The following is a 288358-nucleotide window of genomic DNA, read 5'->3' as shown; positions in this document are numbered from 1 at the left end:
TCTTCTTCAGCAATGTTCATCGTGAATATCTCTCCTCGTTTCACTTGTTCGAATGTCAATAGGTTCAGTAAATGTCAACAGTTTGTTTTGCCAGTTCTTAGCATCCTGGATTGCCATTCGTTGGGCAAGATTTCTGTGCAGCTGCACATTGCTCAAAGAACTCCAGAGCAGTTATCAATTGCCTTTGTACCATGTGAGCCCCTCTTGTCCGGGAGGGATGATCTGCACATGGATTTTTTTTTTAGCACCGAGGAGCCTCGCTCTTGGGCTGTCCGATTTGCACAACCCTCACACCGCTCTACTCTAGGCCTCCGGTTCCTACTTCATCCGAAAATAGGAAACAGAGGCATCAAAGATCAAAAGAAATGAAGATTTGATCACTCCTTCTTTCGAGGCCGTAAATTATACCGTCTTGCTCCTGGTATCGTGTGATCAATGAATAGTGCAGGTGCACTTCCAGACTCAAACTCGGAGTCAGCTTGTGGCACAATAGCAGATGATGGTGGGCGCCTAAGTGATGATGCAGGTTTCGTTTCAGGCTGCGGCGCAATGACAGATGATGGTGGGCATCAAAGTGGTACACGTTTTGTGTCAGCCAGCAATGATGCAGGTTCTGCTGGACAACGTTGGGGCACTCTTTGCCCTTCCTCTTTTACACCAATCTTTTCAGGCTTCGTTTCAGGATCAGACAGATTTTGTGGCAAAGAACTGGCAACCTTTTCTTTCGTTTCTGGGGCCGGTGTCTCTTTCTGGTCGTTTCTATCAGGCAGTTTTTCAGACGGTGACGGGACCTTTTTAGCGTGCGTTGCGTGTATCCACGCTTTCCTTTCGTCCACACGAATGGCGGTCTGCGTTGTTAAAAGTATCTGGTAGGGTCCACGGCATCTGGGTGCAAGTGATGTTCTCCTTTCAAAGTTCTTAATTAGGACCCAGTCTCCAGGTTCCAGCGCATGCCCTGGACCAGTGTATCTGATTGGTAATGCTTGCTGCACCTGCTGATGAATCAAACGCAATTTTTGAATTAACAGATTACAATAAATGCTGAGCACAGGATATTCAAGCTCCCTTAGCCGCTTTGGCTGCGGCGCACACCAAACATTCGCCGGCCTCCCCATCACTATTTAATATGGGGAGAGCCCAGTTCTTGCCTGCACAGATGTGTGCATACACAATGACGCTAGTGGTAATGCGTCTACCCAGCTTAACTTTCTCCTTGCACACATTTTGCTTATTTTGGCTTTTAAAATGCTGTTGTGACGTTCAATAAGACCAGCACTCATGGGGTGCCTAGAACAATGGAATTTCTTGTCAATCTGGAGTCCTGTACAAATCTGTAGTGTTACTGCGCCCACAAAATGTGGGCCATTATCTGACCATATGACACGGGGCAGACCAATACATGAGAAATACTCTTTTAAAATTACTTTTGCAGTGCTCATCGCGATGCAGTCTTTTAATGGATATGCTTCCACCCATTTACTGAATGCACATATAACCACTAGGACATATTTCAAGTTTTGGCATCTCTCCATCTCTATGAAATCAAAGTGGATTACCTCAAACAGCATAGAGGGAGGTCGAAACTGCCTGTTGGAGTTACCGTTCCCTTCCCCACATTGTGGTGTAGGCACGTGATACAATTCTGGACCAGTCTCTCTGCATTTTTCTTTATGTGTGTGTTCTCCCATATTGTAGCTAGATGCTGAACTATCTTCTCAGCACAAATGTGAGTAGGGCTGTGGGCCATTGTGACCATTGCAGTTACATAGGAGTTGGGCAGCATCCAATTTTTACTCTTCTTGTCTACCCAGCACCCTTCTAGATCTAATTCTGCAGAGCCCTAAGCCCACCCTTGTATTTCATCAGCAGTGGCTTCTGCCTGCATCTCTTTGACAGTAGCAATTCCATTTTCTATCATGCAGGGCACTTCCTCTGACTGTACTGTCAACATTTTGGTGTTAAATCAGTGGCAGTTTGCTTCGCAATCCTGTCTGCAAATGTGTTCCCTTCTCCCACTTTGCATGTCACCTTTTCATGCGCCTCGCATTTCACTATTGCTAGGTGCTTTGGACACGTAAGTGCAGACAGTAATCGTACAATCAAAGGGCCATGTTGAATTCTGGTCCCATGTGATGTCAAGAAACCCCTCTCAGCCCAGAATCGGCCAAAGTTATGAACCACGCCAAAGGCGTATTGGCTGTCAGTATATTTGGTTACATTCAGATTCTCAGAAATCTCACAGGCTCTGGTCAGGGCTTTTATCTCTGCGGCTTGTGCAGAGTTGTAGAGGATTCCTTTGCTTTCTACAATACTCTTCAGTGTTGTAATAGCATAGGCAGCAGTTAATGTGCCATCAGGTAATTTGAAACAGGAGCCGTCACAAAACAACTCTCCATCTGGTTTCTTTTTGTGGGGTATCTGCGAAATCAATTCTTCCTTCGTTTCTTCCTCAGTAACCATTAAACAATCATGGGGAGTAGATTCTTTCTCACCTAATTCTTCTGTGGGCAGTGGCATTAATTCTGCAGGATTCAAAGCGCTACACCTCATAATTTGAATGTGTGGCGCAAAAAGGACAATTTCCTATCTAGTCAATCTAGCAGAGGTGAGGTGTTGCGTCTGTGTTCTATTTAATAGAACGTCTATGGCATATGGCACCATCAATATTAAGGTGTGCCCAAATACCATCCCTTCTGTTTGTTTCACTGATGCAGCAGCCGCTGCAACAGCTCGCAAACAACGTGGTAGTGCGCGCGCCACAGGGTCCAGCGCGGAAGAAAAATAGCCGCATGGCCTATTTCTTCCACCTTGTTCCTGTGTCAAAACAACCAACGCGCAGCCTTCATTCTCACGTACAAACAATCTGAAAATGTTCTCATAATTTGGTGTGCCCAAAACTGGAGCAGAACACAATGCAGTTTTGGCAGATCAAATGCTCTCTGACATTCTTCATTCCACTGCAAAGGCATCACAGCATCCATTTTTGTCAATTCCACCATTGGCTTCACAATCAATGCAAAGTTTACAATTCACTGCCGGCAATAGCAAGCCATGCCTATTATAGCTCTGACTCCTTTTTGTGTTTTTGGAATAGGCATACCAGAAATACTTTCTATCCTCTCTGGCATCAGTCTTCTCCCTTCTCTCGAAAGTAGGAAGCCCAAATAAGCCACCTCCTTTCGACAATATTGGAATTTCTTTAAGCTCACTTTGTGGCCATGCGCTGCTAAGTGTGTTAACAGTAAAACAGTACTCTTTTTACAAATCTCTTCTGTGTCAGCAGCGATTAATAGGTCATCTATATATTGTAAAAATACACAACCTGTGGGTAACTCTAGCATATCCAGCTGTTCTTTCAATGCTCTGCTGTAAATGCTCGGACTCTCTGTGTAGCCTTGTGGAATGCACGTGAATGTAAATGATCGCCCTCCTAATGTGAAGGCAAACAGATATCTACTTTGCTTGTGTACTGGAATACTGAAGAAAGCATTTTTAAAATCAATAACACTAAAGTATTCTGCCGAGGCAGGTATCATTGTCAAAATTGTGGTAACATCTGGAACCAATGGGAATTGAGGATCTACTACTTTGTTTAATGCGCGCAGATCAATTATGAAACAATATGGTATTTAATTACCTCCTTTCTTATACACCGGGAGAATGGGACTGTTACATGTACTGCCTGTAATTTCTTCAATCACCCCAAATTTTACCAAATCAGAAACAATACTTTTCAATCCTTTCTCTCCTTCTGCTGAGATTTTATACTGTGGAATACGCTGTAACGTTACTCCTTCTTTCAGAGCAATTTTCACTGGCTCTATCTTCAAGCATCCCACATCATTGGCATGCATTGCCCATATACAAGTTGGCACTTCACTCAATTCTCCTGGCAAAGGCTTGGACAGAAATTCAGACACTGGTATATTCTGTGGCGAAATTGTCAAGAACACTCCATCTGGTGTACAATGGATGACTGCACTCAGCTTTTTCAATAGATTTAATACCAAAAGATTTTCCCCCACAATTTTCTGTTAAGAGGAATGGACAATATTCAGTGAATGGACCTAACGTCACTGCTACTGGTTGGGACACTGGATTGATCACTGGGGTACCTGCGAACCCTACTGAAATATTTCTTTGCCCTGACAGTGGTATTTCTGGAACCAAGTGATGGACTATCGAGCACTTTTGTGCCCCCGTGGCTACGAGAAAGCTATGCTCTCTATTCCCGACTTTCATTTCTACATAGGGTCCTTTTTGATTCACGGGAATAGGCACTGGTTCCGACCCCAGTCTTGGGCTGTCCTATTGAGGAAACAACACATCATCCGATGTGTAATCGCTGCAGTTATTATAGTACGCATTTGATTGGGTGTCAAAAATGTTCCCACCCCTTCCTCTATTTCCATTTTGCGTGTTCTGATGGCTCAGATTCTGGGTTAAAGCAGTTTGACTCTGAGCTTGGTTCTGATTTTGTGTACTATTCCCTTGACTATTTTGGTGCCGCTGCATGTTGTTTCTATTCTGCCCATTTGTTCCTGGATGCCCCCTATGCTGTCTTCTCTGACCTGCCCATTTCTATTTTGTAAATGTGGACATTGCGCTCGCCAGTGACCTTCCTCTCTGCAATACGCACACTGATTTAGTCCCAGCGGCCTTCCATTCATATTTGAATTACCTCTGCCTTGTGCGTTTCCTCTTTCTCTATTGTGTCCTGCCACTTGCTGAAGTAGCACCCTTGTTTTCAAATTCGCCCTATCCTTCACCTCTTTCTCTTTCTCCGTGTTCACTCTGTTCTCATAATATTGGGCCATATGTAATACTTTGTTCAATGTTTTTGCTTGCCATGCACTTTCCAATGTCATTATTAAGTTTTGAATTGGAAGTATTAACCCTCTCACATATCTATCGACAAATAGTCTTTTTCCTGCTTCTGTGCTAACATCCTGTCCACTGAAGTCTGTAAATACTTCCTCGAATCTATTAAAATAATCTGTAGCTAACTCATCCTTGCCCTGAACCCATACAGTCAATTTGTCCCATTGAATTCTTTTTTCTGGAACAATTTCTTTCAATTTTTGTATTATCCGTGCTGGTAATGCCGCCATATTTGCCCCCAGTGTTCCCCCCGCTTCTCTATTCCTATCTTCCACTATTAAATTCCACCAAGTGGCGCCACAGGCCGTTTCATCATCCACTTTTCTTATTTGCTTCCATATGTCTGCTGGCAGAACTACTATTAATATTAGATCTACATCACTCATAGTGAACATGGACGATCTCAAATAGGACTCTATTTCCTTATAGAATCCCGCCGGATTCTTTCTTATATCGGGAATCGTCTGTTTTATATTATTCACTTCCTGCCTGGAGAAGGGGACATGCACATATTGTGCTTTATAATGTGCTTCCGTTACCTGTGCCGCCCCCCCATTAACACCAGGAATTTCTACTTTTGGCACGAAGGTAGGTGGGGCTTCTCTCATGGGAAATACCGCACACACTGTTCCTCCCCCTTCTCTCATATGCAATAATATTCCCAAATCAAGTGATAAAGCTGTATTCATCGAATATCTCATGTATTTCCATTGTGGGGATACTAGGATCTGAAATCCATTTTAACGCCTCTCGTATACATACTTTTAGTTTATCACTTGTCTGTCTTGATGACGGCAAAAATTGCAGCTGTGTATATGGTACCGCCGCTTCCTTCCTATCTCTCTTAATATCTTTACTCCTATACCCCGGTGTGGCAAACATTTCAACATATTCATCATCAAGTTCATTCTTAAATTCAAAAAGTCGGTCCACATGCTCCCTTATTTCTTCACCTCTCTCTCTACAACGTGCTAATGCATTCAAATCCAACAACTGTTGTGGCGGTAACCTTCCAATTAACTGTTTCCATCTCGCCATTAAATATTCCCCCATGAATTCCAACAATACCTGTCTTTCATTGCTCCTCCTGAAATCATACATCGAAGCTAGCGTTGACGTTTCATCAATCCCATTTATATACATCTCTGCCTGTTCTTGCAACTCTCGTTTTCTCTCCTTGCTGATCGCACTACGGGTCACTCTCACACATCCACTTAGTCCGATCCCCTCTCTCACCTCAATGAGTTCAAGTTCAATTATAGGAAGGGCAGATGGGACAGAAACACTCTCTTGGGAAGAAGGTGCAGACGGGACAACGGGAAAGGGAAGTAACTGTTGCGGCGCTGGCTGGCTAATGGGAGGCGCTGATTGTGTGGTTTGGGGCTGTGCTGGGATTAGATCAGTAGGGAGGGGCTGAGCAACTGGAGGGGGCTGAGCAATAGTCACTGACGCGGTCTTTTTAGTCTCTCCCCTTGGGCCTCGCTTTGTAGCAGTCAATATTTTATTTATCTATTCATATGATGAATGCAATTCATGTTGTGGGTATATTTTATCTATACTCAACTGACCACGTCTATTTGATTTTCTCAAACTATCATTCCACTCCTCCTCCTCTTTTTCTTTCACTCTTTCTGCTTCAGACTTATGCCTGTGCTCGCTCTTCACTCTACTTTGCCAACGAAACATAGCTTCCCTTCTCCAGTCCCTAAGGATAGCAAATGCTGCAGGACGTGTTTTCTTTTTCATCAACACCTTCTCCAAGTAATCTATCCTCGTAATCTCAAAACTCCCATGATTCGGCCACTGAAGATCTTCCTCTTTTCTGGTTTGCCTATGCCAATTCTCACAAAACATTATCGCTCCCACACCATATTTCACATACATCTCATACGCCGGCGACCCTTCGGATGGCGCAACGTGGCCAGTTTCCAAATATTGTCTACCGCAGCGGAAAAATCCTGCTAAAGTGGACAATACCCCAGGCATGTTTTAACCTTACCCTCGGCTAATCAACCTTACGCTGGGTGTTTGATTTTGCAAAATCGACTCTCAACCAATATCAGGGTTACTTTGAATTGGGGTACGACTCACCTGATCAGTCAGATCGTCTTCCAAGACGCAATTCGTCCTTATACTGACGCAACCAATGACGTCGTGTCTACGTTTCTTGTCTCACTCTGCCTCGTTTCGGGACCCTTGCCTCCTTGTTCTATGGCCGGGAACGTCAATCAGGGATCAGTTGTGTGGAGGTCTGCAAAGGAGTCTCTCATCACTTTCACAGGGGCGCCCCGAACACTTCTTGATCCCGGCTTGATCGTCCCGTCCTCGCCGTTCTCTCCGCCTTCCTTATTTTACAACGTACACGACGGAACAAGTGGGGCAGGGTTCCTATTCAGGTGCCATCTTGAAGGGGCCCCTAGGGGACCCTCGCGTATGGAAACAAGACACAATCACCACACACGAACTGATACGCCAGACACGAGGTTGTATTCCCAAAATCTAGGGTTTATTGCAAAGCAAATAGTCTCAGTTGGCCAACTGGGTCCCACCCTCGGGGGACGCAAGAGAGAGAAAATCATACAACAGTTACATATATACAAAGCAAGCATTTTACAATCAGTAGTGACACATTGAATACCGCCCATGATGTATCTCCTTTGAATTAGGTTTGATGATTGACAAATGTGATGAATATGACACCTTCAAACATTCATTTAGCAACAGTTTGCAATTTTGCGAGCCTTACAGACACAAGTCTTTGTTTTAAAGAACACAGTGCTTCTGTTTTTGCAAGCAAGCTGCGTGCAGGGGAGAGACACATTCTAGGCCTTGCTATCTTCTAGTTTCTATTTGTTTGCTAGGGGTCAGCCCGTTCTCCTGGGCTCTACAGGTCTTGGGGAAGGGGGGCCATAAAGCAGAGCATAATTCAAGCCATTAATTGTTCGTTTCTAACATTTCTACTGCATTAGAGAGACTAGCTGGCACCTGTGTAATGATTAAATGCCTTCTTGCATACTTCCAAGGATTCGTGAGGGAGGAGACGGGGCATTTCTGCCTGGGTCACTTGCGTTATGTTTCAACACATCTCTCGTGGCCTTGCTCCATGCATGGATAAAACTGTAACAGTGGAGCAGAATAAGCTTTCAGCAAGCAGTTTTAAGAGAAAGCAAGAGGCGAAGTTAGAGAAAACAATATGGCGTTTTTTATCACATTAAAATGGCCGCATATTAGTCAAGCTTTGGGTCTGTATTTCTGTAACCAACACAAGAGGTGGTTGGTCTTCGGCCAACTAAATACCTTGCCTTCACCATCGAGGGGTATCTACTTTTTCTGGACTGACAAGCATAGGAAAGTAGTGAGAGAGGAAAGGGTTAGGACCTCTACACCTCATTTGCAGGACTCAGTTGTGGAGTGGGCCACCAAACACAGTTCCAAAAACACAGAAATGGCGGGAATAATGAACACATCAAGAAAGTGTATGGGCATTCATATACGAATAACTTTAGTCACTTATAGCTACACCTACCTAAAAAGGGCTGTGACAGCAACTCCTCGCACCTATTTCAGCCAGCCCTGTATCCTCTGGTTTGGCTGCCAGTCTCGCAGAAGGGGGATTGTAGGCCTCTAATGTTATTACAGATAGTCCTTTGGATAAAGCTCGTCCACATCTGCGGATAGTACACCCGGGCACCAGCCTCCATGCCTCTGAGATCTTCTGTAGGACATGGCATTCATATGTTTAATGTTACGAGTACCCATATTGCAATATGTGTTTGCAAGAGGTTTCTATGGAAGCCTCTGAGTAGTGCTCCGACATCCCATTGGAAATGCAGTAAAACCAAGGCGGTTGGCGTGGAGCCTCTTGTAGCATGGGGAAGCCCTGCCACCAGTAAGATGCAACATACAAACCAAAACAGCACCAGGATACAGAAACAAGTCAATCATTAGCTCAAAGACAGGTAGACGGAGCTTTTTATAAACATACATCTATTACACATCAACCAAGATTTGACAATCACAAAAGCTAAAGTAAACATGGTTTTGTTTTGTATTCTAGGAAAGTCAGGAATGCTTTCAACCATATAGCTAGAGGCGAGCAATTCCAAAGCGAGGTCGCCATATGCTCAACACATTGGTGCAGTGTGTTCTAATTCCCGAATGTAGGCATCTGCCTCCATTTGTTGGCGCTATTTCTAGCTTTTTGTTGTTTCTTTTAGCAAGAGAGGAACAACAAAAAGGCATTAAAAAGGATTGTAATTTTAAATTGCATATTGCTATTCTTCTTATGTTACTGGGCAATGTGGCCACACCTGCTGGGCCCAAATAGTAAAGTCTGTGTGTGCGTGTGTGTGTTGTGGGAGGGAAGGGGACCAGAGTGATTTTTGTTTTTTATTTAAGGGGAGTGCCTAAGCATATTGCGTGAACCCCTGGGCATAGAATGGCAATATTTTACATATGAGTGACATTGTATTTATTTGTTTATTTATTTATGTGATTCGGTTTACAAAACCTTACACATGATATGATAAGATATGGCATTTTAACGCGCCTATACACAAGTGTTTCAAGGCGCGACATCAATATAAAAGAAAACATTTCCATAATATACGCTCACAATGTCATCGTACTTGGTCATGTTTCCCTAATACAATTATTCCAATAGAATATACATTCAACATTCCCTTAACAAGCCCTTTCCCCACAGATAATACCACACGGTAAAGCAGCTTTGATAATTAATTGGTGTGTTCACAATAAAATATAACACACTTGACAATGAATTAATAATTTTGCAATTGCAGATAACCCTAAATGCCACAACATAACCCTAACATGCTTTAAACCCCATACATAAAAGGTTCCCCCGGCATCGCGTATGCAGCTTTAAGAAAGTGAAAAAGTGCCATGATCACAGATTTGCGCATCCCCGTAAACAGCACTCGCCGCAAGCTATCGCCTTGATCCATAGATAGACCAGAGAGCAGCCCAACTAGCCACCGTTGCCTGGGCAACTCAGTATCTGAGCACTCAAGCAGAAGGTGCTTCCCTGATTCTTATGTTTGTTGTCACAATTGACATGCTCCGTCTTCTTTCTCAATCCCTCTCCTATGATGTCTAATGTGCATAACATGTTTAGCCTAAATCTAAGGAAGGTCATGCTAACCATTCTGTCCGGGAACATGCTCAGGTGTACAGGGAGAGTGTTTATTGTATTCGTTGTTTGTTTGTAAGGCTCGTATAGCTGGTATTTCTGGATGTTCTCTTTCTGTTGACAGCAGTTCCATTATTTAACTTTCGTAGTGGCCCTGTTTGGGTTATAAATTGGATCGTCACACTTAGAACCTATTTCCTCTACCACTGCTAAACCTTCCCTGTATATTTTGGTCATGATAGCAGAAGTACTGCCTAAAAAGATACGATTTAAGGCAGCAGAAAAAGGTTTTGCTGGAGGATTTAACATTTTGTGAAATACCATTAGTTTTGTATACAAGAAAATCGAATCAAGAGATGAGTGAAATACCATTGCATATAATGGGACAAAGGAACATGGTGGGAGTAACTCACCAGTAGTTTGTCAATACTTGTGGTGTGAATACCAGGGCATACTGTGACACCCCCGGACATAGCATGGATGGACCTCAGTATATATTGGCAATATATGGCAATTAGTGAGAATTCCTGGACATATAATAGGGTGCCTTCCTGGGCATATACAGTGAACAGTGGGCATACAGCAACAATAAGTAGCGTGTGAGAGTGTACCTGGGTGCATGATGGGCACAGACATATGGTGGGAATGCCTGGTCATATAATCATTTCGTGATATATATAGCGCTTCGTGCAAGACTTCTACAGCTTCTAAGCTGTGCAATACCCAATGTCACTATTATTTCCATCCTGTGGTATTCAATTTATCACCTGAGGCAAGGGGTGCTGGTGAAGGGCTGAGTCTGCTCAACGGTGGTATCAAACCCATGATGCATGGCATTTTATTGGCTATGATGGCAAACTCTCTCTTACGTTTTGAGTGCTTAAGCATATAATGACAGTACCTGACATATAGAGCTTGGACCTGGGAAAATGATGGAAACATCTGATATATAGGGTGAATTCTTGGTTATATCATGTTGCATCTTGCATATATGGGGTATACCAGCACATAATATCGCACTACTTAGACATATGATGGTAACAGATTCTTTTTATAACTCAACAGTGGGATACCAAAGGCATCAGGCATTCCACAACTATGCCGTGGGCAGACGGGGAAAGAATATGCAAGGGCAGTTCACTCGGCGGCTTCCTAAACGCACACACACATTCCAAAATTGCGGCAGAGTCTGAAGTCAACTTGGTCCATGTTGTCGCAAACCGCAATGGCGAAAAGAGTAAGTAGGGGAAATTGCCTGACCAAAACAGTTGACTCGATCCCCTAGCAGTCATCACATGCATGACCAGGTGTCTTCACTCTTGAAGAGGATGGTCTAAGAGGAGCGGCTAAGCTACTACAAGAGGAGTAGGAACTGTGGGCCCAAGGAGCTGGTGAGCAAGGTTCAGAGACTACTGCAAGTGGATAGAGGTGGAGAAAGCAATACAGAGAAAGGGGACTGGTGGGAGCAGGAGAGGGTGGAGATAGCAGAGAATGTTATAGAAGAGCAAAGAAGAGAGGGAAGAGTGGCACAGACCTGGGAGGTAAGTATAATGGAGTCTGAGGAGAAGAGAAGGAAGGACTTCGAAGAGTTGAAGCAAAAAGAAGTTGATGTAAGGAGGAGGAATGAACCTTAGGAGAGATGGAGGATCAAAGGGATTTTGGAGACACAGAGGAAGGAGGTTGGAAGGAAATGTAACAATATATTGGGAGACCATGCTTAACATGGGAAGGATGGCCTGTTCCTAGGCTGAAGCTCTGGCTTTTCTCCTCCACTGAAGCGGGCTAGGTGGTCTCTTTGTAATCTTAACCTCTGCAAATCTAACTCCCTGATTTTCTCATCATAGGAGTTTTCAGTGTCAGAAGTACTCACACAATTATTTGTAGTCTTGCAGGACACACTGGTCCAGAACACTCCCCTTCTGTTTGATAGAGATCAATACTCCTCAATATCAAACAAGGACTGACCTTCTGGATCAGTTTGGCTAGGCCTGGTCATGACCAGGTGCCTCGTGTTTCTCTGTTCTCTATAGGTGGTATGCAAGAGGTCAGTTCCCATTTGTACACAGGAATTTGAGGATAACTGGCATGTAGTCCCTGATGGGAGGGGCATTGCTCCTTGATCAGAGGGCCCTATCCCATACCCTGATTGGTCAAGGTGCCTCAAGGCCTGTTTATATTTCTCAATTTCCTTTGTGAAACACTCACACCTGCGTCTCCTTGTCCTTATTTCCTGTTGGTATTCAGAGAGCTGAGTTTTTAACTCTGACACCAAGGCCTGACTGGCCCCAAGCCCCTGCTCTGAGCCACTAATCAATCCATTATTGTCCGTACCTCAATCTGAAATGCTACATTTTCTCTCTGTGAGTTCTGTACTATGCGCGCATATTCAAGGTGTTTTTCCTTCAAGACACCAATCTCTTTTTCTTGCGTGTCCCTACAATGTGCTGCCCGTGATAGGTCATCTTCTGCTTGCTTAACACGCTCCACAAGTTCTATGTTCTCTTCCATAATTCTGGACGGTTCCTCCTAACTGACTGATACATTTCTGCATCCATTTTCAACCTTAATGCCTCTTGGTCTTTGATCAGTTGTAATTTATGTTGCTTATGTATATTAAATCTTGACACATTTCATCATACTCTTGTTGTGAGTCAATCTCTTTGATTATCAACTGACTGTTTTCCCTTTTAGAATAATGTATTTGTTTGTTGTTTAATGGCCATAATGTCACCCAACAACCTACGATTGTGCCCAGTCTGGTCATTCAATTGGCATTGGAGGTGGCTTACAGTTTCTGCATCTTTGCATGTATCTTGCAGTGCAGCAAACTCTATTTCTCGCTCAGCACTGGCCAGTAGGTGGGTTTTCACTTGATTTTGAAGTTGCTCACTGAGGTTTTCTTGTTTTGATTCAGAATTGTGGCTCTGCTGTGCTTTATCTTCTAGCTGTGCGATTTTCTTTCTGGGCCTCTTTCAGGACCTATGTCTGATTCAGTATGCAAGCCTCTTTATTTGGCAATCGCTCTTCCACTAATTGCAAATGGAAATATAAATGAGCTGTGAGCCAGTTAAATCTGTTTTTCACGACTTGTTTGGGTCATGTAAAATGCCTCTAAAGCTTGGTGTAACATCCCATCTTCATGTCAAATGTCAGTGCTTGCTGAGGTAACCACCTGCATCATTCTAGTTTGCCAGCTCCCAGCTTCACCCTCAAGCTATTCTCCTTGAACGAACAATTTACTAGGAGATGCTTCCTGGTGTCACTAACTTCTATATTGCTCAGACTTCACTACACTGCAACAACAAAACAAACCACACATAGACTTGCACAACAGCACACGACGACTACCGACCGTAAAACACCCCGAGCCGAACCAACCGACCCACTGGGTTGAGGCTGCCAACAGCACATCACTGCTCTCTTGCACTTCTCCAGCTTACTCTCACTAACTCACCCCCCTTCCCTTTCTTTTTTTCAGAGCGGCCAGAGCGCCAGAGCGCCAGGGGACCACTGCGGTGGTGATAGTGCGCGGTACAAATATCCTTTAACATTAACATGACCATCCTCGGCACAGGTCAAGGATAATCACTCTGAGGGCACTCGAGGGGGAATCTCAAATTCAGGGCACTCCTGGATGAATCTCATCAAGGCCCTTGGGGAAGAAACTAACACATATAGCACTTCTGGGTGATTCTCATCAAGGATACAGCGGACACAAGCACACACAGAGCAACATGCTGGGAGGAAACTCACACAGAATGCACTGGTGGGATGAAGTGACACTGGGTGCAGTACTCTAAAGAAGCTCATATGGGTGTCTACACCTTGAGAGGTGCCAATGAATGCACTGCTTGAAGGTAGGTTATACATCTGAGAGGAAGGTCATCATTATACAGTTCTATTACACTAACAAGGTACTTCTGAGAAGTTATTCTCAACCCTGAGGCCCCATAGGATCCACACGGCCATTGCTGATTAATGATAACACTAAGGGGCTCATCTTCATATGTTCATGCGGGGGCGTAATGTAAGAAACAAGCGTGAAAGCCTTGTGTAAGACTTTTATGCATGTTTCTTATGCAACCCCCCATTTCCTTTCATTTGTATAGAAGAGAGGCGGGGAAGAACACAACTTATGTTTCCGCCGCCTTCCTTCCGCTCCACCAAACAAATGCTCCAGCATTTGCGCCGGCAAGGATTTTCATGCTTTTGCAAATGCTAGAGATCCCTATGGTGTCCGGCAGTTTTATGTACCAGCATAAAGTGGTTATATGTAATTTTACCAAACCCATTTTCAGAGTGGTGCGTTTTACCGACACCAAAATACCAAAAAAAATACCAATTTCTTTTTTTTATTTTTTATTTGGGGGTCCACCCAAACTCCCCGTTTTTCTATCCATGTAACCCGACCCCAACCCCATCCTCACCCATTTAACTCCTTACTCCACTCCAATATATATATTTAATTACATTTTGCTGTATTTTTTCAGCATTGTGGTGTCAGTAAAAGATACCACTCTGAAAATGGGTTCAGTAAAATGAATGGATACCCATAAAGCAGGCGGACTCCATAGAGATCCATTTTACACGGCCAGACCGCATGTGCAATTACAATTAAACCCTGTCCGACATGCTCGCATAACGGGCATGGGTTAATTCTAATTGTGAACACTGCTTACAATGGGTTCATGGTAAGCAGTGTTCACAATTGAAATAAACCCTGCCCGACATGCAAGCATGTAAGGCAGAGTTTAATTGTAATATGAGCGCTGATTGCCTTGCTAGCTAGGCAAGCATCTCTCACAATTAAAAGTAAACGCGTCCTGACGTGTGAGCATGCCAGGCAGGGTTTACTCACTATGAAGGAGTGCAAAAGTCCAGGGCAAAAGGCACGTACACGTGTGAACATGAAAACGTAACATACCTCCCAAAAGCCAGTAGTTCACCATTATCTAGTTTATTACTAAACTACATAATCCTGATATCGTCTATGTTTGAGAACTCTTAAACGGCAAGTCTACCCGGGTGAAAAGAAACAATTGTGCACCTCTAGCCCTCTCACTGGTACTCTTTCCGCTCCTGCCCGCATTCTGTCCATCTCGTAGGCGGGCTCGTAATCTCCACTTCCTTCGTCAATCAAACACCGTAAACGCCAACATGCCCCATGGCATTCGGGAGCTGCACTTCCAGTCCGAATTTTCAGTTGCCTATTTGGACTTGTAGTCATGGCAATGTAATGAGAAAAGAAACTATACAGAATTCAGAATGCCATGAAAAAAACATGAACGGCTGAACATCTCATGAAAAGCAAGGGGCATGTTGGCATGTGTAACACACAGGCAGACACAGCAGGCGTGGCATAAAAAATGTCATTTGGGAGTGAGAGGAGAAAAAGAATAGGATGGGCCACAGTCCTGAACAGAAAAGTGGCTACATTGCATTAAAGAAGAAGAAACTAAAAGTAAGCCTTGTTCAGCAGCGTTTACTGCAGAAAGTGCCCAGGAGGCATGGACCAGATGCCAAGGTCTGAGTTCTAGCAGTGCTGGAGTCAGATAGTGAGGTATAAGCAAGAGAGAGAGAGTAGATTAAATAAAAAAATATGTTTTATTAAGATCAGAAAGCACATAAGGTTAATTAATAACTACAAGAACAGATACAGATAAGCAGATGATATAACACATAACTTATTCAAGTCAGATTAAACAGCACCATAACCTCATGTGCTGCTAGATACATTGTATATCCTAATGCACAAGAATGCAATTCAATTCATAGTTTAGTAACACATGCATCATAGACTTAAACACACAAAGACACGCAAGACGGACATGTACAAAAGGAGGGGTTATATCAAGGATATACATTAGCAACACCATTATCTTCTCTACCTACTAGAGGTTAGGTTTTCTAAACATTCCAAAAACGGCTGCTATTTTAATTCATGTTTGAGCTGTAAAGAGGGAGACATAGTATTGCATTGTTCCATTCTATGGATATTACAGAGTTCCACCATATTTTAAAATGTAGGCCCTTGTGATCTTTCCAATTTGAGGTGATTGATTGAATTGCTATAGCTATAAGGAGATCAAACAAATAGCATTTATCTTTGTCAATTGCTGGCTGAATTACTATACTACCAAAATAAAGAAAAGTAAGGCAGACAACTTGTTGTAAAAGAAAAACACATTTGAGAGTTTGCCAGATCCTTTCCCTTTCCTTTTAACATGGGTACATTCAGAAATCATATACTTAAAGGAACCTTGAATATGAAGGCAACTCCAGCAGTTATCATTTTGTAGGATTGCACCTTTGAAGAGACTCAGTGGGGTAATGCAAGCCCTATGCTGGAAGAAAAACAATGTTTGGAGTAAGCTGGCTGAAACAATAGCTTTGGATATATGTTTCCACACAGATGGCTATAATAATTGGGAATCCGCTGAGGAACAGTATTGATTCCATGCCACCTGACACTTCCACAGATTTTCGTTAGTTGGCATGGATAACCCTATCTTATAGAACATATAAACTGTAACATTTGAGTTAGACATATGTTGTAATCTGTCAGCTTGATAAGCATTGGCTTTGCATATTAATAGGGCAAACATTTCCACAATTGCATCAATCAAACTTAAATATTGCTGCAAAAACCATCAGTATATGGTATCTGGTTATCATTTCATTGAAAGTGAGTGGAATACCCTGATTGAATAGCTGTCCAAAATATTTAATACCAAGAGAGAGCCATGGTTTCCAACATATCATACTTTTGTTAACCTTTATCAAGGGAATTTATCCAAATATACTGTGAGACAAACTGAGACATTTTAGTAATAGATGGGAATAATTAGGATCGAAGATATATGGCAGAGATATCAATACTAGTACTGGAAAATAATCCATTGTTTCCCTTAATGTAAGGGCAATCCATAAGGATATGGGGGGAGGGGGACCATTGCTCTCTCTAAAAGAAGCCGATTGGGCATACTAAGATTAGTGGGAATGAAGTACAATTGAGCTTGGGGTAATGCGAAGGCCATATGGTATTTTGTTTAATCTGGAAAGACAACTCCACCATTCGCTCTGAGCTTTTTGAGTTTACATAGTGAGATACTACGTTTCCTTTTCCCCCAGAGAAATTTGAGAATACAGGAATCCAAAGATTTAAAAAAGAAGTAGGAAATCAAATAGGGAGCATGTATAAAGTAAAAAGTATGACTGAGGAAATCATCATTTTGACAGATTCAAGCCTACCCCACCATGATAGATAAAGGGGCACCATGAACTAGTAAGCTCCTTTACTCTGGTTAGGATATTTGCAGTATTTTGTTTAATAATATCCTTAATTGAGGATGATATGTGAATACCAAGGTACTTAATACCTGTGGGGCACCACTTCATTCCAGAGCTTGAACAGTGATGTTGGGTACAATGTAGATTCAATGGAAGGATTTCTGATTTGTCTGTATTAAGCTTGGTGTCATGATCCACAGAACACGCCCCTTTTGGACTTCCTGGTCCCTATCACAACGGGGCTTGCACTCCTTGGTACCCCCAACAAGGCCGTCTAACATGGTATGCCTTCCACCAGCCTCCACGTCGGACGTAGCGCATTCTACAAATAGACCACGCCCCCGCGGTCCCACACGTCTCAACGCTATCGCTGGTAGTGGCTAGACGAGTGCTCCGTAGTTCGTGGAACTATTCTCCTGTTCCTGGTTCCCAGACCCTCTAAATCCCATCTCCCTTCCTCCCTCTTCTCTCTACCCTGCTTCCCGGATTTCGTGTGCCGTCTTCGTGTACACCTTCCTCATTTCCTGGACTTCCCAGAGCCTCTGAGTATCCCGGAACACTGAACGCACGCTGGAGCCAGAAGAGGCTCGTGCGGGCTTGTACAAAACCCGATCCGTGCGCAAGAAGACTCCTCCCAAGAAATCCTGCAAGGATCGATCTCAGGTGAGAAAGGGGGAAATCCGTAACAGTTTGAGACGCCAAACGACCGAAGTTGAATTTAACATGGAAGCGGCCGTTCATGATCTCATGCGTGGCATGCAAGAATTAATGAGCAAGGTGCAGAATTTAAAGGCGGAAAACGCAGCATTGAAACAATTAGTTTTGTCCAGTGATTCTGCCACAAAGGAAAGCGTACTACTGGTCGGCATTGTAGACAAATACGATGGGTCTGCAAAAAACCCTTTGTGGATTCCTTGATTCCTGTTTAGTCCACTTTACCTTTAAGCCCTACTACTTTTCACCTCCCAGGGCTAAGGCGAGCTTTTTAATCTCACACCTCTCCGGAAATGCACTAACCTGGGCTACACCTTTGGTCAATTCTGGAGATGCCCTCCTGGAAGATTACAACGGATTTATACAGGCCCTTGAGACCATGTTTGACCACCCAGAACAGGTCTATAGCGCCCAGGAACGTCTACTTGATTTTCAGCAAGGATCCCAGGACATGCTTACGTATGTAACTCGATTCAAACAATTGGCTAAGGAAGCGGATTGGTCTTCAGAAGCAAGTTTTACTCTTTTCCGAAGGGGGTTAAATGAGGAGATCAATGACGAATTAGCCAGAGTGGCTCGCCCAAGTTCATTCCAGGCCCTTATGGATCTTGCCATGCAGATAGACTTTCGTATCCAGGAAAGGAAGGCAGAGAAGAAAAAGTCCAAGATACCCTTCCAGAAGGTGTCCTTTGCGACCTCATCGAAACCTGACCCTACTCCAGTCTCTGTCAACGATCCAGAACCCATGCAAATAGGGGCTTTCCGTGGACCCATATCCCCGCAAGAGAGGATGAGAAGGATCCATACGGGGTTATGTAGGTATTGTGCTTCGGATAAACACCTAGTTAGAGAGTGCTCTCTAGCCCCTCCACGGCGTTTGGGAAACACCAGCTCCCGATCCTAGATGGAGCAAGGCTTCGGGAGAGAGATGTTTGCTCCACATCTATTCCATCCTTGAACTCTCCTGGACAGAACAACCTAGTGATTCTACAGGCCTTCCTATCACCATTCAAGAATGAGACCTACCCCATTTTGGCCTTGGTAGATTGTGGGGCTATGGGAATATTCATTGATCAAGATTGTATCTTTAGCCACCACATTCCATACGAAACATGAAGCATCATGCAACCTGTGGAGGCGATCGACGGAAGACCTCTCACTTCAGGACCTATAACCTTGCAGACCAAAGAGATCCAACTCTCGATAAACCATCACCAAGAGGTGATCAAATTTGACATCATTAAGTCGGCTCATTACCCCATGGTACTGGGCATGCCCTGGTTACAGAAACACAATCCATATATCAACTGGGCAGCAGGATCCTTGTTTCTTGGTTCTGAGTTTTGCATGTCTCACTGTCTATTCCTGGATTCTACCTTGACATCTTCCGAAAACACGCCAATAGACCAGCAAGGCCCACTCATGGTTTCTAATATCATACAGGTTCCTAAGGCCTATCAGGAATATGATGATGTGTTTTCAACTGCTATAGACCAGGCCTTACCCCTCACAGACCTGAAGACTACGCTATAGATACAGAACCTTCAGCAGGGATTCCTTTTGGAAGGATGTTCATTCTATCCAAACCGGAAAAAAGGGCCCTTCGAGAATACTTGGATACTAACCCTGAAAATGGCACCATAAGACCATCTAAATCCCCAGCTGGAGTTCGTTGTTTTTTGTTCCCAAGAAAGACACTAAAGAGCTTAGACCTTGTCTGGATTATCGTGGATTAAATCAATGCACCCTCAAGGACCGCTACCCCTTGCCCTTAATCTCTGATATCCTGGAAGCGGTGAGAGGAGCTGTAATCTTCACGAAATTGGATCTCAGAGGAGCCTACCATCTGATCCGTATTAGGGAAGGAGACGAATGGAAAACAGCCTTTAGAACACCCTTTGGTCACTTTGAATACTTGGTCATGCCCTTCAGACTTGCTAATGCCCCCGTGGTCTTCCAACGTTTTATTGATAGGGTGTTTCCTGACATGCTGTTCCTCTTCGTCATCGTTTACCTGGACGATATCTTGATTTACTCCAAGGACCTTCTAAAGCATGAAGAGCATGTAAAGGCAGTCTTGCAACGGCTACATTAACACACACTCCTAGCTAAACCCAAGAAATGCCTTTTTCATGTCACTTCTGTTCATTACCTAGGATTTGTCCTTAGTCCAGAAGGAATTGGAATGGACCATTCAGAGGTAAAAGCCATACTATCTTGGCCGGTTCCCACTTCCGTGAAACAGATTCAATCCTTCCTGGGGCTTGCCAATTTCTACCGGAAGTTCATACCGTCCTTTTCTGAGATAGTTCAACCGATCATTGCTCTCCTGAAGAAAGATACTCCCTTTCTCTGGACCTCAGCTCAAGACAAGGCATTCCAACGATTAAAAACAGAGTTTACTCAAGCCCCCATCCTAGCTCAACCCGATATTAATCGACCATTCCTTGTGGAGACGGATGCCTCTAACTACGCCATAGGAGCAGTGCTAAAGCAGGAATTCGAGGACAAATTGGAGCACCCCATTGCTTACCTTTCACGAACCCTATCTCCCAGCGAGACTCATTATTCCGTCTTGGAAAAGGAGCTGTTAGCCATCCGCCAAGCCTTCACAGAATAGCGACATCTACTTCTGGGAGCTAAACATCCTGTCCAGGTGTGTACGGACCATCGAAATCTCCAAGTTCTACAATCTTTGGAGTGTAGGAACAGTCGTCAAGCCCATTGGGCCTTCTTCTTTGCCCCGTACCAGTTCGACATCCATCACGTCCCTGGATCACAGAACATAATTGCTGACGCCTTATCTCGACGTCCTGATTACGAAACTCTTGAAGATCGGGCCTAGCCAAAGATGTTTCCCCCTACAATCTTTGTAGCCCAAGCAGTCAGTCTCCTGGAAAATATTCGAATGCAAACCCAGTCCTCTGAGATCTGGAAAGAATTCACGGGGAAAAATCGGTGGAGTCTTGGAACTAGAGACGGGTACCTGTTCAAGCACAATGCCGTGGTCATTCCCACACAGAGACTGCAACTACGGATCATTAACCTCTGTCATGACAATCTTCACTCCGGGCACCGTGCCGTCACCAACACCCTCCGTCTAATACAAAGACAATTTTGGTGGCCTAAAATGAAAATTGACGTTCAACGGTACATTCAAGCCTGTGCAGTCTGCAATCAAAACAAGCATGATAACAAGAAACCGGCAAGTCTCCTATTTCATCCTATGTGAACTTCTAGGCCCTGGGAATTCATCGCTACGGACTTTATCGTGGAATTACCACCATCTAGGGGCTATACGACTATTATGGTCACCATTGATTTATTCACCCACATGGCCCATTTTACACCCTTATACAAGTTGCCATCTTCCTCAGAACTCGCTGCCATTTTCCTGGAACATATATTTCACCTTCATGGACTCCCTTCCAAGATCATATCAGACCGAGGACCTCAATACGTCTCACAATTCTGGAAACATCTATGTCGCATTCTAGGAATCCAACGTGCCCTCTCATCAGGATACTACCCACAGACTAACGGAGCTACGGAACGTGTGAACCTGACCCTGGAACAATACCTTTGTTGTGTTGCCACCAAGGTACAGGACGACTGGTCACTCCTTATACCCGTGGCTGAATTCGCCTACAACAATTCTGATCACTCAGCAGTCAAGACCAGCCCTTTTTATTGCAGCCACGGATTCCACCCGTCAGTTCTACCTTCCATTCTCCCACATCCCACACCAGTACCAACCGTCGACTCCTGGATTGAAACTCTCATCAACGTACACAAGGAAGCCAAAGAACATTTAGAAAAGGCCCAAACACATACTAAGCGTTATGCGGATACCAAAAGAAGACCAGGGCCTTCTTATGCCGTCAGTGATCAAGTCTGGCTGTCCTCGAAACTACTGCCTCGACATTTACGACCAAACAAACTGGTCCCCCGATACTATGGCCCCTTTTCCATAAAGGAAATCATAAACCCAGTCTCATTCCGGCTCAAGTTGCCAGACTCCTGGAAGAAGATTCATCCAGTTTTTCACACTTCTTTATTAAAACCTTACATCCGATCCTCCTGGAAATCCTGCAGACCCAACCCCGTGGTTGTGGTCGACCAGCTGGAATATGAAGTTTCCAGAATATACGACTCCAGGTATAAACGGGGTCAACTCCAATACCTGGTCGAGTGGAAAGGATATCCTCCTAGTGAAAGAACCTGGGAGCCAATTTCTAATCTGAATACCCCTCGATTGCTCAGAAGGTATCATCTCATACACACGGGTAAACCTGGTGGAACAGGTTTTCGGAGGAGGCATGCTGTCATGATCCACAGAACACGCCCCTTTTGGACTTCCTATCCTTCCTATCACAACGGGGCTTGCACTCCATGCTACTCCCAACATGGCCGTCTAACGTAGTACGCCTTCCACCAGCCTCCACGTCGGAAGTAGCGCATTCTACAAATAGACCATGCCCCCGCACCCCATGCGTCTCAACGCTATCGCTGGTAGTGGCTAGACGTGTGCTCCGTAGTTCGCTGAACTATTCTCCTGTTCCTGGTTCCCGGACCCTCTAAATCCCATTTCCCTTCCTCCCTCTTCTCTCTACCTTGCTTCCCGGATTTCGTGTGCCGTTTTTGTATACACCTTCCTCGTTTCCAGGACTTCCCGGAGCCTCCGAGTATCCCGGAACACTGAACGCACGCTGGAGCCAGAAGAGGCTTGCGCTGGCTTGTACAAAACCCGATCCGTGCACAAGAAGACTCCTCCCAAGAAATCCTGCAAGGATCGATCTCAGGTGAGAAAGGGGGAAATCCGTAACAGTTTGAGACGCCAAACGACCGAAGTTGAATTTAACATGGAAGCGGCCGTTCAGGATCTCATGCGTGGCATGCAAGAATTAATGAGCAAGGTGCAGAATTTAAAGGCGGAAAACGCAGCATTGAAACAATTAGTTTTGTCCAGTGATTCTGCCACAAAGGAAAGCGTACTACTGGTCGGCATTGTAGACAAATACGATGGGTCTGCAAAAAACCCTTTGTGGATTCCTTGATTCCTGTTTAGTCCACTTTACCTTTAAGCCCTACTACTTTTCACCTCCCAGGGCTAAGGCGAGCTTTTTAATCTCACACCTCTCCGGAAATGCACTAACCTGGGCTACACCTTTGGTCAATTCTGGAGATGCCCTCCTGGAAGATTACAACGGATTTATACAGGCCCTTGAGACCATGTTTGACCACCCAGAACAGGTCTATAGCGCCCAGGAACGTCTACTTGATTTTCAGCAAGGATCCCAGGACATGCTTACGTATGTAACTCGATTCAAACAATTGGCTAAGGAAGCGGATTGGTCTTCAGAAGCAAGTTTTACTCTTTTCCGAAGGGGGTTAAATGAGGAGATCAATGACGAATTAGCCAGAGTGGCTCGCCCAAGTTCATTCCAGGCCCTTATGGATCTTGCCATGCAGATAGACTTTCGTATCCAGGAAAGGAAGGCAGAGAAGAAAAAGTCCAAGATACCCTTCCAGAAGGTGTCCTTTGCGACCTCATCGAAACCTGACCCTACTCCAGTCTCTGTCAACGATCCAGAACCCATGCAAATAGGGGCTTTCCGTGGACCCATATCCCCGCAAGAGAGGATGAGAAGGATCCATACGGGGTTATGTAGGTATTGTGCTTCGGATAAACACCTAGTTAGAGAGTGCCCTCTAGCCCCTCCACGGCGTTTGGGAAACACCAGCTCCCGATCCTAGATGGAGCAAGGCTTCGGGAGAGAGATGTTTGCTCCACATCTATTCCATCCTTGAACTCTCCTGGACAGAACAACCTAGTGATTCTACAGGCCTTCCTATCACCATTCAAGAATGAGACCTACCCCATTTTGGCCTTGGTAGATTGTGGGGCTATGGGAATATTCATTGATCAAGATTGGATCTTTAGCCACCACATTCCATACGAAACATGAAGCATCATGCAACCTGTGGAGGCGATCGACGGAAGACCTCTCACTTCAGGACCTATAACCTTGCAGACCAAAGAGATCCAACTCTCGATAAACCATCACCAAGAGGTGATCAAATTTGACATCATTAAGTCGGCTCATTACCCCATGGTACTGGGCATGCCCTGGTTACAGAAACACAATCCATATATCAACTGGGCAGCAGGATCCTTGTTTCTTGGTTCTGAGTTTTGCATGTCTCACTGTCTATTCCTGGATTCTACCTTGACATCTTCCGAAAACACGCCAATAGACCAGCAAGGCCCACTCACGGTTTCTAATATCATACAGGTTCCTAAGGCCTATCAGGAATATGATGATGTGTTTTCAACTGCTATAGACCAGGCCTTACCCCTCACAGACCTGAAGACTACGCTATAGATACAGAACCTTCAGCAGGGATTCCTTTTGGAAGGATGTTCATTCTATCCAAACCGGAAAAAAGGGCCCTTCGAGAATACTTGGATACTAACCCTGAAAATGGCACCATAAGACCATCTAAATCCCCAGCTGGAGTTCGTTGTTTTTTGTTCCCAAGAAAGACACTAAAGAGCTTAGACCTTGTCTGGATTATCGTGGATTAAATCAATGCACCCTCAAGGACCGCTACCCCTTGCCCTTAATCTCTGATATCCTGGAAGCGGTGAGAGGAGCTGTAATCTTCACGAAATTGGATCTCAGAGGAGCCTACCATCTGATCCGTATTAGGGAAGGAGACGAATGGAAAACAGCCTTTAGAACACCCTTTGGTCACTTTGAATACTTGGTCATGCCCTTCAGACTTGCTAATGCCCCCGTGGTCTTCCAACGTTTTATTGATAGGGTGTTTCCTGACATGCTGTTCCTCTTCGTCATCGTTTACCTGGACGATATCTTGATTTACTCCAAGGACCTTCTAAAGCATGAAGAGCATGTAAAGGCAGTCTTGCAACGGCTACATTAACACACACTCCTAGCTAAACCCAAGAAATGCCTTTTTCATGTCACTTCTGTTCATTACCTAGGATTTGTCCTTAGTCCAGAAGGAATTGGAATGGACCATTCAGAGGTAAAAGCCATACTATCTTGGCCGGTTCCCACTTCCGTGAAACAGATTCAATCCTTCCTGGGGCTTGCCAATTTCTACCGGAAGTTCATACCGTCCTTTTCTGAGATAGTTCAACCGATCATTGCTCTCCTGAAGAAAGATACTCCCTTTCTCTGGACCTCAGCTCAAGACAAGGCATTCCAACGATTAAAAACAGAGTTTACTCAAGCCCCCATCCTAGCTCAACCCGATATTAATCGACCATTCCTTGTGGAGACGGATGCCTCTAACTACGCCATAGGAGCAGTGCTAAAGCAGGAATTCGAGGACAAATTGGAGCACCCCATTGCTTACCTTTCACGAACCCTATCTCCCAGCGAGACTCATTATTCCGTCTTGGAAAAGGAGCTGTTAGCCATCCGCCAAGCCTTCACAGAATAGCGACATCTACTTCTGGGAGCTAAACATCCTGTCCAGGTGTGTACGGACCATCGAAATCTCCAAGTTCTACAATCTTTGGAGTGTAGGAACAGTCGTCAAGCCCATTGGGCCTTCTTCTTTGCCCCGTACCAGTTCGACATCCATCACGTCCCTGGATCACAGAACATAATTGCTGACGCCTTATCTCGACGTCCTGATTACGAAACTCTTGAAGATCGGGCCTAGCCAAAGATGTTTCCCCCTACAATCTTTGTAGCCCAAGCAGTCAGTCTCCTGGAAAATATTCGAATGCAAACCCAGTCCTCTGAGATCTGGAAAGAATTCACGGGGAAAAATCGGTGGAGTCTTGGAACTAGAGACGGGTACCTGTTCAAGCACAATGCCGTGGTCATTCCCACACAGAGACTGCAACTACGGATCATTAACCTCTGTCATGACAATCTTCACTCCGGGCACCGTGCCGTCACCAACACCCTCCGTCTAATACAAAGACAATTTTGGTGGCCTAAAATGAAAATTGACGTTCAACGGTACATTCAAGCCTGTGCAGTCTGCAATCAAAACAAGCATGATAACAAGAAACCGGCAAGTCTCCTATTTCATCCTATGTGAACTTCTAGGCCCTGGGAATTCATCGCTACGGACTTTATCGTGGAATTACCACCATCTAGGGGCTATACGACTATTATGGTCACCATTGATTTATTCACCCACATGGCCCATTTTACACCCTTATACAAGTTGCCATCTTCCTCAGAACTCGCTGCCATTTTCCTGGAACATATATTTCACCTTCATGGACTCCCTTCCAAGATCATATCAGACCGAGGACCTCAATACGTCTCACAATTCTGGAAACATCTATGTCGCATTCTAGGAATCCAACGTGCCCTCTCATCAGGATACTACCCACAGACTAACGGAGCTACGGAACGTGTGAACCCGACCCTGGAACAATACCTTTGTTGTGTTGCCACCAAGGTACAGGACGACTGGTCACTCCTTATACCCGTGGCTGAATTCGCCTACAACAATTCTGATCACTCAGCAGTCAAGACCAGCCCTTTTTATTGCAGCCACGGATTCCACCCGTCAGTTCTACCTTCCATTCTCCCACATCCCACACCAGTACCAACCGTCGACTCCTGGATTGAAACTCTCATCAACGTACACAAGGAAGCCAAAGAACATTTAGAAAAGGCCCAAACACATACTAAGCGTTATGCGGATACCAAAAGAAGACCAGGGCCTTCTTATGCCGTCAGTGATCAAGTCTGGCTGTCCTCGAAACTACTGCCTCGACATTTACGACCAAACAAACTGGTCCCCCGATACTATGGCCCCTTTTCCATAAAGGAAATCATAAACCCAGTCTCATTCCGGCTCAAGTTGCCAGACTCCTGGAAGAAGATTCATCCAGTTTTTCACACTTCTTTATTAAAACCTTACATCCGATCCTCCCGGAAATCCTGCAGACCCAACCCCGTGGTTGTGGTCGACCAGCTGGAATATGAAGTTTCCAGAATATACGACTCCAGGTATAAACGGGGTCAACTCCAATACCTGGTCGAGTGGAAAGGATATCCTCCTAGTGAAAGAACCTGGGAGCCAATTTCTAATCTGAATACCCCTCGATTGCTCAGAAGGTATCATCTCATACACCCGGGTAAACCTGGTGGAACAGGTTTTCGGAGGAGGCATGCTGTCATGATCCACAGAACACGCCCCTTTTGGACTTCCTATCCTTCCTATCACAACGGGGCTTGCACTCCATGCTACTCCCAACATGGCCGTCTAACGTAGTATGCCTTCCACCAGCCTCCACGTCGGAAGTAGCGCATTCTACAAATAGACCATGCCCCCGCGCCCCATGCGTCTCAACGCTATCGCTGGTAGTGGCTAGACGTGTGCTCCGTAGTTCGCTGAACTATTCTCCTGTTCCTGGTTCCCGGACCCTCTAAATCCCATTTCCCTTCCTCCCTCTTCTCTCTACCTTGCTTCCCGGATTTCGTGTGCCGTTTTTGTATACACCTTCCTCGTTTCCAGGACTTCCCGGAGCCTCCGAGTATCCCGGAACACTGAACGCACGCTGGAGCCAGAAGAGGCTTGCGCTGGCTTGTACAAAACCCGATCCGTGCGCAAGAAGACTCCTCCCAAGAAATCCTGCAAGGATGGATCTCAGGTGAGAAAGGGGGAAATCCGTAACACTTTGATCTTGAAGCTAAAGAAAATTGTGTGATAATGCAGAGTAGATGATGTAGACAAGTGTCTCTTATATTAAGAAGCAGTAAAACATCATCTGCATACGCAGCGGTCTTGATCTGAATATCCCCATAATGAATACCAGTTATATTGTCTTCTTGTCTGATAGCTTCGAGGAAAGGTTCCAGTGCTAGAATAAAGAGAAGGGGGGAAAGGGGACATCCTTGAGGAGTACCTCTGTGAAGGGGGAAGAAGGAGGACATTTGACTATTTATAGAAACTAGAAGTTTTAGGGTTAAAGTAAAGTACTTTGCCCTTAGATATAAAAGGATCAGTAATCCCAGGACATTTAAGGGCCTCAAACGCATAGTTCCACCCAACTCTATCAAAAGCCCTTTCTGCATTGTTAGGCAAGATTGTATGCAGAACCCTTTGGGTGCACTACAATAACCCTGATTTCCTGGCAATAGGGACCCAACCTTTGGTATAAGTCTGAACTACACAGGATGGTAGTGTGGCTGGGCAGCCAGGCGTATCTCAAGAGGGGTCAATGACAGCAGTAATGTTGTGACAAAGAGTTTCACAGTAAAGCTATTCAAATAAACACTTACACTCAAGGTTTCTTGATAAAACAAGTATACATTTATTTCACAGTCAGTTGTATAAGCCTTCTTCATAAGAGAGCAATATATATGTAACAATTAAAATACACTTCAAAACACACTCTTAGTTTCTCTAAATTAGATGATACCCATTGGGGATGGCACACAGACACTTCCTACACCCTCAGGTGACTTAAGTAGCTGGGACACTGTGGACATTGATTTATCACTGGTACATTTAGAGCAACACTGAGTTTGGTGTAAAAGATAGAATAGAGGAATAAAACAGAGGTTAACAAATAATTCATAAACAGGTAAGTACTTTTGAAACCTTCCAATGTTCAGTAAATTAACCCTTTCCTGGGGAAAAGATAAAGCACTGAGTCAGAGGTGAGAAGAGTCACTCAGGGAGACAGCATCTAAATCCATGTTGGATGAATATTTGCATTTGACACTGCCTAAATTCATGTCGGATAAATATTGCTACCCAGTTGAAGTCACTGCTACTTACATTACGTTACTTCAAATGAATAATTTTTGCAGTTAATTTTAAAAACAGCTCTCCCTGTGAGTGAAATTCCACTGTCTTGTTGGGTTGTTCTTCAAGTTATATCTGCAAATAGTAGTGTTTTATATGTTTTATGTGAGCATATTGTTTGTTGTATAAACATTAAAATATGTCTGTTTTGATATGAGGCCCTTCTGTTGAATCTAATGGTTTGCACCATTTTCTTGTGAGTAGGTATTGCCCAGCACTGGTTTGTGGTAGAGGTGGGTAGCTAGTGGTATACCCTGTTACTGTTTCTATAGAGCCTTGAGTCCTTAAACTGGTAGAGGCCTCCTGGTATTGAAAATGCAGTTTTCTCCTTGGCATGGTCTGTCAGCGCTATTTGCCAATAGCCTGAGGCTAGGTCAAATGTACTGAGGTACTTGGCGGAACCAAGTTTATCCACCAGTTCATCTGTCCTAGGTAAAGGATGGGCATCAGTCGTGGTGACTGCATTAAGAGCAATATAGTACACACATAATCTCAACTCCTTGGATCCTGCCTTTGGCACTAGTACAACAGGACTAGCCCATGGAGTTGCAGATAGCTCTATTACCCAGAGATCAAGCATCTTCTTGACCTCTTCCTTTATGTGGGTTCTTACATGGTCTGACATTATAACATGATTTACCATCCTTTGGAATGTAGCAGGTGCATTCTTTAGTCCAAGAGGCTGGTAGAGCCATTAGTCCTTTAACTGGTAGAGGCCTCCTGAGGTTGAAAATGCAATTTTCTCCTTGGCATGGTCTGTCAGAGCTATTTGCCAATAGCCTGAGGTTAGGTCAAATGTACTGAGGTATTTGGCTGAACCAAGTTTATCCATCAGTTCATCTGTCCTAGGTAAAGGATGGGCATCAGTCGTGGTGACTGCATTACGAGCTCTATAGTCCACACAGAATCTCAACTCCTTGGATCCTGCCTTTGGCACTAGTACAACAGGACTAGACCATGGACTTGTAGATAGCTCTATTACCCAGAGATCAAGCATCGTCTTGACCTCTTCCTTGAGGTGGGTTCTTACATGGTCTGACATTCTGTACACCCTGCTTTTGACAGGTAAACAGTCACCAGTGAGGATATCATGCTGGCCCCAAGGGGCCAAGCCTGGTGTCAATGAAAACAGGTAGGCAAATTGATTCAACAGAATTTTGCACTCCTCCTGTTGGTCCAAAGTCATATCAGAAGAGAGATGAACTCCTTCTATTTTTCCATCTAAAGACTGTCCCATGAGAAGGTCAGGTAGAGGTTTACTCTGCTCCTCCTCTTGATCGGATCCTAAGAGCAAAGCTTCCATTTCTGGTTTGGATACATAGACCTTTAGGCATTTGGCATATAATACCCTGGGGACCTCCTTGGGGTTGCCCAGGTCCACCAAATAATTGACCTCTCCAAGTTTGCCCACAACCTTGAAGGGTCTAATACATTTGTCCTGTAAGGCCCTCTGCCTTGTAGGTACCATAACTAGAACTAGCTGGTCCTGAGTGAACCCAACCATGTTGGCCTTCTGGTCATGCCAATGATTAACCAGAGCCTGGCCTGCTTTCAGGTTTTCTGAAGCTTCTGTCATCATGTGTGTCATTCTCCTTCGGAGACCTAACACAAAGTCAGTGACTCTCAATGGCTTGTGGGAAGGAGCACTCTCCAACCCCTCATTGATTAGGGCCAATGGACCTTTAACCGGATGACCATAGAGACGTTTAAAGGGACTGAAGCCAACTCCTTCTTGAGTGACTTCTCTATAAGCAAAGAGAAGACATGGCAGTAGAAGGTCACACTTTCTTCTAAGAGGTTTTTATAAAGCACCTATCATGCTCTTTGTGGTTCTATTAAAGCTCTCCACTAGCCTATTTGTTTGGAGATGGTAGGCTGTTGAGAACTTGTAGGTCACTCCACAGTTTTTCCACATGGCTTGCATTTGTGGGACATAAAATTGGTCCCCCTGTCTGAGATAACCTCCTTAGGAAAACCTACCCTAGTAAAAATACCAAGTTTGGCCTTAGCCACTGCCTTAGCAGTTACAGGTCTCATAGGTATAGCTTCAAGATACCTGGTAGCATGGCCTACAGCAATCAATATAAATTGGTTGCCTGAAGATGTGGTAGGGCCTAGGGGACCAACAATGTCAATCCCTATCCTCTCAAAAGGAACTCCCACCACTGGGAGACATCCCAAGGGTGCCACGTTCTTGGCTCCGCTCTTGCCAGAAGTCTGACAAGGGTGACAGCTTCTACGAAATTTATCTACATCAGACCCCATCTTGGGCCAGTAGAAATAAAGAGAAATCCTTTCCTTGGTTTTCTTAAAACTTAAGTGACCCGCTAAAGGAATCGTGTGGGCTAACTGTAGAAACTGGGGTCTCACCTCCTGAGGCACTACAAGTCTTCTGTAGTCCCCTGGGGTACACTCTATAGGCTCACTGTAAAGGAGGCCATCCTCCCAATACAGCCCGTGCTTCCCTGGCTCTTGACCTTGCAGCTGGGAAGCTGCCTGTTGGCGAAGTCCTTCAAGAGTAGGACACTCTCTTTGTCTTCTGCTGAAGTCTGCCCTACAGGTGCCACCTTCTGCAAGCAAAGTTTGAAGCTCAGGTTGGTCTTTAGGATCCAGATCTCCAACAGGGGGAAGGTATTCTTCCAGTTCTGTTTCACCAGTAACTGTTTCACCATCCTCTGGTTGGTCCTCCCACTCAGCCTCAGCTGGTGGAAGGGTCACAGGTGTGACCTTGGACTGTCCTCTTGAGGATATCCTTGTTTTGTGCACAGGGGTGATACTCTTCTTCTTTCCTGAGACCTTGCATTTCCCCTTTGTCTCTTTCTTCTTGGAGTTAGAAGTTTGTTCTTCCTGTGGACTGGGTGTTATAGGTACCTCTGTAACAACCCATTGAGAGCCATCTAAAGTGAGCTCTCTGGCCTTCCTGCTTCCTATTACTGGGCAGCCTGGGGTGCTTGATACAACTCCAACAGTTTTTAAGTCATTCCCCAACAGGACTCTCCCACACACCTCACTCTGAACACTGACAGGTATTATTACATTCATTTTCTTACACTGGATGAGAGCTGGTAGTATTGGAACCATCTGGAGAGGGCCTCCAGCAAGCTTAGTGTGACATTTGGGTGCCTTAGCAACATCCTCAGCTTTGAAAAAGTTGTTATCCACTACAGTAATGCTGGCCCCAGTGTCTCTAATGTCAGGGGTCTCCTGACCATTAACAAGTACACTGACCTTGTAATATTCTTTTGTGTAATCTGGAATAGAGTTATGCACATCAATATTCTGCTGTTCCCACAGACCCAGGAACACTAAAGAAACACTGGCTGAGACTCCAATAGGGTCTTCAGCCAATAGATGAAAGTTTCCACTTGCCATATGTACTCCTCCCTCAGGGATGAATGCTAAGGAGGCAGTGTGGACCCCTGAAGGTTTACCCTTGCATCTGTGATCCCCTTTAACATGGTCAGTTGACCCACAAGGATAACATTTACCAAAAACGTTCTGGAATGGGCTTCTGCTGACACTCCTCTGGTTTGGCACCAGAGGTTTCACTAGGCTGACCTGGTTTCCCATATGGTTTACCCCTCTTATGTTTGTGGCCCTCTTTTGGGTGGTTGGATTTAGAATTATCTTTGTCATCCTTCTTGTGCTGCTTCACCTCATCCTTTTTGTGAGTGGCCTCAGAATCCTTGTAAGTGGCCCTGTTGGCAACCCACAAGTCAGCAGCCTTTGCTAGCTTCTTGAGATCAATCTCTTTTGAGTCAGCCAAATGCTGTCTCAGCTCAGGAGAGAAGGCATCACATTAGATTCCAACAAAAACAGATTTCTCAATCCTTCAAAGGTAGTTACTCTGTAACCCTTAACCCATCCATCTAAGTTTTTCAGACATTCACACACCCAGGTAGCCTAAGGGGTACCATCAGTCTTTTTGACGGACCTAAACCTCTTAAGGTACTGGTAAGGAGTTTTCCTAAATCTAGCTATCAAAGCTAGCTTCACATTTTCATACTCCAATCTTTCAAGTTCCCCCACCTCCATTACAGCATCAGTTGCAACCTGGGGGAGCCTAGACAAAAGCCAAAGAATTAACTGATTCCCTGTGAGACCCTGAATCCCATGATTGTATTCAGAAGCACTCAACCAATCCAAAATATCAGGTTTTGCATCATACATACTCACTGCTTCTTTGGGCAGGCAAGGCCTCTTTGGGCTCGAAGACCTAGAGGACTCTGGGATAGAAACATTTTCAAGAGACAATTTTTAAATTTCAAGAGCATGTTGCATTTCTAGTTCCCTGAGTTTGATGTCCTGATGTTTGGCTTCAGCTTGAGCATGTATTCTTTTGAATTCCCATTTAAGTCTCATTGTTTCAAGAGACACATATTGTGGACCCAGTGATGGACCCTGTGGGGTCCCAGTGGACAAAGGTTGAAGCAAACGGGCAGGCTGAGACATATAGGGTTTTTTTTCTGGCGACTCCTCTCCCTCCTCTGGCTTTTCTAAGATAATAGAGTTAGACTCTGAATTCCTGTCCTCATTATCATTTTTCACATTTTCTGAATTAGTAGGAGTTACAGGCCTACTATTTAACCTTTGATGATCTAACAGTCTTGTCATCAATTCATTGTTCTTTCCTTTAACAGAGATTCCTGATCCTACACATATCTTTCAGTTGATCTATTGTTACAATGATCAGGGCTTGCTGCTTGAAGTTATCCATATTAGACATGTTACAATTGTTATTCTAGTGGAGTCTAGCCATGTGAAGGTTTTTAATTGAAATAAAGTAAAGCAAACACTCTATCTAACAACTCTACAATAGATCCTCACCACCTGCCACCAGTGTTAGGTTTGGAAAGATTGTATGCAGTAACCTTTGGGTGCACTACAATAATTCTGACCTCCTGGCAATAGGGACCCAACCTTTGGTGTAAGTTTGAACTACACAGGTTGGTAGTGTGGCTGAGCAGCCAGGCCTATCTCAAGAGGGGTGAATGTGAGCAGTAATATAATGACATAGAGTTTCACAGTACAGTTATTCAAATAAACACCCCCAAGGTTTCTTGATAAAACAATTATTAATTTATTTCACAGTCAGTTAAATAAGCCTTCTTCAGAAGTGAGCAATATATATGTAACAATTAAAATACACTTTAAAGCACACTCTTAGTTTCTCTAATTCAGATGATACCGATTGGGGATGGCACACAGACACTTGCTACACCCTCAGGTGACATAAATAGCTAGGACACTGTGGACATTGATTTATCTCTGGTACATTTAGACAATACTGAGTTTGGTGTAAAAGATAGAATAGAGGAATAAAACACAGGTTAACAAAATAATTCATAAACAGGTAAGTACTTTTGAAACCTTTCAATGTTCAGTAAATTAACCCTTTCCTGGGGAAAAGATAAAGCACAGAGTCAGAGGTAAGAAGATTCACTCAGGGAGCCAGGACAGCCAATGTTAATTGCACAATGTCAGAGGGAGCTGAAGATCTTCTTTGCAGGTAGGTAAAAAGTCTTGCACAATGTTTGTAGAAATGTTTATAGAAAATAGAACACTTGAAGGCCACAAGCTGGGAGGCTTGTGACGGGCAAAGCTTTAGCAACTCTGCAAGGTAACCAAGACAGGTCTCAGCTGAGAGCAAGCAAGGCTACACAAAAAGAGGTAAGTTCTCTTAGACTTACAGTACCTCTGCAGATCCTGTTGTTCCTGAGCATCAGTCATGGGGACAAGAGGGAGGACATCTGGGGACTCCTGCTCCGCAATGGGACGGTCAGCGGCAGCAATGGGCAAACTTCAATTCAGTGGTCCTTCCATGTTTCAGCTCCTTGCGTCAGACAGCAAATAGCAACACCACGGTTCTTGGATACCACTTCAGACTTTCCTTGCTTCTGGGGTCCAGCACTCTGTTGAGGGGGCTCAGGCTTGGTCAGTCCTGCATCAGGGAAGTCCTCGGGTCTGACGTAAAAGCAACGCACACAATCCGGTGTTCCTCTCCCTGGCACTTCAGTTGCAGCAGCAGCAGCAGTGGAAATGCAACCACCTTCAAGAGGATGTCCAGACGGGCTTACTTTGGAGTTGATTGGTCCCACCAACTCAAAGGGAGAAGTCTTCCTTGCAGGGCTTCTCTAGTCGAGGCGAATTCTGAGCTTCAGCACAGCAGCAGGGCTTCAAAGGGCAAACCAACGGTCCAGGAGTTGCAGCAGGCATCTCTTCCAAGTTCCTCTTTGGATTCCTTCGTCCAGTGGTCGACTCTGCCTTCCAAGACAAAAAGCCTCACTTTTTATGCGGGTTTCTCCTATTCATACCAGCCTAGCTGCCAATCACACAGCAGGGTGGCTGTCCTTGCCGGACAGCCAACCGGCTAATCACCTTTGGGTGCATTCCTGTAACCAAGGGGATTAAGCACAGGGACTTTCGGGCACCTCCCTCACTTCTTGCCCCTGCCAGACATACTGGAGCCAGAGGCGGGCTTCACTCATGAATCCCGCCTAAGACAAAATGAACTAAGAGAACAAACGTGGTTTGGCATGCAGAGTAAATCTCAAGAAGGACCTTTGCCACAGGAAATGGTGAAAAAAGAAGACCAGGGCCATTTTTGAAAAAATGGGCACCCATGGATGCCTTTTTGCAGCTGCGAAAGCAGCCCGCGGTAAAAACACACAATGGTAGTAAAATGTAAACCACTGCCACCAGCCATTAATTGTATAAAGGGTAACATAAAAACGTTAAAAGAGAAACTAGACAAAAGGGATGCTAAGTAATTCCTCCAGCACCCTATTGTAAGATAGAGGTTGCTGGATCTACAAAATGTAAGAAAAAGTCAATTTCACTTCACTGCTCTTGGAAACAGTAGTTTCACCAAGAGAAGGTATTTAAACCTTTGGGAAATATAAGAGACTTCCCTGTGTCACTACACTTGAGTGCTGTGTGACACAGTGTAATGAAGATGCCTATGGTTTTTGTCAGACTCCACAGTTAAAAGAAACACAGAGAATAAATCACATTAAAATTACATGAGAGATAAAAAGTCCTAAAGTCCAGCAAAAAGAGCCGGGGGTCTCTAAGGTAGAAGGGAATTAAAACATTTATGAGAATTCTCCCTAACATGCATCAAGTGCTATTACCGCATACAGGTTGGTAGATTTCTGAATGATGTTAAGGACATTAGTGAAAAGTCTGATATTGGCTAACAACATGTGTCCTTTAACATAGCATACCTGATCATTTTTAATTACATTTCGAAGAAAGGGAATTAGTCTATTAGCTAGAATTTTGGCCAACATTTTACAATCAGTATTGATTGAGGAGAGGGGTCTGTAATTTTGGGTTATTTCAGGATCTTTGTTGGGTTTAGGGAATACAATAAGCATTGCTTCCGAAAAGGTTCCCATGGCTTTCTCATCAGCAATGCAGGTAGCCTACAGTTCATTAACATTAGGAACTAAAAGGTCATTGAAGTGGGCAACAAACATCATTTGAGGTCTTTAATAGCCGTATATATTTCACTTGAGGAAATGGAAGCATTTAATGTTTGGAGATTTGTATTTAAATATGAATTGCAATGTATATCCTTAAGAAAGTCAGAATACAGTTTTTGGTAGAAAGTGGAAAAAATGTGTAAGATTCCTTTATCAGTTAAGGCTCTATGTCCATTATGATCTCTAATGACTGCAATCCTTTCTTTATCCCTCTTCAGTTTAAGATGAGATGCTGAGGATTTGCTGGATTTATTTGAAAACTGATCCATCTTTGATTTGTACTTTAAGAGGTTGGCACATGAGTGTTGTGTAACCAGGCTATGATAATGTATTCTAAATCTGGTGATTTCCTGAAGAATGGGTGCTGGGTTAGTATGTATATATTGGGATTCTAAAGATTGAAACGTTCTAAGCATGTCATCCGCTTCCTGTTTACGTTTTTTCTTTTTATTAGCGGTAAAAGATATGCTATGTCCTCTGAGAACTGCTTTATAGCAATCCCAGTTGTTGGCAATGGAGGTGTATGCACTCATGTTTTCTAGGAAGAAGTTGGTGTCGTGCTGTTGGGTACATTGGGCCTCATTACGACCCTGGTGGTATGGGGTTAATGGCGCCGATAGAGCTGCCGGCGCCGTTAACCCCATACCGCCTCTTTACGAGGTCCGCTCGCGGGACCCGCTCTGGACGCCTGGTTTTACCAGACGTCCTTAGCGGGTCAGCGAGCGGCCCAGCATGCTAACAACGGGCCCATCATTAACAGGCCCGTTGTTAGCATGCTCCCCATTCCCATTGAGCTCTATGGGGGCCCTAATGGGAATGGGGATGTACTGGGTGCGGGTTCCCTGACTGGGGAAATACCGGGCCCTCCAAGGTCGGAATGGCCTGGTATTTCCCCATTCAGGGGTCCCGGACCCGAGTTTGGAGGCAGCCATGCCCTTATTGGGGCATGGCTGCCTCCAAACTCGTAATGAGGCCCATTGAGTAAATTGTCTATCTTTCAAAAGGGTTGAATCAAACCTCCATCTGTTATGATTATATGCATTTTGTGGATTGGATAATCGAATGTGAACAGGAGCATGATCTGACAGGGTGATGCATTAGATTTTGGCAAACTGTCATGGATTTGAAAATAAATACACCAGGCCTGATTCACACAGCGTTTTCCTATGGGACTGCACCACTATAAAACGCTTATGTGAATGAGGCCCACAATATATTCTCGGATAGAAGTTATGCAGAAGGGAGTAAGGGGTATATCCCAAATCAGAGGGATGAGTCAGGCGCCATGCATCAATAAGGCCCAGTTCAGAGACGACATTGGCAAATTGTAAGTGTTTAATTTTTTTTAAGTACATTTCATTTTTTGTCATGGTGGGGATCAATAATCTCATTACAGTCCCCACACACAATGAGGTTATTAGGTTTGGAATTGATGATATGGTGTCTTAGCTGAATCCAGAATGCACGGTCGGCATTGGTAGGACCATATACATTTAGAATAGAGTATTCTGTAGAATCAATAAGGAGCCGAAGAAGAACCCATCTTCCCACATCATCCGATTCTGTAGGAATAACCTTAGATTGGAAGGGTTTATTGATAAGGGTAATAACACAGTTTTTCTTCCCATTCGCCACACTCGAGAAGACTTGACCCACCCACAAACGTTTCAATTTAGCAGCCTCTGCCTGCGAAAGGTGAGATTCTTGTAAACATGCAATGGATGGTTTGGTCTTATTGAGATGGGTAAGAATGTCCTGCCTTTTGATATGATTATGCAGACCTTTAATATTCCATGAGGTTCTGTTAAGAGACAGGTGTAACAATGGGGTTGACATATGCATACGTATACTCCATGATAATGGATTGTTGCATTAATAGACTAGAGGGTGAGAAACATGAGGTAAGGTGAAAGATGAACAAAAAAACATGGAATTCCATAACTTCCAAGAGAACCAGAAAACATTTTTAAAAAGGAGTGGCTAACGGGAAACAACCACTCCAAGCCATGTTGGACTTGAAACAGTACATGGTATTGGGTGGAGACCCAGACTCGCATGGGCCCACCCAGTGCCCTACTCCGGCAAGGACACGACGAGTTGATATAGAATTCTTACCACAAATTCAAGTTCATGAAGGTGGTGTGGATGTATCCATCTTCTCTCTTCTGTGACCGTGAATAAAGTTGCATAAGTCGGTTGGATTCAGGAAGGTGAACATATGACCATTAAGAGTAAGCTTTAGAGTAGCTGGATGAATGATACCGATCTGGCATTTAGTTGCCTTAGAGCTGGCCAGAATGTTAATAGTTCTTTTCTTCTTTCCGCAGTAGCATTGGAAATGTCTTGAGATATGAAGATTGTGATGCCTTCCCACAATGGTTGCCTTTTTTGCTTTGCTTTATCCATGATAAGTAGGACATGAGTATACCAAGTAAGGCAAAACTAAGAGTTCTTGGGACATTTCGAGAAGATATTTTGGGTCATACTCGGTGGGCTCTTTGAATATTGAGCTGCAAGGAAGTAGGAAGATTTAGGAGCAAGGGAAGCATGTAATAAAGAAACTGAATGGGAATGTCTTTTTCAATATTCTCTGGAAGTCCCACAACTCGTAGATTATTCCTCCTATTGTTATTCTCCAAATGTTCCGCTTGCTTCTGCAGAGAGTTCATTGAATTTTCGAGAATCGCTACTCTTCCAGTTACATCTTCTGCATCACTAACCCTACTTTCAACTTTGTTAATCCTCGATTCAAAAGTGGACCATTTATCGTCCAACATTTGCAATTTAGCAGTTTTAGCTTCCATGAAGGGTTTAAGGGCCTTTATTTCAGTCAGAATTGCTTGCATAACTGGATCTTGTATGTCATCTTTGAGTGTAGGAGAGTCACTTTTCTGTCTTTCAGGGGGGTTTTTAGTAGGAGTTGGTGACAAATCCTTAGATTGCCCTTTATTAGAAGCCATACTTTTGAAGAGTATGTGACAATAGTTTTAGACAAACTTTCAGCCCCAGATTCAAATAACCGTGAAGGTGTCACATAAATAGTTTGCTTAATTGTAGAGCACTTAATTACAGAGTGAAGGGCACATTAAATGCCAGCCGTCCAATAACTTGATGCAGAAGGTGCCAGCTGCTTACATTTCTGGTTTAATTTAAAGTCACAGGTTACGCTGTGCCAGAAGTATTTTCTTTCTGTATGGCCAAACTAGAAATTCATTGATGTACCATTAACATAGAAAGATAGTGCTTAGCCATTAAAAAAGCAGGTAACCATGTGTCAAAAGAGACATTCGTAGCTACATTACAATCCCATTGATGTGTCACTTGTAGAAAAAAGCACTTGTTGGTTGAGATTACGGGCAACCGTGTGCCGAAAGAGCACTATTCCAGTGTAGTTATGCAAACGTGTCATTAACTTGCCTTTGTAGTGCATGCATAACACTGCACGGTTACAATTGCGGGTGCCCGTGTGCTTAAAGTACCTTTATTCTTGTGGCTGTCAGGCAATTCAGCGACATGCCTTGTTGTGTGTGAACAGCACTTCCGTGCACAAACCTGTGTATCCTGTTCACGTCATTACACAATCCTGCTGCTGCAGGCCGCGCCTCTGGATGTTCTCTGCTTCTTTCTTTCTATTTCACTTCTGGGCAAGGACCCAGGAGCTGCAAACCACGCCACCTCCTCCACAATTTCACAGAAGAGAGCAGATAAGTTTATACCGACTTTTGCAGTTATATGGGGTATAAAAAATGATTATATTTAGTTGCCGGTACGGGAGCACAGAATCAGGCTGCTGTCCGCATCGGCGCATGGCCACACCCCGAGAGAGAGTAGATTAGAAACTCTGATATTCAAATGCCCAGCCTGTCTTGTATTTTTCCTTGAGAAGGTCTCCAAAGAGCACCCAGACGTCTGCTGTAGATGGAAATGCAAAAGAGCAATTATTTCAGTTGTCCAAACTTGAATAAGGAGTCAGGCTGCCTATCAACATCGCATGGGGAAGCGAGGAGCACAGTGCAAAATGGAGCGCAGTAGCGAGGAGCGCAGTGCAAACTGAAATTAAATGCCAGAATCAGTTTAAATATGTTTATTGGGTAAGATATTAGTCATTCATTAAACGCTCTGATGATGACAGTTCCTAACTCATTTATTTTATCTACACACAGACATAAAGGAATCTTTGCAAATTTAAGTGCTACCATAAGCAATTAACACAGTATAAAAGCCAATGCAATACTTCTAGTAAGTAAACCACAGTGTAAACGACTTATAGGATTGCAGTATGAAATTCAAGGGAGGTAAAACCACTTTGGAGTAAACTTTGTATCTACTTTGTAGAATGGCAGTATGCAATTCAAAGGTAAGTAAGACTGTGGCAATTACTTTTCAGAAGGGCAGTTTGCAGTTCAAAGGTAAGTAAGACTGTGGCAATTACTTTTCAGAAGGGCAGTTTGCAGTTCAAAGTTTGAGTAATAACTTTGTATGTACCTTTAGACATGTCAGTATGCGATTCAAGGTTAATAAACCCACTCTGAAGTAAACTATGTCATTTGTTATTTTATTATATTATGCTCGGTTAGATTTTCATTTGCATTCTAAAACTCTCTCAACTGTGAAACCTCCAAGCACTTTTTGCTGGATTTGCGGATTCGTTTTCTATGTTCCTGAGTGAGTGGGAATCTCCCCCCCACCCCCACCCTTTCGTTTACTCTTTTTATGGGTGTCCTTTTTATGACTCTCCTTACTTTATTTTGGGAATTATACTTTCCTACAACTTTTTGGGCATCTGCAGCTATAGCCCTTTCTGTGCAGTGTTGCTGTGGTGCCCCTTGCTTTCCCCTTTTATTTTCTATTGGGTTACTTGTGTGAACTACTGTTCCCAACGGTATAAGGATACTTTTTTATTCTTTCTACAATCCACATTGTGAGATCAGCAACCCCCACTTTATGTGGAGTGCTGAGGAGATACATAGTATCCCCTTTCTCACTGTTACTGTAACATTTCTGTTACATTGAAAAGCTTGCTATTATGGGTGGTGCCAGTGGATGTGTTCTGCTGACTTTTGTGTGTTTTGTACTTGCAGGCTTTCAAATCAGCCATGGTAATGCACAGAAACGTCACCATTCTTCTAGAATGGTGACTTCTTTATTTTGTAGTGTGTTTGGCCTTTCTTGGCCCTTCTGCCATACTGGGAGGGAGAGGTCCTGGTCTGATTCTTGTCTTTGGCAGGAACCCTATGTGTATCTCGCCAAGGCTCCAGAGTGTCTGTGAAGACAGGAAATGTGGGCGGAGTCTGAAACTCTGCAGCCCTTTGTCTTCTGGTATGCCTGCCTGGAACCAGTCTTAACTGGGATGCAGGCTGTCCTAAAAGGACAGCCATCCTCCAACGTTTGAATTTAGCATGTCTGCTGATTGGCTGTGTTCCTGGATAAATGGCTTGCATCTGGAAGCTCTAGATAAGTCAGTCACTGGAGCTGAATCCGATGAGGAAGAAGAGAAGATAGTTGTAGCGGATTCCATCAACCAGAGATGCCTTCTGTGTAACCGCTACCTGTGCTGACCCCTTCTTTCATGCGACCTGGGAGTACTGAAGATGATGGCTCTGATGTTTGGACTCATGGGACCAACCAGTCCTAAGAAGGCCTGCATTTCGAGCCATCTCACGACGATTGGCAAACCGCCAATACCCTGGGACATCAAGGTTGATTACTATGCAACATCTTCCCGTGGCGAATCTCGCTGACGCTTCGGTGGACCCCTGTTGAACCTTCAGAAGCATGAGCCCACTCCTTGAAGTTCCCTCACCACAACGCTGTACCGATATAGCAGTGCAAATTGATCAGATGGCGACCGTTCCACATCTGGTACCTTGAAAAGGGCGCCAAATCCACAGACCATGAGAAGCATCAAAGAATCCTTTGTTGGGAGCCTTTTCTGTCAACTGTTCTGCAAGTTCCCATCCAGTGTCTGTTCTTTCGTCACCAAGATCAAGAATCCAGAGACTGGGTTCTGTGCTGCTGCACAATTAGCCATGCAACACTAATAAAAAGACTGTGGCATAAAAGAATCCACCTTAAAGTGGCTTACCCCATTCTCGAAAGAACCTTCCTACCACCTTTCACCTCAAGCACCTAAAGCATCTCCTGCAGAGTATCAAAAGGACCCAACCTATCCCCCTACTCTTCAACACCGACCTGTCCCCCTGATGAAAACATCTGCACCCACGGACTGACCGCATACAACTACGCAGATGACACACACCTGGAAGATAACCACAACCCAAGAACTAAACAACACCCTCAACAATTGTCTCACAGACATCCACAACTGGATGACAACGAACAGCCTCAAATTGAACATGGCCAAAACGGAAATAATGGTCTCACCCGAAGAAGGCAACGTCAGCCACCCACAACTGGACTGGCCACCAGGCATGGGAATCCAACCAGAAACTACAAATGTGGTAAATAACCTAGGAATACCCATGGACCACAGACTATCCCTGGAACCGCAAGTCAATGCAATCACAAAAAAGTGCTTCTATCTCCTGAGACTCCTCAAGTGGCTACTCCAATACCACTCAGAATCCTTACAATCTATCGCTGATATTAAGAAGAATTGACTTTGCAAACAGTGTCTACCCAGAAGCGGTCAAAGTGGGTGGGAGCGGTGCTCTTCTACTTTTTTTTATTCTACATTTTTAATTAAGTTTTACTGTTCCTCTACTTATATTCTAAAAAGAAACCATTCCGGAATGGTTTAGTTTTAAAATAATAGTGTGGGAAGCAGTTGAAACTTGCACTTCTGCGCCTTGCACTGAACGTTCCCTCAAACAACAGGCACATTTGTTCGGGGTTTGTATTGTGTGTAGGGAGGGGACATAGAGATGGGGTTTGTGGGGAGCGGTGCAGGGAACATAGTTCTACTACTTCTTTTCACTGCTACCTTAGAATGCCGGAAAGACGCACCAAAAACCTCAACGTGTCCACATCACTACAGTTAGGATTCTCCCGAGATTAAACAGAAGAGACCACATCACTCCAGCTCTGAGAAGCCTACCTTGGTTACCAGTAAAAAAACACATTAGATTCAAGGCCCTCTGCACTGCCCATAAATCGCTGCACAGACAAGAAGCCCAATTCCTCTAGGCCAAGATCAGCTGCCACCAATCAAAAAGAGATGTAATCAGGGTTGGCCTGGCCTATAGGGCAATAGGCCGATGGCCGAACCAAAAATGCAAAATGCTGGTGTGTTTTTGGTCAAAGTGGGCCACTTTTTTTGCCAATGTGCGCCAGTTTGTTAAGTTGCTTCACTATACGGCTAATAGTTTTGACCAGTGTTGCTGAATACTTTCTTTAAAATGCACATTTTACATCATATTTTATCAGAAAACTCCCCCTTGGGTACTGTTCAAACAGTGCCACAGAAGGAATGAATAGCCATTTGCAAATCTGGGCCACTTTTTAATTGACACCCGAGGCAATTTTATGGACCTGCACGAACTTAGACCTAAGAACATGCAACGACCTACAAATAGTGACAAAACAATATGAAAAGAGGAAATTCAGAGAGACTGTATTCTCACGTTTAATTGTGAACCTGCGGAACACAATGCCCAAGGACATAAGAACCACAGAAGACCATCTCACCTTCAGGAAACTGGAAGGGAAATTTTTCAACTAGCCATCCGGAGTCACTGAGCTGACCTCTGGTTAAAGGTGACAGGATAGGAGCATGTGTTAGCTCCTAGAAAATTACAGCAAGTGCACTCCAAGCAAAAGTTTAATTGATGGATGACATCGCAGACAGGGCTGGATTATGATATGTTTTCTTTAGGGAGTCATAAGTAAGGAGGAGGGAAGCAGAAGTGGACTTCAAAAGTCTGTGAAGGAGGAGCCTGGGTCTTTTTGGTCGGGCTGGGGGTTGACAGAGAGTAGAGAAAATAGAAAAAGGTTCTGGGATCCGAGGCCTTGCTGAGTGACTGCCTGTGCACTGAAAGACTGCAGTGTCGAGGAGCGGTCGGGCATTTCTTGGCAGAGTCCTGACTACAGTGAGGGGAGAGACGGCCTGCAGTCTGCCGTGCATTATCACTTGGTAAGCATAAACTGACAAATGTGAGATGTATACACGTATTTTAGATAATCTTACACTCAGTAGTAAAAAGTCAAATTAGGCATCTGGAGAGCAAATGCATTTTCCGATGCAAAGCTCGCTGCTTGCAAAAAAATAATGGAGTTACCGCATTCTCAAAGCTGTAAGTGCAACCGGTATATTTCAAGGTTGATATCAAATAAACGTGTGTGCTCTGCAAGGTTTAGAAAATTAGAGGCCTGCTTTGCTGCTTGTGGAGGAGAGCCTTTTGCTTGGGGTGAGAGAAGACAGGAAACGGTTCTGAAATTGCTATTGACATAAATGCACTGCATCATTGTTGACAGATTGTTAAACTGTAGAAGCAGATAAACTGGAATATGTTTCTTTCTTCTCAGTTTGTGTTCAATGTTACATGTGCCCAATGATCGCGCATCATGTTTATTTCTGTGTTTTTATTATGATCTGCAGACAATCTATAAAGTGTATTACAGAATAACGAAAAGCTGTGCATGGCTGGTTATCATGTGGTTTGCTTATTTTTGTAATATGTAGAGGATAGAATTTGGTAAAACTATAACCACAAATTCATGATAAGATTTAGAGTGACCTGCACAGTATGAAGTCCGGTGATGACCTTAGACAGAGCCCAAATAAAAGGATACATTTTGTAATGAGCTGATCTCCACGCTAGAAATCAGAGAAACACATAAAATAGCTTGTGAAAATGTAGAGGCATAGAGCTAAAATTATCCACCATATTTTTGGCGTCCCTGGGTGGGCTTGATTTAGTTTAAGGTACAACTGCTAGGCATGGACCTACATGGTATGGACATATTGTGTTGTGTTAGTTGCACTTAGAACTCCTTTCATTTTATTTTCCTCTGTTCAAATTTAATTGTGTGGGAAAGTGGTAGTGATTGTGCTGGGTGCACTTTGAGTTTCCTTTTACTGCCTGGGTGGCATTGTGTGATCATTAGTGTGGAAATATGGCAGAAGATGAAGTGGGAGTTGCTGACCTTTGCAATGTTACAGGGGCTAAACTGTTCATTTTGGCGACATGGTCATCTGAGAAATTACAAGGTTGTCAGGAGAGAATTAACTCTGAAGTTGATACAGAAGGCTTCAGTGAGATGTTGGTTGAAGGGAGTATATTACAAACGTGACTTGCCTGGATTTTTCAGGCAGATGATCGTAAACAGCAGATTGAATGTCTTATTCAGTTAAGTGCTAAACTACGGAAAAGTGGTGCTTTGAAACAGTTTTTCTAATTGTATAAACGCCTAACAAGCGACCAATAAATAAATAAATAAATAAAAGACTTATTGTATAATTACAGTGTGACTTGGCAGCAATGTGTGAGCAAATGTTGCAATTGGAAGAGAAATTGAAACAGGGTGAGCACTGCCTGCACGATTGGCGAAGAAAGAGTAACAGATTTCGGAGAGTGAGGTAGAGATTGTGCATTTCAAAACTGTTTGGGATGGTGTTTGAAAAGATAGGGGTCTAGCACTTGCTGAGGTTCAGGCCCTCAGAAGCAGTGGTACGCTATCATCAAAAGACTTATAGGCAATGGAGAATGAGATTTTTAGGTTTATGGATGAGAATGAGATAAGGATGGAAACAGTTGATCATTGTAAAATGCAAATTGCAGAATTCCATGGGGAAATCAATCAGTTAAAGAGAGAATGCTGCTCTTCATGGTCCAACTCAGGATCTCCAAGCGCAGTGCAGGGAGATAAGATGGCACAATACAAGTGTCAGGTGTGGTAGGAGTACAGAGCTGTTTCTGTCCTGTGGGCAGCAGGGGGTTTCCCTCGTTGAGGCTGAATGGAATCACAGTCTGGTGAGTGGGCCACTGTTGCTTACCTGGCAGGAGCCGGCCACTCTCCAGTGCTCAAGGCTGAGTCTGACAACCCAGGGCAGAATGAAGGGGGTCAAAGTGAACCATTGTGCATTACATCATGCAATATACTAAAGATAATGAAATCTACGAAGACTTTATTAATCAAACCATTCAAAAAGGATTCAGGTATTTCAATCGATAATCACCTAGAGAGTGTAACTGACATTTTTCAGACACTTGAGATTCCTAGGGTCCAATACGGTAGATATTTTCATCTTATAATGGACTCTACTAGATTTATTTAAGGTTTAAATGAACCAAAAAAGTATCATGGGAAGACTTTGAAAGAGAGATTAGGAGATAATTCTCACCATATCATTCTATCCAACATAATACATAATTGTGCAGCAGACTCTGCCTCTGATGACACAGAATTAGAAACACATCTAAGCGAATTTGAACAATCTCCACACAAAGCATTCAATAAAGAGTCATGTAGGGATCTTCCAGCTGTGTATGCAGATGGATCTTCATGCCACGTGTGGAGGTAATTCTGAAAAGGAATTGGTGGCAGGAATAGGGAATTTGTAGGTCAATTGTAATGGCATCCCAAGAGAAAGTATGAAGTTAGGTTCCAAAAGAAGTCAAGTTGCAGAGTTGGCTGCAATCTATAAAGCAATGTCCACAGCAGTAGAACAAATTCAAAGAAAAAGTTTTGGTTACTGATTCTGATTATGCCTAAAATAGTTTTGTGGAATATTTACCTGGGTGGAAATTGAGAGAAATGGTCACATATAACAAGAGGCCACTCAAACATGGTAAAATGATTCAGGCCATTGATGAACTGGTTTCAGAGAATGAAATTATTATTCAGTGGTGTAAAATACGAGGTCATCTGAAAACACCAGGGGAAGATAAATAGGGGAATGACAAGGCTGATCAGTTAGCCAGGATTGTGGCAGTAATGGGGGAGTTATTTCCTATTGAGCACCTTATTGGTGACATCCAAGTAAATGTAATAACCCGCTCCAAATCTCAGGAAACAGTTTATCAATCAGCCTGTAGCACAGTGGAGTTATGATACCCTAGATGAGGATTTGATCAAGGCATGAAAAGAAGATGCCATTTTAGGTCTACTAAATAACCATTTATTAGATGCAGAGCAAAATCCTTTGACCGGACAGGACTGTGAAGGGAGAGAAGAGTTGATGGTGCTGCTAAAGAACAGAAAGAGGATTGGATAACAGGATGGGCCGAGGATTTGGGAATCCATGTCAGGCCAAATCCAGTGGGTGGTACCTTTGTCATGTCAGGGATTGATGATACCATAACTGTGTGTCACAGAAAATATTAGACATTTTAAAAGAATATGCTTATTGGCCACACATGTCCCAAGATGTAGGGCTGTATACTAGAGGATGTTTGGTTTGTGGATAGTTTCAAACTACTTCCCCAATGCATAGGGCGTCATTAATGAAAAGAGGTCTGACACTTCCATGGTCAAATCTGCAAATCGACTTCATTGGTGCTGTCCAAAGATCAGCACGGGGAAACAGATATATGCTGACAGTTACTTGTTTAATGTCCAAATGGTTGGAGTGCATCACAGCACCCGATTGCTGTGTGCAAACAGCAGCCACATTGCTGGTGAATCATATTTTCTCCAGGTTTGATTTGCCTCAAATAATAAAATCAGACCTGGTTGTCATTTTACTAGTGCACTGATCACAAAGTTGTGGCAAATTCTGGTAGTAAAACGGAAACTTCACATTTATTATCAGCCTTCTTCTTCTGGAGGTGTGGAACGTTGGAATAGATCAATCAGTGATATTTTGAAAAAGTTTGTAGCTGAAGCAGGATCCTGTTGGGATATGCAAATCCCTCTGGTGCTAATGGCTATTATATCAAGACCGTCAAAATCCACAAACCTAAGTCCACACAAAATCATGACAGGCAGAAAAGTGGTTTGGCACAAATGAATGTTTGTACCGGACCAATGAACAGGTTCTGGTCAATGCAGCCACAATTTGTGAATATGTGGAAGAACTGAGAAAGCATTTGCGTCATGCATTCGCATTTGCGCAGCGGAATCTGGAAAGAGCGGCTGACAGTGCAAAATCATATTATGATAAACAGACATCTGTGAGAGTGTATGAAGTAGGTGATAACATTTTCAAATTTGATTTTACAAATGGTAAGCACACGAATAGCCAATGTCTAGCATCCTGGCGCAGCCCATACAAAATTGTGTACAAGGTTTCAACTGTGGTCTGCAGAATTGTAGTAAAGGAAGGAGATTTGGCTGTGGAACAATTTGTCAATGTTAACCAAATCAAGCCATTTCACCCGAAACATGGGGTGAAAAGGCTAGAACTTCCTAAAGAAACCAGTAGGGGATGAAAGGTATAGCTATCACATTAATATCAAAATGTAAAAGCAATATGTGGCATTTACTTTGGAGGGACTCGCCGTAACAGATAAGTCGATGCATGGTAGCAGGTGAGTAGATGTGAATGGAATTCTTAATTTAAGTGGCAAGATGGGGGGATAAAACAGGTTTGTTTGCATGAAAATAGGAATGCAAGGTGTGTACATAAAGGACAAAAACAAACGTATAAGAAGGATTAGACTACCAAGCTGATAGATGCTCCAAATTAATGATTAATTCACATAGTCATTCTAAATGGTTGCAAAGGAAAATAATATTTCATGCAATATATTTCTATGTTTAACTCACATGTTTGTTTCCAGATAGTTGTAAAATAAAATGTTATTGTTGTATATTTATATGTTTAACCCACATATTTATTTCTAGGTAATTACAAAAATTTAAAAAATGGTACAAATGTAGGTGGAAATGTATATATCCTATGTCGCTTAAGCCGCATCATTTTCTTCCAGGTAAACTACAACAGCAAACAAGAGGAAAATTAATGTATTTTCTTTGCTGGATACTTAACCTGTCCGTTTCATTAATTTTGAAGTTGCTGTAGCTAAGATCGCTGCGTGAAAGATACAGCACTGCGACTTTAAGAGACATTATAAAAAACATTTCTGGGTGCGGACTTCAGCCGTGGAGTTCGTTGGCGAGTTCAGCGGCACGGCAGACTGATAACTGGTGAGGTGGCTTTACTCTCCTGTGTACTTTGCTGGAGCTGAGATTGCTGTGTGAAAGATACAGCACTGTGACTTTAAGAAATATTATACAAACCATTTCCGTGCGCAGATCGCCGGTGCAGAGTTTGGTGGTGAATTCAGTCGCATGGCAGACTGATAAAAGCTGAGGCAGCCTTACCCTCCTTGTACTTTGCTGGAGCTGAGATCGTTGCATGAAAGAGACAGCATTGCGACTTTAAGAAACATTATGAAAACCCTTTCGGGGGGCTGAATTTCGGTCGCGGGATCAGTCGCACGGCAGTCAGCGGAAAGGAGGATGGAAGGAATTTGCCAGATGGATGAAGCAAGGACCCACCATAGCACAAGATCTAGATCAGTGGGGCGCTTGCTACTCCACAAACCCTGGCCTTGTCCTCGTCGGAGTCAGCTAGAGTGCCTTCTGTACCAAGAACCATCGGTATGCATAACTCGAAAGCCGTCTCTCCCAGCCCTCTGTGTTCGCTCAATTTTGGCTCTAAGGTCAGAAGTCTGTCTCTATGTATTGAACCACAGTTACCAGACCTCCCCATCCCCTCATTCCCCCAATACTTTAGGAACTAATTCTGTTATGAAAGCTGAAGCTTCCGAAAACCCAGTTATGGTAACTGAAGTTCTCCATCCCACTCCAAATATGCCCCAAACAACATCTCTGCCCCTCCCTGTCTGGGAGGAGGTGGAAAATGTGACTGTTTTGTCTGTTGTGACAGACAACTCGCTCATGACTTGGTTTTGTGGACGCCACTCTGCAAGTATGTCATCTTGGAGAGAGACCAGGAACATGATGTGAGCGCAGAGGTGTTATCCAGGACCGAGGTGCAGTTGAAAGTAATTTGACTGGCCCCCCCAGGTGGAGATGAAGCCAGGTGGAAATGGAGCTTGAGTAAACGAGGAACGGTTGGCTAAGGATTTTGGACTTGACATGTCTCTTACCCCACCTTGCCACCACAGGGTTTTTGTTTATGTTCCTGAACAACATCAAAGCAGCCTGATGAAATGTGATCTGGTGCCTATTATGACTCAACCCAGGGTACAAAAGTTTACGGTGTTCGCCCAGATCCACAGTTCCCTGCCCAAATGCCTATATTACCGACGCAGGAAACACATGTTGCCCCCTACTCAAGAAAGCTCTTTACCACCCATTGATTTGAACTTTGAAACAGCAAAACAGAGTTTGACAGTAGTAAAGCATTTTCATTTACGCCCCTTTCACCAGAATTTTCCAAGCAGTCCAAAATGAGGACCCACTAAAAGAACAATCTACATTGTGTGAAACCAATGAGGGCGGCTGAGAGGGTTTGGGAGGGCTGGGTAGCCACTTCGGAGAAAATTGTATTGGCTTCTGATGCCTTCTCAAATACTGTGGGCCTCATTACGAGTGCGGCGGTAAGGGGTTAACAGCACCGGTAAGAATGCCGGTGCCATTAACCCCTTACTGCCGCATTCTGAGGTCCCTTAGAGGGTCCCACTAAGGCCGGCTGGTAAAACCAGCCGTCCTTAGCGGGAGCCGCTAAGGGACCAGGGAGCTAATAATGGGCTGCTAATTTACGGGCCCGTTATGAGCTCCATCCCCATTCCCATTGAGCCCTATGGGGGCTCGAATGGGAATGGGGAAGGGTTTTTTGAATGGGGATTTACCAGGTCCTCCAAGGTTGTAATGACCCGGTAAGTCCCCATTCAAAGAACCCGGACCTGGACACGACTTTGGAGGCAGCCATGGTGCTCCAAAGTCGTGACCATGGCTACCTCCAAACTCGTAATGACACCTATAACAGCCCTTGGGGTATCCTCCTCTACACCACCAAGCTTAGACAAAACCAATGAGGAGGGGAGACTGTGTTTGCATGCTAAGTTATCAACTGCTTATAAAACAAAATTGAAGTCAGTAAAAAGGAAATGTTTTAACGTTACTGGGGAATTATCAGACGTTGAGATCTTGGAAGGAGCAGGAGAGAGTTTATTTGCTCAACCTATTTCCAGAAATCCTGCCACTGATATTGACAATAGTGTGCCAGCGAGGGGATTCTCACACACAGATGGAAACCCCCAGCTGGGTCTAAATCAGTCCTTGACGGATCAAGTTCTAATGCAACCAACAAAAAAATAGGCCCTGAAAACAAGACCATGGAGAAGGCTAAAATGGAACATGCTACAATTAAAATCAACAAAGGGGCTCCTGCTTCTCTGACAACCCACACATCCAAATTAGCCAGCAGAGGTTGTTTAAGAGGCCGAAAGGGAAACCGAAGTGTTTGTGGGAAAATGGTCAGACATGACCTCGAGAACCCACCAGCGATGTCAGAAGGGGGTAGGAAAAAAGAAATGTTGGACCGAAACAACAATTTGGTACCTGATCATTCTAGCTGGGGTATGGACTCTCCGATCACCCACTCCCCCTGCTCTCCCCATAATTCTTCGACCTTGTCAATGTCCTTGGACTAATTTATGGAGTCTTTACTTGAGGGAATACTGGATGAGAGAACCAGAACGTCGACAACTTGGCATTCACTACAACCCACAAAACTATCTCCTAACCAACATGTCCTCTATAACCATTGCCATGGCACCCTTTACAAAGCTTTATGAGGCCTTGAACGATACACTGGAGGACCACACTACTCCCTTGGCAATAGTTCACACAAAGTTGGTATTTGTAGAGGGCTTTATTAACGGACTGGACTCAGGGAGTATGACCCAAATAGTTTCCAAGACCCTTTCCAGTGCCCTAAACTTGTTAGGAGAGGACAGTGGGGGAAAAGCCATCACAAAAGATCAACAAGTACAAACAACAGCTTGCAGCTTAAACTATGAAGATACCACTGATGAAGGAAAGGATCTTGGGGGGCCAAAGAATGGAAATTCAGACATCGAGTCACCAGCAAATGCCCTGCAACTGGGGTTGCCTACAGTAGACTATACATGAAGATCCTGAGTACCCAACGCTTATCCCATATAAAAAGCTAGCAAAAACAAACATTAAAGAATATCCTCTGTTTGGGTAAAAAAAGAAAAAAGTGAAATCGAGGACCCAGTTGCCAAAAAATCATAAAGCACATTGTTTGTGCCGTCCTCAGGAGATTAAGGTCTCTGGGCACTACCTGGGAAACCACCCGATTACAGAAGATATATGTTTGGGGGATGAGGCTTCCCTGGGTGGACCGGATGTTGGGCCCCTTCTGATGGAGGTCGATGGACTTCGATGGGGGCTTCATCAATGGTTCGTTAACAATGGATGAAGAAGCCCTGGCTGCAGTAGCCCTTTGATTTAATGAACATCTCAATCTACTGAATATCAGAGGTCGAACTGGAGCAACTGTGCCGGACCACCTTACAGGAGAAAACTACAGCTCAATCAGCCCAATCCTTGGACCCAAAGAAATGGCAAGAAGTAGAATTTCAGATTCAGTGGCCTTTGATTTGCCATGGTAGCAAGCAAACTTTGCTAAAGATCAATGAAGAATTAAAGGGCATCTAAACACAAATGTGGCAGGGAAAATGCCGAGGATTTCACCATTGGAATCCAAGAGTGTGTGAGAGGGGCAAGAGTCTCCAAGGGCCATTTTACCACAGGCAGTCACCTCCTCAATGAGATCTAAATGCTTGGTGAAACTGGAGCAAATTGTTGAAAGGGAGATTGTACTTATATTGAACAGAAATCATGTAATGGACTTGCTCCACTGCTTACCAAATTTAAGGTAGACTCCAGCGACCTAAAAATCATCACATTGTGGACGAGGCTCGAACGGATAGTGTCTATATCCATATTCCTTCCTTCCCCTGTTGTGAAATGAATGTTGAGGGAAGAGGCAGAGAACTTGTTGATGCTGGGTTTTGACATCACAACGCAAAATGACCTTTGAGGGGAACATATTGGGCTCTAGCAATCGGGGTCAAAAGGCAACAAAACAAACACAGGCTGATCAAATCCCCTTGAAGAAGTTGCCATGCAGCCTGTCTTGATGGCGAGGACCAACGCACGAGCCCCTGAAAAAAACAACTTTAGCATCACATTATTGGCAGAAAATGGTACTGAACCCAAAAGGCAGGTCAAGGCCCCATGTGGAAATGACCAGGATAAACTAGATAACTACTACTTGTGGGCCTGGCTCTCGGGAGCCTTGGATTCCAATGGAAATTCATAACCCTTCAAGACTGGGCTCCAGTGCATGACGAAGATGGCATCCTGGAACACAAAAGGCTTCAAACATCTGACGGCAAAGAGTGATGTGAATCTGCGAGACTATGACATCTTGTGTTGGCAGGAGACGTGGCCTTGTCAAACACCATATCTGGATGGATACGAAATAATCCTCAGTCCAGCAGTAAAGGGCACAAAAGGAAGACCCTCATCGGGCCTTTTGACAGCAATAAGATCAGGAAGTGGTCTTAAGTTGACTTAGATGGTGTTTTCAAATACATTTGGCCAGGAAATTGTTATGGGATAGTGAACCCCGGTTGCTGTGATTAACGAGGCTGAGAAACACTGCCTAGTAATCATTAACTTATACTGGAACACGGCGGCCATCACAAATGAAGCATTCTTGGACTTGGTGGCACCATTAATAGATGACATACACATACTGCAGGAACGCACTTGTGTTATTGTTTGTGGTGACCTAAATGCCAGCTGCATCTGAAATGCGGGTGCTGCAACTACAGGGTCCCAGCAATCTCCATCTATGCTAAAAGGAGTGGCTTGGCAATCTCTTATGGCAGCGAAAGACATGCAAAAACTAAATGGGTATATGCGGGAGACATCCCACCACGGGCATCCTCGTCAAAGCAGGGAAAAGAGGCGGTCATAGATTATATTTTTGACTCTAGATTTATTTAATCATTTGTGACATCTTTCAAAGTTATCAAGACAACCCAGAGCGACCACGACTTGCTGGAGCTAGTATGGGCAGCTCATCCTCCTAGTGTTGGGCACGAAAAAGCAAACCTATTGAGGTATGCAATGGAGGAACAAGATTATGAATGTCCAAGAATGCCATTGAGCTCTTAACTGTGAGATTCGCAGTGGGTACATCAAGCAAAGTCATTACCGATGGAAATTACACTGTGGACTACACACCCTACTAAAGTGTTTCCTTAAGAAAAACCAGGGAGCCCCTCAAGGCGACGAAAACACCTCTGCATTCTTTTGATACAGTTTTCATGGGAAAAAGGAAGGAAATTAGGAGATTGATGCTAAGTGCTCAAAGAACCTGGAAGATGTACAATGCGCAAAAAATACTGTTAGATTTTACAAAAACTGGCTGAGGGTATACAGACAGTACCCGTACCAACATGATCCGGAAATTATGTTAAAAACAGTTTGCAGAGATCTGCGAGAGAATTTTGGTCTCTTACAACTCTTGCACAGCAAATCTTGGTGTACCCCAGTTGAATAATGTTCGGGAAGAGGTCTGGGTGTCCCATTTTACTGACCTATATGAAGAAAAAGGACCAGCATGTGACATCAATATCCCTGAGGAAAAAAAACATGGGATATTCCACATGATATCGAAGACATAATGTCAAAATTGAGGAAACTATCCAGATCTCGTGCCCCCGTTCCAGATGGCTTGACCAACAAAATGTTGAAAAAGAACCCAGGGCAATGGGGTGTGTTTATCAACTGCTTGTTCAAGCGCATTATGCAGTCCCAGTCCATCCTGAACTCATGGAGTAGAGCCATGATGGTCTCAATATTGAAGAGGGGTGAAAGGGAAGACCCAAAGAACTATCGCTCAATCGCCCTTTTGGACGTGATTGGGAAGATATTTGGCCCTCTCCTCTTGTTGAGACTCAATGAATGTTTGGATAAACAAGGCTGCAAAGACCCCTTTCAATCTGGATTCAGAAAAGGGCTGGGAACAGCAGACAACATCATACTATTGAGCATCTTAAAGGGAATGGTCTGGGAAGGCAAACCAAGGATCTACCTAGCCTTTGTTGGTTTTCTTCAGGCATTTGAACAGGTGGGGTGACAAGGTCTGTGGGAAAAGCTTCACAGACAAAAATGCCCTTGCTCTATTCTGGCCCCTCTGATGGACCTTTACTCTAATACCACTATGAGAGAAAGATTAAATCAATCGGGTCTTCTATCAGCAGAAATCAAATCATCTAGAGGGCTGAATACAGGGCTGCCCACTTGCTTTGGCCCTCTTCAAATTAGTTTTGCCTGGCATCAACCAAACTCTGGACATTCCAAGGTCCTTTCCACCACGTATGGGCGGTTTCCATATAAGACACCTTTTGTATGCTGATGATTTGGTGCTAATAGACCAAGCTCCAGTGGGTCTGCAGCAACAACTTGATCAATTGAAGAACTACGTGGAGGAGAACAACTTGGAGATAATTATCAAGAAAACTAAAGTCATGGTACTAGAAAAAACAAAAATATTGAGAGGCAAATTTTAGTGACACTTGGGGAAAACAAAAATTGGACAGGTGCCATCATTTAAGTATCTAGGAATTTGGATTAACAACAGTAATGTGGAAATGCCAATTGTGGACAAGCTACGCAGGAAAATAAAATCTTTGACGAGTCAAGCAACTAGACTAAACAGGAAAAATGGGTGTTTCTCCTTGACCCCAATCTTGGACTATTATAAAATGAAAGTGCTTCCCACTCTCGTTTATGGCGTCGAGGCAATCCTGAAGCTCCCAGACAATCTCTGGCACCATCTTGAAGGAGTGCTTTGGAGAGGTGTTTTGCGACTCCCAAACGCCCTCCCAGTTGCCGTTCTATGGAGAGAGCTTGGTATTGTGTAATTACAGGCTGTAACGGAGTGGAAAAGACTGGCACTGCATAGGACATGCCTTGGTGATTTCGGTATAGCTTTGTTTGAGATTATCGGCAAAGAAATAGAGAAGGATAACAAGGGGCGCTTGAAAGTCTGGGTGGATGCCAACAAAGAAAAGCTGAAGCTAATTGGATCTATCATTGAGGATTTGACATCAAACCTGTGTAGAGTGAAGGTGAAGTTAGAGGAATATGACTGGATAACTACACCGGAAAAAGCCACGCCTTACAAGATATACCATCAACTGGATTTCAAGATGAGAAGGCTGTGGGTTAGGCCAAAATATTTGGAAAAGTTCCAAGTAAATCACACAGAGAGCAGTTTCTTAGGAGTAGGTTGAACTTACTCTTAACATATGAAGTAATTGCGTCAAGATCTCCGTCGAACAAAAAAAGAAACCTGATCTCTGTCATTTCTGTTCAGGGGTCGGTCAGGTGTAAACTTTAAAACATTCGCTGCTCTTTTGCCTGGGCCTGACCGTGGACAGATCAATCGCCTTCTTGTCAGTGATAAAAGAAGCAACATCACTCTATCCGGAAGCTTGGTGGTCACGTTTAATAAACAGGGAAAGGGTCCCTGTGGTTTTATCAATTGTAGCATTTATGAACAAAACTTTGGTCGAAAAGGGGAAGGAAGGTGAACTCTTTGATTAATTTGTAAAACGTGTTATCACAGGATATCAGGAGGGTTTAGTCATGAGGTTTTACATTTTTCAAAAGTTTGTAATAAATTAATATTAATACATTTTAAAAATAATAATAATTTAGATGTTAACTGATTTTCCTCACCAGCGCCCCTGGATGAACGGGAGTCCACAGGACGGAAGACCCCAGAATTGGGAAAGGGGGGGAAGAAGATGAGCGACTGGCGAGCTTGAAAGAAAACCAACATATAGAGGACAAAGACTTACTTCCACGTCCAGGAAAACTGTGACATGGACACATGTATTCCTGTTAAACAGGCACTTTGAAAGGCTACCAGGGCCAGCTTTAGGCCTTGTGATGGATCTGCTATCACCAGTGTAAGGGAGTTGTCATTTTGCAAACAATTATATGCTATTTCGTTTTGTCATTGCCTCTATCAATCCTTGCCTCATGAGCAGTTGAAGGATGAAAATTTATTTTAGGGCGGGTTATTCTATCAACACAAACATTGGTTTCAATACACTTTTCTCTGGGTGTGGACTGCTACATACCATCTATTCGTAAAATATGCAGCAGTTATTAACTACATGGACAAATATTGCAAGATTGTAATTTGAATTTTTTTTCTCCAGCAAACAGTCTTGGTGTTACTTGTGTTTTGTGATTCAATTTTAAGCTACAGAAAAAAGGTTATCAAAAGAAAAAAATCATGATAAAACAAGAGTTTATAAATAAACAAAAAATTCAATCAAAATCAAATCATATTTAAAGATCATAATTGCAAACCGCATGATATCTAATGACAAGAAAACTTGTAAATGAGATATTTTGCAAACAATAACGGATGATTCTTAAGTTTTGATCGTTCACATGGTTTGATGGAGTGGTGTAGCTGGGATTTGTTTTGTTTTTGTTTCTGCAAAGGGCCCTTAGATGTTCGGCTCTTAAAAAACAAAGGGGGAGATATGTAAGAGGAACAAGTGGTGCAAATTTTAACTAGGCTAAGATTTTGTAGACAACTCAGACCCCTATAGAAGGAGTATGCCTGACACTGATGAGAATTCATACAAACCAAAGAAGGGGTGACTTGGGATTTAGCATTACATAGCATTACACAGCATTGCATAGGCATAGTGCATATTTAGTATAGGGACTAATACCTTAACAATAATCACCTAACATACTAATCAATAACCTCTAACCCCTAACCCACTGATATAATGAGTGATTGGAATGTGACAGCTTAGTCCATAGCAAATGGTGCAAACTAAGGGTGCAAACTGGGGTTGTGACTACAGACTGTAGACAGATTCTGCGATGTTGCATAGAAAATTAAAAGTCATTAATTAAAACTGTTTTACATTGTGGGCATGGAGGCTGCACAAATAATTTGCAGAAATCATTATTTTTAAAACAGTCCATTGTGCATGAGGTGGCAGCACAGGAAACTGGAAGGGAAATGTTTCAACTAGGCATCTGGAGTCACTGCGCTGATCTCTGTATAAAGGTGACAGGGTAGAAGCATGTGTTAGCTTCTGGAAAATTACAGCAAGTGCACTCCAGGCACAAGTTTGATTGATGGATCGCAACAAAGCTAGGGCTGGATTATGATATATTTTCTGTAGTGAGCCATAAGTAAGGAGGAGGGAAGCAGAAGTGGACTTAAAAAGGCTGAGAGGAAGAGCCTGGGTCTTTTTGGTCAGGGGTGGGGATTGAAAGAGAGTGGAGAAAAGAGAAAAAGGTGCTGGGATACGAGGCCTTGCTGAGTGACTACGTGTGTACTGAAAGAATGCAGTGTCAAGATGGGGTTGGGCGTTTCTTGGCTAAGTCCTGACTACAGTGAGGGAAGAGACGGCCCGCACACTGCCGTGCTGACAAAGTGACATCAATCAGTTGGTAAGCATAAAGTGACAAATGAAGAGTGATTGTTACACGTTTTATGATATGTTATGATATGATATGATATGATATGATATATGATATGATATGATATGATATGGCATTTATAACGCACCTATACACAAGTGTTTCAAGGTGCGACAAGGCAAGGGAGGGGAGACAGAGGGAAGACAAAAACAACGATCTTACTAGACCTAGTGACACTGAGATCGCGCAAGTGCAGGGGAACGAGATAATCTTACACTCATTAGCAAAAAGTCAAATTAGGCATCAGGAAAACGCCTTTGTTCTTCAATCACTGCAGAGCAATTGCATTTTCCTATGCGAAGCTCGCTGCTTGCTAATAAGTAGGGAGTTAGTGCACTCTCAAAGCTGTAGGTATCACAGTTATATCTCATGGTTGATGTAAAAAGAAATATGTGTGCTCTGCCAAGTTTAGAAAATGAGAGGCCTGCTTTGCTGCTTGTGGCGGAGAGCCTTTCACTTGGGATGAAAGAAGCCAGGAAAAGGTTCTGAAATTGCTATTGACATAAATGCACTGCATCATTGTTGACAGATTGTGAAACCGTAGAAGCAGATAAACTGGAATATGTTTCTTCTCAGTTTGTGTTCAATGTTACATGTGCCCAATGATCGCACAACGTGTTTATTTCTGTGTGTTTTTATTATGATCTGCAGACAATCTATAAAGTGTATTACAGAATAATGAAAAGCTGCGCATGGCGGATTATTGTGTGGCATGCTTTTTTTTTAATGTGTAGATGATAGAATTTGGTACAACCATAACCGCAAATGCATGATAACATTTAGAGTGACCTGCACAATATGAAGTCCGGTGGTGACCTTAGACAGAGCCTGAATAAAAGGATACATTTTGTAATGAGCTAATCTTCACGCTAGAAATCAGAGAAACACATAAGACACTGCATGAGATTGTCGAGGCATAGAGATAAGAATATCTGACGCAACCCATTCAAGCCCATTCAGCAACTGTTCTCAGGGTCGCATCTTTGGCTGACTAAAAGATTTAGAATTAATTTTAGCCTCTGGTATTTCTCTGGGCAACCCTCCAGAACATCAATCTTCATTTGCCGAGCCATCACAAAAGGGGAAAGACCATATGCAAATCAGGCTTGGTCCCAGTCCAAAAGGCCCCATCCCTTCTGCATGAAAAAAAGAAAGGAAGACTAAGTTACACCCTCTTGAAAGATTATTGGTGGCTGGCTTTCTGAACCCCACCGCAATGTTCTTGTAGTCTCTTCGAGTTCCTGGCCCCGTAAAAAGTCCAGTTCAAAAGGAAAGTCACATTGTTTTACTTTGGTTAACACAATGGGCCTCATTACAAGTTAGCCAGTCCAGATATAACGGTGCTGGTAAAACCGTACCAGCACCGTTTTCTGGACCGGCTAACTACGAGTTCTGTGGCCATGTGGTGGTACACCCGCCAAGTCTGACCTGGCGGGTGTAACGCCACACGGCCACAGACGGACGAGGAAACACTGGCACCATTACAAGATGGTGCTGGTGTTTCCACTTCCCCATTCCAATGGATTCCTATGGGACTCCACAGGAATGGGGTTTTACAGAATGCCGGCTCCGAATTTACCGGATCACCGGGCTGTTATGCCCCGGTAATTCTGGCAGGTCCAGAGCCGGTAAATCCCTATGGGTCCGGCAGCAGCCTGCCGGTTTTACCGGCACGGCTACCGCCGGACTCGTAATGAGGTCCAATTTCTTGGCCAGGTATGACTAAGAGTATCAGTTATCCCTCATTCAGGTTTGTATTCTACCGACTCCGGTAAACAGAGGGTTACAGAAAAATAAGTTCCATCTCTGTTGCTCTGGTCTTGTGCAACTTGGTTGTAGTAGCTAGCTTTTAGACCTATTCCACTCAGCCTTCTGTGTCTCATCAATATCTCATCCCTATGCAGAGTGCTCCTTTTCTCAGCCCCAGTCAGGCTTTGGCTTATTCAGCCTGGGTCAGTATCCCTTTTCACCCTCTCGTGGGGTCTTTGGTTTCTCAGCCTCAGGTGGGCTATGGGCTTGGTCAGCTCTGTGTCGGGACATTTTCTCCACCCGCGAACCAGTCCCTGACATAGCCACATGCTTTTCCTACAGCAGCTGGACTCGGTACTGGCGTCAGTGCCTATGATTCCTGTGGATTCATACCCACCCTCTTTTCCATTTCGGAATGCACAGCTGTCTTTTTGGCTTCTCTTTCTCCCTGTTTGGGACTTCAGCCTTTTAGTGTCAGGAAACCAGGACTTTGTGGTGCTTCTCTGCTCACTTCCTGCCTCAGGGGCTCCCATCGGCTTGGGATCTCCACCTTCCTCAAAGCAGTAGCATTCCTCATCTAGGCCTACCACATCCTTGATGTGATTCTCTGCTCACCTGCTGATGGACTGCCTCCCTCCTCTGAGTCTTTGCGCGGTCCAGCTTTCTGAGTCTCTTCCTTTCAGCTGACTTCCTCCCGGCTTTAACTTCCTCCCTGGAGTAAAGACAAGAAGTCTACTGGTCATCAGCCTCTTCAGCAGGTGAGAATGAGTGCAGGTCAGCAAAGCCATCTACCTTAAAGGATCCCTGTACATTGGTAACATATTCAATTCCTATTTAACCAATCAACATTTATGTCTTGGAAGGGAATGGAGGTGGGATGGACGCCTTATCCCCAGAGGGGGTGACACCCCCAACGGAATCCTGCTTTCCCTGAACCCTCAGAAGGGTATGATGTGGCAGCCTCAACTCCCTAGACCCAAAGGGGGTGTCTCCACTTTGGGGAGAAGGGACAAACTCCCCAGATTCATCACAAATTACAATTGTGTTTGCGAATGCACCCAGGGGTTCCCCAGCATTATTTACATCAGCAATGAGAATTTTCCCCTTGAGCCAGTTTAAAGCAATGAGGATCACACCAGCTGCGTTAACTTTTGACTCAAATGGTGCAGCTGTTGTCATTTGGAAGAAAATTAAGGGCATTTAACTCTAGCTGTTTGTGCAAAGTTTCAGCATTTACTGTTTCTCACATTTTTAATATAATTCCAGCAGTTTCATAGGTAATTGTCATCACAGATTTGTTGTTGTGTTCATTCAAACCATTTCAGCACTCACCCAACAAGAATATTTTCTCTGGCACACACTCAAATTCTGCTACACACAGAATATTGCATTAACACACAATAGTCTAACACACACACACAACTGAACATGTCTTTGCCACAATATCAAATTCTAGCACACACACTGGATCTCTCTTGTTTCCTGTGAACATGGCACAAACACTGATGTTCCTTGATCCTGGCACACACACCAGGTGGGTTGTCATTCATGCAATCACACTATTTCCTAGAGATCTCTTCATTTAAAAAAACAAATCCTCTTGTGGGCGGGACGGGCGGGGGCGGGGGACTGTTGAGCAGCAAACTAGATGGCTGCTAGATCACAGAGCTCCGGCAACCTGTAAAGACTGAAGGGAGCTATCTGTACTTCTGCCCTCTATATGGCAAAGCAGAGGCATAGAGCACCCAAGCCAAGGTTCTCAATTGTGATAGCAATGGACGAGCAACCAAGGCTTAAGCTCTCAGGAGGGGATAAAGGCCGGTTCTTAAGTACAGTGAGTTCCCAAACACCCACAAAGGAATGTCCACACACTATGTTGTGTGCTAACACAGTTCTTTATATAAAAATAAGGTTCAGAGATATAGCGCCTCATTCCGAGTCTGGCGGTAACCCTACCAGTGCTACCTGCGGGTTGCCTCCGGACTCGGAATGAATTACCGGTGCCTGACTTCCCGGTAACACCGGGGATTACAACCCGAGCGGTCCAGGAAGTCAGGCACCAGTAATTTGTAAGTCCCCATTCCTATGGCACTCTATGTGCTAATGGTGCCGGTCCTTCCATGACGGATTGCCTTAAGTGGCCGCTGTGCCCGGCAGGGTCAGCCCTGTCGGGCACAGCGGCTCCAGCAGGCAAACCCGTAGTGTGCCGGTCTAGAAACAACGGTGCCGGTAAGCTTACCGTCACCGTTGTTTCCGGACCGGCACACTTGTAACAAGGCCCATTACACAATTAATAACACACTTTGTATATTGATTGATTGATATTTTATTTCTATCGTGCTCGTACACAAGTGTTTCAGAGCACGACAAGGTAAGGGGGGGGAAAGGGGAGAACATAACAGCGATATTACTAGGCCCAGTGACATTGAGAACGCGCAAGTGCATGGGAGAGGGGAGAGGGGAAAAGTGCATGGAAGGGGGGAGAAGTGGAAAGTGCGAAGCGCAGGAGAAACAGATAAATAACAATAAATAAATAATAAAGGCAACAAACAGTGGTAATGCAGGCAGCAATTTGCAAGTTCTAGGTTTAAGGCAGCAGACAGGGTAGGTCTGATAAGTGCAGGAAGAAAAAGGGGGGGGCTATATGGGTACAGATACAGACCCCAGTGCAAGGGGTGGCCCGGAGGCAGTGCGGGAGGGTGGCAGGGTGAGCAGGTACCTGGGCCCGAAGGACAGAGGGCGGCCAGGTGCACGGTGCCAAGAGAGAACAGATCAGCAGGAGAGAGGGGGAGCGAAGGCAGAAGAAAAGAGGAAGGTCTTGAGGTGTTTCCAGAACCAGAGATGGTTCTCCTTAAGTTTTAGAGTGGCAGGGAGGCTGTTCCAGAGGGAGGCCCCAGCCGAAGACAGAGATCTACCCCCAGCTCGTTTCTTTGAAAAACGACTGACCCTGAGGGAGTTGGAGGTAGAGGAGCGAAGAGCTCGAGAGGGGAGGTATTTACAGAGGGATAGCCGAAGGTATTTCGGTAATTTTAATATGGCAAATATATAGAATGTCTATGTGGTACCACAATAACTTTATATTCCTTTAAAATGTATCAACTGCTGACAGTTATAATGGCATACAAATCATGCAGCAAGGTGTAACAGCATACATCATAGGAAGGAAGGCAAGTTGGGTTAAACAATGGCAGAAGGCTTTCTTTAGCTACTAAGACACAATTCTGAGTGAGGATACCCCCACCTAGGCAACCTATAATAAAAGTATTAACAAGGCCAGTCCATTAACGTTTAACCAGTCTTGTTTCCTGGTAAAAAAGTTCAACCAAACCAATGTACCGAGATAGAAACGTTTCTTCGACGGTTCGCCGACGGATCCCTCAAGAGTGGACTCCCTTTAAAGCAGGAGAAACAGGGCGTCAAGATTCCTCAAAGGAAAGTGAACATTGGCTTCGGGACAGCAGCTTCGACCTTTGCAGTGCTCTTCGATAATCATTTGTGGAGGTCCTGGGAAAATGAGGCATGCCGTCTACCTCGATGCAAAGTGTTTGGCACCACAAAGAAGACTTGGTGATGAATGTAGGCCCATCAGTGGGGGCGGCGGGGTTCAAGAGATGCTTCAGCATTGCTCTGGCCTGTCAGTTTTGCAGCCGCACCATGTACCTTGCGATATCTTTGGCGTTTGGGACTCGACCACGGGTTGCACTTTGGATCTTCAATTTGTCAGTGTCCTCTCCTCGGGACGTCTTTGTCGGCTTCTGGTGGCGTGAAACCCACCAGCTGACTTTCCTCGGTAGCCGACAACCTCGACTTTCTCTGGTGGGAGCCTTTTGTTCAAATGTTGTTAGGCAAAGGTGGAGCTTTGCGGCTCGATTGTCGAGCAGCATGGCGTCAAGCTGTCCCCGCTTCTGGGCGACATTACTAAACTGGCTTCCAACGGTTATGGAAATCCTCCGAACCCCGGTCGACAGCAATGGACTTTGATGGCCTCGATGTACCGGTGCTTCACTTCAAGATTCTCGGCAGACCCTGTCTCCGGTCGACAGCCTTTCGGAACTGGATTCCAGGGTTCTTCGATGAAGGTCAGCTTTTGCACAATGGTCCCTCGTTGCTCAGAGAGAGGTCGCCTAGCCAGGTCCTGTCTCTCGGATCAGTCCTCAATAGACACAACAGCTTTTAGATTTCATCAAAGGAAAGCAGCAGCAATTCTTCTTCTTCCAGCTCGGCTTCAAGGATGAGGTTCAAGTTTCTACTTCAGCTTCTGAACAAGTTGGTAAGTGAGAGGTCCCCAGATATACATATATGTCCCTCATTCACTCTGGCGGAGCTAGGCTCAGTCAGCCAATCACACAGAAGGGCATTCATGCAGGCAGGCAACCAATCAGGCTCACAGGCATTCAGGCCATTCACTTCCACCCATTCACCCATAACAATGAATGTGGAATGGGGCAAGCACCCAGCCTTTCAGCACACCCCACTGCATTCATGTCAGTTTCAGGCAGGGCTGTCTCATTCATTGTGTCACACACACGGAAACCAGACATAGAATGCATATTGGTCACACACTCTATTCACACATGTCCCACCCCAAGGGTGTACCCACAACATACATCACTGGGAAGGCTCCAACCAGTCTGTCCTGGACTTTCGCACAATACCATATATATATATATTTTTTTTTTTAATGTGATATAGATTGAAAATAAATTAAAACTTTACACATCATAAAACAAAACAAAATATATACATTAATATCAACTCAATAAGCAAAAAACAAGCAATCAGCAAATATTATACTGAAACGGAAAGAAAAAAACAAAAATATTTAAGTACACAGATAATAATCAGTCTGGTGTTTCATTGAAATAACAAAATGTGTATATAAAACTATCTATTCCCGCAATTCTGAACAGGTTTATAAGCACAAGATAAACAATAAGCATTTTCTAAAAAAGAACCACTCATTAAAAATCATGTAAAATAAAAATTAGCGATATATTTACAACAAGTCCAAATGAGGCGTATGTTTTCTTGGAACAACGATTCTCAAATTACTCAAATCAGAGAGCCCAGTCTTACTTCAATTTGTTGCCAGACATTATAAAGTGCTATAAACAAATGCATATTGCAGGTGTTAGTGCAATATAACCAGAATGGCGTTTCACAGATGGTTAAAGGGCTATGGACAAATTCGCCAAGGTATAATAATATAGTGCAAGTTAATGTCTGCCATTCAGTTAACAGGTGTTGTCTCCAGAGATTCAGCTGATTTACACAGGCGACAGATTCCCTCTAGGGCAGGAATGTTTTCCCTAGCTCCCACGTTGCTCAGGATGAGTAGTTGTTCCAATCTAAACAAGATAATGAAGCGTCTGAGCCTTTTGGTGGGACAAAGATTCAGATATGATTGGGGCTTCATAAAGGAGTACAATCTGTACTTTATAAAATGGTAGCTCTTTAAGGTGCTCAGATGCGCAAAGTTCTCGAGCCAGTCCCACAGGTCCACCCTTTTCCCAAGTGCGTTTTGGACTTCCTTGGTAAAGGCTACCCCTCTATGTGTCCAACCAATGTCTGCAAGGAATGTTCTCATGGATTTAAATAGGGGTGAAGTTGTATGCTTTTTGATCACTTCCTGGTGAATCACAGACAATAAGGGATTAGTACAACATCTAGTCATCTTGAGAAAAAAGCCCTGCCCTCCTTTTGAGTACCATTGCTTTCAGGGATGGGAGACCTAGTTCCAATCTTAACAAGGCCATAGGGACTCCGGGGGACAGCCCCAATATCCTGCGCCAGAATTTGCCCTCCAACACTTGTAGCCAAGCCAAGTAAGATGAGAGGAGGGCCTCAAGGCCGTAGATGTTCATTGGGGTAAACACTTGAATATATAAGTGACGCGTCCCCCAGAGAGTGAAGCCACCCTGCTTGTTAGTAAATGCAGAAATCAGTAAAGTGACCTGCGACGCCCTGATTTTGCGCCCTTGTCTGCAATAATGGTAATCACCATTAGGTTCAATTTCCACTCCAAGGTAGCGGTAGGAGGGAGCATAGGGTATATTGTTTTGGTCCACCATTAGGTCAACTCGGGATGCTCTTCTACAAGTGAATCTAAGCACTCTGGTCTTCTCTAAATTGATGGTCAGGCCGTTGGCCCTAGCGTATTCCCAAAGCGTGGAAGCGGAACGCCGAAGCCCACTGATGGTGTTATCAAACACCACCAAGTCATCCGCGTACGCCAAAACTACGCAAGGTGCCTCACCAATTTTGGGAGGGCAATTATCGACCTCAGCTAATACTGCCGGGATGTCATATACATAAAGATTATAAATAAGGGGTGCAGTGACACATCCCTGTTTTACCCCCCTGTTTTGAACTACTTTTTTGATCATAAAGCCTTCATGGTTTAATCTGAGACAAGCCGTGGTGTTCTGGTGCAGAGGTCTCAGATAGTATAAGAGGCCTGCCGGGCAACCCATTGATTCAAGCTTCACCCAAAGTCTAGCTCTGGGGATAGAGTCAAAAGCAGCCTTGAAATAAATGTATAGGGCGTACAAAGGGGGCTGCCCCTTGTTGAGGGCCCGAGTTCAGAGTATATCCATCACCAGTAGATTGTGCGAGGTGGAAAAGTCTCGCCGAAATCCACACTGGAATCTACTGAGTATATTAGCCTCATCTACCCATTTCTCAACTTCACTTAGCAGCAATGAGGCGAAGAGTTTACCTGTAATGTCTAACATAGAAAGGAGCCTATAGTTATTAGGGTCTGCACGATTACCCTTTTTAAAGATGGGGATGAGGATTGCTGTTTGCCAGGATAGGGGAATAATCCCCTGAGCTAAGATCTTTTCAAAGAGTAGGGAGAATAAATCAGCCCGAAATTCGGGATAGTTCTTAATTACTACATTAGCCCGTCCATTAGGGCCGGGAGCTCTAGAAGACTTAAGAGCTATTATTTTCTTCAGAATGGCCGCCGGTGAAACATCAAAAGGAGGATGGATCGGGGCCCTATACAATGATATAATAGAGGACTCTGTCTCCCCTGAATTACAGTCTAAAAGAAATGTAACCCAAACCTCCTCACTAATAGGGTTGGCTAATTGGCTTTCATCCTTTTCCCTAGTCTCATTTAAGAGTAACAGATTCTGCAAGAGTTCCTAGAGCAGATTGTCTGCACAAGCCTTTGATAGGCACTGTTTCTATCTGCTTTTTTAATGTTCTTAATACTCATTCTATATCTACTTTTGGCTTTTCTTACTCTCTCGCAGTAAAGGACTACTGGTAAGTTCAGGGTCTTGATACTACGAATTTCCGCTCTCAACCCTCTCTTAGCATCCCGAATTCCTTTATTGTAGGGAAGTTTAGTACCCTCAGGTCTTAACATATAGCTCATTTTCGCTGTGGCATGTATACCCGAAATTGCCAGAATCCAATTGTCAATGTCGTTGACGGTCATGAGGTTGAAATCAGGGAAGCCGGCAGAGAAAAAGGGTTTGAGGGCTTCAGTGGCCAATCTTATGTTCTTTTCTGACCAAGTTATTCTAGACCCTGCACTATTGTACTGTTAATACTGCCAATGTTCAGTAAAGAAATGGGAGTACTTGGTAAGCGGAGCTTGGTACTGTCGTTCTTCCACAATGCCACCAGTCAGGGGAAAGGACAGAGTCAGGGCTTCCCAGGCCTTTGGGAAAACAGGGTAACAGGCAATAGATACCAAGAGGCCACAGGGTCCATCTTGCCCTCTATCAGCAATCCACTGATTCCTATGGCACAGCCTGGGTATCCCAAAATGGGGGATATTCAGAGCGTCTGTCAAATTCAGCATGGAGCTGCCACCAGCCGATACCCTGCTCTGTGGGCAACACAGAGGTGTCCAAAAACATAACCTAGGGGTACAGGGTTGTACCCCCACCCATGGGTACCATACGGGTATTCCAAGGGTCTCTGCTCGTTACAACCAAAAGAGGAAGAACCGCACTGCTAGGGGTCCCAACGGGACTCCTGTGCAGGAAACAATACAGAACACACATAAGGGAGTACAGGACAAGGACATGGATGCCCTGTCCCTCCAATGTATTTCCAGCATCTCACACGCATACAGAAATCTGTCCAGTAATCATGCCATCAAGGCTCCACATACCACCTTTGACCTCCCACATATACTCCTGAGGCCCCAGGGGGGTCACCTGTGTTGTCTCCTGACCCCTAGATGCCTGCCTGTGTGAGTACTGTCACCCCGTTTGTCAGGCTGGGGGGTGTGTTGCCTAATGGTGCAGATGCCAGTGACAGTTGCCGCTCCCAGACAGAGGCTCCTACGTGAGTATCCCCCCCTAGGCCGGTAATGCCATAGCTGGCCAGTGGCAGCGGGACGCTGAGCCGTGACCTGCGGTGAGCGAAGGTGCGGATGATCCTCGGCCCTGGTTTTGAACCTCTTATGAGTTGCGGATGGTGCTGCTGCAGCAGGTGAGGGCAGCAGCACTGCCCGCCTACATCCCAGAGGTGGTCCTGTGAGCAATACCTTATGGTACGCATCCTTGATCGGAGGGGTGCAGCGGGGTAAAATGTGTGAGGCTGTTGATCCTGTGGGCCATGCCGGTGTTAGGCACGCTCTGTGTAGTCACCCTTACCTTGGGGGCTGGCACCTATATCCTCACTGGAAATGGCTCCACAGTACCCAGCGGCATCCCGACGGATCAGGAAGTAGGTACTTGCTTGGACGTTCTGCTACACTGCATGCCAACCTCACGTCAGCCACTGATGGAGACATAGCCATTGAGATGATGGCCTTGTCACTTACCATGACGACACACACTGTGGGTCAGACGCCTCGTTATGACCACAGCGTGCCCTTATCAGTGGATGCAGCCTGAAAGAAGGTGCATCTTAACACTCCCATGCACCGAACCCCAGATTCCTTTGTTTCCTGACCTTTCTTGCCTTCAGTTCTCTTCTTGTTTTCAGTCTCGCAGCTCTTCTGCCATTACCCAGCCTGCCTTTTCCAGTGCTATTTCTTACTCTGCTTACTTCCTTGTTAAGTCTGACCCCCTGCATCTGTGGTTGCCACTCTACATCCATCTTTAAGATGACCTGCTGTACTTCATCATTGCCTCCCAATACAGTGCTTGCACAGTCTCTCCGCCATGTTAATACTGGAAAGTATGTCCGTGGTGCAGAGAATCTGATCCTGACTCCCCTGACTCTGTACATTCACAGGGGGAAAAGGGTTGGATTTTAGCATCATTCTGTCTGCTATTCTGGAACCTTCAAGTAGAACAACGTATTGGACATCATCAAGACCTCCAGGTACTGCACATTCTCGTGACCACTGTGAGGAACCAGGATTGAGACATGGACACAAGGACGTATGGTTTTGGCCATAAGCTTTATTTTTTTTTTTTTTTTTGGTTGGTTGATAAAATCAACCTTTCAAATTTTTTTCACAAAATAGTTTCACATACAAATTGTATCATATATCAAACAATCAAATCAAAATATTATATAGAAATAATAAGAACATATCAAACATCAAATCATATCGAGCCCAAAACCAAAACATCAAATAAAATCAATACAGAGATCTTTAGGATTTCACAGATTCATATATGATATGATTTTAGACAATTATTCAGGATCTTCAGGAAAGATATAGTCTAAATACTGTACTATGGCCACTCTAACTGCTAATTTTGTGCTGAAGAATAGCCATTTCCACACGTCATTCAATTCCACTGTGCAATATTTGAAAAAACAACTTGCGTTGATCAATTAGTTTTGGGCACAATACTAAACAGTGTTCCAATGTTTATTTTTGTGATTCTTTTTTGCAAAAGTGACAGATGTTATGCTCTTTTGGTATCAGCTTTCTTCTAGCCATCACATCTAAAGTGGGCCATAAGCTTTTATTACAAATGAAAAGGGGGTTGGAAAATGCCTCTCTGTCCCTACTCAAAGTGGTATTTCCCTACATAACGTAAAGCTAAGGGTCTGTCCAATGTTAAAATGTCCAAAGCAAACCGTCTTGGGTCCAAAGCACTATTCTGGCCCTCACATTGTCAGGAATGCTCAGGTCCAAGGCGCAGGAGCGATACAGAACCAACCACCCCCTCTACGCTCTTGGTGTCTGCAAGTCTAAGCTTACATAGACCTCCTCGACCAGAGTGGGGAAGGAGGGTTAGGGTCTCGATGTTTGGATAGGTAGGGGTATTGTAGGGTAACCAGATTAAGGGATAGGGAGAGGTTGTGGATAGGACTGGGGAAATAAGGGTAAGGCGATGATTGCACACTTTTGTTTAGCCAATATTTTGTTTGGCACACTTTTGAAGGGTCAATGTTCTAACACCTCTACATGTAAAGGTGTTCCCCTGCACACATGGTTAAAGAAACAAACATGAACCTGTAAACCCCAACATCAAGGTTGACCACAATGCCACAATGGAGTTTCCAGCACAGGTTTAGCCCATATACATTTGCACCCAATTTAGTCAACATGCACTTGCACACTTAGCTTTTTCATACTCTGTAAATCCAGTCCTGCAAGAGCTGTCAAGTCCTGTGCCATGTCCCTGAAGTCTGTGGGTCCCTTTCACACTAAAAGAAAACAAAAGACAGCATTAGCGTATGCCTTTGGGTTTGATGGTCACTCGCTCTTCACAACACATTCAACACACTCATTCCGCACTTGACGTGCACAGGATTTCCAGATTCTATGGGTGTGCACTGACGCACGTGACTGGTAACATCTATTGATGTTTATCTGCTCAGCACGGCATTTCTTCAGACCGATCGTACATTCAGTAACCCGCTTTTCGTCTCATGTGCCCATTGGACTTAACGTTCCATGAGGCGAAAATGCGTGGAGTTTTCAAACACACACCAAAATGTATTCTTTGCACCAAAACATGCTTTCCCGAAGATCCCCGCCCACTTAGCTTAAGTCGGTGACACAGGGGCTCTGGAGGGGTGGATAAATGCCCTCTGTGCTCTCCCCTTCTTTCCCAATGAGTCCCAAAGCCAAGCAGTACTTATCTTTTGAAAGCGAGGGGCCGGATCGCTGCTCCGGAGGCTCTGGGCCCCTCGCGTGAGATTTCCTTGGAGCTCCTGGGCGCACGTCCTGTCTCCTTAGCAGGACTTAATTAGATGACGTATTTTACACACTATTCAACTTGACCTTGCCTGGTATACTTCTTTACCTGGACTGTCTCATGTGAATACTTTTGCAGCTTGCATCTGCCTGGTAGACTCTCCTGCCCGGCTTTTCTCTTGTGACTTGAATCTGCCTAGTATACTCTACTGCGAGGGCTTTCCTCTTATAAACAGAATCTGCCTGCTATACTCTCCTACCAGGGCTTTCTACATATGTATATTTCTACGACTTTAATCTGCTTGGTATACGCTTCTGCCAGGACATTTCTCATATATACAATGCGCACACTAAAAATTTGATAAATTCTTATGTGTATTGTTTTCTTTCTTAACTCTGCCTGGTATACTATCCTGCCAGGGATTTTCTTATAGGTCTATGGCATACATGTACAAATTTGACAGTGGGCCTCATTCCGACTGTGCCAGTCTGGTAACAATGGTGCCAGTAAGCCTACTGGCACCATTGTTACCGGACCGGCACAGTATAACTCTGCGGGCAAGTGCTGTCACGCCTGCCAGGGTCAGACCTGGCGGGTGGAATGGCACCCGACCGCAGAGTTACACGGAAGCACTGGCACCGTTATTAACCGTACCAGTGCTTCCGTGTTCCCCACTCCCATAGAGTCCTGTGGGACTCTATGGGAATGAGAATTAACATTTTACCGGCGCCTGACTTCCCGGACCGCACGTCCTGTCTCCTTGGAATCTCAAGCACAAGCCCCGTGCCTCGGGGCTTGCGCATGCACGTAGACCTGCCACACCCGGCACGGCTTCCCATTGGCTCACGGGCCTGCAAGGCATGCTGGGTAATGTAGTCCTGACGTGCCTTTTGCTGGGTCTTGTAGTCTTTCTGTGTTTTTTGCCTGCAGAAAGGGCATAGCAGCCGGCTATAAGGCTGTAGGCTTTTAAACAGTGGTTTCTGTAATGCTTCGAGCCCCACAACCCCAATAGTCCATGGCCCACACCCTGCCCTGCCCCTGACACACATTCTAACAAAATTAACTCTAAGGGGAAAAGGGTAATGTCTTTGGCTTTGAGTAGTGTATAAATGTTCAAAAAAAGGAAATGCGTAACTCCAACAGAAAACATTTCCAGAAGGATAGAGTTCTTTGTTCCAGAGGGTGGTTCCATTCCCCTGGATTTTTCTTCACTATGTTTTATACTTTCAAGAATATCAGTTCCTTAGGTTGTTCTTGATCAACAACACAAATGGTCTACAGAGCAACTTGGCTGTTAGGCTATATATTTGTGGGATACCTGGTGTACTCTCTTGACAGGTTTTCTCTCATCCCGGGTATATCCTGGGTATATTTTAACTAAGCCTTTTGCCAGTCCTGCTGTATCCTTAGCAGGACTTAATTAGATGACGTATTTTACACACTATTCAACTTGACCTTGCCTGGTATACTTCTTTACCTGGACTGTCTCATGTGAATACTTTTGCAGCTTGCATCTGCCTGGTAGACTCTCCTGCGAGGGCTTTCCTCTTATAAACTGAATCTGCCTGCTATACTCTCCTACCAGGGCTTTCCTCATATGTATATTTCTACGACATTAATCTGCTTGGTATACGCTTCTGCCAGGACATTTCTCATATATACAATGCGCACACTAAAAAATGTGATAAATTCTTATGTGTATTTTTTTCTTTCTTAACTCTGCCTGGTATACTATCCTGGCAGGGATTTTCTTATAGGTATATGGCATACATGTACAAGTTTGACAGTGGGCCTCATTCCGTCTGTGCCGGTCTGGTAACAATGGTGCCAGTAAGCCTACTGGCACCATTGTTACCGGACCGGCACAGTATGACTCTGCGGGCAGGTGCTGTCACGCCTGCCAGGGTCAGACCTGGCGCGCGAATGGCACCCGACCGCAGAGTTACACGGAAGCACTGGCACCGTTATTAACCGTACCAGTGCTTCCGTGTTCCCCACTCCCATAGAGTCCTATCGGACTCTATGGAAATGAGAATTAACATTTTACCGGCGCCTGACTTCCCGGACCGCACGTCCTGTCTCCTTGGAATCTCAAGCACAAGCCCCATGCCTCGGGGCTTGCGCATGCACGTAGACCTGCCACACCCAGCACGGCTTCCCATTGGCTCACGGGCCCGCAAGGCATGCTGGGTAATGTAGTCCTGACGTGCCTTTTGCTGGGTCTTGTAATCTTTCCGTGTTTTTTGCCTGTAGAAAGGGCATAGCAGCCGGCTATAAGGCTGTAGGCTTTGAAACAGTGGTTTCTGTAATGCTTCGAGCCCCACAACCCCAATAGTCCGTGGCCCACACCCTGCCCTGCCCCTGACACACATTCTAACAAAATTAACTCTAAGGGGAAAAGGGTAATGTCTTTGGCCTTGATAGTGTATAAATGTTCAAAAAAAGGAAATGCGTAACTCCAACAGAAAACATTTCCAGAAGGATAGAGTTCTTTGTTCCAGAGGGTGGTTCCATTCCCCTGGATTTTTCTTCACTATGTTTTATACTTTCAAGAATATCAGTTCCTTAGGTTGTTCTTGATCAACAACACAAATGGTCTACAGAGCAACTTGGCTGTTAGGCTATATATTTGTGGGATACCTGGTGTACTCTCTTGACAGGTTTTCTCTCATCCTGGGTATATCCTGGGTATATTTTAACTAAGCCTTTTGCCAGTCCTGCTGTATCCTTAGCAGGACTTAATTAGATGACGTATTTTACACACTATTCAACTTGACCCTGCCTGGTATACTTCTTTACCTGGACTGTCTCATGTGAATACTTTTGCAGCTTGCATCTGCCTGGTAGACTCTCCTGCCCGGCTTTTCTCTTGTGACTTGAATCTGCCTAGTATACTCTACTGCGAGGGCTTCCCTCTTATAAACTGAATCTGCCTGCTATACTCTCCTACCAGGGCTTTCTACATATGTATATTTCTACGACTTTAATCTGCTTGGTATACGCTTCTGCCAGGACATTTCACATATATACAATGCGCACACTAAAAAATTTGATAAATTCTTATTTGTATTTTTTTCTTTCTTAACTCTGCCTGGTATACTATCCTGCCAGGGATTTTCTTATAGGTATATGGCATACATGTACAAATTTGACAGTGGGCCTCATTCCGACTGTGCCGGTCTGGCAACAATGGTGCCAGTAAGCCTACTGGCACCATTGTTACCGGACCGGCACAGTAAGACTCTGCGGGCAGGTGCTGTCACGCTTGCCAGGGTCAGACCTGGCGGGCAGAATGGCACCCGACCGCAGAGTTACACGGAAACACTGGCACCGTTATTAACCGTACCAGTGCTTCCGTGTTCCCCACTCCCATAGAGTCCTATAGGACTCTATGGGAATGAGAATTAACATTTTACTAGCGCCTGACTTCCCGGACCGCCGGAGCTGTAATGCCCCAGTGTTTCCAGCAAACCAGGTGCCGGTATAATTCGTAAGTCCAGCTGGAACCTGCCGGTTTTACCAGCACAGTTACCGGCAGACTTGTAATGAGGCCCAGTCTCTGATATTTCTTTCTTTAAGTACTATTCACAAGCTCACTCTTTCTCATCCACTTAATTCAATGATTTTGCTTTTGGGAAGATTGCCAATACGCCGTGGTGTCCCTGCTTTACTTGGGTGGACTTACCAGCTCTTTATGGCATGTGTAGGCTCTCCCACGGTAAGCCTGCAGCTCTCAACATTCCGTTCCTTCTCGCTGCCTCTGCCTCGCAGCTTTTGTGCCTCTCGCGGCTCCTGCTCTTCCGTTCAGCATCTCTCTGGGCTGAGGTGATGAGGCAGCTGCCTTTTGGCCCCTGCAAACACACTGAAGCTTCTTGCCTGCTTCTGGCATTGCCGCAGCTTTCCGCTCCTTGCAGTCAGCTCTTCTCAGTTCCTTCGGTGAGCCAGTTAGCTCCATGGACCCTGCAACAGCCCTGTAGTCCCTCAGTCGACACCGCGAGGACTAGAGTTATCCAACTAGCGTCTCTCTGTCAGCTGGTCTGCTGGTTTAAATCTCCCAGCAACTTGCCTTCCCCTGCAACAACTAGAGTGCAGCTTGTGTACTTGGCCTCCATTGATCTTCACTGCTCAGCACATCTTCCTCATCCCAGTAGGAGTCTGTTTTTGATGACTTGAATGGAAAAGTATTTTCAGTAATTTTGAAAGGCAAGTCAGTTCTTGAAGACTTTTATGCAAAGTCTGAAAAAGTAGTTTTGAAAGGCAAGTCATGTTTTAATGACTTGTGTACAGAGTATGGGGAAGTATTTTTAGTAACCTTCCTAGATGGGTGAGTGTAAGTATGACAAAATGCCATTAGGACATGGGGAATGGATGGGGAAACAGGGGGATACCATGACTCACCAGATGATGTCATGTCACTCCCTCCCTCTGGGTTTGCCTACCCCATGTGATCCTCCCTCATATAGCCGCCCCCAGAGTCAGGATCAGGCACTGGCTGGCGTCCCCTGGTCACATAGGGAGAGATCACCGCTGGGAAAGGAGTGATGACACCATCGGATTCATCACACAACATACTTGACAGCAGGTGGCAGGGACTGCTCCTGATCTGGGGCTGCTACTTGAGAAGCCCCATCCCCAACCGGTAGTGCCAGAACTGCCTGGTGGTAGCGGGACACTGAGACGCGACCCATGGTGAGCAAGGGCGTGGAAGATCCTAGAGCACCTCCTCGATCAGCGTGGCATGGAGGGGTGACCATTAGGCCATGTTCCACAGTGCACTCAAGTTTTTCATTTCCTATTGCCTTCACTAATCACTTGGCCATTATTTGTTTTTATGGAAGCACGTCCAGGCAAACTTTGCCATTACGAATCGAAACCTTTCTACTTTAATTACAAGGTACAATTTTGCCTTACTGGCTTGCACAATTTATTGATTACTTGGCACAAAATGATACTGATTGCGCTGGACCTCCCTTCTTACCACTAATGCCTTGTTTCTCTTTTGTTTTTTTATTTCCTTTATTTTTTTATTTCTCTTTCTTTTTCCCTGATAATCATATTTGCTTGTGAAATTCTTTTTCCCCCCCTTTTTCTTTTGCGAAATTTATTACTGACATTTCAATGGCTTATTTGTACTTGTTTTGGTTACCTGTCCCTCGTGCCATCGATTCTGATATCTTGTTTTTCACAAATGAATCCAATTGTTATACATTACTTGGTTTTCAATCTGTGTCAAATATGCATCTTTGCTACTCTATTTTGTATCACCAGCCTCTGATGAAGAGCCAGTTAGGCTCGAAACACGTGTCAGGCTGACCAACCATTCAAAATAAGTACAAGATTGTATCTTATTGTTTGCATGTTTGACGCAGTGTGTTTTGGGAATCTCTTGTTCACCATGTTCCCAGCTGATGTTGTGTTGAGTGGTGGTTAGCGGCCTCTACCTGGTGACAGGGGCAGTGGCTCCTCTTGGCCTACGCTGAACGGGGAACACATTCCTTCACTTGCACTGTTCGTTCCAGGGCACTGGAGCACTTCTAGTATTTACTTTGCTACAGAAGGTGGTTTCTGTTGCTGTTTTGTTTGGTAGTCTGGTGCCTATCCAGGTACACACACTCATATGCTGTGGTGAATCAATATTGGGCCTGCTCTGCCACGACTTGTCTCTCCCACGCACTAGCCCTCCTACTAACCATGACCATAGAATCGGAAAAAAGCACAAAACCATGGATTCCTACATGAATACCCCCTATAGGGGTACTCCCCCAGTGTGGTTGGTGTGGCCTGCGGACACTGCCAAAGAGTGTACGCTGGTTCTGATAGCTGAGGCTTCATCAATACTAAATCGGATGAAAGAAAGCGGCCTCATTACTCACGCAGAAACTCAAATTGGCAACACAGAAGACAGGGTGACAGTGATGGAGGTAGATATTTCGGCCCTCAAGAAAGAATTGGCACAGACTATGTGCAAATGTGAAGACTTTGAATCCTGATCCAGACAAAACGATATATATGCAAAGTAGGAGTGTCGGAAAGGTCCGTAACAGGGCACATGGAATTGTTTGTAGAGCAAATCCTCACAGTAATCCTGAACAAGCCACAATTCACCTCCCAGTTCATGGTCCAAAGAGTACTGCAGCCTCCACCCATGCCTGGGCCCCACCAAGAACCATCATTGTGTGGCTGCTTAGCTACAGGGATAGAGATTTGATCCTTAAAATATCCAGGGAACGTGGCAAGCTGTGCTATGAGTCCAGAAGAGTGTATATGTATCTGTACTTTGCTCCAGCTGTCGAGGCTGCTCACAGATACTTTAACAAGTTTAAACAGCTTCTTCGGAACAGGCAATTGCTGTATGCAATGCTATTCCATTCCAAAGTCAGGGTTCAATTTGGTGGCCATGCACACTTCATCACCTGACAATGCCAAATCATTATTCAAACCTAGCCAGTCCGATAGCACAGCTAGTAGAGCGCTCGCTTTGACATCCGTGCAGAGCCTGCTGAAGCAGGTTTGAATTCTGGCAAGGCCAAACTCAGCCTTTCATCCTTCCGAGGTCGATAAATGAGCACCACACACCGTGGGTAATAATAAGCAGCGTTCAGATACCCGAGGGTTCGTAGCGCTATATAAATGCTAAATTAATACAATAATCCTGCAGACGTTGAAAAAATATTATGCAATGCAGAAAAAATGGGCAGAATCGAGAACCCCAGTGATGGAAGAGGACTGATAAAATTTTAATTTTAATAATTTCTTGTGCGCACCAGGCAGATGACTGCATTCGGGCGCAGATGTTAACTAAAGAATTGAACATATCACTCTGGAAGCCTGAAGTAAGCCTGAAGGAGTAGGTTCATTTAAATAGGAAGGTTTTCAGTTCCTTTCTGAATCTTGCCAGAGTGGTACATGAGCGGATGCTAAAAGGCAACTGGTTCCACAGTTTAGGCCCAAGCACAGAGAACCTTCTGTCAACTTTGGAAATTTGTTTTGTCCTCGGGACACATAACAGAAGTTTATCTTCTGATCGGAGGTCTCTGGATGGGTAATAGTGCAAATTCTGGTGTTCAAATATCGGGGTGCGAGTTTATAATAGCACTTGTACACCAGGCATGCCACCTTAAATTTGATGTGATCTTCTACCATCAGCCAGTGCAATGCTTTCCTGGCTGTGGACACATGGTCTCTTTTACCCAGAAAGGGCTGTTAACCTAACTGCCGCATTCTGAGCCCTCTGTATTCTTAGCATTTGTTTCCTAGGGATCCGTGTCATAAGACTATTGCAGTAGTCAAGGTGGGAATTTACCAAAGCTCCCACCACTACTGGAAAGTCTTGAGGTGTTAAGAAGGGGAGCACATTTCTAAGCAGCCGCAAGGAGTAGTATACTGCTTTTACTTTTGCCCCTACCTGGGCTTCACTGGCCAGATTTTCTTGCCAAATGCACCCGGGGTTTTTCACTTTCCTTGAGAACTGAATACTCACTCCCAAGATCTGTGCAGTAAAATGTGTATCTTCCTCTCTATTTTTCTTCCTGATCTAAATAAAATTATTTCTGTTTTTCCTGCGTTAAGCTATAATTGATTGCAGGCCATCCACTTTTTTATATCTTGCATACAGCGGTCTATCATCTCAAATGCCTCCGGCAGATTGTCTGTCTCCACAGAAATCTGTGTGTCGTCTGCATATGAGTGAAATCATAGGCCGTGTATTCTCAAGATATCAAATAGTGGTTGAATATATAAATTAAAGATCAGAGGTGAGAGTGCTGACCCCTGTGGGACTCCGCACCTCAGTTGTATTAATTCTGAGAGAAATGCTCCCAGTGTTACCCTCTGCGTTCTTTCCTGTAAAAAGGAATCAAACCAGTTTACCACTACTTTGGCTGCTCTACCGATGTTTCTAATCAGGTGATGTGGCGCACTGGCTATTACTTGGTATGTCTCCATGCTGTTGCAACCCCTATCGTGTGAGGGTCCTGACACTGGGTTTGGAGAGACGACTGAGCTGTGCACGGACCATGGAAACCGAGTCTCAATCACACTGTTCTGGAGTAAGGGAGATGTTGTCCCTCCGGGTCTTCTTGGCTGACAGCGTGGGAATGCCTTCACATGCCACTGCTCTGTTGCCTGAGTTGCATATATTAACGCCCTGAGGCTAGACTATCCCCTTGACCAGAGGGCTTAATATTCATACCTTGTTGGGTGCCACTCACGTGTGCTGAAGGGTTAATGTGCTGCTCGTAATGTCCCAACTTGTTTTTTTCAATTTTTGAGTATTTGGTTGGGAGTCGTATGGGTTTCACTGTCGAATTGGGGTAGACAGTGCAGTTAGGAGGCTGTTTTTGAACAAAGTTCTTCTGTTGCATCAATTTGGTTTTACACTAGACAAGGATTTCCACTCCTGAGGGCAGAAATTAGGGATGTTGACCGAAATAATGACAATGTCCTAATATGTCATCTTTGGACTCATCAGCACCAGTAACACTCCTCAGCTGGAACGTATATGGTATCAATAACCCGGCGAAGGCCATGAAGTTGGTTGCATATATCGATGGCCACTCACCCCAAGTTGTGTCGTTGTGAGAAAAACATGAAATGGCTGCTACCCATGATACAGTTGCCCCCAGGCGGGGGAGGTGTGGGTACTTCACACTCATCACAGGCACAAGGAGTAATCACCTTAAACCATCACACATTCCCTCCCAGCTAGTGGACCCTTGCAGCAGATTTGTGTTATTGCAGGGAGAGCTGGCAGGCACTGACATGGTACTAATTAACACCTACAGCTCCAACACAGATGACCCTATGTTTTATGTGTAAATGGTATCAATTCTGAATGCCTGAGAGGGTCTCCCGGTGATATATAGGGGTGACTTAAACACAATCCTTCATATGGAGCTATATCACTCCACCAGCACTCACAGGGCCCCTACCAGTGCCATTAGGGCTATTATGCAGACCATGGAGCAGTCAGACTAATTGACATGCACCCACAAGTCAGACAGTATACTTATTACTTCTTTGTACACAATACATAATAATAATTTGGCATTTATATAGCACTACGAACCCTCAGGTATCTGAGGGCTGCTTATTATTACCCACGGTGTGTGGTGCTCATTTATCAACCTCGGAAGGATGAAAGGGTGAGTTTGGCCCCACTGGGATTTGAACCTGCGTTAGCAGGCTCTGCACTGATGTCAAAGCGAGGGCTCTACTCGCTGTGCCATTTCACCGGCTAATGATGTGTTGTATCGACTACCAGCTGATCTCCACCTCACTGCTCGATCTGACAGCCCATTGTGATATATTACCCTACACCTTCTCGGATCATTCTCTGATAGTTCTGACACTTAGAACAGGAGCTGATCGTCTTCCCTGTCCCATATGGAAGTTGACCCTGTCAGCATTGTTAGATACTGCATTTGCACGCTCTCTGATATCTCCCTATATGTTGAAACGAACATGCAAACAATCTTTACAATTTCCACACTATGGGAGGTACTTAAAGTCTATGTTAGAGGAGTTGCATTATCTACCTCTATAGGAGCGGAACTCAGGGCAGAACTCAGGGCGGAACTCAGGGCAAAAGAGAAAAAAAATCTGTGACCTTGAAAACCGACAGAATGAGCGCGCAGAACACCTACTAGGAAACACAAAGACCAAACTATTGCAGTTCCGTACATTTGCAGACAGTGAAGCGCTCTATCTGAGTAGACCCGCACAGGCTCGTAGATATGGGGAGGCTGACCGGCGGGCAGAGCTCTAGCGCGGGCCATTCCTCAGGCATTGGCAACATAACAATTGTGAGCATCCAAATGCTGGAAGGCAATATCTGTACAGACAACCACCCCACATGCAAAGCCTTTGCTATATTGTATGAAGACCTATACTCTAATCATGATGGAAAGTCCTTCAGACCTGAAGTTGGATTTAGCCGACATCGATCTACCGACACATTCGTTGAAAGCGGCAGAATCTATAAACGCACCATTCACATTGGAGGAGATTGCTACCGCGATCTCAGATCTTTCTGCTAGCAAGGCCCAAGGCTCTGATGGGCTTGTCACAGAGTTTTACAAAGAGTATTGCAAGGGTGTAAAGTGCGAGATGGACCAAGAGGGGGCATGCTTTTGGTTATAAACTTGTATTATGTAGACCACAAAGAAACCTAACTATCCCTTTCTGTATGAGGGGATTCCATGCATCTACCTAAAACTAAGGAAGTATCACAATGTCCATTAAATAATATTCACTGTCCTTGTCAATAACCCTACTTCTATCCCTTACACTTAAACCTAAGAATGCGAAATAAAGTGAAGTCTTCCCCCAGGAGAATGCCTGTCTCCTGGTGTCTATGGCTTGGTCACAATGCCCACACACTTTAGACCAGGGGGAATGACTCTCTTCCCCTGGTTCTTGGCACAAAGCGTGTGATCTTCTTAGTTCCTGCCAACTCAACAATTCACCCGGCCTCTCCTGGTGGTCAGTGGTTTCTCTGTCTCCACTGAGACGAGAACATTTTGCTCGGATGCACTCTGTTAGGGAGAATTCTCTCTTTAGGCTGAATTTCCTAACCTAGTGAGTCCCCCAGCAGCTTTGCTGGATTTCTGGAGTTTGTTTTTTCTCCTGCCAAGAGTGAGACTCTTTTTCTCCCACTCTTGGACATGATTTATGGTGTTCCTTTGACTGTTAATGTCAGTAATGGGGTCCTTTACTCCATAGGGTCTCATGTGTTTTTACCATGTGTGTTACACAGCACCCTCCGTGCAGTAACACTGGGGTGTCATAGTGACACCCCACCATAGACTCCATACCCTGGGACTGACTACTCTCTCCCAGGGCATGTAAAGTCACCATTGGCTTTACTAGTCCCAAATTATGAACAGAAACCAGTACAAACCATCATATTGTGGACGTACTGGTCGGGGCAATTTGATTGCCCCGGGGTCTGTTAGTCGAGGGGGCACTACTCCGTCCCCCCTGATAGAGTTTTGGCTGGTGGCAGTGGATACTACTTTTTATATTCGACCGCGAATATATCCCTATGGGATTTTCCCATTGTTCGAGGCTACCAACTTTAATTATTTAATTCTCATATCCTCGAACATACCGCCGGTTTATTTATTTAATATTAATTCGCTGGTTGGTATTTTTTGCCAGGACTCGATTCTAAAAGGCCGTTTGTGTTCTCTTCTGTGACTCCAACCCAAGTCGAGCCCTTTGTTCCACTTTTTGGCGGGCTTCTCCGCAGAAGCCTCCAAAAGTGGTGCCACTCTGTCTGGGTACCCCAAGGGGTGTGGGAGGGGGTTTAGGCACCCTGGACTGAGTTACCTTGGTAACTCAAGTCGCACTCTTGTGTGATTGGCCCAAGTGGTGAGCCGGCCGGCTCACCACTTAGCATGTTTGATTGGCAGCTAGGCTGAGTGAATGGGGGTGTGCTGCATAAAAGCAGGGCTTTGGGGACTGGAACTTCAGAAGTCGCCACAGGACTTGAGAATCCGACGAGGGAGAAGCTGAGCCGACCTACCACGACGACACCACCGTTGGAGCCCTGCGGAACCGACTCACCACTTCCCAACAACAGAGAAGATCTCTCGGCTGGAGAGGCTTCTTCCCCTGACTGGTTGGCACAACCAGTTTACCTTCTTTTCCTCGCCTCCCAGGACGTCTTGTGGTCGAATTGCCCGTTCCAAGCACCCCGGCAACCGGATAGCCACTTACCACTGGACCACGACTAAAAGGACCGCTTATTTTACCTGAGAACTCCGCGGCTGTTTTTTTCCCTGGCAGTGCAATGTACTCCTGTCTTCCACCTCGACGAGATCCTCTCTTCCCCGGGACGAAGCACCGACTTGCATCCGCTGCCAGGAACAACTGCCCCGCTGGAGTATTCTCACCACTTTAAGGTACCGTGTCCGCCAAGCCTCCCTTTCTAAAGATTGCTACAAGGTAATAATAATCCCTTAACCTTCTGGACTCGGTTGGCCGCCTTGACCTTCTAACTGGTCCCTTTCTTTTGGTCCAACTCTTTTTGAACCTTTGCAAGACTCTTGTGTACTTCAACCGTGTGACCTTGGACACATTTCGTTCTGATCCCCTTAAAGTGGATCCGGCCTTCTGAACTCTAACTTCACGGTTTTACTTGCCTTCCTCTCTTGTTGTGTTCTTGTGAAAGTGTTGGGATCTATTTCAAATTATACTCTGCTTTTCTCTCCCTTTTAAAACGAATTATTAGAGTGCCATCTGCGTTAAGCGCTCACCGCTGTCTGAAAATAGGTGGGGCTTTACTTAAGACTTGTCTAATATTCTTCTAAGGGAGTGTATATCTTTTAGTGACCGTGTTTTTAACTGCTTAACATTAGTGCCTGTGTGTTTTTCTAGATGTGGTTTTAAATAAATAATTATATCTCTTTTACACCAAGCTCTGGTCAGTGTCTACTTGTTCGACTGTGTTCTTCTGACCTATTGTGAATACTCTGTATACTGCCTAACTCTTCTTGAGGGAAGTCTGACTGCTCAGCCACAGCTACCAAGTGAATCTGTGTGGTACAGACTGCTACCAAGTGGGTTTACTGCCAAACACCTGTAGTCCTAAATCTTTTGCAGTGGTCCCAGAGGGAACTGCACAGGTTTCTGCCTAACACTGGTGTACAGCGGTGGGATTTGTATTGAGTATACACTTTAGAGTGCTTTTTGAACACTTTAGGACAACTAACCACAAAGCTTAGCACTAAAAAGCTGATTTTCTAACTATGTCTGCTATGGAGAGTTATACCCTAGAATCATTGTCTGCCAAAACTGCTGATTGCTTAAAAGTATTGTGTAGACATAAGAATCTCTCTGAGAAGGGCAAGAAAATGGAACTTATAGAAAGATTGTTAGAAAACCAAAGTCTGGGGGGTGCAGAGGAATCTACCCCCCCCCCCACCCCCCAGCAAATGTAGAAAACAGTGATGGTATTGATCTGAATCAAAGACTTGATAATGAGTCAGAAGAGGAAAGTGAACCTAATGAAGATAGCCAATCTGAGCCTCTGTCTGCCTTACCTACTGTACCTACTGGGCCTATACCAGGTCCTACATGTAACCCTGCTTATTTTGAACTTGAAAAAATGAAGCTTGAATTAGAGTACAAACGTTTTATTGCTCAATCTGAAAGAAACCAAGAGCTAGAGTTCAGAAGAATGAATGCCCAGGCTGAGCAGAAGCAAGCTGAGTTAAAACTCAGAGAAATAGAGCTTAATCATGAACTAGAAATGAAGAAGTTGTCTGTGAAAAATGCTTCTCTCTCCTCTGGTTCCTCTAAGAGTTCCAGTCCCAAAAGACCCTGGATGCCTAAGGAATTAGTGGGTATGTATGAACATAATTTGGATGTGTTGGATTGGTTAAAAATGTTTGAGTATAATCATGGGCTCCAGGACATCACAGGGAATGAGTTACTTCCCTGGTTGTTCTCTAGGTATCCCCCTGTTGCAACTGATGTGGAAATGGAGTTGGGGGGAGGTGGATAAGAAGGATTATGAATGTGTGAAACTAGCTTTGATAGCTAGATTTGGGAAGACCCCTTCCCAGTACCTTAAGAGGTTTAGGACCCTCAAAAAACATGATGGTACCCCTTGGGCTACCTGGGTGAGTGAAAGTTTGAAAAACTTAGAGGGATGGATTAAGGGTTACAAGGTTAACACTTATGAGGGAATGAGAAATCTTGTAATATTGGAGTCAATTTGTGATGCCTGCTCTCCTGAGCTCAGACAGCACTTGGCTGATTCAAAGGAATTAGATTCCAGGAAGCTAGCTAAGGCTGCTGACTTGTGGGTTGCCAACAGGGCCACTCACAAGGATTCAGGGGTCACTCAGAAAAAGGATGAGGGAAAGCAGCCACAAAAAGGGAACCAAGAGATTTCTAATATCTCCCAAACCAAAGAGGGCCCCAAACAACAAAATAACCAGGGTAAGCCCCAGGGTAAACCACAAAAGGCTAGTGTCCCTTCTGGTCACAAACCAGAAGGAGGTCAGACCAAGCCACCCTTTCAGAGAACATTTGGAACATGCTATCTCTGTGGGGCAACTGACCACATCAAAGGAGATCCCAGATGTAAGGGTAAACCTACAGGGATCAGCACAGTCTCCTTAGCCTTCACTCCTGAGGAGGGAGTCCAAATGGCTAGTGCTCACTTTGAAGTCTTTGCTGAAGAACCTTTGGGTCTTCAAGCAAGTGTAACGGTAGAGTCCATGGGTCTGGTTAGTGATCAGAATAGGAGTGTGTACAACTCCGTAAAAGAAAACTCTAAAGTTTATTATATGGACAGTGTTCTTGTCAATGGCCAGGATACTCCTGCCAGGCGAGACTCTGGGGCCAGCAGAACAGTAGTGGATGTAAGCTTTTTCAGGCCTGAGGATGTGGCTAAGGCACCCAAAGGTCCCACTAAGATGTCTGGAAGCCCCGTCCAAATGGTTCCAATTCTACCAGCCCTCATTCAGTGTAATGACATGACAGTGTTGATTCCTGTCAGTGTTCAGACTGAGGTGCCTGGGAGAGTCCTGTTGGGGAATGATCTAAGAACTCCAGGAGTAGTATCCAGTACCCCCAGGTCTCCCAGTATGGAGACCCAGAACCAAACCAAAATGGCTAGAGAGGCCACCTTAAGGAACTACTCTAAGCCTGTGGGAACCTCTACTGAGACCCCCACTACAAGCCCTGGTGTTGGTAAATTGACCTCTAACCCAGGCAAAATTCAGGCTAACATGTTAGGGAAATGGGAGCCCCAACCAAGCTCCATCATTGATCCCCCAGTTATAGAGTCTGTGACTCCCCCTGCTTCCAAGGAAGAGGGGGATAGACCTACTGGAACCCTAACTAGGCCTAAGAGAACTGGTAATTCTCAGTGCTGGTGGAAAACCAGAAAAGAAAAGTCTAAGGCCAAAAACCTTCAGACTGTTGGACCTCCCACAGAAGACTCCAACCTAATTCCTAGACTTAAGGGGGAAACTCATAAAGTAGGTAAAGGTAGATCTAAGAGGAAGGAGAAGCATGTACCTTGCTTATCTCCATCCCCTCCAACCAAGAGGCCTAAAACCCAACCTTCCCTCAACAGAGAGGTGGTGAGGACCTCTGGAGGCCCCTCTAGATCTAAGGGAATCCTTTATAAGGACCCCTTGAAAAAGCCTAACACAGGTTCAGAAGTTGTAACAACTTCTGATGGACTGGTCAACGAGATCCCTATAACTTTAAAAAGACTGATGTTCCTCAAAGGGTTTGTAGGTCATATAGCTTACAAAGGAAAACCTTTGATTTGACCATAGGACATAGGTCAAAGTGTCGCCACCAAAATGCTGAAGGTCTCTCCACGATGTATGTCATCGACTAGAGGTATGAGATTCATCCAGGAGTGGATTAAATCCTCCTGTCCTTTAGTCTGGGGGGGCGAGTGTTAGGGAGAATTCTCTCTTTAGGCTGAATTTCCTAACCTAGTGAGTCCCCCAGCAGCTTTGCTGGATTTCTGGAGTTCGTTTTTTTCTCCTGCCAAGAGTGAGACTCTTTTTCTCCCACTCTTGGACATGATTTATGGTGTTCCTTTGACTGTTAATGTGTTTTATGGGCTATGGGGTCCTTTACTCCATAGGGTCTCATGTGTTTTACTATGTGTGTTACACAGCACTCTCCGGCAGTAACACTGGGGTGTCATAGTGACACCCCACCATAGACTCCATACCCTGGGACTGACTACTGTCTCCCAGGGCATGTAAAGTCACCATTGGCTTTACTAGTCCCAAATTATGAACAGAAACCAGTACAAACCATCATATTGTGGACGTACTGGTCGGGGCATTTCGATTGCCCCGAGGTCTGTTAGTCGAGGGTGCACGTCTCCGCCCCCCCTGATCGAGTTTTGGCTGGTGGCAGTGGATACTACTTTTTATATTCGACGAGAATATATCCCTATGGGATTTTCCCATTGTTCGAGGCTACCAACTTTAATTATTTAATTCTCATAGCCTCGAACATACCGCCGGTTTATTTATTTAATATTAATTCGCCGGTTGGTATTTTTTGCCAGGGCTCGATTCTAAAATGGCATTTGTGTTCTCTTCTGTGACTCCAACCCAAGTCGAGCCCTTTGTTCCACTTTTTGGCAGGCTTTTCCACAGAAGCCTCCAAAAGTGGTGCCACTCTGTCTGGGTACCACAGGGGATGTTGGAGGGGGTTTAGGCACCCTGGACTGAGTTACCTTGGTAACTCAAGTCGCACTCTTGTGTGATTGGCCCAAGTGGTGAGCCTGCCGGCTCACCACTTAGCATGTTTGATTGACAGCTAGGCTGAGTGAATGGGGGTATGCTGCATAAAAGCAGGGCTTTGGGGACTGGAACTTCAGAAGTCGCCACAGGACCTGAGAATCCGACGAGGGAGAAGCTGAGCCGACCTCCCACGACGACACCACCGGTGGAGCTCTGCGGAACCGACTCACCACTTCCCGACGACAGAGAAGATCTCCCGGCTGGAGAGGCTTCTTCACCTGACTGGTGGGCACAACCAGTTTACCTTCTTTTCCTCGCATCCCAGGACGTCTTGTGGTCGAATTGCCCGTGCCAAGTACCCCTGCAACCGGATAGCCACTTACCACTGGACCGCAAATAAAAGGACCGCTCCTTTTACCTGCGAACTCCGTGGCTGGTTTCTTCCCTGGCAGTGCAACGGACTCCTGTCTTCCTCCCTGACGAGATCCTCTCTTCCCCCGGACGAAGCACTGACTTGCATCCGCTGCCAGGAACAACTGTCCCCGCTGGAGTATTCTCACCACTTTAAGGTACTGTGTCTGCCAGGCCTCCCTTTCTAAAGATTGCTACAAGGTAATAATAATCCCTTAACCTTCTGGACTGGGCTGGCCGCCTTGACCTTCTAACTGGTCCCTTTCTTTTGGTCCAACTCTTTTTGAACCTTTGCAAGACTCTTGTGCACTTCAACCGTGTGACCTTGGACACATTTCGTTCTGATCCTCTTAAAGTGGATCTGGCCTTCTGAACTCTAACTTCACGGTTTTACTTGCCTTCCTCTCTTGTTTTGTTCTTGTGAAAGTGTTGGGATCTGTTTCAAATTATACTCTGCTTTTCTCTCCCTTTTAAAACGAATTATTAGAGTGCCATCTGTGTTAAGCGCTCACCGCTGTCTGAAACTAAGTGGGGCTTTACTTAAGTCTTGTCTAATATTCTTCTAAGGGAGTGTATATCTTTTAGTGACCGTGTTTTTAACTTCTTAACATTAGTGCCTGTGTGTTTTTCTAGATGTGGTTTTAAATAAATAATTATATCTCTTTTACACCAAGCTCTGGTCAGTGTCTACTTGTTCTACTGTGTTCTTCTGACCTATTGTGAATACTCTGTATACTGCCTAATTCTTCTTGATGGAAGTCTGACTGCTCAGCCACAGCTACCAAGTGAATCTATGTGGTACAGACTGCTACCAAGTGGGTATACTGACAAACACCTGTAGTCCTAAATCTTTTGCAGTGGTCCCAGAGGGAACTGCACAGGTTTCTACCTAACACACTCTCTATTTGTTGGAGGGTCCTGACTCTTCTCTGGTGGTCAGTGGTTTCTCTGACTCCATTGAGATGAGGAAGTATTCCTAATATGCACTCTCTATACGTTGGAGGGTCCCTGGCTCTACTCTGCTGGTCAGGGGTTTCTCTGTCTCCACGTAGATGAGGAAGTATTACTTGGATGCACTCACTTTTCATTGGAGCGTCCAAACCCATTATGGCCCAATTACAGGCCCCACCATGTTGGCAGTTGGAAGCTGAGACCCCTCTCTTCCCTTGAGCCCCACCAGTCTGCCAATGCCTCCCGTTACCTGTTGGGAGATGTCTGCATGGTGCCAGTTCTTCCAGGGACAGTCGTCGGTATCTTCCTGGCGTCCCGCAGTCTTTGCTGGCCTCAGTGTTTTTGCAGCGTTTCCCCGTCAGTAGACATCCTGCAGTTTGAGCGTCATTGTTAGACTTCACGGTCTACCCCCTCAGGGAGGTCACACCACTGCCTCACCTTCTTTCACCGGTCACTGGGTCCACTGTTGTCAGACCTGCTGGAGACGCTGTCCGCTTCCCGCTTGCAACCTCCAGCCTCTGGGCTTCGCCACTTCTGGAGTCCCCTGCCTAGCAGCTTCCTTGCCTCTTGCTGCTCCGAGGATGGCTTGACTGATTGTTTACCTTCAATACACAAAAGAGGTAGGGGGGGAATTATGTTTTATACTGCTACTCCAATAGCAAAACCCCACGATAGGTGAAACCTATAAATTTAGCACAAAAAGTGCTGGTGAGCAGTTTTTAGCCACAGGTAGGGATGCTAATTACTCTCTACTGCACAAGGGGAAAAAGAAAACACAACATATTTCAACTATAGGCTGTGTGGAAACACCACAATCAAGTGAAGGAACATTCAACCAACCACTCTATCACACGGAAAGTAAAAAAATATATATGCAATTTTATTGTAACAAAATCAATTGAAATTTCAAGGTCATGACAAAAATTAATAGTTCAACATACGCTGCATTTCCTGTTGGTTTTAACAGACATTTAACACGCAAAAACAGAGAGAAAACACAAAGGCGAAAAAAAAACAAATTCAAGAAGGTTTACAAGCTAGACATAACAATAAATCAAGCTAGACGGTCAACAAAAATGTTTCAATAGTTGGTCGGAACTTTGCTAAAATCTCAACTGACCATTCACTACCATACCACTCCATTCCCATTCAGCCCAGTGTTGCTAGGGGGGGCTAAGGGGCCTATAGTCCCTGGTCTTTTGGTTGTAGCCCCGGATAGAATCTCAGGAGCTACAGCCAAAAGGCTACCTAGCCCCCAGTCCCGACAGTTCCGACACCAGCCTAGCCCCGGGTCTTTTCCAGACCTAGCAACACCCCTGCTGGGTGATATAGGAAGGGTGACTATGAAGAACGCAACATTATTTCATTTAGCCTGCCTTATAGTCTAGAAATGTATCCTTAAAAATTGGAAGTCACAAATGGCCCCCTACACACTCACTGCATGGCTACACAAATGAATTAATAGAAGTGAAAGAGAAGAGTTGTGCATTGCCACTGTGCCACTGCCTTGTCGCCCTAAGAACATATGGGAGAGATCCTGGTCCTATATGCGCAATACAATTACTCTAGCTGACGTCAACACATAATATGCTACATCAAATTCCTGGGTAATGCCAGGACTATGCATTTAAATTATATGTGCCCTGTATATGTCATTGAACTCTAAAGATGGTACATGATATTGCCACTGAGACGGGCTGTAACTATGTGAATGTGAATGTTGTGTAACCACTAATGCGAAAAGTGAAACTGTTTTTTTTTAATCTTCTTGCGCAACACTCACATACATTCCTGCTCAATTATCCCTGCACATAAGAACCTTAATGCTCACATAGTTTTTGTTCTGGTTTCTGCCAGTTCGGGAATGTTTCTACGCCATTGACGTTCAAACGTCAACAGGAAGCGCGGTGCTTGACAGTTTCCGCTGTCTCACGGTGCACGCAGTATTGTGCATGGTTCTCATCTCAGCTCCCAGTTCTCACGCACTGTGTTTGCCCATGTTGCAGTTCCCACACTCACATATCAGTAGCACGCGTTACAACATTTCTCACTGTGAGAAGTTGTGTTATATTGTATTCTGCTTGTGGTTTTAGGTTTATCCGAATGGTGTTTGCTCACACGGTTATTGCTTGGTGACGCTCCCATGTCATCTAATTTTTCTCTTTTTGGAGCATCGTCAGCTGTGTGTAATTGTTTTCCTTATGAATGGAATCCGGCTCACTAGCTGTAGTCTCGTGATTACCCTTTTCCCTATCTTGTGTGTTTTCCCCAGCAATTTGTGTTCTAGGACACAACGTAGGGAGTTGCCTGTGCGCCTGTTGCATGCGTGGTGTGGTGGCCCGCCTCCGGTCACCGGGGCAGGCCAATCCAGGCGTCGCGACCTCTTGACGCGACTCCAGGGGCTGCGGGCACACAGCTAGATAAATGCAGGGATCCACCGGACTAATGACCTATGCTGGAGGGCACCCAGCACACTGGAGGCTCGGACCTGGGATCACCCAGGCTGTGCCAACCCAAGTAGGCCACGATCACGTGGCAAAACCCGGCCCCCAAGAATCACACGCAGACACGAGTTGCCGCTTCCTGGGGCTCTGCTGCACTGCCTTGTGCGTGCCAGCAGAGCCCCTTTTATTACAGAGGCGTCGTGACGAGGTCATGACGCTCTCTGACACAAAGAACTAGACCAAAACACCACACGTGGTGCCTTCCTCCTCGGCCAGCACCTACCCTGTGCTTTCTCTATGTACCGCTCTTCTTTGCAGGTGAAAGGCCGGAAAAGTGTTAGATCCTGCCTGTCTTGCTCTGGAAGGAATGTTGGGTTTGTGGCGGAGAGAGTGATGCTCTGCAGTGCCAGCGTTCCATGTTAGTGTTCCAAGCCTATCAGGGAACTTTACATCTGTCCATCCTGGGTGTAGAATGCCCGGCATTCTGACTCCTTAACTACACACCTGCCTCGCCTACCTTGAGTCCTGTACCTGCTATCCTAGTTTGGAATAAAGCCTACACGTGACTACAAACCTGACTCAGCAGAGGCGTAGACAGTGTAGGGCCTGAGCAGGCATGGCCCACCCACAATCTGTAAAGGCCCACTCAGCAGCCCTGTGCGGTCAATTACAGATGTTAATGTCACTGTGGTGGGTCGAAATACATCAACTTCAGGCCCCACTTGATAGACAAACCCGGTTACACCTCTGTGCCTCAGAGAATGACTTGCCTTTGCTAGACTCCAGTATACCACAATCCTCTAATATGATGCCCCACGTGTGCCTCTGCTTGAGCCATTCCCATGGAGGAATGATGTTTGGTGGAGTATTCCCTTAGGGACCTACACAAACCCACTGCATGCCTTCTTTCCCATCTAAGTCACTGCAATGCCTTAGTCAAAGTGTGCATAAAGTGCTCCACAGCCACATTTGGTCTGGGCCAGCACAGAGTAATCCTGGGCTGAGATGTATGGACCTTCTCTATGGGTGGCTGGACCAGGATGACCATTATCGGCTTGCGTCGATTCAGGGATGCCATGCATGGTGCATCTGTTCCAGAGCCGGCATTACTGCCACATTTGCTTTTGGCAATACAAATTCTACTTGGGGGAAGGTGACCATTCATTCAGGAATGGCCTGTCTGACACAATTGTTCCAAAGTCCAAATACAGTCGTCACCAGGGGACAGTGCTCCTCAGGGGCGTGTCATTCTGAGGAGGCTGATCTAGTGCTGGAGTGCTGTGTCTTGGCACCATACATATCTGCGGATGGATAATTCTACTTGAACCTCAAACCTCAAGTTCACACACAGCCTTACTTTAGTCTTTGTCGTACCATGATAGCCCAAATGAGCAAGGGCAATTACTCCGTCCAACAAGGATGGTGTGAACACAAATCTCAAATCACAAAAAATCACACACACCCCACCCCCAATGACACTGTCAAATTAGCCCCCCTTCTTCAAAGCCCATGAATCATGGCTTTGTCTGCAGCCATTCTGTGTCCTTATTGCCAGTGTAGATCCTTCCACTGACCTGAACTTATAAATTGAGTGACTATCTGAAAACAGCCATCCTATTTCTGGCATTGACCAGTTTCCTAATCAACTTTGCAAATGGCACTTCTGCCTTGATGACCATACTGGCATGATCTTCTACCATGCAGATAGTGGCATCTTGATCTCTGGGGCTTGCTCCTGGGTGATGGGATAAGTAGTAGGCAGGATTCTCAGCACACAGTAGATATATCAAGGTCTCATGATAATCGTGCAATTGCAGAAGCCTCCTGTCTAGTCCACTGGCAGCCTGGCTGCTGTTCCAATCATGAGTGGGATAAGGGGCCTGTGGTCCACCTCGACCAATACTATGTGTCCATTTACACGGAGATGTGAAAAAGATAGCATCTCTAGAGAACCGCCAAAGTCTCCCTTTCAATCTGGGAGTACCATTGTTCTATCGTTGTCAGCATTCTGCTAGAGAAGTCAATAGGGTGGAGTGTCTCTCATTTGTCTGCCTAAACCAACATCTCACCAGTTCCATATCAGCTGGCATTCAGCACCAACTTTGTGTGTACTGAGGGGTTAAAGAATAACAGGGTTGGTTTCTTCTTCCAGTGTCTTTTGGTGGTCTGTACTTCCTGTTCTTTCAGAGCGTTCCACACCATGCACCGGGACAATCCCTTTTGGTGAGGTTCCAAAGGGGTCCACGTATGGTAGCAAGATTGAGACTAAGGGGCCGATTCATAGAACAAATGTGCACCGAAAATCTTGTCGCACGCTGGCGCAAGCTTGAAAAAGCAAGTGCACGTGCACGCGTGCGATTCATGGAAGTGCCTGCGTGTATTTACTGCGGGATGTGCGCCAAATCCTTGCGTGGCGCACACGGGCGCACACGTCATTCCAACATCCTGAACGGCGTGCGCGGCGCGCACAGCGATAGCGCACGATGTCGGAGCACACACCAAAAAGGGGGCGGGACACGGGGCGTAACACGCGGAATGGGGAACAACGCGTGAAAAAGAAGCCATAACTGGGGAAGTACTGCAGGGAAATAAACAGAATGCCCACACGCACGCGAACAACATGTATTCATGGAATCGAATACGGGAAACCCACGCACGTGAAAAGACGCGCACAGGCGTCAACACGTCTGCCACACAAAGGCAGACGGAAGCGTCCCCGCGCACAGTATAAAAGTGCGCGCAAAAACAAACACATATATACAGCTACGATGAATGCCCCATTTGTCGCAGCACTGATCGTGGGACACCGCAGGAGGAGGAGAATAGCCAGGCCCCGCATTTTTTTGTTTTGCCCCGGACCAGCCTTTTTGGGATGCCTGACGACCAGGTCTATGTGAAGTATAGGTTTCCACCTCATATCATCCTAGACCTGGTCCGGGAGTGGGAAGATGACCTTACATCCCCCACCCTGTGCTCCCAAGCATTGAGCCCCTTGGAGAAGGTGCTCAATGTCCTGCTTTTTTTGTCCACTGGGTCATTTCAGCAGACAACTGCCATAGTGGGGGGGTCTCACAGGCCACGCAGTCACGCTGCCTACACCAGGTGTTGGCAATCATGACTGTGCGCCCCTCAGTCCGCAGGCACATATACATGCCCAGAACTCCTGCAGAAAGGCAGGCCGTGGTCCAGGACTTCTACAGGGTGGCACACTTCCCCAAAGTGCTCGGTGCCATAGATTGCACCCATGTGGTCCTACATCCACCTAGGGCCACTGAGCACATCTATCGAAACCGCAAGCAATGGCATTCCATCAACATGCAGGTTGTATGCGATGCAAAGGGAATCATCACCTCTGTCTATGCAAACTACCCTGGATCAACCCATGACAGTTTCATATACAGAATGTCCGCCCTGAGCCGGGCCCTGGAAGCTGGGAAGCATGGCGACACATGGCTCCTAGGTGAGTACAAATGCTGGTGCACATGCATGCATGTCACACACAGACAAATACACAAACCCAACTAATCACAACCATTACGACCTCCCCAGGGGACAGTGCCTACCCTCTGAGCAACCACATGATGACGCCAATCTGGAACCCCACACCACCCCCGGTAAGATACAACGCTGCCCATATTGCAACCAGGGCCATAGTGGAGCGCACATTCGGAGTGCTCAAGTCACGCTTCTGCTCCCTTGACCGCTCAGGTAGCAAGCTACTATATGCACCCACAGTAGTGTGCAGGATCATTGTGGCAGCATGTGTCCTGCACAATGTTGCAACACAGCATGGCGTACCGGTGGACATGGTGGTGCCCCCACATCCCCAACCACAGGCACAGGCGCTGCCCATGGGAGGGGAAAGGGCAAGTGGCGAGGCAGCCCGGACCCCACTTGTGGCCACATTTTTCACCTAAATCCCACCCCTGCGGAGTGCACACAGGCCTGGCACATACCAGGTGACAATCAATGATGACAAAGAGACAGTCAACTGTCACAACCTTACCACCCTGAGGATGTTGCCATGGGAGTGCTACATTGTGTGCATACCTAGCTACTTAAACATAACCAATCCTGTGTGACCAAAAGGAACACATGCAAGGTGTATCACACCCCCCCGCAAAACAGGCCATGACAATCCCTGGTATGTCACCCAAACCCTCCCAAACCACATTCACCCTTGTCTGCCACACCATGACATGGCATGCAACAGCAAAAGGCCAACACATGACCAATAATATACGAAGTGACATGTGATGAATGGAAAGTGGCCCGAGACAATGATGCCTGACATGGAATCAGATGAAATGACTGACAACAACCTCCCACACATACCAAGTCATGCACAAATTTTGTACACCAGTGGTAGCTTCCAAACAGCACTGAATGCCTGTTCACATGCACATTGGGCAAGTCAAAATTGCCACTCCCAAACCCGTGTGCTGTGTGTGTCTCCTGCTACACACAGCTCAGCATAGAGCACAGTGAGCAGCAATTGTGTTGGGGATACACCTTGAGCATCACATCAAAAGGACAAAATAACACATTTTCCCATTGACGCATGTCCAGGATCCCCAAATGGTAATTGATCATGCGCTGCAGGGACACAGCGTGCCAAAGAAGGCAATATGTGTGCAACTGTGGGCATGGAAGGGTGGTTGTACGTGTGGTGGAGCATGTGCAACTGTGTGTGTCAGTAGGGACATGCACTCAATGTATGCATGTCAAATCAAGTGACCCTCAGTGTCCTATACACATCACATGTGAACATTGCCCATGTGTACACCCCAGCATGTCAAACCACAAAAATCCCCTGATACCTGAAAAGTAAATACAACACAGCAACAGCCATTGACCAGCAGAACACATCATGTACATAGTACCCCACAATGACATTGTCAGAGAGTGCCCAAACACTGTAGCCCAGGCTTACTGTCCAACAACAAAAGGCCCTCCCTCATTTACACATCACCATGACCTTCTGAACAACTGTGTCTGGGGTATGTAGCCTTCTCCCTTTTAGTCTACCTGGCTACAGGATCTCCCCACCCCTTGGACTTCATGTTCCACCTTGCATGTAAATAAGGTCCAGCCCCCTCAGAGGCCTCCTTGACTGGTAAAAATATCAAATCGTAGAGAACTCCAAGGAGCCAAACCACCAAACCAGGGAAAAAGCCTCTCGGCACAAAAAAACCCTGGAAGAGTCTCCAGCAGATTACTCGAAGTGGGAAAAAAAAGTCCTGGCACATGTACAAGCAGAATGATCGAACTACCAAGGTAGCACAGTTCAACAATGGCTCAACAGGAAGGGTACCTTTTTCCGGAAACAACATACAATGAGGATGCAACAACTGACCGGGTAGTGTCACAGCTCCGGTCTCCAGGCGCACGAGTGGCACGAACCAACCACCCCCTCTGTGGTCTGGGTGCCTGCAAGGTAAAACTTACACAGGCCTCCAAGACTGCGGCAGGGAAAGAGGGTCAGGGATCCGTGGCAGGGAAAGAGGGTCAGGGATCCGTTGGTTGGACAGGCATTGGTATTCAGGATAACCGGAAAGAGGGGCAGGAGAGGGGAGTTGGATTTGCAAGGGAAAGTAGGCAAAATACAAAATACAACTATTGACAATAATCAGAGAAACCATGTTCTACATGCACATAGTACGAAATGAGTGAAATGCAAGACAAAAAGAGACTTATCTCTGGGGTGAGTGCTGGCCTCCTGCCTGCGCACTCTCAGGTCCGGTAACAAGATCAGTCCAATGCTGCAAAGAGAGCGTGAGTTACTAATCTGTGTGTGTTTACAACACACACACAACAACATTCCTGCCCCAAAGTAAGTGACTTCTCCACAAACAAACACCCTTGTCTGGTGCTATGTACGTAAACATTAGCTTGCCCCTGTGATGGTTCATACACTGTCAATGCAGTAAGGCAGGCGCACATGGGCACGCGGTAAATGGAAGACCAATGCGTCAAGAATCACACATGATAGAATGGTCCCTGGGTGACCTGCTAGGCGCGTATAGCGAGGTGCAACTTTAGTACAAGTCGTGTTCTGGCAGCCGTGGATTACAATAGGTAGTGCAAGTGGCAATTTGCACATGCAAATGATATGCACTGCACACGAGTCTGTGCCTCGCTGGGTGTCCCTGTGAGCTGTATAAGTTTCTGGCTCGGAACGCTACTGCGCTAATAACTCAGCTTCTATGGAGCAGGGGGGACTGAAGGATATGTGCGACAGCCCCTGCGTGTGCCCCTGACAAATTGTAAAGCTACTTGGCATTTGTCCCTCAATGCATCTTAGCTGTACTGTGCGCTTCTACAACAATATCTGGCTAAGATCCCCATCAGTGGTGCTACTTAGCATACATGTGCAAGTGCCCTGGTGGAAGGTTGGCTGCCGTGTGACCCCCTTGTGCTGCTCACCTTGCTTGGAGCTCCTGGAAACACATCTGCTTCTGTTGGACGTCTGAGCACAAGCCCTGTGCTACTGCTTGCGCACACATGCGCATGTCTGCACCATCAGAACGTAGCCAGGTTTCTGTAGTGCTTTGCCCTGTGTCTGCTGGCAAAGGTGGTCTGGAGGCTCATTGTCCTGCAGAAAGGTATGAAACATATAAATAACGCTTGAAAGTTCCCTGTGTGTGTGTCCTCATGATGGTTGTCACTGGGGCATGTTAGAGACCTACATCAGAACTCCTCCCACCATCAGTGTGACTTTGATAGGCAAAGGGCGCAGGCTACTGTCTACAGCATGAAGTATATCAAGCACATATACAGGAAAGAAAATAACATACATCACAATCTAGATCAATTAATGGACACATCAATCATGAACCCACCCAAATTGATCACAGACATGCCGTGGATAAAACCCCCACAATCCTCACTAGGGGTGTTAACACAAATAGTACAGCAGCAGACAGGCCACAGATATGACAGTCCAAAGCCCTTGTGTAAATGTTTGTTACACCGAACCATCCTTGCGAGCCCATGGATAAGGGAAGCAGGAGTGGCCAATGTGAGTCAGGACCCCAAGCTGCAAACACATGCACGAGACAAGCTTGAAGGGCCCAGCTGGAACAGACAGTGGATGCTTTCAAAAGCCACAAAGCACCACACTGTCACATGAATGCACAATAGACAAGCAATTTTAAACTATATTAACTAATTCAACTAACTATAGAAAACCTACATTACCTAATTAAACTAACTATCAAAAACCATATTAACTAACTAAACTAAGAAGAAAAATAAAATCAAAAATGGCCACATACGACCCGGGGCAGGGGGAAGGCACACAGGAGGGGTTAGCTACAGGGTGCACCTCAACACCCACATGTGATAATGACAAAAAAAAAATTCTCCATGGGCTCAACGCCTACACAGCTCGACCTGTGTGGGAGATATCTCGTAGTCCGAATCACCTTCTGGCTGAAAAGGTTGACATGGCATATTTACCCTGACCACGCCCAGGCGCAGCTTGCCCCTCGTCGGCAGCAAGTCTGCCGGACTGGTGAGCCTGGTTCTGTGCGGCGATGACACGTAGGTCAGCATGTAGAACCTCATGTGATATGAGTGTTTCCTCTTGCAAGGTAGCACGTGTAACACAGAGTTCTTCCTCCATGGCCTGGCTGGACAGCTGGTATACCTCCCGGCAAGCACGTAGCTCAGCCGAGATGGTACTCTCTAGCTGCTCCAACCTCTCCTCTGACCACTTCCTCTGGGACATCAAGAGCACACCCAGAGTAGATCTGAGGGACTCATACTCAACCCTCATGGCATCCATGTGTGCCTGTACGTGAGCAGCAATTGCTTGACGCAAAGGCACCATTTCACCCCGGCGTGCCCTGTCTGAGGCTGCCATGCCCAGCCTGAGTGAGCGGGCCGTGGACTTTGCCGCCCGCTGCTGGAGTTCCACCTGCCTAGGCCACACGCTCCATGCTCTCAGCGATGTTATCAATTGCTGCCTCCTGGCGTTCTGGATTGGCAACCGTGGCTTGCTCCCACTCAGTATACCCCAGTGGCGGTGGCGCGCGGCCACCAGGTTGCTGGGCTTGACACCTGCGGGGCCCAACTAGCCGACATCCTTGTTGGGTTGGCACCGCCCGCGGCTGCAGGACTACATTCCTCTGTAGACCTGATGCCCCAGGCACATCAGCAACTTGAGTGGAGGGTGACCCTGCGCCCCGATCCACCACAGGCGCAGGTCCCACCACCGTCTGGCCCCTCAGTGCAGGTGTCACAGACAGAGGAGCGTCCACATCAGAATCACTCACCCCTGACAAATGGACCCGATGCATATGCAACTCGACATTGTGATCATCCGAGCTAGACTCATTTTCAGCCATAGACAAGATGGTCTGCAACACAAGTGGGTTCTCGTGGCCTACCACCCCACAACCCCCACTTGTGCTGGATTGCTGGTGTGATAGCAACCCTGTGTCTGGCATGACAACACCATCCTCTGGCTTCATTGCGTCATCATCTGGAAAGGGGAGAAAAGATGAACATTAGTACACATGTCAGAAGCACATGAAACACACACACATAGACATCACATACACAGCCAACACATGAAGCAGTCATGTCACACACAAATGAGAACCTGGCATGCATCCAGTGGCCTTGATATGCAAACACATCCCAAAAGCAGAAATGGATGTGTGTAAATAGCAAAGCCTAAACTATTACAAAATGTACTATATGAACTCCATCAGACACCACCTCTGTCCGGCACATCTCACAGGCAGAAAAGACAGATGGCAACTAAGAGATGCAACACACCATAAGCATGCCTGAACTGCAAATTGACCACTGCTGCAAGTGAATCCAAACACACAATGACATAGGTAACATGCATGTAGCCATGCATCACTGAAGCATCATCATCAATATAGCTACATCCATCTGCAGCTCGCCCTGTACCGGGTGGCATGGGCCATGTAGAAATAGGGAATGTCACAAGCAAAGCAAGGGCCTGCAACCAGGCATGAGGGACCATAACTCCCTGTACTGTCCAAGCTGCAGGACATGAGGCCTCCACAACACCCCTCAGGTCCTGATTGACCACATGGGGCTATGAATGTGCCCTCTTACATCATTCCCTGTGGAAATCTACACGCCATAGTAGCTAAGTGAACCTTTGGGATCATGCCAGTTCCACATAACGTGTGCAATGCAGAAATCTCACCAGTAGAAACGTCTATCAACCACATATTACTCTCAACAATAAAGCTGCGGAAGACACATGTGTAAATGGACACTTTCACAAACACATGAGTGAGTACTCGCAATGTTGCACCACACAACGTTGAAGCTGCTTGCAAATGTGCATGTGAAAGCGTTAAAAAACACCAATTTCCCCATACACATGTATTGTGAACATGACCAGCATCCAATACACCAAAGCAAGCAGCTATAACGCTGCTTGCTTTGATGTATGTGGAAGTGCACACATATACACGTGAAGGATGCTCCACAGTCATCACAACCCAATTGGCAGACTACATCCAATCAGTGCCCTAAGCCAGTTGGAATAGGCCGCACATTGACCAATAAACTCATCTAAGCAACCACTAGGTAGTCCTAACACTGAGTACATGTGTCACAGGATGCACCTGTGCCCGTCGCATACATGACAGAGAAGGGATGAAAAACAGTCCATACATGACAGGTGACTTTGACATAGCATCAGTGAGTAGTCATGTAGAAGGGTGTAACCCGGCTCAGAAGTGGGTTGATGCAGTGCAGAACATGTGTACGTGACCCACTTTCTACATGAACAAGTACATTATGAAGTCTACCAATACACGTGTAGGCAGTGCAAGGGCAAGTTCAGGCATCACATGCAATGTGCATGCAATTGGTTGCATGGCTACAGGCAAACCCCTCCACACCCTCTAAGTGAAAATGCAGGGAGGCTTTGCATGGCAGTGAAAGGGTGACCAGAGACCTGTGTATTGCCAGACAGTGTTGACTAGCGTCAATTACATCATCTGAGTCAACTGACAACACAGCAGATGATGATGGGACAGTAAGCAGGACACATGTTGAACCCTCAGTAGTACACCATGTGTGCAGAAGCCACTACACCAGTTGAACAGAGTCAGTGGGCCAGAAACAGGGTGAGGCCTGTGCCCCACACAGACTGAGACACCCTAAACCTGTGGGTGATGCCGGCCTGAGCCAGAGTGGGCATGGAATTGATGATCAAATGCCATGAAATGTAGGTCAGCCTGGACACGTACTACTATGATCATCCTGTCAAGGACACATAGGGGCATGCATGGAATGCACATGGAGCATGGATGGGCACTCATGTCCCTGCGGAGCATCTGCCATCTGCACAGTCCAAGTGAGACAGCCTGCATCAAGGACAGATGATGTACCCCACTGCATGTGTCGGGCAGGTTGGCTGGTGGAAGTTTGCATGTACACAGGAGCCTTGAACAGGCCAGGGTAGTACACCAACATGATGCACACCAGTGCCATGGTCAAATTGTGGTGCAGGGGGGTGGAGGGGCAAGGGAGCATGCCTACATGGAGTACCCGCATGCAGGCAGAGGACACATGCACGTCAGTCATGCAATGGCATAGTCCCAGTGCTGAGAGAAAAGACACCCCAGGCTACAAGCAGAAGGGCCAGTAAGCTGGAACATGGACCGGAGGGGCAGCCGGGTGACTAGCATGTGAGTAGGGTGCAAGTGTGGTGATGAGGACAGTCCGTGTCTGCTCTACATGTCCACTATCCTGCACAGCAGGCACGCATCAGTGAAGCATTGCATGACTTGCACATGAGAACCATGTACACATGACATGTAGTGGCAGTCAAGCACAACACATCACACAAGCAAAACACACATGGCCTCGACAAACACGCAACAACACTCATTGGACGGGGCATCAAAGTCCAGCATCTCTCCCACTCCTCCGACCATTCCTGTCGGTATGAACTCCGCAACGACTGACTCGTGTGGAGTGAGGTCTTCCTCCTCAGGTGGTGGCCCACTGCCAGTCACCAGAGTCATGTTGTAATTAGAGGCACGCTTCGTCTTAGTGCTGCGTTTGAGGTCATCCCAACGCTTTTTGCACTCTTGAGCAGTGCGCACCTCATGGCTGAATGCACTCACATGATCCGCAACTTGCTTCCAGTGGGTATTACGATGGGCAGCTGTAGTTTGACACTTCAGCCCCACTAGCATGCCACGGTTGTGTTCCCGCACGTAGTCCACAAGGAAGTCCAGTTCCTGCGCGCAGAAAGGCTTCTTCCTCGATGTGCCGGAGGCCGTAGCTGTGTATGGGGTCCCGGCCTCTACTACAGTTGCAACCTTCCTCCTCTTGGATGCTGGTCCGGACCCTGGATGGCAAATGCCACCCTGATCAGTATGGGCAGTGGCGCTGGTGGAATGAGCCGAGGGAGTGGCAGGTGGAACATGGACGTAAGCCCTGACTTACGTCAGTGGCTGCTGGGTGCCCTGGAATGGACCCTGCGCAGCAACATCCGCTGTGCCAGGGTCATTGACCGGGACTGTCCTGGTTGGTAGACTAACAACCAGGTTGTGTCGGCTGCATCTGCCCATGCACTTGCCAAAACATGGCTGGTCGGGGCCGCAGATGACATTACTGCCCCAGGGACACGTGCCTCGGTCAGGGCAGCCCTGCATGCACCTACGGTGTGCCTCCTGACCTCCTGAAAATCTTCCATGGACTCTTCAAGTGCCAATGCAGCCTGCGCTGGCAGACCCTGAGCCTGGGTGGTGGTGTCCACAGCTGCACCTGCAGCTACCACTACCCTTGGGCCTGTGGCAGTCGATGAAACAGACTGCAGGGTCACATGGGCGCCAGTGCCAGATGCAAGAACTGCATCTCCCGGAGCCGCAGGGGGTGGTGGCATGACTGCACCAACACGTGGCACAACATCGTGCTGAGCTGGCGCACCCCTGCCTCTTCCCCCTCTGCAGCCACTCTGGACACCCTGGAGTCCCCCTACTCCCTGGTCACCCTGGCCACGTCCCTGACCATGCCCGCCACGTGGAGTACGCCCAGCTGAGGCACCCCTCATCTTTCGTGGCCTCCCAGCCATGGCACAGATGGAGTAGTGCCGGCACAGATGTAGTAGTGCCAATGGGAGGTGTACACAACAATTGTCCTGGGCAATTGGGGTGAAGGGGGTGGGATACAAGATGTTAACAGCACCCCTGCACCTGCAAGGCTGTATGTGACCCCGTTGATAAAGTGACGGTCACGCAACGCTCAGGCACCCCAAAACTGCAGTAAAACCGTGCACGCAACCCCCGGTAGCCCACGTGTTTGGAATTAACCTCCTGCAGTACGCGGTGGCACCCAGGGACATGAAAAACACGCATGCGTGGGACACGAAGGCTACTATGACCTCGAAAATGGGTACGCGATACACAGGGGCACCCACAGTGGGAAAAATAGCGTGCGCGACTCACCGTCAGAAGAGCGTGATAATGAAAAACACACATAGCCAATACCCCCACGAAAAGAAGAGATACGTCCTTGATCCACTGTGAAGTTGTGATGGCGCGCAAACCAACACGAAGTAGCAACACACACGTCGGTCTCCACGAAAGGCATGTACAGCAAACTGCTGGCCCCGCTCCCCTTTAACCCATGCTGAGGGAAACGCCCACGCGTGTGACATCACTTACGCGCTTAGGCCCTTTCCTTGGATTACACGCATTAACACGCGGACGTGCTGTTTTTTCACATGCTGAATCACTATGCACCCATCACGAGGGAAACGCCTGTGCGCGTAACCTCACAGACGCGCTTACACGCTAAGGGCCTTTCCTCGAATTACACGCTGACGTGCAGTTTTCTCACGTGCCAAATCACTCCATATCAAGCTGGCCACGCGACAACACACGGAAAACCACGCTCCTGCCCTGAAGGCCATTTTCCTGCACCCCAGAGCCTGAGCACGCTCCCACCTGCCATCTGCTGCTGCCTGCCTGCTGGCCACGTGCCCTTCTATTTGGTGCCTGCACGTCAGCCATCTGCAGGGGTCCAGTTGCTGTGACCACCCTGCTGGAACAGAAGACTCCCGACTGGTATTCCATCCTCCACAGCCCAGCCCCAGGACCCAGTTGCCCACCCACTCTGCCTCGGGGGTTGCCATGTCAGGGAAAACACCATCGGAGACCACTGGCAACCCCCAGCTAGAGAGGCAGAGGGGTACCAGCTTCAGTGCCGCAGAAGTTGGTATCCTGGTGGAGCAAGTCCTGGGGCATTATGATGCCCTCTTTGGAAGTTCACATGCCGACAATGAAGGACGGAAGAGGATCTGGACGGAAATCGTGGCTGCCATCAAGGAGGAGGGGGTGGCAGCCCACGATATGCAACACGTCCGGAAGCGCTGGGAGGACTTCAGGTCCAGGACCCTCAGCAAGGCCCGGCGCCTCTTGAAGGGAAAGCATGTAGAGGGGTGCCGGGTCCGCCTTAGCAACATTCAGATGAGGGTCCTGGAACGCATAAACCCAGTGCTCCACCGCCAGCTCCTTCAGCGGCAGACCCGTCCGGAGTCGAGCGGTAAGTTACCATGCCTACTGATTGGACGCTGTGGTCTGGCATGAGTGTGCAGGTTGACCATATGTCTTGGAAGGCACATGTATGGATGTGTATGTACAGGGACATGAGCCTGCCGCATGTCAGTCCAGCCATGTGTGAGGCACATCAATGGTGTATGTGTTGAAATGCATGGTGCCCAAATGCATGTGTCGGTACACACATGTTTTGAATTATGTGGATGTACTGTGACATGGTTGTGGTGTGACACATGGATGCTGGTTCCACCTTCATGCATGTGCACAATGTACATGTGCATGTGTGTGTATTTGACATGTGTGCCACTGTGATACACCATGGATGCATGTGACACCGACATGTAGGAGGCTGATTGGCCGATGTGACATGGATGCTGATGATTTAACTGCGAGAGGTGGTGGAGATGTGCAGATGCATGTATGTCTGGTGGTGTGTGTGCATGTGTTTGGCACTCCCCGTGTTGCATGTGACATCAGGCTAACCTTTGGATGCTCATGCTGTTGTATGTGTATGGATGGTTCTGCCTGCTGCAACATTCCTGTTAATTTGCGCATGTGTGTGGGTTGAAATGAAATGTGTGTTGGTGAGTGTGATGCCATGTGTGAAGTTTGAGACTGCCACTCATCTGCAACTGTCATGTGTGTATCAGACCATTGTACAGTGCCCTGATGGCTGTGTTCTGTCTCTCCCTGTCTGCAGCGTCAACTGATGAAGAGGGCGGAGACGGTGCTGAGGAGCACAGTGGCAGGGATCCCACCGCCACCCGGAGACGCAAGGCCCAGCTCCCCTCCCATGTTGTCATTTCGTTGGGGAGTGAGGAGTCTGGTGCCGCATCCGTGGGCGCAGCTGCCGAGGGTAGGTCCAAGAGGCAGAGGTCGGAGGTGGACTCCTCGGCAGCAGAAGGGGCAGCTGAGACCCCACAGGGTCCGATGGAGGGAGATGGCACGGAGTCATCCAGGTTGGTGGTGGGTTTGGTTGAGGAGGAGGCCGTGGAAGGGACACACATGTGGTCTGGAGGGGGGGATTCCACTGGTGCTAGTGGTGCAGTCCAAGGGCAGGGACAGGAGGCAGCACAGGCCGCCGCGGAGGTGCCTGTGTGTAATCCTGTCCCGATCCTGTGACTGCATCATCCCGCACCAGCAGGGATGCCTTTGTCCGGACCCGTTCGCAGGGAGGGGATGCGCGAACAACAACTGGCCTTCCTCTCCCTGCGGACGTGGCAATCCGGGACCGTGTAGGGTTTTAGTGAGGACTCTGCACGTTATTTGGGATGCCTCATTGACCCCGTCAACCTACTAGGACGGGTCACCAGTGCTGGGTTCCTCCGTCTGCTGGACCTTGTACCGAACCCCTCCTCAACTGAACCCCCTATGCACCAGTCATCCTCTGTGCCATCTTCCGGCCTAAGTATCACCTGGGTACCCTGTGGAGCTGCCTCTGACCCAGCGGCCAGGCTGGTGGAGGACACATCCCTGCCACAGTCGGGAATCGTAGGTCCAGCAGGGGTGGCCACCCCAACAACTGGACCCCAGCAGGAGGAGGACGTGCAGGCATCAACAGGCAGGGCACATGCACGGCAGCAGCAGCCTCAAGGTGGGAGCGATGATGGCTTGGGGCCATCAACATCAGAGGGGCATGCATCGGCTGGAGGGCAGGAGGACCCTGGATTGGGAGTGCCTTCCCTGTGGCAGTGGTTGGGCCAGCAAATAGATGCGGAGCGGCGGCGGGCGGAAGAGGCACGGCTCACTATGGTCAAGGTGGAGAACTCCATGCGCAGGGCGCTGAGGCGGACTGAGTGCCTCGAGGAAATTTGCAGGAAGGTCGAGGTGTACATGGCATTATCCCTGCGAGACCTCGGGCCAGGGAACAGGCCCGCCTCCAGGACGTTGAACAGGAGTTCGATGATGCCCTGGCCCAGGAAATCAACGTGAGCCGTAGGACTTGCCCGCCGCCATTGTATATAGTTAATTAGTGTCAGGTTTCCTTTATATTTTCATTTCATTTGGGGCGAATGGACTATGCCCCACCTTTTTGTATATAGTTGTTTATTAGGTAGGGTTTTTGTATGTTTCATTTGGATTGTTGGGCTCATGGACCCTGGATTTGGAAATTGTATATAGTTGAAGACTGGATTGGACTTCATTTTTTTCATTTTTTACCATGGAGAAATGGATTTATTTTTTCATTTGGATTTTGTTTGATTGACGAACGCTTTGGAGGCATTTCCATTCGGATTTATTTTGATGCACCATTCATATATTTTATTTCATTTATTTTGGACATGCAGCCTTTTGTTTATTAATACATTTTGGTTTCATACTTCATTTGTGTGGTATTCTCTCATTGGTTTCATGCATGTCACAATGTGGGTTTTCTCATTCACTTGCACCCATTGTGTGTGTGTGACGGACATGTATTGATGTGCATACTTGCCATTTGCGATGTATCATGTAATGGGGATTTCAATGTGGGGTGGATGGAATACTTGGTTGGGTGTTTGGATTGGGGTGGCATGGGGTGGGATTTGGGTGGCCATAAGGGCCATGTGTGTGGATCGTGAAGATGTGTTGGGGGGACATGAGTAGGGGCCTGCTGACAGGTGCTCGTCAATGCTGGGTGGGTGGGGGTGCAGGGGGACATGAGTCGGGGCCTGCTGGCAGGTGCCCGTCAATGCTGGGTGGGTGGGGGTGCAGGGGGACATGAGTCGGGGCCTGCTGCCAGGTGCCCGTCAATGCTGGGTGGGTGGGGGTCCAGGGGGACATGAGTTGGGGCCTGCTGCCATTGCCTGTCAATGCTGGGAGGGTGGGGGTTCAGGGGGACATGAGTCGGCCTGCTGGCAGGTGCCCGTCAATACTGGGTGGGTGGGGGTGCAGGGGGACATGAGCTGGGGCCTGCTGGCAGGTGCCCGTCAATGTTGGGTGGGTGGGGGTGCAGGGGCACATGAGTCGGGGCCTGCTGCCAGGTGCCCGTCAATGCTGGTGGGTGGGGGTGGAGAGGGACATGAGTCGGGGCCTGCTGCAAGGTGCCCGTCAATGCTGGGTGGTTGGGGGTGCAGGGAGACATGAGTCGGGGCCTGCTGCCAGGTGCCCGTCAATGCTGGGTGGGTGGGGGTACAGGGGACATGAGTCGGGGCCTGCTGGCAGGTGCCCATCACTGGGGGTGGGTGGATGGGTGGGGGAAATGAGTCGGGGCTCACAAGTGTGCTCACAAGTGCATGGTGACATGTGAGCTGACTGCAGGGCATGGTGAGGGTTGTAGGGTAGTCCCCTGTGGTGTGGGCTGCCTGCAGGGCATGGGGAGGGGGAAAACTGCACACCCGGGAGGGCACACGATGCCAAATCGCATGTAAAACTCCCCGCGCACCCATCAGAATACACGTACCCCTCTCGCACTAGCGAAATCATGTGTAAAACTCCCCGTGCACCCCTCGGAATACACGTACCCCTCTTGCGCTAGCGAAATCGCATGTAGGACTCCCTGCGCACCCCTCAGAATACACATACGCCACTCGCACAGGGCCTATCGCGTGTGAAACTTCCCGCGTCCCCCACATATACACGTACCCCGCTCGCACAGGGCCTATCGTGTGTGAAACTCCCAGCGTACCCCACAAATACAGATACCCCTCTCGCACAGGGCCTATCGCGTGTTAAACTCCCCACGTACCCCACAAATACACGTACCCCGCTCGCACAGGGCCTATCGCGTGTGAGACTACCGGCGTACCCCACAAATATAAGTACCCCGCTCGCACAGGTCCTATCACATGTGAAACTCCCTCCGTACCCCACAAATACACGTATCCCGCTCGCACAGGGCTTATCGCGTGTGAAACTCCCCGCGTACCCCACAAATACACGTAACCTGCTCACACAGGGCCTATTGTGTGTGAAACTCCCCACGTACCCCACAAATACATGTACCCCGCTCGCACAGGGCCCATCGTGTGTGAAACTCCCTGCGTACCCCACAAATACACGTACCCCGCTCGCACAGGGCCTATCGCGTGTGAAACTCCCCGCGTACCCCACAAATACATGTACCCCGCTCGCACAGGGCCCATCGTGTGTGAAACTCCCTGCGTACCCCACAAATACACGTACCCCGCTCGCACAGGGCCTATCGCGTGTGAAACTCCCCACGTACCCCACAAATACATGTACCCCGCTCGCACAGGGCCCATCGCGTGTAAAACTCCCTGCGCACCCCTCAGAATACACGTACCCCTCTCGCGCTACCGAAATCGCGTGGGAATAGTCCCCCCTGTGGTGTGGGCTGCCTGTGGGGCATGCACTGGGGTGATGGGCTGCCTGTGGGGCATACAGTGGGGGGATGGGCTGCCTGTGGGGCATGGGGAGGGTGGATGGGCTGCATGCATGTATTCTGAGGGGTGCGCAGGGAGTTTTACACGTGATTTCGCTAGCCCGAGAGGGGTACGTGTATTCTGAGGGGTGCGCGCAGAGTTTTACACGCGATTTCGCTAGCGCGATAGGGGTACGTGTATTCTGAGGGGTGCGCAGGGAGTTTTACACGCGATTTCGCTAGCGAGAGAGGGGTACGTGTATTCTGAGGGGTGCGCGGGGAGTTTTACATGCGATTTCGCTAGCGCGAGAGGGGTATGTGGATTCGGAGGGGTGCGCGGGGAGTTTTACATGCGCTTTCGTGGTTGGGGTGCGTATGCTGGTCCACTGGCCTTTGCGCCATGTACTGGATTTGTGCGCTGTTCATGGCGCACGGGGCAGGGTTGGGGGCGTAACTGGCGCTGCTGCAGGGTCGCTGCACCACTCTGCGCCACGGCTGGTTATGGATGTTAAAATCCATGAATACCATGTGCGCTGAAATGGGTTTTGGCGCATGCAGCTGGCGCAGACTGCCGCACGCGCACAATGTGCTCCAGCCGCGTGCGCCAATTGTGCGCCGAATTCTATGAATTACCCCCTCAGCCTCCTACATTAGAGCAGATCTAGACTTCTGGAAGTTCGGTAAGGGCCAGGGCCACATTGGCGTACAACACATTCTTGAGACCCGCTGAGAGGCCACTTTCTTGGAAGCCATTTAAACAATATGTTATCCTAGATTTGATGAACACACATTTTCGTTTGTATGATGTGACTCCTTGAGCACTCAGGTGGCAAAGAACATTTTATAGTCTAAGGCCCTCATTACGACCCTGGCGGAAATCGAAAAACGATAGCGGAAATGTAATACCGCCATCGAATACCGCTTGGTGCGATTATGACCCGTCACCGTAAAGTACGATGCCATTAGCGACACCGTAGTGAACGCCAACGCTAACTGCACCAAGTACGCGCACGCGCGCCATGCAAAACCGTAATTACCACCATGGCGCAACGGTACGCGAATTCTGACCCCAGCGGACATTTACTTAACGCCATCAAGCATGGCGGAAAGTACCATTCCGCCATGGTGAGAATTACGGCATCGTGAACCAACCGTAAATGGCCCTACTGAGTGCCTGTACACCACTCCCTGCCCACATTGCACAACTCCTCGTAGGTGCAATGAAGTTACACAATGCAACCAGTGAAATGCACAAGTCACCCATGCATGCCAACGAACAAATGAATGTAGGGGCTCCAAGTGCCTTGTGAGTGGCCATCCATATTTGGCATGTCACCATTGCCGTACTGATGCAGCACAGGCATGTGAAGGTTCAAGTACAGCAAAATGAACTGAAATATGAGACAAAACAACAACAGGCCCCCATCGCTTGACACCAGTGTAAGGCAACATTCAAAGCAGTATCCTGAGGGAGACTGCACCAGCCCTGTACTCATGCCAGTAAACAAACCAACCATCAGCATAAGCATGTACCACACAAGTTGGCAGAGTGACTGAGCAGCCAGGCCCACCCCAAGAGGGGCCAATGGGAGCTGCAGGGCCCATATGGCCTTCTTGTTCGCAAGTGCCGTCCTGGTCATTTGCGTCGAGAAGACGACGGCAGCATTCTCCTGGAGGGTCTCTGTGAGCACGGTGAGTTCCTCATGGGAGAAGTGGACCTGCCGCTTGCGGTCGCACGCTTTTTTAGCAACTTTTCCCATTTTGATTGTTTTAACTAGGGTGGCTAACGGGTTGGGATGTGTCTCAGGGTCGGATTTTTGATGGTTGTGTTGGGATTCTGATTTTATAGGTGTACGGCGTGCTGTTTCCCGTTCCGGCCCCATGTTTTTACTTCCGTTTCCGTATATTTACGGTCACCGTATTTTGCGATTAGCGCTCATTACGGTGACCGCTATGATGGGTGGCGGAATTGCACCTAGGGCGCCGTACGACGGCGGTGAGGGGCGTTTTGGGGACATTTCCGCCATCGCGGACTTTGCACTTCCGCCATGGCGTAATGCTCGTGCCCGATGGGTCAGAATTAGCCGCACTTTACTCCATCGTGCAATGGCGGAAACGCTATTTACGCTATAGCGGTCAGGTCAGTTACTTTCCGCCAGGGTCGTAATGAGGGAAGTGTTCAGCCTCTGACGTCGCATATGTTAGAACATCGTTGCTGACATTGTAGATCTGTGGGAGTCCTTCCAACACATTCAGTATCGTGTGGTGAGAGACGGTTGCCTCGAAGGAACCTCAAAGATAGTCATATATAGCAATAAGCACGAAAATCTGGTAGACCACCAGAAAGAGGTCTGGAAGGAATGGAACTTTTGCTCGTGTTTGGAGACCTGCCACTACCTCATCTATTATAAGCATGCAGTCTTTTCCGCAAAGTCCCTTTATTCGCGAGGCCCATATTAACAAAAGCCACGCAGTGTTGGCCAGCTTTACTTCATTGCTCGCACAATCTGGGAAACCCACAGTGTCCGTATTAGTCGGCTGTAGAGGTGCACTCAATTCTTTGGGCGAGTAAATTTAAATCTTTACTAATGAATGAATCAGTGCAGTGCTCCCTATTTGATCTGTGCTACCGGATCGAAACAATATGAAAAGAGAGGGCACCTCGAACTAAACGAGGCACAAATACGGGCACTCACAATAACTAACAAGTTAAATAAATGGTCACTGTGTTTTTTCATCTATATAAAATGACTTTATATTTGTTAAGTTATATCTTTCAGTTGTCAAAAAATGTAATTAAACTTGGTTACATCTCAAATCATACACATTTTGTTCATCACAGTCTTGTTGTATAATATACACATTTCTCGGCAACAATTATTAATTCATAACCAATAATGAGATTAACATATGATAAATTCAGTTACAATTTCAATTACATTCAGTAAGATTTGGCTTGTTGATAATGAACATCCGGATATCTTGATAGGCAGTGTGTTAGTGTTCCTATCAGCTACTACGTGTTTTGGGTAATGTCTACCCTTCTTCAGGTAAAATATCTGGATAGTTAAGTTCTGTAAATGTAAACAAAAATAAATCTTGTTTTAATCAACTACGCTGTGTTATAATTTGTCTAATTTCCACTGATTAAGGATTCCAGGTCTCTGCACTAACCTGTGTATGGGATTGTCCGCTGACTGGTGCCCTGCAATTTTCTGATACCAATTCTGTGAATGAAAACGCTCTGGTTACAAAGGTAATTCAACAGCCTATGTAATGGTAACGAGTGGGACAAGTCGCAGATATGATATGATATTTTATTTATATCGCGCTCGTACACAGCTGTTTCAGAGCACGACCAAACAAAGGGAAGGGGAATAGGGGAAGAAACAAAAAACAAAGATCTTACTAGCCCCAGTGACATTGGGAATATGCACTGTGTCCCACTCAATTACCATTTGTATTTTAGTTGTCACTTAATTCACGAAAAGGGGGGAGAGTGGGAGGCGGGGGGGGGGGGGGCAGGCAGCTATAGCCCCTGATCTTTTGGTTGTACCGTGAGCTACGTAGACATATGGATTCACTGCTGTTGCTTGCGAGCGCAAACTTGCGGTTGCGTTTGTCTTGTTACTCAGCAAGTAACTCTATCAATATCTCCGTTTGAAACCCATGGTGGCCAGCCTGTCACCTTTTCTAGAATATCCTTTTCCAGATTGTCTCGCTCCTGCTCAACTTGCTTTTGTAGGTGAAGCAGCACCTTCCGCTGCCTCCGGGTAATGGCAGTACCATATTTTCTATATGTAGGCAAACCTGCTGGCCTTCCATTCTTCCCACCACTTGTACCAGCGACGACTTGTGTGTCTGGAGCAGGCTTGTACTGTCCTCCACATACACCATGAATGCGAGGTGAGCAATTTCCAATGACTCCACAGTGTCACACCCCAAGAGAATGTCCTTCAGGAACCAGTGTCATAAAGCCAGGCTCACATATTACGTTGTCTGATGCCGACCGTGGCTTCAAACATCTCTCTTCCAAAGGCAAAGACCTAGTGCTCCCAAACATGCCTAGGTATACTCTTGTTCTTAGGAGATGCGGTTTTGGGGTGATATTCACAAAGTGTCCCTGAGCCACCATGTTCCCTGATGCACCAATTTTGACTAGGACTGGCACTGCTTTCTCAGTGCACCAATGTAGTTTGCTTCTGCAAATCCACTCTGACCGATGCCTCTGAATATAAAGAACACCTCCTCATTGTCTTGGTTCTGATCCGCAGGATCTGAGGTTAAGTGTGTGTTCTACCTGTGCTACCCTAGACTTAGATGTGGTAATTCCCTGTGGTTGGCAGCCTCTGGAGGGCTGGCCTTGGGACCTATACACCCCATGGAAGTGATATGATTTGCTGCATCTGATGCACGTTTGCTCGCTGGCAAGGTGCCAACCCGGGTCAAGGACAGAACTTCCACCAAAGTCACAGGAGCCATTAGCAGGTCACTTTATATTTTGGTGGGAGGGATCTCAGTCACTGTTAGCACCAGACCTTGAGGCATTTCTGAGCAGCGGAACATCTTCCATGCAAACATCCACAAAGCTTCCTCGGATCTAAAACATCTGATTGCAAGCCAAGGCACCTCATTCCCAACTCATTGCAGCCATCTCATTGCAAGCCAAGTCACCCCCTTCCCAAATCAATGCAGCCATTTCACTGCAAGCCACGTCACCTCTTTTCCAACCGATTGCTCCCATCTCATTGCAAGCCAAGTCACCTCCTTCCCAACTCATTTCAGCCAGCTCATTGCTAGCCAAGTCACTCCTTCCCAACTGATTGCAGCCATCACATTGCAAGCCAAGTCACCTCCTTCCCAACTGATTGCAGCCATCTCATTGCAAGCCAAGTCACCTCCTTCCCAACTCATTTCAGCATTCTCATTGCAAGCCAAGTCACCTCCTTCCCAACTCAACGCAACCATCTCATTGTAAGCCAAGTCATCTCCTTCCCAACTCAACGCAACCATCTCATTGTAAGCCAAGTCACCTCCTTCCCAACTGATTGCAGCCATCACATTTCAAGCCAAGTCACCTCCTTCCCAACTGATTGCAGCCATCTCATTGCAAGCCAAGTCACCTCCTTCCCAACTCATTTCAGCATTCTCTTTGCAAGCCAAGTCACCTCCTTCCCAACTCATTTCAGCCATCTCATTACAAGCCAAGTCACCTCCTTCCCAACTCAATGCAACCATCTCATTGAAAGCCACGTCATCTCCTTCCCAACTCAACGCAACCATCTCATGTAAGCTAAGTCACCTCCTTCCCAACTAATTTCTGCCATCTCATTGCAAGCCAATTCACCTCCTTCCCAACTGATTGCAGCCATCACATTGCAAGCCAAGTCACCTCCTTCCCAACTGATTGCAGCCATCTCATTGCAAGCCAAGTCACCTCCTTCCCAACTCATTTCAGCATTTTCTTTGCAAGCCAAGTCACCTCCTTCCCAACTCATTTCAGCCATCTCATTACAAGGCAAGTCACCTCCTTCCCAACTCAACGCAACCATCTCATTGAAAGCCAAGTCATCTCCTTCCCAACTCAACGCAACCATCACATGTAAGCCAAGTCACCTTCTTCCCAACTAATTTCTGCCATCTCATTGCAAGCCAATTCACCTCCTTCACAACTCATTGCAGCATTCTCTTTGCAAGCCAAGTCACCTCCTTCCCAACTTATTTCAGCCATCTCATTACAAGGCAAGTCACCTCCTTCCCAACTCAACGCAACCATCTCATTGAAAGCCAAGTCATCTCCTTCCCAACTCAACGCAACCATCTCATGTAAGCCAAGTCACCTTCTTCCCAACTAATTTCTGCCATCTCATTGCAAGCCAATTCACCTCCTTCACAACTCATTGCAACCATCTCATTGCAAGCCAAGTCACCTCCTTCCCGACTCATTTCAGCCATCTCATTGCAAGCCACGTCACCTCCTTCCCAACTGAACGCAACCATCTCATTGTAAGCCAAGTCATCTCCTTCCCAACTCAACGCAACCATCTCATTGTAAGCCAAGTCACCTCCTTCCCAACTGATTGCAGCCATCACATTGCAAGCCAAGTCACCTCCTTCCCAACTGATTGCAGCCATCTCATTGCAAGCCAAGTCACCTCCTTCCCAACTCATTTCAGAATTCTCTTTGCAAGCCAAGTCACCTCCTTCCCAACTCATTTCAGCCATCTCATTACAAGCCAAGTCCCCTCCTTCCCAACTCAATGCAACCATCTCATTGAAAGCCAAGTCATCTCCTTCCCAACTCAACGCAACCATCTCATGTAAGCCAAGTCACCTCCTTCCCAACTAATTTCTGCCATCTCATTGCAAGCCAATTCACCTCCTTCCCAACTGATTGCAGCCATCACATTGCAAGCCAAGTCACCTCCTTCCCAACTGATTGCAGCCATCTCATTGCAAGCCAAGTCACCTCCTTCCCAACTCATTTCAGCATTCTCTTTGCAAGCCAAGTCACCTCCTTCCCAACTCATTGCAGCCATCTCATTGCAAGCCAAGTCACCTCCTTCCCAACTCATTTCAGCATTCTCTTTGCAAGCCAAGTCACCTCCTTCCCAACTCATTTCAGCCATCTCATTGCAAGCCAAGTCACCTCCTTCCCAACTCATTTCAGCCTGCTCATTGCTAGCCACGTCATCTCCTTCCCAACTCAACGCAAACCATCTCATTGAAAGCCAAGTCATCTCCTTCCCAACTCAACGCAACCATCTCATTGCAAGCCACATCACCTCCTTCCCAACTCAACGCAACCATCTCATTGCATGCCACGTCACCTCCTTCCCAACTCATTGCAGCCATCTCATTGCAAGCCAAGTCACCTCCTTCCCAATTCATTGCAGCCATCACATTGCAAGCCAAGTCACCTCCTTCCCAACTCATTGCAGCCATCTCATTGCAAGCCAAGGCATCAACATTACTTTTTCATCCATGTCACCTCCAGCCATCTAACTGAATGTTAATTATGTGTTTCTTCTTTTTCTTATTGTTTTCCAAACTTTTTATTGCAAATTGGGTGACAACTACTCACCTCCCACATCCCTTTACCGTTCTTTCCTCTTTTATTCTTCTGTTTCTTTTCCTTCCTGGTGCTCTCTCTTTGTATGCCCTCCCCATGACATTGTCTATTATTTACCTTTTTCAATTTATTTTCAAAAATGTTGATACCTCTGGCCCTCTTTTTTCCACAAATTGCGCATTTTGCAATGAACCAGGATTGCTTTGAGGTGGGCTTCTCTGAAATGGTGTTCATTGTGTTGATTGAAGTGAATTGGATGGATACTGGGTTCTCCATGTGTGTTGCTCTTGACTCTGCAAGCTCATGAGTGCTACCCAGTTCCAGGACCCCCTGAAGAACTATGCACGGTTCCCTCAGGATCTGGCAACATGGGATTGCTGACAAACACCAAAGGATCAGTTCGGCCCTCACCTCATCATCATCATCAAGGTGCACGTGAAAGCTCTTGCCACCGCCAGGCATGATGAGATTTGGTTGGCTCCTAAATGATCGTCTCAGCTGCAATGTTTCATAATCAGCGTCACCAGCAGAATGCACTAGACTGACAGGTCCACTGTGCCGCACCTATGAGCTATTAATCGGATGGTGGGTTTAAACATCTTTTGATCTGCTGGACCAGCCATTACTGCCATAAAGTAGATTGCTAGATGTTCCAGCAATAGGGTCCACCGGGATGCTTACTGGAAGGCATCTTGTTACACCGAGCTCGTTCATGGGATTAATCTGCAGATGCGGCCTGCACACCATCACCGGCGCTTGCCATCCTGGGGGAGGAGGAAGACCCTGATCTTCACTGCCATCCACCATAGTCCACAGTTAAACAGAGTCTTCACGCGCACTGGCTGTTGGCCTCATTTGACCTGAGCTGCATGAGACTCCGATTGCAGAAGGTTGCAAGCTCGGTTCACCGAGTCACGGCACCCCTGCACAGGATTGTGTAGCCAGGATGTGGATGTACAATTGAGAGTGTGGTGCCGCATGAATACTCCTCCCGAAGCCCCTTGCCGTGTTATGTGTTAAGTGTAATGAGTTCCTTTTCCAGACACCGCTTGAACACCTCATAACTTCAAGCATTTGTGTAGCGAGCAACAAGTCAGGGAGGTCGACTGCCTCACCCTCCATGGAGTCGTAGACCTCCTTGCACCAACTGCCACCAAACTACACATCTACAGTATGGTGTGAAGACACCGCTAATGGGGGCCTTTGAACTGCGGGATCGGCCATCCCACAGGAGTAGACTGCACTAGGAGACCTCTGCAGACTCGCAGCGATGCTCTACCACCTTCTGGAAAGCCAGACACTGCATTCCTCTGTTATTCAAGCTCGGAAGGATTTGTTTCGGTGGAGAATACAATACTGGAGTGGTGGGCGCTTTACCTCACTTGGCAGGAGCGAGGTGAATAGGAGGTGAACGAGCATGGGTGGTAGAAATTGTGCACCAAAGCTGGTTTATCCACTTCTGTATCTTGGAAGGAGTGTGATTCAATGGAGAGGTCCCACGTCACTCTTTAGTCCTTCAGCCAGAGTCATTGTAAAGTTAATGCACTCCTTTGGAGAGGAATTAACAACATACAAGCCAATAAAAAATAACCGTGAAACTTTTCCGGGTATAGAAAAAAGAACCTCACTTGGGAACACCATAGTGGCATGAAGCAATGTTAGTAATTAATCAGCTACACTCTCTCAAAACCTGTGCACACCTTGAATAGTTTCAAAGAACTTTCTCCAGTTTATTTTGAGTGATCAGTTAAACGTAAATGTTCTGGATCACCCGATGACTCAGTACCTCTCAAAACCTACTTGTAAAATATAGCACACACACTAGTGTTTGATCCTGATCCCCCCACCCCTCGTTATTTAACAGCACTATGTAGACTATGCCACACTCCAGAAATAGAAGAATCGTCCAAACAGCTGGTCATGGACTGCCCCACACTTGCAGCCACTAGAGAGCAACTAATGGTGGAGAATACCTCCAGTTATGTGAGCAAAACAGCAGAGGACTGGTGGCTAATGCTGCTTAGAGGACAGAGCAGACGCACCTCAATAGCACTAGTAAATCTCTTGCAAACCATCTTTAGGTTAATTAATTAACAGAGAAAGGGACAAAAAAAACAGAACACTCATGGAGAACAAATGTTTAAATATTTCATGTTTGTGTTTTAAATTGTGAAGGATGTGATACATTGTATTTAATAGAAACTGTGTTGCTAAGTAAAACATAGGTACAAGGTTTGTAACTGATAAACCAAATAAAGACTAATAAAAATAAAAAAATAAAAATATTGTATTTGAGAGTGATGTTTTTGCATATCTCTCTTTTTAATTGCTGATGCCCTCATCTCACCACACACCTCAGCACTATGTTGCACCCAATTCTTCTCAAATATACCCAGACAGAGCCTTCCGAGACGCCGTTTATAATTACACCACCAGGTGGCGCCTTGTCATTCAATGGGAGTCAAAGTACCAGCACCTGCGTGGCACGTGATGGCCCTGGCCACGAACACACTGTGAGAGGGAGTGGGTGTCTCATACAGTAGACTTCCTTTCAAGCGCATAGTGTAGGCCTTCAGGTGCCTGGCATTATCTTGTACGCCCGAGGGTGAACGCCTGCCTGGTGAAGATGTAATACAGTGGATTGGGGGCCAGGGTAACCCTGGTGAACCCCCTCTTCAACTGAGTGAACTCTTTAATCAATTGGGCACCAGATTTACAACTGCTCCACCAATTATTATTTTTTTGTCACCATATACAGTTGCCCTTAATGGGTATTGTGTGTTTCTCTTTATCTATTGTAATTAAAGTATTTATTATTTTTTGTTTTCATGAGAAACAGTACAGTAGTGTAATGCCATTACTATAGTGTAAAGACATAGGAGTCATTACAGGTGAGCCCGTTCGGTAAAAATGCTGGCTCACTCCGCGTCTGATATGATATGATATGGCATTTATAACGCGCCAATACACAAGTGTTTCAAGGCGCGATAGGGGCAGTGAACCACCAGCAGGCCTGGTATGCTGGGAGTTCAGGCCCCTACCGGAAGAGAAAGGACTGAATCACCGGCACTGGTAACAAGGTTCCCAGCGATTCAGTAGTTCCCATGGATTCCTAGGGGACTCCATGGAATGGGAATTTACCACCGTTGCCGGCACCCGTAATGTTCCAGGAACACCGGGATATCGGGTCCCGGTAACGGTAAGGCGAGTTTACCAGTAATCCGCCGGTAGTACAGGTGGGTTACCAGAAAACTCATAATGAGGCCCATGGTCACTGTGAAACTGAAATTGAGCTCCCTACAATCAAAGAATGCGAGCCTCTTACACAAGCTGATACTGTCAATTGGACAACATTTCGCTCTCTGTGACAACAGGTTTCGTATTGCTGCCAAGGGTGCATCGTGTGTCTGCCGATATCACAAAAGTCATTTAAAACTACCGTACAATAAATTAAGAAAACAAGACAGAGGGCCTCATTACGAATGTGGCGGAAAGACAACAACGGTGCTGGTAGTGCTACCGGGGCCGTTGTTACCTCTCCGCCACATTACGAGCTCTGCTTGCGGGTGCCGCTCTGCACGCCTGGTCAGATCAGGCGTGCAGAGCGGCACCCGCGAGCAGAACTCATGATTGCACCATTATTAACAGTGCCGGTGCAACCATGCTCCCGACCCCCATTCTGCCCTTTGGGGCAGAATGGGGATCGGGAGGCCGGCCATACCGGCACCCGCGAATGGGCAATTACCAGCCCATTCATCTCGTAATGGGCCGGTAATGGCCCATTCGCGGGTGCCGGGGCAGGTAGCGAGTTTGGCGGTAGCCATGCCCTTAATAAGGGCACAGCTACCGCCAAACCCAGGCCCAGAGGCAGCTATGCTAAGTTACTTGCATGCTTCTGACAGGCACTCAGTGGATTGGCATCGCGTGCTTCGGGCCATTGCTGCATTGGAGACCCTGGCAGCTGCATTCCATTTTCCTATCAGAGATCTAAGACTACATGTCTCAGAATGTATAGAGCATATTGATTTCTACTTTACAACAGAAGCATCCTATAGGTTTCTGTGACTGCAGCCTCTGTGTTGCAAGGGGCATCCTACTAACACAATAGGCTGGAGGCCGTAGTATATACTGGGCCCAGTACAAAGATATTTGTGTGAGTCTTTTTGCTTTGCATTTTAGAATGTGTCTCTTTCAGTAGAGCTTGTGAAGGCAGTTGGACACACCTCCCATACCAGTCTGTGTTTCTCGATGGTCTCCCCTCTCAACCCCGTCACAGTACCAGCTTCTTCACAATGGCAGTTAAAGTAAAGCTGCCCTCCCCTCACTCGCCTTCCCTTCCTCACCCTTTCACACCTGGCAGAGTGGTGTGTGTCAAGGCCTGCATTTTCCAGCCCACCTGGGTCATTAAGGGGCCTTGGTGCCGTGGTACTGCAATGCCTTACCGGGGGAGATTGATTGATGTCCTCAGGGTGACCCCCTATTATAGAATGGCAATCCCTAGCGAAATAAAATAGGCATCTGCATCATGGCAGGGTTCGAATTTAAGATTGGATAAGCAGGAGCTAAAAGCAGCTCCTGGGTATCCAGCAGTGACCAGGAACTACCATTGGGGAAACCAGGAGCTAGTACATAGCGTTCAGCAAATCTAACTTCTTCACAAGATGCAAACATATCATTTGGACTACTATCTATGACCCTGTATGCTTTTAATGACGTATAACTGTGTCTTAAAGTTGATTTATAGATGGTCCCAAGTGCACATAGGTATGTTTGTTTAGCATCGGTTGGTTTGGGGAGCCAGAAGCAGCTCCTGGTATCTGTTGGTATCAAGCTAACCAAGCTCTTTTTGACTATAAGCAGGAGCTAGCTACCAGCTTCCTTCAATTTTGAACTCTGTTATTGATGTGACAATGGCCCCTGCAGTGCTTAAAATCAGAGAAGGGTTTGCCAAATGAACCTTTTCTGCTGGTTCCATTCCAAACACGGGATCTGCCAAGCCCTGGCCTGATGGCACGGTTCTCTCTAAGTGGAAGACAGCAGACTCTGTGGTTAGACTAGACAAGGTGATGGAAACAGTGCTCCTTCTTCAACAAACCAATGTTAAGCCTTAGTGTGGCTGCTATTAAATAGAAAAGACTTAAGAACGCAAAGGAGACTGTGCAACCAAAGGCAAAGGAAAATCTGATTGGCTAGCTGGAAGCAAGGATCCCTCGAACCCGCCCAACAGCTTTTTCAAGACCTGTGGTGAACTGAAACCTGAGTACCCATGATTTGATAGATATCTGTTGAAATATTTCCAAATGTCGATTCTTCAAATAGATTCACAAATACCACGTGGCCCGGGATTCCATATTCCTACATGTTCCAGTGTCCGAGTAATCGTGCGTGTTAACGCTCCCAATTACAGTACGGTCCGGGTTTCTATATTTTTGTAGTTAATTCATACACCTCCAATTTCCGAGTAAAAGTGTGTATTAACGCTCCTTGGTAGGTGACAAAACATCAGTCATGTCGGGTTCTTGCTAATGCGAGGACCCTGCCTCCGGTCTGGCGTGTGTTGTCTAACACAAATCATGGGTACTCAATTCGCCACATGCCTTGAAAAAGACCACAACGTCGAAACGCGTGTTGGCAAGGGCAAGAGGACTGTATTGGTTCGGCAATATGATTGACATTTGGAATAAAGATAGCAATTGGCTAAAAACAGTCGTTTGTTGGATAAATGACTATTTGTGACGAGCGCATTGATTCTGGGACGGCCACAGTACTTTGCTATTCTATGCCAGGCAGGGGTTAGCCTGGCTGTGCCTCTATCGGCAGCTGTCTGGTGCACCTTGAACACCAACATATAATATATTCGACAACCACAGCACCCACACATACCTGGAGGTACCCCGATCTCTTCCTCTCAAGTACTATATGGCATTGTTGGGGGATGTGTGTTGGAATTTCGAATGGAGAAAATATCTCAATTCTTTTTGTTTTTAATTGCTGGGGGGGTTCGACCCTCGCACTCCCTCACCCTCCCACCTCAACGATTTCCTGTACCCCACCCCACCCCTGTATTTTTTTTTAAATGTGCCCAGGAATGGAGAAATGTTCGGAAAAAACATGCAATCAGTTCTCCATTCGTTATTTTTCCAACAAAGTTTTATATGGATACCGTTGTTGGGGGGTGTGATGGTAGGCTTCTGGGTATACATTCACTAGTATGTGAATGACACCTAGCACTATCTTTGGGAGTCGTAATTGGCAGACTTCCACGGTCTCAGGGACTATCTCTGAGCTGTTGGGGACAGGAAATCATTGCTTCCCTTGGAGCTTTTGCCTTCATTGCACGCTCCTAGGTAATGGTAAAATGGACTGTATGCGACAAATATCACCTGTTTTAAAACCCTCATAAATACAGTTTCAGGGGTGGGTTACCTGTGGTGGTAGTTTATAGGAAATACCATTGGGGTAAATAGCGCCACATTTCAGGGTGTCTTTTACCTTGGAACTCTTCAATTTTGTTCCTCCCCCTTGAAGGTGGAGGTAAAAATTATAAACTATCACAGGGAGTTTTTTAAAAAAAACTATGTTTTTCCTGTAGAGAAAACAAAGATGAAAACATTTAAAATGGGGACATAGGAAGGGGTCAAAATGTAAAATTCTGATGCCCACCTCTCACCTCCTTACCACGTCTCTATATGGTGCACATCACCACTGAAGTGGTTTTAGAGCGCCAAACCTTTTCCGTATAGAAGGAAATGTGGGGGCAGCCAGACCGTGGTCTTTGGGGTGAAAAGGAAACAGGGTCAAGAAGAGTGTGAAAGGGAAAGAGTGGAGATGTTAGAAAGACAGAAACGTACAAGCTTAACTAGCAATACGTAGGGAAATGAAAAGATATAGGTGAGTGATGGTGATCGCTGTGATGAGTGTAAAGCTTTCAGTGTTTTGACCAGAAAAAAATTGAATCATAAGAAGGGGCAAGAGCTTTCCTTATTGGCAGGGCCATTTTAAGAACATTTTGGGGTCAGGGTACAGACATCTTTGTGGCTCTCCTCCACCAGACCAAATGAATTAAGGGATCCAGAATATCTGGTTGCGCCCCTCTCATCGTGATCACAACCTATAGCTTGATACGCTGCCTCACAGCAATCATAATAAGCATGGGTACACCCTTTCAGTCCCATTACCCTTGTCATCCTTGCTTTAATTAGAATGATAAACAAGTAGAAATACAAGGGCAACATTTGCAGTCCATGACTAGGGTCCTTGTGTTCTAGCAGAGGTAAGGATACTGTTAATTAATAGCAGCCTTAAGGTACACTAGCCATAGTATATATGCGGATGCAGATTGTATGGTAAAGGTGCACATAAACTAGAATAGACAGACGACTCAGATTACCTACCTCACAGAATACAAAAGTGCTCAAGCATGGATACAGGAGACAAATTGGAAGCAAGGAGAAAGCTATACATACCATAGCATCGATAGTGGGTGAAGATTAGAAGCTACCAGGAAGGTGTCTGTATGTAGATGGACTTAGATCAGAAGAGGGACATGGTTTTCAATTGGTGTTGCCATTAAGGGTCGAAGGAACAAGTGGCTGTGGTGTGCAATATATCAATGCTCCCCACTATTATAGAGAAAGCCACACTATCGCTAGTGAAACCACAAGAAAGGCTTTTTTTGAAGTTCATACCCTAAGAACGAAATCACACTGAAGGGCGTCAATTTTGAAAGGTTTAGGGACTGACAATTTTGACAAGGTAGGCAATACGAGATTAAACAAAATGTCCTGCTCAAACATTGGTTAAGAGGTGGCGCTGGATTTGCACCCACTCTGCAGTTTCTGCACTTTACTGTTTTCTTTTCCAGTTCTTACCATGAGCTAAAATAATCACATTTTATAGAACTGACATGGAAAGCACATACAGAACATACCAAAACATGACAATATTTAAAACAAAAGGGTATAGAAGCATGTTGTACAAAATGGGAATGAGTATAGCTTAATTGACGCCATCATCAAGGTAAGTATATAAGTGGCAGCATACTAATTGATGTGATCTTAAAAGATTTCATCTGGATTTTGCGGCGAACCAGAAGAAAGACACAGACAACAACGAGTCATTTTAGAGATAGGCTGTTTAGCAGGCATTAAAAACCAACCCGCAAAGGGACCAGGGTGCTAATTATGGTACCGCAATTTGCGGCACCGTAATTAGCACCTACCCCATTCCCATAGAGCCCTATGGGGAAAAAATGGGAATGGGGAAGGGCAATGGGAGAAGGGGGAATTACCGCCCCGCCAACCTTGGAATAGGGCGGTAATTCCCCTTTCCACCAAGGCGGTGCCAGTATTTTACCGGCATGGACCAAGGTGCTAATAGCACCTTGGTCCTCCGCCTACCGTGTAAATCTTTCTTCCTTCATATCATTCTGTATTTACCACTTGTTAAATCCCTCCTGGATCACCTCAGCTTTTACCCTGTATCAACAATCCCTCCAGAATTACTTTGCATGTACTTTTATTTGTATCCCACCTCTGTGGCACTGGGACTCCGGAATGTACTATGGCTCTTGGCTAAGATTATTGGCCCTCACTATGGTTACTTGCACACACTTGTTGGCTTCCCAGGCCTGGATAGGAAGCACACATATTCCTTTCACTTCCTGGTGAACTGGGCGTGTCCCTATAATTCTCTCACTTTCTGATACTGTAAGCTGTTTTCCCAGCCTTTGTAGACACTGTTTGTGTTTCTTTCACTCTCTTGGCATTGGGACACATTCCCGTTCCAGTCTTTCAGGCTTTCGCGCTCACAGTGACTTCTCCAGCCTTGATATGCACTATTGACATCATTCCCATTCCAGATTGCCTGGCTCTTATGCTCGTTCCAGTTTCCCAGCGTGTCATACCGGGATCAGCTTTGGCAGCCTCTGACCCCACAGTTTATCTCCCTCGCTGGCGTCCTCACGGTGGGAGAATTCACCTTCCTGTCTGTGCATGCCTCACTAGTACCGGCATTCGCTGTGTGGAGCTCGAGGACTCGGGCTCCTTGCTTTCTTTTGGTTTCAGTGTGGGTTGCTGAGCATCCTGTGCACCACTGTACTTTAGTGGTTGCACCACCAGGCAAGACGGTTTGCTCCCTTTCTAGGCTCCTTTCCTTACTGGCCTCCAACTAGTGGGCTTCAATCCTAGTACACCACTGCTGTCTGCACGGCTGTGCATTGTTCCTCCTCTCCAGGACGTGTTCACAGAGGTTTGCCTCTGTACCGTGGACTCTCCACCCTCCAAAGGAGTCGCGCACAGCTTCTTTGGTCACTCTCCATTCACAGTTTTTGGTCTCTCTGTGTAGTCATAACAATCAAAAAAAGGTGTGTCCTTCTTTCTTTACAGCAGCCTTCAGACTACAGTCAGCATTACCTGAAGCCAACAGGGTGGAAGGAGGATTGCTGTGATTTGTAGTTATAATCTGAGAACACAGGGGCATGGCTAACGCACATGGCATGAAGTCACATATAGTGTGAGCTCTGACGATAGGCGCTGCTGATCCTACAAAGATATTGTAAGTGAACTGATGTATCCGATCTGACCCTTGACGAAGAGCTGCGGCCAGGGGACAATAATCGACCTGACTACAGAGTGAACGCGCAAGATGGCGCCAATGAAACGACATAGTGAGAGTGAGATGCTGCAGCGAACTGCGGCTCTGGACGTTGCCGCTGAGGGAGAAGTGAGACGAACAGCACTCTTTGCCTTGCAAAAGGAGGCCCTGGAGGTGCACCGCAAAAGAATCCCGAGGCAGATGGTGACGGGCGGAGGGGAAGATTGCCTGATGTGGCATAGGCAGGAGCTTAGACTTGCCTCGCGGATGGTGCCCGGGGCACACAGAGGTGATAGGCTGGTGCCCAGACAGATACCTGGGTCAATGCAAAGGTGGAACCACTGAGAAATGGTGAAGATGAGCTGGGGAGAGAAGAGGGACAGTTGAACTCTGGTCCTGGACTTGGAGGGGAACCACCCTTATCAAAAGGTTGGCATCTTGGAAATGTAACCAAAACTTGGGGGCTAGGAGGAGAGAGAAAGACTAACCAGGACTGAAAGCAGAGGGCGCTGGTTACCCCCTCAGAGAACAAAAAGGGATCTTTGCAGCCGTATGTCGACCCATGGATCGCACCCTCAGGCCAAGCTAGCCAAAATTAACGCATTTACCCACAATACACAGGCTAAACCCAGGGGGACCTTAGGGGAAGACATGGCAGAATCAATCCCTGGTGAAACCTCTATCCATGTGGCAATTGCAGCAGTAAGGTTTTCGTTGGAGGGCATGATCGGGGAGGTGAGAGTATTTTATTTATTTTTATTTTTATTTTTTTATTTGTACATTTATATAGCGCCAAAGCCCTCAGGCATCAAAGCGCATAACAAAACATACATCTAACAAAACATCAAAACAAGGTGAAAACAGCAACAGAACATAAAACAGAAACTAATTACAGTGAGTTTGTAGCACCAACCTAGCTTGAAAAGAATAAAAAATGGCCATGGAGATATAGTCCAACCAAGATTAAGAGTAGTTGTCTCGCTGCCAGCAGCAAGATGTGCGTGCACTGTCAGAACAAGTGAGCGGGACGGAGGGCACTTTAGTAGAAACTGTGGCACAAACAGAGACCTTAAGAAAACAAGTGGAGACCTTGATGCAGCAGACTGCTACATCGGAGGATAGGATGGAGGAAGCCTAGTGGAGGGCTAGGAGGAACAATATCTGAATACTTGGCATGCCGGAGGGAGAAGAAGGGGCAGACCCAATGAACTAGGTGGAAAACATGCTGCTTCGCATGATAGATCCTGGGGAAATATCACAGGGATTCACTGAGGAAAGGGCACACAGGTCACTGACAGGAGACCTCCCCCAGAGCACCACTGAGACCAATAATAGCTAAGATCCTTAACTGCAGGGACAACAAAAGCATTTTAAACTCCTCGTGACAAGGAGAGAACTTTCACAGGAACAACTCCAATCTGGCGATATACTCGGATTACACCACCCTGGTCCAAAAGAAACAGAAACAGTTTAAGGCCAGTAAGCACAATCAGGTGCAATACATGCTGGTGCACCCGGCAAAGCTTAGGGTAATACATAAAGGGAGATCCTGGTTCTTCGACTCACCGGACAATGCACTTCAATGAATAGACCTGCAAAGCCTACAGCTGCACACTGATAAAATGGACAGTTGGGCAACCTCAAGGAACAGAACCATTTCCACTGATGTAGAGGGATTGGAGAGCAGCGAGGCGGCAGAGGCATCGCGTATTCTTCTATAATAGACAACCTAGGAGAGTATAGTGGAACTGGAAGATCTCACAAGCAGCAGCAGTGGTGTCTGGAATGCTCCTTATTCGCTGTCTCCCGTGGATCTTGTCTTTCGCTGCCTTACAACCTTTGAAGTGAAATGGCATATCTCTGTTAGAGGCCACAATGCCCACCTGAAGGATAACAGGGTAGCTAGAATGGACCCCCTGCAGGGACAGCCTTATGGGGAAATATCCACTCTATGGCAGAACACCACCCCAGATAACGTTGTGCTGCAGGTAACTCAGAGTTGAGGACAATGCAGGATTCAGCAGTTAATAGGAGTCTTGAGATTGGAAGTAGGTTCTGACAAAGGCAGACTGTAGATATGCTGATGAAGACAGATGGCAACAAATAACAGCCAGTATAAAGCCAACCATAAAGTACAGAGGAGAATACTCTTAGGCAGCAGAAGTGACAAAGCAGTGAATACTGAGCAGTCTGTAGAGCGCGGCTGAGCAGGGTGAAGCCTAAAGTGTGTTGCCATGGCTATCTCTTTGTTTGATTCCCCTTTGTTCTCCCCTGAGGAGGAGGCTGAGTTGGACTGGTTGCAATCTCCATAGTGGTGTCCTTTGAGCGTCTCAGGGGGTTTCCCTTCTTATGGAAGAGATAGGGTCTGTTCTGAGAGGTCACCACAATTTCCTATGATTTGTACAAAGTGGAAAGAATGGTTCTACCTCCAGAAGCAGCCTGAATTCGGGGAAAAGCCAAAAGGCGTAAAAAAAACCCAGAAGATGTTGGTTTCCAGTGGTAGAGTGGGATAGACTTCTAAGTTTCTAGTATGTCCAGCGTAAATAGCAGTAAGTAGAAAGTGAGCAAGCAGGTGAGTAGACAATTATATATTTCAAAGAATAGGCAGAGATTCAGACGGGAAGAAGACTGAAGCAGGAAGCGGAGGATGCAGCAAAGGAGAGTGGCAGTGATGACAATCGGAACAGAGAGTGGAGCCGTTCCCAAACAGAGATGGAGGAGAAAGACAGGATACCGCTGAGAAGGCGGCAAAGGGCAGCGGAAAGTAGGCAAGGCAAGCACAAAGGAAATAACTCACTAGCGTTGGAACACAAGCAGAATGAGAGTTGCAACGCGAAGGTTGTGGGTAGAGACTAATGGTTAAGTGGTGTGGGAACACGGAAGTGCGAGAAACACTAGACCAGCCACAGCATTCTGAAACTGGCATGACAGAGCAATCTATGGCGGTGTTGTATGCTATCCTGCGGGCCATGATAGATTGTGGGAGGCAGTGTTCGGCAATCTTCGGAGTCACGCCCACTTGATGGCTACAGCCATACATGCAGCCCGAAATGAAAAGCTAATGTCATAGCCCGCCTACAGCCCGCCCTCTATTGAGGGATTGGCCAGAGCTACCAGGTGGGCGTTGTTTCAGGGCCTTCACTCTGTCATGGGAAGCCGAATATCATACAGTATGGTATAATATACGGCTTCCCATGTTGTTTTTTTTTTTTAATACTGTGCAAAGTTTGGAAGCCTAGCATTTGCTCAGTTGTACATTTGCGCACATGTTATTATTTTAAATGGTATAATCATAAGAAAGGTTGTACTGTTACAGTAGATGGGGCGCTTAAACATGTTTTATGGCATAATTAACCTTTCTATATTTTATTCCAACATCACACTACAGTCAAAATAAGAAAGGTTGTACTGTGACAGTAGATAGGGCGCACATGTTATTATTTTAAATGGTATAATAATAAGAAAGGTTGTACTGTTACAGTAGATGGGGCGCTTAAACATGTTTTATGGCATAATTAACCTTTCTATATTTTATTCCAACATCACACTACAGCCAAAATAAGAAAGGTTGTACTGTGACAGCAGATAGGGCGCACATGTTATTATTTTAAATGGTATAATCATAAGAAAGGTTGTACTGTTACAGTAGATGGGGCGCTTAAACATTTTTTATGGCATAATGAACCTTTCTATATTTGATTCCAACATCAAAGCACGAGGAATCACTGCAGGAGCCTCTCTTAAGGATAAAGGGGGAGGTTGGGCTCAGTCACAGAACTCTGTCATAATGCAGGGGGATGCACGGTAGGGTCTCCCTTCAGCATGTGTTATTGGGAAGGGAAGTCAACAGTATTTTACGTAATTGGTGTTAAGCTCCCTGTTCACCCCCGGCTTGGTAAACTGTGCACATTATCACACACTGCTGCAAGTGACTGGTATGGGCTGCGCTATGTCATGGATACAACACCACTGGGTTAATGAGGCTCAAGCCCCCTACCTAAAGTCTGGGCTGTTTGTATGGGGATGAAATGCAGACTAGTGAGAGTCTGTGTAATTCCTTTCCTTTTTTCCTCAGCAGTGCTGTTCTTTCGGCATTCATGCATTCAGCCATCACAGACTACAATGGGGCATTTCCAACCGAAAGATCCCCTTCCCCTTACAGCTACAACTATCAATTCTGTGTCTGCTTCCAAGACGGATCTATCTGATTACTGTGCCCCAATTACTATGACCCTCAAAATGTTGACTTTTTTATTTCAATCCCATTTTCACCTCATATATATGCTGGGAGAGACACCATCAGCCCCCCTACATGTATTATGGTAATTCGCATCCCCTGTCTCCCTGGGGTTAACTCACAATGACACAAGTCGTCATCCTGTTTAACGTTTAATCTGGTCCCTACCAATGTATCGGCACCACCTACCTCCTCCCTTAACACCCCCATACCTTTTCATTGTTGGGGTGCATGATATCATGGCCTGAACACACCTATGGTAATTCACAAAACCTGTAACACACATCCTGTTTTATGTTTACTCTGGTCCCAAATGATGTAGAGGCACCACCTAGCCCTTCCCTGGATACCTCCATACCCTTTGATTGTGGGGGTGCAAGATATCATGGCCTGAATGCACTTATGGTCATTTTGCATCCCCTGCCTCCCTGGGGTTAGCTCACACTAACAAAAGTGGTCATCCTGTTTTATGTTTAATCTGGTCCCAAACGAAGTAGAGGCACCATCTAACCTCGCCCTGGACAGCCCCATACCTTTCGATTGTGGGGGGTGCAAGATATCATGGCCTGAACACACCTATGGTAATTCGCATCCCCTACCTCCATGGGGTAAACTCACACTAGCGCACGTGGTCATCCTGCTGTATGTTTAATCTGGTCCTAACCAATATAGAGGCGTCCCCTAGCCCCTCCTTGGAGACCCCTACGCCTTTTGATTGTGGGGGGTGCAAGATATCATGGCCTGAATGCACCTATGGTAATTTGCATCCCCTATTTCTCTAGGGGCTATTGACACTAGCGCAAGTGGTCATCCTGGTTTATGTTTACTCTGGTCCTAACCAATGTAGAGGCGTCCCCTAACCCCTCCCGGAACACCCCCATACCTTTCGATTGTGGGGGGTGCAAGATATCATGGCCTGAACACACCTATGGTAGTTCGCATCCCCTACCTCCCTGGGGTTAACTCACACTAGCGCACGTGGTCATCCTGCTGTATGTTTAATCTGGTCCTAACCAATATAGAGGCATCCCCTAGCCCCTCCCTGGAGACCCCTATGCCTTTTGATTGTGGGGGGTGCAAGATATCATAGCCTGAATGCACCTATGGTAATTTGCATCCCCTATTTCTCTTGGGGCTATTCACACTAGCGCAAGTGGTCATCCTGTTTTATGTTTAATCTGGTCCCAACAAATGTAGAGGCACCATCTACCCCCTCCCGGAACACCCCCATACCTTTTGATTGTGGGGGGTGCAAGATATCATGGCCTGAATGCACCTATGGTAATTTGCCTCCCCTATTTCTCTTGGGGTAATTCACACTAGCCCAAGTAGTCATCCTGTTTTATGTTAACTCTTGTCCTAACCAATATAGAGGCGTCCCTCTAGCCCCTCCCTGGACACCCCCATACCTTTTGATTGTGGGGGTGCAAGATATCATGGCCTGAACACACCTATGGCAGTTTGCATCCCCTACCTCCCTGGGGTAAACTCACACTAGCGCACGTGGTCATCCTGTTTTATGTTTAATCTGGTCCCAATCAATGTAGATGCACACTCTAACCCCTCCCTGGAGACCCCCATGCCTTTTGATTGTGGGGGGTGCAAGATATCATGGCCTGAATGCACCTATGGTAATTTACACCCCTATTTCTCTTGGGGCTATTCACACTAGTGCAAGTGGTCATCCTGTTTTATGTTTAATCTGGTCCCAATCAATATAGATGCACCATCTAACCCCTCCCTGGACACCCCCATACCTTTTGATTGTGGAGGGTGCAAGATGTCATGGCCTGAACACACCTATGGTAATTCACATCCCCTACCTCCCTGGGGTTAACTCACACTAGCGCACGTGGTCATCCTGCTGTATGATTAATCTGGTCCTAACCAATATAGAGGTGTCTTCTAGCCCCTCCCTGGAGACCCCTATGCCTTTTGATTGTGGGGGGTGCAAGATATCATGGCCTGAATGCACCTATGGTAATTTGCATCCCCTATTTCTCTTGGGGCTATTGACATTAGCGCAAGTGATCATCCTGGTTTATGTTTACTCTGGTCCTAACCAATATAGAGGCGTCCCCCTAGCCCCTCCCGGAACACCCCCATGCCTTTTGATTGTGGGGGGTGCAAGATATCATGGCCTGTATGCACCTATGGTAATTTGCATCCCCTATTTCTCTTGGGGCTATTCACACTAGTGCAAGTGGTCATCCTGTTTTATGTTTAATCTGGTCCCAATCAATGTAGATGCACCATCTAACCCCTCCCTGGACACCCCCATACCTTTTGATTGTGGGGGGTGCAAGATGTCATGGCCTGAATGCACCTATGGTAGTTCGCATCCCCTACCTCCCTGGGGTTAACGCACACTAGCGCACGGGGTCATCGGCTGTATGTTTAATCTGGTCCCAATCAATGTAGAGGCATCACCTAGCCCCTCCCTGGACATCCCCATACCTTTTGATTGTGGGGGGTGCAAGATGTCATGGCCTGAACACACCTATGGTAGTTTGCATCCCCTACCTCCCTGGGGTTAACTCACACTGACGCAAGTGGTCATCCTGTTTTATGTTTAATCTGGTCCCAACCAATGTAGATGCACCATCTAACCCCTTCCTGGAGACCACCTAGCCTTTTGATTGTGGGGGGTGCAAGATATCATGGCCTGAATGCACCTATGGTAATTTGCATCCCCTATTTCTCTTGGGGCTATTCACACTAGCGCAAGTGGTCATCCTGTTTTATGTTTAATCTGGTCCCAACAAATGTAGAGGCACCATCTACCCCCTCCCGGAACACCCCCATACCTTTTGATTGTGGGGGGTGCAAGATATCATGGCCTGAACACAACTATGGTAATTCGCATTCCCTACCTCCCTGGGGTTAACTCACACTAGCGCACGTGGTCATCCTGTTTTATGTTTAATCTGGTCCCAATCAATGTAGATGCACCATCCAACCCCTCCCTGGAGACCCTCATGCCTTTTGATTGTGGGGGGTGCAAGATATCATGGCCTGAACACAACTATGTTAATTCGTATTCCCTACCTCCCTGGGGTTAATTCACAGTAGCGCACGTGGTCATCCTGTTTTATGTTTACTCTAGTCCTAACCAATATAGAGGCGTCCCCCTAGCCCCTCCTGGAACACCCCCATACCTTTTGAATGTGGGGGGTGCAAGATGTCATGGCCTGAACACACCTATGGTAGTTCGCATCCCCAACCTCCCTAGGGTAAACTCACACTAGCGCATGTGGTCATCCTGTTTTATGTTTAATCTGGTCCCAATCAATGTAGATGCACCATCTAACCCCTCCCTGGAGACCACCATGCCTTTTGATTGTGGGGGGTGCAGGATATCATGGCCTGAATGCACCTATGGTAATTTGCGTCTCCTATTTCTCTTGGGGCTATTCACACTAGCGCAAGTGGTCATCCTGTTTTGTGTTTAATCTGGTCCCAACAAATGTAGAGGCACCATCTACTCCCTCCCGGAACACCCCCATACCTTTTGATTGTGGGGGGTGCAAGATATCATGGCCTGAATGCACCTATGGTAATTTGCATCCCCTATTTCTCTTGGGGTAATTCACACTAGCGCAAGTGGTCATCCTGTTTTATGTTTACTCTGGTCCTAACCAATATAGAGGCGTCCCCCTAGCCCCTCCCGGAACACCCCCATGCTTTTTGATTGTGGGGTATGCAAGATATCATGGCCTGAATGCACCTATGGCAATTTGCATCCCCTATTTCTCTTGGGGCTATTCACACTAGTGCAAGTGGTCATCTGTTTTATGTTTACTCTGGTCCTAACCAATGTAGAGGCGTCACCTAGCCCCTCCCTGGACACCCCCATACCTTTTGATTGTGGGGGGTGCAAGATATCATGGCCTGAACACAACTATGGTAATTCGCATTCCCTACCTCCCTGGGGTTAACTCACACTAGCGCACGTGGTCATCCTGTTTTATGTTTAATCTGGTCCCAATCAATGTAGATGCACCATCCAACCCCTCCCTGGAGACCCCAATGCCTTTTGATTGTGGGGGGTGCAAGATATCATGGCCTGAACACAACTATGGTAATTCGCATTCCCTACCTCCCTGGGGTTAACTCACAGTAGCGCACGTGGTCATCCTGCTGTATGATTAATCTGGTCCCAACCAATGTAGATGCACCATCTAACCCATCCCTGGACATCCACATGTCTTTTGATTGTGGGGGTGCAAGATATCATGGCCTGATTACACCTATGGTAATTCGCATCCCCTGCCTTCCTGTGGTTAATTTACACTGACACAAGTGGCCATCCTGTTTTGTGTTTACTCTGGTCCTAACCAATGAAGATGCACCATCTAACCCCTCCCGGAACACCCCCATACCTTTTCACTGTGTGGGGTGCAAGATATCATGGCCTGAATGCACCTATGGTAATTCGCATCCCCTACCTCGCTGGGGTTAACTCACACTAACGCAAGTGGTCATCCTGTTTTATGTTTCATCTGGTCCCAACGAATGTAGATGCACCATCTAACCCCTCCTTGGACAGCCCCATGTCTTTTGATTGTGGGGGTGCAAGATATCATGGTCTGAGCACACCTATGGTAATTTGCATCCCCGGCCTTCCTGTAGTTAATTTACACTGACACAAGTGGTCATCCTGTTTTGTGTTTACTCTGGTCCTAACCAATGTAGATGCACCATCTAACCCCTCCCTGGAGACCCCCATCCCTTTTGATTGTGCGGGGTGCAAGATATCATGGCCTGAACACAACCATGGTAATTCGCATCCCCTACCTCGCTGGGGTTAACTCACACTGACGCAAGTGGCCATCCTGTTTTATGTTTAATCTGGTCCCAACCAATGTCGAGGCACCATCTACCCCCTCCCGGAACACCCCCATACCTTTTGATTGTGGGGAGTGCAAGATATCATGGCCTGAACACACCTATGGTAATTTGCATCCCCTGCCTCCCTGGGGTTAACTCACACCGACGCAAGTGGTCATCCTGTTTTATGTTTAATCTGGTCCCAACCAATGTCGAGGCACCATCTACCCCCTCCCGGAACACCCCCATACTTTTTGATAGTGGGGGGTGCAAGATATCATGGCCTGAATGCACCTATGGTAATTCGCATCCCCTACCTCGCTGGGGTTAACTCACACCGACGCAAGTGGTCATCCTGTTTTATGTTTAATCTGGTCCCAACCAATGTAGAGGCACCATCTACCCCCTTCCCGAACACCCCCATACCTTTTGATTGTGGGGGGTGCAAGATATCATGGCCTGAACACACCTATGGTAATTCGCATCCCCTACCTCCCTGGGGTAAACTCACACTGACACAAGTGGCCATCCTGTTTTATGTTTAATCTCTTCCCAATCAATGTAGATGCACAATCTAACCCCTCCCTGGATGCCCGGATACCTTTTGATATTGGGGGTGCAAGATATCATGGCCCAAACACACCTATTGCAAATTTAATTCTATCCGCTGCTCCCCACAGGAAACCCTGTGATCTTCCGGCTAATGGCGGACGATGCCGGATCGTCCGAAACTCTGGAGACAAACTAGTTTGGATCTTTTTCAACCATCCGCACCGCTACCACGTGAGCATATGGCTCTTTAGTAACGTGCATGCAATGGATGGGGTTGCAGAATAATTCTGAGTCCAAATAATGGAACCAACTCGGGAAGATGGCAAAGGTACTGTTTTATTAACAATTATCCAAAACAGGGAGGTTAAAACGGACATCAACGGACGTTCGCTCAGGCTCTTGACGATTTTCTCATAAAAACATCCTTATATGCAAAGAATACGTCAGACGTGATGTCATACTGCATGGCAAATAATAGGAAACCTATCAAAGGCTGTGATAGGCTTAAGGGGAACAACTAAGTATACATTGCATAGGGACTAGGATTGGGATTTGCTGCCCACTGTCAGGTGGAAAACGTATGCCTACCTCTTAAAACTTGTAAAGTACACAGTTTATCATTGGTCTTCAAACTATAAGGCCCTTCACTATATGGCCCTCTACAATTGGTTGGCACGCTCGTGCCATGTCTGGAATATTCGGTTCACTTATCAGCACGTAAACTCAAACCCAGGTGCCAGGAGGTGGACTGGACATTACCTCCCCACCCAATTAGCCCAGCATCTCTCATCAACCATGGCTTCTGCCATGAAGATTGTGTTAGAAATTGGCCTTGCAAAGTATCCTTGTCTGTGGGAATATATGGGAGTGCAGGCTCTCACTATCGTTGTTCTAGGACTCCAAGCTGAACTCTATTTCCATCCTAGGCTCACATGACAGGAGACCATGAATTGGCCCATTATGCAGCAGCCAACATGACCTCTGACCCTTTCAGTACAATTCACACAAAGGGAACTGATGTATGTGTTATTATTGTGTTACAATGCAATAATACTATTATGTCTGTGGCACTAAATCATAGATATGTACTGTGAATCATTTAAAATTCCAATCCGAAGTATATGTGATTGTGCACTTCTAATAGGCAGGGGACCTGGGTAATTGGCTTGCAGGCCAATGGTGGTATGTGGGTGGGAGCATATCTATTCTCTGTCTTTGCATCAGGTGGTGTGGGTTTTCTTGACTGTGTTTGTGCTTCTTTTTGTCACTTTGGTTGGGTGCATTCTGGTACATGTAGTGATTTTCGTATTGGTGTACGGAATGGATGTTGTTACGCATGCACTGGATCATTTTCTTCAATTGAGACACACCTGTCAAGCCCTTGCACTCACGCATGCTATTACTGTGTTGCACCTTGATTTCCCCCTCTACACTTGCACGTTCAATGCACTCACTAGCAATAGTAGGTTTGCCTCCCCTTACTTTTTTTTATCATTACTTGTTGTACTATTGTAGCAATTATTGATCCTTGCTCTAATTCATGGTCTACCTTCCCCTTTACCCACCCTGTCTGCCCTCTGTGCGCTTTCAGGGTGTTTTGCTAATTGCATGAGCGCAGAATATTTTAACAACAAATAAAGGAATGCATACACTGCGCCCAGCCACTGCTGATCGGTGTTATACGTGCCCATAATTCAACAGTGCACATGCCCTTGTAGTTACATTCACCCAGCATCCAGTTACACAGTCCACTGTGACGTGCCATGTACCCAGGCAGCGTGGAGTTGTGCAGCACCGTGGAGTCATGGGTTGAACCAGGACATCTGGCACAGCAGTGGGTGATGAGGTGGCGGGCATCAGACACCATCTGCATGTTCAGTGAGTGATAGTTTTCTGTTCCGGTAGACTGCCTCCACAGCATGCCTGGCCACCAGCTCCACATGTGTTCCATCCAATACACCTATGATATAATATGGGATTTATAACGCGCCTATGCACAAGTGTTTCAAGGCGCGATGAGGCAAGGGAAGGGAAACAAAGACAATGGTCTTACTAGGCCAGGTGACATTGAGATCGCGCAAGTGCAGGGGAGGGGGGAAAGGGAAAAGTGCGGGGGAGGAGGTGGCTGTGCAATACATAGGATCAACAGTAAAAAATAAATTAAATTTAAAAAAAAAGGTAAAAGTGCAGCCAGCTTGTGGCAAGTGCAGGGGTAAGTGCAGACATCAAGTGTCAAGAGCTTGTAGGGGACTGTAGGGATACAGAAACAGCCACCCAAGTGCAGCTGTTGCCTAGGAGGCAGTGCAGGTGTGCAACTGGCGGGGGAGGGTACCTGGGCCCGAGATCAGAGGGTAGCCAGGTGACCAATGCAGTTTCAGTCAGGAGTTCAGCAGGGGAAAGGGGGAGAAAAGAATCAAAGAGGAAGGTCTTGAGGTCCTTCCGGAACCGGAGATCGTTCTCCTCAAGTTTCAGGGAGGCTGTTTCAGAGAGAGGCCCCAGCCGAAGAAAGAGATTTACCACAAACTCGTTGCTTGGAGAAGCGACTGACCCTGAGGGAGTTCGAGGCGGGTGAGCGAAGAGCTCGACAAGGAAGATATTTAGGAAGAGAGAGTTGAAGGTATTGAGGCCCCAAGCTTCAGAATGCCTTGTGGACAATTCAGAGGGTTTTCAACTTAATCCTCGCAGCCACTGGGAGCCATTGCAGAGATTTCAGTCCTGGAGAGATACGATCCCTGGGCTTGAGGCCAAAGACAAGTCTTGCAGTCCTGTTCTGGATGAGTTGCAGAGGGCGCAGAGTAGAAGCAGGCAGATTAAGAAAGAGGCAGTAGTGCAGCCTAGAGAGAACCAGAGCTCTAGAGACAGTGAACTTCTGGAGGAAGGAGAGGAAAGGAAGAATACCTCTGAGGAGGTGCAGCTGGTAGTGTGACTTCTTAGAGATGTCAGAGATGTCAGGAGAGAAGGAGAGTGGGGAGTCGAAGATGACCCCAAGGTTTTTAGCCTCACAGGTGGGAGCAGAAAGAGGGCCAAGAGAGGCTGGCCAGGGAGCGACAGTAAAGGAGGGAGCAGGTGTGCCGATGAGGATAATCTCCGTCTTACTGCATTAAGGCAGATGTCGTTGGCGACGCACCACACCTGGATAGCGGACAGACAGTCAGAGATGAGAAAGGGAGAAGAGGTGGCAGAAGGGAGCCTGAAATGAGTGTCATCCACATAGCACTGAAAGTTCGGGCAGAGAGCAGCAATGCAGTGGGCAAGAAGTGCCAGGTATTAATTGAACAGCCAGGGAGAGAGGTTAGACCCCTGGGGAACACCACAGGTAGAGATAGAGGAGAGCAAGGATCCTAGTTATACCTGGGAGTGTCGATCGGAGAGGACAGAGGTCAGCCAAGCCAGGGCCTGATCAGTGATCACGGAGACAGTTGAGCAGGATGGCATGGTTGACCATGTCAAAGGCAGAAGAGAGATCCAGTCATGCCTGCAAGGGCATGGAAGGCAATTTTAGTGGCATTGACCTGGTCAGCAGTCCTGAGTAGGATGATGTGGTCTCCAACCTGAAACAGGACACCCGGAAAACAGGGTTGCAATATCCCATGCAGTTCACCCACATTGTGTTGGTATGTGCCCGTGGCTATGAAGTGTAGCACAGACACTAACTTGAGCAAGTGGGGGGTATGGCTGTACGGATATGTTTATGTTCCTGTTCTTTTTGTTGTTCCTCTTCTTCCAGGAAAGGTTTAAGTGCCTTGCCTTTTTTTTCCTTCATAACTCTTTTTCCTTAATCCCTTCTACCTCATATTCAGTTCTTTTTGACCTTGGAATAGTTGTTTAATGTGGTGAGAATTTCTGTATTGATTTCTTTCTAAAATGTGAAACTGGTTTAGTCACTGTATGGATTAGCAACGTTGGGTGGCATGGTTGATGTTTGGAGAGGTTTTTTTCTTTTGATCTTTGCTGTCTTTAAAGGTGGGTAAGAGCCAAAGGTGAAATTCTCTATTTCTGTAGCAGACCGTGAACCAATAATAAGGTTCTATCCAAAATAAAAAAAGATGCGTATTGGTACAAATTTACAACCATTTTCTTCTTAAATATCCATTGTGAAACATGTTTAAAAGTTATCTTAGGGGTGTGGCTTAGGAGGCCCACACACGGATGCCTCCTTAACAGTCTCCGGCCATCGCCGGGCCTTCAGTCTTAATGGCGCCGTCATAAGTGTCGCCAGAGCCTAGAAATCCTCACTCTGGCTAGGTGAAGCCTCGAGGCATGCAGGGACCGAGTTTCGGCACCCGCAGCCCTCGCTGGACAGGGTTGGGAATCCTGGAATCAGCGGAGCGGGGACCGCACCAACTCCAACATGGCGCCTGCAACCCTTGCTCGCCATAAACTGAGCAGCTGACCCTCTTCTCCAGGGTAGAGATGCCTGGGTCTGGGACTGTAACTTGCACTAAGCTGTCTGACCCGAGCTTTTCCTTTGGGGTACCTGTTGTTTTTTCTCTGCATCTTTCTCCTCTCTTCCTTTGGGAGCTGCCTTGAATTACATGCTTTCTGCCCAGCTGGTGAGTGCTCTGGCAGTTGGAGGCTTCCCGCGAGGACTTGCCAGATGCCTGACTCATTGCTTGATGCATACGGAGCATCTCCTTGAGGGCTTTGGTTGGTCCTAGGTGTGTGGTGCCTGGGTGTGCGGTGACTCTTACTACATGGGTGATAGTGGTATCTCTTGGAGTCCCTGTGCATGCATTACATGCTGCCTTATCTCTCTTCACGAGCATTGTAGTTAAGAGCCCTCAGTCTCTGTGCACAGATCACATACTGCCTGACCTTTCTTTATTGGTGCTGGGGCTACCTGCGGTCCCTGGATTTGTTACCTGGAGGCTGTGATGGCAAAGAGGGGAAATACCCCTACAGATGGTGATATTGCGTGCTTGGTACATGCCTGTGAAGGACCTAAGAAGATTGACAACGCTGTCCTGCTGGTGCAGTGTCCCCAGGAGAGGGGAGAGGACATGTCTCTACCAGCTACCAAACCGGATCTGGCTAACCTGCTGAGGGAACTGAAGCGGGCACTCCAAAACAGTGTTGCCGAGCTCTCCTCTAAAGTTGTGACAATTGACAAACGCGTGACGGAGGCAGAACAGTGTATTAGGGACATTGAGGACTCTTTCTGAGCAAACCTTGGAGTCTTGCGATGCTTCCCAATGCCTTCCGAGGTGTGAGGCCCTGGAACACAAGCAGGAGGACATCAACAATCATTCACGACGTAACAATGTCAGGCTACGCAGCATACCTAGATCTGTAAGTGACTCAGATTTGCTGAATTAGGTCTGCACCCTCTTCCAGTCTCCTCTCTGACTGTCTGAGGATGCCAAGGTGGAACTGAACCATACCCATAGTCTTTGAGGGTCTCTCTGGGATGAATCAAGCCAGCCACCTGATGTTCTAAGTAGAGTCAATTTCCTCACGTTTAAGCAGCGCATCATGGAAGCAGCACGTGCAGACCAGCCTTCACTTTTCGGGGTGCCGACCTTCAGATATCCCAGATTCTGGCGACTTTCACAATCCAGAGGCGCAGGATGCTTTGGCCACTTACTGTGTGGCTCAGGGAGGATGGTATTCATTTCAGATGGGGCTTCTCCACTGCTCTGTTCTTCACTTTGGAGGGGAAACATTGGTGAATAACATCACATCAGGATGCTTAGGATTTACTGTCATTATGGCCATCTGGCCCTCATGAGGTTGGGTCCCTAAGCCAAAGAGGGGGTTGTGGTGAAGAGCTGGTAAGGGGCGAAACCCTGGGGGCCACTCGGGAGTAAAATTAAGGTGATTGGCCCCACGCAGGTGAAGTAGTTCTGGATGCTTTTTTTTTTTACTTATCTCTATAGGTTCTGGTTGAAATTGAAATTGATATTTTATTTCTATCGCGCTCATACACAAGTGTTTCAGAGCGCGACAAGGCAAGGGAAGGGGAACAGAGGAGAAACAAAAACAACGATCTTACTAGGCCCAGTGACATTGAGAACAAGCAAGTGCATAGAGGGGGAGAGGGAGAAGTGCATGGAAGGGGGATCAAAAGGAGAGTGCGGAGCAAGGAGGAAAAAAAACATAAATAACAATAAATTAATTAATAAATAAAAAGGCAACAAACAGAGGGAGTGCAGCCAGCAAGTGGCAGTGCTGGGTTTAAGGCAGCAGGCTGGGTAGGTCTGATAAGTGCAGGAAGAACAAAACAAAGGGGTAGGGTCTGTGTGGGTACAGATACAGACCCCAGTGCAAGGGGTGGCTCGGAGGCAGTGCATGCGGGTGGCAAGAGGAGCAGGTACCTGGGCCTGGAGGAAAGAGGGTGGCCAGGTGCATGGTGCTGAGGGAGAGTAGAATCAGCAGGGGAGAGGGGGGGCAAAGGCAGAAGCAAAAAGGAAGGTCTTGAGGTGCTTCCGGAACCGGAGATGGTTCTCCACAAGTTTCCTCAAGATGATTCTCCTCTCTTTAACTGTTTGGACGATCTAGACTCTGTGAGCGGATGGACTTGGCGATGGCATGAATATTCTCTCTATTGATTTGTAACTGTGTTTTGGTCTGGCGACAGCAGGCAATAGCCCCGGTCTGTGATAACTCCTTTTCTGAACCGTTTTTATTTTTATACAAGTCTTTCTTGTTGGTGGGTGTGGGATGGGCTTTTTTGGAAGGGTTCTCGTAAATGTTGATGTAAAATTGGATGCGGGATGGTAAGAGTCATGATCAGTTTGCTACTTGTAGAGTGTGACACCTGCTTAGTTTAAGCTTATGTCTTATTTCCACTTAGCACTGAGATCGTGTTAGCGGACTCCCCGTTGGGCCAGAGTTAAAGAACTTGCTCTTAATGTGCACGGATTGAACTCCCCCTTAAATCTGTGTTGCGGAGATTGAGGGACCAGGAATGTTCCATAGCCTTGTTACAGGAGACGCACCTATGTCACACTGATTTTCGTAGACTGCGCAATAGACACTTTGCTAAACAATATCTTGCCTATTTCAGTACTAATAAAGGTGGAACAGAGATCTTTGTTGAGTTGGGAGAGAAGAATGACCCGGGGGGGGGGGTCGGTTTATAGGGGTCAAGGGCTTGTTAGGCGGTCATCTATTTACTGTCATATCTCTTTATTCCGCCAGTGAGAAGCAGGGTGGATTCCTGGTGGACTTTCTGTCGGAAAGGACTGCTTTTGCAGATGGACAAGTGATCTTGGTGGTGGGGGTAGGGGGATTATAATGTAGTACCTGACCCCATGATTAATCACACCCACCCTCTGCTACAGACTTTAAACTGGCCCAGTCTTTAATTAAAGTTCTGAGGGAAATTAATCTGGTTTACTTGTGGAGGCTATTGCACAAGGGAGAACTTGACCACATTTTACACGCATATAGGACTTTCTCAAGGATCAATCCCTTTCTCCAGCATGGGGTCTGGCATGGATTCACATGCTTGTGAATATTCCCCGTTGTCAGGCCGGGAATCCTCGGTAAAAGAATAAACTGTTTGACTTGCACTTACAAACTGTCTTTATTCTATACACCAAACACTGAGCTCTGGGTCATACTGTCCCCAGCCAATGACTGCCCTCTCCCTAAGCCCCTCCACTGGCAGCCATCTTCACATTTTTACCGCACGTTCAAGTGTTGGGAGTCCTCGTGTTGTGCTCAGAGAGCTTTTCTACGTTTTTGCGCTTTTTCGATAAAAAGTTTCTATTTTTGTGAAATAGAGCCTGTGTGTTCTTTCGTTCCTTTGACCGGCAAGCAGGGATCCGTTTGTCAGCGTCTTTCAACGCACCTTAAGGGCAAGAATTTCATGAAAGAGTTTCATGAGGATCCAGAACGCCATTGGGCCTACATCGCACTCCGGATCATGTCGGAGGAGAAGAAAGAGGGAGGCTCCCTCTTCAAGCTCTGCTCCAGCTGCAGATTGAGGAACTTGTTTGTGGAGGACAAACACTCTCAGTGCCTCTACTGTCTCCATCTAGAGCACAGCGAAGCATATTGTGAAATCTGCCTTGGGTTCTCCAAGCGAACCATCAAGGACAGTCACAGTAGGTTGGTGGCATGGCTTAACGCCAAGGCCGCTACCCTGTGCGGCAAGCAGGGGCATGCCTTACCCAGGACCGGCCGGTCCAAAGAGCTGGCTTCTAAGTCATTTGAGGGTGCTCGATCCGCGGGGGCCCAAGACAAGGCCATGTACCGCAAGTTTGTTTCCATCTGGGTTTCCGCACAAGTGGGTCCCACGATACGCAGCGCACGTTCATCTTCGCCATCTGCCTCCATCGCCAGTCATCGCTCCAGCTCCTCCTCGAAGAGGAAATCGGTTAACCCAGGGAAGCTGCGGGAAAAGCCGGAGAAGACCAAAGCGCAAGGAAAGGTGTCCGACCTGCCCCTGAAGGCGCAGGTTGTCCAGACTAAGTCATCCTTGAAGATCGAGCTGGTGGCGGCCGCCCTCTCGAAGGCAAAAGGGGCTGACCTGGTTCAGCGAGTGGGAAAAGATCTCCACCGACCGTTGGTTGCTGGACGCTCCCACCCACGGACACTCTCTAGAGTTCCAGCAGAAGTGTCCGCGGATACCACTGGTGGCCCGGCAGGAGCAGCACATCCCTCCGCTCCTGCGGGAAGTACGGGCCATATTAAAAAAGGGGGCTATAGAGCTGGTTCCGATGTGACTGCGGGCTCCGCAGTCTACTGCAGATACTTCTTGGTGAAGAAGACTGTGGGCTGGAGGCCCATTCTAGACTTGCGGCGCCTTAACAAATACCTCAAGTCCCAAAAATTCATGATGGTCATGTTTCAGCACGTGCTTGGCCAACTGGAGGAAGAGGACTTCTTGTCGTCGCTGGATCTGGAGGATGCATACTTCCACATCCCCATTCACGAGAAGCATCTGAAGGTCCTGTGCTTCGTAGTACAGGGAAGGCACTACCAGTTCAAGGCCCTTCCCTTCAGACTGAATTCGGCACCCAGGGTGTTCACAAAAGTGCATGGCACCAGTGGCAGCCCATCTGCGCCTACAAGGGATACATGTGTACACGTACCTTGATGACTGACTCATCCGCGCCAAGTCCAGGGAAGTAGCAGTTCAACACACGGAGAGGACCGTCCAGCTGCTGACAGATCTGGGGTTCTCCGTCAACTATCCAAAATCCTGCTTGATACTATCGCAGAACATGCTATTTCTGGGGGCCAGGCTCAACTTGGTCTCCTGCCTGACCGCCCCCTTGGAAGAGAGGATAGTGGCCATGCTGGGCAAGGTGCAATGGCTGTTGACACTGAAGACTGCCACGGTGCGGACCATCAAGTCAGATGGGGCATGCTAGTATTCAGTGTTCTCCAAATAAAACTATAAAAATTCTCTTTGGTTATCGACCTCCTGGCCCAGCACAGGCTTTCCTGGAGAAATGAGAATTATTTCTGGCAGACACGGGGAATAAGCATGACAAGCTGTTATGTTTGGGGGACTTCAATATATGGGCTGAGGAGGTGACATCTGGGGATGGGAGAGAATTAAAGGAGACCCTGGAAGCCCATGCTTTGGAATTTCTAGCATCATCCCCCTCACATTGCCAGGACCATTGTCTTGATGTCCTGCTATATCGAGGGAAGATAATTTGTTATGTTGAGACAATCGCAATATCATGGACAGACCACTATGCCATAGTATTTGAACTGGGAATGCATAAGAAAACTCTGGAAGTGCACACAGAAAACTGGATGGGGGAGTTCCGCAAGCTGAAAGATTTATTGAAAATCTCGGGGGAAACTCTGAAACATGTTTTGGCACAGATTGAAGAGGCTCTTCCATGTGAGGAGTTCTTCAATAAAGGCATGTAAATCATGGCTATGCTATGTAATGTACAGGCCCCTCTCCAACAAAACAAAGCCATGTAACCCCTGGTTTTCGCCAGATTTGGCCAAGAAAAGGGTACAGGTGAGATCTTTAGAGAAAAAAATGGAGAAGACATCGTACAGAGAGCATTTTAGAACAGGTCAAGAGCGCCTGAAGAGAATATGGAAAAGCCATTTTCTATGCCAAAGCTAAATTTATAACGGGGAAAATTGACAAAGTCATGAACAGGCCACGGGAATTGTACGCTGCTATTTCCCAGTTAGCAAATCCTGGGTGTGCATCAGCAGCACCTGAATCATCACAAGCACAGGCAGATGCTTTTAATAATTACTTTATAAATAAAAAAGAACTAATACAAGGAAAGATTATGGAAATTAAACCATTACATCCCCAAGAGGATCTGGAAGTAACAGAAGAGATTAGCCCAGAATGCATATCTCATGATGAAGACACTGGGGCGGATCAGAAGCTATTTATGTTTACGAAAGTATCTGAGGAAAGGGTCTGCACCTTTCTCTCTGCGTTGAAGGCTACTAATGATGTACTCTTCGTTATTCTATCTTCAGTAGCTAAACTAATAGCTCCAGATATTACCCCATTTATCACAAAATTTGTTAACAAATCTCTTACATCAGGGGTAGTACCGATGATTCTGAAGAAATCTGTGGTCACGCCACTGCTAAAAAAAACTAATTTAGACCCTAAGAATTTCCAGAATTACAGGCCAATGGCAGGATTGTCATGGCCATCGAAAATTCTGGAAAACATTGTGACAGCTCAGCTGCAGGAACATCTGGATCAGGAGAATCTGCAATCCACTGCAATCCGGCTTCCGACCAGGTTTTGGGATGGAGATGGCGTTGCTGACCGTCTGGGACTATCTATTGGAGATGGTGGATCAGGGGGGCGTGTCCCTGTTGGTCATGTTGGACCTGTCCGCCGTCTTTGATACGGTTGTCCATGGGACCCTGCTGAAACGTCTGAGAGAAGTGGGTGGAGTAGTGAAACAAGCTCTTCAATGGTTTGAATCTTTTCTCTCTAGAAGAGAACAAAGAGTAGGATTTGGAGATTTCTTGTTAGATTCAGGATTACAAAGCTGTGGAGTCCCGCAGGGATCGTCCCTTGTCACAGGTTTCCCCCTTTCTCACCTGCTTTTGCTGCTTGATGGAATCCAGAGGAGTTTTCTTCTGTACGGATCGGGTCTTGTACAAGCCTGTTCTGCCGTCTTCAGCTTCCAGTGTTCGTTCAGCTTTAACGTCCGGGAAAAAATGAGGAAACTCCAGGAAGACCAGGAAAGGAGAAGTGCACTCGGAGGCGGGTGCACGGAATCCGGGAAGAAGGCTAAATAGGAGGAGGGAGGATAGAAGGGAAAGCGGAGGGTCCAGGAAACTGTAGAATTCTGCAAGGCGAACTTCGGAGCACACGTCTAGCCACAGCAACAGTAGCGTTGAGACGCGCGGGCCGCGGGGGCATGGCCATTTTATAGAACATGCTGCCTTGGACGTAAAGACTGGTAGGTAGCGTTCTGTGTGTACGGCCATGTTGGAAGTAGTACAGAGTGTAAGCCCCGACGCGTCAAGGACCAGGAGGTCCAGAAGGGGCATATCTGATGGTTCATGAAATCCCTCTCCCCACTGCTTTTTAATTTATATGTTAAACTACTCGAGGACATTCTGAGGAAGCACGGCATACAGTTTCACTCATACGCAGGTGTTCTTGAGGATACAGAATCTAGAGGAGACGTACGAAATAGTTGACCGGTGCCTACAAGAAATACAGGCTTGGATGTGTGCGATCCAGCTACTGCTGAATGCCAGCAAAACAGAAGTGACTCTATTCGCTTCAAAGCACAATCTGCAGAGGGAGCATTTACACTCCCTATGTTTCCTGAGGACACAGCTGAATTTCTCCAAGAAAATAAAAAATGTAGGCTGTGTCTGGGAGGATAACATGGGAAGTGGAGCTCAAGTTAGTGCGAAGGTACAAGCAGCTTTCCACTCACTACGCCTATTGAAACATATCCTACCATTCATTGCGAATGAGGACAGAGCGGTAGACATTGGCACTCTGGTCAACTCGAGGTTAGACTATGGAAATGTATTGCTGTCGGGTATACCAGCCTATCAGTTGCGAAGACTGCAGGTGGCCCAAAATGCAGCGGTTAGGCTGGCGTATAGGTAAAAAATCAGCTCCAACCTCTAACTTAAGAAGAGCCCTACATTGGCTGACAGTAAAAGAGATAATTGAGTTTAAGGTACTCTGCTTGGTTTATAGGTGTGTTAACAAGACAGGAACAAGATATCTATCAGATAAAATCAGGAGACATGTTCCTACCCGACAACTGCGCTCAGCAGATCAAAATCTGCTTCATATACACCACACCAGGTATATGAGCAAAGGGGACCACAGATTCGGCGTCTACGGTCCAAGAGCATGGAATAAACTACCCAGAGAAATCTGTGAGATTAAAACCTTTCCGGCATTCCAGAAGGCCGTGAAGACCTATCTGTTTTGTTAGAACTCTCCTAGACCTTAACTGGTGTATTTCAATCTCATATGATTAAGTGGATTAAGACATGGGCCTCATTACGAGTATGCAGGTAGCCATGCCGCTTTTAGCGGCATGGCTACCGCCATACCGGGTACTGGATCCAGGTTCCTGGAATGGGGAAATACCGGGCCATTCTGACCTTGGAGGGCCCGGTATTCCCCTATTCCAGGAACCCGGACCCGGTACATCCCCATTCCCATTTGAGCCCCCATAGGGCTCAATGGGAATAGGGAGTATGCTAACCACGGGCCTGTTAATGATGGGCCAGTTGTAAGCATCCTAGTCTGCTAGCGGGTCCCACTAAGGACGCCTGGTTTTACCAGACGTCCTTAGAGGGACTCACGAGCAGACCTCGTAATGAGGTGGTAGAGGGTTAACGGCGCTGGCAGCTCTACTAGCGCTGTTAACCTGATCCGGCTCTGCAGGTTGCGGATAAAACCCCTTCAGGAATTCCTGGATGCTTGGTGGATCCAGGTGTCTGGAGGCTTTGCAGACAAGATTGTTCTCGACGAGGAGTTCCGTCGAGCGATAAGGTGGTGGGGCGTGCGCTCCAGCATTGCCGGGGGCACGGATTTCCAGAGCCCCCCATACCAAGAGACAGTCACCACAGACACGTCCCTGGAGGGCTGGGGAGCCCACACCGGACGTCTCCACGCCAGAGGCCTGTGGCTACCATAGGAGAGGGCTCTCCACATCAATGTCCTGGAGCTGCGGGCAGTGTTCTGGGTCCTCTAGTCGTTCCTTCTGTCACTCAAGGGCAAGGTGGTGAGGGTCTTCACGCACAATACCACCACGATGTTCTACATCAGGAAGCAAGGAGGTACCAGATACCCGGCGCTCTCCAGAGAGGCGCAGCACTTGTGGCACTGGGCCGTCAGCCAAGAGATGTTCCTCATTCCTTTTCACCTGGCTGGAGTCAAGGACACCATCACCGACTCCCTCAGCAGGGAGCTCCGCTCTTGCCACGAGTGGGAACTTCGACATGATGAAGTGAACAGCCTCTTCCTCAAATGAGGCAGACCCCAGATCGATCTGCGACAGCGATGAATTCCAAATGCCAGAGATTCGCCAGAAGGTTCCACCAGCCGAGGAGCATGGGGGGCGCGTTTTCCTTTCTGTGGGAAGGCCTGTTCTGCCGGAATTCCCCTTCCCCGTTGCCTCTCCTGCTGCGAGTCATCAATCAACTCAAACGGTGGCGATGCAAGAGGATCCTCATCGCTACGGCATGGCCGAGTCAGATTTGGTACCCGGATCTTCTCAGCCTGTCAGTGTTACCCCCGGTCAAGCTGCCAGTGGTTTGGATCTGCTCGCCAGAGAAGGAAGCGCAATCCTACATCACGACACAGGATCGCTGAACCTGAAGGCTTGGCTCCTGCAGCCTTAGGGTTTGGAGTGTATGAGCTGCCGGCGGACTGCAGGGAGGTCCTTACCAGGGCCAGAGCATCGTTGACTCTTCACTGCTAAGGGCACAAGTGCAAACATTTTGCAACGTGGTCCCGGACGCAGAAGACCAACCCTCTGAATATCTCAGCTCCGCAGATTCTTCCGTACTTGTACTTGGTCAAGGCAGGGCAGACGCACGCCTCTATCAAGGTGCTTCTGGCGGCTATCTCCCGCTACATCAGGTCTCCAGGACGGTCTTCTCTTTGGTCCCACCGTCTAGTCAAGGAGTTCCTCAATTGACTGTTTCGATCATTACCGCCGGAGGAGGCCCCTACCCCGGCGTGTGAACTCAACGTGGTGCTGACGAGGATCATGGGGGCTCCCTTCAAGCATATGCATCAGGCCCCTCTCAAGTTCCTTTCGTGGAAGACAGCTTTTCTCGTGGCCATCACCTCTGCCAGGAGGGTAGGTGAGATCCAGGTCCTTTCCTGCGAACAGCCTTAGCTGACTTTTCACAACACAACGGTGGTGCTGCGGATGCACCCCTCCTTCATGCCAAAGGTTCTGTCGGAATTCCACCTCAACAAGCCTTTGGTGTTGCCTGTGTTTTTTCCAAAACCTTTGTCGCCGGCTAAAAGGACTTTGCACTGGCTGGATGTGGCTTGTGCGCTGAAGTTCTATGTGGCACGCACAAAGTGTTTCCGGAAGACATCTCAACCATTCATGAACTTTGTCCTGTGAACCATGGGAAGGCCTTGTCCAAGGCTTCCAGCTCCAGGTGTCTCTCCGGCTGCATCACACACTGTCACTGGTTGTCAAACCAACCGCTGCCCGGCCGTCCGAGAGCCCATTCTACCAGAGCGATCGCTGCAACGACGGCGTTCCTGTCTGGTGTGCCCCTGCTGGACATCTGCAGGGCTGCTACGTGGAGGTCCACGCACACCTTTACAAGATTCTACTGCGTCCACAGGGATTCCAGAGAAGAGTCCAGGGTTGGCCAAGCAGTGCTACGGAACCTGTTCGCTTGAAGGTGAGCCTGTTCCGGAGGGAAGAGTATTTGCTTCTGTTGAGCCCTGCCACCTCCTGTGGTTGTGTAATGTTGTACTGCTATGTATTCTTTATTCATGAGCATGTGAATCCATGCCAGACCCCATGCTGGAGAAGGAACAAGTTGCTTACCTGCAACTATTTTTCTCCAGCATGGGTCTGGCATGGATTCACATGCAAACCCTCCCTCCTGCCCCTCTGTGGCTCTTCCTGGTCATACTGCCACTTTATGGGCTATTAAATCTGAAGATGGCTGCCAGAGGAGGGGCTTAGGGAGAAGGGCAGTCATTGGCTGGGGGCAGTATGACCCAGAGCTCAGTGATTGGTTTATCGGAGAAAGACAGTTTGTATGTGAAAGTGAAACTGTTTTTTCTTTTTGATTCCCGGCCTGACGACGGGGAATATTCATGAGCATGTGAATCCATGCCAGACCCATTCTGGAGAACAATAGTTACAGGTAAGTAACTTGTTCCTTCTGATTCCGTTTGTGTCAGAGGTACTCATTGCTACCCATGTACTCTCAGATCATGCAGCAGTTGAGTGTACACTTTCAGTTGATAGGTTGTCCCCCGTTACCAGGCCCCCATGGAAGCTGCACGACCCGGCCCTCTCAGATTTGGTGTTCAAAGGACTCCATAACTAAGGCAATAACTGATTTCTTTAGGGAAAATAGCACTGATACCGTTCCGACTGCCACGGTATGCGACCCGATGAAGGCAGTGATTAGATGGGAACTGATTGCTCACACGACTGCTTGCACTTATAGGAATAGAACCCTAAGGTAGGCACTTTAGGGGGAGATGCGCGCTTCAGAAATGCTTCATAAGCATTTAAATTCTGTCATGGCCAGGAAGGGTCTACGGGTAGCGCGAAATAAACTAGAAGCACACTTAGCAGGACATACGGCCAAATCGATTATTCGTGCTAAGCAATCTTATTATGCCATGGGTAATATGGTGAATACATTTCTGGTTCATAAATTGAAGGTCATACATACAACAAATACTACAGCAGTGCTGGTAGACTCAGACATAAATAGTCAGTACAGGGAATCGGCGAAAAGGAAGGTTTCTGAATGATATTTACCCACAGAATCTGCAGCAGGCCTGCCCCCCCCATCTCTGCGACTTACGCCAGACTACCAAATCAGGCATTCGTCTACTGGTCAGGAGACCTTAGACACTCCTGTAACCACGGAAGAGGTGGCAATAGCAAAAGTTTCTCTTAAACAGAGGACCCCTAGTCCGGTTGGTTTCTCAGCATCGTTTATACGATTTTTCAACCACAACTACTCAAACCTTTGACTAACTTATTCAACTTGTTCCCGGAATTTAGGGAGGGTTACTCCTTCGATGGAGTCAACTACAATTTTAATACTTAAGCTGGGGAATCCCACACACGATTGTCACCCGTACAGGCCAATTTCTTTGAACCTGGATGCCAAGTTGTACTCTAAGGTGTTGGCCTCGAGGTTGGGGACGGTTCTACCCCAACTGATAAATCCAGATCAGGCTGGGTTTATTCCAAAGCGAAGCACACGAGACAAAATCAGATGAGTCTTGGATATCCTTGACCTAGCCAGGAGGTGATAGTCTTGCCCTGGGAGTACTCACACTGGATGCTACTAAAGCATTTGACAGAGTGCACTGGCCCTACCTTTGTGAGGTTCTGCTTGCTTTTGGATTGGTCCGTTGGCTAACTACCATTGACCTTTTACTCGAATAAGGGTTAATTGCCCCTGTCCCTATTGCTCATGGAACTAAGGAGGGTTGTCCACTGTCTCCTTTGATTTTTGCTCTTGTAATGGAGCCATTTGCGCAAAGGATCAGAGACAACTCGGAGATCAAAGGGACTGAGGTAGCTTTGGTGCAACACAAAATGCCTCTATGCCGATGATGTCCTGCTCATGTTAACTAATATACCAACCTCCCTTGAGGCTGTCATGTCTGAATTAAGATGATTTGAACTGGCTTCTCTGTCAATTACTAGAAATCCTTGCCATAAGTGTGCAATTGCCCAAGCAAGTCATTACCGCTGCGAGATCCACCTGTCGAATTCTGTGGGCATCTGACACTATTGAGTACCTGGGGGTGAGGATTCCTGTTTCCCCGCAGGATGTATATTGGGTCAACTTCCCAGGGTTGCTTAAGGATCTTGCCGAAGATCTTAAACGTTGGAGTAAGCAGGAAATATCACTGATGGGACGAATCGCTGCAGTAAAAATGAATCTTTTACCCAGATTATTGTATCTTTGTCAAGCCTTGCTAGTTAAGATACCCAACCTTGAAGTACGTATGCTGCAGCGTAGCGTCCTACAATTTATCTGGGCGGGCAAAAAGCCTAGAGTTCCAAAAGTTGAGGTTTTAAGCGATGCCCGGAGGGGAGCAATGGCGGCTCTGGACCTCCTCAGGTATTATGTGGCTGCTCGGGTTACGCACATTTTGGCTTGGAGGTCCCCTCCCAGATGGGTAGCTCTTGAGAAAGCCAACTCCTCCTGCCGGTTATCTTTCTTACCCTTTATCGACAATACTAAACTCCCCAATCTGACACACACTTGAGCTCGACAAAAAGCTTGCTGTATTACTGGCACGTGGCTTTTATGAAGAAGTGGGTGAATCGGGTTTCAGAACGTGCTATCCAGTCTTTGGTAATGCAGAATTCTCCCCAGGATTCTTAGGGAATAGTTTTTCAAATTGGCATAATGGGGGTCTGCATAGCTTGCATCAGCTGTACCAGGAGGGCTCTCCTCTTTCGTGTCCGAATGTAAGGCTCAATTCTCACTAACCGAAGGCGAACGATTTAGATATGGTCATATTCGGCACTGGATTTCACAACTGTGAGGAGCCAGGTGACCTGCGAAGGTGAGAGTATTGGAATGTACCCAACAGTATGGCATAGATGGGGGTAGAATCTCATGCTTTTATAAACTTTTGGGAGGCAACTTACTAACCGTCAGATCCTCCTACATTGCCATTTGGAAAGCGGATGTGGGACCTCCTGTCGAGGATTTATGGGAAGAGATCTGGGCTAGAAACCACGCCTCCTCTAGATGTGTAACCAATAGAGAATGTATGCATAAACTTTGCTACAGATGGTACCGGCTTCTGCTAACTTTACATAAAATTAATGCTGCTTTGAATTCGGCTTGCTGGAGAGGGTGCGGCCTCGGGAAGCTACTTTCATATGTGGTGGTCCTGTCATGTGATCCACACTTTTTTGGGTTGCTGTACTGTCTCACATTAAGGAGAGAACTGCAGTGGACTTACCCCTGGCTCCACTAGTTGGCCTATCGCATCGCTCAGTGGAAGATGTGTACCCTAAATCGGGTTGCAGAGCACAATCGGCGACACACCAATTTTTAGCAACTAAAATATCAATAGCACGATCGTGGAAGGCTCCTATGGGGACAGTATTGGCACAATGGTGGATGGAGGTATGGGACATCTTGGTTGACGAAAAAGTTACAGCATGTGTAAAACAATGCGCTGCCTTGGTATCTAGATTTCTGGCTCCCATTTGTTGACTATTACCAGAATTTTCCCTCCCTAACTTTTAAACCGTCTCTACTTTCAAACTATTCCCTGATGTGATGTCCTTGGTGTGGTACTTTGTTATTTTAACAGGGTTATGCATTTTCGCATTAGCGCCTCGGTGGTGGGATGGCTTGTTGGACCCGGGAATGTTGCGCATTATGCATTCAGCCATATTTTACTGTCTATGTATGTCTCGCATCCTTGTTTGAATAAAAGGTTTGGGAAAAAAGTTATAGAATTTTGCTTTTATACTTAACAGATACTTCATTGTTCTGATATTGTGAAATGGGTAGGCTTAATTGAGCTGCAACAAGAATGCTGTGTGACTTGACTAGTTTATATTTGTGTATGATTTTGTATTATCTGGGGAGATGGTTTATATTTATGGCCTGTATTGTTTGTCTAATTGTGCATAGGAGACTTTTAAATATTCATGTTCGTGTGCAAGGTTTGTTGGAAACCAAAGCACAAATGGAAAAATAAATAAAAAAGAATGCTAATCCATGCACTGGGAGAAATTGTTAACACTGAGGTGCAGGCCTGTTTCTTGGCCTGGGCAAGGCGGGCAGCTGCCCGGGCCGCAACCGCCAGGGGGGTTCGCAATTACCCCGCTACACTGGAGCCTCTGGAGGGGATAAAATTCCCCAGTTTGTGGGGCGGCGCATTGCCGTGGGGAAAGTTCTGTGGGTCAGGTACTGGCGCTGCCCCTTCCGACTGTAATGTCACAAGTACTACGTAACATTACAGAAGTCAGAGGCTTCCTCTGACCACTTTTGCGCCACTTGGGGTTGGGGCATAAGCACAACAATTAAAACACTTCAGGTCCCCCTGCAGCTAAAACCAGCTCCTCCCATCACAATGCAGGCAGGAAACTGCTAATGGTGGGCCATTAGTCAATGAATGGTTTCGTGCTGACATTGTGTTGGGAGGGGAGGTAGTGTGGGGCGTGGGCGTGCACTGTAGGCAGCTTTGCCTCTCCCAAAATAATAGTTTAAAGCGGCACTATTTCTTTCATGCTGCTTCTTTTCCAAACTTGATATCAATTCCACTTTAAACCACTTCCGTGGCACTGGTGATGAGTTACTTCATTATGCTCATAATAGTTTTGATCAGTGTTGCTGAGTAAATATTCTTTAAGCCATGACCCGGTTCATTTATTTATTTATGCAATGTTTGTCGGGTACATGGACACAGATTATTTATTTATGCAATGTTTGTCGGATACCTGTATCCGACAAACATTGCATAAATAAATAGGTACCCGACAAACATTGCATGAATAAATAAATAATCCAGTTCCATGTCTCCTTATAACAAGTCAACAGTCAGACTTTACTGTATCAAAGCATACACTTGATTCCCATTGAAAGAATTTTAAAGTGATTGTTTATTGTGTTCGGGTGTCTCCTTGTCATTGCCCTTTTGGCTTAGGTTGCCTCCAAACCCCCTTCAGCATCTTGTGTTCTTTGATGGTTGCATATACTGCATCCTGTGCCATATTCATGTTCTCTTGGTGTGCCCAGTCCTCATTATCTGCAGCCTAAGTGGGACTAGAGCATACAATTGTCTTGGGCACCAATGAAAAAGTGGCCCACTGTTGCAAATGGCAATTCATTCCTTGTGTAGCGGACTGTTTGACTTTGGGTAGGAGTCCCTTAATGGTGTAGTTTGGGAGTGGCGTGGGGTGCGATGCAGTGGGGCTGGCGCACAGGGTGCGATGGGACTGGGGCGCGGGGTGCGGTGGTGCTGGGGCGCGGGTTGGGATGTGGGGGGGTGTATTCCTAGTGTTTCGCTCTGGGCACCAAATGGATTAGAAACTGCCCTGCTGAAGTGCGTTATAATGGTTTTCAAACAGGCAACATAACTGTGGAAACCATAATGACCATTCTCTGTGATAAAGAGAGTGGAATTAACATGCAAGGAAGATTCATGACAAGTGGGAGTATGGCATCCATCCTGCCACAAGACTGCCGCCTACCTTGTGTTCACTTATTTACAGGCACGCCTGATGCAGACAGGTGTGAAACCATTGTTCGCTAAATACTCCTTTTGCTTGGTATAATATTTCTTTACATTAATGTTTTGGCTATAGAACAGTGATAAAACACACAAGTTATGAAATAGTTAAGTTGACATTAATCACACAATGTTGTCCATGTACGAAGCCCCCAAAACAGACCACCTTGAGTTAAGCATTTCCATAAAACATTCAGGTGCTTCGTTTCAGCAATATGGTGATTAGCCCTCTCTTAATATGGCATTCTTCCGTGTTGATGTGTCTACGTACATGGGGGAGTAAACAATGTTACGTTGGTGTCATGAAACAGAAAAGTCAAAATGTTTTTCATTTATGTGATTTTTATTATTTTTTGATCCCAGCAATTAAACCACTGTACAGGGCTTTTGTAATCCTCGGTAGCCTTTCAAATACTGTGCTTTCGTTGTGTCGGTGCAGAAGGGTCCCTCCTTTGTTCCTGCTCAGTCCCGTGTGTGCCTCGAGCTCCTGTATTCCCACCACAGCCCCGCAGTGTAGAGCTCGGTTCTACTCCATGCGACTTAATTTCTTCAAACCCCCTCTTTCCCAGTCTCCCCTTCCTCTCTCCACGCCCGCTCAGTGCTGCCAGGTCAGAAGGAAAAAATAAGCTGAATGTTCCTTTAAAACAAGCCCAAAACAAGCTGACTCCCAACCAAATAAGCTGCAAAAACAAGGGCACCTCTAAAATAAGGTGGAAAGGTCTCAGAAGTTGAAAAATAACTATAACGCAAAGAATACATACAGAGAGCTCAAACATATGTTAACAAAAAGCATTTATTAAAATGGTTATTTTCTAACAATTGGTGTCTATTTTAAATTTTTGTATGTGTGCGACTTATAAAAGCAACATTATTGGCTTTTTGGATCCTTGGCTGCTCTGGTCCTTGATTCGTCGCCCACCTCTGGTCCTTGGCTCCATTGCAGGTACCTGCCAAGTAGCCCCATGTACTTCATGACACTGAGCCAGTCCAGGCATTTCCTATTAAATGCTAGGACTGGTATTTTATTTCTTCCCATTATAAGTATTGGCCTACAAGGACCAGTATGCAAAGGGAAAATCCAGGACTAGCTCATGGCGACAAGCGTGACATGGCCCCCCCACTGTCGTCCTTCTGGTATTAGGAAACCTGGTTGATTGCTGTCATCTGGTCCTTGGTTCATATAGTCCATCACCCCTCTGGTCATTGGCTCGCTCATGACTTACTCCTCTAGTAAATCACTAGCCCACCCATTGACTGTTCATTGCCATGCTAATCCCCAACCCTGTTCTTGCCCCTACCCGCCCAAAACACCTTCTCATGGGAACTCTTTGAGCTCTCTTTAATCAAGCCTTAACATTAAACGTTGCACTCAATGCTGAATTAATTTGAGCTGTAAATGCTACTGGTGTAATAGAAATGTCTTAACCTGGTCTGCGTTCAGCCAAGCAAGTTAAAAGCACTGTGTGTGTCCTTCAGTGAAGTCATGTTAACAGTTTTTGGCTTTTGCAAACTTATCAGGCATTTGCCAGGCACTGCCATTAGATGCCCTGGTACTTGCACCATTTTGCACCTGGTACCGTTCATACAACTAAAGACAGCAGTGCCTACCAAGGGCCTTTCCCATGCCTACACAAAACCCTAAACTATTGTCATTGTCTAGGCTTGTTTCCATCATGACTAAACTACATGTTGCTGTAAATACCCCGTGTTTACCTCTTGGCTAGGTAATGCGTCTTCAAAGGGTCTCTCATATTGAAAGAGCCCATCAATGCAAAAGAAAGGAGTACTTGCAGGTCGTTAAGGGGCTGCAGACAGCCCCGTCCATGACGCTGCATGGGGCTTCACATCAGGAAGGCAATCAGCCCGAGCCTCACAGCGTGTGCATAACTGCTTATGACAGGACGGCATGTTCGCCTTTCATATTCATTTTTCTTTTTTGTAAATGGGGCCAAGTCAGACAGACTGGCAAACAAGCGGAACAATAAGCACACAGTTAAGGAAAAACGCGGACAAAAACCGCGACAAGCAACCTGCTAATATTATAAGCGACTTTGGGCAAAAACAAGTCCAAAGTCACTTATAATATAATAAGCGGACATGGCAACACTGCGGCTGCTACAAAAGAAGAAAATATGAGAACTGCTTAAATGATGGACACGGGCACTCTAGGACAGGGGTGGAGCTACGCAGATCACTGGCCAATACCAGAAACAGAAATGTAGGAGGGCGGGCTATGACATTAGCTTTTCATTTCGGGCTGCATGTATGGCTGTAGCCATCAAGTGGGCGTGACTCCGAAGATTACCGAACACTGCCTCGCACAAGCTACCATGGGAGGCAGGATAGCATACAACAGCGGCACTTCCATCGGTCCTAGAGTCTCCATGAAGGAGTATTCATGACACGTGTTAGGAAGGTACACAGAGCCAGGCCGTGTACACAGAGCCAGCCGCGGCGATGTGGCAGAGCATAGATCTGTAAGGAATGCTGCAGGAAGCGTTTGTACAGAACAAAATAGATCGGAAAGATACCGGCACAGGATGCAGAGGAAAGGCAAAATAGAGAATAACACTGAAGGAATAGCATGCACAAGGAATGCAGGAAAATAGCAGCTTACCCCAAAGGAGGGGAAACAGAGTTGCAACGCACTGCGTTTAAACCCGAAATGAATAAAAAGGAACTAAGGTGCGCCATATTGGAAAAAGACTAGAACATTCATTACGTTCAAGTGAAACATCATGGCACACCTGTAGGAACACGTTTCCAATGGTGCCACAAAGTTTCCAATGATGCTGTGCCGTGACAGAAGAGGAGCGGGCATTGACTGTCCCTGCCATGGGTTTCGAGACGATGATTAGTGGGTCTATTGAGCGGAGACCAATGTGCCTAATAAATAAATACGCACCTAACATAGACGCTGACACATTCTTTGACAATATACTGGGTACCTTGTCAAACCACAGGGATGTGCTGTGGATGTGGGGAAGGGATTTTAACTGTACGCTGAATCCTACACTGGACAGGTCCAGCAGGCGTGGTCCTCGGGAGGCACTTGCCCTTACTGAATTGTGGAGGATGCATAACCCTGACACAAGAGGATTTTCATTCTACTCAGCCCAACATAAGATATGCACGAGAATTGATTTGCTATTCGCAGGCGAGGAACACATGCAGGAATTTGTGGATTCTAAATAGATGGGTAGAACCCTCTTGGGCAATGCACCGCTGGTCACAACACTGCTGTGCAGAAGCCCGAGGGCCGTCATCCCCACCTGGAGACTTAGAGTGGAGTAGTTGATGGACCGACCTTACAAGAAAAGTCAAGGAGTGGTGATTGATCGATACATTATGGAAAATTAGCACACTGTCCCAGATAGTGGAATAGTTCAGGAGGTGTTTAAGGTTGTGCTGAGGGGTGAATATTGGCTAAAACTGTAGGGGCTATGGCCATGATAACGAAGAAGCGGTGGCCGATGGAGAAGACCAGATGAAGGGAGGAAACAGCCGCAAGAGGCAAGGGGAGAGAACCAGAACTAGCCCACGTACGATTTGAGTATACTGAAATATGGGATATGTTAGGGAAGCACGGGTATGCAGCATACAATGAGAGGCTGCATGCACAAGGGGATAAGCCTGGCAGACTCATAGCATGGTTGTTAAAAAAGGAACACCCTTAAACTAATATCGTTGAAATAACTGATGAGTGCGGGGAACGCTGGACGGCCAGGTCTGAGATTAATAACACCTTTGCCGACTGTTATGAGAAGCTATATGGGAAGAAAATACAGGTGGAGTTGGGTGAAATAGAACACACGCTCAACAGAAGGAGAGTCTAGATGTGGCTATAACCTTGCAGGAAACACTGCCTTCAATAGCACAGCTCCTAATTAATAAAAACCCCGGGTAGTGATGGCATTCCCGCTGAGATCTATAAGACGTACACATTCAAACGAGCTTGGAGCCACTGATTATTTTAAATGCTGCTTATGAGAGGATGAAACACCCGGCCTCGCTGAGGGAAGCCGTTATAGTGGCAATATTGAAAGTGGACAAAGATCCCACACAGTGAAGATCCTATCGACCCCTATCAATGCTCAACACAGACATGAAGATCCTCAGCTCAATACTGGCTAGACGCCTACAGATGGAGCTCCCAGCAGTAATACATCCTGTCCAGACAGGGTTTGAACCGCACAGGAGCACCACCCACAATTGGAGGAGGTTGCATTTGGTCCTCAGCTGCACAAGAGGAAGCCCAGAAGAGTATGCGGTGGCTTCCCTCAATGCGATTAAAGCATTCGACTCTCTGAACTGGGAATGGATGATAGCATTAATGCCGATTTCTAAAAGGAATCTAGGCTATTTACAGGGACCCGACTGCTAGAGTTAAGACTGGGAGTATTATCTCCAGAGCCTGGGCCATTGTATCAGGCACAAGGCAAGGATGCCCGCTGTCGCCAATGCTCTGTGTGCTGGTTGGGGAAGCTCTGGTAGCTTACCTTAGGGCAGAATTCCGAAATGCAGCGATCCCTATCGAGAGGTGTGTCACTTGATATCATTGTACATCGACAATGTACATGTAAACAACCCTGAAGTTAACTTACCATATATACTGAAGGTAGTGGGAAACCTTAGTGCATTTTTGGGCACAAAGGTAAATTGGGAAAAATCATGCATATTCCCTGTGGCGACCCTAAGGAGCAAATCGGGAGTGCCCATAGTGAATTTGCCACTGATATGGGCTAAAGACTCTTTTAAATCTCTGGGTATAGACCATGAGCCCCGGGACACACATTTAGCTAACACGGACAAGGCACTGTCTAGGTCGGATGACCCTGATGATAAACCTTTGAGAAAGACTACCACTCTCCCTTCTGGGACAGATAGTGCTAGAATGTTATACTTTTACACAAATTATCCTATAGGAAACACTTTACAACAATGAATGGCCTACTGAGGGACCTGTTATGGGCAGGAGCTAGCAATAGGATAGCTTTGAGGAGCCTTATTAGAACCTATGAGAAAGGAGGATTTAAACAATATATGTTTGAGCTTTATTACCTTGTAGCACAATTGCAATTTGTGGCACTCTGGCTAGCAGATGAAGACATTCTGGAGACCAGACAGCTGCTCCCTCTGACCCCTCATTATACAATGAAGGAGGTCCTTTGGATAGAGCCTGATAACTGAGCGGATACTCCGCCCTGGCTGACATTAGGCTGGACACTCTGGAGCCCTACCTTTGAAGCTTCTCCACCGTAGAGACCCGTACTGACCTAACATCCTGATAACTCATGACTTGCAGGGGTTGCAGGAGAACGTGAGAGCACAGTTGAAAAAATGGGCGGAAAGGGGAGTGATGCTGTGGGGAGATTTATTTGATAATGGGAAGTTGTTCGTGGAAGCAAGGGACAAATATGACCTAACATTAGGGCAATTCCTGGCCTATGCTGTGGTGATGTATAACACAAGGAAGAATTGGCCAGCTCTCCCAATGGAACTAGAGGTGGATGTGCTATTGGCTAAACTATATGAGGCGACTGACGCCCCTGGAATGGTCTCACAGCTCTCTAAGACGCTATTGGCTTGTGACAGTGACGGGGAACTCCGGATCAAGGCTGCATGGTATCAGGACCTGGGCGTCAGTGTTGAGGAACAGGAATGGACGAGGGCACTGCTCTACCCTCAGAGGGTTTAGCAGAATCCCAGGTTTAAGTTGACACAGTACAACCTGTTAAACAGGCTTTACCTAGCACAGGCACGAATGGCAAGGATATTCCTGAACCCTCCCTCTACTTGCTATAGGTGCAGGACAACGTGGGACTGCTGTTTGTATTTTGGAGCTGCCCCATAATACAGGGATTTTGGAGGGTGGTGTATGACAAGCTGGTGGATCTCCATGTGGCATGCTACCCGTACACTCCGGAGGTGTGTCTACTCGGCATGTACCCAGGGCAGAACATTACCCAGGGGAGGACATAAAAAACACAAAGCATGTTCTGAGACTTGTCGACCTGGTGTTTGTACTAGCGAAGCGCAGAATTGCAATAGCGTGGAAGGAAAGTGAAGGCCCCAAGATAGAAAAGTGGCTGGAGGAGCTCAAAAGGTGGTCTCAGGCAGAAGCCAAATTATGGTTGAAATCAAAGGATAGAAACGGAGAGACAGGAGACGATGAGCTCACAGCATGAAATACATTTGTTATTTTACCCATCAGACGATAAACCGCAGTGAAACAGCTCTCTGTTGCTCTAATCCGTAAGCAAATGCCAGGAGGGAAAGGGCAAGATGGCGGGGAGGACATTAGACGGCTGGGACAACATACACTTGTGACGCCGACATGGAGAAACCAGGCCTGAGGGAGGGAGAAAGTTGGGGCGGAAGGGGAGAGAAGTTGGGCTATTGGCCTTTTTTAAGGGTTATGCAGTGTTCACAGTGAGGGGAGAAGGTCTGTTGGAGGGTGGACGGGGGAACTGAGTTGGGCGGGTTTATGTACAAACACGTGTATGAACAGTATTGATCTGGAGGCTGGGTTATTGATACTGCTTTGTACCATTATCATATGAAACAACAAATATGATTTAAAAGCAAAAAGAAATCTGAGAACACACAGTTCTTTCCAGTCCCATGTAGGCAGACAATGTCGTCCATTTAGGGAGGTCCTCTGGACTGGGAGTCATTGTCCCGGAGAGGGGAGTCACTCCCAGCGTGGGCCCACTTGCCGGACCCCTATGGAGGGTCCTGCGGACTCGCGGAGCACTAGCCTCACATTGGGTTGCTTCCCTCTTGGGCGAAGGGAGGAATTTTCTAGATTCGTCAGTTTCTATTTTGTATTTTAAAGTCTAAATACAGCCAAAACACAGGTTGTGAAATTGATATTCATAAATGCACAGAAGAAATCTGAATCTGAAGAGCAAACCCTTTTTTGTGTCAACTGATCAGACCTTAAAATATGCTTATCAGGAGCCTGCTATATCTGGCCCGCTCTCTTCTGTGTAGGACTCCTTCCACTCAAATGGCCTACATAAAAAGAAGAAAGATTAGGCAATGGACTAAACAATGTCACCAGCATGTGACTAGGAAATATTTTCACAGAAGACAGCACAGTACTGTCAAGTGATGTAAGATAATTTGTCCAGGATCACTGTATCGGCTGCTGGCAAAGCGATGATACAAGCATGAACACTTTGGTTCCACAGTCTTAAATTTGGACTAACACTTTATCCTCATCATTGGAGATGGCTGCCTAGGTTTTAAAACTCCCCGCCTGAACAAACCAATTCCTAGACCGTAACCAAATTAATGCTATGTTTGTTTTTATAGTAACTGCTATCTGGTACAGGTACATTGCCGATAATAGCACCTATTGTGCTACAAAATAAAGTGCATATACACACACAGGTTTATCAACTTGAGACATAGGAAAGGCTGAGTCGGCCTTGGTGGAATTTTATAGTGTAATCTTGCATATGAACACAGATCTCTGCAATGAGTGCTTAACACACTGAGCTGTCTTTTGAACCATTGCAGCACTTTAATTTATAATTATTCATTTCAACTTTGGCTAGTGCACCTGATCAATATAATCCCCACAGAAAGGTGAGAATGCTACAGGAGAAACTATGCATGCCACAGTGAACACACTAAGCTTTAAAGGATGAATTGATCAGAGCAGAATGTACTGGTCAACAACAGACAGGCAATAGGCTTTGAGCCTCAGCAGCATGCCATAAAATATCCTGACGTGTGCTGTTTAAGTTTGGTGAACAATGGGTGCGGACATCTTTAGATCAGGCAGCCTTGTGGGGCCCCCCTGCAGGTGGGGGCCTGTGGCAAGAGCCCATTTTGCCCTCCCATAAAGACATCTCTGCTTTTTGGCTGGCAGAGCTTTCATGGAATCCATTGCAAGTGTGGTGGTTGTATTAGGCTAAGTCATGTTGTGGATGTGTGATGGCCTGAGGGCGCGCTCAGGAGTCCCTTGGTGTTATCAGGGCTACTAATCAGATAATCATATCGGCTCTCCATCAGCTGATGTCCGAATGTGCTTCAGGTAAATCTGAGCCCACTGACAGAGGTGTCAGAGCCAGGAATTACCTGTGTGCAGAGTGAATGCTGGGGGACACACAAGGAGAGTTTGAGAAAAGGCATCGCCCCCCGAAAGAGCCATACCAGATTGGACTCAGCTGAAGAAGACAGAATGAGTGGTGCCCTTGTATGTTATGTCATGTTCTCTGTTATGTTACTCGATTTACAAAGCACGTACTGCTCTTGCTAGGGCTTTAAAGCGAAATATTGTATTTTGGCAAGAATATATTGTAGCACTCTTGCTGGGAACGTTCACTTCACTTCCTGGACGAGGTGGAGCTGCCCTGCGGCCACGTGACTAAGCACGTGACCTTTCCATTACTTCAAGAGGCAGACACAACCACCCTTGCGGCGTTAAGCCCGACTGGGGTAGAGGCCGGTGACTGTTGTGCGACTGTTTGGCGCTGGTGGCACTATTATTGGACGGGAGACTGCAGAGGTTTATCCTCTTTGATCCCCTCCGGTCGCTCTGTGTACCAACGAAAACTGATAAGGGTTTTGAGTAAGCACCTTTATTCATACAGGTGAGACAGTATAATAGTGTGTTGTCATCAGCATTTGTTAAGTTCACTGCATCTTCATAGGAGTGGTTGTATTGCAGTGTTGATCCAACATAATGGCAAAAACAAAGTCTGTGAAATCCTGGTATGACTTGCGTAAAGGCAAGGCCGGGAACACGGATAATCCATCATCCAAAGGGACAAAGAATTGAACCCCAAATGGGGCGGGTGGTGCCACAGATAAAGGCACTATTCCAGCAATGTTTGGGAAAATTCCACCAAAAGTAACTGCTGCTATTGATAAAACAGCAATTGAGGATATTAATCTTGCACCCCCGCCCCTTCATAATAACAGTGATGCTCTTGAATCCACTAATTTCAATGATATTGATAATAATTCACTTCTCGACCTGTGTTTATCAATACAAAAATTGATGGCATCTCTGAATAAACCCCTCACACCACGAAAGAACGGACCAATAATGGTAGATGCACAAGTTTTGAATGCTGCTCAGAATGACCAGCAGAGCTCCAGGGAATCAACTAGCCCCAAACAAACAGGAAATTCAACCTCAAACCTGTCTGGCATTCATCCCATTCACCCCACCCCTATTTCACCTGTGGCCCCAACAGCTGGACAATTATCGGCTTCTCCAAACCTTTATATTGAGCCTGATGAATTGGAGCACACCGATAGGGGAGTGAGTGGTGACAGAGAGGGCTCAAACCATGCAGCAATTTCTGAATTGCAAGCCTCAATGGCCTCGGTTCAATTTGCCTTGAACATTCTATTAAAACTGTGTGGGATGATCCATACCAAATCTATAATACAGCTAGGGCTTCCTAACCCTATAGAGGACATGGACCAAGTGCCGCAAATACCGCTGGCCACTAAGGGGGATCGGGATATAGCAGCCCCTTTGGCTACGGGTAAGAAAGCACCTTTGACTAAGAAACAACGCCGGCAACTAAGACGTGAGGCTGCCAAAAATGTGGCGATTGAAATTGCCTCCCCTTTACCAGCCACTAATGTTCCGGCCAATCGATCTAAAAAAGCAAAAAAAAGGGACCGGAAAACAAAGAAGCGCACTAAAAAGGGAGCAGGGACTCTAACAAGCTGGATTATACCGGACATAACGCAGGAAGCCACTAGCACGATCCTGGAAGAACCGGAATCTGATCTCTCATTTAGTACAAATGACGAATCTACAAAATACTCAACTCAATGCGGGGATGGGAGAGTTGAGGAAGAGGAGCAGCTTAATTCCCTGGAGGCAACGGAAATTGATGACCCTAATGCAAGTAAAATCTGCATTATTAAAACTTAAACCAGAAGAAAAGGGACAAGTGGTTGACAAGAACAGAGGTCTTGACTAAATTACATCTGATTCCACAGCTACGTGTTATATGTACGGAAGATTTCTCTTTTGTGGAACCACTTAATGTATGTAACCCCAATGTCACTGCCCTCCATTGCTGTGTCATGGCATCAGCCCAACTGATTCGTACTCATAAAAAATGTCTTATGCAAGTGGATATAGAGGTAGATGCCTGTAAAGAGAGGAAAGACCCCTCTCTTCCGAGTGCTGACTATGCTGCATCTCAGAATAAGGGTGGCAGGCCTGTCCAACCATTGGGAGAGAAAGTACAGTTGGTGGACATCCAAAACACTCTGAAATGGTTGGCGGACTCGCTACCCAGGGTTTTACAACAACCATGAGATTATTCTTTGTTAAGCTGGAATACTCATGGCCATCAACATTTTCTCACAGATAAGGGCTCCCTTGCACTTATTAACAACTATCCACTTTTTCTACTGCAAGAAACCTGGCTGTTGCATCCAACGGCCATAGATGGTTACTCTATCTACCATACCTTGGCTAAAAAGGGAGCGAGGCAACGTCCCTATGGGGGTTTAGCTATCGGAGTGTCGAATAAGATCAACAGTAAAGTGATCCCAGTGGAGAGCAATTATATATGTGCGGCTTCTATGCCCTTCAGAGTAAAAGCTGTATGGGAAGAAATGCTGCTAATTAATATATATAATCCTCCTGGTGCAACGCACAGAGAGCATATACAAGATGCCCTGCATGATCTCATGAGCAATTGGAAGTTAACCAATGACAAATACTATGTCATTGCGGCTGGGGATCTAAATTGCCGGATTAATTGTGGGGGGTGCTAGTAATAATCAGCATCTATCTAATAATAGTCTCTGGGAACAAGCATTCACAGATAGCGAGGGGGAGTGCTGGAGGGGCTTTTTTGATTGCTGGGACCTCGAAATAATTAATGGGCGTACAAGAAGTGATAGGCCTAGAAAGCATACGTGGAAAAATGGGAGAAGTGGGAGTACTCTCGATTATATCTTTACCAGTGCTGAGATTTCAACTATTGTCCATGACATGGAGGTGAGGGAATGTGAATGGAGTGACCATGACCCCTTGATACTGAAGCTGGGGTCTTGTACCCCCAGGGTGAATGTGGCCAATTTGGGTGATCTTATAACTAACCACTCTTTAAATTGTATCTCCTGGTCGGTGAAAAATGTGCTGAAGGCCTCTAAAGCTTCTGGCGAATGGGGGATCGAACAGTCAAATTTGTTTATGCAGATGTCACCCGATAAAATCAGGGAGATGGATTAGTAATTTCTCTGGTTTACACGGTTCTTGTAAAGTACGGTCGATGGTGGGGAAGGTGCCGCAAGAGGTAATATATGATCGCGCAATTAGAGATAGGAAGCGTAAGCTCAGAGGCGACATTCGATTTGTCAGAATCGGGGTGCACTCCAGAGAGGTCACAGCCTCCAAAACAAGAAAGTTGAAGGCTGTTTATCAAAAATGGCTAAAAATACATAAAAAATACAGGAAATTGGAGAGATGGCAGCATACGGTTAGAACATTATGTAGTAAAAACACCCGCAATATTTGGTCTGTAGTAGGGGAGGTGAAAGGGAAGAAGATCTCTAATATGGTGAACCCTATAGGCAGTGCTGAATGGATTGCCTATATGGAAAAACGGAATGTGGGGATTAATAATAAGACCTACATTCCGACCTTCTCTAAACCCCTTTTCCCCCCGTTTTATGTTTCTATCGCGAACCTACAAGATAGAATTAAGGAATTAAACTCCTCTCGAGCCCCAGGGCCGAATGGCCTTTCTAATGTAGTGATGAAAAATAACCCACCGTTCTGGGCCAGTCTCCTTAAAATTCTGTTTGACATAATACTGTACGAGGTGCGTATTCCTTTATCCTGGCAGGCCGCCATCATCATACCAGTTTTTAAAAAAGGCAACAGAACCGAACCAGAGAATTATTGGCTCTTATCTATGTTGGACTGCTCTGGGAAGTTGTTTGCTGCTCTCATCCTCAAGGAATTACAAAAATGGACCGAGGGTGCGGGTATACTACATCAATTCCAAAGTGGTTTCAGAATTGGTTATTCTACCTCACATAATCTGTTTCTTATGAATGCTTTGAGAAGCAAGGCTCTGGTCCATGCCAACCCTCCACTATATGCTCTTTATGTAGACTTCAGGGTAGCCTTCGAGTCAGTAAATCGCTCTCTTTTATGGAACAAACTGAGCAATTTGGGCTGCCCTGAATCTTTGCTATTCTACCTTGAGCTTCTTCACACCAATAATACGGTACAAGTAAGGTTAGACAATGAAGGTGCTGTGACCAAACCAATCCCTCTAATGCGAGGGGTAAAGCAGGGATGTGTGACGGCCCCCACCCTTTACAACGTGTTTGTGTCAGATGTACCCAAATGCCTGGTTGGGATTAACAACTGTCCCCCTAAAATAGGCACCTGCCATTGTCCCATGCTGGCAAATGCGGACGATTTGGTGATCTTGGATCACACCTTCAGTGGGATCCTAAGGTCCGCTAACCAGCTATGGCGATATGCAGAGAATAATGAACTTGTCATTAACCACAGTAAAATCAAGCTATTATTATATACCGCAGGTAAAGTAGCTAGGCCTCGCATGACGGTGGGTCTGATTGAAATTGAATTTACTTTTACGTACAAATACCTATGCGTTGAATTTGACCATAAAGGAAATTACCTCACATGTATCCAGGAGCGCAGAACAAAAGCTGCCCAACTTACAGCATTAATATACAAGTTCATGCGTGAACAATGTGGTTTTTCAATATGGGCAGCACGTCTGTTGTATATTCAATGTCTGGCACCTATGGTCACGTACGGTTTAGACCCCCTGATCAATATGAATCTAGGATGGCTACAACTTGTGGAGGGCAAGTTCTGGAGAAAAATTCTCGGCCTTCCTCATTGTATCCCCATGGCCATAATTAGGCTAGAGCTAGGTATCTCATCCCTTAAGGCCATGGTTCTAAGGAAAAGGATGGAATTTTACATCAGGTTTAACAACAGACCTACAAACAGGCTCCTCATGACCATGAAAGAGGATACTGCGGTGGGTAGACAGGTAAAACTAGAAACCCAGATTAACACTCTGTTCGAAGAAATCAATTGGTCACCTGAGTGGGGCAGGGATAATGAATATCTGTTTACCAGCATGCGCAGACACCTAAAATTTTGGGATTGGCAGAGTAATTTTATGCATCTGAGTAGCCTGAAAAGTTACAGTTTTATTAATTTTGTACTCTGTACCTACATGAAGGCACAACCATACCTAAATCTGTGCCCATCGGATCAATTGAGGCGCTTTATTTTACTATTACGCTTCAATCACTTACCCGTCCTGGCGGTCCGTGGTACAGAGATGGGTCTGGAAGCAGCAGAAAGATATTGTAGGATTTGTGATCCAGCTGAGCTGGAGACGGCTTGTCATGTGCTTACGAAATGTTGTAGGGTGAGAGCAATGTACATAAAATATCTTGGTGAGTTTGTCCACAATATCGAATATATGGAACAGGCAGACTTTTGGTATCAATGTGTTAATACCTTAAACCCTAAACTGCACTTACCACTTTTTTAGGTGTGGCGTGAGGCTGTCACCTGCATGAAGACAAGTACAAGGGTGGCCCCTTTGAAGTATAGAGGTCCCTTCCTTTAGCAAATGGATGGGTAACGCAAGTATGGAAGGTGATTAAGTATACTAGTAGGAACACGAGGATGTTTTCTCCCTCTCTCCTTTTCTTCTTTTCATATGGATGAAATATATGTATATGTACATGATTATTTAACAGTCCTATCAAGGAGATGATTTTATCTGTTCTATCTGGATTGATCTGTTGTGATACTATTATTATTATGTATAACGGTTTTATATTTTGTATATATCGAAAACCATTTTTAGATCACTAATGTTTGATGTTATTATGTGTAAAGTTTTCTACGTTTGTATAAAACTGTATCACATTAATAAATATATATATATATATATATATATACATATATATATATATATATATATATATTGTAGCACTGTTAAACGGAGTGAAAACATAGTAATACATAGCCACCAATAGAGAGAAACTATGGCTGGAGCTACCTATGCAGGCTGAGTTCATTAGACTGTGTGAAAGTTACGTCGGGGGAGAAGGACCAGGTGTCTGTCTTTCTGTATACAGTGGCACTGTGGTGCCCTTCCGTTATGTTATTAGGTTTTGACTGTTGCCTGAAGGCTATGACATGATGTGTTGCTCGTACATAGCATTATGCTATAATAAGGCCACCTCACTGGACTGAGGGTCAGAGGGAGGATCTTTCAGAATTTCAAGCCAACAACGTGAACACTGGTGTGCCCAGAGACCAGCACTGGGGGCCCGATTCTGAAGTTGGCGCTGTGAGCGTGCTAAAGAGCATGAATCACTGCGCCAAATCTGGCCGCCCAGGATCCACCACTATTCTCAAGTGGGCCTGGGCGTCCACGTGGTGCACGACAGTGCATCGCCTTCATTGCGCCTGTTTTTTGGTATAACGGGCACAATGCAGAAATCTCAGCAGCGCTTTCGATAAATAACAAACTATTTGCTATTTTACGAAAGTGCTGCAGAGAAATACATAAATAGAAATATATAATATAATATATAGGAAATGCTACTGGAGGACCAGCAAAAGTAGAGGTGCACTCATCCACATCGCCGATAAACATCAAAGCCAGGAATCAGAGCCCAAAGTCCGAAGCAGTGAAAAAATACGTAGTTTATTCGTGCATTATGCACATATTAAAACACCATGAGAAATCCCAAAGCGCAGAATGCCGAAAAATTCGGCAGCACAATGTTAACATATATACATTTATATTATTTAAATATGCTCTATAATATATATAATATAATATATATACATTTATATATATATAAATATCAAATATATAGAAATATATGTATTTACATTTTTTTATGTACTGTCCCAGCCCTCCAAACACTATAATTGGCCATCCACCTGCACTGCGACTGGCTTCCTGTGGCACTCCTCCACAATACCAGCACCAAAATGGTATTGTATATGTGGGCCACTGTAGCGCACATTTAAAAGTGGAGGAGTGCCACAAGAATACCTGCTTTAAGTGGCAGGTAACGAATGTGGCGGTTGCTGGGTTGGTTTCCCACCCATCCTGGCCACCGCCACATATATTCGGAAAGTGGTGCATTCGTACCGACTTCAGAAGAATCCGCCACCTTCAGAATAGGTCTTAAGTACCTGAAAAAGGTTGTTAGCGCTTTTAACAACCTTTTCGGTGCTTAACACCCACTTCGGAATAGGCCTTTGAGTGTCTCTTCAGCCAGCCAACAAGCCAAAATGGAGAGAATTTGCATGCCACAGAAGTGCATGTGCTCGGAAATGGACTCACATGCAAGAGACATTGTGATCTGCACAGCTTGTATACCTCGGAACCCTTTTAAGAAAAACATTTGGAAGGGATTGTGTGTTACAAATGCGAAATTGACATGTTTGCAACTCCCTCAAAAACAAGCAAAATTGTCTATGTTATTTTACCCCTTATTGGTACGAAGTTTGTATACTGCTCCACACTACTATCGCAGTACATACATTCTACCTACTCCCCTTGTCCCAAACAGACAAGGAAGCTGGAAGAAAATGTGCGTGCTTTGAAATGAGGTGGGTTTTGAACCCTAGTTTGTTAGGCAGCAAATACCTGGGCCAGGCTTCCGGGAGGTTCTTGAGGCCTGGTAGCAACTTTGCAGGGATGGTTATAGTGGTGTGTGAAACAGGACTACTCTTAGGCTGAGGCTGGGCTTTTATGGGAGCTAATCTGCATAATCAAGCTTTTGTATAGCCTTCTTGACATAGGCTGCAGTTACCTTGTCCCGTTAATAGAGGGCAGCATGCACATCTTAGGTCAAATCTGGGGTTTAGAGTCTGCTTACCAGGTTACATTTCCAGGTGTTCTGTAGGCATTAATTAGGGCACCCTTTCTACAGACTGAGTGCTGCTCCTATGATTTTTTATTTGGGTGTTTTGTGGAGTCCTACCTGCCACCTTATGGCTGCTTCAAAGCGCTTGGACATTATATTTTAAAGCAAAACAACATAATGAAACATCACATGATATAACCTGAAATAAAATGTTGTGAACTGGTTTGTAGTCAATGTAATGCAATATGAGGGAATTAAGTTAGAGAGGAGGTTCTAAAATAATGCACAGCAGGCTACAAGGACAACTCTCTAGTCGGGCAACAATCCACGGTAAGGGTCATATGCAGAGGCTGCGCAAGAGCACAGGCTTTGAGGCCTTCCTACAAAGTGACATGACATTGCAAATAGGACATAACACAAATGACATTAGATGGCATGACATAATACAATCTATCACAACGTTCTCTTACAAAAAGACGTTCATAATGCATTCCGGCAGCATAAAAGGGACAGACGTGACTCTTTGTGAAATAAAAAAAATAAACCACTACTGTACACTATTCATTTACAATGTGTAAGTAAGGCTAGAAATGTATTGATCTCTTTTAAAAATACAGCATGTGGTATTTCTGGAGTACTTCCCATGGTATTTGTAAGGAACTCATGGTGACAACAGTAAAGGCAGATACAAGTGATCACAGTTCAAGGGTGTTTATTAAAGTGTATATGCGGGTTGGCAAAACACCTAATCTAAACCTAAATCTAAGATGGGAGCAAGCTACGGCCATCAAATAATAATAAGGCAGTCCTAGTGGGGTCTTGTCAAAATAAAAGGGCTTATACTAAGAAAAAACTATTGCCAATCCTTGCGCTAAATACAACCAAAGAGTGTGCGATAAGGTTCATAAGAAAGAAAGAAGTGTTCACAAATAATAAGTCAGGATGCGGTAGTCGGAGTCTCCATGGCCCATGTTTTGAGCACGGGACAATGCGGGATTCCAGAGCACAGCACACGCTCGAGCTTTCCCAGCATCAGCCAACAGTTCCACTCTCAGCTATCAGAGCCAAAAATAATAAACAAAAGTTCCTTTCTGCTTGTATGCTGGGTGATGCCTTTTCACCCCTGGATCTCCTTCTATCGGGCTCAGATGCACAAAAAACGTTCTTTGCAATATCAGACCCCTCTCGAATATCAGCATCCCTCTGTCGGGTTCACCTTGGCTTGTACTCAAAAGATTTCTCTGTTGCATTCACTTATCGGTGGGGTGATGGCTTATCATCCCTGGATCCCCCTCTTCGGGGCTCAGTCTCTTCTCGAATGCTTGCCTCTCTGTCGGGTTCACTACGGCCTTTTAACACAATCTCATCTGGAACATTCACAAATATTAATGTCTTTTTAAACAGTTAACTGTAGACATTCCTCTAACGGGTTCACTCTTGCCAACACACTATTCATGGAGACTTTTGACTTTGCTCCCCCTTTACCGGCATCTCTCCGTCAGGTTCACTCTTGGCAACTGTGTTAATCACACAGTTTCTTGAACAGTTCTTACGATGTGGGATTCACTTCACTTAACTTCACAATCATCTGTCGGTCAAAGACTTGCGACTGTACGCAGGAATTTACTAGACCGCTGTATGACCACTCTGACCCCTTTTTTCGCCTTTTTCCAAAGCCTTCTGGTATCGGTAGTTTCAACAATAGGGTAATTGCCCAGAGTTTCCTGAGTGAGCACCCACGTGATGCCTGTCTCCTCTAGCTGGTATTTCCCTTTCGTATCAACAGGTCTTTGTACTTTCTTCAATCAGTCTCTTGTTACTTTCTTTCAACACAGTTCGGTTTCTTATTGGCTGTCCCCTCGACTCACCACCTGTGATGAACGGCTTGGCCTTTCTTGTCTCTGTAGTCAAGGCCGCTACCACGGTGGCAAGCGTCTCTCCCCAGGTTCGTTATCAGTGGATGATGGCCCTGTGTACCGTTGACATCTACTGCAACACACGCTGGCTATTGTTCGCAGTCTTACAATTCCGTGGAGGTTTTACGGGTTTGGCTCAGAAAGGGCAAGGTTGCTTCCCTCCTTGTCACCCAATCGATTTGCGCTGTCTTTCTCCTCCTCTTGAACTGCTGTGCTGAGGTAGCTTTCTTGTTGTGCGATCTGCCTTGCTCGCATTGTGTTCTCGTGCTCCACCTTTTATCCCCGTAGGGAAGGGAAAGGGGAATCAGGTGTGTGTGATTCTGGTCAATTGCCTGTCTTTGCCTGACTGTTGTGGTGGGACATGTCAGGTAAACGGCTCTCGTGTTTGTGCGTCGTCTTTCGTGGTGTGCGAAAGTGTTCATGTCTGAAAGGGGATTAAGGGGCTGAGTCTATGAGTATCCTATGGGCTAGGATGGGGAAAGGGTGTTATAAGAAGGGGGATACCGCGTCTCACCCATGAGTGTCCCACTTCCACTCCGCGAGGACCCCCCCATCCAGGCGATCCTCTCGCATTGGTCCACCCCCAGAAACTGGATCCTGGCCACCTGGATGACAGATCCCCAGGGACTAGTAAGTGAGACACCTTCAGGTTTCTCACATATTCCAGAAATACCACTACTGTTACCACTGGATCTATGCTAATGTTGTAAATGGGTGGATTTCTGGCAATACCTCCACCGGTGGCAGTAATTACTGCAGCTGTATTTTTTACCAAAATAACACCCAGGTTGCAATAAGGCCCTTAATCTTTCTAAAACTGTGTTGATCCTCCTTTCTTGGGTCTATGAGGGTCATTATGAGTTTGCCCGTATCCCGCTGGTAATTTTGACAAACTGACACTACCATTTCTGCCACCTGATATCCCGGTATTACCGGGATATTCCAGGTGGCAGAAACGCAGGTAAATCCCCATTGCATGAGTCCTAGGGGGGACTGCCGTAATTACTGGCTCCGGTAATTGCCGCATTTTTTGCCAGTGGGGACCTGATTTACTGGCAGGTCAGGCCTGGAAGAAGATCTAAGGCTCCCACTGTCAAACTCCTGCTTTCCTGGTACAGAAAAAATGCCAGTGCCGAATTTACCAGCAATTATACCAGCATTTTTCCCATACCAGGCAACTCGTAATGAGGCCCATATGACTCAAACTCTTGTTCAGCACTGACCTGCACTTCTGTGGGTATTTCCCCACCTTTAATTAATTATTCATTGATAGTTGATTCAAGTGAGACCAGCTACAATACCATGTATAATATGAGGCATTGCAAGTGGAATGCGGGAGTACAAAGTCAAAGGTAGGAGGGATACAGAAAGAGGATCTTCACAGCTCTTGGAACATTCGGGCCGGGTTGGGAAAGGAGTAGAGAAGTCCAGGAAGGCCATGCGTGATCCAACGCATCACAGCAACAAAGGTGACCCAGAACAAGAGTGCAAGGGCAGTCATAGAATCAGAATACTTTAGTATCTCAGGTAAAGTCATTCTATTCTCTCCTTCTGAGTTTCCTGCCACCGTACAGGCCTGGGTCTTGTCCAGAGTTCATGGTTTGAACTCTAATCCATCTACCTTCCCGTTTCCTCTCTAGCTCCTTTGAAAGTAGGCTCCCTCTGCACTTTAGAATTCTCTTTAGACTTTACTGTATCAAGGGCTGTTGTAGTGGAGGCTGACCCAGCGGCCATAAATGACACAGAGCCAGGGGTGTCTGTTTCTTCTCTTTATTCTTGTACATCACCACTAACTTCCATTCCATTTGCCCTTCCCCTTCCTCCCCACTCCCGCGCCCTCCCGTGGTTAGGTGGCTCTTCCTTGGGGTGGCTGTGTTCCGTATCAGGTTCAATCTCCGAGTGTATTGATCTGCGTATGTCTTGTAGCCGGGTCCTTGGGTTTGTACTTGTCGTCTCATTGCCCCAGGGTTTGTGGGTAGCCTGTAATTTGGGAGTGCAGGATTCTTCTCTCAGCATATCGCTTGGAAATGATTTTCCTGGCCGCACTTCTTGCACATCTGTCCAATGGCTGGGCATTGCCCCCTGTGAGGGTATTCAAACCCACATCGGTAGCACTGTCTTTCCCCTTGGGGCCTTTTATGTGGGTTTCTCAGCCCGGGTCTGGATGCTGGCCCCTGGGTTCTGGCACCTGTGGCTGACACATTCTGCATCGCTCCAACACTGTCTCCTTTCCAGGGATTTCAATGGCCGCTGCTTGCATATCTACTCTCTCATAAACTCTGGCTAGGTCTATGATCTCTAGTAGTGATACAGGCTTTTTCAGAAGATGTTTCCTGAAGATTGAGGATGTGCACCTTTATATTATTCTTAGGGCCTCATCACGAGTTGGGCGGTAGCCCTTAAATCCGGCAGAAACGGTATTAGCGCCAACAAAACCGCTCTGCCGGATCACGACTGTAAAACCTGCCAGCGTTATTACAGCTGGCGGAAATCACAGGCGTCTGTGATGCGCCAGCTGTAATAGCGCAACAACCAAACACTCTTTTAAAGACCTATCACAAGTATAGCGTTGGCGCACATACTGACAGAAAACTGGTGCTAATACCGCTGAAAATACCCCCGGCCAAATCCTGGAGGTAAAATAACACACGAGACAGCAATAAGGGCCCAGGTGGAAACAATGCACACAAGAGACCTACAAAAGACCCACTCTTTGCCCACACACCCTCCCCAACACCATTTAGCCATTATGAGCAGGGAGGGGACAGCAATAAGGGCCCAGGTGGAAACAATGCACACAAGAGGCCTACAAAAGACTCACCCATGGCCCAAACACCACTCCCTCCCCTCAACACCATTTAGCCATTAGGAGCAGGGAAGAGAAAGCAATGAGGGCCCAGGTGGAAACAATGCACACAAGAGGCCTACAAAAGACCCATGCATGGCCCACACACCCTCGCCAACACCATTTAGCCATTAGGAGCAGGGAGGAGAAAGCAATAAGGGCCCAGGTAGAAACAATGCACACAAGAGGCCTACAAAAGACTCACCCATGGCCCAAACACCACTCCCTCCCCCCAACACCATTTAGCCATTAGGAGCAGGGAAGAGAAAGCAATAAGGGCCCAGATGGAAACAATGCACACAAGAGGCCTACAAAAGACCCACCCATGGCCCACACACCCTTCCCAACACCATGTTTGCATTTGGAGCCGGGAACCTTGCTGTGGACATGTACATGCTGAGCCTGGAGTTATAGATGCCTGAGAATCAGCCCAGGGCCCTGGGAGCACAGTGGGTGGGGGGGACAAGGAGGAAACCAGCACCAGGAAGGCGGCCAGCCATCCCAACGGTCAGGCCAACAGCCTGGGCCCTGACTGATGGGCAGTTCGTGTCTGAGTACAGGCTGGACAGGGCAACCATCACCCAGTTGCCTGACAGAATCCAGGGTGATCTAGCCAGCCGGATATCCATCAGTACCACTGTGCCCCCACTTGTGAAGCTTGTGTCAATCCTACAGTACCTCAGGACTGGCAGCTTCCGACACACAGTTTCCATGATGCATGGTATGACCCAGTCCACCTTCAGTGCTGTGCTGGGACAGGTGCTGGATGCACTACTGCTCCATGTCAATGAGCATATTGCATTGCCGGCCACACAGGCACAGGTCAACCAACAGTTCCATGCCATTGCCCAAGTCCTGAACGTCATTGCGGCCCTAGACTGCACACATGTAGCCCTTGTAGCACCCCAGGACAATAAGGCAGACTACAGGAACCGGAAGAGTTACCATTCCCTCAATGTGCAGATGACCTGTAGCCCTGACCTGACTTTCACCCACTGCTGCGCCCGCTACCCAGGTTCTACCCACAACTCCATGGTGCTGCGCAACAGTACCCTACCAGCCTACATGGAGATGCACCGAGACCAAAACACATGGATGTTGGGTGAGTAGAATTCCTGCATGAAATGCATGCCAACGTACACCCGATTGGGGGTGGGGGCAGATACACAGTAATCCCTGCATGCCACCAGGACATCCAGCCAGCACTAGCACAGCACCATTTCCATGCATGTGTGTCACACAAGGATCCCTGCACACGTTCACCACAGCAGAACACACAGAAGGTGAATGCCACACACTTGTGAATGCACAATCACATATGGAACCACAACAACCACAATGCATCTTGTCTGTGTTGCAGTGCTGCTACTCACCCTGACACCCAAGAACAATCTCACCCTGCGCACCACACAGAAGTGCCAAGTGAGTCCAATGGAAAACACATCCACAAAACCACTGTAGATGGTTAGGTGAAGTCGCAACCATGAACATCCCTTAGATAGTGATCCCTGAATGGCCATTGACATGCCTGGCCAAATGTTGATCAATGTGCAAATTAGCACATGCAACGCCAGCCATAGGGACAGCCACAACCCATCACCTAACAATAGAGTATGTGAACAGGCAGATATGACGGGACCAGCATCATGAAGTAAGGGATGCACCACTGAGGCAATGAGACACAGGGTGTGGTGCATGCAGTGAGTTCCCCATAAGGTACATGGTGCACATTGCAGACCACACACAGTGCACATGAAGACACCATATTGAAATGCAAAATGTACACATGACCGTTCTTGTTCAGCATGAGTGTCACACACATATCCATTAACATAGTCCTCGACATAGTGCTGCATGTACATTGACACCTACTGCATGTAAATCCAACCTGCCACATAACACCTACCACATTTACACAGACGATGGATATATACCAAAATTGCAATTAGATAGCATGTACCAGTTGCACACATACATGAGCATTGCGCTCAGTGAATTGAAGTGTAACCATTGCACATCCACATAACCAACCTAGGCTTAATGTACATGCTTTGTCCTCTGCAGGTGATTCTGGATACTAGCAGTACACATGGCTCATGACCCCTCTGCGTAATCCACAAACTCCAGCAGAGCTGGCATATAACATTGCCCATAGGCGTACACGCATCTGTGTGGAAATGGCATTTGGATTGCTAAAGGCACGTTTCTGGTGCCTAGACCGTACAAGAGGCGCATTGCTGTGTGCACCAGAGAAAGTTGGCAAAATCATACTCACCTGTGCCATGCTGCCCAACATCTGCTGCCGCAGGCATGTGCCGCTGCCCCCGGATGCTGATGGTTAACCACCTGCGGATGGGAGTGACGAAAACCATGTGCTCATAGCCATGGCAAATGCACACAGGGATGGGGTGAGGGAGGGGAGGTTTGCCAGACAGACGTTGATTGACAATTATTTTTGATCTGGTGGATGGGTAACAATAATAATAATAATAATTTTGCATTTATATAGCACTACGAACACTCAGGTATCTGAGCGCTGCTTATCATTACCCACGGTGTGCAGTGCTCATTTATTCATTTATCAACCTCGGAAGGATGAAAGGTTGAGTTTGGCCCTGCTGGGATACGAACCTGCGTTAGCAAGCTCTGCACGAATGCCAAAGCGAGCGCTCTACTCGTTGTGCCAGTTGACCGGCTTGTGGTATATGTCACAAATATCACTTGTAAAATAAAGAGCACATTGACACAATCAAGAATGTCTGAGCTTTCTATGCAGTATGGCCCAGATTTACTAATTGTGGAATAAACTACCCTCCCCCATGAATCACCCCAGCACACAATCGCCCCTCCCCCTGGAACACCCCAGCACACAATTCCCCCTCCCCCTTGAAATACCCCAGCACACAATCCCCCCTCCCCCTGAAACACCCCAGCACACAATCCCCCCTCCCTTCTGAAACACCAGAGCACACAATCCCCCCTGAAACACCCCAGCACACAATCACCCCTCCCCCCTGAAACACCCCAGCACACAATCCCCCCTTCCCCCTGAAACACCCCAGCACACAATTCCCCCTCCACTCTGAAACACCCCAAAAAAGTGCAGTTGTGTCCGTGTGGCCGGGCCTCAGCCCAATTGTGCTATGCCCATCTATGATGGTCGTGGACACTTCCCACATCCGGGTCCCTCTGGTGAGCGTGTGGGAGATTGCTCAGGGAACGTCACCTGGGTGAACCCTCCAGGGATCCCTCTGTGGGTGTTGTAGAGGTTGATGGGATTGCTCCTGCAAACAGCAGCTATAGGCGGAGCAGATTGTTCTCCTCCCGCATCTGCTCTGCATGAGCAGATTGGCCCTCACACAGCTCATGGACTCTGTCCAAAACCATTCAGGGCTGCTGTACAGCCCTCAACCACTCTACAGATGTGGGCTTTGTCACACGCCATGCTCTTGTCTGCATTACGGATGGCACGGTTTATTGCCTTAATGTGGCGGTTGTGGCCTCGATTTTCCGCTGGCGTTCCTCTATGACGTCAAGCTGTCCCATGACAGCAGCTCCCGTGACTCTGGGTCTGTTAGGTGTGGTGTTGACAGGTCTGTGCTGGGTTGTAGGGGAGCTGTCACTCGAAATGGCGGCCTGTCTGGTGGGGTTGCCACGATTGGAGGGGCTGCCTTCAGGGGTGCCATAAGAAGGGGTGTCCACATTGGGCAATGGTGTGCAGGCAGAACGTACACGTTCAGGGACATGTGGAGTGTGTGTTTCCACTGGCACCTGCTGCGGGTCCCCTTGGGGTGTGCCCATCTCCTGAGTGCCACTCTGGCTGGGTGAGAACACCAGTGCAGCGTGGTGTTCCTCAGTGGATGTGTGGCCCTCATTCGTGTTTGTCCCACTGGTGGCTACCTCCACATCCTGCAGACCCCTGGTGGCTTCCGGTGTTTGAGGCGGTGACACCCTGCGGCGCGGTGGACTTTCAGCCGGTCTTACTGGGCTGCGGTGGGGTGACCTGGGATTTGTCCTGCGCCTTGCCTTCTCAGGTTGGTCCCTTTGCAGGTTGGTGATGCTGGTCAATGCACATCTGGGAATGCGCCCGGATGTGCCTCCTTCCTCCGCATCAACATTGCCCTGCGATGATGGCTGCGTGCCTGTAGGGTGCGTAGTGTGTGGTATGAGGTGAGGGCAGTTTACATTTGTATCATGCATTTCATGCTTTACAGTGGGTTAGGGCACATTTTGTATCATGCTTGGCCATTACATATTTGCTTTTCACTATGTTGTGATTATTGTAACGTGCTACAGGGGAGGGACACTGCTGGGACATGTTGGTATGTCATCTTCAGGTGTCTATTGTGAATTCACAGCTCCCAGCGCTGTGCATGAGGGGGGGGCTTTGATACGCACGCACACATCATGTTGCTGTGGCCTGGACCTGGATCTGTTTCCCTGGGGGCTAATATTGATACATTGGAGGTACTTCAGGCTAGTCATGATACCTGGGGCGCTAGGGTACGGTGGCACAAGGGAGCGCTCATGGGTGGCTGTGGTGCATCACACACATTGCAAACACATAAATTAATACTAGGTTTGGAGAGGTGGGCCTGACAGAATTATGCATTTTCAAAGGGGGTGGAGGGGTTTCTCCACTGCAGCCTCCTGGGTACCGATGCCAGCCTCCGATCCTCCGACTCCCTCAATTGTGTCCGTGTCTATTAGGGGCGTCATCTGCTCCTCCCACGGGGTGTGCTCCGGTGGTGGTGGTGAAGGCCCTCCTCCAGTCCCCATGCTGTCGCTCCTGTGCTGGGCCAGGAGCCCACAGACACGGACCCGCAAGTCATTCAGCCATTCCCGGCAGGCCTCCCCGTCCCATGGCACACGGCCTACCGCTGTAACCTTCTGGCTCACTTGATCTGGGTTCGCCGCTGTGCACTTGTCTTGCGCTGCTCTTGCCCATACAGCTCATCTTGATGGTCCATGACCTCCTCCACAAGTATAGCAAGTTCTTGGTCAGCGAACTTGGGTTTTCTGACCATGTCCAAGGCTGAATTGCCCCTGGTACGCTCCTGTGACATATTTCAGTCTTTCCAAGAGTGGATGGCTAACAAGGGCTGCGATTTTCTGCAGATTGTGATTTCCAAAATGGCCACCATTTTATTTCCATTCCGGGGCTGACCTATTTCCTGCGTCGCTATTAGCACACGCTATTAGAGCGCGCTAATAGCACGGTAGCTCGACAGTAGCGCAATGCGCGCTGGTTTTTCGAGTTCACAGCCACTTTTTCCGCTGGACGTTATTTGCGTTAACGCCAAAGCTGTGTGCGCGTAAATGGCAACTCTTGATCTGCCATTGTTTACGCTACACATCGCAGCGTTAACACATATAGCGCGCTGCAGATATTACGCCGGGAATACCGCCCAACTCGTGATTAGGTCGTAAGTCCAATTGCCTCTTCGTCTGAGAAATTCGCAAAATCACAGTGGGTTATTTTTCTTTGTAGGCGTATGACGAATTCACCAATGGTTTCGAGGGGAAGCTGCGCACACTGATTAAAGGAGTATCATTTGTAGTCCCTATTGGGTAGGATAAATAGCTTTTTATCGACAGCCGTTATCATCAGGGCATACGTGGTCTGGTCTTGGCTTGAGTCGGAAGGATTTTCAGGATTAATTTGATATTTTTTACAGTCAGATTGCCAAAGATGTCCACTTTATTGGGTGAGTCCTGATCTCCAATGGCCCTCATCGTCTTCAAATTCTTCTAATTGTTCAACGTGATCATGGTGCGGTTGTAGCATGAAAGGGCTGGACTGTCTGAGGAATGCCACCCTTCATGTGGTTCCCATCAAGGGGCTTACTGGTGCTCCAGCCCCGGCTTCTGCGCCTATGGGCACCTGTATGTTGTCCACCATGGTGCCTCAATATGTGTGCCTGGTTGTTGTCGTGGTGCTTGTCTTCAGTTAATGGTGTTTCGGTCTCTCGTCAGCTGCTCGTCACCAGTAGTTGTAGTGGAGGCTGGCCCGGCGGCCATAAATGACATGGAGGCAGGGGTGTCTGTTACCTCTCTTTATTCTCGCACATCACCAACTAACTTCCCTTCCCCGTTGCCCCATCCCTTCCACCCTGCTCCCGCGCCCTCCCGAGGGCACGCGGCTCTTCCTCGGGGTGGCTTAACTGTTTCATGATGTCCCACAATACAGGCAAGGCACTCTTCCTACAGTAACCTACCTATTTAACAGAACACCTGTGACGCGCATATGGCTGCCGTCTCGACACTCTTTGCCTGGATAACCCCAAGGTTCTATTGTTGGAGAATCACTGATCGGGCTCTTTGCTAATGAAACTCTCTTTCTGTTCCAAATATTCTCTAACCTCAAAACTACAGGTGAATGGACACACAAAATGGAATTCCTTTCGATTTAGTGGTTAAAGGGACGTTATGGTTAAGTTATGTTTCTAGAAAGAGGGCTTTTTAAAAAGTGGCATTCAGTAACACTATGGGACACCCTCAGTGATAAAAACTGTTCAAATTCAGTAACAAACATATAGTCGAAAGGTTATAATGGTTAAGCTTTCAAAACCATGCAAAATCAGTGAAGAAACTTTGATACAGAGTCGTTATTGTTACAGCACAAAATCTGAGAAACACAGAAATTCACCAGCGATGGTAAGCTATGTGACCATAACTTGCGTCCCCTGTGTACTGCAAACACATGACATCACAATTGGCATAAATAATGACATCACCGAAGACATCACATGTGAAATCAGCAATGGCATCATATGAATTTCATGACACTTTCAGGATATTGAGTAAAGAGGTCATATAATAAATTTGTTCGGCACTGTGACTATGGGCCTCATGACAAGGTTGGCGATCTGGAAATAAAGGTAGCTATATACCAGCACACTTTACGGACCACCAAACTATAAGTATGCCGGTAGGGGTACTGAACTACCAGCAGGCCTGACCGCTGCGAGTTCAGGCCCCTACCGGCATGTTTTTCACGGAAGCACTGACACTGCTAACAACTTCATGGAGTGCTATGGGAAATGGCAAATAATTGTACCGCCGCCGCCTTTGATATCTCCGTAGCACTGGGATGTCAGGCGGTGGTAACTGTGTTACGGGGTGTTACAGGGTTGCCGGTAACCCATTGCCTGCCGGCGCATTTTACCGGCACTCTCATAATGAGGCCCTATTTCCGATGAAGTACTGCTTGTTTAGTGACATTAAACAGTAAGCAGAGGGCTTGACCTGTAGCCCATCTTAATAGCTTTTCAGGATGACGTCTTCATCTGTTCAACCCTTAATACAGGTATTGTGTAGAATTCTTGGGAAAAGGTTGTTGCTAAACCTTTATTTGAGAAACCGTCTTTAAATCTAGTGAATCAACAATGTATCAGATTAATCTCCCAGCTTCCGGACGGATTGTCATGAACCAATTGCACACAGGGTCAGACTAGGCATGTGTAGTCTGTGCCATTGTCCATGGCCCCGCAGCCTTGGGGGCCCCAAAGACACTACCTGCCATGTGCAGACGTAATAACACAAATACGGGCCTGATTCACAAACCATTTTTTATTTGCTGTTCAGGTGCAGCTCCTTTTTCTTCTTCCCTCAGTGAGGCTGTACTGTCACCTCCCAAGACCCTACAACGCTTAGAGCTTGGGGAGCCAGAGATTTCATGGGTAGGGGCGATCCACGGTCGAGCCTGGGAAATGGCAGCACAAAATGACTCTGTGTGGGGGTTTGGGAGGGGTGGGAGGGTGTGGGAGGGGCAGGAAGGGTGTGGGTGGAGCTATGTCAGGGTAATACCGGAAGGTGAAAAACCATCAATAATACCATGGAGCAATGGTATGGCAAGAGATAGTTAAATATGAAAAGGGTGAGCTTTAAAGTGAAAATCTGTCACTCTTGTGAATCTATTTTGCTTCAAACTCTGTGTCAGGAAAAGTCTATTTAAAAAAGCACAGCATGGGCATCCTATTTATCTGTGGGGGTTGGGGGCGTTTAGGTTATCGGACTTCATCAGCCAGGTACTGTAGCAAAACAATACAAAAAGGGGAAGTAGGGGGGTACAAAGCTGCCTGTGTGTGAACCCATGACACGCATTTGATCCTATCTTGCTTCTTTCATTGTGATTATTTAAGTAATGATAGTATAGTTGTAAGAGCAAGAGGTGATCTGTTTGGGCTCACATTACTGTGCACACTGGTTATTGTAGGCTTCAATTCAGAAAGGGAAAAATAAAACTACAATCAAACTCTTTTTCCTCAACATATTACCAGAATGGTTTATAGATTTTCAGGTTGATTTATTATGTGATTTGTTCAGGTTTTAAATCATCTCTAGAAAATGGATGGCAATTCTAGCCCTTGATTTGTAAATATTGTACAAACCAATTACTTGCCTGTCATGACCCCACCCCCATCGCTTTGGTCACTAAACGCTCCACACCCACCTAATGCCACAAGAGGTGAGTTTCCAAATTCTTTGCATCTCCAGCATGGTCTATGATGTCCTGAGCAGTGCATGGTGGGGGCCGATGTCCAAAGCACAATAAACATACTATTGGTGACGGGCCAGACCCTGGATTTTGCCAGTAGTCATAACCCGGTTACAGCGGTCCTTCTCTGCAGGGCTTGCTCGGTATGCCTTTTGGCTATGGCATGGGCATAGCGACTACCGTTTGGAAATGTAACGCTACATAAAGATAGAAAATTTGCTAGGGAATTATCCCGAGACTCATTTGGTGAGTTCCTTCATTCATAACTCGTTGGAATCTGAGCATGTGAGCATGTTTTCCACACTTTTAGATTGAAATACGCACCCCTATCACTGAATCTGTATTTTAATGGTCATTTCCCTTAGATTTCGCCTCTAATCGCCATTTGGTTCTTCAGCAAAGTTTTTCAAGCATACATATCTGCCATCTTTGGTTTTGGGTCTCACCAACGCACACCCCAAATAGTGAACCATAACTCACAGTTCCCCAAATATGCAGCACTAAGGATGATTATCATCAAGAGCTTTTTTGAGAAATGTCATACTTAATTGTTTTGATGCTAAATAATACCTCTTGTCCCATCTGCATCTGCTCCTGCCCTTCCTGACTATCTCTGAAATGACATGATTTTGGGTATGTACACCCCTTTTGACGTTATATGAAATGTTGGAACTTTTGATTTGGTTAAATTGTTGAACAAATGTTTATTGTCCGACTATACCTTTTTGTTTTTCTGCCACAATTTGTGGATTTTTTATTTTCAATTTTTATGATTTATGATTTTCATGAATGTACATATTACTACTAATTATCGAAATATTGCAATCACAAATACTCATAACAGCCTTGAGGACGACCGAATGTTCGAAACACGTGTCGGTTGTGACAAGAATAAATCACCATTCAGACAACTGGATGGCTGCATTTTGTTTATTCAAATACATTTGAGATCTCAAACTAATTCTAAAGAACTGAACATTGGAAAATTGACTCTTCTGCGCTGTATAGCTACACAACCCATATCACCTTGCCAGTAATTGATTGAGGGGCCTAGGGGAATCTCGTGTGTAGTTTCTGCTGCATTTGACTACCGATAACTAGAGGAAGTTGAGCGCACCCCAACTTGTTACTCCCCAAACCTCATGTTTTCACTTACATCCAATAGAAGGTTGTGGCTTCCATAATAGTGGGGGGCAAATTTGAAGTAGTATCCTATAGTATTAATGACATGCCCTTGCGCCCCGGAAGAGTAGCGTCTTGACCAAGGAGGAAACTATTTGTGCCTTTTCATCATCTTTTCAGCTTTGGATCTGAGAATCCACAATGACAGCTGGACAAAAACATTTAGTCATGCATCAGCCAATCACATTGCTGGATTCCCAATGGAATTTGGGTCAGGGGACTGTCCACCGACCCATTGGATGAAATATAGATAACATGTTTTGGGGTATTTTACAAATGGAACGTGAAAAGGTCAGTCACTGCTAGCGAGAATGCCGTGGGGGCAGGCTGATCCGTCTCAGGTCAGGGAGCTCAATGCATAATGGCCCTAAACATTTCCTTAATTACGCTGCAGATGCATTCCCAGTCCCAGTCCCTCTGCTCCTTGATCTTAGCATGCCTTTGTTTATATTTCCTGCCTGTTTCCAGGCACGGATGGCACCTCTTGACCATAAAGGCTAAGAACCTCGGGGTCATCTTCAACTCCACGCTTTCCTTTTCTGCCCACATCTATGATGTCTCTAAAAAGTCAAACTTCCTACTGCACCTCCTCAGAGGTATTCTGCCTTTCCTCTCCCCCAGAAGCTCACTGTATCTCAAGCCCTGGTTCTCTCTCTAGGCTGGATTACTGCATCAGCCTTTTTCTAAATGCACCTGCTGCTACTCTCTGCCCTTTGCAACTCATCCAGAACAGGACTGCAAGACTTGTCCTGGGCCCCCACCCCTGGGATCGTATCTCTCCAGCCCTGAAATCTTCTTGTTGGTTCCCAGTGGCTGCAAGGATTAAATTCAAGACCATTTGCTTCGTCCACAAGGCTTTCTGGGGCCTGAGTCCAAAATACATTCAACTCTCCCTCTGCAAATACCTTCCCTCCCAAGCGTTTCGCTCCTCCGCCTCCAACTCCCTCAGGGTCAGTCGTTTCTCAAAGAAACGTGCTGAGGGCAGATCTCTGTCTTTGGCTGGGGCCTCCCCGTGGAATAGCCTCCCTGCCACTCTGAAACTTGAGGAGAACCATCTCTGGTTCCGGAAGCACCTCAAGACCTTCCTCTTTGCTTCTGCCTTCTCTCCTCCTCTCCCCTGTTGATCTGTACTGCTAGGCATCGTGCACCTGGTTACCCTCTGATTTCGGGCCCAGGTACTTGCCCACCCTGACAGGCACCTGCACTACCTCCTGGCAACCCTTGCACTTTGGGGTCTGTATCTGTAAACCTACAGACCGCCCCTTTTCCCTGCACTTATCAGACACCCCTTGTCTGTACCTTTTAACCTAGCACTTGCCACTTGCTGGCTGCACTCAGGGACGTCTCTATGGGGGGGGCAAACGGGGCACATGATCCAGTCCCCCATTCTGGTGGCCCTGGAGGGGGCCCCCAGAATGATCCTGAGTGTCGTGACACTCGTGTGAGAATAGCACTTGCCCGTGCCAGCCTGCCTGCAGCAGGAGGCACGGTGACGGGTGCACCGCGCATGGCTGGCTCCCCCTCCCCGGGCTCGGCCTTGACTTTAATTTAAAGGTCAATGATCCTTCTTTCCTTCCTAAGTAAAGAAGTAACTAAGCAACGTAGTGCTCTGGTCTCCTCTCTGCCCCCTCCCCTACCAGGCCGGCTTTCTGATTTCGAGTAGGAAGTTGACAACAACAACTTTTTGATCATCATAAATCATTGCAGGCCATCCATGGCTGGGCCTGGGAGGGACCACAATGCAACAACAGCCAATGAAAACTACCATTCTGTTGTTACCATGCAGTAACACAGAATGTGCAGTTTTAATTGGCTGCTGTGAAATGACATGGTGACGTGTTGTTGTTGCCACAGGAGGCAGTGTGGCGCCACCTTCTCACGAGGTGTCTAGGCGTGGCGTCAGTCGACTGTCTTCACTCTCTTCTTCAGACAGAATCTAGAGCCTGCCTACTGCTTCCGCGTTTGTGTGGGTGCGGCCTACCAACCTAGTTGGGCTGAGGGTGACTGATTGCCACTGTCTGCACGGCTGCAGTAGTGGCTAGTGCTAGCACTAGTCTGTGCACCAGCACCCCACGGCTGCGGTGGCCATTGTGAGTAACCCACCCGAGAGGCTCGAGAGAGACAGAGTCCCCGGCAGCCGAGCCAGTGAGCTGAGTGCCAGTCCGACGAGGCGACAACGACTCCGACTAAATCAGGTAAGTCCCTGCAGCCAATGGGCAGTGGTCTTAACTTTAATTGCCACCAGGAATGTAACGGAAACATCCACGTCCTCGCACTGCAGACATTCGCTGTAACGTAAGACAACGTTCAGAGGAATGCATGTCACTCACAAGCATTTCATACTGTTTCGAACTGCACATGTATTTTATTAGGAAGAAGGCGGTGAGTTAAGGAAATATGTATGCATTTTTAATAGGAATTTCATTTGAAGAGGTTTTTATATTTCGATGGTATTGTACAGCCTCAGCTGAGCCGATCCAATGTGCCATCACAGAATTGGGTTTACCTTTTCCGGAGGACGAATTGCAGATTGAACCTTTGCTTTTGCGGTTTATAATATGTTCTAATGAAAAGTTTATGTTGGGTGATACCCTAGCATAGAACATTGTCACACAACAAATGTTTTCAAAGGGCACACTGGAAGAAAGGGCTCAGAAATACAAGTCTTATCCCAGTGACACAATGGATGTTAGAAGTTAGCTGTAGGAGTTAGAAGCTAGTTTCCAGGATGCAGCATTCTCTCACAATAGAGCACATTTTCAGTCTTTTACTTGCCAAGGTGCTTCAGGCATTTTACTTCTAATCCTGATGTGCAGCTTTACTATTTGGATTCTGCTTGCTCCTTCTCTGCTTCCAAGATCCATCCCTCCTCCAGATATGGAGCGCAGGTTTCTGGGGGGTATTTTTCTCAACTACTGTGCTTTCTCTATCTCCCTCCCTTTCACCTCATGTTTGCTAGCCATTAGCATTCTTCTAGTGTCTTCCGATTTGGAAGGCATGGTCTACTGGGACTCTTGCATGGGGAAATATTTGGTATTAGAGATCCATAGGGCACTCAGACATTGGCAGTCATCCTTACACCTTTTCCAGTATGACAAATAGCAGGACAAATAACATTGGATTCCCTCGCTGGTCTGAAATACTGCATGTGGTTCTTCTTTCTCACTGTGCAAAGTGTCACGCTTGATGATCTTGCCATCTTTGCCACATTTAGTTTTTCAAATGGCTGCGGCCCGTACCACCTGTATTACCTGACCTCAACCATAGACAAAAGACTTCAGATAGCATTTCTGTGTGCTACATGCAGATATTGATTCATAACTCAATCCAGAGTTCATAAAAAATATGTCATTGACGTGTTGTTGAGACTTTCAAATAAATACTCATTTTAAGTATTAGGATGAGGAATTAGTTTGATTCGTCAACCAGATGATTTTGGTACTAGGTCAACATTTAGCATATTAATATCTAGCATTCTTACATACGAGTTGAAGTGCCTTTGTTGCGTGCATGCAATGCATGGTGTCACTGTGATGCAAGATGCAAGGCAAGAGAGTACAGTGTAATAGTGGGTTTATAAAACAAAAGGTAAAGCATATTGTGTCACGGGGCGGGGTACCCATTTGTTTATGTAATCTTTTCATATAGATCAAATATGGGTGGGCATGGGGCCATGCGATGTGCTCCCTTTTTGGAAAGGAGGCGGAGTGCAGGCAGCATGCTGCGCATCCTGCTCCACCCTCGAGTTCTGAAAGGAATCGCAGCTGAGAAACCCTATCAAAAGGGAAGTCCCATGGGGCCCTAATCCCCACCCACCGTGACCAAGCAGCATCCCTTCCCCTCTGGCAGATGGTCCGGCGGTCTCCCCACAACAATCTTCCTAAAGTTTCATGGACCAGTTTAAGCGCCTGCGTCGCCAATGCTCCTCCTCGCCAGAAGTGGTGAGCGGCGCACAGACATTCACGTTAAAGAGGCTGCTGCCCTTTCATCCACCTAAAAACCACAAGGCAGCCTCTCTCGCGACATTCAAGCCGTACTAGCGCGTGCCTGCTTATCTGAATGAGGTCTCCGAAATGCAAGGCAAGGGCATACATTTTCAACTTAAACACAAGATATTCAAGTAAAAAACATTTACGAATTGGCCCCAATTTGCATATTTCCGCATCATACAGCGCATCTGTCCATCGAGACACAGAGAGATGCTGCAGCGATTGGACTCTCGGCACACCTGGGTGGGAGGGTGTGATCTGAAAAGATATGTGTGGGTGTGGGCTTTTGCAGCACTGGAACTCGGCTCATTTCTATTCGGATGCCCATGGCGTATGCACTATTTTGTAAGCATTCATTACAGGAGCATTTCAGTCGTTCTCGTGCATGTGTGCCTGGTGGGCCTGCTCGTTTGCCGCCTTCCCAATCCCAGCCCCACAGCCAAGTGTATCACTGTCACCGACAATGTGTTTTATTTTATTATAACACATGCCATGCTTTACAGTTCGCATTGCATTGTGCCCAAACAATGCTTAATGGTACATTGAAGATGGGCGAACCACACGTCTTGGAGACATTGTCCTGGCCTCTCTCTTTTGCTGGCTTTAAAGGCAGCTGCTGCAGACCCACCCCCAGCCTCCCCCCCGGAACCCACAAAGCAAGCAACACACGTTTGGGGAACCAGGTGCATGCAAGCAAGCAAAGCATGACAGGCAGCGATTGATATGTTATAGGCAGGGACAGGAACCTGGCAATAAATATATCCTCTGATTGCCTTGCACGCCCGGGGATCGAACCAACTTGTGTTGCTCCGACTCGTCTTGCTTCCGAGGCGAGCATGTTGCACTAAACTGTCCTCCCGCCACATTGTGCCCTGTAGTTCTGAGCCCCTCAAACATGCACCGCTATAACCAACTGAGCTCAGTCAATTACACTTACATCTTGCATTTTCTGCAATGATTTGCTCCTTATACCTGCCCTGCACATACACGGTACACCGCCTGCTGCTATCTTGCAGTTTTAGTCCCTTTTGCCATAGTGTTTCCTTCAGTGTTTTCCACCCTATTCAGTGTGTGTGTGTACTCCAATTAAGTTAACTCTCAGAAGAGTGATTTGAACAGACCCTGGCAGGAACTTTGAATGCAAAGCCTGATGGTAAATGAACAGTGTTTTGGGCGGGCAGCGGCAGGAATGGGTGGGATTGGCAATTAGCATGGCCATCTGCCATGGGCAGGCAATGAGTGGGCAAAAAACCAAACAACACCTAGAGAGACTGTGTCCCTCCTCAAATGCCATTCCACCCTGTCTGTACGCCAATGGATTGTAGGTGTCGCAAGAGACGCCTAATAGTCCAAAATAAAAAGGGCAGCGCTGGAGCATCACAGAGTCATCTTTGTTTAAAGAGTGGACTTGTGTCTGCAGCTTTGCCGCCCTAGCACTAGGAACCATATATGACATGGTTAATTAACAACTGAAGCATAATGTTAAATGGGCTGTCAGTTAGTACAGTCGGGCCGAAACCTCAATACGGACTGCTGCTATTATAACTCATGGGTTGTACCAGACCTATTCTAAGATTACTTGACTGTGTTTGCCATGCGGGCATGAACTGAAATGCCAAGTGAATTTTGATGTTTTGTTGCATGCTTTTGCCATTTCTGTACTGCCTTATTTATTTCATGTTTTTCCAAGTGCTTGTACTTTGGACACATTCATACAGGCAAAAAAGTTCATGTTGAACTGTTAGGTTTTCATTTTGTTTGATAAATGCTTGCTTAAAATCCTTTTCCTTTATTTTCTTTCAAAATATATTATTCGAAACAAAAACAATCTGAAATGTCCTGAATATAGCATCCTCTTGGGGAAACAGATCACAGATGTGTAATGTTTATATTTTATTAACAACTAGATAATCCATTTAAAGCTTTGAGGATTATGTAATCCCTTCATTTTTCACATTGGGAGGGGGCATGGGTGTCGTGTCGCAGGGGGCGATGGTGACATGGGTTTTGGGGGAGGGGGGGGTGGCCCCCAAGGCTGTCTGTGCCCTGGGCCCCCAAAACTGTTAAGATGGCACTGGCTGCACTACCATTTGTTGTTTGTTGTTGCTTTTCATCCCTATGCTCAGCACTTTCCACTTCCCCCTCATCCCTTGCACTTTCCCCCTTCCCTCGCCCCCACACTTGCACGTTATCAATGTCACTGGGCCTAGTAAGATCATTGTTTTTTTTCTCCCTTGTTCCCCTCACTTGCCCCGTCGCGCGAAATAAAGGGTGTTTTTCCTTCAGCTCATTATCATGCAAACTTAAGGACCGGTCTGATACTTGAGCTGGAGGCAAAACCCCTTTTATTTGCTAGGGGTGGAGTGGCCGCACCTTTGTGCGGCCGCGTCCTTTCAGCCAGCGCTGTATTACAGTGGCGAGCAAGGATGGGGCCTGATGCTGGCAGCTAGGCGGGCAGTTGAAAGGCAAACCCGAGCGCCTCTTTAACAAAAAAAATCAGAGTGGGTGAGCACCCGGTGGGGCTCCTGGACGGCCCTTGCTTTGGGCGTGCACTGGCCCGAGAGGAGGGTCAGGCCAGAGCCCTAGTTGGGGCTCGGGCCGGCCTGAGCCCCTCCAGGCTCGCCCAGCTCTAAAAACGCTTCAGACAAATGCCACCCCCACCCCCCCAGACCCACAAGAGACACTGAACGGCAGGTCCCACCAGGGCCTCATAAATATTAACATTTTGTTTTGTTGTGATGGCGCTTTTAAAGTGGGGTCATTTAGACGTGATGGTTCATTAAAATAACCATTGTTTTGGACAAAATGTTCTTAACCTTTCCTTGACCAATGACAGACTACAAAAGGGGTATTTTTATTCCGAACGTACACCCGAAGCACCAACTAGATGCCCACATGAAGCCTTCTTCATTAAAATGTCACACGAAAGAAATATTAAACTATTTCCTTTCTTTGTATGTGTTTTATTTGACACATGAAAAAGGTTTTTTTTGATGAATGCCACATTTTCCGCGCATCATATACGATGCATGCCTTTGTCAAATGAAGAAAAAACAACGAAATTACCTTTTCACCCATTATTTTTTGTTTTATAGGTTTAAACCTTGAAAGTAAATTTTGAAAGCCCATAAATCATATTTGTTAAGCTTCTGTTGGAACTACATCCTGATATGTGTAGTCTTCCATTTAAGGGGGGAGGAAAAAATGCTATTGTCCTGGGAGGATAGCTCAGCGGCAACGTGCTCACCTTGGAAACAAGACGACACGAAGCAACACAGGTTCGATCCCCGGTCCGCGCTTAGAAACCTCTGGATATTAAGCGCGTTATAAATACGCAACTAAGACATATTCCTGTAACAGTGCCTCGATGTCCCGGGCTGTGTGAGCCCTTTAAAAATTCAAAAAAAATAAATAATAGTACTCTTTTTGCTTAACACGTTTCTATAAGGACTTATATATTTGCTGGAGTACTCTATTATGATGTGTGCACCTTTCAAGTCTTCTTCGTCTTATTCGTGCTCCTGACAATAATATTGCTGACTGAACGCCTTTTCTATTGACTTTTCTATTATATTTGGCTTTGTATGTAATTTATATTGGTTAAAATGGAGCCCAGCAAGGATTTCAGTTGCCGTTTCTTCGTTTATTTGGAACCTTCGTGGTTTCGTAGGATGCGAGCGGCATTTGTTGCAGAGTAAAGCACCTTAATGCGGATCCAGTCAGCTGACATGCTGGCATGCTGTAGATGCGGCTTTGATTGGCCGTGTTGTTTCCCGGAAATAGCTCACGTTGTATGAGCTGTGTATCCCTCTTCCTCTGCCCTGTGCGGTCACCGGCGGCTGAATTGCTTTCGCTGGCTCCGTAATGGCAGCATCGTCGCCAGCGGATTGCAGCTGGGCGATGGTATACATTCCGCAGTTCCTGCGTGTGACACTACGAATTACTGCGGCCTCCGTTGGAGCTGTGACGAACACCATGTGACTGGTGAGTTGTGGATGCAATGCTACTGTGCCTGGATCCGTTGGGGTGACCTGGAATGCTTTCATTACTGGAGCGGAACTTCGCGAGGAGTGGGGGAGCTGGCACCTCGTTTCACCCGCCTTCGCCATTGGCAGCTTGACTGAATGACTTGCTGCCCCCATCCTTCACTATCTTTTGTGCGTTTAATGCCTGCTGGACGGCGTTTGTCGCCTTTTGTAATATGTCTTATAATCGCATGGGTGAAGACGATGCTTTCTGCTGATTGTCTTCTGTCAGCCAACGCACTTCCCCCGACTGCTTTCAGCTTTTTGGAGGCTGGATGGCAAGGTTGCAAACTATCTGGCAGAGAGCATCCTTGTTGTGAGCAGTTAGCTTCTTTGGAATATCAAACAATTTGGTACTGCGTAATAACCTTTTTGGTTGCTGAAGAAGGGGTGTTTGCAGGCTATTTCCCAATTCGTATGGCTGCAGCTTGATAAGACCATGTTCATGTTATGTGATTTGTCATTAAAGGGATACTCTAGTAAAAAATTTTATTTCAAAAATAGATAGGCCATATTAAAAAAAAAATACTAGCATCCTCCGTTTTAAAACTTCCTATGTAAAATTTTGAGCTATTCAAGCTCAAAATTCGAAAAAGCAAGCACAGGGGGGCCGCCATTTTGTGAAATGGAGGCCCTCCTGTGCTGGCTTTTGCTTTTGCGGCACTAATGAAGGAAAAGCCAGCCAGCTGTAGTAAACAAAGTCTACCGCTGGGTGGCTTTCCCTTCATTAGTGCCGGGACTCGGAGGACGCGGACCGGAGACCAGAGCAGGAAAGCTGCAGCTGAATCTCGGTAAGTGCTATTTATTTTTTTTACAAAAAATAAGCACTAGCTGCGGTTTTTTTTCTAAGTTTTCCGGGCTGGAGGAGCCCGGAAAACTTAGAAATAAAACCGCAGCTTTAAAAACGTTGTATTTATGTTTGCGGTCGCTTTTGAAGCGACCGCAAACATAAATACAACGTTATTGTGTTGGAAAACGCTGCGGTTTTTCGTTCCAAGTTTCTCAGGCTCCTCCGGCTCGGAGGAGCCTGAGAAACTTAGAACGAAAAACCGCAGCGTTTTCCAACACAACCGCGTGTGTTTCTGCCTGCTGTGGCTATCACTTTGGGTCTCCGGTGCTCCCAGGAGCACCGGAGACCCAAAGTGAAAGCCACAGCAGGCAGAAACACACGCGGTTATGTTTACATGCCGCGTAGTGTTTCTACCTGCAGCTGATTTCCCATTTGGGGCTCTCGGGCTCCCCATGGGGAGCCGAGAGCCCCAAATGGAAAAGCAGATTCAGGCAGACACAACACGGTTGTGTTGGAAAACGCTGCGGTTTTAAAACCGCAGCGTTTTCCAACACAATAACGTGTATTTATGTTTGCGGTCGCTTCAAAAGCGACCGCAAACATAAATACAACGTTTTTAAAGCTGCGGTTTTATTTCTAAGTTTTCCGGGCTCCTCCAGCCCGGAAAACTTAGAAAAAAAACCGCAGCTAGTGCTTATTTTTTGTAAAAAAAATAAATAGCACCTACCGAGATTCAGCTGCAGCTTTCCTGCTCTGGTCTCCGGTCCGCGTCCTCCGAGTCCCGGCACTAATGAAGGGAAAGCCACCCAGCGGTAGACTTTGTTTACTACAGCTGGCTGGCTTTTCCTTCATTAGTGCCGCAAAAGCCAGCACAGGAGGGCCTCCATTTCACAAAATGGCGGCGCCCTTGTGCTTGCTTTTGAGCTTAAATATCTCAAAATTGTACATAGGAAGTTTTAAAACGGAGGATGCTAGTATTTTTTTTTTAATGTGGCCTATCTATTTTTGAAATAAATTTTTTTACTAGAGTATCCCTTTAATATAGAAAGCACATTTTCATTGCACTGTGACAGGAATATATAACAACTTTATTTCTGTATAGTCTTCATCGTTATCTCATGCACGGCCACATTTTAGGACCTTTTTTCCAGCTATGCTACTTAGTCTCATGTTCAGGTTACATTTGGAAGCTGTTTTTTACATTTATTTACAGGCTACAAATGTTGTGACGTTACTCTTTGGCAGATGTTGCTTGTTCATCCTACTAATGTTATTGTTACTTGGAATGTTTGAATTGCTGTCTTTCAAGGTGTGTACGTTTGGTGTTCACCTTAATGTTGGGATCTTGGGTGTTTGTGAAGTGGGAGGCATGCTGATCTTTTGGTTCTTCTGGGTGAGATAGGTTAGCGGCCATGAAGAATGTGGGTGGCTTGACTTGTGGACTCATTGTGGGATTCAGTATATGGAGATTCCCTTGGATTTGGGAGGGGCGCCGGCGGTATTGGGTTGGTCTTCTTTGCTTCTTCAGCATTGGCGTCCTTTTTCTGTTGCAGGGGGTTTGGGATTGTTTCTTTTTTGTTATTCCTTGTGTTTTTAGTTTTTGGTTTTTTTGGACCTCTTGAATTTTCTGTCATGTCTGCCGCTGGGAGATCTCGGCTCATGATATCTTCCTGGAATGTTAATGGGCTGAATAACCCTGTCAAATGGCAGAAGATTATGAACAGCTTAATGGATATGCAGTGTGATGTTTATTTTTTACAGGAGACTCATTTTTTGTTGGAGGACATTGGGGTGTTGCGTAGGAAGTGGCTGGGTGATGTTGTAGCTTCCTGTTATTCCTCTAAGAACAGGGGGGTGGCGATTCTTTTATGAAGGGACTCTCCTGTTAAAGTTCTGAAGACTAGCTGTGACCGGGAGGGGCGTGTCGTAGCTATCCCGGTGGAACTACAAGGTGTCCAACATGTGTTATGCAATGTCTATGCTCCCTCGGTGGACAATGGTTCTTTTTCTGGGGAAGTGTCGCAGATGATACTTGACTTGAACTCAGCTAATATCGTTCTGGGTGGGGACTTCAATCTGGTTGATAATCCTTCCATGGATAGCACTGGACGTTCGGCTATAGAGAGGAGGGATGGGCATCTTTGCTCTTTTCGGACGCTGATTGGGGATTTTGATCCAAAAGATTGTTGGAGGCTACAACACCCAGACTCCAAAGAGTATACGTTCTATTCTGGATCTCATAACACTTTTTCAAGGATTGATATGTTTTTTACTGCTAGTGGGGCAACTACTAAACTTTTGACTAGTCGAATTGGCTGTATTGCAATCACTGACCACGCGCCTATTTTTTTGGGCTCGTCTTTGAATTTTGCACGCTGTAGAACTTTTCAATGGAAGATGAATACATCTATATTACAGGATGAGACTATTTTAGAGAAAATCAGAACAGAGGCTGAATGCTTTGTGAATGAGAATTCTTCAGTTGATCTTAGTAAGAAGGTTACATGGGAGGCATTCAAATGTACGATGGGGGGCATTACTTTAGGTTTATCCTGTGGTAGGGGGAAATGTTTGGCAAAAGTGCAGTTGGAAACTGATGCCCGTATTGCTGAAGTGATGAGTGGCTTGATTTGTGATCCAAATAACATTGATAAGAGTATGGAACTGAAGAGATTGAAAAAAACCTGAATGATATTTTGGGCACTAGAGCCGAAAAGGATTTATATAGAATCAGAAGTGCTTACTTTGAGAAAGGTGAAAAGTGTGACAGATGGCTTGCCTAGAGATTGAGGCAACAGATTTCAGAGGGAGCCATTAATTCTATAAAAGGCTTGGATGGGGTGATCACTTTCGATCCATCTGAGATTATAGCCGTTTTCAAGGATTTTTATATGAACTTGTACGAGAATGAGGCTGGTATTACTGGTCGTTGCGACTGCTTCTTGAATGATTTGGATATTCTGAAAGTTTCTGATGATGATTTGGTGGGTTTGAACCGGTTGGTTACTGTTGATGAAATTAGGATTGCTATTGCCGGTTTGAATTCTGGGAAAACACCTATGCCTGATGGTCTGCCGGCAGAGTTTTATAAGAGTCTTCCTGAAGCAGCGTTGGGGCTCTTGAGGGACATGTATGTTGAGTTCAGGGAGGTGGGATTTCTTCCAGAATCTACCAATCATGCTACCATCTCTGTATTTCTGAAAAAAGGAAAGGATAGTGTCTTACCTTCCAGCTACTGGCCGATAAGTTTAATAAATACTGATAACAAAATCCTGGCTAAAGTACTTGCTTTACGCATTAAAGATGTGATTCAAAGACTTATTCACACGGATCAATCTGGTTTTATTAAACATCATAGAACTTCTAGCAACATTCGGAATCTCTTGTTGACCATGTCACAGGCCCAGAATTTGGATGATGATGTGGCTGTGTTTTCTTTGGACGCCGAAAAAGCATTTTATCGTGTTAATAGGCAGTATATGTTTACAGTGCTGAGGGCGATGATTCTGGGTGATAAGTACATTTCTTTGGTCTCCCTTTTGTATGCTCGTCCTACGGCAAATGTTAAGATGAATGGTTTGTTATCTGGAAATTTCAATCTTTGGGGGGGCTCTAGACAAGGATGTCCGCTTTCACCCTTATTGTTTGCGCTGGCTATCGAACCACTTGCTATTGCTCTGCGGAACGATTTGTACTTGAAAGGTGTGTCCTTCAATGGAGTTGAGCAGAAGACTTGGTTTTATGCTGATGACCTTTTGTTGGTTTTACGGAATTTGGAACTTTCTTTGCCATCTTTGATGAAAATTCTGGAGCGATTTCATGTGGTGGCGGGATATAAAATAAACTGGTCGAAGTCTGAGGCTTTGCCTATCACGGGGAGTTGTGCTAGATCATTGGTGACTGGATTTGGATTTCAGTGGTGTTTACGCAAAATGAAATACTTGGGGATTTGGTTGACTCCGGTTGTAAATGATATGGTGGAGGTGAATCTAGGGGAGGCCTGCCGTGAACTGAAGTCATCTACGCAGAGGTGGTCGGCTTTGCGTTTGTCATTATGGGGCGAGGTGAATGCCTTGAAGATGGTTGCGGCCCCAAAAATCAACTATGTTTTAAGGATGCTCCCTTTGAAGATCAGTGCTTGTTACTGGAGATTAATTGATGCAACTTTACAAACCTTTCTTTGGGACGGGAAACCTCCTGTACTTAAACTGTGGAAGCTGCAGCTGCCTGTTGAAAGAGGGGGGCTTGGGGTCCCCAATTTTAGGGAGTATCATCTTGCCTTCTCTTGCCAGTTTTTGCTTCCTTTTCTGGTTGATTCTCCAGGTGCTTAGGCTGTGGCGGAAGCGACTGCTTTGGGTCCTCTTGCCCCAAGAGCGATGCTTACGACTGTTAGCAGATGTGGTAGGAAACTTCCTTTGACTGAATTTTTGTGGGACGTGTGGATGGGCTTTCACGAAATGTGAGGTTCAACTGCTCTGAAATCACCTTCAGCCTCAATTTGGTTTAATAAAGCCATCACAGAGGCTGGCAAGCCTATATTTTGGCCAGACGGTTTGTTGGTGGAGTTCACTGGATTAAGGATGTATGCAGAGATGGAAAATGGATTGATTTTGATGTGTTATGTGCAGATTTCAATATTGAAAATGTGTCCATTGCGGACTACAGGAAATTGAAGAGATACATTGGTGAGATTGATGGGAGTGAATCAGTGGTTTTGGATCATATGGTGGTGGGTGGTCAGGCGGTTGCGAGCAAACTGTATCGCCGAATTGCTGCAAGCTACAAAGATAATACTGGGTTGGTGGATGAGTGGAGTTGACGATTGGGTTGTGAGATTACTGCTGATATGTGGAGTGAGTTGTGTGCGAATGTGAGGCTTTGTTCAGTTAATCTGTGTGAACGCTCTAGACAAATAAAAATTCTAAACAGAGTGTTTTGGTGTCCGGAGTGGCTCAAGAGCAGGGCTTGTCGAATTCCGATGTGTGCTGGTGTTGTGGTTTGGAAGTTGGCACTCTCGAACATTTGCTTTGGGATTGTGTCAGGGGTTTCTTGTAGGAGATTTGCACTATATGTTTACGGGTCCTGAATTGCAAATTGATTTGGATTTTAAGACAATGGTTTTGGGCTGTGGTGTCTTGCTTGAGGATCTTTCCTTATCTGAGAAAAAATTTCTGTTCAGGGGAGCGTCTGTATCCAAGAAAATAGTCTTGAGGGGGTGGAAATCCCGGATCCCGCCTACTTCAAATGATTGGATTGATGAGATGATTTCTTTGTCGGCTATTGAAAAGGGAATGTACAGGAGGATGGGGAAATTGCAACTACATGCTAAGGTCTGGGATGTATTCTTGACTATGTATTAGCAAGAGGGTTTTTTTTTCTTTTCTCTTTAAATGTTGTTTATATTGATATTTTTCGTACACAATATGGTGTAATTGCTTCTTGATTGATGTACTCTTGTTTTGGTAAAATGTAAATAAAGAAACCAAACAAAAAAAAAGTGGAATAATAAAGCACTTTCTCTCTGCATGAGTAAAAAAAATAATAATAATAAAACAAAAAAATGAAGGCGAAGCATGGTAGTGGGGAGAGAAAAGGAGGAGTAAACAGACGCGTCATGATGATTGCAATTCACCATTAAAACAAAACATTAACATAAAAGCATTAATGAAATTGCAACCAAAACAATGATTTTCTTCAGTTAGCAAAACACAGTCACAATATGTTTGCATTGCATTCCACAGTCAGGTGGAGTTTTCAAACCAAAGTTGAAAAAAGAACTGTTTCAAACAAAATGACCGCCAACTGCAGCTGGGAAATATATGTGTTCAAATGCTGGCGTTGCAGAGTGATAAGTCGTTTAAAGCAAGTGTGTGCTCCCGGGCAAATAATGTTATCTCAGCGTGTCTTATTGCACTGATGGCTCGTCCATTATAAGCAATGGGATGGCAACCCGCCCCGCCCACTATGAAGGAGCCAGGCCCGATAGAGGGAGAGCAGGGACACCTGGCTTCCCTGTGCAATGTACAGTTCCTCGGCGGGCATGCACAGTGGGCGAGGCAAGGCTGGGGCATTTTCTTCCTCAGACGCACACACATGGCCCATTGGGCAAGCAGGCTGGGGAAGGGCAAGGCCACGTTTGAGTAGGGTCGCCCCTGCACCTCCTGCACAGGTCATGTATGTATGTGGGACATTAGCTCCTGGTGGCACAGCTCCATCTCGCACGTACAGGAATGAGGCAGCTAGCCCTGCTTCTTGGCTTCTGTGTAGATGGTACACAGGGGATGGAAGGCCTGAGCAAATGAGGAAAAGGCGAAGAGTCTAGAACTGTGTATATATGTGTGAGTGCATGCTTGCAGGGGTGTGTATATATATGTGTGAGTGCATGCACGTGATTGTCTGACTGCGTCAGTGCACGACTGAATCAGAGTACTATGTACATGTTGAGTATGGCATGAATGAGAATGCAGTGTGAGTGTTCTGTATGGGTGTGCATGTGAATGAGAGAGAAGCTGGATGTGTGCATGACTGAATGTGTGACGGGATCAATGTCTCAATGTATGTGTGTGTGTGGGCCACTGGAGTAAGGCATTGAGGCAGACGGCATGGACATTTCTTAACAGTGGCATGACATGTTTTACTGGCATTATATTGGCAAAGCCAACTTGATGAGTGTTTTTATGTGGAGATGGGGTGGGGGACTACTTTGGGGCAGCTATTGTGGATGTTTCTTTACAATGTTGTACTGGCATTATATGGGCAAAGTCATCTTGGGGATTGTTCTTATGGATTGGAGAGGATGGGAGGCAGGACTACATTGGGGCAGCAGTGTGGAAGGGCATGTTTTACTGCCATTATATAAGCAAAGCCAACTTGATTAATGTTCTTATGTACAATACTGGCCTGCTTGATGAGAGTTTGTATATGTGGGTATACCAGTTTAGATTGGCCTGCATTGGTGCAGCCAGAATGTCCATGCTCTTACAGTATTTTGTCATTTTTATTGGCTTTCTGGGCAAAGCCAACTGCAGTATGTTCATAAGTAGGGATACTGACGTGTATTGGTAGAGCTCGCGTGGACATATTTTTTTTATATGGGCACCAAAAAATGAGTATGTTCTTTTGTGGGAATACTGGCATATTCTGAGCAGCAAGCCAGCCTGGCCGTATATGGGCACAGCCAGCATGAACGTGTTTTTTTTGCAATGGAAAATACTGGTATATGTTGTTGGCGAAGACAGCAGGAGAATGCTTTGAAAAACGCTACTGTGCAATACTGGCGACTGGGCATCTTCTGGATCTTTTGTTACCCTACAAAACCGACTGTGTGATCTTTACCCATTTTTTGGGGAGAAAAGGTGCTGTAAAATGCACTATTTTAAGCCATTATTTGAAAGATTGCTTGGAGGGGCAGGTGGGTAGAGCTCCCTGAGCCCCGATTGGGTAATAAGAACTCCCTCACTAATATGCTCCATCGCTCCAACATATTCATACGAAATGTTTACGCCCTTCCAATCAAACCTATTCAACAGCTGCCACTGCTTATTTGGAACAATGAGAAGTCCCTAGAACTGAATGAGCTCACAGCATCCGATACTCATAGAAAGCCTAACTCATGATATTGCCACATAGGAAAAAAACAGTGACCATTCATACACTGGACATCACAACATTTATGTGTCACTTGGCTTACGTATGGAAACTGATTTGAATGCATCTTTCCATAATCTCCTTGAGTATTTTTATTTTAAAACTAGCGGGCAGCATACATCTTTTGTCACCCTGGCCCTGAAAATCTTAGGGCCGATCCTGATTGCAGACATTTAAAAGGGATAATAATTAATTGGATTAAGCAAGTCTAGATTCTGACCCGGTTAATCACCAAACTAGTGACAAGCATGTTTGAAGAGCTTTTGGTGGGGGGCACTTGATGGTGACAGAGACTAGATATTGTTTGACTGATCTGCAGTGGTCAACGAGCATCAACCACCCTTCTCTTTGTGGGGCAGCTCAGATCATATGGAATTAATAGCACAGATCCAAGGTTTCAATTAGTAAAAGTCTCATACTGTACTCCAGCCCCCTAAGTCCCTAGCCTGCAGTTTCTCATATAGTTCAATTGCGCTTTTTAATTTGAATATTCAGGAACCTGCTAAATTGATTGTGTTTTTTTCATCTCTTTGATCCAAAACTGAGTGTCTGAGAACATTTCGAAAATTAATCCAGAAAAAAACTGAAGAAGTGGACTGTCTTGTGCTGATCATTTTGGCCCTTGACCTTTGCAGGAGTTAATCAACTGGCCAGTGGCAATTTAGACATAAATCCCACCTTTCCCAGAGTTTTGAGCTGGTCTCCCAATGGCTTTGCTCTGCGCACTGAACAGACATCTGGTTTCTGTGGCATCTTCCAGCAATTCTCATCTTGCCCTAGTGATGCCTTTCCAGCATGTTGGCACACTGGTAAATCCTTTGGTCTGCTACTACAGTCATCAGATTCATAGGCAGGGGTCTGTGTGGCGGCATTCGTTATAGATCAAGTGCTTCCATTTATATCAAAGGGGTAAGGCCCTGCTGAGAGAGGGTGCCATCGGGTGAAACAGGGTGGATGTTCCCCGGGGTCTGCAAAGGGATCCAATATTGTCTTGCATCATAATCCCCGATACCAGGGAAGTGTGATCTTTTACCTTCCAACTATTTCTGACCTCCAGATCCCACCCATGACACCATCATAATGTATTGGTATTTACAGGCAACACATCTAACGATGAAGCAGCCTAGAGATGTACAAGAGGACAGGTGGGAAGGAGATGGGGGTGTGACAAATCAAGATCAGGCGCATGCTTGAGGGGCCTCAAGATTGTGAAGATGTGGGAAAAGAGGGTATGTTGCAGACCTTGGTGAATTGCAAACTGAATGGCTTCTCATCAGGGCCGAGTGACATGCACATTGCCTGGAACTGGTGAGGGGTCTCCTATCTTTTTATTCCACAAAACTTATTTGCATAATTAACTTTATAATGAGTAATTGTGCTCCATCTATATAAATAAAAGTCAGAAATTGTTTGTGAGTTTGTGGCTTGGCGAAGCATTGGCGTATGGGAGGCAAAGGGCGAAGGTCTATGGGAGGCGAAAGCTGAAGGCGTATGGGAGGCGAAGGCGAGGCATATGTGAGGCGAATGGACATGCAAGGCAAAGGTGAAGGCAGGTGGCATTTCAGAAGTTTTCAAATGGGTGCTAGATAAAGAGGTGCAACAGGCATTTGTCTTGCTCTCCTACGAATAGTGCGATAGTGTTATTTCTTGAGTGTCTGTGTGAATGAGCCATCCTTGCTGCTAAAAGTTATTCTGTCAATGAAATTAATGAATTTAATAATCAGATTCAGGATATGCTTCCGGGCAAAGCTACTGAGTGCAACTCAATTGATATGGTGGTCGATGCCAAAGAAGCCGTAAACTATCCAACAGACTTCCTCAACTCACTCGATGCCCCGACTGAAAGTTGAGTCACCTATCATGCTGCTTCGTAATCTCGACCCACCTAAGCTGTGTAATGGCCCAAGGCTGTGCCTTAAAAAATTGCTGCCCAACCTACTTGAAGCAACAGTGTTGACTGGGAAGGGAAAAGGAGAAGATATACTCATCCCCCACATTCCACTCATTCCGACAGACATGCCCTTCAGTTTCAAGCACCTACAGTTCCCAGTCAGCCTGGCATTCGGTATCACGATCAACAAGGCACAGGGCCAGTCAGCTCTAGTGTGGGTTCCCCAAATCAGTTGCATATATTTGCTCCAACTGGAAAAACAATCACGTACAGTTATATGTTTCGGAATGAGTTTTTAAGAAGAACAAAAAATTGTGTTGTGTAGTCTTTATAAGAAAACATTTTTAAAATATTAAATAATCAAAAAATGTAGTGAATATTTATTTTCACCTTTCCTATGGAGCATTTCTGAAAAGCGTAAAGGTACCTTAAAGTATTTCTAACAAATGCTACCTATGTACCCATCACACGTGCTGAACTCATGTACAGATGCCTTCAAGCTTGCACTGCAGTAGGCTTCCCATTGGTTCCCAACTCTACCGTTGCTAGAGGCTTGGTCAAGTCACCTCTTCCAGAAAAGGGGGCGAGACCCTCCCGAGAAGGGCTGTCATGATTCCATCCCCTCATGTCCCCAGCCTTCCAAGATGTCAGGCTGGAGCCAGGCCACGATCACCTACATGGCCCTCAGGGGCCTCTCCATCCCTCCAAACACCCACTTGGAGTCAGACATGGAGCTTGTGGCACCAGACTCACTCACTCCCATAGGATAACATTGGGGATTGGACTTGTAGTTGAGTGATGGGGACAAGATGGATGCCCCCACATATTTCGCTTCCCAGAACTGCATGTGCAGTCTAGATTTTTGGGTGTGGTTCAGCCCAGAGACACCTGGGATACCCAGAGACTATTTAAGCCACACCCAGGCTGAGAAACATGCTTTGTGTTTTCTGCACCTGCGTGGCACTCACCGTGTTCGGATCGGTCTCCAGTAGGCCTGCATCTTTCTTCTGCACTCAGCTCCTGCAAGAACAAGAACACCATTAGGAACAGCCTTACCTTGCGGCGCTTCTGCCCATCATTCATCGGTTCATCTGTTCAGCGGGCATCTTCGGCAGTGTCATTCCCATCCCGGCACGCCGCTTCCTAAGGAAAAGGGAAAAGAACAGAAAAAAGGCATTAGTAAGCATTCAGCAATCTTCGCTTGTTTTTTAAAGACTGTACGAGCTTCAAACACTTACCTGAATTCCAGCCGCTCTGGGAGAACTCTGTCTCTGGAACTTCTCATCCATCTGCAAGAGGGAAAAGACACTCCAGGTTAGCGTGGAATACCGCGCTTACTCACCGCATTTCTTCTTCATAACCGGCATCCACGCTGAAAACGTCGCGGCATCTAAAAGGCACAGAAAAAGAACTCAGTTCAATACAAATACGAAAGGGTCGCATCGTGCATCGCGCTCTCACTCACCTTCAGCGCTACTCATCTCAGCAGCACGTCGCCATCCCCGGACACCGGCCATCATCTAAGGAAGGAAAGGAACCAAGTTAGAGAACTGTTCAAAAGACTCATTATACTTACCTGTTGGACTCTTGCCAGTGAAGTAACTAGGCAGCAACGAGCCTGCATCAATCAATGCGCCCCTGTGCTGAAAGCAGGACGGGAAGCACACTTTCCAAGAAAACAAGGTGAGCTGTGGATCAAAGGGAGGAGTTGGACCCCGGGGAAGAAGGGGTTCAAGCACACAGAGACAATAGGGAGTTAAACTCTACCAATCCTGTGTTTCAGGCCCAGTCTCCAGTCGAGTAGACTCCAGGGAAGGGTTCAAGGTCGTAAGAGGTCAGAACAGGCTGAGTGACGTCCCCGTGGATACCAGGTGAGCGTTACAGAACACAAAGCCTCACATCAATATCCACCTGGGCGTCATGGAAACATCAGAAACCGACCAGCTAGCCCACATGTTGGGGCAGCTACGTTCCGAAGTACATGCAGCCAGGCAGGAGACCAACACCCTTAAGAGAGAGCTGATAGCAGCCAAAGAACGCACTGATGATTTAAGCCGGCAACTTCTCCAGTCACAAGCAGGGCATCCACCATTGCTGGGAAGCGTGCCCTCGATGCCAGCACCATCAGCCAATCCCGTTCAGATAATCCTTCCTGGGGCAGTTCCCTTGGCCCCGCCCGAACGATTTACGGGGGATCCCAAGAGGTTTGCAACATTCATGAACCAGTGCCACCTGCACTTCCTTTGTAGACCAGGGGCCTTTCCGAATGACCAATCACGGGTCGCTTTGTGCTATCCTACCTGAGTGGTAGCGCCGCGGACTGGTCAGATTTGAGTTTGTTGCCATCATGCTAATTATTTTTCAGTAAATGTCCTTATTTATAGCAGTGTCATTATTAAAACCCCGTCATCTTCTGATACTTTGCCCAGCTGACAAAGGAATGAATGAACAAAATAAATGAACCATGTTCCCATGTTTGTGTCCTGGAGAAAATTGTCATATTTCATTCCATTGTATAGCTACTAGGAGCTACTAGGAGGATAATGTACAAATAATAGGCATGTATACTCACCTTTTCTCTAGTAAATCATTTGCATGCATTGCTTTTTGTAGAAGTGAGGTTCGGCTTGATGCCACCATGCACTCTATTTATCAGAAATATTACTTTTAGTGTCACCAATATTTATTATTATATAGTGTCTAGTGGAAACATTGTCATCGTTTGATATTCTCTTCATCTGGCATGTGGATAATAGGCAGATAAGGGCAAATGCATGGCACATTTTTCATAATGAATTTGCTGTATGTTAAAATCCCATTTAGTTGCTGTTAATATGTTTGAATTAAAAAGTCAATGAATTAATCCAAATACCTATTTAGCACCACCACCCCCCTCTATGAAGTGGTTGTCAAATGCTCAAGGGTTTGGCCAATGTTTGCCACCAAGTTTTGTGAAAAACTCATTTTGGACAGAGAAAAGAGGCTACACATTTTTATTCCTAACCACTTTTGCACCAATGTAGCAGGCCCCATGAGCTTTAAAATGCACTACTTGCCATTACGTGCAAAAGGAATTCTTAGGAGGTAACCCCCAAAGCCACAGTGATGTGATCTGTAAAACCTACCATTTATTGACTAGTATTAGTCAATCAATATTTATTTAATCATGTTTCTCCATTAAGTAAGCAACATTTAAAAACATGTTATATTTTATATACGTCACATAGAAGCAAGCCCAAAATAAAAAGCAGCTTTAACATATTCAAAAAGCTCTATATAAAAAGCTGATAATTACAATTCATTATATAAAGCATAGCTTTCATGCATGTCCATGCTTACGGCAAACACTGAAACAACAACAAATTAACAGAAATTGAACCAACTCTTCATTGACTCCCATTTTGCAGGCACTCTTTGCGCTTCCTCCTTCACACCTTCTTCATTTATTAGGGTGTGGATAAAGTTAAATATACCGTTAGTATCAGCCACCTGCCTTCTGGGATCTTATTTCACATATTAGCCTCCCTGTCCTATATGTGTACGCAAGTCTGCATATAAAGCTAAAGAGGGCAGTGTATGTATATTTTGGACATCTCCCTCTTTCTCCATCAGACATGCTCTTGCTTTAAGACCAATTCTGAGTTACTTAATGTGCCAAATGTAGTTATATCTCACCGCCTGTCCTAATGGAAAGTGCCTTAGAATCCCCCGTACCACAAGAAATGTTCTTTAGCAGGTGAGGCTACAATCACACTTACACTGAAATTCACTTTATGATTTGCAGAAAATCGCAGCTGTGCTTTTAAAAAATAAATGAAAGATCTGGGCTGGACCCTTCAAATTAAATTTTGCAACCCAGGCGGGACATGCCAGTTCCAACCACTGCAGATTTCACTGCCATAAAAAACTATGGAATATACCTTTGCCTTGTATACCTCCAGGCACGTGTCCAATCTAAATGCCCCAGACATAAAATTATATTTTGAAAAGCCTTTTAAACCTTAACGATGCTCTTTCAGCTATCTTCTTAAAATGATTGACCCATGCACCGCTCTTTATGAAGAGTAGGCTCAAATCAATTTGAGACCACCTCCTCATCTCTATATTCATTTAAAAACCACCTACAAGGTTTCATCCTTTTCCCAAACAACATAATTTTGTTTTTATAATATTTCATTTCAAACTATAGCTCCCAAAATAGTCATTTGTGTATAGCAGGCCCTGTTGGAGAACTGCCAGCGTTAAGTGCAAAATGGCTGTGTCATCTACATCAAGAAGCATCCTTCAGAGAGGGTGGCTTAACTTTCCTAAGAGAGGTACTAGATTCAAAGTCTGAAATGAATATATTGGGGCCAAGTGACATCTCTGCTTTTCACCTTCATTGGTGGGGACAATCAATGTATCATTCCTCCATCTTGTATATCAGAGAGATGCTGTCATGTCTGCGTATCACATTCGGATAATATTTAATAAACACTTAGGGACACAATACAATGCAAATTATGCCACAAGTTGTTTCTATCAATCAAATCAAATAGTTTCTCCAAATCCAAAAAAAGCCACAAATCATCCCCATCCCTTAACCTTACCATATTTCTCCATGATGGGTCTTAGAGTGACGCAGTGGTCCACTTTACTAAGCCCTCCTCTGAAACCTGCCTGGAATGGCTTCAAGATAGTGTTACTTTGAGCCTACTCCTCCAGTCTGAGCAACATACATTTGAAAAATATCTTACTGCCACTGTCGAGTAGGGAAATTTGCCTATATCTGTGGGGGGCTGGTGGTCCAAGGACTGCTTGTTCAATGAGTTGACATAATGCCTGTTCTGACAATTTCATTAAACAATTTGGTCTCATTCGAAAAACGATCACGTCATTTCTCAATGCATTTTTTTTGTCTTTTAGTATTTTTTATAAGCCCTTTTGAAACTATAGATCTGACCAGCCATGTACACATCACTCATTAAATCATGATTCTATTTTCTATTCGAGATTCTACATTCTGCATCGAACCATAGGGCATCCCTTTCTCTAACCTGGACAGCCTGAATTGGGTGACGCAATTTGCCAATAGCTCTGTCCCGGATAGTTTCTACCAAAAACAAAACTGACACTTCCTTTTGTGGCCTCTGAACTGTTTAACAGTTTTAAGAGAATATCTTAATTTCTTGTGAATTGGTAATTCTTTCCAATGCCTTCTTGTCAAGCTTAGGCATCGCCAAGAGCCCCTCTGGCTGTGGGACATCTTTGTGATGCCTACCCCATGCCATTGGAAAATTAACTCAAGTGGATAGTGATCACTCTCTATTCAATCAGAAATGTAACATTTCATAACATTCCTAAATAAAAACCAGTCCACAATACAGTAATCAATGACTCAAAAACAGTATGACTGGTTGTGTATACTTAGGAATGCACCATTTGTCACTAAAGATCCTAGAAAATCTCTGGGCAGAAGCTCAAAGTACACCTGAAAATCAATGTTCCGTTTGTGACCAATTTTACTGTCCAAACATCTGCACTACGTTTCTTTAAAATGTTTTGGTCGAGAACCGGAAGCTCAGGTAATGTTTATTTAGTCCTACAATATTTTTGAACAACCTCACTGGTCCTATCAGTCTAAAAATTCGCTACTGACCACTCAATTTTCTTAACCTTTCCTGTGAACAATGACTTAATGTCAAATAAAGTTAAAGGCCTTGCAAACTTATGTTACTAGAATTGCACGTGGTCTAGATAACTGTTAAGTGCTGCAAATTAAAATGTTCTATTAGTATTCTTTAAGTCTATTACATTTCTAATTTGTGTTGCAATCATTGTTACTCCAACTGAGCTCCAATATGTTCCATCAAAGAATGGATGCTGCTCACCATTTTATTTGATATGCACATTTTGCTCATTGGGCACAAATGGTTGGGGACCGCTGTAATCTAACCCCTATATTTGGGGGGCCAGGAGAGAAGGAAGTTCACAAGGGCTTAGTGCCCCACATTCTCATTGTGGCCTCGCTATTCCTGGTATCTTAGTGTCAAAATACTGTCCTGATTACTTACCAGTACCCTTCATTACCCCTAGTCCCACTCTTCCTCATCACAGTACTTACATCTGAGGCTGCGCCTCCACTCCAAAAGCTCTTTTCACTTTCTTTTCTTTTGAGGTATAATACCTCCCACTTACGCATAACCCAGCAGTTACAAAATTTCCCAAGCCGGACCATGCATCCTTCCCTGCCCAGGGAGGGAGTAAAGGGTTGTTATACTGTGATGAGAAAAAGTAGTACTAGGAGCAATGAAGATTACCTGGATATAATAGGGGCATTACCTCCACTCTTCCTCATCCCAGTACTTACCTCTGAGGTGTACCAAAGCATAGGAAAGGGAGGTTGTCCCAATGAGCCAATGCATCCCATAAAGAACGCAAGTCCCCAGAAAGGCAACCAACCTGTGCCAAAACACAGCACCGCAAACACCAAGGAAGCAACCCCAGGACCAATCACGGATCGACCACGATGCCCAAGAAACACCACTCGAGCAGCCTAAGTGAGCGCACAACTGCAGCCAACACAACTCGAGAGTCCGCCACGAGGCTACCAACTCCCTGAGCAGGATGACATTGAATGTGCACCTGGACTGGCCATACGAAACGGCAGACAAAGCAGTCGGGGGGGGACGAGGGCCACGACGTAAAACAACCGCCACTGGTAGTACAGACAGAAAGGAGGACAATACAAGAAACCCTCTCCAACCCAGCCTACGGGCTGAGGCACAAGCCCAGCATTAACCTGGAGGTCACCCACAGGGAGCCCAAATAGGCTACTGCCAGCATTCACACACATCCCACCAGGAACACAAAAGAGAGACCTCAAAAGAGAGGAGACATTTACAATCCCCTACACTGCCGACAAAACACCCACTGTGCCCCCCCCCCACAGGAGGCCAAGGCAAACAGGCTTTTGGCAAGGAGAACAGCACCTGCCATGGAAGCAGATACTGCACACCAACAACCTTCCAACCAACAACAGCCAACAGTACACATAGGGCCCCAAACCCATGACCCACACGTAGAAGGCAAGGCCACCTCAGTAACCACTATGTGCACTGACACTGAAAAACCAGAAGAGAAGGAAACCCTCCACCCCACACCCAAGGGGGACTCTCAAGAAGACAGCCACCATGCCTCTCCAAAACTGCTGCAGGAGAGGTTGAAACATGAAGCAGGGACTAGGTCAGTAGAGCATGATATAGGAACGGGATAGTGGAGAAAGTGCTAGGTTTAGGATTATGGGTTGAGGGGAAAGTGCTGCGGGGTTGTGTAGATGGGTAGGGGGAGAGGACAACAGGGAGATGTGTGACTTAGAATGCTATGAAAGTGGTTCTTCAGAAAGGTGAAGAGCTAAGAGGTTGGATTTAAATAGTGATAGAGTCGGAGTAGTGCCGAGAGGCAGCGGTAGATCATTCCATATTAAGGGATCGAGGAGAGGAAGAGAGCTGAAACAAGAGAGAGTGCAAGGGGAATGAGAGGGGGCAAGGAGATGAGCCAAGGATGATCATAGGGAGCAAGGGGAAGAGTGAGTGAGATGGGCTGATGGGTAGGGTGTGGAAAATCTGTGTATAGTGTTGAAGATGATAAGAATGAGTTTATTCTTTGCCCTCTGACTCATAGATCACCAGCGTAACTGGTGATGGGCGGTGGAGGTGAAGCAGGAAAGGTTGAAAAATGTGCGGACAGCAGTCAGCTTGTGAGAGTACTAAAGAGGAGATTAGGTTCTTGGCATTGTTGAAGGGGAGAAGATGCTTTATTGTTCTGATGTTGAGGAGATAAAGTCTGGCCATAGTGGCAGGTTTGGAGATGAAGAACGAGAAGTTGTAAGATGGGTCGAACATGACACCAAGGTTGCGAGCAGAAGCAGGGTAGGGAAGGTGGTCAGGGGTGAAGAAGAGAAGAGGGGGAGAGGAAGAGATAGCCTGTTTGGATGGGAAGTAGAGAACCTTAAGTATTAGTGGAGTTGAGCAACAAGCAAGTGAGATGACATCCAGTATTTTGTGGTGGAGAGACAGTTAGACATTTTTCACCGTAGCTCATCATATAAGGCGAGAAAGGAGAAGATTTGAGTGTCATCTGCAAAGAGTTGATTGGAGAAGCCGTAGGAGGAGATGTTTGTGCCAAAAGCAGTGAAATACAGAGTGGAGAGAAGTGGACCCAGGACTTACCGTGGGGAAACACCAACAGTAAGGCAGTTTCAGTGAGTAAGGAGGTAGGGCTTTTCCAGAACCCTTGGAAGTGTCTGGGGATGAGATGTAAAGCAAACAAAGAAATGGCCTTGTCTCTGATACCTATGAGAGATGCTGCCGAGAGAAGGTCAGAATGGTTGACAGTATCGAAGGCAGCAGAGAGGTTGAGAATAAGAACATATGAACGGTTAGCATGATGAACGGAAGAAATGTAGTTGCTGACATTGAGGAGAGCTGACTCAGTAGAGTGTATGTCATGCATTCTATCACGCAATCATTTCACAGAGATGCAAGGCTTACGAGGCATACTCACTGTTCACGTCGGCGGGTTTCCAACCAGAGGCGCGCAGGACGCTCTGTGATCCGCATTGCCTGCCGTCAAAGAAGACATACTGGCCCCTCACAGATGTTGTGTCAGTGGTGGATCAGGCCGCGCTCTCGATGGCTATTGCCATGGAAACTAGGGACGCGCGAGTAGCACAGTCGTCCGATCACATGATATGTTTGCGTGATTGGTAACCACAGCAACTCCTCAAAAGGACGCTTGGTGCTCGTTTCGGCGCTTCTCAGCTGTGTTTCTTTCAGCTCCAAGCATTACCTCCTTGTTCCTCGTTTCAAGCATTTCTGATTTCCTGACCTCGGCTATTGCTTTATCGGACTGCCTTTTGGACACTGCTTTGTTACTACATTCTTTTTCTCTCGTGCTGCTGGATTTCACTGACTGCTTCTTGACCCCGGATTTTGTCTTTGGATTGCCTTTGGATATTCCTCTTGTACCACAAACTGTTACCAGGTTTTCTGCTGTCCAAGCCTTCTTCTTTTATTTTTGCTCTCATGGAACTAACCACCTGAGTGGCTGGAATATTGCCACACTACAACACTGCGCCGGATCTAGTGGGGAATATTCTTCCTGAGTACAGGGACGGTGCTTTCTTCCCTCACTTCTGTGCTTGTCCCCAGCCATCCAGTGGTGGGTGCATTCTAGTGGTTGTCTTTTGTTTTCTTGTTGCAATTGTCGATACTGTGTTGTCTATAACCTGCTCTGTTTCCTTTTAAGCTACTCGGGGACCCACTGCAGTTGTTCCAGCCACCTGTGTCTCCAATAACCGGTCAGCGAGTAATCCATTATCTTCCTGACTGGTGTTAGGGGACAGAGGTATTTTTAGTCTACACGGTACCCACGTCATGACAGTGTAGAGGTCGGAAGCCAGATTGAAGAGGATCCCAGAGGTTGTGTTTGTCAAGGAACTCAGTGAGTGGGTGGAAGACTACACACTCTAGGATTTTGGAATAGTGAAGTAGAAGAGAGGCAGGGTGAAAGTTGGCAGGACAGTTAGGATCGAGGCCAGGTTTCTTACGGATAGGTATGACAGTGGCAGGCTTGTAGAATGATATAAAAGTGGCACTGTCAAGAGAGGAGTCGAAAAGGGAAGTATGATATGGAGCAACACTGGGAGGTATGAGTTTCACTATGTGCTCGGATAGAGGGTTGATGGGGCACAGGAAGGTTTAGCCCTGAGGAGAAGGTCAAGAATCTCATCAGGGTTAGTGCTAACAAAGGAAGGCATTGTCGCAGGAGAGAAGTGTAGAAGTGGTGGAGAAGAATGTGCAGGTATGGGTATAGAAGGTCATTTGTAATGCTCTTTTGAATGTTTTTTTTTTATTTTTTTTTTTATTTTTTTTTTATTTAAGTGTATTTGGTTTGTTTCAAACCTTTCACATTAGTAAAACATTACGTTTCATGAAGAGATCTGTCGTAGTACAATCACAATGAACTCAACGTAGAAACGATTCACAGAATAAGTGATAATAAGAGGTAACAAAATGTTAGCTTACAAATTAACTCAAGAATAACTAAAAAATCGGAAGAGATAAATTAGTTTAAAACCTTCCTTCATAATCTGCTGGAGTACTTAATATGAATTTCTATTGCCAACAGTATTAATTAGGATAAAATTATTAAATCACTACTTTTAGGTAACGAGTAGATATCTAACATTTACTCAACGCAATCTTTCATTCGTTCAAGTTCATTGTTTGTGATGTATTTTCCTCATCAAAGTGGTCTAGTCTTTTTAGGGTGTTTTCTAAAAATGTGACCGTTGCGAAGTTTATTTTTGGGGATTGACAAGTATATATTAGACTCCACCATTTCTCCGCATCTAGATCGCATAAGTCAGAGCTATTACTTGCTAGAAAGAGATTTCGCAAGTCTCCTAATTCTGGGCAGAATAGCACTAGATGAGTTAGAGATTCTTCGTTTTTCTTGCACAGTCTGCATTTTGTGCATATTTTCTCTTTCGTATATCTTGCTTTTGTGGTCTTGTTTCGTAGAATGTTCAGTCTGAAACGTAGTAACAGATCTCTTTGTTTTGAACTTGGAAATTTTTTCAGATAGTCTGGTAGAATAGACATCACACTGCAGTTGGATTTCAGAAGTGTGTGTGTTTTCGCCAAAGCTCGTTTCATTTCAGTATTCGACCAATCTTCCGCCCACAGCGCTCTTTTTACAGCTATTGGTTTCTCCACTAGTGTTTCGATTTTAATGCCAAATTCTGTCAGGGTTTGTTTGTTTCCGTTTTTCCATTCTTCTATTACTTTTTCTTCATAGTTATTGGGTTTACCCAATATTTCAAATTGGGGAGGTGTCAAATTGGTCATTGTTTTTCTATATAGCATCAATTGGTTGTAACGTATGTATGTATACATTGATGTTAGGCCTAGTTCTTGGCAGATTACCGAGATTGGGATCGCTTTTGGTATCGAGAGGACGGTTTTCCAAAAAAGACCTTCTAGAGTGGACCAGAATTTCTCTGGGATGTTTGTACCAGTTTCTGCTCCATATATTAGTGTAGGAAGTGCTTTTTGCTTATAGAATGTTATCACTGGGCATAGAGAAAATTTTCCATATCTTTTGTTGATGATGATTGCTTGGGCTGTTAACTGTTTGGTTTTTGTCTTTAGCATCTTTTTCCATGGTTCTTCATTCTTTATTCCGCTTATTTGTATCCCCAAGTATCTCATTTCATCGCAAGGTTTTATCCAGGTTTCGTTCACTTTCCATTCTTCATTTTTAGTCTTTTTCCATCTTTTGTCCCTGATTATTAATATCTCGGTTTTATCTGCATTTATTTCTAGGTCATTGTTTTCTATGTATTTTTCAACCTGGTTTAGTGCTCGTTGTAGACCAATTTGTGTATGGTCTAAAATTATTAGGTCGTCTGCATATAGCAGATGATTAACTGGTTTGCAGTTTAATCTCGGTGGAAAGGTCCTGGTATTTTCAAAACATTGTTCTATATCTTCAATATAAAAGCAGAATAAAGTGGCTGCTAGCAGGCATCCTTGTTTTAGGCCTTTTGTTGTTTTTATATCCTCCGATAAATTTCCGCATTGGTCTAATTTAATTCTTATTGAAGTTTCAGCGTGCAGTTCTTTTATTGCTTTCAAAAGATGAGGGGGGCACCCTTTAGAGGCCAATTTTTTCCAGAGTTGACTTCTGTTCACACTATCGAAGGCTTGTCGAAGATCTATACTGGCTATAAACAGTTTTTGTTTATTTGTATAGGCTCTTCTTTTCATCAGGCCTAGGATCAGAAGATTTAAATTGCACCCCACATTTTCGACAAAGCCTGATTGTCTTTTATCATAGATATTCGAGGTCTTTATCCAGGTCTTTAGTTGTTTTAGCAAAATCGTGGCGAAAATTTTCCCGACACAATCTAACAGGGCGATTGGCCGGTAATTTTTAGGATCCATTCTATTACCTTTTTTGAAAATAGGGACGATAATGGCCAACTTCCAAGATCTTGGTATTTGTCCTTGCTTCACGATTCTCTTAAAGAGTCTTTCGCAGAAAGTAGCCCATTTTTCTGGATCTTCTTTTAGCACTGCATTTGACAAGCCGTCTGGACCTGGGGCTCTTGACGAGCTTGCTCTCAGAATTAGCGATTTTATCTCTTCCTTATCGAATTCAATTTCCCATGGGCATGGTGGTTCTTCTTTAATGTTGTCCTTCTCCGTAGTTTTTGCCGCATTGAATAATTTTGTGAAATGTTCTACCCAAACATTTTCTGGTATTGGATTCATAAGAGCTGCCATTGATTGTTTCTCATTTAGCAGGTCCCATAAAGATCTACTATTTGTATTAGATATTGCTTTCTGCATGGCCTCAGCATCTTGTTGAAGCAGTTGTGCTTTGTGGGCTTTTTGCCAGTTCTTGTATTTTTGTTTTCTTCTTTGTATATGTTCTTTCAGATCTTTATTCTTTACGTTTTTTAATGCACATATATCTTTTCTTAGGAGTTTCTTTTGTGACGCTACTTCTGAATCATATACATGTAACTTTCTGGTTCTTGGTTTTATGTTTTTTCCATGACTTTGTTTAAAGATCTGTAGTGATGTCTCATATTCTACAGACAATTTTTCTTTGGATTGCCATTTTTCTAGGCTCTTTAGTACAACATCGAAGTCTCTTTTTTTCAGCCTTAGAGGATTTAGGCCATTTTCTAACTCTATTTTTGTATCCCATGTTTGATTTGTTCGGATCTTCGAGTGTAAGAATTCAGCAATGATTGGTTCGTGGTCGCTATGATTCGAAGGTGATATCCTAAAGCTTTGTGCCTTTGCTAGTAATCGTTCGCACACAAACATGTAGTCAAGTATGTTACTCACATTACCATTTGACCATGTCTTTGCAGGTGGAATGTCACCCTTCATATTACCGTTAAGTCTGTGTAATCTTTTTGTTTCCATTTCTTCATTCCATATTTTGCCACGTTTACGTTTATAGTCGTTTTTGTATGTGACTGTTTGAGTGGCCTTATTTTCTTCGAAGCAATTCGCATTCAGATCGCCAAAAATGATGATATATAGGTCTGTGTGTGCTTCTATTTTTTCATCTAGGCATTCCATTACTTGGTCTATGAAGTGTTCATCTTCGTTTTTTACAGGGTTCCAATAAACATTTAATATTAACATTTTTTGGTTGTCTTTTAGGGTATCTGGCTGAAATTGTGTGGTTATTGCTTGAGTGTGCAAGTTGACGTTTTTTGATTCAATCACCTGTATTCCTGATCCATTTTAAATTAGAGTTAGGAGACCTGCAGATGGTCTTCCAATCAAACTTCCTTTAGCAGGATTGCATAACACAGTGTTTCCTTCTTTAAAAGGGGCTGTTTTTATCCAGGATTCCTGTATGCATATAATATCTAGCTCGTTTAGAAGAGGATTGAAGTCATTAAAAAGATGTCGGAAGCCTCTGGTGTTCCAGCTTCCTATTTTCCATTGATTGGTGTGAGTTTGTTTGAGTGGCTACAGTTTTGGTCTGGTAACAAGAGAGCCTGCTAACCAATTCCAATATTTCGGGTCTTCTTTTGTCATTTGTTGCGTATTTTTTTGGTCACTTGTATTTTCGTTTCTTCTTATTGTTATTTTTATTTTGTTTAGATGTTCTTTTTCTCGCATTTGTATTTGTTCTTTATTTCCATTTTTCATTTCTGTACTGTATGGAGATTCTATAGTCAGTCCTGATTTGTTTTTATTTTCACTTATATTGCTATGATCATGTTGATAGTTCTCTCTTTGATTTGTCTTTCTATTTTCGATTCTGTCGTTGTTGAGATACGGACTTTCGTCTCTAGAGAATGTTCTCTCAAAATATACAGTTTTCTTTTTTTTCCATTCATTCTGGGCTCTTCGTATGTAGTTTGTGTATCTGCTAGTGCAGAGATCGTAAATCCCAGTGCTCTGAAATTCTCATAGGCCTCTAACATAATTGAGGCAAGTATCACTGAGTTCGTCCCGATTTCCGCAAATCAACACGCGCTTCATCCGGAAAGCTCACTGACAGTAGTTCTTCTGATTTTATTGTTTTTAATTGAGGGATGTATTGGAGAAGTCTCATAATTGCTGATCGGTTTAATGTCAGTCCATCCGTGTTTTTTACTGTTTTTTCTATTATTACAATCGTGTTTTTCGGTGGTTTTGGTTTTTGCTTATTCCATTTGGGATTCGTGCCGGTATTCTTAAAGTTTCCTTGTTTTCCATTTTGTAGCCAAGGCTCCCTTCTTGTATCATTTTGTTGGGCATTTTTCTGGAAGATGAATTGCGGTTCTTTTTGGGGAATATGGCCCTTCGGTTATTTTAATTCTAAGTATTTAGCTGTGCATTTTTTTAGTTTATCACTTAATGTTAGAAAATCTTCGTCGGAAGTCTTGGAATCAATGCATACTTCTTTTACTTCATATGTGTTGAAATCCATGATCATTCGTTCCTGTGTTTGGTCTGTTTGAGCATTTTCGTCATCGTATATCGAGCAGTCTAGAAGTTCTTGTATAGTTTCGTCTTGTAAGCTATCTTCTTCTGATGACACAGAGACTGTTTGGGTCTTTTCAAGGGTTAGCTGGATAGGTGACTCTATAAGTTTGCTACCAGAGGCGATACTAAGCGGTTCTTTTTCTTCCATGTCTTTTACATTTCGTAAAAAGCTCCTTGATCCACATTGCTTCTTCTTTTCTTTACTGGTCACATTTTTTGTTTTACTTAAGCTTTTTTGGTTTTTCTTTTGTATGTTATTTGTATTTACTGCTTCTGGCTTTTTATTTGCATTTGAGTCAAAAATTGGGAAGGTACTTGTTTTCGTTCTCTCCTCATTTTCAGTCGATTTTTCAGCAATCTCATATGTGGGGTTTTGACCAATTTCATTTTCCGTTTGTATTGGATTGAGGATTGTTCTTGTATTTGGGGGCACAGTGGCAGAGGCTCCTGGGTGTATTGATTCAAGACCCGTCATATGTAAAGTACTTTGGGCCTCTCTCTGTTCCGCACATACATGAGTCCGCATGGGGCTCGGTCTTGATTCAGCCTTTATTGGTAGGGAGGTTAAAGTTGTAACAATTTCTCGAATTCCTTCTAGAAAATGATGTTTGTCAGTTTTAGCTTCTTTTAGTAAATCGATTAAGGTTTTTAGGACCACTCCGTCCATTTCTTTCTCTCGACTTCGCTTTTCTTTAATTTGCTCCATGACTGATTCCACGTAAATCATTTTGCTATTCATTAGGGCGATCATTGTTGATTGGTCTCGTTGGTTTTCGTTTAAGGTTTCATAGAGTTTTAAGAAAGGGGCCAATGTTATTGATACAGATGCTATAATTGCTTCTTGTGTCTCCTTTAGCCACCTCACTTCATTTGCAGATCCATGTATAGTGCTGTGTGTACGTCTTTGTAAATTTGTTCTTTTCTTTCTATTGCTTTCATTTGGACTGGACTCTAAAGAGGATGAAGAGGTATCCTCTGGTGTCATAGTTTCGATTGGACCTTTTCTTGTATGTGGTGGGAAGTTTTTGATTTTCTCTTGTAATGTTTTTATTTCTAAGTCACAGTTTTTGTTTGATTCTCTCTCTCTGGGAGTCCTTTGTCTGTGATTTTCTAGTTCGGGCATTGTTTTAGTGGCAGTTTCACTAGTCGATGCTTCTTTGTTAACAGGGTGTGTAAGGATCTCCGATGTGATAGGCAGAGAGATTTTTTCTGGTGAGTAGATTCGGGGGCGCTTAGGGGCCCAAGAATCATTTACCTCCTGTTCTGTGCTTCGGTTTACAGTAGATTTTTTCTGGTTTTCCATATCATTCAATATTTCTATGGTTGGATTTATCATCTGTGTATCTGTGATCTCTACTATGTTATTTAGTAGGTCGTCGTCTGTTATTTCAGTGATCACATATTCTATGAGAGATATGTTGCTCTCTCTTGACGCAATTCTTGCACTGGGAGTTACGATTTTGTCACTATTTGCAGATTTACTTTTTTCTAAAGGCGCAATTTTTCCATTGAAGTGCCATCTAAGAGTGCCGATTTCAGATGTGGAATAACACCTTTTTTTTGTCTGCTTCTTTAGGATTTGTATGCCATGGGCTTCTGATCTTTTATCATGGTCGCCTTCTGCATTAGTGACCAACTTTTTTATATTAATGCTTTTTTTGCAACTTTGGGATGTGTGTTTTCGTATGGAAATGTTGGCACTTTGTTTCCATTTGAAATGTTTAGTAGTGAGGTGGGTCGAGAGTCTGCTTGAGCAGTCTCTGGGGACATTTGCGAGGTCGAGTTGTCTGTTTTAGCTGGTCCAGGTTGCCAGTGCCGTTCTGTAAACAGAAGCCTCTCATTTAGGCTTTCTTCTTCTCGGGACGTGAGAGAGTTAATTTCTCTCTCTGCGTCCGCAGTGCACGATGCCAGCTCGGGCTTCCGAGCAACGCCGCCCCCGCTCGGCATCAAGCCGCGCGTCTCCTCATAGCTATGGGGTTTAGCTTCCGCCTCTCCCCGGCCATCCACCTTCTCTGGACGCGACACCGCTGAGGGGCACATGGGCTTGGTGCACGGGCCGCAGCCCACTTCCCCTCTCCTGCAGGGAGCCAGGCGGACTACGCCCATGTCAGCGCTCGCCTCCACTAGACACGATACAGCTGCGGGGCACGGGGGCTCAGCGCGCGGGCCGCCGCCCACTTCTCCTCCCCTGCGGAGAGCCAGGCGGACTGCGCCCATGTCAGCGCTCGCCTCCGGGACGGGGACCGCAGACGGCACTCCCGCACCCCCAACCACAAACTCCTCAGCCCGCCCCTCCCACTGGTCGCAACGCATACCGACCGTGGCCCCAGCAAACACCCCATCACAGAGGGCGCCTGAGCCGCGGCGACAGCCGCACGTCGCAACACAGCACGCCGATGCCCCTCCAGGCGCCACATAGGCATCCGCAGAAGGTGAGGAGCAGTTGTTTGGCGGGATTGGCGGGATTGGGGAGACTGGGGAGATGCTTTCATTTGTGGTTGTATTGCAGACTTTAATGAGGCTTAGGTTTGTTGGTAATTTTTTACATTGTTTCCCGGTGCCTTTTATGCCGGGCTTTGAGTTAAAAGGAGCAAAAGAGGAGGCTAAAGGTGCATTATTGGACTGATTTTCATCCAGTGCACGTACCTTACTTCGAGTTCTTGAGTGCATGTCTCCTGATGTCTCAAGGTCTATTTGCTCGCACATCGGCGAACACTCGGCAAACACTCCGCTACGCTCCGCGTCTGTAGGTGGTTCTTGAGGGTTCCAAAATGTAGAAACAAAGAACAGACTCTAGCAGAGCTTCTCCTTCTCCTTTGCTGCCAAACACTCGGCAAACACTCCGCTACGCTCCGCGTCTGTAGGTGGTTCTTGAGGGTTCCAAAATGTAGAAACAAAGAACAGACTCTAGCAGAGCTTCTCCTTCTCCTTTGCTGCCAAACACTCGGCAAACACTCCGCTACGCTCCGCGTCTGTAGGTGGTTCTTGAGGGTTCCAAAATGTAGAAACAAAGAACAGACTCTAGCAGAGCTTCTCCTTCTCCTTTGCTGCCAAACACTCGGCAAACACTGTTTTATATTTTAGATGCAAAGTAGAGAGCAAAATCCTTAGCAGAAAGAGTAGAGAAGATTGAGGAGGGTTAGAAAGTGAGAGAAATGAGTTGAGAGATTTCTTTGGAGGGACATAGATTGAGAGAATTGAGACAAAACGAGAAAGAGATAGAAGTCACAGTAGTTTTGAAGAGCAGTCAATTAGAGTTGGGGATCCGAGGAGTATCTAGATCTTTGCCAAGTGAGAAGGTGTTTCCTCATTCTTATTTTAAGGGTGCAGGTGGAACATGTAATCCAAGGTCGTGGATGGGAGGGTTTAAGAGTCAATGTAGTAAGAGGGAAGTGAGAGTAGAAGGGAGCATTAAGTGCAGCTTTACATTTAGTGAAGGTTTCATCAGTGGGTGGAACAGTGCATTTTGCAATGGAGGAGACAGAGTCGTGCAGGTCAGAGAGGTAGATATGGAATATGGAAGAGGGAAACTTGCAGTTGGTAATGGAAGTGGTAGATGGAGAGAGGGGTGGAAGTTGAAGTGGAGATTGAAGTAGAGATGATGGAATGATCAGAGGCAGAAGAATCCATGGAGATATTATAGGCGTAGGGTTAAGAGAAGGTGAGAATAAGGTCAAGGGAGTTTCCATTTGAATGGGTGGGCAGCGAGTGGGCAGAAGAGATCGAGTGGTTATGGAGAAGAGAGCTAAAGTCAGTGGATTGAGGAGTAGAGAGGGGAGGTTAAAGGCACCATAATAATGAGGTGATGATGGGTCAGAAAGAGGAGGAAAGGGGTCAATTAGTTGGGAGAAGTGGTCAATAAATTGACCAGCGGGACCAGGAAGCTGATAGAGAGATATAATCTGAATACCATAAGGGGCAGCGATTGTGGAGATGGTGCATTCGAAAGAGGGAGATATTGTAGGAGATAGGGGAGTAGGAGAGATAGTGTGGAAGATGAGAACAGTCCTACACGGTTTATGGTCATTCTATGCTTTACATTAAAAGTACATATCCATAAAAACGTTTCCATCAAATGGATATGTACTTTTAAATGTAAAAGATAGCATTTCGATGCGTTTATTTTCTACATTAAAACGTTACATGGAGCTGTCCAGTGCTGAAATTCCGGCACTGGCCAGCTCCTTGTAACGTTTTAATGTTTATTTTGTATATTGGGGGTTCTCCCCTACTCCCCAACCCCAATGCCCACCCCCTTAACCCTAACCGTAATCCTAACCCTAATCTAACCCTTAATCTAACCCTTCATCTAACCCTAGCCCCAACCCTAACCCTAGCCCCAACCCTAACTCTAACCATAACCCTAATCTAACCCTTAATCTAACCCTTAATCTAACTATAAACCTAACCCTAGCCCCAACCCTAACCCTAACCTAACCCTTAATCTAACCCTTAATCTAACCCTATCCCCAACCATAACCCTAACCCTAACCCAATCCATTGAAATTAACCATCGAAAATTATTCACTGAATATGCTTTTCAATGGAAAGGCAATTCAATGAATAATTACTGATGGAAAGGTATTCGATGGAAAGACCAGATACCGTCCTACACCACCACCCCTGCCAATTGGGTGGGGAGAGTTGGTGAATGTGTAGGCAAGGTTATGAAGGTCCGCAAAGGTTGCAGAGTCTGAGGGAGAAATCCAGGATTCTGTGAGGGTAATGAGGTCAACACAGGGAGAATGGGAAAGAAGGAAGTCTCAGGTAAAGGAAGTCTTGTTACAGACAGAAAGTGAATTCCAAAGAGAAATATAAAGAGAGTGATATGTAGAAGCATAGTGATGCTGAGTCTGGGAAATAGATAGGCACTGGGGGTAGATGTGAGAAGAGGAACAGTGATAAAAGTAAGGGTTGCAGGTTTTGTGAATAGAGAGGGTAGGTGAGCAAGAAGAGAGGAGACATTGAGGAAAAGAGGTGATAGGGATGGGAAGAGAGTTGAATTGGTTTTGAGTGGAGGAGAATGAAGAAAGAAGTAGAAGATAAATTAAGATATAGTAAGAGCAGTGCATGGTGAGAGCTGGGCTCAGCAATAATGGAGTTGGTGCTTACATGCAAGTAGCAGAACATAGCAAATCAATAGGTCATAGGTGAGGAGGCAAAGAGGCTGGAGGAAAGGCTTGAGGTTGGCCCTTTTTTGGCTCGCCCTGGGCTCAGTCAACTCAAAGCAAGGTGTCACACTTGTGAGGCATGACCCTTTCCTCGCTAAAAAATGAAATAAATATTGCTATCTATGGGCACATGTACTCTAAAGGTATCTATATAGGGTTCACCACATATTCTCTATTGTGCGGCATTCGTCCTATTGGTTGCTGCACCACTTAATTTCATTTGTGAACTTGCCTCTCATTGATACCCTCATGCACCTATCCTTTGGATTTGGGTTTCAGGGTGTATAATTTCTGGCACTCTCGGGCTGAATTCTGAAGACATTGAGCCTCATTAGGAGGCTGGCGGCTGCGGAATGAACGGTGCCGCTAAGGTACCGGCACCGTTCATTCCGGGCCGCCACATTACGGCTTTCCTCGCGGGTGGTGGAATGCACATCTGGTCCAGACCAGATGTGCATACCGCCAACCGCGAGCAAACCAGGATGCTAACAACGAACCTGTCATTAACGGGTCCGTTGTTAGCATCCTACCCATTACCATTAAGCCTTATCGGGACGCAAATGGGAATGGGGATATACTGGGTCCGGGTCCCGAGAATGGGAATTACCGGGCCCGCTAAAGTCGGCATGGCCCGGTAATTCCCTATTTTTGGGACCCGGACCCGGTACCCGATTTGGGGGTAGCCATGCCGGTAAGAAGGGCATAGCTACCTCCAAACTCCTAATGAGGCCCATTATCTACCATGAGTGCCAAATTAGGGAAATGGATGCCCTTTGAGGTTAAACTAATATGCAGCAAAGTATGATAAGTGATTTCCTGTATATATACCCATTCATCAGTCTCCCTGGAGTCGGGAACTTTAATGCACAAGTGAAGAAATTAACACATGTATTTATTAATATGTTTGTGTCTACACAGAGCCTATGGTACTTTACAGCTGTCCCAGCGCTCTTAGTACAGTCCTAGAGTCGCATTGTGCTTCAGGCAGCACATGCACATCGCAGTCGCTCCTATAAGGAATTCTGTTGCTTCAGAGGGGGTGGTTATTGGAGGCCCATAGTAGTTTTACCGGCCACTTCGCAAATTCAACTACTCGTGATGGAACCCATTGCACAATATTGCTGTGAATTAAACGCTAAAGATGTCCCACAGGAAAATGAATGAGACTAGCTTGTCATTTCACTATTTAGGCAATCGTTTTTGCAGGTGCCGTAAGACAAGAGATGAACTTTCATGGCGCAAGTGGCAAGAAAGTGGCGAGAGCAGAGAAAGCTTCCTGCAGGGAACTAGTAGAGAATGGGCAAGAAAGCTGTTTGCTACAAAGTCACAAACACTTTAGAATCCAAGCTGTCGGGTTTCCAACAGTGGGAATGCGAAGCACTGCATGTCTGGGAACTTGACGAATGAAAGGATAAAATGAAGAAGTATTTGAAAAACAAACACAGCTACTTTTACTGTTGTTCTCTTGTGAATATAGTGCATGAAAGTGGAGTTGCTCATGAAGAACCCCCACCACCAACAACAACTCCTATCCTGAAGGTGACAGCACTACAGTGGGTGCACAAGAAGATAGCAAAGACCCTTGATAGCTGGAGACGATTATGTTGCATCCTCATGAAAGTGACTGCTCCGGGTCAGCAGACAGCCAAACCCCCACCAACCCTAAAATACCCTGACAGTGCACCCACTGGAAACATACCCCGCCCATCTTCAGGAAGGACAGGCTGAACCTGAGAGCATCTGAGCATATCAAGACCAAAGAAACATCAATACTGTGCTTACACAATACATCACAGAGTTCCAATTACTCTGCTACCTCTGGACCGTGAACGAAAATGCCCCGACCCAGAAAGGGACGCCGAGAAAGAGAGTAAGATCGTCCAACAACGGCCACGGACACACAAAACAACCCAGCAGAAAAAGCATCAAATACAGAAAACACCCCGCCTAACACGGTTATCACCAGAACACACTATGTAAGAGAAAAATCTTTATATCTCACACCTTAACTCACGACAACCACGGAGCGTCGATACCAAAACAACACTGAAATCTCGACATTTACAAAGAATACTGCAGAAAAAGATGGGAGCAGCCAACAAGAGAGTGGGATGATTCAAACCCCTCACCCCATACATCACAAGAACAGAGGTGCACCATCGATACCCCCAACATACCAGACAAGACAACAAAGCCCTGGTAACCAACAACCCTACCATTGACCTAACTGACCGATTCAATGAAGAACATGCCATCACTGATCTTCAACCAATCCTCATCACTGGGGAAGGACTACGATTGATTAGCTATGCAATCAACCCAGTGGACTGCTTCAATAAAGAAGCAGCCGTCGCTGTTCTTCATCCAATCAACATCAATACAGAAACACCACAACTGAACTACAAACCAGAACAAGGAACAACTAGTAAACAAAACCAGAGCAAGACAATCCACTGTAATTTAATAAATGCAAGGTCAATGTCTAAACATTCAACCGAAATATACAACCTCCTATCTGACGGAGGTATCGACATCCTATTTGTAACAGAAACATGGCTAGACGACAACTACAAGATCAACCTCAAAAACTGCCTTCCTGAAAACTTCAAATGCATCCAAGGAAAAAGGAAAACTAAAAGAGGGGGGACTGGCAATCATCCACGAGGAACACCTGGCTATCAAACTGGAAGATCCATTAAACATTGATGAATGCAAATCGTCAATACTATGCCTATCAGTAAACCCCAAAACATACCTGAAATTCATACTGATATACAGACCGCCAACCTACAATGCAACCGTCGTCGACGCCTTCATGGAAGGAATAACCATCCTAGCCATCAAGCACAATCAGCTGATCATCCTCAGAGATTTCAACATCTGGTTCGATGAAAAAACCACAAACACACAAAAATATTTAACCGCCAAACTAGCAGCTATGAATCTACAACAACTAGTCAAAAGAGCAACACACTCAGCAGGGCATACACTTGAAGCAATATTTGCCAATAAAGAACTCATTACCTCTGCACCCCCAATTCAAATACTCTGGAGCAACCACCTCATCCCATTCATAATCAAAATGGCCATTCCAATAAACAACCAACAAGACTAACTGATGATCACCATGAAAAGAAACTGGAGAACCATCAAAAATTCCACCCTAAATGAACTCCTGGAACTCAGCAAACCACACGCAACAATTATGGAAGAAGCTGACCTGGACAAAAAAGTAGCTTTACTCTACACCTGGACCGTAAAAACCCTTGATGACATCGCCAAATAAAAACCTTTCACTCCCTCATGCAAAAAAAAATGGCAAAATGGTTCACACAACTACTCAGCGCCATGAAAAGAAAAAAAGAAAACTAGAATCAGAATAGAGGATCAACAACAACACTGCAAACAAATTAAAATGTTTACAACAGATTCGCTCATACAAAAAGGAAATACAAAAAGCGAAGAGGAAACACTACAACAACCGAATCTTCAAAGCACCAAAACACCCAAAAAGTACTCTTCAAAATCATAAATGAAATAAAAAATCCACCGGGATGCAATGACACGCCAATTCCATCAATGAAAATATGCAATGACCTAGGACACCACTTCAAAAATAAAATCATTACCATCCAACAAACCATACAAAGCAGACCGTGCGATCACATTACAGACCCCACCTATCCTCACGAGGAACACCCGAACAAACTACAGAGCTTTCCGAAATATCAGTGGAGACCTTTGTCAAACTGGTAAATTGAAGCAACAAATCAGGCTCTCCCAAAGACCCCTACCCCCCTGACATATACAAATCAATTCTCAAACAAGGAACTCCCATGGAATACCATAGGAATGTCCTCAACCTTTCAATCGTGACAGGCAAAGTACCACAGGCCTTCAAATCGGCGTACATCAGGCCGCTACTCAAAGACACAACAGGAAACATAGAGGATTTATCCAACTACAGATCCATCTCCAATATCCCGTACATAGCCAAACTGCTAGAAACGTACGTTTACAAAACAACCCAAGAATTCATAGAAGAACACTGTCTACTAGACCAGGCACAAGTTGGATTCAGACCAATGAGAGGAACGGAATCAGCTCTCCTCTCAATATGGGACGACCTAAAAACAAACGCAGTCTCAGACAAAAATACTGCCCTGATACTTCTAGACCTATCCGCGGCATGCAACACTGTCAACCACAACATCCTCTTAACGAGATTAGAAGGGCTGGGAATAACGGACACCGCTCTAGTATGCATCAAATCCTTCCTAACGAACAGAACAGAAACCGTATGGATGAAACCTTTCAAGTCCAACCCAAGAGACTCCACATGCAGAGTACCACAGGGATCATCTTTCTCCCCACTTTTATTCAACATCTACCTTTATCTATTAATCAAAATTATCAAAGGACACAGCCTCACCTGCTACAACTACGCCGACGACACACAAATAATATTCAAAATACAAGACACCCAAGAAGAAAACACACTAGAGAACTGCCTTTGTGATATATTCAATTGGATGAACTTGGACCACCTCAAAATTAACCCAGGCAAAACATATATAATGATCGTCACTAAAAACAGAGGAGACATAAACTACATCCCCTGGCCAAGAGAACCCAGTACTATCCCAGTGGCATCGTCGATTGTAAAAAACCTGGGGGTCCTGATGGACAACAATCTTACTCTAGAGCCACAAGTAAACACTCTACTCAAGAAATGCTTCTTTCTCCTGCGAGCAGCAAAAAGGATCCTACGTTCCTGTCATTCGCCAACAAAACACTTACTATCATCTCTCAGGTCATGTCCAGAGTATGCTATGCCAATAGCCTATACCTGGGTATGCCTAAACGACTGCTAAAAAAATGACAACGCATACAAAATGCGGCAGCCAAATTCCTTCTCAAACTACCACGAAGAGAACACATCACACCTGCGCTACAAATACTACATTGGCTACCAATAAAACAACGAATACAATTCAAATCAATGTGCATCACTCACAGAGTAATACACAACCAAGGTGTAGAATTCCTGAGAGATAAATTACACCTACACCAGCCGACAAGAACGCTCAGATCAAGCAAAGACATCCGCCTGAAACTGGGCACCGAAAACTTGGAATGACCTACCAAAGAATATACGGAACACAAGAGATCACCTACTATTCAGGAAACTGCTCAAAACCTGGCTCTTCACTGCGTAACTAGAAGACCACCCAAAAGAACACCCACACTGCTAAAACAACGATAAAGGAAGACACCGATCCCGGATCCCACCAAGCAACCAAATACGAACAGATTCCAAGGAACGCACTCCACAACATACCATAAGACATAACAAGAGATAGCCACAAGAGGAGGACGCTAAAGACTGAACACAAAGACCAAGACGGAAGCACTTAGACGACTCTTCCATAGCAGCCCTGTGCCACACCCGAACTTCCAGCAGACAAATTCACATAGATAGTAGTGAAAGGGGACACCACATCCCCTGCTCCAACACCCAAGGAGGAGTACAGACACTCCAATCTCACTATACATTGTTCACTAGAATACAACACTATACATGGTTCATTAGAATACAACAGGGAGTGCGACGCACAAAAACCCCAATCGTTCTGTTAGGCGTAGACCTCTCTCCCACTATATGAGACTCTCAAATCTGACTGTGTTTTAGAATTTTACGGAACTATTCAATTAACCCCAGCTGTGTATGGTACTATACTCAATTGTTTTGTTGGGCGTAGGCCTCTCTTCCACTATGCAGGACTCTCAAATCTAGCTGTTTTCACACCATCCAGGATTCCCGAAATGTAGGCATTTAGCCATACTGTGAGAATTAGCTGCAAAACATATAACTCACTAACCAAAAAAGCTCAAACTTTCTGCATACTTAACTCACTCAAAAAACTCATACAACCACCTCTCGCACAGCTAGCCACATGCACTTCACCACACTGCAACACATAAGCCGCACCAATAGCACCTGTGGACTGACATCGCTCCGATACTCGCACCAAAGCTCAGCGCACAGTGTATACTGAGATGAAGCTGCCAACAGAACACCATTCCTCCCACTATCCTACTCCCCCTTCACCCTATTAACGCATCCCACCTTCTCATTTGCAGATCCGCCAGAGCGCCTGGGGACCAACTCCGTTGGTGACGGTTCACGGTACGAATACCTTTAACATTTAACATTTAACAATGGCCTGCAGCCACATGGCTGTCACTGGCCCATGCCAAACGCGCTGATCAGCATTTTACCCAAGCTGCCTTGCATTGCCATTTGTCAGCGGTTTATTGCAAAGAGCAAATGAGGAAGGGGATGTTTTTCATGTTTGCTAGTTACTTTGGTCAACGGACATTGGGGCTCATTATAAGTATGATAGTGTAGGAATAAATTGGTGGTAACAGAATTACCACTTTTCCTGCACCGCCATACTACGAGTATCGCCCTGAAGTGGGGGATGTGCCTCCAGTATCATGCTGGAGGTAAATCCTCCCACTCTCTGCTGGAAATCAGCAAAATTGGCAGAGGTAATTCCGCCAGCGGTATTCTTCCAAAAATGCTGCATAGAGTCAAATGGACTCCAAACAAATGGGGATTAACTCCACCACCGCCACTTGTAATCTGGCAGTAATTCCACCGGACCAAGTGGTGGTAACAGTAATTCCATGGGCAGTATTCCAGCGGATTTACTGTCCGGACTACCGCCCAACTCTTGATGAGGCCCACTGTATTTTGCTTTTACTGAGCAGCATTTAGTCACACCAATATAAATAGCAGTTTGTAGGAGGAGCCGGAATTGGAAGCACGCAGCACGGATTCTCTGCCAACATGAGAATTCTCCCACGCATTTGGTTTCATATCAGAAATGGGCTGAGGCAAAAATTAGACTTCCTGAAAAATAAAAGCATCGATGATCAGAGTCTGCGCATCGTCCTTCAGAGGGTCTCTTCTTGGCATGGTCCAGCCATCTACTGAGAATAATGTGACCTTCAGGTGTTAAGTGTCAAAGTGGTCAAGTGACCACCTGTATTAAAAGCAATATGGGAACTTCTTAGGTATTATTGTGCGTTCATTTGCAAAGTTTGATGTTTCAATGGAATAATATATGCGTGTCATAGTGCGATAGTCACTGAGAACAGCTTCACCTTGCCGCAAGATTAACGGATACAAGCACATGCACCATATGCATTCAAGAACACTTTGAAGCACTTGCGCCATTTTACAGCGTGATGACTTAGGCAAGGGCTGCACTGGCTCTGCTCGCATGCAAGGGCCTATAGCAATGGAGATGGCATTAACAGGCAGTAGACCGAAGAAGAAGGCCTATGAATCTTACCAGGTCACATAATGCCCCAGGCTGTGCTACAGGACCTCGCTTCGCTTGGACCTTAACGTTACCCCTGCGACATTACCAGACCCAGTTTATTGCTATTAGCATCCCAGAATGTTTTTCTGGGATGCTAATAGTTTTTTTGAGTTGAGAAAAGGGGTTTTTGTCATTTCTCAACTTAAAAAAAGATACAAAACAAGATGGCCACTGTGGACAAGGGAAAATGGAATTAGACATAGGGGGTCATTACGACCCTGGCGTTAAGGGTTTAACAGCACCGTAAAAGGTGTCGGCGCCGTTAAACCCTTAACGCCCGATTACGAGGTCCCTTTGCGGCTCCCGACCTTAACGGCTGGTCTGGACCAGCCGTTAAAGTAGGGACCCGCAAAGGGACTTCCGAGGTAATTACGTTACCGCAATTTGCGGTACCGTAATTACCGCCTTCCCCAGTCCCATTGAGCCATATGGGGCAAAAATGGGAATGGGGAAGGGCCAATGGTAAATGGGGAATTACCGCCCCGCCAACCTTGGAATGGGGCAGTATTTCCTCATTTACCATTGGCGGACTCGTTACAATACCGGCAGCAACCATGGTGCTGATAAGAAGCAACAGTTTCAAGGCCATACCCAGCCAACTAATTGACACATAGCGCTAAGATACTGATTGATGGAAGGGATGCAGGCTGAAAGTTGGGACTCAAGGCACCGGGGTGTCCATTCTGCATGCTGCTAATTAAAAGTGGAGATTTATGTCTAGGGGTGTAACCTGCCCAATCACAATGGACCAAGTTATCTAGGGTCCTATATATCGTAGAACCAATGAGACGTCGAACTTGTAGTGACGTCTTTCGCGCGTGATGTAGAGGGAGGGGTGCAGACATCCACCCGATAAGAATTATCCAATCCGCATGCTCTATTATCATATACAGATATAGCACCTATACTTAAGTTACCTTTCCGAACCAATTATATTACATGTCAAGTTTTTGTAGAATTAGACGTCAATAATGATGTATTTTTTGCATAAAGGTTGCTGTTCAACTGAAGTTCGTGGAAGTCGGAGTGAGACAGGTGGTCGCAACGATGCTGATTCCCAATTGCTTCCCTGTTTGATGTACTTGTCATTAAACGGACTTCCCTTTGCCAAACTACTGAGTCCTCATTATTGAGTCGTGTTGGAGTAAGTGAATCCTGCACCCCATCCCTCACATGGTGCAGCTATCTTGTCTTACAAGTACTAGAGAGTGAGCACTGACCTATGGGCCCATTGGTGGACATCTCGCTGTCCTGTACACTTGGTAGCAGAGGATGGTTTCGGCCACCGATTATGGTTTATTGATTAATATAGTTATAAGACACCTATAGACCGACGGCACGAAGTAACTCTAGGCCTTCGGCAATATCACAAGTCCTTTCGCTATTCCAGGTGAGTAGGCTGAGAAGCTTCCCGTGGACAATGATAGTGTAAGTCCATAAAAAAGCTGCAGTGGGTCTGAAGGAACACGCCTTTCCAGGCATAACCCTTCTCATTCCCACGGGCAGCCAATCGGACGAAAAGACTGCAAGAGGCTGAAGAGGAAGGGGCGGTGATCCCTAAGCTCCAGAGAGGAAAAAGATGCGATCGGTGAATGAAACAACAAACTTGTTATTTTGGCAAATGCCGTGTAGGCATTAGAACAAGCAAGGGAAAGGTAACTGAGGGTGCGGAGAAAAAATTAATAGTCAGAAGTAGAGAAGACTGTGTATATATATATATATATATATATATATATATATAAGGGGTTAAGAACTCGAGTATAAAAAAAAAAGAAGAAAAACATAAGGTTACCGGGGGGGGGCATCCGAGAGAAAAATGTAAGGTTACTGGGGGGGTCACCCGAGAGAAAAACGTAAGGTTACCGGGGGGCACCCGAGAGAAAAACGTAAGGATTCGCCTTGTTCCTGCGCTTTAATACAGCGGTCAGAAGAAACGTGAACTCATAGCCCAAATAATAAGGGACAATTAGACTACAATGACGTTTAAAGACGCATTAAAGGAGTTCGTTTAAACTCCATGACGGGGTATTGATTAGATAGCAGGTGTATGTATGACCAGCTGGTGTCCGTCTAGTCTGTCAAGTGTCTGTCCTATGTGTTCTGTTGTATGCTGAATGCAAGAGAACTGTATCGTTGATTGTGTGGGATGAAATTTGATTTACGCGATTCTGTGAAGAAGAGGGAATCAGCAATGAATTGATGGTTTTGAGTTAATTGATAGTATACATTTTGGCAGGAAAGGATAGGATTGGATTGGAGCTTGCGTATCTGGTACTCGCTCATACTACTAGAAGGATAGCAAACTGTATAAATATTGTTGTTAACGGAATTGAAATGGAGGAGGTCACCCCACTTGCGCATCTATGCAAGCAATTACCTAAGCATGCACCTTAATTTAAAAAGTATAGCACAGAGTGGGTTAAGGGTACCGCCCACAAGATGTTCATGCCTTGGCCACAGAATGGGTCTCTATCAAAAGTTGTCTTACAACACATGACGACTTATCTACATCCCACATATACAGGCAAGAAGCTAGAGAAACGTCTTGCTGTTCTAGAGCTATGGAAGATGTTTGAGCATACGAAGGAGAAAGAGCCTCCTGCAGATTGGATATTAAACGTATGCACGGAGGGGGGTGAGACGCCTACCGCGCCACCAGCCCCGCCTGAGCCAGCCATCGAGGGAAGTAAGACAGAGGGGCTCTACCCGTTAAGAGAACTAAGGCAGCCACGGGGTATAGTAACCCCGCATTTCAGTCGCCTACGTATAGTAACGCCGACAATAAAGAAAAGGACATGAAATTAATCTTGCCTCCGCAGTCCCGAGGGACAAGGAGAGATGCAACGACGAAGGAAAGGATCAGGCACAGAGTTGTGCATCTCTCGTTAAGGAGAGAGAGGGAAAGAAACAAAAGGGAAACAAAGGTAGAACTGATGAGATAACATTTGCAAAAGACGAATGGATGGGAGGGCAAATATTGCTGAAACTAGATGGAAAAGGAAGTGATGATGGAAGGCCAAGAGAGAGGTCTGATGAGACGTCAAGGAGAGAGAGAGAAAAGGAAAAGGAAATAAGCGATGAAAGGACAAGAAGGAAGGATAGGCTGAAGCGAGAACAACTATATCGCGAAGAACAAGAGAAACAGCTTGATCGCAAACAGAAGGCAGCCTACGACCAGTACAAACAGAATAAGCAAAGGTTGGAAGAAGAGCAAAGGGAACGAGAGAAGAGAATGAAGAGAAAAGAAGATGAGGAAATTTGAAGGGCAAAGGAACGTAGAAACGAAAGGATGAGGGAAGTAGACAATGCTAGAGAATAAGCAAGGAAGCGCAAGGAAATAGATGAGGAAGCAGAACATAAGCGCAGACAGAGGGCACGAGATCTTGAATATTTGGAGCAGGAAGTTAAAAAAACCCAATCCTGTTGTAGAATGGGAAGACATAGAAGAATTCTTTCCTGCGCATGACTCGGTACCAGGTACGAGTGGGACAAATATTGAGGATGACTTCGACACCAGAAGCATCGGGGAAAAGATTGATAAGATATACGATGAGATGGGGCTAGAACAGAGATCCCATGGGGGATGGGAAGATGAGCGCCTGGAGAGCACTCAGCTATATGACACAGAGGATGTCACCTGAAGTAGTGGGAACAGGGGACTGTCCCTAGACGGACTGGAGATTGGGCAGGACGAAGAAGATGCAAGGAGTAGTGTAAACTGGGAGTATTCAGAATCTGACTCTGGTGGGTAAACGGAGGATGAGGCACATGAGGTAGGGAGACCGTGCAAGAAACGGCTCCCAGGGGACCGAGGGGTATCAGAGTCAGACGCTAGTGAGTCCGCAAGTAGGACACCGAAGTCTGCCGCGCAGTCCGGCCGACATCAAGGAACACCCAACAGTCAGAGAGGGGGCGTCAGCACCTGCCTATGCAGACAGATTAAGGGCATTGCCAGGGAGACGGCAAGGCAGAAACGCCACCCCAGCGATAGACCGGAGAACTATGGGGAAAGGAAAGGAAGACTGCGCATTCCAATTCCTGCTGCTAGAAAAGGGAGGAGCTAGACCACAATATATTCCATGGCCACACATGGACCAAGAGAATCTAAAAAATAAGCTTCCAATGCTGACATCGGGAGCCGGGAAGTGGATACATGAGTTCGAGAAAATGACGGGGGTATCACCTTAGCTATAGGGGACATTAAGGGCCTCCTAATTGCCATACTTGGTGAAAGAGCAGACAATGTATGGAAACGGGCAGGCTACCCTAGGATAACCCTAATTAACACCTCCCATGACAGAGCGCCATTTAACAATTGTAGAGCAGCAGTGTGGAAAGGGCTGCGAACGCTATATCCAGACTCTTCCGATATGGGGGCTATAATGACTCAGAAAATTAAAGAGTCAGAGGATCTGTTGATTTATATCCAGAACTTTCAAGGCGCATAGGTGTTTGAAACGCATGAGTCTTGGATGAAATCTATCCCTGTATTCTACCACATATAATACCAAGGGTTGCCTGAGCCAGTGCAAAAACAGCTCAAGAAATTGGTAGGAATAGAAGTCAAACCATGGGCTGAAATACAGTTGACAATTGCACATTACTGTAGATTGTTGCAAGAAAAGAATCGGAAAAAGAGGCAACTCGTAAGGGTGAGGAGGCGAAGCTGGTGCAAAATAAACTCTCAAAGTATGCTCTCGAGGGAGCCATGCTGACAAGCCCATCTGAACCGTACGCACAGCAAGCGACTAACCTATCGCTGAATAATCAGGGTAGCACGGGATTTTACCTGAGGGGAAGGGGTTTTGGAGGAAGAGGATGGCAGAGTAATCGGGGTGGGTTTCAAGGTAACCAAGGAGGCTTTCAGAATAATCAAGGTGGCTTTCAGAACGCACAGATGGGCAGTCCAGCTACAACAGATGGACAGATGGCCCGACCACCGCCAGTGTGTTGGCTGTGCAGAAGCCAAGGCATGTGGCAAAACGACCAAGGAATGGGAATAGGCATGGTGAATCAGCCTGCCGTCCCACACCAGGGCAATGCCCAAAATCACACATTGCAGCAGGCGCCAGGCTTGCAGCAAGGTGCACAGCAAATGGTTCAACCCCCGCACATGGGGAACATACCGCCAGGACAATCCCAGCAGGCACCACCGCAAATGTCGCAGGGCGCAAGCTCTGCAGGGGGAGTCAACCCTGGAAATGGGGAAATCCTCAAGTATACAGTGGGCCGAACTTATATATGAAATAGGATAGCTCACGGGGGACTCTGATGTGTTCTATCCTATCAGTGACACCAGACCCTAATAGGGAACGTAGGGTGAATGTCGTCATAGGGGGTAAAGAATATTCCTTCTTGGTTGACACGGGTGCAACGTGCTTGTGCATACGAGAAGGCAAGTTTTCCTTGTCCGGTGAGGCCATAGATACTCAGAGTTTCACGGGAGCTCACAGTAGAGTTCCCTTTACAGACACGCTCCCAGTCTCTGTGGGAGAGCGCGAAATGAATGTACCCTTATTATATTCACGTCAGACCCCAGTTAACATCCTGGGTCGGGACTTAATGACTAAGTTGAATATGACAATCTCGTTTACAAAGAATGGTATAGTATGCTCCACTCCAGGAATGCATTATTCAAATGTGTGCAGAATGATCAGAGCATACTCCGGACGTATAGCCGTGAGAGCTATACCATTAGAGCCAGAAGTCTTCGCATATGGCGTGCGGGTGCTCATGGCAGGATGGCCAGGCCTCGCAGATAGAACTATGAGGACACCTGATGAGTTTTTATTCAGACCCAGAATACGTATGTACGAAGAGGAGGGACAAGTATTTCCCTTGATGATACAATCTGCCACAGTACGAGGGAAAGTAGTGTTGGTCGAAGGATATGATGACGAAGGCAGACAATGGTGCGCGATTATCGCCATCGGAGAAGGGTATCGAGTGACTGACGTCACCGATGACGATCTGTTCGAAGAACACCCTGACCTAGAGGAGACAAGGGTGGAAGTGAGTCTCATATTTTGGGTCAAAATGATCAAACGGGAGGTGCCACAGAGAATGATGCTGACACTGATACGTCCAGAATACTTCAATGATGACATGGCCCAAGTGCCTGTCACTGTATGGACTACAGGGCCCTATGACGTAGGCCTCCTGAAGGGGGCAGGTGGAGTGAAAATTAAACTGAAACCAGGAGCAATTTTACCAAGAGCACGACAATATCCTATGTCCAGAAAGGCAGATGAAGGGATTGCGAAGACAATTTCCGCCATGATGGAACAGGGCATCCTAGTGACATCAGAATCACCTTGCAACACAGTGATTTACCCTATCATGAAATCAAATGGAGGGTCCTGGCATTTAATCCAAGATTTAAGAGCATTAAACGATGTAGTTGAAGCCGAGTTCCCTCTAGTCCCTAATCCATCCACAATTCTATGCAACATACCCACTGAGGCAAAATACTTCACAGTGATTGACTTGAAAAATGCATTTTTCTCAATCCCGTTGCACCGTGACTCACAAGACCTGACGTCATTTACTTTCAGGCAAATGCGCCTGAAAAGCACGAGGCTGCCACAGGGGTACTGTGAGTCTCCATCCATTTTCAACAGAGTCCTGCAGATGGACCTAAGCAATATTGCAGTAGACAGTGTTGTTTTGCAGTATGTGGATGACATTCTGATCTGCAGCGTCACTGAGGAACAATGCAGGCGCGACTCTGTCCAGCTATTGACTATCCTGGCTGAGAAAGGATATAAAGTTGACAAGGAAAAGCTACAATACTGTCAGCGAGAGGTGCTGTACATTGGACAGCTAATCTCACACAAAGGGAAAAAGGTAACCCCAGAAAGAGCTGAAGCTATCATGAACACGGCTAAACCGCTCACGATAAAACAAATGCAAAGCTTCTTAGGCCTGTGCAATTATGTCAGAGCATGGGTCTTCGACTACAGCTTGTATACCAAGCCCTTGCTTCAGGCCCTAAAGAATACCCAGGCGATGAAGGAAAAAATCAAATGGACTGAGGCAATGGAAAAGGGGTTTGCAGAACTCAAGGGGCGATTTGTAAGGCCCCAGTTCTCGGGATTCCTAATTATGCAGAGGAATTCTACCTATTCTCACACACCAATGGTAATTTTATGACGGCAGTGCTCGTGCAGCGAACCTCACTGGGGTACAAGCCCCTATCATATTACAGCGGGAGTCTAGACCCGGTCATGAAGGGCCACTTCCCATGCGAACAAAATCCAGCTGCTGCCTCGTTCGCCATTGAAAAGGCGTTGTCCATTGTGATGGAGTGCTCCATGACATTGTACGTCGAGCACTCGTTATTCGCCATACTAGAGAAGCCTAAGGGGACGCTGACATCTCAGAGAGCATCCGCATATGAAATGATTATTTCTAACCCATCGATCAAAATAGTGCGATGTAAAACTGTAAATCCAGCTACGCTCATAGCTGAGCCGGTCACAGAGGGAGAACCCGTGCATGACTTTGTGAATTATGAGGAATTCTATGATGAAATCCCCAGGGTAAAGGAAAATGTCCTGGCAGATGGTGAGATCGTGTTTATTAACGGCTCATCAAGAATCAACCAAGAAGATGGATGAAGATACACAGGCCTGGCCGTGATAAAACACCTAGCGAATGGAGAGTTCCAGGTACTCGTCAGTGCACGAATACTATCTTACTATTCTGCGCAAGCTGCAGAACTATTGGCGCTGATATTCGCCATCGAGAATCATGCAGACCAGGAAGTAACGGTGTACAGTGACTCCACCTATGTGACGTCCACAATGCATGGAGGACTAGCATGCTGGAAAAGGAGGGGCTACCTCTGAGCGGACGGCACGCCAGTGCAACATGCAGCCTTATTGGACAGGTTAATAAAAGCACTACAGCTCCCAGTTCGCATAGCGGTTGTGAAATGCGCCACCCACACCAAAGGGACAGATTTCGTGTCACGTGGAAATCATGAAGTGGACACAGAAGCCAAGCGCATGGCATCCAAGGATGAAACAATCATGGACGTGGAGGTGGCACATACCCATGATGGTAGCACGTGCCACACCAGAGGCCTATAGCAACATGGGCAGACTCAGCTAATGGAACTCCAAGGGGAGGCACCTCAGGAGGAGAAACATTTGTGGAAGTGTCAAGGGTGTTCCTTAAACCCCTCTGACGGGTTGTGGAGGCAAGACAGCACTGGTAAACCAGTAATGCCTGTCACCCTACTGAAAGTAGCAATTTAGCAATTACACTACCCTATACATATGCCAAAAGAAAATCTCACTGCAAAGCTCGCAGAAGACTGGTTCAGACCGAATTTATCAGAGCATGTTTTCATGGTGAACTGCATAATCTGCCAGCAATTCACCGCTGGGCACAAACTAAAAGTAGTAAGAGGAGTTATCCCCTGGCCAAATGGGCCATTTCATCACTTGCATATCGACTACGTCGACATGATTCAAGTGTGCAATGGGTACAGGTATGTAATTGTGGTGGTGTGTCCCTTCTCTAGATGGATAGAAGCAGGTCCCTGTGCACACCCAGACTCTACCTGTGCTGCCAAATTTCTAGTGAGGGAAGTGTTCCCTAGAAGGGGGGTGTGCGAGGTAATGAGGTCAGACAATGGGGCTCACTTTGTTAATGCAGTTTTCGAGTAGATCAGCTTGTTGCTTGGTATAAAGCACAAGTTCTCATCGGCGTATCATCCAGAGGGGAATGGTATATGTGAGTGGTTCAACGGCCTGTTAAAGGAGAGGATAGCCAAGTTGAAGCTCACATTAAAATAGGGATGGCTGCACTGTCTACCACTGGCATTGTATGCACTTCGGAACCAACCAGGATCCGACCATCATCTCACACCGCACGAGATAGTCACAGTCAGAAGGATGAGGACCCCTCTTACACCCCAAGATAGAGCTAGATGTGATGCCCAGCAATCAAGTGAGGTCTTGGGGACAGAGATGCAGGAGTACTTGAATTGTATGACATCCAGCGTCTCCGTCATTTCAGACCAGCTGCAGCAACGGCGAAAAGGGTGCAGCACAGTACAAAATACAACAGGAAATGCTGAACAGACACCTTGCAAGGTTTATGTGCGCCTCTCATCTTCCCTGGGGATGCCGTCCTTATAAGGAACTTTACAAGGAAGAAGTGGGATGAGCCACGATTCAATGGCCCTTTCATCGTAGAGGACTGCACTCCTTCAGCCGTCAAAGTCCAGGGCAGAAGGGCATGGCTCTTCCTGAATGACATTAAACCTTATATAGGAGGAAGCCCTCCAGCTGCATCCAACCACAAAGAAGCCACAGATAACGGGGAAGAACCTCAGCACATGCAGACAAGATCCATGGCGAGGAAGAAGGACGCATGAGCAGCAAAACAATGACAAAGAACTCTGTTTTAGTTTGTGACTTTTAAATAAGAACATTTCCCCAAACCAGAGAAAGGTGATAAAGAACAATAATATGGACACTCTGTGCACCACAGTTGCAGGATAAAGAAGAGAACTACGTACACAAAGCCACAACCACGCTGATAAACCGAACTTTGGAAATAGCGTCACGCTCAAGTAGTACAAAGAATCAAGAACTCTAATAGACTGTAAATAAGATGCATTGCTGAGAATGTAACACAGTATCCTGAAGCAACTAGTATCAAGACTTTGTTCACAGATCTAATGGTGTCCCCCAGCAGAAGGCTCAAGTGGGATGTGCTAACCTACTTTCCGCTGGTGGTAATATCATATCCGTCACTCATAGGGAGAGAAACCAGTGCCACAGACTTTATCCAAGATCCTGCGAACGAGAAAATAATTTGGCAACTGCTGACTGTCATCACGGAAGCCTTCGCTGAGCTACCCGAGCACAGCAAAGAGGACACACATGCTTCCACCGCCAGTAGACATTGATGAACTCACATTTACTTTGTTCTTTCAAGTAATACACGCACTTTCATCAGAGACTCAAGAAACCTAGCTCAACTGAACCAGCTGTGGACTAAACTAAATCACCTCGTGGCAGTCCATGCAACAGGAAGGTGCAGAGACTGTGCAAATCAAAAGAAAAGCTCATGATCAGCCAAACAGGACAAATGTCCCTATCACCCGAGGACACCCGGCTGGCGCACAACATCCTGCTTAGACCAGTCACAGACTATCCGTAAATGGTGGGGAGGCCTGCAGATGTTGACGTCATCACCTTCCTTAGAGATCCAGCCAACGTCCCACACATGGGCACACTCCTCCACGGCATAATGCTCCAGGTGGAGCTATCTAACTTCCAGCGAGAATACCTTAGGAGGTTCCAGTAAGACTTTCCGCTGTGGGACAGATCGTGGAGACAGAGACACAGTGCTTTATCTTCCGCTGTGGGACAGATCCTGGAGACAGAGACACAGTGCTTTATCTTCCGCTGTGGGACAGATCCTGGAGACAAAGAGACAGTGTTTTATTCCCGCTGTGGGACAAATCGAGGACAGAGACACAGTTCTTGAATTTTCCACCACAGGACAGATCAAGGAGAGCAGAGACAAGAACTACACCTTCTTATTTTTTCTTTTTACCTTTTCCTCTATTTCTCTGTATTTGTATTTTTATTTTTCATGTTCACTTTCATTTTTATTTTTATTTTTATTTTTACAACATTTTGTTTTTGTGTGATTTTTAGCAGTTCCATCTTTTCATTCCTTCGCATTGAACAGGTGCCAGCATGTCCCCAGAACCAAGGCAAATGGGGGGAAAGCACTGGGACTTTACCTACTGTAAATATGCATTATGAATGTGAAGTACCAAAGTCGCTACCCTAACCCTTTTCCATAGTCTAGCACAGGAACTGTACTATATACCCAGAGATTACCGACAGCACCCGGAAGAGGGGGGACACATGAAAAGCACTCATCACTTTAGTAGTAAGGAACTCATGAGCTACGAGATCAGAGCAAGAAAAGGAATACATAACTGACTATGGACTTTTTTGAAATGGGGGCACACAACTGTAACTTGGTTTTACCACCAGCACAGGGGCGCCCCCGCTTCCCTGGAAGGAAATGCTTCCAGATGTCCTACAAGTCTATTATGTGTATATGCGTAGTAATTATCATTGTCTTTCTGTCGTTAACTATCAGAACTGCTTTCTTTATTGGTGCGCGAAGTGTCCCAATCTCAGTGCACCCACCAGATAATGAACGTCTGGGGCCTACGAAAGCACCCAGACCCTATATAGTCATCCCAGTTCCAAGAAAACCTGATGGTAAAGTTAACGAACTAAAATTAAAAATAATTAGCAGTGAGTCAGACACACTTGAGGTAACAAATGACGAGAAAAGCTGGAGACAGGGTCAGCACGGAATGAATGAAAACGCAGCACTGACCACTGCACGCACCCACACACAGGATGCACACAGACAAGGGCAAGTGTCAATGGCTACAGGGCCTCCAACGAAGGCAGCAGAGAAGGGGAGACTGCCTGCCGAGCAATCAGTTCCAGAAAATAGTGGAAGCAACCAAGGAGAACCAAGTGAGAAACCAATGAAAGAGGGCACAGCAAAATCCCTCAAAAGAACAGAAGTAGCCACAAAGAAACTCACAGAGAAAACACAATCACTGATAGATTATTTGTTCCCATTCATAGTAAGAACAAAGAAACTGCACGAGGAGCCGAAAAATAAAACTACAGAGACTATAACAGTAAGCACGCCAGCTCAGACGCAAGGAACAAGCACCAGACCTACGACACAGTCACGCGTTGGGGAGTTGGTGAGCCAACGGGGGTTAGAGAACCTCTATGGAAGATTACAAGAGGAAAAGAAAAGAAACGAAAAACTGTCTCCTACCACTGAGATACAGCCAAGGCAGCCTGCTCCATCAAGACGCATAGAGTGGAAAAGCAGCACAGACGCTTTTAAGGATATAGTAATAGCAAACTATAGAAGCACGCTGAGAATCAAGGGAAGCCCATATGAAGATAACAATGAACTTAACGATTACTTGGACAGCACAGCCCATCTCGGAAACAACATATGGTACCAGCACATGAAGGAAGTAGGACGAAGGCAGTCAGAAGGAGAAGGCTTCGTCTGTGCACTCCTACCATATAGCATGGGAAAGTCTAAGATCTTTGTAGCTGTAGAAATTGATGTCGCTATGGCACACTGTATGTCACACATAGCAATGTGCAACACCAGAGGACAATTTATGGGAAGAGACGCCTCGTTGATATGGGCCAACGAAAAGGATTACCCAGATGAAGTTGGCTATGTCCAGGACATTAAAACAAGAAACAGGGCGCACACAAGGAATCACGTGATCAGATACGAGAATCCTGGCGTCAAAGGATCAGGAACATGTTAGGTAATAAACCCAAGATTGAATGTTCAAGGAAAAACTGCAGAAGAGGCTCAAATCTGGAAGAACAGAGGCCAAATGCAGATTTGGGGAACAGTGGTCTCCCCAGATGGATGGGAAGAAGGAGTAGTAATCTGCCGAGCTAGGATGGTCTTTGGAGCCTGCCGAGAAGCAATAGAGAATTTGCAGAGGTTATGCAAACCTCTATGGCCAAAACTGGTAAAGCTGCTAACATGGGTCAAAGACAGAGGAGGACCCCTGCAGATAGTACCACTGGAAAGCCCAAAACTATGCTTCAGAAGTAATGGCACGAGGAAGATGGGAGAGAATGTAAACTGCGGGCGAATCTTTGAAGCCCCAGGAATGACACAAGGAACCACAGTCATCATTGACCATTACTGGGCATGTGGATCCAAGGCATACATAAGACTGCCGAAGAACTGGGGAGGCATATGCACACTGGTGAACGTCCAAGTTCCCGCGCTGGTGATCCCTAAGAATGACATGAATTTGGACTGGTTCCCAAAGGCAGATGCTCACCTGAGAAAAAGGAGATCTGTGGAACTGCCAAATCGGAAGAGGCGTTCCATGCAATCCCATATGAACACAGGCTGGTCAACCTCACCTCAACAGTGTTCACCACGATGCTCTTGCCACACATCCAAATTGGAATGAATGCTAAATGGTTGTAGATAACCAGATGGGAGTTATTGCAGACCATCAATACCACTATAAAAGGATTCAACGCGATCAAAGAAGAACTAAGAGCAATCAGACTGATGACCCTCCAGAACAGATATGTGCTTGACATGATCACAGCAATGGATGGAGGGGTTTGTGCAAAAATCAGAGAATCATGTTGCACATTTGTACCATCGCACGATGAAGAAAACGGAACCCTAACAGAGGCCATAAGTATGTTGACAAACTTGAAAGACCAGATGATAGATGAAAGTGATGAAGTGGACGATAACAGCTGGCTTGGAGACCTATTCCCGTGGGTCCCACAATGAATGGCAGATATACGCAAGCTTCTGGGAGCCCTATTAGCAATGGTACTGTTAGGATTCTGTGTTATCAAGTGTTATATTTTGATGGTCGTGAAGATCATGTGGCCTCTGTCCCCAAGTACCACACTGGGAGATACAAAACAACTCCCTGTGCGATCCTTGAAGCCACAGGTATTGAGTGCCGGAAATGCCAGGAACCAGGAACACCGGAAACCCTCCGACCGCTGTAAGGCAAGCAATGGGTAAGAACAGTGATAAGGAAAACAGGCGAGGACCACAATTTAACTTAACACTAAAGAGGCTTACCAAGGTGGAGGAAACCAAACCCCGATTTGGAAAAACAGGATGAGAGGTGTTCTGAGTTGATACAGGGTGTAACTGGCAGCAGCAAGTGATGTAGCACACTGGACGGCAATCCGGATGGACTCGCACTCGGATACCTGCGTGAGCCAAAATGTCCAGTTCGGGTGTTGCAATGAGTGGGGTGATCCGTAGACAATCCGATAAGAGTTCCGAGGTCTAGACCAGATGAGCACGCCAAATCTGAGGGATAATCCAAAAGGAAGCCAGAAGCAGTCCAAAAGTCTGGTAACAAGCAGGTCAGAATGAAACCAAGGGCTTGACAAGAAGAAAATCAGAGAAAACAGTCCGTAAATCAATACCGTGATCGAAGGAACAGGAACGCCAAACAGTGCCAAATTAGTTCAGCTGTGAAGCACTGAAGAAGCGTTCCCTCACAGTATTTGAAGGAATAGGAACCTGTACGCTTCCGTGCCACATGATACGCAGCAACAACAGTCGGCCGGTCTTCGGGGTCACATGACGTTGCAGCAAGACGGGCCGATGGCGACGCCGAACACCTGTGAGACGCCAGGGTATTTGCCACTGGTGGAACGGATGCAAAACGTTTGGGCGCCCATGTCCAATAGGCTGTCTCCATGTGCGCTGCCTGTGCTTGCCATGTTGCTGCCGCCCTACATGAGTAAGTGGGGAATCTATGGATGGGAGGCGGTTTGGGTTGATGAGAATGCGAATGTGGACTGGTACCATAGAGGGCGGTGGTAGTAGATCGGTGGGAGCTCGCTTGTGGGGCATGTGGGACAGATGGCATAACATCAAGATAATCATTGCACAGTGCCATAAAACTGCGAAGAAAGCCATAGGGATGAAAATGATGGTTGATGTCGAACAAGGGTGGAAGCCCAGAGACCTGACTGATGAAGAAATAAGAGACTTTGAGGAGGCCAGCAAATTTGCGCCAGAAGGAACAAAGTTCACATATCCTAAGAAATGAAGAAGGTATGAAGGAAAATGGATCTACTGCAGTCCAAATGGACATGTCAGCTAATGACATGGAACAAAGACGAACATGTGAAAACAGCAGGGAGTTTGAAAGGGGTGATAAAAATATGGACTCCAAAGACTCACACATCCACACCATCATGTACAAACACTGAAGACGATGAACATGACACCAAAGAATCAAAAGAAATAAATTCAAAAGAGATCGCAGAAGTGGTAGATGAACCGACCAGAGGGGGGAGTGTAGAGAAGGTCCCAGACATGGCCTGCACCCTTGCCCCTCGTTTTGAGGTACCAGGAGAGTACTCACTGAGGTATGTGACGTATGAGGAGCAGATGAACCAACAATGAGCTGCACTGGGACTCTGCCCAGTGTACATCAGAAGATCCATACCTGTTGAAGCGCCCATAACCAGACAACCCTGGGCAGCATGGTACCCTATCAGACAGCCGTACCAGCCGCTGAGATGAAATGAAGAGTACCTACAGACGGTCCATGAAGAGACCCAAAGAGCCTTAATGGAAGGCCAGTGAAAATGACACAAGAGCCTGGACCGACTCGCAAATGAACAAAAACGGCTATTGAAGACAGCACACCAGTGCAAGCAGTTATGAAAATAGATGTAAGGGACAAAGAAAAGAGATGATGTTAAAACGTAAGGAAACGTTGCTACAAGACAAGATGGGAGCAACCAACCAGTTAAACATGTGTAAATAGGCTTGGAATGCAAGAAGCTAAAGAAAATGATACTTCTTGCAATGCTTAGTAGAAGAATAGAGCGGCAAGCGCCACCTATATCTACCTCAATAAGGCACGCTATACAAGTGCGACTCCATTTTGTAAAGCAGAAATGTGCCCAGGCTACCAGAAGCCTAACAGGCCAAGTTTCGTAAACCCGGCCAGAGTCTTGAGAAGGAGCAGAATCGAAACTCAACAAAGAGCGGCTCATGCTGGGGAAATCGAGGTCAACCAGAGAAAGGGAGGAGAGCATCAGCTCACAAGAATCAAACTTCAGAGCATACCAGCCTGCCCCGTGAAGGTCAAGATAAGGGAGGCCCAGGCAGGTGGCAGGGCTGAAGCAGAATTAAATGCAATAAAAGCTGGAAACTGAAGCAGATTCATGGTGAACAGACACGTGACCGGTCAGGCGCGAAGAGGTACCACCACCTGATGTCATCCAGGACCTGAGGATACCATAACTTTTCCTGATAAGAGGCAACAGTTTCGAGGCCATACCCTGCCAACTAATTGACACATAGCCCTAAGATACTGATTGTTGGAAGGGAGGCAGGGTGAAACTTGCGACACCAGGCACCTGGGTGTCCATTCTGCATGCTGCTTATTAAAAGTGGAGATTTATGTCTAGGGGTGTAACCTGCCCAATCACAATGGACGAGTTATCTAGGGTCCTATATATCGTAGAACCAATGAGACATCGTACTTCTAGTGACGTCTATCACGTGTGATGTAGAGGGAGGGGTGTAGACGCCCACCCGATAAGAATTATCCAATCCGCATGCTCTATTATCATATACAGATATAGCACCTATACTTAAGTTACCTTTCCTAACCAATTATATTGCATGTCAAGTTTTTGTAGAATTAGACGTCAATAATGACGTGTTTTATGCATAAAGGTTGCTGTTCAACTGAAGTTTGTGGAAGTCGGAGCGAGACAGGTGGTCGCAACGATGCTGATTCCCAACTGCTTGTCTGTTTGATGTACTTGTCATTAAACGGACATCCCTTTGCCAAACTACTGAGTCCTCATTATTGAGTCATGTTGGAGTAAGTGGATCCTGCACCCCCATCCCTCACATGGTGCAGCTATCTTGTCTTACAAGTACTAGAGAGTGAGCACTGACCTATGGGCCCGTTGGTGGACATCTCGCTCTCCTGTACAAGAGTATTATTTTTTCAATCTCTAAGATGGTTACTTTGGTGAAGTTGAATTTGTGTTCTGGTTTGGTGGAGGTAGGTGGTATTCCACTTTGATTGGTTGAGGGAGGAGTATTTTGTTTCTTTTTCTCAATTTTTGTTTGGAGCGTGGCAATTTTGTCGTTTAGAGCTTTTTGGATGTTGGAACACCATGTTTTGTTTTCGTCGCAGTTGTCCGGAACAGGGATAGAGTTTTCTAGTTCCTTTAGTATAATGAAAAGCTCTTTGGTTCCAGATTTGGCCTGTAGTATTCTGTTGTTATAGTTCTCTTTTTTAGCTTTCTTTATTTCATTTTTATACATCTTGGAGGCATTGATGAGAGCTGCTTTATTAGACTCAGAAGGAGTCAGTCGCGAGGCGGGTTCACATTTGCGTTTTTCAATCCTTCAACGGGGCGATAGTATCCAAGGCTATGGCCATGGTAGCATTGAATTCGTTCACTAGTGCTGATGGCTTTAGTGATTCAGGTAAGGCATTAAAAGGCATTAAAGTTGATTTCAGATTTTCCTGAAAGGTGAAGGTAGTGCTACAATTTCGTTTCACTCTAAGGATCTCCCTAAACGGTATGTTTTGAACTGTATGCCTTGGATGATATGATGTTGCATGTAAGAGACTGTTTCCTGATGATGGTTTTGTAAACAATTTAGTTTGAATCTGTGAGTTTTCCACGAAACGTTCCAGGTCTAAGAATTCTACCTTTTCCGCACTTGCTGATTTTGTGAAAGAAATATTATAGTTATTTTCATTTAGATAATAGACATTGGAAATTGAGAGTGTAAAATAGACAATGGAAATTTAAAAGTTATTTTTGTTTACAAAGTGAACAAGTGTGAAATTAACTGTCATGATCTCTGCTTCCAAAAGGTCAGGGTTTTCCCAACTCCCTTGGTAGCAGATTCATAACCCAGGTTCCGAGTGCCAACCAGTCCCAATTGGGACCTTTTGGACCCAGTCCTGGCGCCAGTGGCACCAGGCTCATAAATATGCCCAGTCCCAGCGCTGGAAGCGCCGGGCTCATAATGCTTGGGTGGACTTACCTGCAGCAGACCATGCTGCTTACTTGCCTGCCAGTTGAGCCTCTGATCCTCTTCTGTTTGGAACTACTTTTCCTGTTGGGTGGGGCAGGAGCCACTCCCTAGGTTCAGAACACTGGAACTCTTCTGGAAAGCAGGAACTCTTTTCTTACCTAGGCGTGGCTGTGGAAGGAGACACCTAAGCACTACAGGAGGCTATTTAAACCACACCCGATGGATGAATCTTGCTTTGTGTTATTCTGCATCCTCTGCAGCAGAACGCTCATTGTGTCTTCTGCATCTGATCCTGGGAATAAGGAAAAAGGCTTACCATCCTGAATCCAGTCTTCAGCAACACCTATAAAGACAAGAAAGAACAGGTTAGCATTACGGTCTTCAGTGACAGCTCTTCACTTACCTGGGTCATCGGCTGTCACCAACGCCTCGCGCTGCATTCTGAAAGACAAAGGCTTACCTACTCTTCGTGCGTTCTTGAGGCCTTCGGCGCTGCATCCCACATCTGAAAGACAAAACAAGGTGCGTTTAAAGACATTGGGGAACTTTAATACTCACGTGCCATTACTCCTTTCCACATCTAACCCAGTGGGTATTCCGGCACCCTGCAGCCGCTCCGAACTTGTACCTGCAAAATAAAAAGACAGTTAGAGCGCATCGTGAAGCAGGCAACAAGCGCTTACTTACGTGCTTCCAGGCGCTTTTATTCATCACACGGGCTCCATCTTCAACTCACTTCAGCCCGTCATCCACCATTGCCGGAACCCTGCAAAACAAGAGACATCATTACTAAAGACTTTAAAGACATTAGAATTACTCGAAACTTACCGTTCGTGCAGTAAACGACGGACAGCAGTCCTCTGAAGTCAAGAGGCCTGCTCCCCTTATCCAGTGAAGAAACTGGTTACAGCACCCTGCCCCGAGGCAGATGGAGAGCACGGCGTTCACTTACCTAAGGTGAGAGCGTTAACCTTCGGGGTTCTACAGGAGAAGAGAAAGGGAAGAAGAGAGAGACATTCAATAACCCAGTTCATTAATCCCATATTTTCTATCTGCAGACATCTTACCCTTCGAGTCAAACATACAGTGGACAGAGGTCCAGCCCAAGAGCCAGCCGTGTGTTACACGTCACCTTTGAAGATACGGTATACGCCCAGTCAAGACCGGCGCCTCTACGGGAATCAGGTGAGCGTTACAGAACGCAAAGCCTACCACAAAACTCCCGTCCAGGCGCTATGGAAACCTCGGATACCGACCAACTAGCCCAGTTACTTGGGGAACTAAGGGCAGAAGTGCATGCAGCCCGTCAGGAAACGAACGCTCTAAGAAGGGAACTGATTATTTCCAAGGAGCGAACAGATGATCTCGCTAGACAATTGCTACAGTCACAAGCCGGACAGACCCCGTTACCCGCATCTGGGGGAAATCTTCCTTCTACATCCTCTATGAATCCAGTGCAGATCAACCTACCTGGGAATGTACCTCTGGCTCCGCCCAAACGATTTTCTGGTGACCCAAAGAGGTTTGCAGTATTTATCAATCAGTGCCGGTTGCATTTCTTATGCCGGCCAGCAGCCTTTCCAACTGATCAAGCTAAAGTAGCTTTCGTGCTTTCGTACCTCAGTGGCAATGCGGCAGACTGGTCGATCCCTCTAGTAAATCAAGATGATCCGGTCCTCCATGATTTTCAAGCTTTTCAGCTCAGTATGGAAAAACTGTTCGCAAGACATTCACAGGGGCAGGCCTTGGACAATGAGCTTCTTTCGTTGCGACAAGGTAATCAAGACCTTTTGGTTTATATTCCGTCTTTCAACAGACTGATAGTGGAAACTCAATGGCCTGAGGACAAAAGGATTACGCTGTTTTATAGAGGTCTACGTGGAGAGCTCAAAGATGTGTTAGCCCAAGTAGTGAATCCCCCACAAGATTGTTCGGACTATATAGACTTAGTCGTTCAAATAGATCACAGACTGCAGAACAGGAAGGCCGATCGTTCCAAGTTTGATGCTCGAGTATTTTCCAAACCGCCAACTCCTTCCAAAGGAGTAGACTCCGGGGAACCCATGCAAATAGGGGGTCTGAAAGGTCCTCTAACACAAAAGGAGCGGGAAAGGAGAAAACAGTTGCAATTATGCCTCTATTGCGGAAACTCAGGGCACTTTCTTCGAGACTGTCCGGTGAAACCTGCTAAGAAGGCAGTAGGAGCTGCAGTTCCCAAAGTTACAAACTCTGAGCAGGGAAACGACCTCGCCCGACAAGAATAGAGGTCCTCTTGCCGAGCGTGAAAACCAGTTCTGTGACCTCGCATTTCGTGATACCTATGGTCCTCATTAGCCCTGATAATCCGGATCGATTACATGCAATTGAAGCTTACGTCGACAGCGGTGCCATCGGCAATTATGTGGATCATGAAATGGTTTTGAGGATGAATCTAACTCTTTGTCCCAAGGCTGTAAAGGACGTCATTACTACGGTGGAAGGTACGGAGATAGCCTCCGGGCCAGTAACGCATGCCACTCAAGAAGTGACGCTAATAAGTCAAGATGGACACCATGAGAAGATCGTGTTCGATGTGATCAAGGCCCCTCAGTTTCAGATTATTCTAGGAATACCTTGGTTAGAGAAACAAAATCCTCTGATCGATTGGCGAGCAAGAACGGTCCAGTTTCCAGAATGTGTCTCTACTTGTCACCCTCCACCTGGTGTTGCACTGGCAGCAATTTCTTCAGAGACTCCCCAGTTACCTCCCGAATACCTAGAATACCAAGATGTTTTCCGGAAGGATCAGGCTAACTCTCTACCTCCTCATAGGTCTTATGACTGCCAGATAGACCTGATACCTGGATCTACTCCTCCTTGTAGTAGAATTTATGCCCTCACCGAGCCTGAGAACCTTCACCTTCGACAATACCTGGATCAATACCTGGCAAATGGGTTTATTTGTCCTTCCAAGTCCCCTGCTTCTTCAGCTTTGTTCTTCGTTCCAAAAAAGGAAGGAGACCTTAGAACCTGTATAGATTATCGCTCCCTGAACCAGATCACCGTTAAGAATAGATATCCGTTACCTTTGATCCCTGAACTCCTGGACCAAGTCAGAAAAGCATGCATATATACAAAGCTGGATCTTAGAGGAGCTTACCACTTGGTACGAGTAAAAGAGGGCGATGAATGGAAGACGGCCTTCCGCACCAAGTATGGGCTATTTGAATATCAGGTCATGCCCTTCGGACTTTGCAATGCCCCGGCCGCCTTTCAATATTTTATGAACGATGTCCCCAGAGAGCTCATAGATGTGTGTGTTGTTGTTTACATTGACGACATCCTCGTTTATTCTTCATCGGAATCTGAACATCGGAAACACGTGAAAATGGTCCTCGAAAGATTGCGTCAACACAAACTTTTCGCTAAGTTGGAAAAATGTGTTTTCAACGTGACTGAAGTTGAATTCTTGGGATTCATATTATCACCTGGCGGAGTGCGTATGGATTCAAAGAAGGTCGATGCAGTTCTCAAATGGCCATCACCATCCTCCGTAAAAGGTGTGCAAAGCATGTTAGGCTTCGCTAACTTTTACCGCAGGTTTATCCCCGAATTCTCTCGAATAGTCCAGCCCATCACTGCCTTGTTAAAGAAAAACAAACGTTTTGAATGGTCTACCGAGGCGGAACAAGCTTTCCAGGATTTGAAGACTAAATTTATCTCTGCACCAATCTTAAAACACCCTCGCCCCGAACTCCCCTACATCGTGGAAACTGATGCTTCAAGCCTTGCCATGGGGGCAGTTATATCACAAAAGGACCCGGTAACCAATCAGTTGCATCCCGTGGCATTTTGGTCCCGCAAATTCTCGCCTCCTGAAATCAATTACACGATTACTGACAAGGAACTTCTGGCTATCAAATCTGCCTTTAAGGCCTGGCGCCATTATCTGCTGTGGGCCCGACACACCGTTACTGTGATTACGGATCACCGAAACCTGCAATATTTGAAAACCGCAAAAGCCCAATCCTCTAGACAACTCCGTTGGGCATTATTCTTTGCCGAGTTTGACTTCATAATTACCTATCGACCTGGTACAAAAAACGGTAAAGCTGATGCCCTTTCTCGGATGGGAGTGGAAGAACACTTGATCAACCCTAAACCTGTACCAATCATTCCCGAACAAAGAATTCTGGGTGTAATCGCCACACAATCCATAGAGGAAGTTTAGGATAAAGCCAGGCAACTTGTAACTCCAGCAGACATACAGAATTCGCATCTGCAAGGAAAGGACTTTGCAGTAAAGGACAACTTATTGTATTTCCAAGAACGATTATACCTAACCAGCACAGATTTACAGAAAGAAGTAATCTCTTGTTATCACGATTCTTTAATGGAAGGACATCCCGGTATAGCCAAGACCTCAGAAAAGATCAAGCGCTACTTCTGGTGGCCGTCTTGGAAAAAAGATATCAGAGACTTTATAATGTCCTGTGGAGTATGCGCCCAAAACAAGAGTCAAAAGGAAAGACCAGCAGGCCTCTTACGCCCTATTAACATCCCACCTCGCCCTTGGCATACGCTTTCTATGGACTTCATCACCGATCTACCTCCATGCTCCGGATACAATACAATTCTAGTAATCGTGGACTTATTCTCCAAGATGGCGCATTTAATTCCGCTCAAAGGCTTGCCAACAGCAGCAACTCTGGCCCGAGAATTCCTCGAAAACATCGTCCGACTGCACGGTTTTCCTTCGGTTCTAATTTCGGATCGAGGTAGTCAATTTATTTCTCATTTTTGGCGAAGTTGCTGTCGGTCGGCTCAAATTGATGTGAGACTATCGACCAGTCACCACCCTCAGACCGACGGACAAACCGAGAGGACCAATCAAACTCTGGAACAGTATTTACGCTGCATGCTGCAACAAACTGAAAAAACTTGGAAAGACATCCTTTGGTAGCCGAATATGCCTACAATAACTCTGTCCATTCGGGAACTGGGAAAACCCCGTTTTTTCTTTTGTACGGCAGTCACTCTCGAACCTCGGAGTTGGATCCCCTCCAAGATCTTGAAACACCAGCAGTAGACTACCTGCATTCTACAATCACCCAAGCCTTTAAGGAAGCTGTTTCTCACCTTCAAAGGGCTAAAGAACAATACAAGAAAGGAGCAGATCAACATCGGAAGGAAGCCCCTCAATATCGAGTAGGGGATCAAGTCTGGTTATCCACCAAATATCTACCTCTAAAAGGGCCACGCACATTCAACCCAAGATACCTTGGTCCCTATTCCATCACTACCATAGTAAACCCAGTAGCGGTCAAGTTGGACTTGCCCCCGCACATGAAGATACATCCGGTCTTACACGTCTCTCTATTAAAACCCGTGCAACCTCAAACCCGACTAACTAAATCTCCAAAACCTATCCTAGTTGATGGGGAACTCGAGTTTGAAGTCAAAAGCATTCTGGACTCCAAGATCTCCAAATCTAAACTATTTTACCTAATTGACTGGAAAGGCTACGGCCCCCAAGAGAGATCCTGGGAACCTGCTGAATATGTCCACGCTCCTCGCCTAATCAAAAGATTTCACCGAACATTTCCTGACAAGCCAAAACCCCCGGAGAAGCCCGGTTTGGGAGAGGCCTTGAGGGGGGGTACTGTCATGATCTCTGCTTCCAAAAGGTCAGGGTTTTCCCAACTCCCTTGGAAGCAGATTCATAACCCAGGTTCCGAGTGCCAACCAGTCCCAATTGGGACCTTTTGGACCCAGTCCTGGCGCCAGTGGCACCAGGCTCATAAATATGCCCAGTCCCAGTGCTGGAAGCGCCGGGCTCATAATGCTTGGGTGGACTTACCTGCAGCAGACCATGCTGCTTACTTGCCTGCCAGTTGAGCCTCTGATCCTCTTCTGTTTGGAACTACTTTTCCTGTTGGGTGGGGCAGGAGCCACTCCCTAGGTTCAGAACACTGGAACTCTTCTGGAAAGCAGGAACTCTTTTCTTACCTAGGCGTGGCTGTGGAAGGAGACACCTAAGCACTACAGAAGGCTATTTAAACCACACCCGATGGATGAATCTTGCTTTGCGTTATTCTGCATCCTCTGCAGCAGAACGCTCATCGTGTCTTCTGCATCTGATCCTGGGCCTAAGGAAAAAGGCTTACCATCCTGAATCCAGTCTTCAGCAACACCTATAAAGACAAGAAAGAACAGGTTAGCATTACGGTCTTCAGTGTCAGCTCTTCACTTACCTGGGCCATCGGCTGTCACCAACGCCTCGCGCTGCATTCTGAAAGACAAAGGCTTACCTACTCTTCGTGCGCTCCGGAGGCCTTCGGCGCTGCATCCCGCATCTGAAAGACAAAACAAGGTGCGTTTAAAGACATTGGGGAACTTTAATACTCACGTGCCATTACTCCTTTCCACATCTAACCCAGTGGGTATTCCGGCACCCTGCAGCCGCTCCGAACTTGTACCTGCAAAATAAAAAGACAGTTAGAGCGCATCGTGAAGCAGGCAACAAGCGCTTACTTACGTGCTTCCAGGCGCTTCTATTCATCACACGGGCTCCATCTTCAACTCACTTCAGCCCGTCATCCACCATCGCCGGAACCCTGCAAAACAAGAGACATCATTACTAAAGACTTTAAAGACATTAGAATTACTCGAAACTTACCGTTCGTGCAGTAAACGACGGACAGCAGTCCTCTGAAGTCAAGAGGCCTGCTCCCCTTATCCAGTGAAGAAACTGGTTACAGCACCCTGCCCCGAGGCAGATGGAGAGCACGGCGTTCACTTACCTAAGGTGAGAGCGTTAACCTTCGGGGTTCTACAGGAGAAGAGAAAGGGAAGAAGAGAGACATTCAATAACCCAGTTCATTAATCCCATATTTTCTATCTGCAGACATCTTACCCTTCGAGTCAAACATACAGTGCACAGAGGTCCAGCCCAAAGAGCCAGCCGTGTGTTACACGTCACCTTTGAAGATACGGTATACGCCCAGTCAAGACCGGCGCCTCTACGGGAATCAGGTGAGCGTTACATGAACCTCTGGATAATTGATTCAGACTTGTGATGATAACATGTGGAATTTGCAATAAACAACTTAACAGAACAGCAGCATTGGATTGTGAAAATTATTATTTTGTTAACTTGTTCTTTACTATATTTTATTTTTGAATACTCACCAAACTCAATTTAACTCATAAGGTTGTCACATTGGAGTAAAAATATATTTCTCACATCATTTCAGTCTTAAATTGTTTCTGTGTAGCAGCCACACATGGATCTGAGGATTACTCATGCAGACAACATTTAAACAAATAATTAGACATTTAATTTAAGTACTGTCGCCAGGGATAAGCTGAATATTTGGTTGCACGATTTTTCTTTTTTCAATATGATTCTATGTATGGTATTGAAATTTCTGCACAATTTGGCTCCAAGCTATTTGCAAGCTGAGATATGCTCCCATAGGCCAGGTGGACTTCTATACCTTCTTGAGATCTTAAATTCAGATCTAGGGGTGATCAGAGTTCCACAGCTATCGGCCTTTGGCTTCGAAATGGGTTGAAGTTGAACCTGAGATCAATGGATTATTATTTGTTTTTCCATAAATCTCTCAAGATGCTTATGTTATGCTAACTGTATATAGTCTTAGAGTTCCAGTCAACAAGATTTGTGAGCCTTGATGTAGTTTAGTCCACAAGGAGCACCTTGTAAATGCTGTCCGAAATTCAGAAATGTGCTGTTGCCTTTAACAGCATGTGAAACCTGTGGAAACTAATGTTATTGATATTAGCAGCGTGGGATGAAGCCCTGAGGTGCTATAGTGTACAAAACTGTTTATAAAAATGTCCATGGTAAAGCATGCAGGTCGTCTTGACATGGCCACTATGAAAATGGGTGGCAGGTCTGTGCTAGCAGAGCTCTGTTTCCATTGCCATGGCAAGTTCTGGCAGTGCCAGCGAGTGATGAAACACGGAAGAGAGCCTCAGGGGCTGCAGAAGGAGATCTGTCCATGCCTGATCGCAGGCAAGCAGCAATGGGTGGGGTGAATAATGGCTGGAGAACCACAGTGTGGTAGGGGCCTTATGAGCTAGGCAGGCAGGAAAATGTGGGTGTGTGTAAGTAGCACTAAGCCTGGTCAGAATGCTACTTGGATCTCCAGCTTCAGTGCACATTCTGAGTGAGTTGATTGGCTCACGCACATGCCTGTCCTGGTTGCTAATACTGTATAAGGTTGGTTCTATGTGAAAAGAACGACTCAAATTTGAACGAAGAGAAAATAATGAAAATGTATTTTAAAAAAATGTTTTTGTGGTCCCCCTCCCAAACCCATTTCCCCTTGCTTAAAACCCACCCAAACCTTCTCCCCACAAGATTTAACCCTTAACCCCACCTCCACATATATATCTTTTGAAAAAACAACTATTTTTTCATTATTTTCGTTTTGTTAAAATGTGATTCGTTATTTTCTTTTCATGCATACCGATAAGGTATTACAAATGTTTCACTTCAAGACTTAAAAACCTGCAATCCTGATGTGAATGATTGCTGAGGATGGGCATATGGGAATGGGGCCAATTTCCAGGGCTAGGCGGTAGTTCCTGTACACTTGGATGTCAAACACTTCCTTCCTACTAGACCCTAGAGCTCCTGGGTGAATGTCAGATACCAGCGTTCCACTACCGAGTGCAAGGGGGACAAACAACAGCAGGTCAGGAGATGCCTCTTCAGAGGGTCCCTATCAAGTTCATCTTCCATGTGAACAAATTGTGTATTTCAAGAATGTCGCCGCTACAACAATAAGACTTCAAGCTTATCTTCCAGGTGAACAAAATGTGTATTTCAGCATTGACAACATAACATTTGCTGCAGAAAAGGCCCAAGACAGGGATACCACTTTAACATCATACTTCAAATTGCATACAGTAAAAAAATTAATACATTTAAAAAACATAGAAACATAAATTTATTTGATTAAGCCCTATTTCTCTAACAAAATAAATTACTTTTTTTTAATGTACCTATGTATTATGTCATTATTAATTGTAATATTTCTTGTTATGTATTATTATATTCATGTACATTTTACACTTTATTTGACTAAATATGTATTTACACTCTGAGTCCAGGGGTACAGGAATAGAGGGAACGTAAGGGGGAGAAGTGGGAAAAGGCGGAAAATAAGAGGAGAGACTCTCACCATAACTGCAAACCCAAAGGAAGGACGGAGGAGTAGCCTCAACTGTCAAACATCCAACTAAGTACAAATCACAATAATCCGCAATGGACTTGATCGGGAGGAAGGGGAGATTCACCAAAGGACATCGTCAAGCAACTAATTAATGCTTGATTGAGAAGAACTGGTTTGGGTGTTGGATAACGTGATTAAGCGCTGCCCTATATAGCAATTGCTATGCTATAATCTAAACTTTAACAATGTCTAATACAACGCCCATGCTGCATGGACCGTCTGGTGGTTGTAACACACTAAAACCAACCTATATTAAAAATGAGGAAAAGGAAAACCAGACTATACCAGGAGTTGAGGAATTCCAATTAATGCTGTTGCCTGTTATTTATAGCCCTGCCCAATCCCCTTAGCAGACTACTCCTTTCTGTATATTTCTACCAAAACATCGACTCTGGGGCTACACCTGGGAATACCCCTGACAGTATACACTTAGCAGGGCCCTTTTCTCCTTGGTTTATGGCCTGCTTTACCAGCCATTTCCATCTGGGTCTGTTTTTCCACCTCCCTTGTGGTCCTTTTCATCTCCAATTCCTCCTTTGCTTCCCTCCTATTCCCTGGATCTTGACACCACTATGAAGGGGAAAATCAATGGATTCCAAAGAAAACAGGTCCTCGATATCAATTCACAGGCTTTCATTGTGTCGGGTATTTGTCGCTCTCTTAATCTGGTGTGGGTCCATGCAGGACTGGGAACCAACAGAGGGCGTGGACATAATTTTCAAAGTGGCCCCATGTTACACATTTGCAGCCAGCCCAATCTATTTCCTATGGGAAAATGTGGAAATACCACACAAAAGAGGCCCAGGGTGCCGAGGTCTAGCAGGACATCTACAGAGTTCCCTATAGGCCGGTCCACCCCTGGGTGGGCTCTGCGGCAAATCTGCAAATACATTAATGGCATTATTTGGAACGCTAGAAGGAATCCGTGCACTTTTACTCTTCTCAGAATATCGGTTCAAAATGTTAAACGTTTGTCTTTGTGAGGCACACTGGGAGCGCAATGGGGAGAGTGCAAACAGTGTTCCATGTCAAGCAATGGATGTCCAGAATGTTCTTCTCAAACCTTGAAGAAGAATCCAAGGCTTATGCTGATGCTTCGCCCTGTCAGGAGGCAGGTCCTTCTGCTGCTTAGTTTTCTCGTTGTCCTTATCTGCATGAACGCAGGTCAAGCCTTTAGATATGTGGGTTCTGGGCTGCCAGCAATCATCTTCTGAACTAGAGAGCAACCAGGAGTCTCTGATAAGGGCTAAACTGTGGCAGCTGATCATGAAGATGTCTCCAAAGACAAAGCAGCGAGGCAAGAAACCCACTAAGAGGACCAATTCCAACAGGACGCTCCTCGGGGACTAGAGTTTACATTTTTGGCTGAAACTCCATCAACTTCTATCCAGGAAAGATTCAAACAAGTGAAGGAAAACAACGCAACATGGGGATTTCTTATTGACAAGAAAGGGCTTCCTGACAGTGGGCTCTTTTCTGAACACTGCAGCAACTTGCGAGTGTCCGTGACCTCTGCCTGGGACCCTTTGACCCTGGCATTGCAAAGATCTCAAGTTTGCCAGTTCCATGCCCGAGAGCGCCAGCCAGTCCCATTTAATTTTCCAAAGAATTCTGGGACTTGTAGTTTAGTTTTCCATTTTAAACTCAGCACTACAAGTGCCAAGAGAAAGTAGGTCTGCTATGGCTTTGTCGTGCATGCAGCTGGGAAGCCTGAGAACTCTGGCGTTAAGGCCACGCTCCTAAAGATATGCCTCCAGAATGTGTATAAACATGGCTAGGTGCGCCACAGTTCATTAAATGCCAGAGCCTGCGCAAAGCTTCCACCAATGCCTGCGTCGCTTTACACATCCTGCTAAGTAAACTGCCCACTGTGGACAATGAAGAATGAAGGTGTCGACGAAGGCACCCAAAATGGAGGAGGCACCCCGATAACCCGGGCAGTGTCCCTCTCCCGACCTCCCCCTCGCTGGAGAAGGGGGAGGCACCCGCTCTGCGTGGCAAAACGCAGGCAAAGCCCATGAAAGGAAGGAAGCGCGGCAAAATCCAGGATAAGCCCGCGAAGGGCGAACAAAAGAAAGGGGAGGGGTCGCCCTCTTCATAACAGGCGGCATCTGCGGGGAAAGCAGCATCCCGCCGCAAACGACACCCGCCCTGTGATTCTGGAAGGAGCTTTTCGTTTTCCCACCCACCAACCCTACGGACAAGAAAAGCAGAAGTGCCTGGTCGTCGTCGTCGCAGGACGACAGGCGGTGTGGCGGTGTTTGGCCGGACAAACACAGGAGACAGACTCCGGATGAGCCAGGAGAAAGCAAGAAGGGTCTACGCTCTTCTCAGACCCAGCACCCCTTGGGAGCCTGTGCGGCAAGGGCGTCTGGGAGGAACAACTAGGGCTCAGCTTCCCCCAAGGAAACGGCACTCTCCCCGCCCAGGAGCGCCTGCAGGTGCAGGAGAGGCTCGGACGCAAAGGTTGGGAGAGTTGGGCCTATTCTGGACGCTTGGGGAAGGAATGGCAGAAGCAGGTTATTGTGGACACGGAGCAGTCGCCGCATTTTATGAGTAATTGTTTCCACAAATGTGTGCAGTGTGGTTTTGGTTTGCTGTTATTGTGGAATAAATCTGCGGCTCTTTATGCCAAAAAACAAATAGGTCTCATTCAACATTTTCTGCGGGTAAATGGGAATGAGCAGTGTATATGTATGGATACAAATGGACGGATGCCAGGGTTATGAGCTCCTCCCATATATGCCCAAAGAAAGGCCTGTGTCGCTGACAGTGCTCACAGCTGAAAAGAGCATTGCACATGCCATAGATGTGTCTTATGTTAAAGGCCATACAAATAAAAATGGTAAATTAGATGCGTGTGCACTACTGGGACGGATAAATGGTAGGAATTTGTTATTTGTAAAGAGCAGTGGTCGAAGTGAGTGGAAACGAGCGGGAGCGGCGTTCCATTTCTACTATATTGTTGATGTTAACAGTTCCACTGCTTTTTTGCAACGATTTTCACCATTATGGAAGTGTTCTTTGTGAAGTTAAAACATACTTTTTCCACCCAGTAGCAGTTACAGCTAAACGGAATCTGTTTCAACTCAATTGGATGTCCATCACCAGCATGACTGCCTTCCTGGCTGCTCTGTCCGCCGCCGGGGTCACAGTTGCGTTCTACCACGGGTAAACAGTGACGAAAGGTCAAGGGAACATGTGCTACTTTTGTGCAGTATGCAACCGTAATCTGCCAGGAACAACTACAAAGAGTGCAGAAACCGGCACTTTGAAGATGGGCTTTTTTCTTTTAAGCACAGTTTTGATTTAATTTGTTCTTTTGGCCCTTGAAAAGAGTCACGCCCTCAAAAGTGAAAAGGGCACCGCCCTCCGTCCCAATCACTGTCTAACATTAAATAAAGGGGTTCATTTTGGAGTCCCCCAGAGGGCAGCACAGGTACACCTGTCTTAATGCCTCCATTCACGCTTTGGAGGTGGAGGACGATGCCTGAATGCTTCCACCTCCTGTTTGCCCTCTCCCTTCAAAAACAACTTGTTTTCACGCCACCATGAGATTTTCATACTTCGGAACCAGCCTACTTTTTGCACCAGCCGGCCACGCGCACTTTCACTCTATTTTCAATGCTGAGTGCACATGGATAAGTGTAAAGAGGCTTCCACAATCTCTTGGCCCTTCTCATTTGCACTCCAGAGTGCAAATGACGGAAATTGCCCGCAGGAGACCTGTTTGCACGTACGCAGCCCCCTCCAGGCAATACACGCACAGGAGCAACATGGGCTGCAATTGGTTATCTCACTCTGTTTGCTCCCACTGCATAAACATGAACACATGGTGCTACTGATCTACTTTTGTGAACATCATTACAGTTTTGGCCTTATTTTAGTGAATGGCTCTTGTTGTCTTTACATGTACTTGGGAGGCAAAGCCAGAGAAATCATGACTTGTCACGCTGCCATAAAGTATTGCACAGATGTGTGTGGGTGTTGAGATGTTATTTTTCTGTGTGGGGTTCAGTCAGAGCAAACTTTCACCCTCCGCGCTTGCAAGAAAACATTTTAGAGAAGAGGAATAATTATTTATTGGCATACTCTACAAAGAAATCAGCTCCTGAGCAAAGAAACAAAACCTCTCTACCACCGGGAGATTAGCTCAGGGGCAACACGTTTGTCTTGGAAGCACAACAACGCAGAGCAACACAGGTTTGAATCCTGGTCCCGAACATAGAGGTTTCGTCCAAAAAGACCGAATTGAAAAGCCTACCCAACCAAAAGTCTGAAATAAGGTACTACCAAATGTTCTACCTTCTAAAAGTTTGACTTTTGGTTGGGTAGGTCTTTTCAATTCAGTCTAGGGGGTGTCCCCCAAACCCTGCTTACTATACTGTGAGCTGGGGTTGCGGGGGTGTCCACCAGAGCTGACCCGAGTCCCCCCCAAAAAATAAAAAAAGTGGGGGTGTCCCCCGCAACCCTCTCTCAGTATACTATACAGTACAGTGAGGGGGGTTGCAGGGGACACCCCGCAGCTGACCCAAAAAATAAAGGCTGCAGGGGATGCAGGGGTGTCCCCTGCAACCCTCCCTCTCTATACTATACAGTATAGTGAGCAGGGGTTGCGGGGAACACCCACGCAGCTGACCCGAAAAAAATAAATAAATACATTTTAAAAAGGAAAGGACCCTCTGGCGCCGGTTCCTGATCACAGAAGTGAAAGGGAACCAGCATTGCAGGACCAGCAAGTTGGAGGCAAGGTAAGTAGGGGGTTGAGGGTGTGTTGGGCGGTGTGGGGGGGGGTGTCAATGGGGGTTTGGCCAAGTCTAAAATGTTCAAGGGAGAAAAGACCAAAGGTTATTTTGAAAAAATAATCTTCAGTCTTTTCTCCCTCAAACATTTTTACCTCGTCATTCAACCCCAAACCAACATAGACAGTGGTGTCTAGTATTAAGCGCTTCAAAAATGATTAATTCATTACTTTACCTGTGCCCTTACCGTGCTCAAGGTGCAGGACCTTGATAGTGAGTTCACTCTCCGGCTGCTATTGGTTTTGCGTTCCTGTTTCAGCCTCTGATTTCGTCTTTAAACTGTTTGCTGGCCCCGCCTTGCTGCATCAGGACCTTTAGTTCCCGTAGTAGCATTTTATTTTGTTTCTAATGCTTTCCCTGCCTTGCTGCAATTACATTTTCATTCCTGTATTAGCCTTTCATTTTGCTTTAAACTGGTTTTGCTTTTCCTTTCCCACCCGCCCTTCACCTTGCATCAAGCCCTTCATGTGCCCTCCACCCGTACTCCCCCTTACCCACATCCCACTCGCTATTGACCCATGACCAGGCCACAGGACTGGAACCTCTCCACATCAACAAAGAAGGTGTGTTTGTTCCATTGGAGCCCCCCTCGCCGACCCACTGTGCCACACCATGCTCGAGATGCAGGACCTTGGTAGTTAGATACTTGCCTGCTGCATCTGGTTTTGCGTTCCTGTTTTAGCCTCTCATTTTGATTTTAAGCTATTTGCTTTCCTCACCTTGCTGCATCTGATTTTTCGTTCCTGTATTAGTCATTAATTTTGTTTTAAACGGGTTTTAGTTTTCCTTAAACGCCCACCCACCATCTTGCGTCAAGCCCTCCTCCCACACTGCCTCATGTCGGCCTCCTGCTCCCCATTGGTCCGTGACCAGGTTAGGGGACCGGAACCTTTTCCTTTTCCTTTTACTCTGACCCTCCCAGGGCAGCCTTGCCCGGGAAACCAGCGAAGGGCCACAGCAAAGTGCAGCTCCTGTGGGATACATTTACTCACTCAGTAGAATTCCCCTCCATCTGCAAGCTGCATTTCAGCAGTTACCAGCAGAATGGCTTCGCTGGCTCCTTTGAGCACCATTGCCTCGCATCAAAACTGTGTTTTGCAGCTACAAAATGATGGCTGCACTGTCTTGCCAAGCACCTACTGGGCAAGATGAAACAGGGAGCACACTGAGAAAGGCTGCCAGTGTGTTTTCTTACATGCACCAAGGAAGAGAGTCAAAAACCAGCGTTGCCTTGCTGCTAGCTCCACATTTCCCCTTGAAAAAGGAAATATTTGGCGTTTAAAATGATGGCGCCCTGATGCTCTTTTTCATCTATTCAAACTTTACACAGTTCTGATATAGGGAGATCCAGCTGTGCCAATCCACATTCAGATTGTCCTACAGCCAAAGAAAGCATTATCACTGAATGACAGGCTGTGTCAGGCAAGATCTGGGAAATCACCAGAAACTTTACTTTCAGCCGTATGGAAAAACGCTTGACTTTTTGCTACAAAGTGTCAAAAATAAGCCCTTCAAAAGAAACCCTAGCTCGCTGTGCATATGTCAATTTCAGAGGATATGTGCCTTGAACAGATTGCTGTGTGAGAAAAATTTACTAGAGCTGCAAACAATGTTTGGAATCCAGATGGAAGAGAAAACCGAATTTAAAGGGACATCCCAGCAGAATTCACCACGTTTCAAAATGTGCTTTTGCAAACAAGAAAAAGGCCTGTTTTAAAAGTAAAATGTTGAACAAGGCCCTGTCCTTGCCTAGAAATGTAAGGGGGGTTTGGGTAAAATCTAGATAATGTTCTATTTGAACAGACTTGCTTCTGATTCAGAACAAAGTAAAATAAATAAATAAATGCAGTGGCTGTACTGGGGAACCAGCCAAACAGGTTTCCTGCTCAGTTTACATGGACATTTGTGTGCTAGCAACAGGAGTGGCCTTCCCCCTAAAGGAGCCACAATGTATTTCTGGGACACATATGTGTTACCTTTTGCCCTTGGAAACTTTGAAAGGCCAAGAGGAAAAAATATCACACGCCCATCAGACTTTGTGGCTGGGCTCCAGCTTGACACAATAGAGTTCTAGGACACCTATGTGTTACTTTGGAAGTGACACCCCTGGCATCCCTGGTCGAAACTGACCTTTGGGGGTAGCCTGAAAAAAAGTGTCCTAATTGGAGGACAAAGGCCAGCCAATTTTGGCTCAAAAACTATTTCATTAATAAACTTTAAAGACTGTTAATTCTATAACCAGACAATGCAGTAATGTAAATGTTTTACAGTTTGAACCTAATTTGTGTGGCTTTTAAACAAGATATTGTGGCTGTCCATAGCATTTATGGGACCTAAATGCCAGGAACATGTGATTCATGGAAAAGGTACATATGGTGGAACGTTAAAAATTAATGGAAATATGCCCTCTGATAATATGTACACATGCCCAAAATTGTGGGATTTTGGGTGAAGCGGTTCCCACTAAAAATGCAAAAAATTATTAGAAGGGCGAAATAATGTCGTACAGACCTGGGAGTTGGATTACCATGATCTGTAGGAAATATGCAATCTGAGTATGCAATTTGCGAAAGTGCCACATCTGTATAAATGTGTGATTTATGTTAAAATTGATTTTTAGGGAAAAAGGACTGTGGGATGTCTTTGCCCCTCATAAAAACTCAACCCCATAAACTGGGTCCCCTCCTTGAGGAGGCGACCAACACAGGCTGACCTATCCGGTTCTTATGGGTAGGTCTAGCTTAGTTCTGCCCAACAATAAACCCTGTGATGTCACACACCTTATAAATAAGGTGGGAAGCTCACAGAGGGAGGACTCTCTTCTGAATTTGCCAGCTCCTGTGTATCCTGATATTCTACACCACACTGCCAGATCCCAGATCCTACTGCCAGGCCATAGCTTAGCTGACCCTATCCCAGCAAGACCACTGATCCAGAAACCCCACTAAAAATCCCAAAAACCAGGGGGAAAGCTGTGGTACTTTGTTGGGAGTATCCTGTGACCAGACCGGCTTTTTGCCCCACCATCTGCATGCCAGCTGTACCCTTGCTATCCAGTGACCAGACAGGCACAGCTGTTATTCTGCTAGGAGAGTCCGCCGCCTTGCTGTGACCTGAGCCGTTTGAGTCCAGAACCCGGCTGTCTGTCCCAAATCCCAAACTCAAGTGCGGATTGTGAGTATTTCCCCATCCCATAGCAGCACATAGCCTACCCTATCTTGATACTTTGTCTCTGTCCTGCTCTCAAAGTAATCCTATCCATACCATGATAACCTGTTTAAAGCTGGTCGAATTCTCTGTGCATCCTGTCCTTGATTTCATAGTGTTAGCTCCATTCTCTCATTCACTTCTATCTTGCAAGTCCTTAGTAACATTTTGATTAAATAAATTAATTTTCCCTAAAGAAAAGGGGCACACTGCATGAAGGGTTACAACTGCAGCGTAACCTTTCTATTCACGGGTGGTGTTCCTCTTTTCGAGCCCTTAAATCTAGTGTAAGTGAAATTCGTCTTTTTCTTTCCAAACCAATTTTCTTTCCTAGCTGCTTTATTTTACCAAAACCGAATTTCTTTCACCTTGAAAATGTCATCCAGTTCTTCAGCTATCGTCACTCTTTCACTTCCCTATTGTCTCTGTGATGTGCATCTATCACCCAGCCTAAAAACCACATTCTGATTCTGTGTATTTCACCCGTTTTTCTGAAAAACCGTTTGGACATTTAAAACTACAAAGAGAGAAAAATGCAAGTTTCCAATGTGGTGATTTTGTCTGCACTGTGTTCTTACTTTCAAATTGCTGTGTGAACTGTAGGCCCTTTGTTGATACCTTGCCTTGTAGTTGTGAGTGATACTACATCCCTGACACTGTAATAAATCATATTTACCTCATCTATTCAACCACACATTTAAATTAATTATTTACCGATTCCGAGTGTCATTTTATGGATTCCAAAGGTTTTAAAACCCAATTTTGTCTCCCATTTCGTGAGGGAAGGTCGATTCTAATCCTGTTTGCTGCCTAGTATCCCTGACTCCTTGCTGCTCCTTTCTATCCCCTTGTAGAGAAGGTCCCAAATACAGCCCGCACTCCAACCGTCCATTTGGGAGTACCAGTAACGTTCACACCGAAATATGTGACGTTACTGGTAAACCAGCAGAGAGCCACAGTGGGGCTCTGCCCAGTGCCCATCAGAAGAACAATGCCTATTAAAGTACCAGTACCAAGGAAACCATGGACAGTAAGGTATCCATTGAGGAAACCCTTTCAACAAATGAAACGAAATGAAGATCGTCTAAGTACAGTCCCTGAAGAAACCAAAAAGGTCTTAATGGAAGGCGAATGGTGACATCACGAGAACCCGGACTGACTCACATATAGAAGAAATGACGACCAGAGAATGACGTAAAGAGATGAAACGCCATGAATAAGGATATTGTGTGCCTAAAGTGAAAAACGATGCCAAATGTAAGAAGTTTAAGCCATGTGCATAATAAAGATACTCAACCAGTTTACACATGTACATATGCTTGGAACCGCAAGAAAGCTAAGAAAGCCATGCAGCTTGCTATGCTTGGTAGAAAGTTAGTGCGGCAAGCGCCACTATACATAATCTACCTCAAAAGAAGTACGTTTTATAAGTATACTTGCACTTTGCACAAGAAGCAGACTAACCGAGGTTACTAAAGGACACACGAGGAAAGCTTCATATTTAGCAAAATCGAGAAGATCGACTGAAACAAAACTCAGCAGAGGCAACTCGTGCCAGGAAAGCCAAGGTTGTGTCAGTAGAAGAGACGAACAATAGCTACAATTAATTGAAACTAAGAACAGAATATCCTACTTCAGAAAGGTCAAGATAAGAAGACGAAGACAGGTGGTGGGCGAAATGAAAATCAAATACACAAATTATGTGTTAAAGAGGCAAATTCACGGTGTCTGAATCACGTGACCAGCCGAGCAAGAAGAAGCGAGAGTTTCACACCTAACCTACGCATGGCAGCAGGCCAGGCGAAGATATCAGAACTTTTCCAGACAGGAGATGCAGTCTAGAGGCCAACCTCAGTGAAATAATTGACACATAGCTACTAAAGTGATGATTGATTGTAACAATAAGTGAGGGAAGGACCGGGAACCAAGGGGCACCCCGCACCTGGCTGACCATTCTGCGTGCTGCTAAGCAAAGTGGAAAAGTATGCATGGGGTTGGTGCCAACCCAATCACAATGGACCAAATAATCTAGGGTCCTATAGTTAGTAGAACCAATAGGATGTCGTACTTTTTGTTGTGAAGTACTTGTCTGAGTCTGCTGTGGCATGTCATGTGCTTGGTGATGTCATGGCAGTGTCAAGTGGATTGTTGTTGTATGAGTGAGAGAATGCTGTGCTGATTGTGTTCTGTTTAGAGTCAGTTGGTCCCTCCCTCCCTGGGTGATGAGACCCGGTGTTTATGTCTTATACCTGATGTCTTAGTTATGTAATTTGTAAAATAAGAACTGGAAGTAAACTTATATAAGAAGCAGCTAAAGCAAGTGTGGGCATCGCTTCTTTACATTGGCAACGAGGATCTCTGAAAAAAAAGAACCCTGGTGCAAGGAAACCAGGAATGGAAAGGCATACAGACTGAAGAGGACTGCTGCGGGGGTGCAGAGGAGACATCAGGACCAGAAAGTAAGAAATGGACTACACTGCCCCCAAGTAAGAATCCCCACCATCCAGGGCGGACAAGGGAGGAGGATTTATGGACCATAACAGATAGGATCCGCAGCCCATAGGTTATCGGGAGTGTTGAGTCCTGGGACATAAGAATTTGGAAGTGGTCCAGGGACATAACAAGTCAGAAGTGGCCCATGTGAGAACAGTGCTCCTGGACTTATATGGACAGACCAGTAGACTGCAGCCCATAGTTCTTGGGAGTGCTGGGTCCTGGGACATAAGGAACGTGAAATGTCGGTGTGAAAAGGGTGCACCTGAGCTTAGTGTAATACGTTTATAAACATGCTGCATGAAGAAAATGTTTAATGATGCAGCCCCGGTGTATTTTCTGAGCATTTGGAAGTGACACACAGGGTAATTCATAGAATTTCGCAGAAAAGTGTCGCAAGCGGCTGGCGCAGAGTGTCCGCGTGCGATTGACTGCGCCAGGCACGTGCGCTAAAACCGATTTCCGCGCACAGCGTATTCATGGATTTTAGGCTCCCAAACCAGCCGTGGCGCAGAGTATCGCAGCGACCCTGCAGCAGCGCCAGTAACGCCCCCAAGAACGCCCTCGCGCAAGGAAAAGCCATCAAAATCGCTAAATCATCGCAAAGGGCTGCGCTAACCCTGGACCAGTTTACAGGGCTGCCAAACAAGGAACGCAAAGCATATAACGTGCATATACACGCGATTAGCCAGGGTACGTGTATTACAGGGGTACGCGGGAAGTTTAACACGCGATTGGCCAGGGTACGTGTATTACAGGGGTATGCGGGAAGTTTAACATGCGATTAGCCAGGGTACGTGTATTACAGGGGTACGCGGGAAGTTTAACACGCGATTAGCCAGGGTACGTGTATTACAGGGGTACGCGGGAAGTTTAACACGCGATTGGCCAGGGTACGTGTATTACAGGGGTATGCGGGAAGTTTTACATGCGATTAGCCAGGGTACGTGTATTACAGGGGTACGCGGGAAGTTGAACACGAGATTGCCCAGGGTACGTGTATTACAGGGGTAGGCGGGAAGTTTCATACGCGATTAGCCAGGGCACGTGTATCACAGGGGTACGCGGGAATTATCACATGCGATTTGGCTGTGTACGTGTATTACAGGGGTACACGGGAAGTTTTACACGCGATTCGGCTGGGTACGTGTATTACAGGGATGCGATTTGGCCAGGTACGTGTATTACAGGGGTGCGCAGGAATTATCACACGCTATTTGGCTGGGTACGTGTATTACAGGGGTGCGTGGGAATCATCACACGCGATTTGGCTGGGTACGTGTATTACAGGGGTGCGTGGGAAGTCACACGCGATTAGGCTGGGTGGGTCCTCACAGGTGTTCCCTGTACACCCTCCACGGCCCCTGCAGGCAGCCTACAAAATAGGGGACTACCCTGCACACCTGCTCATGTCCCCCTGCACCCCCACCCCCCAGCAGTGCAGGGGCAGCCTCCACCAGGCCCCCACCCATGCCTCCCACCACCCCCAACCCCCAGCAGTGCAGGGGCAGCCTCCACCAGGACCCCACCCATGTCTCCCACCACCCCCACCCCCCCGCCACCAGGGGCACCCTCCACCAGGCCCCCACCCATGTCTCCCACCACCCCCACCCCCCCCCGCCACCAGGGGCAGCCTCCACCAGGCCCCCACTCATGTCTCCCACCACCCCCAGCCCCCACCATCCAGGGGCACCCTCCACCAGGCCCCCACTCATGTCTCCCACCACCCCCACCCTCCCGCCACCAGGGGCAGCCTCCACCAGGCCCCCACCCATGCCTCCCACCACCCCCACCCCCCCGCCACCAGGGGCACCCTCCACCAGGCCCCCACCCATGTCTCCCACCACCCCCACCCCCCCCCGCCACCAGGGGCAGCCTCCACCAGGCCCCCACCCATGTCTCCCACCACCCCCACCAGTGCAGGGGCACCCTCCACCAGGCCCCCACCCATGTCTCCCAACACCCCCACCCACCAGCACTGTGGGGCACGTTGCCAGCAGGCAGTCAGGCAGCAGCAGGTGGGAGCGTGCTCAGGGCTCTGGGGGGCAGTAATTTGGCCTCCTGGCCAGGAGCGTGGTCTCTCGTGTGTGAACGCGTGGACAGCCTGATAGGGAGTGAAATCCCACACGTCAGAAAAGGCCCTTAGCGCGTAAACCCGTCAACAGCATATGCGCGCCTATAGTCACCTGCACGTGCAGGAAATTGTTGCGTGACACGTCCCAGTGTCAAAGCGTGTGATTGGTGAAAATGGATCTACACGCAGAAGTGACAAAACGTGTGATTGGTGAAAATGGATCTACACGCAGAAGTGACAAAGCGTGTGATTGGTGAAAATGGATCTACACGCAGAAGTGACAAAGCATGTGATTGGTGAAAATGGATCTACACGCAGGAGTGACAAAGCGTGTGATTGGTGAACGTACACGCCGCGTAAGTGACGCTGTACGTGTGGGCCAGTATATAAGGTACATGTAGAACACCATTTCCTTGTACGTGCTTTTCGTGGAGAGCGAGTGGGTGAATTCTGTACTTCTTGTCGTTTCACACGCGATTTACTTCACGGCGTTTCCAGTTCGTATTCCCTGTTACCTCTGACAGCTTTTTCTCTTTTTTCTCTTTTACTGGTTTACCTGGGCCTGTTCCCTCAAACAGTGTCCCCTTCTACTGTTGTCCTGTCTTCTCAGACAGCGTACACATCTTCTTTTGGCGGGGGTTTAGCCAGCCAAACGCGCTCATTTTTCACGCTCTTTTACCTGGCAGACGGTGAGTCACGCACGTATCCAACTTCTGTGCTTGCCCCGTGTGTAGCCTACCCCTTCAGAGGTCATTCTAGGCTGCGTGTGACACGCATACGTTCATTCTTGTGTTACTGGGTGCCACAGCGTAGTGCAGGTTTTTCTTTCTGCACACGTGGTCTAGGAGGGGTTGCGTGCACGTCATCTCCCTTTTTTGGGCCTCCTGTGCGTTGCGTGACCCGTCATCTTTCCCCAGGGGTTACAATCAGCCGTGCTAGAGCACTAGGGTACAATTACCATCTGGTACCCAACCCCTTTGACCCCCAATTGCCCAGGACAATTGTCTACAGCCACTCCCATACGCACATTAATATCAGTGCCATGGCTGGGAGGCGAGGATTCCGTAAGGGTGGCAAAGGTGGAAGAGCCACAAGTGGTGGCCGTGGTGGATCCGGTAGGGGACGTGGTCGTAACTTGCAGGGTGAGCCTGTCCCCCCATGTGTGGAGGACCAGTCAAGGGCACCCATCATCCCCCCCCCACCCCTCCCCCCCTCCCGTTGAGGCTGAAGTGGCTGACACCATCCATGCTCAGCCCTTGTTGGACCAGCCCATTGTGGCACCAGACCTGGCTGACTCCATGGCTGACTTCCAGGTCAGCAGGGCTACGACACGTGCGCTGGTGCACGTTGATGCCATCATGCCACGTGGATCTGGGGCAGCAAGGTCATCTGCTGCACCAAGGAGGCAGGGCGGAGAGGCTGCAGGGGCAGCTGCGGCTCCATCCACCCCAGCCCTCACACACCCAGCCAGGACAGTGTCGGTCCTAGTCCATGCTGCTGACATTCCCCCTGACACCATCACACTAGAGCCAATGCCTGCACCAACTCCCATGCTGAGTGTGCAATCCCACACTCCTGATACAGAGTCCACCAGGGCTCCTGCCCCTAGTGTCCAGAGCGGCGCAGGACACTCAGGATCACCACCACCTTCCAAGCGGAAGAGGAAGAGTGCTCGTCCGGCACAGGCTGATGCCCCAGACACGGCTACACAGTCCGGCCCGTCCAGGAAGCCCAGCTTCACGGATGACGAACTGAATGCACTTGTCGAGTATGTGTCCGGACATGACAACGAGATGGTCATTGTTGCAGGATCCAAGACCACACCTGCACAACGCCAGGCACACTGGCAGACCGTTGCGGACATCGTAAGTGCCCTTGGAATCGTGAGGCGCACAGCCAATGATTGCTATAAGCGCTGGAATGACCTAAAGCGCAGGGCAAAGAGTAAGCTGGCCTCAAGTCATGCCGCAACTCTAGTGACTGGAGGTGGGTCTCCAGTAGTAGACATGGAACTCACTCCACATGAGTCAGTCGCTGGGACCTACGTCACGGAGGAACAGATCCAAGGCGTGGGAGATCTGGCTGATTACGAGGCATTGTCCGGTGAGTGCACATGCATGTGTGTGTCATCCATGTGCATGGTGTGTGTGTGAGGGCTTCTGTTCGGGTGCCAGGTGAGAGTGTGTGCGCCTGAGTCGTATGGGTCAGCCATGTGCTTCATGCAATCCTTCCTGCGCAGCTGCATTTGGCCATAGCAGTATCCCTTCTGCCAACAGTAGACATCTAGCACAACTGCACGCCAGTTGCCCTTGAAGTGTCACCTTGACACAACATATTTGCTTCTTTTTCACTGTTCATTCAGTCAGTTTGTTTGCATTCCACCACTTTCACTAGGCATGTCGCTGTCCACTAGTCACATGTCTGACATGGGTATGGTAAAGTGGAGTGACTTTGTTACCTGGATATCATTTGTACACACATGTCCCTGTGCAATTTGACCATTTCAGACTGGCAGCTCCAGGTGAAAAATCTGACCTGTTAGAATTAGAAAAGCTATTACATGCGGGAACTGGACTGAATGAATAGGTGCTGCCCTCCTCTCCATCTTCACTCAATAGCAATGGTACATGCCATCTGTGTGATGGCATGTGTGTTTCACCTGCCAATCACAGGCCAATGTGTGATGCCACTGCCAGGCAGCATGCAGAAAATGTGTTCATCTTCCATCTTGGTGTCATCAGTGTGTGCCATTTGCCTGCACTTCATACGCAGTGAGGGTGCATGCATGGGAGGATTTTAGTCATGTGGGACATGTGTCAATCAAGTACTGGTTCTCTTGCTTCTCAGCCCTCAATGTGTGCCATGGTGCTAATGCCTGTTTCCATTTCTTTGTTTACATGTCTTTGCAGGGGAAGACGCACCTGATACTGCTGGGGTTGTGGAGATGGCGCAGACCCAGGAGGTGTCCCAGGGCCGACCAACCACCAGTGAGGGACGTGGTGTGGTGGTGGGGGAGAACCCACAAGTGCTGCAGGTCGTGCTCTCAAGGGGTGTCTCTGGCTGCACCTCCCCCGAGCTGTACTCAGGTGTTGATTCGGATGAGACCTACGTGCCGTCGCAGGTGAGTGTTCCAGGGAGGGATTCTGTTCTGTCTCACCCACCTGCACCAGGGTCAGTACCCTCCATGGGGATGTCAGTGTTGCCAGCTACGCCTTCGGTGGTTACGGATGCAGGGTCACACTCCGCGACATCTGATCCTGTTCCTGGGCCAGCAGATCAGAGGGGGAATGCAGTCCTGCAGCCTCAGGCAGTGCCGGCACAGCAAGGCGCAGTTCGCCTTGCCCCAGACAGGTGTGGTGCCCGTCGACGTGGTGGCCGTACGCCACCCGGCAATACCGCATGGGAGCAATCCATTTACGGTATGGCTACCCAACAGGCTGCATCATCCGAGATGATGGCTCAGGCCATGGATAGGGTGGCCACTTCCATTGTCCCCCCAGAAAGGCTGATGGAGCGACTAGAGCAGGCAACCGACTCCATCTGCCAGTCACACAGGGAGGACATGTTGGGGTCCAACAGGGACAGGCGGGCGGCACTGGCGACTCTGCAGGAGGCCATCTCCATTGAGTCCCAGGGCCACAGGGAAGCCCTGAGGCAGGAGCTCCTACACCTCAGGACGACTCTTGTTGAGCTTGAGGCTTCAACACACCAAAGGACAGAACAGCAGCTGGAGCGTCTCACCCGTACGCTCTCAGCTGAGATGCAGGCAACGAGGGCGGAGGTCCGGGCATCCCGTGAGTTGTTGCATGGGGACCTCCGCACACTCATCCTCCAGAACCAGACCTACCACACCCGCATGCTTGCAGCCATGGAGGAGCAGACTAGGGCCTTGCGTGGGCTGCCTCCCATAGTGCAACCACCTCCGGATGCAGCTGCACAGGGTGATAATAGCGACAGCAGTGATACTCCCACAATAGGGTAGCCGTGTGGGCCATGAGCCCATGGAGGTGTTTTATCTTCCCAGGATCCACGCAGGTGGGTTCTGGTGTGCATCCTGTCCTCGGACCTCCTGGGTGGCCTCCCCAACCCCCCCGGGCCCATCAATGGCCATTTTTGATTGTTTCTTATTTTTATTTTTATTTTGATTTCTTTTATTCCCAATTTTTTTGGGACGATCTGTTGGCTTCGATCTGTTGGCTTCGATCTGTTGGCTTCCGTGGTTCCTGTGGGCATACGCTGCATTGTGGCTGGGCACATGCAGGCTTGTAATGTATTTGGTTCAGATGCTTGGGTTTGAGTCACACACACCCCTCCTGCTTCCCGTTTCCATGGGCTTGCAAAGGGTGTGCCCAAGTGACAGTGAATTACACAGTGACGTTGGACTCCCATGAGCTGTGTGGCCAGTCTGTAGTCAATACTGTGTATACATTCATAGTGCATATTGCTGTTGTGTTGTACACTGCATGTTGCATTGATGTGTAACTCTTCTTCTGTGTCTACCTCCCAATTTGCAGGTCCCTTCCTCAAGTCCACACAAGGACCTCTAGTCTGGAGATGGGGACCATGTTGGCAGCAGTGCACCTACAACTCTACATGGTGACAACACTGCACAGTTGGTAGTGGTGGGAGTGCAGGCATTTCCAGGTGGTGAGACTACTAATATGTAACATTTGTGATGTCATGTTAATGGTACTACGTGCTCAAGTATGTTGTTGGTCCGGCATTGCTGTGAGCATTTCAGGTGTTGCAGGTTTCTAATAGTGCCACTGTACATAGTGAGAGTGATGTCATGTTGTGGGGATTACTTTGTTTACCTGCAATTAGCATGACATGGCACGGTGTGTCGTGTGGCAGTGCTGGGGTTGGGTTGGCTGACATGGCACTGTCCTCTTGTTGCATTTTGCAAGTGGGTATTCATTTTAGCTGCTTCAACGTGTAACTTCACAAAACTGCATTGGTGGTGTCTGTGTGGGTAGGGATGCACACTTTGTGACACTTCCAGGTGAACAATCTCAGGCTGACATGGTATTCCCGGTTCATTCTCCAGACATTCAGGATCAGTGTCAGGTTGAGTCATCATTGATTGTCAGATGGAATGTGCCAGGGCAGTGTGCACTCCACAGGGGTGTGATTTCTATGTGAATTAATTAGCCACTAGCTGTGTACGGGCTGCCTCCCCCCGTGCCCTTTCCCCTCCCATGCGCAGCGGCTGTGCATGTGGTTGGGGATGTGGGGCCACCACCATGTCCACGGCCAGGCCCCGGCGTGTTGCAACGTTGTGCAGGACACATGCTGCCACTATGATCCTGCACACTACTGGGGGAGCGTATAACAGCTGCCCGCCAGAACGGTCAAGGGAGCGAAAGCGTGACTTTAGCACTCCGAATGTGCGCTCCACTATGCCCCTGGTTGTAATGTGGGCTGTGTTATATCTTACCTGGGGTGGCGTGGTGGGGTTCCGAATTGGCGTCATCATGTGGGGGCTGAGAGGGTAGGCACTGTCCCCTGTGGAGGTGGGGATTGGTATCATTGGTGAGGTTGTGACCTTGCTCAGTATCCAACATGCATGCATGTGCAGTGGCATACATACTCACCAAGCAGCCATGTATCGCCATGCCGCCCAGCTTCTAGGTCCCGGCTTAGGGTGGACATTCGGTAAATGAAGCTGTCGTGGGTGGAGCCGGGATAGTTGGCATATACTGAGGTGATGATTCCCTTGGCATTACATGCTACCTGCACGTTGATGGAATGCCAGTGCTTGCGGTTCCTATAGATGTGCTCAGATGCCCTGGGGGGACGTAGAGCCACATGGGTGCAGTCGATGGCACCTAGCACTTTGGGGAATCGTGCCACTGCGTAAAAATCCAGGGCGGCAGCATGCCTTTCTGCAGGTGTTCTGGGCAGGTATATGTGCCTGCGGACTGATGGGCGTGCAGTCATGATGTTCAAGACCTGGTGTAGGCAGCATGACTGGGTGGCCTGTGACACCCCACCCACTATGGCACTTGTCCGCTGAAATGATCCAGTGGCTAAGAAGTGCAGTACATTGAGGACCTTCTCCAGGGGGCTGAGTGCTTGGGAGCACAGGGTGGGTGATGTGAGGTCATCCTCCCACTCAGTCACCAGGTCCAGTATGATGTGTGGTGGAAACCTGTACCTCCCATACACCTGGTCATCAGGCATCCCGAAAAGGCTGGTTCTGGGTGTGAATATTCTGGCCCTGACTATCCTCCTCCTCCTCCTTTGGTAGCCCACTGCCACTGCTGCTAGGAACGGTATGTTCATCCTGGCGTCTGAGCTTGTTATTGTTAAAGTCCGCAATTTTATGCTTTGCGCGTGTTCTAGGCGAGCGTGTGACCCGCGCACCCCTGGAATCCAGTTCCCAGTCCAATAGCGTGTGGAAATTCACACGCACCACGGGATACAGTGTGTGACCCGCGCACCCCTGGAATCCAGTTCCCAGTCCAATAGCGTGTGGAAATTCACACGCACCACGGGATACAGCGTGTGACCCGCGCACCCCTGGAATCCAGTTCCCAGTCCAATAGCGTGTGGAAATTCACACGCACCACGGGATACAGCGTGTGACCCGCGCACCCCTGGAATCCAGTTCCCAGTCCAATAGCGTGTGGAAATTCAGACGCACCACGGGATACAGCGTGTGACCCGCGCACCCCTGGAATCCAGTTCCCAGTCCAATAGCGTGTGGTAATTCACACGCACCACAGGATACAGCGTGTGACCCGCGCACCCCTGGAATCCAGTTCCCAGTCCAATAGCGTGTGGAAATTCACACGCACCACGGGATACAGGTTCGCTGACGTACTTGCGTGTGTAAGTGGCCGCGCACCCATTAAATACACGTACATAGGCCAATCGCGTGTACGCGCACTTTTGTCCAATTACACGCGATGACACTCTGACGTGCAGTATCTCCACGTGTGCCCCGTCATCACGTGCTGAGTGGGGAACACCCGTGCGGGTCACGTCACAGACGCGCTTACGCGCTGAGGGACTCTGGTCCAATAGAATCGCGTATGCGTGCTGACGCGCTTACGCGCTAAGGGCCTTTCCTCGGATTTCACGCTGACGTGCAGGATATTCACGTGCCAAATCACTCCGTATCAAGCTGGCCACGCGAAAACACACGGAAGCCCACGCTCCTGCCCAGAAGGCCGAGTTACTGCCCCCCAGTGCCCCGAGCAGCCTCCCACGTGCCATCTGCTGCTGCCTGCCTGCCTGCCTGCCTGCTGCCACCGTGCCCTGCCATTTGGTGCCTGCACATCAGCCATCTGCAGGGGTCCAGTTGCTGTGTCCACCCCTGCTGGAACTGAAGACTCCCGACTGGGATTACATCGCTCCACAGCCCAGCCCCAGGACCCAGTTGCCCACCCACACCTGCCTCTGGGGTTGCCATGTCGGGCACTTCCACATCTGGCACCAGTGGCAACCCCAGGCCAGAGGGGCAGAGGGGCACCAGCTTCACTGTCACCGAAGTTGGTGTCCTGGTGGAGCATGTCCTGGGGCAGTATGATGCCCTCTTTGGATCGTCCCGCGCCAGCAAGGAAGGACGGCAGAGGATCTGGGCCGACTGTGTGGTTGCCATCAACGCGGAGGGGGTGGCAACCCGCGACGTCCTGAAGATCAAGAAGCGCTGGGAGGACTTGAGGTCCAGGACCCTTGTGAAGGCCCGGCGCCTCGTGGAGGGGGGCCGGGGCCGCATGAGTTCCATCCAGATGAGGGTCCTGGAACGCGTACGCCCAGCGCTCTACGCCCAGATCCTTGAGAGGGAGGCCCGTCTGGAGTTGAGCGGTAAGTGTCCATGCATTACTGTGTGAGACAGGGCATGTTGCGGTGTGCTGGTTCTATGATACTTGCCTGTATGTGTGCCATAGGCCATGTATGCATGTATGTGTGCAGGGACATCATGGTAATGCATGTGCGACCAGTGATGTGTGATGCACATGGTTGTTGCATGTGTTGAAATGCCGCATGGGGAGCCCTATTCAGATTTTGAACATGAGAGCATGCCAGTCTCTGTACCTGGACATGGGTGGGGGTGAGGGATGGGTGCTGATGCCAGGTACATATATGGTAGCCATGTCTGTGTGCCTGACCTGCGTGTCTGTTACTTGTGCATGCCATGGATGCATGACACATGTGTGTGACAATGCAGGGATTCAGTAAAGCAGCCAAATTACCCTTGTATCCGCTGTGTTTGGTGTGTTTGGGGCCAGATGGATGTGACTGAGGTGAAGTGTGTGCATGTGATGGGCATGAGCCATGATGCATGTGAGTTACATATCATTGAATGTTTCAAGAGTCCATTGGACATGCATGGAAATGTCCATGGCATGCACCATGCCTGTTACTGTGTGTGTTTTGCCTGGACTGACCCATGTGTTGTGGAGGGACATGATGGAAGTGTACTTTGACAGTGGTGCTCATCTGCTATTGCTTCCTGTCTAGGGGACCATTGTACAGTGCCCTGATGCTTGTGTTCTTTGTCTCCCTCTACGCAGCGGCTAGTGAAGAAGAGGGCGGAGACGGCGCTGTGGAGCAAGGCGGCGGGGATGCCCCCACGGCTGCAGCGGAAGGGGTGGGTGAGCCCCCACAGGGGCCTGCTACGGTGGGAGACGGTGAGGAGCCATCCAGGTTGGTGGTTTGCACAGAGGAGGAGGAGGCCGCCACTGGGGCACACATGGGGCCTGGTGGGGGCATCCCTGCTGGTGCAAGTGGTGCAGTCCAGGGCCAGGGGCAGGAGGCAGCACAGGTCACCGTGGAGGGGCCTGTGCATGTCGCTGTCCCTGACCCTGTGAGTGCACCACCATGCACCAGCAGGGATGCCCCGTCCCAGGCCTGTCCGCAGGTAGAGGGGATGTCCATGTCACCTGACTCCCCTCCACCTGCGGACGTGGGAACCCCTGGCCGTGCGGAGAAGGTCCTGATTGGGGTCGCGATGCGCACGGCTGTGATTCGTGATGCCGTGCGTGCTTCACGGGAGGAGCACGCACGTCATCACGAAGTGCACCGTGCCGACGTGGCCCAATTGGGATCGGCCATGTTCGGGGGTTTCCTGCATGTGTTGGCCAATGTGGCGGCCCTCTCCTCCTCTGTGCAGGCTATCCACCAGTCGTTCTCCTTGCCGTCTTCCAGCCCAGATGCCACCAGGGCCCCCTGTGGACCTGCCCCGACCAATGCAGCCAGCTCGGTGGGGATCCCATCCCTGCCACAGTCGGGAGTCAGAGATCCAGCAGGGGTGGACACCAGAGCAACTGGACCCCAGCAGATGGAGGATGTGACGGCATCATCGGGCAGGGCACGTGCACGACGGCGTCGGTGGTTTCCATCAGCCTGGATGCCGTCGTGCTGGCACAGGCAGTTGCGTCGGAGGCAGCAGCAGGCTCAACGTGGGAGGCATCATGGCTCGGGGCCATCAACATCAGGGGTGCAGGCATCGGCCGGAGGGCAGGAGAACCCTGGAATGGGAGTGGCTTCCGTGTGGGAGAGGTTGTGCCAGCGGATAGGTGCGGAGCGGCAGCGGGCAGAGGAGGAACGGCTCACGATGGTCAGGGCGGAGGACTCCATGCGGAGGGCGCTGAGGCGGGCTGAGTGCCTCGAGGGTCTTCGCAGGGAGTTTGAGCTTGACACTGCGTTATCCCTGCGGGACCTCAGGGCCAGGGAACATGCCCGCCTCCAAGCCATTGACCAGGAGTTCGATGATGCCCTGGCCCATGACAACAACCAGTGAGCCGTCCGAATAGCCCGCTGCCTTTGTATATAGTTGTATAGTTAGGGTTAGGTTTCCTTTGTTTTTTTGATTTTTTTTTGGTTGCGATTGGACAATGCACCACTTTTTTGTATATAGTTCACTTTTTAGTTAGTAGTCAGTTAGGTTTAATTTGGTAGGGCTCATGGACCCAGGATGATCTTCTTCATTGGCTTATTTTAATTTTTCAGATTATTTTCTTGGACATTCATCTTGTTTTGTTTGATTTGCTTTGTGTTTTTTCTTATTTCATTTCCATTCTACTTGCTGTTAAATACATATTATTTTTTTAATCTTCAATGTGTCGTATCATCTCATTGCTTTCAGGCATGTCATGTTGGGTGTTTTGTCATTCACTTGCAGCCATTGTGTGTGACAGACATGTGTTAAATTGCATTATTTAAATTGGGGGTGTAACATGTAATTGCCTTTGATATGTGGGTGGGTGTGATAGTTGGTTGGGCCTTTTGGCAGGGGAGGATGGGCATTACGGACATGATTGGGGAATGTTGGGACCCAGGTGCAGGGGGGCATGGATTGGACATGGGTGGGGGCCTGCTGGCAGGTGCCCCACAGTGCTGGGGGGGTGGGGGTGGTGGTAGACATGAGTGGGGGCCTGGTGGAGGATGACCCTGCACTGCTGGGGTGTGGGGGTGGTGGGTGACATGAGTGGGGGCCTGGTGGAGGGTGACCCTGCACTGCTGGGGTGTGGGGGTGGTGGGTGACATGAGTGGGGGCCTGGTGGAGGGTGACCCTGCACTGCTGGGGTGTGGGGGTGGTGGGTGACATGAGTGGGGGCCTGGTGGAGGGTGCCCCTGGTGGCTGGGGGGTGGGGGTGGTGGGTGACATGAGTGGGGGCCTGGTGGAGGCTGACCCTGGTGGCTGGGGGGTGGGGGTGGTGGGAGACATGAGTTGGACATGGGTGGGGGCCTGCTGGCAGGTGCCCCACAGTGCTGGGGGGTGGGGGTGGTGGGGGACATGAGTTGGACATGGGTGGGGGCCTGCTGGCAGGTGCCCCACAGTGCTGGGGGTGGGGGTGGTGGGAGACATGAGTGGGGGCCTGGTGGAGGGTGCCCCTGGTGGCTGGGGGGTGGGGGTGGTGGGTGACATGAGTCGGGGCCTGGTGGAGGGTGACCCTGCACTGCTGGGGTGTGGGGGTGGTGGGTGACATGAGTGGGGGCCTGGTGGAGGGTGCCCCTGGTGGCTGGGGGGTGGGGGTGGTGGGAGACATGAGTGGGGGCCTGGTGGAGGCTGACCCTGGTGGCTGGGGGGTGGGGGTGGTGGGAGACATGAGTTGGACATGGGTGGGGGCCTGCTGGCAGGTGCCCCACAGTGCTGGGGGGTGGGGGTGGTGGGGGACATGAGTTGGACATGGGTGGGGGCCTGCTGGCAGGTGCCCCACAGTGCTGGGGGGTGGGGGTGCAAGGGGACATGAGTTGGTGTTCATTAGTTCAAGGAGGCATGTGCCTTTGCTGGGGGGCATGCCCATGGTGGGTGGGCTGCCTGCGGGACATGACCAGGGATGCAGGGTAGTCCCCTGTGGTGTGGGCTGCCTGCAGGGGCCGTGGAGGGTGTACAGGGTACACCTGGGAGGACCCACACTGTCAAATCACATGTGGAACTTCCCGCGCACCCCTGATATACACGCGCCCAGGCTATTCGCGTGTGGAACTTCCCGCGCACCCCTGGAATACACGCGCCCAGGCTATTCGCGTGTGGAACTTCCCGCGCACCCCTGAAATACACGCGCCCAGGCTATTCGCGTGTGGAACTTCCCGCGCACCCCTGAAATACACGCGCCCAGGCTATTCGCGTGTGGAACTTCCCGCGCACCCCTGAAATACACGCGCCCCCAGCCTATTCGCGTGTGTAACTTCCCCCGCACCTCTGAAATACACGCGCCTAGGCTATTCGCGTGTGGAACTTCCCGCGCACCCCTGAAATACACGCGCCCAGGCTATTCGCGTGTGGAACTTCCCGCGCACCCCTGAAATACACGCGCCCAGGCTATTCGCGTGTGGAACTTCCCGCGCACCCCTGAAATACACGCGCCCCCAGCCTATTCGCGTGTGGAACTTCCCCCGCACCCCTGAAATACACGCGCCTAGGCTATTCGCGTGTGGAACTTCCCGCGCACCCCTGAAATACACGCGCCCAGGCTATTCGCGTGTGGAACTTCCCGCGCACCCCTGAAATACACGCGCCCAGGCTATTCGCGTGTGGAACTTCCCGCGCACCCCTGAAATACACGCGCCCAGGCTATTCGCGTGTGGAACTTCCCGCGCACCCCTGAAATACACGCGCCCCCAGGCTATTCGCGTGTGGAACTTCCCCCGCACCCCTGAAATACACGCGCCTAGGCTATTCGCGTGTGGAACTTCCCGCGCACCCCTGTAATACACGCGCCCAGGCTATTCGCGTGTGCAACTTCACGCGCACCCCTGGAATACACGCGCCCCCAGGCTATTCGCGTGTGGAACTTCCCGCGCACCCCTGGATCTTCCCGCGCACCCCTGTAATACACATAGCCCGCTCCCCCAGGCCTGATCGCGTGAGGAACTTCACGCGAACCCCTGTAATACACGTAGCCCGCTCCCCCAGGCCCGATCGCGTGAGGAACTTCACGCGAACCCCTGTAATACACGTAGCCCGCTCCCCCATCACGCGAACCCCTGTAATACACGTAGCCCGCTCCCCCAGGCCCGATCGCGTGAGGAACTTCACGCGAACCCCTGATATACACGTAGCCCGCTCCCCCAGGCCCGATCGCGTGTGAAACTTCACGCGAACCCCTGTGATGCACGTACCCTGCTGAAATCGCGTGTTAGACTTCCCGCGCACCCCGGTATACACGCACACGTATTTTTTGTCAGCGGGTGTCCGTGTTTGTGGGTACCCCTTTGCACGTCATTTTTCCTGGAGGGCCACAGTATGGGACATTCATCATGGCAGTATATAGGTGCGATTTGTTGGCGCACCTTTTGGCACACATTTCTTACAGCCGCAGAGACGCTACCGCCTGCTTTCTTGTGGCGGTCGTGTTTGTGCCTGTGCGCTGGTTTGAGCGTGCGCTTTTTTCCCCTATTCTATTCCATGAATACGTGTTGTAGGCGAGCGTGTGGGCGTTCCGCGCACTTGTGCCCTGTACTTCCCCCGTGACGCCCACGTTTTGGCAAGTTGTTCCCCATTCCGAGTGTTACACCCGTGTTCCGCCTACTTTTGTTGCGTGCGCCGCGCTATGTGCGAATTTCGCTGTGGCCTGTGCGATTTTCGCTGGGACCTGGCGCACGCTGTTAGATGGCCTGTGCGCCAACGTGCGCCGCGCACTTTTTTATCGCACATCCGCTGGTTTTCTCGCGCACGGCCTTCCATGAATCGACGTGCGCTGCTTTTCGTGCGATTTTCGCAATTGCACTGCGATTTTCGCTATTCCACTGCGAATCGCACGTTTTTGCCCACTTGCGCCGCGCTAATTATTCCATGAATCGGCCTCACAATGTTTTATTTGGCAGGGTGTGAAGAGATTGCGTACTCATTGAAAAGCGGACCGTTGGTCATCGGGCAGTGCAGGAGCTCTTCAGCCTCTGATTACCGTTTTAAAAGTGATGACGTCTGCCATCTATCAGAGGGAGACAGCAATACAGTGGAAATTGGAGTGTTCTCCAGTGTTCTGGTGCACCATGGTCCGTACTTGGAGAAATGTGTGACGAGAGGAGCGAGATGATCAAGTAAAGGAGATGATCGAGTGAAGGACCTTCATGAACGGATGCATTTTGACGCTCTCACGTCTTTGTATCCGGAAGAGAATAGGTCATCGCAAGTCAGCCTCTCTGCTTCCATGTTGGGAAAGGCAGTGGCAACCGTGCCAAAGAATGTGGCTCTGCCCCGGATAGCGGGGCGTCCACTAGCGGCCAAACGGTGGCAACAGAGTAAGGTGCAGGGCCTCATCTGATGATGAGGGTGTGAACTGTAGGTGCATGCATGGCCTCGATCGGTAGGAGGCTGTGGGCATTCAATACCGCGCATGCATGGCATCGTTTGGTAAGAGGCTGTATGCAGTAAATGCCGCTCCGCCCCGATAGCGAGGTGTCATGTAGCGGCCATCGGTTTGGGAAAGTTGGGATTATGCTTTCACAAAATGCTATGAGGTGAAGGTGTCATTAGGTGATGTTACGTTAAGTTTTACAAGTGCAATGTTGTAGTTATTAATGCACTATGTATTGGCAATATAGAAACATTGCATTTGGTTTGACAAATTCAGTTTAAAGTCGTACATTTTGAAGAAGTGTCAATAATGGAGTGATCGGTTGACTCTATGCATGTGGAGTTGCAGGTGGTATGAATGAGATCTAGAGGGATAGATGTTTTGCATACAAACTTAACGTGCTTGAGGATTTGTAGGTTCATGGATTTATTGGACATTACGGGGAAAAGTGCATAGCTATATGCAAAGAAATATGGTGTAGAGCTTATTTGTGTGTGAGAAATATGGTGTGGAGCTTATTTGTGTGTGAATGAGCTAGTTTAACCGATTGAGGATTGTTAGGTTTAGGTTGTTATATAACAACATGGACGTTTAGGCATTTATGTCCAGTATAGGCCATGGACCAGAAGAAAAAAAAAACTGTGGTGGAGATGAAGTTTCAGTTTAAAGTTGTACATTTTGAAGAAGTTTCATTTTTGGTGTTCACATAGTTTTGAAGGCTGGGAGTGGTTGTGAGGCCTAATGGATGTGACAGGTATGAGTGATGTGTGCGCAAATTGTTTTTATGTGGTGCGAGGAGACCTTGCATGCAGTATGCATAAAGGTTAGGAGGTAGCGCATCTGTGAAATTAACCATGCTGAGGTAGCACCTCAGATGGTTGTCCATTGGTATTGAAGTAAGTGCTGGAGGTAGCGTCTCCATTGACATGTGGTAGAGCCTTATGGTTGTACATTGGTTATTGAAGTGAGTGCTGGAGGTAGCGCCTCCGTTGAGCTTGACAAGAGATAGAACCTCCTAAATGGTGATTATGAGTTGCGGGAAGTAGCATATTACTAGTATGGAGGTGGAGCCTCCGTGTGATTTAACCGTTGTGAGGTATTGCCTGTTTTGGTTAAAGTGGTGAGTGAGGTTAGTTCTGGGGGTAACGCCCCTGTTAGGAGTTTGAATGAGTGGTATTTTAGAAGTGCACTAAGGAGAATGGGAGTTGTATGTCTGGTGATTTTAGGAGTATCAGTAGTGCACTGTTAGGAGAAGTTGACTCTTATCTTAAGGGACAGGTGGCTATGTTAGATGAAGTTGTGTTACTGGTTGGGGACGCCCTCCAGTAAATATAATGGCGAAAGGGAAAGATGTTGTCCAAGATTAGAGTCACATGGTGATTTGTTTTACTTTGTGTGTGTTATCTATCAATCCTGGCCATGTTGTTTTGAGGTCAGTGTTCGATTATGGGACTTGTTAGTGTTGCCATTGAGGTGAGTGGTTAGGTCAACCCCATGTTTTGTCTGTGGTCTTGGAGATGGCTGGCCTGCATTTTCAAGTTGTTGGAGGATTTATATATCTTGGAGTGATTCGGTGTGCTCGATTGGTTTAGTCCTTAGATGTATATGTGTGTATGTTTGTGATTCAGTCATATTGATTGATAATTCTGGCTGGTGGTTTTAGAGTTTCGCTGAGTTGTCTCTTTCAGTTATGGTGATTCTGTTGTCATCCTGGATGTCTAGTAATGCGTTAGGATGGCAAGCTGTGCTTCAGGGTGGCAGCCTGGAGGCTTGCCTGTTGCCGGGCAGGCAGAAGGACAAAAGTTATTTTAGTGGGTGATCTGGGCTGGTATGTGTCTAAATTGTGAGTCTAGAGTTTGTCTGTGGCAGGGGCAGACGGACGGAGATTTGGTTATTATGTATGGTGATCTGGATATGTGTAGGGGAGGTTTTGGAATTGCATAGTTGTGGGAGTATCTTGCGAAATTTGCACGATGGTTAGGTCTGGTTGTGATGCGTGCAGGTGTCTGTGTGAGTACATTTGTGTAAGTGTTTCGTTTGAGTCATTTGTGCAGGTGTTTCGGTGAGGAGGGAAATGTGTTGTGAAGTGCTTGCCTGTATGTGAAGGGCTTGTCATCTGTGTAGGTGTTTCGGTAAGGAGGGAGATGTGTTGTGAAGTACGTGTCTGAGTCTGGTGTGGCTTGTCATGTGCTTGGGGATGTCATGTGAGTGTCAAGTGGAATGTTGATGTATGAGTGAGAGAATGCTGTGCTGAGTGTATTCTGTTTAGTCAGTTGGTCCCTCCCTCCCTGGGTGATGGGAGCCAGTGTTTATGTCTTATACCTGATGTCTTAGTTATGTAACTTGTAACATGTACTGGAAGTATACTTATATAAGAAGCAAATAAAGCAAGTGTGGACATCGCTTCTTTACACTTTTAGTGGCGTCTGCAGTAGCCATTTTGAAGGAAGGTCTTAGAAGCCCCACCTGACAGTATTTACCCAATCCCCTCACTCTGTTACCATATACAGATATAGTACCTATATTAAAGTTAGCTTTCCTGAACCAATAGAATTGCATGCCAACTTTTAAGTGTTACACATCAACGATGACGAGTTTTTAGTATAAATGTTATGATTTTTATGAAGTTCATTGGAGTTGAAGCGAGAAGGAAGATTGCGCCATTGCTGATATTCTTAACTCCCTGTTTTTGTACTTGTCATTAAAGGGACTCCCTTTGCCAAACCGTTGAGTTGCCATTATTGATTTGGTGTTGGAGTATTAATCTGCATCCCCATCCATCTCAAGGGTGCTGCTAACTTGTCTTAAAGTGTGTCTGGGCAAACCCCGACTCTATGGGCCGGTTGGGGGTCCCGGAGCACACTTGGTAGCAGAGATTGATGGTTTTCGATTATCGATTAGAATAAGACACCCATTGACCATCGACATAAAGTAACTCTAGGTACTCGATAATATTACAAGTCCTTTGCCATCCAGCTGAGTAGACCGTGAAGCTCCCCGTAGACAGTGGTTAGAATAAAAGCAGAATCTGCAGACAAAGGTCTGAAGGGACCCATGTTACCCACATAACCCCTTACCACTCTTACGGGCAGCTGAGCGGGTGAACGGCAGGAGAGGTGGTGACGAAGGCGGTGATCCTGAGGATCCAGAGAAGAAACGTG

The sequence above is a fragment of the Ambystoma mexicanum genome, chromosome 14 (genome assembly GCF_040938575.1).
Source record: "Ambystoma mexicanum isolate Mex_15411 chromosome 14, UKY_AmexF1_1, whole genome shotgun sequence".
NCBI classification, from domain to species: domain Eukaryota; kingdom Metazoa; phylum Chordata; class Amphibia; order Caudata; family Ambystomatidae; genus Ambystoma; species Ambystoma mexicanum.
The sequence above is the reverse complement of the archived record's forward strand: the minus strand, read 5'-3'. Positions refer to the sequence as shown.